We start from the raw sequence: 232,442 nt of genomic DNA on the forward strand, positions 1-232,442 counted from the left end.
AGGCTGGTGACAGTTGGCGCCAGGCCAAGGCTCCAGAGGGAGGAAAGGATAGGTGGGGACACTTCTGCGGGTCCCGAGATGGGGAGGGTCCCCGAGGCCTGAGTTCGTGGCTTGGCTCTGCCATCAGGGGGTCCCGCTCACCTCCAGCCGGTTCTGGGGCATCTCGCCTCCAGTTCCCGTCCGGCTTGGGGGCGGTGTCGCAGACGGCGCGGGGCAGGGGCATCGGAGCGCTCCGACCCGCACCCTCTGGACTTCGCATCCCCTCCGACGCTCCCTCCCTGCGGCCCTCCTTCCAAGGCGCGGGCCCGGCCAGGGACACAGCCCGCAGTTCCCACTCCGGGAAGTGCCAAGCGCGCGAGGCGCCGGGACTGCTCGGCTCCCCCCGCAGCCCCTCCGTCCACGCCCGGCTCCTCCTCCTCTTCCTCCTCCTTCCCCGGGGGTGGGGGGAGCCGGCTCCGGAAGCCCCAGCACCCCCGCCCCGGCCGCCACTGGCGCTTTGGAGAAGGCGGTCCGCGCGGGAGCGCGCCACGCGGGACCTGAGCTCCCAGCCGCCGCCACCGCCTCGGAACCCCCAGACCATCCCTGAGCCCACACCGATCCCTGAGCCACTGCCCGTCCCGGAGCCCTCAGCGCCCTTCCCCGGAGCGCAACCCCCCGCCCCTCCCCGGAGCCCCCGCCCGCCCCTCCCCGGAGGCCCACCCCCCGCCCCCCGTGCGGGCCGCGACCATGGCGGTCCTGCGCGGGGCGCCCCTGCTCGGCTGCCTCCTGGCGCTGCTGGCACTGTGCCCCGGGGGGCGCCCGCAGACTGTGCTGACCGACGACGAGATCGAGGAGTTCCTCGAGGGCTTCCTGTCGGAGCTGGAGTCCGAGCCCCGGGAGGACGACGTGGAGGCCCCACCACCCCCTGAACCCACCCTTCCCGTCCGCAAAGCCCAGACAGGGGGCAAGCCGGGGGCGCGTCCGGGGGTGGCCGAAGAGGGTAAGAGCACCGGGTAGGGGTGGCCCTTGGTGTGATGGGGGGCCTCGGGGAGCCCTGCCCCTCAGGCTTGAATGGCGGGCCTAGGTGGTGTCTGGCCGAGGTCCAGTCTGCCCAGCTTGAGGAATGGCTCTGTAAGGCACAAGAGAGCCCAGATATCTGGCGGGACACTGTGCCAGGCAGAGGTCAGTGCTGGCTTGGAGCTCTTTGGGTTTGGAGACGCATCCAGCAGGTCCACTGCCCAGTGGAACTGGGTCCTCCCAATCCGTCATGCACAGCCCCAAACCCCCAGAGGGACTAGACATGAACTAACTGGGGACTTTGCTGCCCCCTGCCCAGGTCAGTTTGAACGGGAACGGCCCTGCCGTCCTAATGGGGCCACTCAGTCTGATTGTGGCACACACTGGCCGTGCCCACACCACTGCCAGAGTCCCAGCCTCCAGCCTTCCCTGGGAAGGATCCCCAGCACCCTGCTGCCTGGCCTCCTACTCCAGGAGCACAGAGCCGGGGGAGGGCATTGCAGAAGACCCTCGTCTCCACAAGGCTTCCAGGGGCACTGGGCAGTAGTCCTGGGTTATTGTGAAAATTAAACGAGGTGATGCGTCACCAAAGCATTTAGCCTAGTGCTTCTTATATAATCAGTTGTCAATAAATCTTAGCTGTTTATTGTGACCTTCCGGAGGGTGGGCAAGGGTCTTGCTGATCTCTCTCCCAGGAGACTCCAGGGCACCATCCATCATTCCTGAGGTCAGCAGCCCCTCCTTCATCCCGCTCTAGATCTTTCCTGGCTCCTCCCTGGGACCCATCTCGGCCTCCCCCGCCATTCCGGTCGAGATTGCTGTCCCGGCCTCTTGCACGCTGCTGTGGCAACTCTGTTTCTCCTGTCTGCGTTGTGTAGATTTTCCAGTATTTCGGTCATGTGGCCCCCATTCCTCCATTACATTTTCAACAGCATTTGCTCAGGGGCCTGGAGGATTCCTACAGGCAGCCCTAGGCCCTGCCCCTGCTTCCTGCCTCCCTCAGACTCTGAGATGGGCGAGCAGCTGCAGTGCCCACCAATCCCTCTGTCCTCTGTGTGGCCTCAGGACCCCCTATGGTTATGGCTTCCAACCCACCCGACTCCTTACCCCTGGATAGGGGATAGCCCATGAGTGTCCCTTTTCTTTGAAGCTTTTCTAGCTTCAGAGAGGCCCCGGGCCCATGCCGTTTACTTTGTGTGGCAGTTGGCAGGGATGAGACTGCCTCCCCCTTTAGACTGCGCACTCTCCCCAGGCCTGGATGGCTTAGTCACCTCTCTGCCCCTCTGTGCCCAGCACAGAATAGTGGGCCCTGACTGGCCAAGGGGCCGTATGGTGAAAGAGTGGATTGGGAGATGCTTCTCTGGAGGTTTTGGCAGATGGGAGGACGAGGGCCTACCCCCTGGGAAGCTGAGCCACCCAGGCCAAGATGTGGTGGTGACAGAAAGCCAATCCCAGCTCTGCCATGACTGCAAGTGGCTTAACCTCTCAGTTTCCCCCATCTGGGAAACGCAGGACTAACAGCAGCCCCTCTGCCCAAGTTGTAGGCACCCTGCAGGGGGTGGGGGGGCACATGGGGCACAGAGGGGGTTCTTCATTGATTTTACCTGAGTCTGCATCTTGAACAGCACCTCCAGGAAAAGCTAAAGACAAAGGGAAGAAAGGAAAGAAGGACAAAAGCCCCAAGGCGACCAAGCAGCCCCCAGAGGCGTCCTCCAGGCCGCCCAAGAAGCCCAAGGAGAAGCCACCCAAGGCCACCAAGAAGCCCAAGGAGAAGCCACCCAAGGCCACCAAGAAGCCCAAGGAGAAGCCACCCAAGGCCACCAAGAAGCCCAAGGAGAAGCCACCCAAGGCCACCAAGAGGCCTCTGGCTGGGAAGAAGGCCCCCATCCCAACCCCCTCCGAAAGCCCGAAGTGGCCACTGCCCCCAATCGCCAGCCCCAGCCTTGAGGAGCTGCCCCAGGAGGGAGGTGTGTGCTGGGTCTTCTGAGACTGTGGGGCTCTGACCTGCTGGGCTGCAGGGAGAGGGGGCTGAGGGCGGGTCCCTGAGGCCCTGCCTCTCGCAGACCCTCAGAGCCCCCAGACTGGGTGGGCGCTGTGGCCTCGTTGTTGTCCCTCCCTCGGTGCTGCTCCTCCCCTGGGGAGGGAGGGCTTGGCAGCCTCGTTGGGGGGCTTGCTCTCCACCGTCCTGGTATCTGTCCCCTGGGCCCCATCCAGAGCCACCTGCCCACAATGTCGCTGGGCTCTGAGCCTGCAGGGTGCCCGCCTGCTGGGGCAGCTTTGCGGCAGGTCCTCCCAGACAGCAGGGCCTGGGCTCCCCAGAAAGCCGTCCAGCTCTCTGGCCCCCCGGAAATGCCAGCAGGGTGCTGAGGGCTGGAGCAGCCCGGGCCTCCCGGGAGTGAGCTGTTCAGGGGGTGTCGGCAGGGCCCAGGTCTCGTGGAGGTTTGCTGTGCAGCCAGTGGTCAGGGCGGGCCACCCGTCCACCTGCTCCTGGGGTTTGTGTTGCAGACGGGCCCCTCCCAGATCCCTGGCAAGGCCCAGCAGGAGAGACCGACGTGGAGCGCCAGCCTGGTGAGTGGGCGCCGGCCACCTGGCCTCAGGGGACCAACCGCCCTGGCTTGCTAGGTCTCCAGGGTGGGCCTGGGTGGCGGCGGCGGGGAGTGTCTTCAATGAGGTGGCCACAAGCACTCTCCCTCAGAGCCGGAGGAGGAGACGGAGCAGCCCACGCTGGACTACAACGACCAGATAGAGCGGGAGGACTACGAAGACTGTGAGTAGGACCCTGCCATCTGCGAGGCCCCACCGGCCCCGCCTCCCCACCTGGATCCCACCCCCGGCCACCCGGGTTCGTGCCCGTCCACCTGGAGGCCCCACCCTCCCTGGCCTTGGCCCGGCTCAGAGCGCCCCCCTCTCCCCCAGTTGAGTACATCCGGCGCCAGAAGCAGCCCAGGCCACCCCCCAGCAGGAGAAGGCCGGAAAGGCTCTGGCCCGAGCCCCCCGAGGAGAAGGCTGAGCCGCCTGGGCGAGGGTTCGAGGCCCCAGAGGAGAGGATCGGTAGGATGCGGGCAGACTTGGGGGGCAGGGTGCCAGGCGAGGGGGCTCTGGCTCACCCCTGCCTCCCACCTCCACAGAGCCGCCTCTGAAGCCGCTGCCACCCAACTATGGGGACGGCTACGTGATCCCCAACTACGAGGACAGTGAGTGCCTAGGGCCCCTGCCCTCTGCATCCCAAGGTCGGGCTGCCTGTACCTCCAGCTCGGTGGCAGTTACCTGGCCGCCCTCCCCGATCTCCTCCCTCAGGCTGGGTCTTCCTGGCTCCCGACTTCGCTCTTCCCCCCCATCGCCCTGAGCCCCAGTGGGCTTCACTCCCGGGCCCTCCGAGCTCCGGTCCTGGCCACCTCTCGCCCCTGTCCCCTCGGGACTCCCATGCCGCCTTCCGCTCCCTCCTGCTCCCGGCCCCTTTGGACCCCATTCCCCTCCTCCTGGCCCGGTCCCCATCAACGCCTTGGCCCCAGCTCAGCCCTCCAGACCCCCCTTCCCGCCACAGGTGCCAGTCCTTCAGGGCATGTCCGATGTCCGGGCCCCACTCCCTGCCCAGCCTTTCCCCACCTTTCTCCGGGCCACGCCCTGCTGGGGGGCCAGGCTGGTGACTTCCCCGGGGTCTCGCTCACCCCACCTGTGCCCAAGCAGCCTCCCCCTCCAGGAGGACCCTCCCTCCTCGTCCCAGCCCGTCTGGACTCTTTAAGGCCCACCCTGATCTCACCTCCTCACCTTGCGCACCGCGTGCCCGGCCCGGCCCACTGGGCTCCTGTGAAGCTAGGAGCCCCGGCTCGTGGTGGGCCATCTCATCAGGGCTCTCCCTCCCCACAGTGGACTATTTCTTCCGGCCTCCCAGGCCCCGGAAGCCTGACCCTGGCCTGGAAACAGATGAAGAGAAGGAGGGGCTGAGTGAGTGGAACCAGGCTGCCCCCAGCGCCCCGTGCAGGCCTGACCCCCACCCCACCTGCCCCCTGAAGCCCCCCTTAGCCCGGGGCTAAGCCGACAGGCCCTTCCCCGCTTCTACCCTTCAGAGAAACCCAAAAAGGAGGGCAGCAGGCCCAAGGAGGAGGAGACGGACGACAAATGGACTGTGGAGAAGGGCAAGGACCACAAAGGTGTGTCTCTGGGGGCTGGGGGCTGGGCGCACACAACCTGGGTCCCCGTGAGAGGTCCGCCAGACCCCCGGCTGCTCTGGGACCCTCAGCACCACCTCCTCCCTTTGTTACCCCCAGGGCCCCGGAAGGGTGAGCTGGAGGAGTGGGCTCCAGCAGAGAAACTCAGTGAGTGAGGCGCTGGGGGGCTCGGGGGAGCGGGATAGGTACGGGGGGCTGGGGGTGGCTCTGAGGGCTACAGCATGGCTACGAGCGCCGGGGCTGCCTTGGGCGTGTATGGAGGCTGTAGGGCGGGTGTGACGGCTCTGGGGCCGTGCCATGGCCGCAGGGTGACAGTGATGGGGCACGTGACCCACCTAAGGCCACACATTGGTCCCAAACCCAGATTTCCTGTTGGCACTCCAGGCCTCCAGAGCCCCTTCCTGCTCTTAAAGTCCTGCAACACGAAAGGGAGAGGCCCTGGAGTGTCTCTGTCCTGGGCCTGACCCCAGGGGACAGAGCTCGGGGCACAAGGCAGGTGTGCAGATGGCCCCAATGCAGACGATGCCTGGGACTGGCCAGGCCCTGGGGTGGCTGTCCCTGTGATTTCGTGTGAGCCCCATGGCCCTTTGGAGCCTGGCATCATCAGCCCATTCTCCAGAGGGGGAAGCTGAGGCTCAGGGTGGGGAAGCACAGGCTGGGGCACAGCTGCCCGGACTGGCGCCCCCTAATGTGAGGGGAAGTGGGCGCTGGGCTCCTCCGTTCTGGGTTCGGTGGAAGGAGGCACGGAGCCAGGGGACCACCAGCCTGGGGTGCCATGTCCCCAGAGTGCCCCCCCATCGGGATGGAGTCACACCGCATCGAGGACAACCAGATCCGGTCCTCCTCCATGCTGCGCCACGGCCTAGGGGCACAGCGTGGCCGGCTCAACATGCAGGTGGGTGTCGGGACGGGCCCAGCTCCCAGCTGGGTAGGGGTTCCCTGCCTGCTCAGCCCCCCTGCTGTCCCCGACAGGCCGGCGACACTGAGGACGACTACTACGACGGGGCGTGGTGTGCCGAGGACGACTCTCAGACCCAGTGGATCGAGGTGGACACCAGAAGGGCCACCAAGTTCACGGGCATCATCACCCAGGGCCGCGACTCCAGCATCCAGTAAGTCCACCAGGCTCACAGGCACTTGGTGGGGGCAGGTGGCTCCAGGCACAGCTCTGAGTCCCGTTCAGAACCTTCCAGTGGGCCCTCCAGGGTCCCCACCACCACCACCGCCACTCCTCAGTTATGGCCGGTTGGTTCCCTGGGTCCAGATAAGCAAACCAATCGCCCACGGCCACGCAGCGGGCATGGCAGCCTCTCCTGACATCCGGGCCAACACCACACACCTGCTAGCTCTTAGGTTCTTGGGCCCAGAAGAGGGGGCTCAGGCCGCCTGAGGGCCTGGACCTGGGGCGGGGAGAGCAGCCTTACCCTGACCGCCGTCCGCTCCCCAGTGACGACTTCGTGACCTCCTTCTTCGTGGGCTTCAGCAATGACAGCCAGACATGGGTGATGTACACCAACGGCTACGAGGAAATGGTGGGCACCTGAGCCCTCGGCTCTATACGCCCCTCGTCTGAACCGCAGGTGGGCTCTCGGCTGGGGTTGGGGGCTGCTCTGAGGCCTGCCTCTTCCCAGACCTTCCATGGGAACGTGGACAAGGACACACCCGTGCTCAGCGAGCTCCCGGAGCCAGTGGTGGCCCGCTTCATCCGCGTCTACCCACTCACCTGGAACGGCAGCCTATGCATGCGCCTGGAGGTGCTGGGGTGCCCCATGTCCCGTGAGTGCAGGGGGCTGGCAGGGGCATGGATGGGCAGCTGGGGCAACCCGCGGTGGGCTGGCAGGTGGCCAGCTCAAGGCCCTTGCCTGCCCACCCTCTGCAGCTGTCCACAGCTACTATGCACAGAACGAGGTGTTGACCACCGACGACCTGGACTTCCGGCACCACAGCTATAAGGACATGCGCCAGGTTGGGGTGCTTGTCCTGAGGCCACGGAGTGGGCTCAGGGCTAACAGGGGAGCCTCCCCATAGAGCAGATCCAGGCTGTGGGAGAGGTGTGGTCACTGGGGGTGGGCTGGGGGTGGCGGGAGTAGGTGGGCTGCGTAACTCTGTGTCTTCTCTGGCACGCAGCTGATGAAGGTGGTGAATGAGCAGTGCCCCACTATCACCCGCACATACAGCCTAGGGAAGAGCTCGCGTGGGCTCAAGATCTACGCCATGGAGATCTCGGACAACCCCGGGGATCACGAGTTGGGTGAGGGCCCCGACAGACCCCTGGAGGCCTGGCCCTCCCCACGCCCAACAGATTATAGAGGCAAGGCCCTGGCACTGTAGCTGGGTCTGTGCCGTTGATGTTTCCAGCTCACCACCTCCCACCTGTCTTTGGAGCCCCTTGCTGGGCCCTACAGTCCTCAGCCACCCTCACCCCCCTGGGGGTGAGGCCAGTTTGGGTCCTTCCTCAGATCCCCTGGGCCTCAGGCCTCGGGAGGCTGCTTGGTTGCTGAGGCTCCTGCCCTTGCAGGGGAGCCCGAGTTCCGCTACACAGCTGGTATCCATGGCAACGAGGTGCTAGGCCGAGAGCTGCTGCTGCTACTAATGCAGTACCTGTGCCGCGAGTACCGAGACGGGAACCCGCGCGTGCGCAGCCTGGTGCATGACACGCGCATCCACCTGGTGCCCTCCATGAACCCTGACGGCTACGAGGTGGCAGCGCAGATGGTGGGTGAGGGAAGGGGGTCAGGGCGGGGCCAGGGTGGGGCAGGGCTGGGGGTGGGCTGCTGATGCTGACCCCCACCGGCTCCCCCAGGGCTCAGAGTTTGGGAACTGGGCGCTGGGACTGTGGACCGAGGAGGGCTTTGACATCTATGAGGACTTCCCGGATCTCAACTCTGTGCTCTGGGGAGCTGAGGAGAGGAAATGGGTCCCCTACCGGGTCCCCAACAATAACCTGCCCATCCCTGAACACTACCTGTCTCCAGACGCCACGGTGAGGCCACAGCCTGGCCAGCAGGGCCTGTGGGAGCAGCCCGGACCCTGGGGTCCTGGAGCTCTGGACTTGGGGGTGGGCTGGGGGTTACCCAGCCCGGGCGCTGAGACTGCAGGGCCTTGGAGGGACTGAGGGGGCATGAGTACCAGTATGGGGTCTACATGGAGGGTGACGGAGGCTGGGGCCCACACCTCACATACTGGCCACCCTAGGTGTCCACGGAGGTCCGGGCCATCATTGCCTGGATGGAGAAGAACCCCTTCGTGCTGGGAGCGAACCTGAATGGCGGTGAGCGGCTCGTATCCTACCCCTATGACATGGCCCGCACGCCCAGCCAGGAGCAGCTGCTGGCCGCGGCCATGGCAGCCGCCCGGGGAGAGGACGAGGAAGAGGCATCTGAGGCCCAAGAGACCCCAGACCACGCCATCTTCCGCTGGCTGGCCATCTCCTTCGCCTCTACCCACCTCACCATGACCGAGCCCTACCGGGGAGGGTGCCAAGCGCAGGACTACACTGGCGGCATGGGCATCGTCAACGGGGCCAAGTGGAAACCCCGCTCTGGGAGTGAGTCAGCCTGGGAGGGTCTGCGGTGGGGCATCTGGTGTGGGCAGGGGTGACTGCGGCTCTGTGTCTGCCCTGCCCAGCTATCAACGACTTCAGTTACCTGCACACCAACTGCCTGGAGCTCTCCATCTACCTGGGCTGCGACAAGTTCCCTCACGAGAGTGAGCTGCCCCGAGAGTGGGAGAACAACAAGGAAGCTCTGCTCACCTTCATGGAGCAGGTGTGGGGGCTGCCGGCGGGGGGCAGGCGGAGGAGTGGGGCAGCATTTGGGGAGAGGGTGGTGAAGACCCCTGCACGGGACAGGGCAGCAGCAGACCCAGCGGGCTCTCCATGTGGACACCCGCCCTGCCTCCCCTGCAGGTTCACCGCGGCATCAAGGGGGTTGTGACGGACGAGCAGGGCATCCCTATCGCCAACGCCACCATCTCCGTGAGCGGCATTAACCACGGAGTGAAGACAGGTACACAAGTGCACACCTCTACGCCGCTCCGCTTCCCGAGGCGGGGCACCGAATCTGTACGTGCCGTTGGCAAGGCAAGCCTGGCCTGCCCAGCACGTCCCTGCTCCTCTGGAGCCCCCCAGAGGGAGGGCTAGGGGGATCTCGGACAGGAGGACTGGGGCCTGGGAGGGGGCACTCCTAGGCAGCCGAACCCGTCCTCCCTCTGCAGCAAGTGGTGGCGATTACTGGCGCATCCTGAACCCGGGGGAGTACCGCGTGACGGCCCACGCGGAGAGCTACACCCCGAGCTCCAAGACCTGCAACGTGGATTACGACATCGGGGCCACCCAGTGCAACTTCATCTTGGCTCGCTCCAACTGGAAGCGCATCCGGGAGATCATGGCCATGAACGGGAACCGGCCCATCCCGCACATCGACCCGTCGCGCCCCATGACCCCCCAGCAACGGCGCATGCAACGCCGCCGCCTGCAGTACCGGCTGCGCATGCGCGAACAGATGCGGCTCCGGCGCCTGAACGCCACCACCAGCCCGGCCACCGTCCCCACGTCGCCCCCCACTCCCCCGACACTGCTCCCCACCCCCTCCCTTGCCCCCTCCCCCGCCCCGAGTTCTACCCTGGGGCCCTGGCACTTTCCCCCCGAGACCACAGCTGGCTGGGAGGAGTCAGAGACCGAGACCTACACAGAGGTGGTGACGGAGTTTGGGACAGAGCTGGAGCCCGAGGAGGGCGAGGAGGAGAGAGAGATGGTCACGGGCCAGGAGATCCCCTTCACCACAGTTGAGACCTACACAGTGAACTTCGGGGACTTCTGAGAACAGGTCTGCCAATGCGCGAGCTTGCACAGCGGCCATCAGCAAACGGCAAGAGCCCCGGTGTGGACCCTGCCAGGAGGGGGCATGAAGTGACGGAGACCTGGGAGCCAGGGTCTGTGTCAGGCGTCTGCTCCACCGGCTGCTCTGCTGCAGGGCCGGGGTGGGACAGCTTGAGCGAGCCCGGGGGGGTGAGGGGTGGCAGACTTCTCCACCATCTGCTCCGGCCACACCAATAAACCAAGCTCACGGCAGATGTGTCACTGACCGCTTGCCATCCTGACCAGCTGGGAGAGGGGAGGAGGAGGGAGGCTCCCTGCACAGGAGTGCCCTGGCCGCCACCGGGTCTGCCCAGCTCAACACCAGTAAACACTCAGGCTTTATTTACAAAGGAAAAGCTACCATGGTGCTGACGCCACAGGGAAGGAATAGCCGGGGCCTCTCTGGACAAGGCCGCCTTTGTGAGTCAGGGGCCCAGATCCAGGCCTCCCAGGTCCTCCTCCTCTGCCCCGAAGCCTGAGAAGCTGATGGGCTGGCATACCAGGCTGCGCAGGTTCACAAGGCAGGCGGTCTGTGTGGTGCTGAAGTCCGGAACAGCCACCAGCAACACTGTCTGGTCCTCGGGGCCTGCACAGAAGCCACGTGGGAGCGCACCTTAGGTTCTGGGTGAGGCCTGTCTCAAAGGGAAGTCACCAGAAGTGAACAGGAGCCCCCCCATCAGCACCATGGGCGCGTGGACCACAGAAGCTCCTTGAGACCAGAAACAAAAAGGGCCAAGGACACCATAAAGGTCCAAGGCTAAAGCCACACTGACCAGAATGAGCTCTGGTAGGGACAGTTTCAGTCCCTGCAGAGCCTGGGCTGTCCACCCATGGGCGCCTGGACACTCCAACACAGGCTTTCCCTGTGAGCCTTGGCCCCAGCTGAGAGCATGTCACTCGCGTCAGCACAGGCCTGGGACCCCCAGAAGACAAAACTTACCTTGGATGATTTTGGAGCCAAAGCTGAGGGTGTTGCCACAAAAGTAGACGTGAGGGCATTCCAGAAAGATGAACGGGTCGGTGTTATAGAAAGGGTAACAACCTGGAGAAGGAGGACCTACAGCTGAGAGTGGGGCTTCTCAGCCGCAGCACGGGGACACCTACGCATCTGGGGTAGGGCTGTCCTGTGTGGGACGTGGGGTGCCATCTCCCACACGTGACTCTGTAGCAGCCCTGCAGCTGTCATAACCCATTGCCACGTGGCCCCAGAGGCAGGGCAGTATGCTCTGCTGCTGCCGCCTTCGCCCTTCTGGGTGGGCACCGGGCCAGGATGCAGTGCTCTGACCGGCCCTAGCTCCCAATATGCTCCCATGGCCTTCAGCCCTAAGCAGGGCCTTGGCCACGAATAGACGTAAGATTCCAGAGTAGCTCCCAAAACAAACGTCAAGCTTTGGGGCCTTTCCTTAGACAGGTCATGGCTAGGCTGGTGGGTGCAAATCCAGGCTGGGAACCCTCCGAGCATGATAGGAGCCCCTTTGGCCTTCCCCGGCCCTTTGCTCCACGCCACGTGTCTGAGTCCCAGTACCTAGGGTGTCAGGGGCTGTAGGGCTGATGTGACGGGCTTGCAGGGTCCACTCCAGGATCTCCAAGTGGTCCTCCATGCTGCTGTACCGGAAGATGTCACTCACGTTCTGTCCCGACGTCCCCAGGAATCTGCAAGGCAGGGCTCGGCTGACCCCACCCGGAAGGACACCGTCTGCACTCCTCCCACGGCTGCCGGCCCAGAGCTCACCGGGCACCCGCACAGGGAGTCCCGAGCCCGACTCCAGGTGGGCCCAACCCTCCCCTCCTGGTGCCACCGAGGCAGAAGGCCAGGGGTCAGCCTGGAGTGTGGCTACCTGACTCCGTCGATGGTGGCCTGGTAGGGGTTGGTGACCAGCTGGAGCGTGGAGTAGGCAGTGGCCAGTGGGAACATGCAGGGGTGCAGGGGCTGCTGGGGGAGCGTGTAGTTTGTTGGGTCAAATTCGCCTGGCATCACGTCCACGGGCACGGAGGCCTGGAGGGCACAGGGGCAGGGGAGCTCGCAGGGCCCAGCTCCCTCCATACGCACCCCGCTGGAGCCCACCTTCCCCAGCCCACCTTCCAGTGCCCAACTGCAGCGCCAGAGACCCCGATCCCGAGCACTGGCCTGCCCCCAGCTCACTCACGCTCAGCTGCAGGAGGATCTCGTCCAGCATCTTGACAGCCTCCACGCTGGCTGCCTGGGTTTTCTTGGTTAAGTACTTGGCCTGGGAGTAGAAGCCCATACATAGGCTCTCAGGCCCCGAGGGAGGCTTAGATCAAAGCGATACCCAGAGCCCCCGCCAGGAGGGCTGAGAGCAGAGCCCCACCCGCAGGGGGACAGTAAGAGCTCTGGGCCTCCGGCCCCCACCACCGCCCTCAGAAAGCAGGGCCTGAGGACAAGGCCGGGCCCCCAGGCACAGGAGATTCCTAGACCTGCGAGACCCCGTGCCCGACGCTCCGTGGGGAAGAAGGGGCTTGAATGCAGGCAGGTGGGTGCCACACCTTATTGATGGAATCTCTGCTCTGGGTGTTGTGGCTCAGGAGGTTTCCGGCGAGGATGACCCGGGAGACGCGGGCGGCGCTGCACTGCTCTCCTTCATCCCCAAGTTGCCCCGTCACCACGTCCACCAGCAGCTGGGTGCCCAGCAGGCTCTCGCCCCCGCCTCCACCCAGGCCCAGGCCGGACACCAGCAGCACAAACCTGCCGGAGAAGTCGGGGTCTTCGTGGGTGCTGGGAAGGCTGTGTGGAGCCCCTGGTGGGGCTCTGTCAGCACCACAGGGGAGCAGGGGCCAGCGAATGTGACTCCCCCGGACCACTGACCGCACCCGGGCCCCTGTTCCTCACCTGTCCGTGTCGAGGGGGCGTGTGGGCTTCTGGGGAGCAAGCCCTGCAAAGCAGTGGTCCTCCACCAGGAACTTCCCGTCGTCTCCTGCAGAGCCCAGCACGGCCAGGACTGTCCCTGGGGAGCAGCAGGGTCAGGCCCAGGAGGGGGGCCCGAGGGGCTACCACCCCCTTCCAGGCACCCAAGTGACAAAACCAGCAGCTCTCCTCTGCTGGTGAATTCTCACTGAGGACTCAGGACTGGGCATCTGCTTCCCGGAGTCAAGTGCCTTCGGGCGGAGGTGGGAAGAACGGACCCCTACCTGGGTCCCACCCACCGCCTGAACCCAAACCCATGGCTGCAAGAATAATGCAGCTGTTCGCCAGCACCCAGAGGTGCGGGCCACCCCCTCCCCCTCCCCACCTGTGACCAGCTTTGCCACGTCGATGGTGCCCGCCAGTTTGATACGCTGCAATTCATCTTCCAAGATCAGTTCATCGTCTGCATGGATGTATTTGCTCCGAGGAGGCTGGGGGAGCAGGTTGTGCTGGAATCCAAAGATGGGAGTGGTCATGGGGCCAGAGCCCACTCTGGCTCCGGTGCCACGTCAGTTGGTGCCACGTCAGTGAGATGGCCCTGCAGGCCCCTCCCCCATGGGCAGAGGCCCAGCCCTGATTCCCAGGATGCAAGGCAGGTGGCCCCATCAGTACCCCCGGGGAAGTATTCTGGGGGCAGCCCGTGTGGGCCTCACCTCTTCGCTGACCTCCCGCAGGATGGAGGGCTGGAGCAGCATGGCCTTGAAGAGGGTCCCTACCACACAGCACTTCTCCCCAGGCTGCAGCTCACCCAGCTTCTTAATTAGGACTCCACTGCCTGCGGCACAAGGGGTGTGAGCTCAGGGACGAGCCCCCCGCCACCCCCTCACGGCCACGGAGCTCTGCGGCCCTGGGGCCCTGGCCTCCACGAGGAGGGAGAGAGCGTCAAATGCAAGGACCCCTTAGACCTAAAGGATCACTTGGCCCCAGGGGAACAGAGGGACTCTGGATGTGCCTGGGCTCTGGATGTCAAGTGTCCTCACAAGAGAGACAGACATGCAGAGGAGGCGACGTGAAGACGGGGCAGAGACGGGAGGGATCAGCCACCAGAAGGTGGAAGGGGCCCTGGCCTCCAGAACTGGGAGACAATAGACGTCTGTTGTTTGCAGGCACTCCGTTTGTGGCTTTGTTGTTACAATGGCCACGGGAAGCTAATGCAGCGTTTCTTCACTTATACCTAAATTATAACGCTGATCCTTAGAAAGAGGTGTGCCAAGTCTCAACACAGCCCTGCCCTGACAATATGACAGTTTCTTTTGAGAGTTTGGATTCTTTCATCCGCCCCACAAATGCCTCGTCATCTGAAAACAGAGATACCCCAAATTCAAACTTCATATCCCCACCCACCCCATTCTGCTCCCTGTGGAGTCATCAGAGGCCCTGGGATCCCAGAGAACAACACACAGGAAGCGTTAGGGACGGGCAGGAAGACAGGCATGGGAGAGGGGCGGTATGCAGGGGTCACTCGGGTGGGCAGGAGGGAGGAACCACATCCCAGAAGGCCTGAGGGTTTGTTAGTACAGACCCCAGGCCTGGAGAAAACGCTAACAGGTGGTGATGGGATAATGTAGACTCGGGACCAGCCCGTTCCTTAGCCCGGTGACTCCAGCACGTGTCCCTCCTGCCCCGGAATAACCAAGAACATCCCACAGATCCACGCCCCGGGGAGCGAAGGGGAGTACTTCAAAATAAGATAAGGAGGGCGCCGGCACTGGATAGAAATGCCAGACGCCAACAGAGACAACAGAGGCCAAAGCCACAATGTCCACCGAGCCCTCACTCAGCCACACGTGGCCGTGCCAAGCCCTGCGCTTGGAATCCTTCCACCCCCGACAACACGCCATTGCAGATATTATTACCCCACCACCTGGCTGAGGAAACTGAGGCACAGAGAGATTAAGGAACATGCCCAAGGCTACCCAGCTGAGATCCAGTGTGCATGTCTGAGCACCAGGTAGAACCACACAGCCCTGTGCTGAGGGCGGGACATCTGTCCATCCGGCGGAGTGTGGGCACCAGGCCAGGCACCAGCACCGAGAGTGAACCCGAAGGCCCATCCTTGCCCTCACTGAGCTTCCGGCGCAGACGGAGGGGCAAGAGCAGGAAAGGTGGGACCTGCCGCTGGGACAAGTGCTGCGAACAGACAGGAGTGAAGGCAGAGAAGAAGAGAAGGCCCTGCTGGCCCAGGCGGCCTCTCGAAGCACAGGATGTTTCAGTTGAGGTTGTGATGGAAGCCCGGGGACAGAGCGTGCCAGGAGCAGGGAGAGCCAAAGGTAAGAAAGGGCTTGAGGTGTTCAGGAAACTTGTGAGTGGAGAGAGGTGAATTCTGAGATGGACTGAGCTCTGGGGAGGAAGCCTGGCCACGCAGAGAAGCCAGGTGGTGAGTGAACGATGCTGCCTACTGTCAATCACCCAGCCAAAGCCCCATTCATCGTGGGCCCCACTCTGTGAACAGAATAAAATGGCTGCTTTCTGTCACTGGGCAGCTTTGTTAGAAGAGAAACCTGGCGGGGATATGTATATACGTGTAACTGATTCACTCTGCTGTACAGTAGAAACTAACACAACATTGTAAAGCAACTGTACTCCAATAAAAATTAATAAAAAAAAAAAGGAGAAGAGAAACCTGGTACCACAGCAGATGCTGCTGTAAAGAATCTAAAAGATGACATTGACCTTAGGCTCGGGGAGGGTGTCCTCGAGGACTTCAAGGAAAGTGAGGGAAAGGCATTGGGAGCCAGAGGAAGGAGACCCTTGTTATGTGGCAGAGAAAAGGTGAATAACACTTTCGCCTGCAGTAAAGAAAACAGAAAACATCTCTAATATGACGATGTAGCTAGGAGATCGGGTCAAGTGTTCTCCTGGCTGCCTATAATAAAACCAGAGTCAATCCAGCTGACCTGGTGGGATGGGACAGGCCTGGGAGCCAGTGCTTCCCAAAGCTTTCCCAGGGGTTCCAATGTGCAACCTGGGCTGAAACCCAGCAAGCCTGGTGCTGGGCGGCGGGGGGCAATAAAAATGAATATGACATGGTCTCACCCACAAAATTTCAGTTTAAAGACATAACAGATGAATTGAAAACTATGTGGAAAGCTACCCTTTTTTTTTGTAATTTTTTTTTTTTTTTTGGCTGCACCATGAGGCATGTGGGATCGCAGTTCCCCAACCAGGAATCGAACCCATGCCCCCTGCGTTGGAAGCGAGGCGTCTGAACCACTGGACCACCAGGGAAGTCCCAGAAAGCCACTCTTATAAACAGTAACAATGGGGTGATGGGGCATCACCCAAAAGTTGGGGTGGTGGGGGTCCTGCTTCATCAAGAATAACTTAAAGCAGCAAAGATCACCAAGGAAGAAATGGGGGAAAAAAAGAAAAAGGCCTGCACTGCCCAGGCCACTTGATTAGGAAAGACAGACGCCCCCAAGGGTCTGGAGATCCGTGCCCAACAAACCCAGAAGCACTTCCCCAAACTCATTACTTACCCCAGCGCTGCTGGGCCCGGTTCACCAGGAAGGGCCTCATCTGGATGAGGCGGGTGGCATAAATGTGGGCATACTGCCGGCTAAAGTTGCGCTCCCCCAGCCGGAAGGGCTGCGAGGAGTTGGTGTAAGTCACCACGGGCAGCCGGGCAAAGGTAGCGTTGCTGGCTGATGGTGGGGACAGCAGAGTGTGGGCCCTCTGGGCAGCCTGCTCAGAAAACATGTCCGTGCTTGATGTGTCCAGACGGCTGTGGCCGGGACAGGGAGGAGGTGGTCCCTGAAAGGACACAAACGCAGTCCTGCAATCCCTGCAACCTCCACGGCAGCCGTGTCCCTAGTGTGGCTCCACTGCACCCACAGGGCACTGAGGGTGGGGGAGACTTGTAGTGCACACCAGACTTCGGCCAGAACAGCACCTGGAACTCGACTATGTTGGATACCAGTGTCCCCTGTAACCTGCAAAAAGGGAGATGAGGAAAGCTAGGAAATGCTTCTCCCACCTGGAGCTCTCCAAACTCATCTCAAGTGTCCACTGCCTGCTCCACACCTCCACCTGGACAATGATCAAGGTCTCAAATTCCATGCCCCAAATGGAATTCCTCATGTGCCTCCATCCAGCTCCCTGGCACCTGCCCCATCTCAAGGCATGAGGCCAGCCTTATTATTACACAAGCCTACCATAAAATAATTAGGCTATGATTAAAAATATAAATAAAACAAAACATAAATCAGTCACTTCTCTGCTCGAAACCCTCCAAAGGTTCCCCATTTCACGGAATAAAACCCCAAGTCCCTACAATGGCCTATGAGATCTGACCCACTGGTCCTGCCCTCCTGTCCCCCGACCAGGAGACCTGCTCTTCTCCCTCAGGTCCCTCAGGTCTGCTCAAACCTCACCTTCTCCACCTGCAACCCTCCCCTGGCACTTCTGCTCCTCCAATGTTTATTGTTTTCCATGGCATTTACCTTCCAACAAACAATACACTTTAAGTTTATTGTCTGCCTCCTCTGACTAGAATAAAAGCTCCAGGAAAGCAGAGGTATCAGCACCTGAGCCCACTTTCCAGAAGCAGCCCGGAGCCCCACTGAGACGTACTGTAGGCGTCAAATCCACAGCAGGTTCCAAGATCAGTGCGTGGAGCAGCTCAGTCATTTCTTTACATGCGTACAGGGATGATAATAGTTTGCATGGAATGGGTTAAAAAAGACGTGGCACTAAAACCGATTTCTTCCTCCCGCCTTTTTAGCACAGCTATTAGGTGGCTTGAATTCTGTTCCTATAGAACAGCTCTGGGCTGGGACGGTATCTGAATCAACTTTCTGCCCCCAAAGTGCAGAGCGGGGGCAGCGCTCTGGCCGCAGTCTCGAAGGAGCCTCGGAGCCTCGCGGCCTGAATCCCCAGGCCACGTCCCCGGCCCCCACCCTGGGGCCGTCTTGGGGGATACAGCAGAGAGCCTGCTCAGACCTCCCTCGCGAGATACCTGTTAACCCGCCCCCACGCGAGGACACCAAAAGAGCCAGCACCCCCCCAGCATGCACGCGGCCCGGGAAAGCGAGACCCCACTCACCTCGCGGCACGCCGCGGCCCCGCCCACAGCCGCGCGCCATCTCCCGCCAATCCGCGCGCCTTGCCCCGCCCACAGAGGCATCCCGCCAATCACCGCGTGCTCCACCATGCTCATCATCGCGGGGACCGCCCGCCGCCGCGCACCGCCTCCCGCCACTCCGCGAGCCTCGCCCCGCCCGTGCTGCATCCCGCCAATGATAGCGCGCTCCACCATGCTAATCACCCCCCCCAGGGCTCGCCCACAGCCGCGCCCCGCCCCGTCCATTGACGCGCGCCCCGCCCCTGAGCTCTGCGCGTGCGCGGGGTCACGCCCCCGATTCCAAGGGAAACGCGGGGCGGGTTTGCAGCTTAGGGACCAGTGTGCACGCGTGTTCGCCGTGACGCCCCGACCCGGCCCTTACCGGAGGTCTGACCCTGAGGTCGCTGCGCCTTCCCGAGAGTTGGCGCCCCTTGCGCCACTCCAGGACCCCGCTGGGTGCCCGCCTCTGCGGTGGACGGTGGGAGGGCTGAGGACGATGTTGCACCGCCTAAGAGGAGCCATTACTCTGCCGCAGGTCCGAGGACAGGGCCGGGCACTGGGATCCAGGACAGCGGGGGAGGGCTTAGAGTTAGGGTCAGGGAAGCAGACTGGCTGTCTGAGGCCCTCCGCACGGGGCCAACAGCCCTGCCAGCCTCCACCCAAAACTCCCTGGTCTCTGTTGCCCTCACTGCCTCTATGTCATCCACACTCCTCCCTACCCACCAAGGATTTCTCGTGCCGTCCCGCACTTCGTGCGGGCTCTTTTCCACATCTCCACCAATCCACATCGCTTGGAATTCCTAAGCGAGCCCGAGTGGCTCTTCCCCATGACGCTTCCTCTCCACTCCCACCAGCGCCGGGATTCAGTCTCTTTAGCACATGCTGTTCTGCTGGTTCACCCTGCATCTGTTTCCCAAGTCCCAGTCTTGTCTCCGCAACAAAGTAGATAATAGTTATGGATACTACATAAAAGCCCTTGCTATGGACCTGACACTGTTCTAAATTCTTGACACATACAAATTCAGCTAATCCTCCAATAACCCTTTGAAGATGAGGAAACTGAGGCACTGAGAGGTCACACGGCTAGTGAGTAACGACTAGGATTCACTCTGAGGCAGCGTGACTCAGCCCTGACATTGTACGTGTGCTGGCCCTCTGCGTATGCAGGTCAGCTGAACTGCCCATCTAATTACCCATTACTTCACTTTTGTCCCTGCCGTTCAGACATTTGTCAAACATCCAATTAGACTGGATTGGATAAGTCTGCCCTCAGAGGATGTGCGGGAAGCTAGTCTAGTTCACTTACCACAGTGCCTGACACATGGAGACTCCCAGTTCAGCCTGTATTTGTTGAATGAATAGATGAGCACTTTTCGGGGGTGGGGGTGGGGCGGGGCATGTAATGTGCTAAACGTCTCAAGAGCATTATCTTACTGAGTCTTACCATAGCCCTGTGAGGCAGGTACTATGACCTCCGTTTTACAGAAAGAGTCATAGTTGCACAGGGTCACACAGCCAGGGAGCCGGGGGCTGGAATTGGAACCCCCCCCGCCTGATACTCCTGCTCAGACATGAAGCTGGGCAGCCTCTCCACTGAGGTCGGCTACTGGCAGGCCTGTGTCAGGCACGCAGTTGGGGCAGGTGAGGGGGTGTGGGACAGACCCGGGGACAACAGTCATCGTAGGAATGATGGTGGCTGGGAAAGGGGGGGCTGTGGACAAGTGGGTGTGCTTCCATGGGCGGAACATCCTTCCCTAACTCTCTTCCCCTGGCTGTCTGCAAGGACGGAAAGGCTTAAGTGTTGACTTTCCCAGCCTCCCTGGCAGCCGAGGGTGATGATGAGATCAGATCTGGCAGAGACATAGGGGAAGTCTGGCAGGGATGGGGGCAGGGGGGGAAGGTTGGGTTTCTGAGAAATCTGGTTTTGTGATAAGAAGGAGGGGCACAGCCTACTGCCTTTCCCCGTTCTTTCTGTAGTGAATACAGTGCCTGGTAGTGTCCGGCAAAGATGCCAACCCGGATACCACTTAGCTACTGAACCAGGACCAGCAATTGCTAACTTCTTATTTTATTTTAGAAAAGGAATCCCTAATTTGTTTTCCCCACTTTGGATTTTCTGAACGTGAAACGAAACATGTTTTTTTGTTTATTTGTTCTTTGGCAGCACTGTGTGGCATGCGGGATCCTAGTTCCCCAACAAGGGATCAAACCCACACCCCCTGCATTAGAAGCACAAAGTCCTGACCACTGGACCACCAGGGGAGTCACCCAAACATGTTCTTTTTTTTTTTCTTTTTTTTAAAAAATAAATTTATTTATTTTTGGCTGTGTTGGGTCTTCGTTTCTGTGCGAGGGCTTTCTCTAGTTGTGGCTAGTGGGGGCCACTCTTCATCGCAGTGCACGGGCCTCTCACTATCGCGGCCTCTCTTGTTGCGGAGCACAGGCTCCAGAAGCGCAGGTTCATAGTTGTGGCTCAGGGCCCCAGTTGCTCCACGGCATGTGGGATCTTCCCAGACCAGGGCTCGAACCCGTGTCCCCTGAATTAGCAGGTGGACTCTTAACCACTGCGCCACCAGGGAAGCCCAATCACATAGAATTTTATTTCTCTTCTTGTGGACAGGAGGTCTAGGTGTCGTGTGGTGCCCCCAAGTGTCAGGGACCCAGCTGGGTCCAGCTCACGCCCCCCCAACAGCCCTGGGGGTCGTATGCCAGGAAGGGAGGTAAAGAAGGGCACACATCTGTCTCTTAAGGGCAAAACTGATACCCACTGGGTCACACCTACCGGCAAGGAGGCTGAGAAGTGTAGACTTTACTCTGGGGCTAGAGACTGGCAATGAGGAGTCCGCCACGTGTGGCCCTGGAAGGTACCTCCACCGTGCGTGGTACAGGAGTGCTCAACAAGCATCAGGTGTTCACATCCAGACCTGCCTCTCCTTCACAGATGAGGAAACCGAGTCCCAGAGAGGGAGCAGGGGTCGTTCAAGGTCACTCACCTACACGGTGAGTGTGGCCCCGACTCCCAGGCCTGCTCCTTTGCCGCGGAGAAGGCCTCCCCCAGCACGGTGCCTCCCTCTGCATCTCCACATTCCTGGCCTTTCAGACCAGAAGAGTCTAGACGGCTCACTGCAAAGAAGAGGCAAGTGTATGTAGATCTATTATTTACTAGTCTCTCCAGCGTAACTGCATCCTTGCTGCAGTGAAATCAGAGCAAAGCACCAACACTGAGATCTCTCGGATCCACTCAGTCACCCAAACTGGGGGACTGGACCTCTCAGCCTGCTGGGAGAGGGCCTGGACCAGAGGGTGGGCGAGGTGGGCTATGGGGACAGTGACAGCCATCAGACCCTGTCAGCTAATTCTCCGGACAGGCCACATCTTCTGGAGAAGCAGACTTATCACAGATTTCTCATGCCAGGGCAGAACTGATAAAAGAGGCTGTCTCTAACTTTATCAGTGGTGTCAAAATGGCTGAAGAAAGAATGCGAGGCCTGCGTCTGAGATGGGGTGGAGGCCGGGCAGGGACTGGGGCCCGGGCTGGGGGCTGCACAGTCTCAGGATAAAATTAGAAAACACAGTGAACTGGGGCCTGGATCCACCCTGGCCAGCCCGGTGAGGCCACTCGGTCCCCACCCTCCCATCCCCCACTGCCCACCCCCCTCCAGCGAGGCTGAGGCCCCGGTGGGATGGAGCTTCAGGCGAAGCTGGGGTGATAATTCAAAAAACATCTCCTGCCAACCCAGAAAGCCTCTCCACCAAAGTCACAAGAAAGAAGACAGACGCGTTACTGAATAAGCACGAAGCCAGGACTCTGTGCTCATCACAGAGATGGCAGAGCAGGAAGTAGTCTCGCCCCTGTCATGCCAGTTCAGCCCATCTGTCCTCGTCCTCAAGAGAAACAGAAACCAGTCCTGAGAGGCCTGGCAGCACTGTGTGTCACACAGCTCACCGGCCGCCCACCCCGCCCTGCCCCACTGGGACTGAGGGGGCCACCTGCGTTTGCTAACTGCCTTTATCTGGAGGAAAAGCAAACTTCTCATTTCTTTACAACTGGAAGCAGGCTTGCAAGCCAGGCCATGGAAATCAGGCTCCTACCGCACAGGGCGTCTGGGCGAGGGGGGTGCAACCTCTCTCCAGAGAGATGCCCCCAGGTTCTTGGGAGACGGTCCAGCGTTGTCAAACTGGCAAGAGGCTGATTTAGCTTTTAAACAGATTTACACACACACACAAGAAAAAGAAGGGAAAGAACTTACAAGTTTTCTAAAGGAAATGCTCTAAGGAAGGGGAGGAGAGTGTCTACTTTCTTTGCATCAGCGAGTATTAACTTTTTCTCATTTTAAATTTGCATTTGCCTTTACAGCCATCTCTGCTTGCACCACTCAAAGCCCAAGGGACTCAGCAGCACAGCGGGCCGGCCCCGGCTCAAGGCCCTCCTGCGGGTCTTACTGAGGACTCTAGCCCGAGAGACAGCTGCTCCGCGAGCTCCGAGGAACTGCTCTGAAGAGGAAGGGGAGAAGCCAGTTTATATACGATTTTTTTTTTTTTTCTTTTTTTGCGGTATGTGGGCCTCTCACTGTTGTGGCCTCTCCCGTTGCGGAGCACAGGCTCCGGATGCGCAGGCCCAGCGGCCATGGCTCACGGGCCCAGCTGCTCCGCGGCATATGGGATCCTCCCAGACCGGGGCACGAACCCGTATCCCCTGCATCGGCAGGCGGACTCTTAACCACTGCGCCACCAGGGAGGCCCCTATATACGATTTTTTTGGCTAGGAAATACAGGTAGTCAAGCATACATCTTGGTAAATGATTATTCCTAGTCACAAAGAACAGACGTCTCAAGTTAATGATTCTAGTGCTTTTCAATGTATGGGAAGATGCAGGAATCTGGGGTTATTGGAATCCTTCCTGAGAAATGCATCTATCTATCTAGGGGCCGGTTATCCAAAGCACAGAATGCTTCCTCCTGTCTTCTATCCGGATGGTGGGCGACTGCAGTGGGCTGTGACTTGTAGAATTCGGTGGTGAACGACGCTTTTTGTTCTTTGTTCACACACACGATCTTTTTGGTCTGTTTCAGAGTCTTTCACAACTTTTCCTTGAAGAGGCTTGAATTATAAAATCATCCCTTACTTTTTTTTTAATTAATTAATTTTTGAACTTTATTTTTTTAATATTTGGAGCTTTCTTTCAGTCATTTTTCTACAGTTATCATGATTTATTTTATTTTATTTATTTATTTTGGACTGTATTGGGTCTTTGTTGCTGCGCCAGGCTTTCTCGAGTTGCGGCGAGCAGGGGCTACTCTTCCTTGTGGTGTGCAGGCTTCTCATTGTGGTGGCCTCTCTTGTTGTGGAACATGGGCTCTAGGCGTGCAGGCTTCGTGGCACGTGGGATCTTCCTGGACCAGGGCTCGAACCCGTGTCCCCTGCATTGGCAGGTGGATTCCTAACCACTGTGCCTCCAGGGAAGCCCCATCCCTTACTTCTTGAAATCAGTTTGTTGAACAGCAGAACTCATGAGCTAGAATCATAACACCTGCTTGCTGTGTGTGTGTGTGTTTGTGTGTGCTGTGAGGCTTGCAGGATCTCAGTTTCCTGACCAGGATTGAACCCAGGCCCCAGCAGTGAAAGCACCAAGTCCTAAACACTGGACTGCCAGGGAATTCCCAACACCTGCTTGATCTTGTTCACCCATCTTCCCGGCAAGCATGCTGCGGGGGGTAGGGGGCAGAGTCGGGGAGGCTGCCTGCTCTCTGGATGAAGACTCAGGCAGTGCCATGATGTTTGTGATCACGAATAAGTAATAGAAAGCGCCATGATAACTTTAAATCTCAATTCTCAATGTAGTAATTAAAATTGCCAAGTCCCAGGTAAACATCCAAACTGAACACCTCTCAGGTGAAATGCCTTTCCTCTTGCTTGCCTTCTGGAGGGAATGTGGTCAGTTCCTCCTTTCTCCCTCACCTCCTCCCACCTCCCCAGCTGGGGGATTGCAGCAGGGCCTGGAGGGAGGGGAGGAGGGGAGGCAGAGAGCTCTCACTCAGCGTTCCTGGTTCCTGCCCAGAGAAGGATTTCCTGTGTTCTGGGTCTTGCCCAAGTTCAAGCTGTCTCTCTCCCCACTGCCTCTTCCCTCCCCCTCCCTGCCGTGGGTGCTCTGGAGGTTGCCCTGCTCCCCCTCCCATTCCCAGGATGAGGCTGGGTGTCCCCCAGCTCCTGGTTTCTGTAGGTGAGGTGGGGAATGGGACACTAACAATGCCCTCCAGAGACACCCTCTCCCTCTCTCTGGCAGCCTGATCCTTTCACCCCCGAGGCATGAGGCCAATTCCGGAGTATTTCCTTTGGAAGTCTGCGTGTACTCCAGCCCCTCCTTTGGTGACAAGGCACCTCACCTGTTGTGTTTTCAAATGGGTCCCTCAGTGCCTTTCACACAGGGCCCAGCACACCACACGCGCGTGCAGAGAGGCCCACCTGAGCCTGTGTGCAGAGATGGGGTCCCAGGAGGGCAGAGTCCCTGGGCCATTGGCAGATGTTTGCTGAGCAGAGGCCCATCGCGTGGCTCGATCCGGGCCTGGTGGAGACGGGCATAAAGCTCTGGGTTTCCTCTCCTAGAGGAGTGGACCTGGGCACCCTCGCAGACCTCGGCGTCCTCATCTGTAAGCCAGGCACATCACGGTTCATATGTCACAGGACGGTGTGGGGTGAACGGAGGGGGCCGGTGAGGGCCGGGCTGGTTCTTAACAGTGGTCCCTGTGGTGCCCCACCCCATCTGTCACACACAGGCCACCACTGCGGGTCTAATTCGGAAATAGCGTTTATTGAGGTGTCCCCACAGGCCGGCCGAGTCCCAGCCGCTAGCGCCTCGGGCTCACTCCTCCTTCTCGTCCCCATGGGTGATGATGTAGCACAGGGACTTGTAGTCGATGTTCCCAGCCAGGTCCATAGGCGTCAGGGCGAACATCTGCTCCACCTGGGGAGGCACTGGTCAGATGCCGCCCAGCCCGGGCATCCTGGGGGCCGGTGCCTGTGACCCAGGGGAGGCCTGCGACCCTTCGCCCCGCCCCTGGGGCTGTACGCTGCCCCTTAGCGTTTTCAGCCAGAGGCTGGGGCAGGAGCGAAGGGTGCGGTGGGTCACAGGGCCCACCCTGGCCACAGGGCCCGGCCCCCTCCCCCTCCCCAGTGTAGGAAACCTCTTCCAGATCCTGAGGTGCACCGCACTCTCACGCCTGGGCCTCTGCACACACAGCTGGCCCAGCCTGCACCCTCCTCCCTTTCTGATTCCATGTCCTTCACCCTCCAGATCCCAAGAGAGATGGCACCTCCTCCGGAAAGCTGGGCTCTAAGCCCACGAGGGCAGCGGGTCACTGAGACCTCCCCAGGGCCCTGTGGGGTGGGGGCCCTGCGAAGGGGCCCGGAGGGGTGTTGAAGGAGCCAGAATCTTCACCTCGGCCAGAGAGAACTTGTCTGCCTGGGTCAGGAGAAGCTGCTTGAACCTGGAGGAGGGGGGGAGCAGTGGGGAGGGCCTGGCAGGGTCGGCCGATCCGGGAGGGGAAAATGGAGGCTCCCCTGGCTCAAGTGGCCACCCTCACAAGGGGACACCCCCCTCCCTGCTTCCGTCCAGCATGGTGCCCCCCGCACTCGCCCTGCTGCTCGCACTTACTCGTCCCTGTTTACCACGCCCTTGCCACTGGGATCAAACAGGCGGAAGGCGCTCAGGATGGCTTCCTCGGGGTCTGTCCCTGGGAGGCCGAGGGGGCCAGGTAAGCAGCCTCACTGCCGTCCTCCCAGTCCCACCCAGGAGGAACCCAGGGTGCAGGGGGAGTCCTCCAGTCCCAGAGAAGCGAGAGGGTGTTCCGACAGAAAGTGCCCCTCGGGGCTCAGAGGCGCCGGGATCAGCTGTCCTTCTGAGATGGGTGAGCCTGGCAGGGAGACCAGGACTGGGGATTTGGGACTGGAAGCTGAGGGCATATTTCCCAACCCCGAGACGTGGGGTGATCAGTGCTCATGGGTCTGGAATGCAGAGGTGGGCCCTACAACCTCTGGGTGGGCAAGGGCCAGGTACGGTATGGAAGGGGTCTGGGTGGGATTCAGGCCGGGTCCAGGTGGGGTTCAAGCTCGCTGCCTGGCCAGGGGGATCCAGAGCTGCCCCAGGCTCACCGTTGAGCTTCTCTCCAAATAGTGTGAGGAAGACGGTGAAGTTGATGGGCCCCTTCCCCTCCTGCAGCATGGCATCCAGCTCCTCTTCTGGAACATTCACCTTCCCTGGGGGGGCGGGACGTGAAATGGACACAGGGACCCTGAGTGTCCCTGAGTAGGGCCTGGGCTGCCCCTCCCTCCTTCCCAGGGTAGAGAGTGAGAGGCAGCTCTGGGTGGGGGAGGTGAAGTGGAAGGAAAGTGTGATGGGGGAGGGGGTGTGATGGGGGATGCGTGTGAGAGGAGGGCGGAGGGGGAGCCGGGAGAAGAATACAGGCCCTGCGCTGCCTGTTGAGAGCCTGCCCATGCCCTCTCAGCGGGCTCCCCCCAGCCCAGCAGCTCTGAGCCGGGACCCTGGTGTGAGCAAGGCAGGGCAGGGCCGGGTGGGAGGTGGGCGCCCTCACCCAGCTGGGAGTAGGTCTCTCGAAGGTCTGACTTGCAGATGATGCCGTCACGATTCTGGTCGATGCAGCTGAAGGCCTGTGAGGTGCGGGCCACAGTCTCCAGATGGGAGCAGTCCCCACCCGGGGGAGGCAGGAGGTGGGGGCATCCTGGGTGGTGGGAGGAGCAAGGACAGGGGCCAGGACCACTGACCTACAGAGAAGAGGGGTGTACTGGGGGCAGGGTGTCCGGATGGGTCCCAGGCTGTTGGGGGTAGGGCACTCACTTCCTTGAACTCCTGGATCTGGGCTTGCTCAAACATGGAAAAGACGTTGGAAGAGCCTCGCTGGGCCTGCTTGGTGGCCGCAGCCTTGCCCCGGGTCCCCGCCTTCCTGCTGGCCTGCAACACAGTGCGGAGGGGTCCTCTCCCCAGCTCCCCAAGGACTCCCTGCCACAGACCTCCCCAGAGCATTCCCAGGAGAGCCCGGGTCAGGGTCCTCTTCCTGTCCCTGGAGACCATCTCTCCGGGCCCAACACAGGCACAGAAGTCACTGGCTCCGCTCCCCCAGCCCAAAGGACAGCACCTAGGGGGCCGCTGGCCTTGAGTCCCCCCCACCTGGCACTCACCATCGTCTCTCTCTGCAGCAGCCTCGTTGCTGCGAGGGGCCCACAGCCCCCTTTATGTCTCAGCCTTATCACCTGGGGCGCACCAAATAAGGACAGGAAGAGAGGATAGGCCCAAACTTGGCAGCCTCTGCCTGGGCTGGGGGAGGACAGGGCCCCCGAGCAGATTCCAGCCACGTTCCTGGCGACCTTCAGGCCCCCCCCTCCCCGCCACCCTGTGACATCCGGGTGTCTACCGACCCTGACAGCACCGGGTGAAACACCTCCTGAGAGGAGAGTCGCAACTCTCACCACTCTCATGCTGAACGAGGGGCCCCTGTAACTCCACCTGACTGTCCTTCCTGCAGTTCCAGCCCAGAACCCGCTCAGGCCAAAAGGACAGCAGTGGTGCGGGGGGCTGGCCTGGGGCCCCCACTGGGCTTGGGAGGGCAGTTGGTGGTTCTGAGGATGGTGTCTGGCCTGAGACCCCTGGGGATTCCCAGAGGTTTGGGTGAAGATGCTTGGCCCTGGCCTCTGGCCCCTCTGACCAAGGGGCAGAAGGCAGCCCTGAGCTGGCTGTGACCCCAGACAGAGCCTCCATGTGATGCTTTTGGAGCACGGAGCACTGCCCGGACCCCAAGCATCCCCTGGGATCCCCATGAAAGTGGGTCACGAGCCCTTCTCGTGGGGCTCAACCGCAGAGTGAGGGGCCCAGGCTCCGTCCACTGTGCCAGAGCAGCAGCCTCGAGGCTCCTTGCGGGGCCGGGGCAGACAGGGGCTGGGGGGCTGGGGGGCTGGGAACCGCCCAGAGCAGGGGTGGGCTGCTGGCTGCTCCCTGAACCCGGTACAGGAGACGGCCCACTGGGGTGAGGAATGCGGGGAGGCCAGCTGGGAGAGCAGGGTTCTCCTCCATCAGCCCGTATGTCCCTTTTGTATAGCAAGTAAGTATTTTATAACACCTCTTTTACTCTCCTGAAATGAAATTCATAGGCTATACAAGCTACCTCCATAGAGAATTGTAAAAAAAAACCCAAAACAATACAATGCCCTGAACCATAACATAAAGGACAACTAGGAAATAATTTATGGTAAAATGAGATCAAATACTGCAGCTGAATGGTGAAACACGAGTACGTTACTACTGATAATGAAGTCATCAGATGCTCAAACAAACTTCTGATGCATAATTTAGACTCGAGAGAACTAAAAAGATCAGAAGTAATTCCACATGAGGCATACCAGAAAACGAGAGAGCATCTCAAGGAGGATGTGACAACTCAAAATCACAACTTGGGGTTAAGTTCTGAATAAAACAACACAGTCATTCCAGATCTGCTGGATAGTTTCTCTCATTGAGAAGTGAGTGGAATACACCCTACTATATACAAAATAGACAATCAACAAGGACCTACTGTATGGCACAAGGAACTCTACTCGATACTCTGTAATAACCTATGCGGGAAAAGAATCTGAAAAAGAGTGGATATATGTATATGTAAAACTGAATCACTTTGCTGTACACCTGAAACTAACACAACGTTGTAAATCAACTATAGTCCAATATAAAAGTTAAATTAAAAAAGGATGATAACATCCAAAAACCTGAAAAAAAAGTGCGTGTATGTTAAAATCTTACAAATACGTGTTCATAAGTAACTGGTCTTAGGCCCTAGGCTTGGCTAACTTGAAATAGGCATTTCATCCAGGACCAAATTGGAAGGACCGCAGAAATCATGTGACTTCTTGTAATCCTGGCCTCCCACTGCAGTCACTGTCACAACCCAAGTGGCTCCAAGGGATCCCCTGTTGAGACCGAGCTGCAGCAGGACAAGTCCCAAGAACCAGCCGTCCTCCTTCCCAGACACTCCCTTGGAGCTCCTGGAGACCTCAGAACCACACCCCGCATCCCACAGGCTGGTGGGCAGAGGCCTGGGCAAGTCCAGGACCTCTGACCACACCCCGCCACGCCACCCCATTCCTGTTCCTAAGGCCTGGTCTGTCACTCTTCACACTCCCTGGCATAGCTCTGTGGAGAGGATGGCAAATTCCAAAACACGCCTAGGCCTGCAGAGTGTCTGTGTACGTGTGACCACGTCTATATGTTTATTGTCCCACAGTCTTATACACAGAGATCAAAGAACGGTGGACAAGGTCATGTTCTAAACTTTTAAAACTTTTAATTAAAAAACCCCACACAGTCCCAGGTTGGGCATGGAGAGGTTGGTGTGGTACATGGAGGTCTGGTGAGAAGAAAGAGGCCTAGGTTGTCCCTTGGGGGTGTGCTGAGTGCTGCTGGGGTTTCTGAGTGCCCAGCGCCGTGGGAGCCGAGGACTCGATCCCGGAGATGCTCCCAGGCCTGTCTGTGGGTAGGGGGACTCCTCCTCTTCCTGGGCCCCTCTGGGCAGGGGCTTTGGGGGCTCTGTCTCTTGCACCTCCTGTGAGGGTCCATCCCAGAACCAGAAACCACTCAGGGATGGCAGGATGGGAGGGAAAAGGCTGCCATCTCCAGGCCTCGGGGTACCCACAGCCTCCAACATGGAGCTGGTCCCTTCCATTTCCCAGGCCTGGGTGACCTGCAGCTCCCCGGGGCCCCCTGTGGAGCCCAGGTCTAGGTCTGGCCAGGTCATGAGGGCTGCCTCCTTATGTGGGCTGGGTTCCCAGGGAAACCAGGCCATAGTAGGGTCCAGAGGGCACCCCCTTCCCAGAGCCAGGGCTGAGCCAGGCTGAAAGCTCCAAGAGGCAAGCAGTGCAGAAATGCAACAAAATCCTGAGTTAATAACTCCCTTCTGGGCCCCTGATTGCAGCAAGAAAGGCGAGGTACTTTGGGGGTTCTCCATTCCTGTTCATCTCAGCCCCCAACCCAGTCAGGGCCCTAGGGCTATCCTACCAACTGACCCTGAGAGAAGAGGCCTGCTCAGGGCCTCACCGCATCCCCAGAGAAGCTTTCCCCATCTCCTGGGGTGACAGCGGGGATGGGAGGCATCCAAGGTCCTTACAAGGAGAAGCCTCTTGACTGGACCAGGTTGGGGGCACCTGTAGGAAGTGTGTCCCCTGGAGCGCAGGTCTAGTAGCGGCCACAGCCTCCTCCTTGCCTTGCAGCCTTTATTCTCACTGGCCCAGCATGCAGGCCTTCTTACAGGCCACCGCGGAGATCAAGGCCGCACCCCGGCCGCTGCCCTCCTCCGACTCGATGAAGGTGATTTCACAGCTGGGCGTCAGCCTGCGCACGCTGGCGTGGAACCGCTCCTTGAAGCTGAGCAGCGGGCAAGCGGGGCTGCGGTTAGTTAACGCCCTTAAGGCAGGGCGGGGGCTAAGCCAAGGGGAACCTCCCCCTGAGTCTGTGGGCTTAGGGGAGCGAGGAGATTAAGAATCCTTGGGACCTCGGAGAGCATCCGTTTCGGCCTGCATATCATAGATGGAGACCGATGCCCGGGCTCTGCCCTTAGGAGGCGAACTCACAAGAGGGAGGCTGGACCCGGCGGGGAGGTGCAGACGGCTGAGCGGGCCCACCTGGGGTGCAGCTTGTACACTGAGCCGTCCACGCCCACGGTGATGCGCATCACGTCCTCGCTGCGGCTCTCGCGCATGCGGTTGATGACGCCCGCCAGCCCCGCGGCGCACATGCGCGCGGCGCGGGTGGACACGCTCTCGCAGGCGCGGCGCACGATGTCGCAGTCGGTGGCCGATGGCATCAGCCCCAGCGTGCTCAGGATGTTGTAGATCTGCTTGCGGTCGCCCGAGTCACTGCGGGGCGGGGACAGGAGGGCGTCGCGGGAGGGTCGCTTGGTCCCAGACCAGCCCGATCCCCACGGCGGCGGCTTCTTCTCCTCCCCCTGCCCACCTCTCCCAGGCAAAGCGCTTCTGGGGCTCGGGCTTCCCAGCGGAGCGGGTCTGACTCCGCCAGGGACCAGAGGTAATCTGGTCATTACTCCTCTCTCTAAACCCAGGGTTTCCGCCCTAACGTGGGTGACACTGCCGCGCCTCGGGGCTGTTGTGTGGATGAAGTGAGACGAGGTCCACAGCGGGTGGGAAAGCACAGAGAGAACGCCTTGTCTCCGTCAGCTGCCCGACAGCGGGTTCCCCGGGGGCCTGAAGGCTACTCCCGCCGCCGTTGCCCCACCCTGGAACCTTACCCGGTCCTGGGCTCCTGCCCCCTGACCTCACCAGGGTCCCGCCCCTGCCCTCTGAGCCCCGCCCCCACGCCCCGTGGGTCCGGGTCCAGGACCCCGCCCCGCGCACGCCACCACTGTACCCAACCCCGCGCCCCCGCGCGCCCGCGCACCTCTCCACCTGCGACACGAAGCGTGTCTCGAAGGCGCCGCGCGTGCGCAGCTTCTCCGAGGCCTCCCCGTGGAAGAGCAGGTTCTCGTCCACAAGCTTCAGCAGCACGAGCCGCACCAGCTCGCCCATGTACTTGCCGCCGATGAGCTTCTCGTACCTGGACAGAGAGCAGCCGGGTCATCCCCAGCAGGGAGGTCCCCACGAGCAGGCAGAGGCCAGCCACCACCCCCAGTCACGGCCACGAGGAGGCCATGTGGGACGCTGTGACCACCCCCCGCCTTGGCAAAACCGGGTTCATGCCCGTTCCCGCATTTATCAACAGGGGCTTTGGGGCCTTGGGAGAACGCTCTACTGTGGGGCCTCGGTTCAGTCCCTCTGAGACCATCCTCAAGGAGGACCCTGCGCTGAGCCCACTTGGGTTTTCCCACAGCTGTGGAACGAGTGCTGTTCTCATCACCCAGTGTCAGCTGGGGAAGCTCAGGCTTAGAGCGGCTAGTGACCAGCCTGGGGCGGGCCTCTGCTCACTTGCTAGGGCTCCTAGGTCCCTGCGCTCCTGGAATCCACAGAGTTGGCCCGGTGGCGCTAGAGCCTGTAAACCTCCGTATTTTCATCTTGTAGTACAGTGAATACTACCGACCTAGTAGAGGTTTATGAGAGCCCGAGAAGAAGCTCATGAAAGAATTAGCACGTGCCTGGCGCGCCGCAGAAGGCGGCTGATAAAGGAGAGCCCTGACTCAGGACAAGCTCTGTGAGGGCTGGCTCTCCAGCTATCCGCGAACCCGCAGCGTACCCCCAAATACTATGATTCATTCTGTGAACGTGTTCAGAGCTGTACTTTGGGGGATTCTGGGCTAAACCCAGTTAACGTTGCTGGGGGGGCGTCTCAGAGCCTTCCTGTGCCAGGGGTCACCTGTCGGAAGCTGGGAGGTTCCCGCTCATCTATCCACAGACCCTTTTTTTTTTTTTTTTTTTTTTTGTAATCTTAGCTTGGCCACGCTGCGCGGCATGTGGGATCCGACCAGGGATGGGACCCACGGCCCCCTGCAGTAGAAGCGCAGAGTCTTAACCACTGGGCCACAAGGTAAGGCCCCATAGACCCTCTTTTTAAAGACTAATCCTTGGCATCTCTCACTGTTCCCGGTTCACAGAGGGGCACACGCGTACGAGCTGAAGGAAGAGAAGAGCCAGCTTACGAAGGGATTGTCAGTTTGCTTTTCCCCAGAGCTGTTTAAAAACAAGCCCATTATCTGCGGGCCGGCCCCATCTGCCGCCGGAGCGGGGCGGGGCCGGCGTGGAGGGAGGGGGAGGGGCGGTCCTTACAGCTGCTGGCCGGGGTTCAGGGAGTTCTCGTCCACCACACGGTCGTACTCTCGCAGGAACTCGTCCAGCTCGCCCGAGTCCCCGAAGGCACCCCACTCGGTGTTGACACACATGCGGCCCTCGTCCCCTTCCACCAGCTCCACGTTCTGCATCTCCTCCATGTAGCAAGCGTTGCAGCCCGTGCCTGCAAGAGGCCGCAGCGTCAGGCCCCACCTGGCGCTGCGCTTCCTGGGATGCCTCCTCTGCTGGGTGCATCCCCCCGGCAGGAAGCCCCGTGTGGCCCTGTCTTCCCAGCTTCCTTGAGCCCTCCACCCCCAGCACTCCCTACATCCCCTGGAGCAAAGGAAACCAGCTCTCCCAAGAGCTGGAAGACCTGGGTTTGCTGTGTGACCTCAGGTAGATAAGCCCAATTCCCTGGGCGGCTCCTCTTCCCCAAGAGGGGTTGGTAACACCTACTCCTCCTATTACCTGGGTAGTTGAGAGAAATGAGGGAAAGAACATGTGTCAGAGTGCTTTGCCAATTAGAGATGGGTATGGGATGTTATGATTTTGTCTTGTCTATGCACCACCCTTGTGTTCTGGCACTTTCTAAGCATGTGTTTGAGCTTCTCTGTCCCAGGCTCTGTTGTGGGGAGGAGGCGGGCACCCAGAGGTGAGTAAGTCACAGTGTGGGCCCTTGGGAGCAGCACATGGGCCACTGCAGGCGGGCCTGGCTAAGGAATTTGTAATTTGCAGGGTCCCATGCAAAGTGAAAACATGGAGTCCTTTGTTCATAAACTGAGAGTTTCAAACTGGTGACAGCAGAGCTTCAATCTGAACGTGACTGCACACCCCTCAAGCCATCAGGGACAGCAACTCAGTCATGCCAACCTCACACCAGAAGTGGAGCTGCCTGGAATTCGGGCCCAGTGATGCCGGGCCTTCCAAGTTCTTGTGGGGAAAAAACACAGAAATCCAGACTTTGATATGGTTTCTCCCAATGTTTAGCTCTTGGTAATTATCATAAACATGTTTCTAAGCACATCAGGGCAGATGCGACCACGCGCCACTCTGCCATCTCTGCTCCAGATGGGGCGAGCCTGAGGCAAGCGGCTGTAGAGCCCAGGTGGTGGTGTCTTGGGGAACCGGAGAGAGCCAGGGGAGCACTGCCAGGGCCCCTGGAGCTCCTGTTTAGGTGTGGACTTAAAGAACTTTCCTATCAAACTCTTAGAGGAAAACATAGGCAGAACACTCTATGACATAAATCACAGCAAGATCCTTTTTGACCCACCTCCTAGAGAAGTGGAAATAAAAACAAAAATAAACAAATGGGACCTAATGAAACTTAATAGCTTTTGCACAGCAAAGGAAACCATAAACAAGACGAAAAGACAACCCTCAGAATGGGAGAAAATATTTGCAAATGAAGCAACTGACAAAGGATTAATCTCCAAAATTTACAAGCAGCTCATGCAGCTCAATATCAAAAAAACAAACAACCCAATCCAAAAATGGGCAGAAGACCTAAATAGACATTTCTCCAAAGAAGATACACAGATTGCCAACAAACACGTGAAAGAATGCTCAACATCATTAATCATTAGAGAAATGCAAATCAAAACTACAATGAGATATCATCTCACACCGGTCAGAATGGCCATCATCCAAAAATCTACAAACAATAAATGTTGGAGAGGGTGTGGAGAAAAGGGAACACTCTTGCACTGTTGGTGGGAATGTAAATGGATACAGCCACTATGGAGAACAGTATGGAGGTTCCTTAAAAAACTAAAAATAGAACTACCATATGACCCAGCAATCCCACTGCTGGGCATATACCCTGAGAAAACCATAATTCCAAAAGAGTCATGTACCACAATGTTCACTGTAGCTCTATTTACAATAGCCAGGACATGGAAGCAACCTAAGTGTCCATCAACAGATGAATGGATAAAGATGTGGCACATATATACAATGGAATATTACTCAGCCATAAAAAGGAACAAAACTGGGTCATTTGTAGTGAGGTGGATGGACCTAGAGTCTGTCATACAGAGTGAAGTAAGTCAGAAAGAGAAAAACAAATACCGTATGCTAACAAATATATATAGAATCTAAGGGGAAAAAAAGGTCATGAAGAACCTAGGGGCAAGATGGGAATAAAGACAGAGACTTACTAGAGAATGGACTTGAGGATATGGGGAGGGGAAAGGGTAAGCTGTGACAAAGTGAGAGCGTGGCATGGACATACAGACACTACCAAACGTAAACTAGACAGCTAGTGGGAAGCAGCCGCATAGCACAGGGAGATCAGCTCGGTGCTTTGTGACCACCTAGAGGGGTAGGATAGGGAGGGAGGGAGACACAAGAGGGAGGAGATATGGGGATATATGTATATGTATAGCTGATTCACTTTGTTATAAAGCAGAAACTAACACACCACTGTAAAGCAATTATACTCCAATAAAGATGTTTAAAAAACAAAGAACTTTCCATCCGAAAGGTGAGAATGGAAGGAGGAGATGTGGGAAACTAGAGGAGAGGCAGAGAGCAAGCTGCCCGCCCCTTAGGACATGTTCATGCAGTTGGAGATGGGTCCTAAGAACACAGAAACCCTCAGGGCTGGCCCTGACGAGGCCGTGGAAGCCAACACATTTAATGCTGACTTTCTGGGAACCAGGGAAATAGCCGCTCGCCTGTGTGTCCGGTAAACACCCCTCAGTAAACACGCACTGTAGTTAGGCCTTGGGGACTTCTGGGAAAGGCCCTCGGGTGGCGGGAAAGGGCCACTGGGGCCAGTGCTGCCTCCTTCCCTGGGACCTGCCTCCACTTCGGGCAGGGCAGGTGGCTGCCCCGGGCTGTGGTAAGACTGTCCAGGGAGGGATGACACCACTCCGGTTTATCCTCTTCCACTTGGACACATCTGTCCAGGTCGGTCAACTTACCAGATAAGGTGATTTAATTAAATCCTGATGGGCCAGGTGGACGTGCAGCTGGTACACCATCTGAGGCAGTGACTTGTGAGTGTTGAAATGCTTCCTACCAATAAACAGCACCTGTTTATTGGTACACCCAATACCAATGTACATGGTGTACTGTCTTCCGGGACACCCCTGCTGCTCCCTAAGACCACCCTGGGCTCCAGCACCTCTGGGGTCCGTGACTGGCGCAGAGGCCGTGTGCAGCCTGCTGAAGACGGGAAGCCTCGGCCGCATCTTTGGTGGTGGCCAAGGCCCCCGGGTCAGGCAGGGAGCGCATCCTTACCCACAATCATGCCTACTTCACACCGGCGGTCTTCATAGTAGCAGGAGATCATCGTGGCCACAGTGTCGTTCACCATCGCCACCACGTCCATCTCAAAGTCCTGCCAAGAGGCATAGAGGCAGTGGTGATGGGGCTGGGGGGCGTTCTCAGCCTGCTCCAGGCCAGTCCAGCCAGGCACAGAAGGCAGAGACCCCTTCTTGGGGGGACGCCCAGAAGGCCCTCCCTGGCTTCCCGGCAGGAGGGGAGGGGGAGGGGGCCCAGGGCAGGGGCAGGTGCAGGTGCTACTCACCCCTCTCCGTTTGATGGCATCTCGCAGGAGCCCCACGATGTTGTTCCCTTCTGCTCCTGAGGCCTTGAAGCCCTTGGTCCAGTTGAGAAGGATGCCCTGGGGGGAGAGGGGGGGCTCGGTGGCTGCTGGATGCTGGGGGCAGGCGTGAAGGGACAGGAGCAAACTGGGACCACAGGGATGTGTATCCACTTTATAATTAACCTTTCTTTCAAATTAATTAATTTATTTTTATTTATTTATCCGGCTGCACCAGGTCTTGGTTGCAGCACGCGGAATCTTTGTTGCGGCATGCGGGATCCTTAGTTGCGGCATGCGAACTCTTAGTTGTGGCATGTAGGATCTAGTTCCCTGACCAGGGATTGAACCGGGTCCCCAGCATTGGGAGCAGAGTCTTAGCCACTGGACCACCAGGGAAGTCCCTGTGCACCCACTTTAAAGCTGAGGAAACTGAGGCTCAAAGCAGCCATATAAGTTCAAGAAGTGTTGGAGATAATTTTCTACCAATATCTTGTATTTCTGCAGGGCTGGGTCCCAGCCAATTCAAGAATGCTTGTGTAGTTAAGCCCAGAGTCGTCATCCCAGAGTGAGGATGAGGTCCAGAGGGGTGCAGCCAGTATAAGATTGGGGCTCCTCTCCTGTGTGCACCCTCTGCATGCCCGGCAGGGACTGGGGCTGGAAAAGCAATATGAGATGTTGCTTCTGCTCCTGCTTCTGCCAGGAGTACTGACCTGGCTTTCTCTCTGACCCAGAGGTCCTGTGTGTTATGTATAACTGTGCGTATGTTTGGATAAATTACACACACATGTATATATGTATGTATAATCAATGTGTGTGGGTGTGTATGTATCGTTGACCTGTGAATGTGTATATATGTATGATTGACATGCACATATATGCATGCATGTATACTTGACATGTGTAAATATGCATGTGTAATTTACACGTTTATATGTATGTATACTTGATATGTGTAATTTACATGTATATATGTATTATGATTGGCATGTGTAGATATATATGAATATATAACGGGCCTGTGTATATATATGTATGTATAATTTATGTCTGCATAAAAATATGCATGTACAATTTGTGTTTATATGTACGTATAATCGACATGAGTGCATGCATGTGTATAATTTAAATATATGCAGTGCAGACCTTTATGTGTACCATGTGTACAATTCACATGTATAATTTATGTGCATACATATGTATAATTTACACGTGTCTATGTGAGCATGTATAACTGGTGTGTGTGTGTGTGTAATTTACATGTACATGTGTGTGCGCGTGTAATTGTGACAGGCTAACTTGCCAGCTGGAAGGCAGGGTAGATCCTCAGCCCCGGCACGTTGCCACCTCTGCCACAGACAGCAGTACAGCATAGAGATGACACACAGGTGTGTTGGAGCCTGTTTCCCTGAGTTTGAGCTGCAGCACTGCCACTTCCCACCATGGGCAAGTTGCTACACCTCAGTTTCCCAACCTGTAATGGGGGTGATACGCACACCTCATAGGGTTGTGGGAGGCAAATAGTAAGAATCAGCTAATATGATCATTTCCCAGAGTCTCATGAGAGGTAAGTGATAGAGCCAGTTTGAATCCAAGGCTCTTTCCCAACAATGGGAGCTGCATTTGAAGGCAGCACAGGGCAGAGTTGACGGGTGCCTTTCTCTGGGGTGTCTGTCCATCCATCCGTCCACCTCCCCCCACCCACTCTACACCTGGTCCCACCTTGTCGATGTCTTCGTGCCTCACAGGAAAGGAGAAGGTGAAGCCCAAGGGTAGCTTCTTGTGCTTCATCTGATGCTTGTCCAGGAAGTCGGAGATGCACTCAGAGATGTAGTCAAAGAGCTGGAGGATGCACACCGAGGTGGCCGTCAGCTGCAGAGGAGAGCCTCCTGCCGAGGGGCTCCTCAGCCCTTGCTGAGCCATAGGGCCCCAGGAAAGCGTGGCCTCCGGGCCTACCCTCAGTCCCCACCTCCTCATCACCACCGCTTGTCGGGACTCAGGCCCTGAGCCCCGCCCCATGCCACAGTCCCGCTGACAGCAGCCCTCGGGACAGGGCAACGCCAGGACGACGGGGTTGGTCCCTAGCCCAGCTGTGCTCTGTTAGCCTGGCCCTCCCAGCTGGACCCAGTGGAGTCCAGTCTCAGGCTTTGGACAGAGGCGCATCCCTGGCAATAACTACGATTTCTGGCTCCAGCATATTCTTTGTTGCCTCCAAGTGTTCTGGCCGCCCCACCCCTGGCCCTGCGAGGACCAGCTGCCACCCCATTCACAAAGGCCTATCCACAGACCTGGGCGTTACAGAGTGCCCTGCTGATTGACTAAGCTCCCTGATGGGCGCCAGCGTGGCTCCACGCCCAGACCCACGGCATGCGGGGGTGTGGCGAGGACCAGGCGGCCACTGGCCTCCTACCTTGAAACCCTGCCCCTCTCGGGGACTGGCTCTGGCTGCTCCCCACCTCCGCCCAGGGCTCATTCTACTTCTGTGGTCCTTCCTGAGTCCTCCCCGTGGTCAGATATTATCACTGCAGTCATGCCACTTGGCATCCATGCTGGTGGAGGGTGAGGGTGACACGTGGGGTGGAGATAGAACAATGGGCTGCGAGCCTGTTGGACCAGCGTGTTCTCTTGGCTGCCCGGCCTTGTTCCAGATCCTTCTGGGAAACTGGGCAGGGGTGCGACCTTCCGGGGCCACACCCAGTGGCCGTCCACCTAAGCCTCTCAGCTCCCTCCTCCTCCTGCAGCAGGGTCCCCTGAGGCTGGGCCCACAGCTCCGCCCACCCCTGGTGGACAGGTGGGCCCTCCCACTAGGACTAGCCAAGCTCCGAGATCCTGGGTGGTCCTGACCGAGGTCCCTGGCCCCCCAACCCCTAGCCCGAGCGTCTCACCATCTCAGCAGTGCCCGTCATGGCGTCCTCGGGGATGGAGTACATCTGGTGCTTGGTTTTCACACTCCACTGCCCCTCCTCCCCTTCCCCCACCTTCACAAGCATCACCCTGAAGTTGGTGCCGCCCAGGTCCAGGGAGAGGAAGTCCCCGACTTCTGCAGTCACAGAGAGAAGCACATCAGTCTCATGGGCACCGCCTGGCAGGAGCCCCCAAGACTGGGAGAGGAGGAGGGGAAGGCATGGTGGGGGGACCAGAAGAGCTGGACGAGGGGCCCCTGATGCCAGACATCTGGGGGACCCCAGGATAAACTGTGGAAAGGGTAAAGGTGAACTGGGGAAGTCAGCAGGAATTCCTTGTCTTGGGCTGAAGTCGCCCCCAGCCCAGGGCCCACCTGAAGACCTAGGAAAATGGCCCAGACTCAGGATTGGGCTGGGAGTCCCCCAAATGACTGTGGGAAACCAGTTTCTCATTGTGAGATGAAGAAAGCCAGTTTCCTGAGGCCAGAGTGAGCCTGAAGGCCCCAGGGCTGGGCCGGCGGAGCAGAGGGTGAGAACTGGCTGGTGTCTGGGGCACAGCATGTTGGGGAGCTGACTCAGGGCTGCTGGGGACAGTCAGGGCTGTTAGGAAGGGCCTGGGGCACTTCTCCCTGCTGGGGCCAGGGGAGAGCTGCCTCTGGATGAGGACCTGATGGTTCCCATGTGAGTCCCATCCCTGCCCCACCCCGGACCGTGGTACCTGAGCCTTCCGGGGTAGAGCGCACGTAGGTGGGCAGCATCTTCACACTGGCCTCCTTGTGGGTCTCCAGCCTCAGGCCTCGGTCCATCTCCTTCTGCATCCGCCTCATCACCTTCTTCAAGTCCTCCTCCTGCAGCTGGAACTCCGCCAGGATCTGTTCCACCTGCACAGGGAGGGAGATGGGGAACAGTTGAGCGGAGGAGGGGCTGTGCAGTACGGGGAAGGGGGACCACAGAGTGTGTGTTTCCCCCACACGCCGACAGTCTCCTTTTGCCCCCTGACCCTGGGTCCAGGATGGCCCATCATTTCAAACTACCACAGTTACAACCAGTTGAAAAATTAAAACAGCACAGTTCCAACACCAGCTTCCAAACAAATGCAGCTTGGGGCGTGTTGGAGGGTGAGGGGCAGAGGGCAGGCATGGCACCTCCCTTTGTACCCCTGATCCAGGCCAGGGGAGGAGGGAGGCGCTAACCAGGAGAGTGAGTGAGACACGGGCGGGAAGAGCCCGTCTGGAGGGCTATGGGCAGCTGGCGTTACTGTCTAAAAGATCCGGTCATTCTACCTCTAGGAATCTATGCTAAGGGAGTTAGTGGGCCAGTGCGTACACATGTTCATAAGTGATGGTCAAGACACACTACTTAGAGGTGAAACCAGTTAGTTAGAGGTGTCTGGTGGACTAAAGCATGGCAGTCCATAGCCTGGAAGGCGCTGAGGCCCTCAGAGGGAGGAGAGGTCCCTATACATTGACAGGAGGGAGGCTGGCACACAAAGCTCAGATTCAATACCGCCATTCCTGTGAGTATGGACGGCCTGGGTTGGGTTCTCCTCCCGCACCCTCTGGGGGAGTGGCCGCTTGCTCATCCCTTCATGGTGGCATGACATTGGGCTTAAACACTGTGCCCATGCCCACTAGTCCCCCCGGAAGCAGGGACCCTGCTCTGACCTTGCGTGTGGACAGTGGTGTGGCTGCCCTTTCCCCTTTGCACAATAGCACGTGTTCATGGAGAGAAGACCACTTTGATTCCCTACATATTTGGACCAAAAAGGAAAGGGAGGATACTCGAATAAAAGCCGTGGGTCCACTCTTCAAAAAACTCATACTCTCTCACTGGCAGTTTTCCATGTAAGCTCGGGGGGTGGAGACGCTCTGAATTCCAATCAGGAGACAATAGAGCTGCTTGCCCCTTCTTCCTCAGTTTTTAGAGCCCACATTTTGTTGGGGGCCTGGGGAGCTATCACATCAAAGGAAGACAGCCCCTTCCTAGGCCCAGGGCACAGCCCATGACTGGGCTAAGCCAAGCCCAGCTATCTTATCCCCTTTTGCTGGTGATTTGGTTTAGAGATGGGCATGTGGCCCAGTTCTGGCCAGTGTCAGGTGAAGGGAAGCCTGATTTTAGCAGGAGGGGGGCCTTCTGGGAAGGTCAGTGCGCCTCTAACTTTGTGAACATAGCTGTATGAGGGTGTGTTGACCGGCACTGCAGCAGCTATCCTGAACCACGAGGAGACAAGGCTGAAGAGAAAAGGCTGTTAGCATATTATAGATGGCAGAGGAGAGAGACAGAGTGAGCCCAGCCCTGGTGAAATCACTGATGTGCTGAGCCAACCCTGGACCCACCCACCTCCAAGTGCCTGTTGTGGGAGTAGATACTAATCACTTAAGGCCACAGTCCGTCAGGTTTTTAGTTTCCTGCAGCCCAAAGCATTCCTAATGCATACAGATCCTTACTTAGGAGCGAATTCTCTTACCAAGACCTCACACTTAGAATTTAAACCCAGGGAAGGTCACAAAGGGATGGGGCTGACAAAGTCTACGACAAGACACACAGAGTCAAACACCAGTATTTGCTAAGCCATTCTGCAGCTCTGGGGTGAGCTACAGCCCCAGATGGGGTGAGGGTGCAGCCCACCCCAAGGCTGTCCTGGCAGGACATAACCCCGGAGAGGCCCTCATGCTCTGTGAAACAATCCAGGCTGTCCTCAGAGGCCCATGCCTACAGCCTGGCCTCGTCTCTGTTTCTTTCACACACTTTCAAGTAAAACGTGCCAGGAAGGAATAGTAACAATAACATTTGCTGAATCCTTCCAATATGCCAGGCTCGGAGGTGAGTGCACTACACAAGCTGCCTTTCATCCTTGACACAGCTCGGGGGAGGGGCCCGCACCCGCTCATCTTCTAGATGCAGCCACTTGCAGCCAGCACACAGAGTGAGGCCAGCACCCAAAGCCATGCACTCAAGGGCCACTGTCAGAAGTCCTCAAGAGGCTGCCCGGCATCTCTCCCAAAACAGAACTGTAAGACATCACGGGCTCTTAACAAAAGCAATGCTGATCCTGCAAAGGTCCAGCCCTCAGGCCCCGCTGGGCTCCATCCCCTCCCTCTCCGTCATGGCAGCCCAGCCAGTGGCCATGAGCCTGGACTCACGAGGGGCAGTGACCCAATGGCTTCACCCTCTGTGTCCAGGCCCATGTGGGCACAGTTTGGGAAGGGTGCTGGAAGGTTCCATGGCTGCAGTCCAACACTCCAGGGGGCCACAGGCTCACACGGGCCTCCAGAAACCCTCCCCTGTGGCAGTGGGGAGCGTCCTCCATGGTGGGTGCGAGCCCCCTTTCTCGGGTGCATTGGGGCCTGCAGACACCACAGTTAGCCTGCAACCCTGAGAGGAGGCACTCCGACCTCACCCCCAAGGCTGCGTGTCTAGGCGGACGCCAGTGGGGTTCAAGTCACAGGGCAGAGGTCTGCCTCATAGACCCCGTGGGAGCATCCCCAGAAGCAGGCACCGTGCACAAGGCCCCACTTGGGGCATCCCCAGTTCTCCCTTACGCTTAATCCCCCTGGAACCCAAGCATTTTATCATCTCCACTTCCTTTCCAAGGCCACAGATCTAGATGGCTCAGAGCTGGCTTTGAACCCAGGTGCTGGCTCTGAGCCCACCTCCCCTCCTTACCCCGCTGGGCTGCCCAGCCCTTCCCTGAGCGCAGGCTGGGTGTCCGTGCAAGCTGGCTTAAAGGTCTTGCCGAGCAGCCTAGGAACTGTGGGGTGCTGCTTGAGGAACCCCAAAAAGCCACCTGTCCCCCCAGGTCACAGAAGAACAAAGCACAGACAGAGCCTGTCCCCACAGCCCTGCCCCCATAGCTGCACCCCTGCCTGCTCACCAGGAGGTCACAGGACACAGCATCAGGGCTCACGGCTGCACCCAAACATGATGGGAGGGGGTCCTCTCCCTGAGCAACTCTCTTACTCTCCAGGCAGGGCCACTGCCACCATCTGACAGTGCCACAGCCCCCCGGGACTTTGGCTTCTGGTGCCCTGGCCCGGGGCTTTGCAGGAGAAGAGCCAGACTGCCCAGTGCCCTCTGGCTCTCCGGGGTCCTCCCATCTTGGCTCTCCTGGGATTCTCCAGGAGGGTCTGAAGCTGGCGGGCTGGGGACACACTTCCCCAGGAGTATGCGGCAACTGGCCCAGGGTCACCCACTGTGTGTACACAGCCATCCCATGGCTGCAGCTGGACCCATGCAGGGCTCATACTGCCCTCCAGGACACTGGGATGGGTTCTGGAGCTCACGGGGCACCCAGCGTTTGCCCAGGAGCCCCATGCCTTGGCCCTCTGGGGCCCGTCCACTGCTGTGCAGGTGTGGGAAGCCCTCTCAGACCTTTCCCTGTCTCCTCATCTGTCAAATAGAAGCCCCACAGGATGTCCTGCCATCTTTCCTGAGCCCTTGGGGCAGGGTCCCAAAGCACTGACTGTGGCATAAATGGGGCAGGTGTCCCCAGCCGAGCCTCACCAGCCCCCGTCATCCCTGCCCAACCAGCTTGGCCCCTCCCACTTTGCTTCCAACCTGTACAGCCCATGGCCTTGTCCAGACCCGTGTCCTTAAGGACTGTCCTCATACTGATGGCTGAGCGCTAGGAGGGGACATTCTGCAGACTGAGAAGGGGTGGGTTGGGCTGGGGAAATCCGCCTGGTCTCTGCAGGCACGTTGGCGTGTCTGTTAGCCAAGGGGAGATGGATGCCAAGTAGCAGTTGAATAGTGAGGCCAGAGCACAGGGGACAGCCTAGCACTGTCAGCCCCAGGAACAAGTCCCCTAGAAGATGCTGTCCCTGGAGACCCCTCCTGGAGAGGCTGGACGGTGGGTATGGGGAGGGACCAGCTGCCTCTTAGCCTCCACACCTCTGCGCCTCCTCCCAAAGGGGTCCGGAGCTCCCCCTAACCTCCACTCTACCAAACCACTTGCCTTACCCACACAGGAAGAACCTGCCCCAGCCGTGGCCCTGGGGACCACTTGCCCTGGCTTTGGGGTGACCCTTACCAGATTCAAAGCTGTCTGGGCCCAGCTCCTTGTGGCCTCCATCGCCATCTCTCTGAGGGGCCAAAAGGTAGGTTTGCAGGGAGGTGGAGACACTCCTGTCTGCGGAAGCGCAGGGCTGGGCTGCAGGCCGGGAGTCTGAGGCGCACCCGTGCAGGTGCAGGCCGCCTAGCCGGGGAGTTGCCCGCGCAGGCCGCCCAGGGCTTCTGCAGAGAGCATTCAGCAGCTGGCTGTTGAAATACTCTGCCTACCGCCACCGGGTCAGGCAGGGCCAAAAGGGCAGAGGAGGCCTGCCTGGAGTGAGGGGTGACAAGGGCCACGGGGGGAGGGCTGTGGGGTGGTGCCCCATGCCTTCAGCCCACCGGGGTGGGGATTCGTTGCCCAGAGTTTCTGCGGAGGGGGCAGAACCATTCTATATGCGCTCCAGTCCTTGGATGTGCCAGGGTGGGCAGTCATCATGCTGCTCAGGTCAGGAAAGCACACTGCAGAGCCGGGCAGATAGGGTGGGGCTGCTGAGGGGCTGGACCCATGCAGGATGAAGGGTCTGGGCTTGGTCTTGGACCATGGGGATCCCTGGCTAATTTTCACCTGGGGCCTGTCCTGTACTTGGGAGGGGAGAGACAGGCTGGTGGCTGGGAGGCCAGGCCTGAGGCCCTGAGCAAGGCAGACTCCTCATGAAGCAGGGGTGCGGAGGGCAGGGACCTCCTGGGCTGCTCCTCTCCTGAGCCCTCAAAGCCCTGCCGTGTGGCCAGTCAGGACTGGTTGGCAGGATTGGTTACGGGTTGGGGGAGCGGGGTTGAGGGGTTGCACAAAAGACCTCGATTGGGTCATTGAGAGCCAAGCTCAGACCCTGGGCAGAGGCGGGACTGGAGGGTGGGGGTGAGGGATGGTGGTAGGTGGGGGATGGTGGTGGGGCCAGGAGGTGGGGAGGGGGAGGGGTGGGGGAGGGGGAGGGGGAAGTAAGGGGGAGCAGATGGAGGCGGGGCACCACCCTGATGACTGGCCCCACCCCGACCCAGGTCCATCTGCTCCCACCAAGTAGAAAATGCTTGTTTTCATCAGGGGTCTTCAACTGTAAATCGTCAAAACCTGCCTCAAAAGGCAGCGAAGGTTATCCTTGGGTTTTGGGTCTGCAAAATCCAGGCCAGCGCTCACTTTGAGAAGTCCCTGCCTGGGAGTGAACCTGTCTTGCCTGGACCTGCCAGAAGCTGCCGAGCCCTGCTAAAATTAGCAAGAGCTCAGGAGTGGGCGGGGTTGGGGAGTGGTAGCTTGACAGAATGCCAGGCTCTCCCGCCAATGGCCAGTGTGGTCATCCCTGAGGAAGCCCTTGACATGACTGATCCCCTTCCCAAAATAGAGCCAAAAGGGCTTCACCAAACCCACATGTGACAGATCACTGTCCCACCAGCCCCTGGCTCTGAGCCTCTGTTTGCACAGGGTGGGCAGGGCTCACCCCTGGGTTTGGAGTTGGGGGCCTTCTGGACCAGCCAGGCCAAGAAGCAGCTGCTCTTCTCTTTGTCCAGGCACATAGCACCTGAGAAGACGATCAAAATCCTCCAGCTCTGTCCTCTGGGAAGTGGGAGAGGACAGGGCTGGGCAGAGATCAGTGGGACCCTTTCTTGTTTGCTGGACTGCCAGTGTCCTCTCTGGCTTGCACTTTGACCAGCAAGCACCCCTCACCAGAGCCCTTTCCTGGGGCCGCCTCCTTGCATTCCCCAGCACCTGTGAGGGCAGGAAGGAAGGCGTCCAACAGCCCCACTTCCCCATACTAGTTAATCCTCCGGAGCCGGACTCTCATGCATCTTGCCAGCTCTCCTGTGCTCCCACCACAAGAGGTGTGCCCTGTCTCACCGCTGCCTGTTTAGGTGAGGGAGTGACACCAGAGGGTCAACACTGGGCTGGGGTCAAGGATCCCTGTAGCAAGGGAGAGACCTGTCCAGAGAAGAGGGCCCAGGAGAGGGAGGTCCTCAGAGACAATGGCTCCAGAGGGATGCCCAGGACATAATTAGAGTCTTCAATATCTCAAGGGTTGTCCTGAGGAGGTTGAATGAATGTGGTTTCTGCTTAGACTTCCGCCCCACCCAAAACCCAGAACTGCACAACAATGGGCTAGGATGTCTCAGCAGATAGTGAGCTCCCGACTTAATAGGGAGAGAGAGATGTGGGGCATCTGAGAGCAGGACCAGAGGGACTTTTCTCTATGTCCCAGTTGGTACCCTCATCTCTTGGTTGCTCAAGGAGCTGACTGACAGGCATGATTTAATTTTCTTTGTAATTTATCTCTAGGAAATAATCTGACAAATTCGGAGATGGATATTCCAGGTTACTCTTTCTAGGATCCAAAAATGGGACATAATCCTCACACCCAACCTTCGGAAATTGTCTAAATAAATTATGCTACATTTATATGCAGTCATTTAAAACAGTAAGATTGATCTGCCTCCATTGGCATGGAAAGATGTTCATGGCATCCTGTTTAAAGAGAATGTGGTGGCTACCCTCCAAGAGGGCCTCCAATGAGCCCCATGTCTTGCATTCAACCCCCCGGGTAGGCTCCACCCATGCTGAATAGGTCTAGCCTATGTTACTAATAAGCTATTGCAGAAATGATGGAGTGTGACTTGTGAGGCTAGGCCATCAAAGACATTGAGGCTTCTGCTTTTCTATTGGGTTCTTTACTCTGGGGGAAGCCAGCACCAGAGGACCTGAGGACATTCAGGTTCTATTGGGAGGTCCACTGAGAAAAACTGAGACCTCCTGACAATGGGCATCTCCAACTTGCCAGGCAGGTGAGCGAGCCACCTTGGGAGCAGATCCAACAGCCACCGTCGAGCCTTCAGGTGATGCCACCCCAGGCAACATTTTGACTAAAACCTCAGGAGAGACACCGAGCCAGAACACCCTAGCTGAGCCACTCCTGGACTCCTGACCCACAGAAACAGTGTGAGATAATAAAGGTTTGTTTTTTCAAGCCCCTAAATTTCGAGGTAGCTTTTTACATAGCAAGAGAAGACAAATAGAGAGGAAAAACAGTTATAAAATACAGCATGATTCGTTTTTTGTCATGTATATGTATATTATATGTAATATACACATGGGAGGAAACAGAAAAATGGTAATAGTAGTTATCTTGATAATGGAAATATGAGTGACTTAATTTTCCTCTTTGCTTATCTGTATGTCCTAAGTTTTTCTGCAATGAATGTGTATTAATGGAGTACTATTTTAAAATCAAGTTAAAAAATAAAAAGGTTGGGCCTTATCTGCTATTTTTGCACAGAGGCTCTGATGCCAAGACTCTGAAGGATGCAGGCTCAGAGTTAAATGTGTCAAATTGCTGGCCCCCATATTCCAGTGGGAAAGAAAATGGGGCTGGGAGCTGGAGAGCCCAGCATGCCAGCCCCTCCCCAATGGCCTGACGGCCCTCAGCACCAGCTGAGCAACAGTGTGGGCACTCCCTGACCTGAAGCAATGGGGCCTGGAGGTCAGCATGGTGTTGCATGTGTTTGCCTACAGCAGGATTGACCGGAGACTGGCTGTGCCCTTGTGTAAGGGCAGGCCGGGGGCCTGGTGGTGAGAGGGTGTCAGGCAATGTGGCCATGTCAGGGATAGAGGCAACGGGGAGAGGAGCCAAGAGACAGCAGAGTGGGCTGGGGTCATGATAACCACAGCTAGTGAGTACCCAGTGGCTTCCACATGCTGGCTGCTGTGCTAGGTGCTTATGTGGATCACAACTGGCCTGCAAGCCCAGGGCAGTCATTTTAAATGTGGGGAAACTGAGGCCCATGGGAGTTAAGGGAGTTCCAAGATACCACAGCCATTAGTGACTTAGCCAGGATTTGCCCACAGCTCAGCCTGACTCCAGGTGTACTAGAAGATTAGTCTTCCTGACTAGAGGGGGAGGGCTCCTTCAGGGCCAAGCACATGCTGAGGGTCAGGAAACAGCCTCTGGAGCTGCTTCCACGCTGGAGATGTTCAGAGACCTCAGCTTCAGCTGGTGGGGCTGGGAACAGCAGCAGCTGCCAAGGTCTGCATTGCATGGTGCTTGCCTCTGACAGTAGGTGGGCCTGGAGGCCTGGGGCCAGGTTTCAGGGGGACACCTAAAGGCTGTGGCCATGGGAGGGGTAGGTGAAGAGGGTGGGTGAGGAACAGGGAGTGTCCTGCACATTGGTTGGGGAGGGGGAGGCAGGCTGTGGGATGGTCCAGGACCCCCACAAGGAAGGCAGGATAACGCTGGGGTGACACAGGAACATGAGGTCACCAGCCTGAGTCTGAAAACTGCAGTTCACTGGCCGTAGGACTTGGGCAAGTCCCTTAATTTCTGGGCTTCAGCTTCCTCATCAGTAAAGTGGAGGTAACGACTTACCTACCTCACAGGGCTACTGAGGAGATTCAATGGGATGATGTAGATAAGACTCTTGGCAATACAAGTTGTTCAATAATTTGTAGCTATTTTTACTACCAAAGGATGCTTTAGCCCCTGGGTCAGAGTTTAGAATACAGGCCGTCCAAAGCTCTAGATCTACAGCAGGTCCTAATCCAAACTCCCACCCCCATGCCTGCTGATTATTTTGGTGTTCTAAGGAGACAGACAGGTGGCACGGCCTCTTGGATGCCACTCCCACAGTAAAGCAATGAAGCTTATTGTCTGGAAAGAGGATGCCATCACAGACAATGGTGGAGTAGGAAGTTCCAGAGAGGAGTCCCTCCACCGAAACAACCACTACACTAGAAAAAAAATGACCAAAATAAACCTGATTGGACACTTAAAGAGCAACCAGGGGAGTGTCTGATGAAAGGAGAGTTTGCTGATGGCTTGTAAGTGAGCAGTGGACACAAACCAGCTACCACCCCCATTCCCCACCATGGCCATGGGAATGGCACCCATGTTCCTTGGGCAGTCAGGACCTTGGGCTGTGTATTTTGGTTGATCTGGTGGTTCCCTGAGGGCTCAGTACAGAGCTTGCCTTTGTTTCATTCTCCTCAGGCTGCAGCAGCCTCCCTGGTGGCATTTAGCAGAAGAGTTAAAGAGACATACGTAACAGTTTAAATTTTTTGTATTGTTTTGTTTTTTGGATCCAGACATTTAAGGATTTCTCTCCAGGTCACAGGCTGACTGCAGAGAAATCAGAACAGAAACTTCAGTGAACATATACAACAAGAAATACAGATTTTGCAAAAAAAAAAAAAAAAAAGTTTGGATAAGTCACTATACAAATGAACAACTGCAGTCCTCAACAAGCAACAAAACCAATCTTTACAGAGGGCGAGAATCTGACTTCCAGAGTTACCACAATATAGTACTCAACAAAAAATCAGAAAGCATCCAAAGAAACAGGAAAATATGGCTCATTCACAGGAAAAAAAAATCAATAGAAACTATCCCTGAGAAAACCTGAACATTGGAATTACTAGTCAAACACATTAAATCAACATTGGAATTACCAGTCAAAAAAGTTAAGTTAAACATGCTCAATGAGCTAAAGGAAACCATGGATAAAGAACTAAAGGAAATTAGAAGAACAATGTATGAAAAAACAGGGAATGACAATTCCCTAGAATTTAAATTATAGAAAGGAACCAAATAGAAACTCTGGAGCTGAAAAGTACAATAGCTAAAATGAAAAAAAGAAAATGCTAGAGGGCTTCAACAGTAGTTTTGAGCAGGCAGAAGAGTCAGTGAACAAGAAGATAAGGCAGTTGAACTTACCCAATCTGCCTAGCAGAAAGAAAAAAGAATGAAGTAAAATAAGCAGAACCTGAGAGACCTGTGGGACACCATAAAGCATTGTAACATAAGTATTGTAGGAGTTCCACAAGGAGAAAAGAGATGGAAGGAGGCAGAAAAAGTATTTGAAGAAATAATGGCTTAACAATTTCCAGAAGTATTTAAAGTATATTCCCCAAAACATTAAAAATAGGGACTAAAAAATATACTTGTATGCTAATCTTCATAGTAGCATTATTCACAATAGCCAAAAGGTAGGAACAATCTAACTTTCCATTAACAGATGAATGGATAAAAGGACGGTATTATTAAATATAATGGGATATTATTCAGCCATAAAAAGGAATGAAGTTCTGACACACTACAACATGGATGGATGTTGAAAACATTATGCTAAGTGAAATAAGCCAGACACAAAATGACAAATATTGTATGATTCTGTTTACATAAAATATCAAAATAGGGGCTTCCCTGGTGGCGCAGTGGTTGAGAGTCCGCCTGCCGATGCAGGGGACACGGGTTCGTGCCCCGGTCCGGGAAGATCCCACATGCCGCAGAGCGGCTGGGCCCGTGAGCCATGGCCGCTGAGCCTGCGTGTCTGGAGCCTGTGCTCCGCAACGGGAGAGGCCACAGCAGTGGCCCGTGTACCACCCAAAAAAAAAAAAAAAAAAAAGAAAAGAAAAAAAAATCAAAATAGGCAAATTCATAGAGACAGAAAGTAGAATAGCGGCTACCTAGGGAATGGTGGGGAGGAATGGGGACTTACTGAGTTTTCTGACTGGGATGATGAAAAGGTTTGGGAAAAAGTGATGATAGTTGCACAGTATTGTGAATGAAATTAATGCCACTGAATTGTACACTTCAAAAGTGGTTAAAATGGCTAATTTAATGTTTTACATGTTTTGCCACAATAATAAAAGAGAGAATACTAACAAGCTGTTTATTTTTATGGTAAAAGCAAGTTTTTTACTGCCCCAAATGGAATCACCACTCAATCACCCTTGCACATTCATTCATTCTTTCAACAATGTTTACCAGCAGGTGCCTTGCACACTACATGGATGTGATATGGCTTATGAATAGGGTGAGGGAAGCCTACTTCTGGATTCCCCCCAAACTGGACATAAGCCTGAAGAAGGTTTTGAGAAGGCCCGTTCAGTCATTTCTGTAAACAACAGGACTCAGCCCTGTGGCAAAGATTAATTCTCACTGTGATCTGTTGTTTTGGATGCCACTAAGAGGGGAATAGGGACTAAGAAGAAAGACAATATAAAAACCATGTCGAGGAGAGAGATTTTGGTTGTAGTGACTGCCACCATTTGTCTATGAGCAAATAGATGTGATGCCCTAAGTTTTTGAGGAATCGTATTGCTAAAGCCCCCATGAACTTGGCCTGAAAAAGCTTTTGATTGCTTAAGCCACAAGATAATCCTTGGGCCCCCAAACTTTATCAGAAAGAAGTAGGCTGTGAAAGGGTATTACATCATAGAGGACAGTGGTCAAAGAAGAAACTCCCAAAGGGTGGGCCCCGGGGCGGCAGAGTCTCCCCCGGAGGGCAGAACTGGAGTCCTGTGGAGGAACATGTCCCCACCAGGGCAAGGTCTTCCCAGTCCCTGCCTGGTGAGATTTCACCATCACTATGGATGTGATTCTTTGTTTTCCATTCTTCCCCTTTCCCAATAGGAATGTTGACTGTGGACACTCTGCCCACTCCCCTGGTCCTGGAGGGAAGAAGGATGGACGGTGACTCATCTTTCCTTCCTGGACGATGGGACCGTGCTCAGCATTACCTGCACCTGGTGGAGATGCCTGCATCTCCCCCTGGATACAAGGACTGTGTGGGATCTTGGTTCATCACCTGTGGGGAGGGATGAATGGGAATTCTAAGTGTAAGAAGAAGGGCACCCATGGACTGTGGTAGAGATTACCAGCTGTGGGCCAAAATCCATGTCCTCTTTGTCCACTGTGATAACAACGCCACGTGCATGGCTGGCCAGCCATTCTGTATTCTCAGCCTCTCTTGCTCTGAGATGTAGCACCTTGTGTGAGCCTACCATTTCCTGGTCCAGGCTTTCAAACAGAGAGTGGCTTTTCTAGATGCTTTCCTACCTTTCTGCGGGCTTCATCACGCTGATGATGAGGAAGCTTTAGGAGGCAGTGGAGACAAGAAATGGAAGATGCCTGGATTCCTAGATTACCATGTAGAGGACAACCTCTCAGCCAGCTCACACTTGCATTGACTATCATATGAGCCAGAAATACAATTCTGCTCTGTAGACCCATTTCCTGTTGGTTACAGCAATTAAGCTTGCCCTAATTAATACTCAGAATGATAGCACCAATGAGCAAAAATAGAGCTTGGGAGGGGACTGAATCACTCATTTATTTAACATTATTAAGCACCTAATTTGTGCTTAGTCCGAGGTTATGAAAATGACTAGCTTTTAGTTCTCAAGGAGCTTACAATCTAGCAGAAGGAACAAGCAAATAACAAATACAAACTGATACTGGCAGAGCTACAGAGTCTTGGGGGAACATGGAAGAGACTGATGGGGTTTTCTGGAGAACAGGATTCCTCAGTACTGCTTCCTGCTGCCCTTAATGAATGAGTGGGAAGCAGCCAGCAGAGAAGAACATTCCAGATAGAGGGGCCAACAGGACAAAGTCAGAGGCATTTGGAGAAACACAGATACTTACAGTGGCTCGAACCAACACGCACAGAGGGCACACCCAGGAAATTAGATTGTTGCAAATGGCATTTGAGCTAAAGAGGTAATTTGAGTTGGGTTACAGATCCCTTTGAAATGCATAACCATGAGTGTACCGAAAATAAAAATTATGGGTAGGGACTTCCCTGGTGGCGCAGTGGTTGAGAATCTGCCTGCCAATGCAGGGGACATAGGTTTGAGCCCTGGTCTGGGAAGATCCCACAATTCCACGGAGCAATTAAGCCCGTGCGCCACACCTACTGAGCCTGCATCTAGAGCCCGCAAGCCACAACTACTGAGCCTGCATGACACAACTACTGAAGCCCGCGCACCTAGAGGCTGTGCTCCATAATAAGAGAAGCCACCGCAATGAGAAGCCCGTGCACTGCAACGAAAAGTAGCCCGCACTCGCCACAACTACAGAAAGCCTGCGTGCAGCAACTAAGACCCAACAATGAAGACCCAGTGCAGCCAAAAAAAAAAGTATGGGTAATAGCCAAAGCAATACTCAAAGGAACATTCATGCCCTTAAATGCACTCACAAAAGAATAAATGGAAAATCAATGAGCAAAGCATTCCTCTCAAGGTCTTAAAATCCCCAACACAGAGAAGATAAAGTAAACCTAAGAATAAAGGAATCAGTAATGATAAAAGCAGAAACAAATTGTACAGAAAGCATGGAAACAAAAACAATAGTAAACTTGATTAAGAAATCCCAAACCCAGATCTTTAAAAAGACCAATAAAATAGCAAACACTTGGTCATCTAATCAAGGATAAAAGAAGACACCAATAAATAACGTCAGGGATAAGAAAGAGACATAACCACAGATAAAGAGGAGCTTGAAATGTCTTATGAAAGTTATGTGTAAGACTTGCTTCAATAAATTTTTAAAATCTAGAGAAAAGTGATGATTTTCCAAATAATATGAATTATCAAAATTGACTCAGGAAGATAAGAAAAACCTGATCAGATGGAGAAAAATAGAAGAAATGTTAATAGATGTCAAAAAACTTCCCTTAACAAGAATACCAGGTCTTGCTAGGTTTTTCTGTTTGTTTGTTTGTGGTTGCTGCTGTTGTTTTCATATGGCTATGGAAATGTCCAGTGCAAGGCCTGGCCCATAACAAGTCTTAATAAATGCTTATTTAATGAGATGATAAGTAGATAAGACTCATTTGGCAGGCAGGGACAGTATGTGAGGGGCCCAAAAGTTGGGGCTGTGCGTTCAACTGCGTCCTGCAGACAGTGGAAGGCCGGATGGTTTATGACAGCAGGGGGACAGGGGGAAGGGAGATGAGGTGGCAGAGGTGGGATGGATGGGGCTGGGAAAATAACAATAACAAACAACAACAACAATAATGTCTGTTTATGTGCTGTGCCAGGTACAGTCATCAAGACACAGAAAGGTAAGTTACTTACCCTTATCACCCTGCAAATATGAGGTTCAAACTCAGGCATTCTGTCTCCAGTGACTCTTAGTCACTGAGCTATCCAGCCCCAGACGAGCTTGGGGTGTCATCACAGCAAGTCTGCAGTGATGGGTGAGGGCTGTTGCCCAGGGGTTCAGCAGTGGGAGCAGAAGGCTGTGAACTCTGTTCATAGAAACATGTTTCCACGTTCCTAATAGGATCCCTGTAGCTTTACTCTCACCGCTTTGGCAAAACCATGTCTGATAAAATGCCTTGTGTCCAGAACATATAAAGAACTCTTACAACTCAATAAGAAGACAATAACCCAATTTTTTTTTAACATTTTTTGATGCGGACCATTTTTTTTTAAGTCTCTACTGAATTTGTTACAATATTGCTTCTGTTTTATGTTTTGGTTATTTGGCCCCGAGGCATGTGGGATCTTAACTCCCCGACCAGGGATCGAACCCGCACCCCCTGCATTGAAGTCAAAGTCTTAACCACTGGACCGCCAAGGAAGTCCAATAACCCAATTTTTATTTATTTATTTGTTTGCTTGTTTGCTTATTTATTTATTTATTTGCGGTACGTGGGCCTCTCACTGTTGTGGCCTTTCCCACTGCGAACCACAGGCTCCGGACACGCAGGCTCAGCGGCCATGGCTCACGGGCCCAGCCGCTCCACGGCATGTGGGATCTTCCCAGACCGGGGCACAAACCCGTGTCCCCTGCATCGGCAGGCGGACTCCCAACCCCTGCGCCACCAGGGAAGCCCTAATAACCCAATTTTTAAAACCTCACAAAGAATGCCCATAAGCATATGAAAATATGTACCTCATTAGTCAACCAGTGAAATGCCAATTCACACCACAATGTTCTGCCACTGTATACCCACCGGGATGACTAAAAGTTAAAAGATGGCCAAAAGCAAGTGTTGGGGAAGACATGAAGTTACTGGAGTCCTCAAATATTAGGAAGGAAAATGGTACAGCCCACTTTGGAAAACAGTTTGGTGGTTTCTTCCAAGGTTAAACATACACTTGCCACCTGACGCCACCTGGCACCACTCCTAGATATTTATCCCCCCAAATGAAGACGCAAGTCTACACAAGAGCTCGTAACTGAATATTCACAGCAGCTTCATTCATTTTAGCCAAACCTGGAAACCCCTCAAATGCCTATTAGCTAGTGAATGAATAAATGGACACATAGCACATCCCTGCAGTGGACCACAGCTCAGCTGTGGAGAGGTAAGAAGGACTGGCAGACTGCTGATATGTGCACAGCATGATGCAAAGTCAAAGAAGATAGACACAAAACACTGTATTCTCAATGATCCCACTTATATAGAAAAGGCAAAACCAAAGGGACAGAAAACAGACCAGTGGTTTCCAGGGTCTGGGAGTGGAGGAGGTGATTGACACCAAGAGGCTGGATGCATGGCCACCATCAAAAAATCTACAAACAATAAATGCTAGAGAGGGTGTGGAGAACAGGGAACCCTCCTACACTGCTGATGGGAATGTAAATTGATACAGCCACTATGGAGAACAGTATGGAGTTCCTTAAAGAACTCAAAATAGAGCTACCGTATGATCCAGCAATCCCACTCCTGGGCATATGCCCGGAGGAAACCATAATTCAAAAAGACACATGCACCCCAATGTTCATTGCAGCACTATTTACAATAGCCAAGACATGGAAGCAACCTAAATGTCCATCGAAAGATGAATGGATAAAGAAGATGCCGTACATGTATATGATGGAATACTACTCAGCTATAAAAAGGAACGAAATTGTGCCATTTGCAGAGACATGGATGGACCTAGAGACTGTCATACAGAGTGAAGTAAGTCAGAAAGAGAAAAACAAATATCGTATATTAACGCTAATATGTGGAATCTAGAAAAATGGTACTGATGAACTTATCTGCAAAGCAGAAATAGAGACACAGGCTTAGAGAACAAATGTAGGGATACCAATGGGGGAAGGGAGGGTGGGATGAACTGGGAGATTGGGATTGACATATATGCACTACTATGTATAAAATAGATAACTAATGAGAACTTACTGTATAGCACAGGGAACTCTACTCAGGGCTCTGTGGTGACCTAAATGGGAAGCAAATCCAAAAAAGAGGGGATCTATGTATACGCGTAGCTGATTCACTTTGCTGTACAGCAGAAACTAACACAATATAGTAAAGCAGCTATACTCCAATAAAAATTAATTAAAAAGAAAAAGAGGCGGGATGGAGGGAATCTGTTGGGTGATGGGAAGGTTCTCTATCTCGACAGTGATGGCAGTTACATAACTGTACACTTTGACAAAACTCATCAGACTGTACACTTAAAAAGGTGAATTTGGGCCTCCCTGGTGGCGCAAGTGGTTGGGAGTCCGCCTGCCGATGCAGGGGATGCGGGTTCGTGCCCCGGTCTGGGAGGATCCCATGTGCCGCGGAGCGGCTGGGCCCGTGGGCCATGGCCGCTGGGCCTGCGCGTCCGGAGCCTGCGCGTCCGGAGCCTGCGCTCCGCAACGGGAGAGGCCACAATGGTGAGAGGCCCGCATACCACAAAAAAAAAAAAAAAAAAGGTGAATTTTATTGTATGCATTTTATATCATCATTAAAAAAGAAGAGTAGCAGTTGAAGTTGAAGAGAGTCAGGGATCCACATTAGAGGTGGAAAGACACAGGCGCCTGTGCAGAGAGCTGCTGCCTTCCTCAAGCCTCCTTCTGCAGTGGGTCTCTCTACCCCAAGGAGCCAGGACCCTGGAAGTCATCGTTCCAGCTCCCTCATGGCACTTGGAGCAGGAGATGGGAGCTGGTGGACACTTGCTACCTACCTGACCTCAGACATGTGATTCATGCCTGCTCCTAGGGGTGAGGGCAGACACTGTTTCTTTCCCCCACCGCTGGTTCCCCTTCTTTCTCGCTCACAGACCCTCCGTTTCGTTTGGGGATCAGGTGGCGACACGCCCAGCACTGGGGGGTGGCCCCGTCTGGCCTAAAGCCCACCCCTTCTGGAGCTGCCAGGAGGGAGGCACCTGGGGAAGATGTGGCAGCAGAAGGCCCACCCCTCTTGCATTTGGAGCATCACTAGGTCTGTTGGTATCCCTTGTGCTGTGGCTGCACCTCGCAGCCATGAGGGGGAGGCGAAAACAGCCAGCACAGCTGACCCAGAGCCTGACATCAGGGTGTCACTGTATTGGGCTGAGAACCACTTCTGGCCTATTTATTGTGTGAAATTATGAGCCCTATCAGAGAACTCAGTGATAGCTGGGTATCTGGTACAGCCTAATGGACCTGAACTGCCACAGTGGGGACCAACAAGTCATTCGGCTCCGCTGCATGTGAGAAAGCCTAGAGAGGGGGAAGCAAGGGACGGCGGGACACCCATAGGTAATTACCCTCAACAGGGTGGCTCAGGAAAGCCCCCAAGAGGTGAGGCAGAAGCTGGACTTTACTCCCTTCAAGGTGATGGAAACCAGCGCTCTGCCGGAAAACAACTGGCTCTCCAGGGGAAAAGACCGGAGTGGAGGAATTGAACAGAGGCCCCCCAGCCTCCCTGGAACCTGATCCCCTGACCCTGCTGGGCCACCTCCCGGAGGCTGTGGTTCTGGCAGTGGCCATGTGACAACGGCATGGGGGGCTCTGCTACATGCTCCCCCCATTGCTCCGGCCCCACCACCTGCAGACAGAGTTGGGGCTGTGTCTGAAAGGATGGAGGGAAACGCCCTGTTCTACCCTCTGACTTACTCCACGGCTAATGGTGCCACTGGTCAAGCTAGGTCTGCTGCTGCTCCCCACGTGGATTCCCCAGGTGGCTGAACTACACTCATCACTTTGCAGCCACTTTGAAAACATGGTGGTGAACTAATTTCCAAGAGCAAGAGCCTATATTCCTTGTTTCAAATGAAAAATAAATGATGCCCGTCCAAACCCTCCATCTCATTCTCCAAATATCACTAAAACTCTCTTTATATACAGCAATCCACCAACAATTTTTGCATACTATAAAGCATTCAAATCATCAACTTCCTAATCACTGAACTCTTAAAGAACTCAACGGTGGCTGTATTTGTATGGAGTACACAGGGGTCCTGTTCACGGCACAACCTATCACGTTATAGACGGTGCTGGTACCTGCCACAATTCCCTTTGCTGGGCACTGCACCTGCTCCCCAGCTGCTCCGATTGGCTGCCAGCAGCTCACAGCTGGACCCTTCTCCTAAGACTTGTCTTCAGTCTATGAAGTCACCCCACCCAGAAATACCTGGAAGGTTATGTGCCTCCGGGATTGGCAGAGAAAATACAGTGTGTCATGCAATACTGGGAACATATATTAAAAATTTATTTGTTGTTTACCTGAAATTCATATGCAACTGGGCATTCTGAATTTTTATTTGCTGAATCTGGCAGCCCTGGCCCTCCCACTGGGACCCCCAGCCAATGACTGCCCAGTACAGGAGCGCAGAGGCTACCCGGCCTCATGAGGGATGACTCACGATGCCATTCATGCTCCAGAGCTCCCCGTGAGATCAGACTGGGGATTGACTTCTGCTGAATCCGAATCTGCCTGCAACCCTGTCTTACCCCAACACCCATGCACCTGGCCTCACCTGAGCACACTCTCTCACAAGTGACCAGCACCGGAAGCCTCGTCGCAGACCTTCTGGGACCCTCCTCCTAGGACCTAAGTTGGTGCCAGGCTGGTCTTAGAAATGAGGTGGGGCTCTGGAAGTGGATTGTTTGCAGCGGGATTGACAAGAGGAGAGGAGCGTCACTGGTGGCAGAAGCAGTACTGGTGGCAGACTTCCGCTGATTCCCACGGTGGGGGCAGAGTGCTGATGGAAGGGAAGGCACCGCCCGTGTGATGTCTGGCGCCAAGGGCTCTGTGGGGGGACATCAGCCTAAGGACTGTGCAACTGAATGGCTGCTGCTAAGTGTCACAGTGCACTGAAAAGAGAAAATGCCAGGCTCGGATCTCTTGATTTAAAGCAAAGTGGGAGAGGAGGAGGGTCTCCTGGGCAGTATTTGTCTCCTGCACCCAAAGGCCAACAGAGCTGGAGACCAGATGCAGGACTTAATTGTATGGGAGCAGTATTTGAACTGCAGAGAGGGCAAGCTTGCCCCATGAGGGAGGAGTGTGGGCAGTGGTGTGCTGGCTAATGGTTAACAACTGGCTCTCAGGGATGATGGAGGTCCTGGTTGGTAGCATTTTCTTTTCTTTTTTTAAAAAATTTATTTATTTTATTTATTTATTTTTGGCTGCATTGGGTCTTCGTTGCTGAGCGCGGGCTTTCTCTAGTTGCAGCAAGCGGGGGCTACTCTTCGTGGCAGTGTGCGGGCTTCTCATTGCAGTGGCTTCTCTTGTTGCAGTTGCAGAGCGTGGGCTCTAGGCACGCAGGCTTCAGTAGTTGTGGCACGTGGGCTCAGTAGTCGTGGCTCGCAGGCTTAGTTGCTCCGTGGCATGTGGGATCTTCCCAGACCAGGACTCGAGCCCGTGTCCCCTGCATTAGCAGGCGGATTCTTAACCACTGCGCCACCAGGAAAGCTCCTGGTAGCATTTTCTGATTTTCATGGTGTAAGCCCTCCCTCCATGGCCAATTTCAAGCTGCCGACACGGCATCACTGAAGGAAGAGTTGGAAAGAGAAGCATGTGGTTGGCTTTCCGAGTATGTGTAGATGAGCTTGAGAATTTTGAATTCCCAGATTCCCATGCAGCCTCTCCTCTGGGCTTACAGAGTAACCTTGTTGTGAGAAGGAGGCCTTGTCTCCCTTGACGACAATGCAGAAGTCTCAAAGAGACGATGTATGTCCTTCTCAGGACCTGACGCTGTCTCTCCCCCTGGCCATATGCACTAAGGTCAAATCTCAAAATGGCCAGCTGGGGAAGGCTTGGACCTGCTGAGGGAGGAAAAGAATGATATGCTGAGGTTTCTGCAGGCTCTGGTTAACATGTTCTGGCAGGAAGTGGGAGACTTGACCTGCACGTGCTGGACCAAGGCAGGTAGACTCTAAGGAGAAGGGCGACTTTGCTGACAAGGGAGCGCTCACCAGTGATGCAGGATTTAACACCCTGGCAAGGGTCCCGAGAGAGGGTTCCATTACATTGCTGGGGTGGCTCTCAAAGCTTTAAAAAAGCAATGACCCACATTAAAGGAGGTAGAGTCTTACTATATAGCATAGGGAACTATATTCAATATTCTATGATAATCCACAATGGAAAAGAATATTTAAAAAATATATATATGGGCCTCCCTGGTGGCGCAAGTGGTTGAGAGTCCGCCTGCCGATGCAGGGGATACGGGTTCGTGCCCCGGTCTGGGAGGATCCCATATGCCGCGGAGCGGCTGGGCCCGTGAGCCATGGCCGCTGAGCCTGCGCGTCCGGAGCCTGCGCATCCGGAGCCTGTGCTCCGCAACGGGGGAGGCCACAACAGTGAGAGGCCCGCATACCGCAAAAAAAAAAAAAAAAAAAAAAAATATATATATATATATATGTATAACTGGATCACTCTGCTGTACAGCAGAGGTTAACACAACATTGTAAATCAACTATGTTTCAATTTTAAAAAAGGAGGCATAGGGCTTCCCTGGTGGCGCAGTGGTTAAGAATCCGCCTGCCAATGCAGGGGACATGGGTACAAGCCCTGGTCCTGGAAGATCCCACATGCCACGGAGCAACTAAGCCCATGTTCCACAACTACTGAGCCTGTGAGCCACAACTACTGAGCCCACGAGCCACAACTACTGAAGCCTGCGTGCCTAGAGCCCATGCTCCGCAACAAGAGAAGCCACCACAATGAGAAGCCCGCGCAGCGCAACGAAAAGTAGCCCCGCTCCCTGCAACTAGAGAGAGCCCGCGCGCAGCAACAAAGACCAAACACAGCCAAAAATAAATAAAATTTTTAAAAAAAGCTTTAAAAATAAATAAATAAAGGAGGCAGAGGTTCTTGAGTTTATATGGCAGACTGTGGAGGAAGTGATCAAAAGGATAAGAGAAATGGGTATAATAATGTTGATCTGCTCTGTAAGACTGGAAAATCCACAAGGTGGCCATACTCCTTGGAAAAGTAGAGGGATACTCTGTTTTCCAAGGCTGTAGGGGACATGCTGATGAGGGGACATCAACGGAAAGGCTCAGAGGGGGCTGTCCTCTGTAGACCAGGGCTGATGGGAGGAGATGTTGTTTCAGAACTACACTCCTTAGTAGCAGCGGGGATGCCAGATCCCTTAATGGCAGAGACCAGAAGCAAAGCAGGAATAATTACCATACTGAGCAGCAAGACTGACAACCAGAGGGGGCTGGCCTACAGGGATCTAAGGAGAAAGCTGATAGAGTGTTGTATCCTTCGGGCCAAGAAAGGGTGAAAGCTGATAGAGTGTTGTATCCTTCGGGCCAAGAAAGGGTGAGCAGAAGGCTGAGGTCAGCCACCCCTGTGGAAAGTTAAGATGCAAAGGCATAGTTTCCAAACCTGAGCCTATTCTCAGGTCCAGAACCCATTGATTGAAAGAGGGACTGAGGGCCTCCCTGGTGGCGCAAGTGGTTGAGAGTCCGCCTGCCGATGCAGGGGATACGGGTTCGTGCCCCGGTCTGGGAGGATCCCATATGCCGCGGAGCGGCTGGGCCCGTGAGCCATGGCCGCTGGGCCTGCGCGTCCGGAGCCTGCGCGTCCGGAGCCTGTGCTCCGCAGCGGGGGAGGCCACAACAGTGAGAGGCCCGCATACCGCAAAAAAAAAAAAAAAAAAAAAAAAAAAAAAAAAGAAAGAGGGACTGAGTCTCCATGAGGAAGGAAGAACCCTGAAACACCACAGCAAGTATATATAATAGGGATATGTGGCTATTTGCCTGAATACACATAATATTCAGATATTTCAATGGCTATTTCATGGCAATTGACATTGATATCTAGGGTCCCAATGTATTATCATGGCTCCTCTGTTAGCACAGGGGCATACTGGGGTGAGGGGATAAATAGGGTTCTGGCCCTGGTCTGCCTTATGTGGGACCTACTAGTTCCACGGATTCACTCAGTGGCCACTTCCCTGGATCCTGAACATATAATTGGAATGGATTTACTTAGCTATTGGAAAAGCCCTCACAGTGGTTCCTTGATCCATAGAATGAGAACATTTGTAATAGGAAAGGCCAAGTGCAAGCCCTTGAAATTGCCATACACACACACACACACACACACACACACACACACACACACACACGCCAAAAGAAAAGTGTCAAATCCTGGGGAAATGGCAGAAATGACTGCCATTCTTAATGACTCAAAGGGCGCAGGGTGTGGGTCACATCATATGATCATTAAATTCTCCAGTCTGATCCCTGAAAACTGAATGGATCAGGATGGATGGCAGTGGACTGACTACCACAAATTCAGTTATACAATTGCAGCTGGAGTGCTGGATATAGTATCTCTTCTAAAACAGATTAACACAGTTTATAGTAGGTACATAGTAGGCAGCTATTAGTCTGGCAAATTTATTGTTATGGACTGAAAGTCCCCCCAAAGTTCATATGTTAAAGTCCTAACCCCCAGTGTGATGGTTGTTAGAGGTGGGGCCTTTGGGAGGTAATTAGGTTTAGATGAGGTCATGAGGGTGGGGCCACCATGATAAGATTAGTGTCCTTACAAGAAGAGGAAGAGACTGCAGCTTGAGCTCTCTGCATCATGTGAGAAGGTGGATATTTGCAAGCCAGGAAGAGGGCTCTCACCAGAACCCAACCCTGCTGGTACCCTAATCTTAGACTTCTGGCCTCCAGAACTGCGAGAAATCAATGTCTGCTATTGAAGCCACCCATACTGAAGCTATGGTATTTTGTTATGGCAGCCCAAGCGAAGACATTCATTGTTTTACAATTCCCTTCAGGAAGGAAGAGCAGAAGCAGTTTGCACCCACATGAGATGGATAATAGTATTCAGTCACAGTCTTGCTCCAAATGATGTGAATTCTCCTGCCCTCTGTCACAGTACAGTCCCAAGAGACCTAAACCATCTGGTCTACACAGACCACAGAACATTATATTGAGTCACCATATTGATGACACCATGCTAGTTGGACCCACCGAGCAAAAGGGGCAAGTACCATGGATGTCCTGGCGAGGTATACCAGGAAAAGACTCAGGGGCCTGCCACATCAGTGAAACGTGTAGGGGCCCAGTGTTCTGGACATGCCAAGGACAATTGCTTTCAAGTGAGTAACAGATGATTGTGCCTTTTTCTCTTATCGCTAAGAAAGGTGCATAGTGCTTGATAGGCCTCTTCAGATTTTGGAAGCAGCATATTCTGCCCTTGGCAATACTGTTCCAACCTATTTACCAGATGAAACAGAAGGCTGATAGTTTAAGTGGAGACAGAGAAAGAAAGGGCTCTGCAGCTAGTCAGCCACAATCAGCCCTGACTCTGAGGCCATGTGACCCGGCAGCCCTGATATTTGAGATGTTACACTGTGTGAAGTGTGATAAACCCCCAGAAGAAGGTCACAGACCAGACCCCGGGCTCTGGACCAAGGTCCTGCCAACTGCAGCAGAGAACCAAACACCACCTGAAAGGCAGCTCCTGGCCTGTCACTGGGCGTAGGTAGAGACAGAACATCTGACCATGGGACATCGAGTGACCATGTGGCCAGAACTGCCTGTCATGAGCTGAATGCTGTCAGAGCTGCTAAGTCATCAGATGGGGCAGGCCCCACAGCCATCCATCATAAGATGGAAGTGGGGCATCTGCAATCAGGCTCAAGCAGGTCCAGCTGCAGGAACAGCTGGCCCAGACCCACCTGTCACCTACCACTCCTGCACCGATGCCCCCGTGCCCCTCTCTCAGCTCACAGATGGCCTTCCCTTTGCCTGGCTGTGGAGGAGGGCAAAAACCCACCCACGCTTGGTCCACGGACAGGTCAGATTGGCCGGTTGGTACAAGCTGGGAGTGGACTTCTGCTGCACCACAGTCCCACTCAGGGGTGGCCCCAGAAGGCAGCGGTGAGGAGAAATCCTCTCAAGAGCCTGAGTGTGGGGCAGGGCACCCAGTAACTCACTTTGCGAGGAGCGAGAAGTGGCCCAAAGGTCAAGGTATGCAGAGACCATGGACAGGGGTGAACAGCTTAGCTGGAAGGAGAGAGATTAAGAGGACTGGGGACAGGAGAGGTGTGGGGAGGAGGCGTACAGATAAATCCAGGTGCATGGGAACAAGTTTGAAGAGTTACTGCCTGTGAGAAACAATCTGCCAGAGAAGAGACACTAAATAAGCACATGGAGGACAGACCAGCAGCTCCTTACGTCCGCTCAGTGTTTACACGATGCTCTCACAAACTAGTAACAGTGGTGGCGGAGGTGGGAGCTGTGTCTACAGCCGAAAGCATAGGTTCCCTTTTGCCAAGGCTGATCTAGCTTTTGCTGCTGTCAAATGTGTGACCTGACAGTATCAGGGACTGACCCTAAACCCCTGGTGTGACACTGTTCCTCCAGGAGACCAGCCAGCCACGACTCGGTGACAGGCTGGCTACCCTGGACCCTTCCCTCTCTGGAAGGGGCAACAGTTCATCTGATATTCCAGGCATGCATCTGCCTTTCCTACATTCAGTGTTTCAGCCAGTTCCACCAACCGAGGACCCACAGAATGTCTGATCTACTGATGTGAGATCCTCCACAACATGACTGCAGATGAAGGACCTGCTTCATGGCAAAGGAGGCTTGGCAGTTAGCACACGGTCCACAGGATCCACTAGTCCTCCCACCTAGAAGCTGCCCCCCTTATACAGTGGTCAGACAGCCTCCTGAAGGTACAACTGAGCTGTCAGCTTGAAGATGCTCCCCTATAGAAGGGGCAGGTGTCCTCCAGGGTGCAATGTCCTCTTTAATGGCCACTGGGTGATGCTGTGTCCCTAGAAGGTAAAATACATGGGTCTGGGAACCAAAGGCTCTTCATCACTCCCCCTGACCCATTTGGGGAATTTGTTCTTTCTGTACCCACAACCTTACGTTTTGTGGGCCTAGAGGTCCTGGTTCTCAAAGGAGGGCTGCTTCCAGTAGAGGAACAAGAAGAGTCCCACTAAATTTAAAGCTATAATTGTGACCTGCTCACCCATGCTCCTGTGCCAGTAGCCAGGCAGGCAGAGAACAACAGCCAAGGCCAAGGAGCTCGACTGGGTACAGTGAAGGGCACTGGGTCTGGGGTGGCTGGAGTGTGGCAGCAGATTTCAGGCCTTGAGGCTAAACTCTGGGCTCTGCCCTGTGAGGGTCTGGCTCTGCACTGAGGCCACGGGAGGTTCTGTGCAGGGAATTGCGCTTAGACGGCTCACTCTGGAAGCAGTGGGAAAGTGGGCTTGCAAGGTGAGGACCTGAGGTGGGACGGCCAGCGGAGCCAGGCGTGGGGGTGAGGATGGTAGGGCAGAAGGGCTGCTGGGGCCAGCTGGCCAAGGGGCACACGGCAAGGATGGGCTACGCAAGACAGCTGAGAGCAGGCCTGTGAGTGTCTTGGTGAGTGGAGCTGGGCTGCGCGGGGGCCACGCTGCTGTTAGGACAGGCATGGACGGGGTTCAGGCTGGGTGTGCCCAGAACAGGACCCTTGTCCTGTGTCCCTACACCAGCCCTCTGCCTCCTGAAGGCGGCTGATTCTAGCGTCTCGGGCAGCCAGCGCCTTGGGCTGGGCCGGTCAGATTGCACGCACCCTGTGGATCTCCAGTGGGTTCGTGGTCCCAACAGAGCCCCGAGGAGTCCTTCCTGGGAATCGTGTCTAGTGGGACCTCACAGGGAAGAGCTCTCCTTTCTCTCTGGTTATAAGGCTGTAAGGCTGTGAGTCTGGAGCTCCTATGACCGGGTCCCCATCGTCAGGTGGGGAGAGTGATGCCAGCCCCAGACAGACGTGGACAGAGGGGGCTTGGCTGCCTTTGAGTCTCAGATCCTGCTCCCCAAAGCTGCCCTCACCTCAGCACATGGAGCTTGGTCCCATCAGGCCAGTCCAGCTCCTCTTTGCTTCCTCTGGTTCCACTGAGTTTGCGTTGCTTATGGCCAGGGATTCCTGACGATTCCCTGGGTGACCACCTGTCAGAGTGGCTGTGACCTGTGCTATTGAGGGTGGTAGCCACTGGCTACATGTGGCTCTTGGGCACTTGAAACGTGGCAAGTCCACATTGGGAGATGCTGTACGTGGAAAATACACATGGCTTTGGAAAGCAATATGAACCATAGCATGTGAAATATTTCATTAACAGTTTTTATGTAGATTACACATTTCAATGATAATATTGTTTTTTTTTTTTTCTTGGCTGTGCTGCACAGCTTGCAGGATCTTAGTTCCCCAACCAGGGATGGAACCTGGGCCCTCAGCAGTGGAAGTACAGAGTCCTAACCACTGGACCGCCAGGGAAGTCCCAATAATATTCTGTTTATAGTGGGTTAAATAAAGCATTATGAAAATTAATCTCTCTACTTCTTTTTACTTTTGTAACGTGCCTACTAGAAAATGCTGCGTTTCCCCTAGACAGTGATGTGCAGGGGTATGTGCCTGCATTGAGGGAAGGCTGACACCTTGAGGGTCACCCGTCAGACACAAGCAGGGCACTTGGCCGTGGACAAGGGGAAAGGTGGGGGACTCCTGGCTGTTCCTGGCGGTGCTGTCCCTTCATCCTCACGGACCAGAAGCGTCAAGTCCTTGCCCCTCCCCTAGGAAAGTGGTTTTCTCCTGTGCTGCAGGGCCTCATGACCCAACGTGTCCTGTCCTGAGTGTTCTTCCTGCCTCGAAACCCTCATGGGCACATCCCATCTGGGCTGGCTTCCCCCACAGGCCCCTGTGCAGCATTCCTTTCTCGCTGGCCTTCCTGGCCAACCCACCTGGAAAAGATTGAAAAGGAAGGGCATGCTGTGCACCTCATCCCAAACTCCCTAAGATGTCCAGGAGCCACTTGCCCTGGTCCTCAGTCCCTTCCTTCTGCTATTTATGGGCCCCCAGGCCCTCCCCTAGCCTGGCCTCTCCTGCCCTCCACTGGGCCACGCAGGAGACTGGTACCAATTCCTGAACATAGGGAAAATGCAGGCTGTGACCTTGCATGGGTCTGGGCTTGGGCAGCCTCCTCTTTTGCCCTCCTCAGGGCTGCCCAGGAGGGGGAATAGCTCTGTGTGGTCTGTTTTATAAAATTTTGATTAGAAGTGTCAGAATTTTTTTTTTTTTTTGGCTGTGCCCCACAGCATGCGGGATCTTAGTTCCCTGACCAGGGATCAAACCTGTGCCCCCTGCAGTGGAAGTGCGGACTCTTAATCACTGGACCACTAGGGGAGTCCTAAAAGTGTCAGAATTTGATTAAAAGCGTGTGTGCGGTTGGTCGGGGCGGGTGTGGGGGGCGGATATCTACAGCTGAAAAGAAAAAGTCCTCAAAGCCAGTGAGCCAAAGGGTGAGGCAGGCAGGCGGGGCTGTGCCCGTCACTGAGGTGGGGGTGGGTGGCCAGGGAGGCAAAACCACCCTCCCCAAGAATTCCTAGTCCTTGGAGTCTGTGAAATGTGGCCTTACATGGCAAAAGGGACGTGGCAGCTGTTAAGAACCCTGAGATAGGGAGATGGTCCGGGATTATCCCGTGGGCCCCATGACATCATAAGCATCCTTAGAAGAGGGAAGGGGGAGGCAGGAAGGTCAGAGAAGAAGATGTAATGACAATGACGGAAGCAGAGATCGGAGGGACGGAGGACGCAGGGTGAGGACTCCGCATCTTCTGGAAGGGGGTGCATCGCGTTCCTCCTCCCATCTGTCTACTTGTGGGACTTCTCTGCGCTTCTACTCACGGTGGAAGTGTTGTTCTGGAAAGGTCGGCGCTCGGTTACCTAGCATGAGGGCCCCGCCCTGCTCGTGCCTGCGAGAGGCACACTCTCAGGGACTCACACCCATACAGCAGCCCAGGGGGGCACTGTACAGGAGGGGAAACTGAGGTCTGGAGGGATTTCAAAGTCTCCCAAGGCCACCCTGCTGGAAAGGGGAAGAGTGAGGGTGAGCCTGCAGCCCAGCCAGGCGCAGGCTGGGAGCAGAGGGCAGTCCTCGGAGGTGGAGATGGCCTCCTTCCCTTCTGGGTGCCCAGACCAGTTCTGCTGTCTGGGGAGTGCTAACGAGCGAGGGTCTTTATCTCCTCCCGCCCCTCACCTCCCCTGGGGGCAAAGGATGGATCTGCTGGGTCCTTACAGGCCGGAAGCACTCCACCCAGGTCTGTTGCTGATGCCCTGTGAGGGGCAAGATAGATGAGCTCCAGGCTAGGCATTTACAACTGGCCTCCTGTTTACACTGCTTGGGGTGAGAAAAAGATGGGCTTCAGGTCAGACATTTACAACCAGCCTCCTGTTTGCACTTCAAAGTAGAAATAACAACAGAAACGAGGTAAATAGCCAGGCTTTGTCTCCTGAAGACACTTTAAGATAACAGTCATGGCAGGAGCAGAGAGGGGCTAAACCCTGTTTGAGGAAAAGATCAAGAGGTCACATATTTCCCATCCTTGGGGCAAGGGAGACACTACACATGGGCAGAAAGTCTCCTTGGGGGTCAAAAAGGAGGGGGCGTTACCCCATAATATGTGAGGCCAAGGCCCCCCATAGGCCTCTGGGCTGGAATCCATCATGAAAGAAAGGTGCACAGGCACGTTGGGGAGGTCCTAGGGCAGGTCAGGTGTGGAAAAAGAAACCAGGTAATTGGCCAAAGGTAAACAAAGACCAGGAAGAACTGCCCTACATGAATGCTTTAACCGCTTCTTTACCGCTCTCCTCCTCATTAGGGGGGACGCCCACACCCTTGCCCTCCGGGTGTGCATCTCTGCCTTACTTCTGTCTTAACTAAACAAACGGTTTCTCTGTGTGCTCTCCCACTTGTTGTACTGTGTCTCCAATAGTCAACTTGTACCCGTTTTTACAGTTTTTGCCTCCTTGAGAAATGCATTTTTCACTGGGGGCAAGGGCCAGGGGAATTTTGTTTCTAGCCTCTAGCCCCTGGTGGTCTAGCAGCTAGGATGCCTGGTTTTGATCCAGGCTGCCCAGGTTCAATTCCTGGGCAGGGAACTAGATCTCGTTTCAAGCTACCATTCACTGCCGTCTCTCCGAGATCAAACAGGTCTCCTGCCTGGGCAGGGTGGCCGGCATAGTGGGCCCCCGAGGGATGGGCAAGCCCAGGGTGCCCAGCGTGGAGGACCACAGCCTGTGCCGAGCTGGCTCACCACTCAACACCCAGGGTCCTGCCCAGGGCTCAGGGGTCTGCTGAGCTGTGTGTGGCAGGGGTGTGTTGGAAGGTCAGCAGGCATCTACAGGCATTCACGGGACATAAGGCCGTGGTCCTGAATGCGCTTCCCCAAGCACACTATGCTAGGACGCCTTGGAGGGGCGGGAGCAAAGGAGACAGTGTAGGCGGTATCAACCCCGGAGCGGTGAGCAGTGGTGGCCAGAGCCCTGGGGCCTCTCAGGAGCTCCTGGTCCCCGCGTCCCCATCTGATCGACCTCCAGCTACACCTCACGGAAGCCTCCACACCCAGCCTGGGTGGCACACGCTGCTATTGCCCCAGTTTGCAGACCGGGCGGGTGAGGCCCAGAGCCGCGCAGATCTCACCAGGCCTCGAGGGAGCTGGCTCCAGAGCCCATGCAGGCTCTGCCCTCTCCAGGGGCCACCCCTGGGCTCATGAAGCCACTGCCTAAGAACAAATGCTCTCACTGAACCCAGGTCTTCATCACTCACCCTGTGTGACTTCAGCAACTCACGGGGCTTCCCTGCCTGCAAAGCCCTCCTCTGTGAAATTAGGGGCAGGGCAGCCTCTGAGAACCATCGCCGAGAACAGCCAGTGGGCAGACCTGGCCGGTGGGGACTTGGGAGCAAGGGCCCATCGCTGGGGCTCTTCCCCTCGGTGAGACTCCTGCTTGGGTCCAGCACCAGTGGGGGAGACTTGGAAGACCTGCCCGCCGCCGCCAGCTGGGCAGGTGCAGCCTGGTGGGGGGCAGCCGAGGGGGGAAGAGCAGATATGGATTGAGCGAGACATGTGAAGAGCAAGTGCGGGGATGAGAAGGGGGTGGTGATCAAGAGCAGGGCAGCAGCAGGTCCTGAGGCATCGGGGCCCAGGGGGAGCCGGCCGCCCACCCGCAAGGGTGGGTTCTCTGGCATGGTCTGCCCGCACACCTGGTCCTTTGTCCCCCTTACCCCGCAGGACCACTCGTGTTCTGGGTACACACTCTGGCCTTCACGGCCTCTGCAGCCCCGCTCCCCCCAGTGCCCCTCCCAATCACCCCCCTTCGGTCTAGCACATGACTGGGCTGTCAGCACCAGGCAATTCCCGCTGGTTCCAGCAGCTGGGGGGACCCCTGGCACCCAGCTCAGCGTCCGGGAGCTGCCCTGCGGGGAGCCTGTGGAAGGCTCAGAGCCCAAGCATCCTGGCCCACCCCAGCCCTCAGGACGGGACCTTCTGGCGTCAATGGCCGGAGGAGGATGAGCCAGACTGGCTTTCTCAGGGGTCGGGGAGAGGCCTGGGCCAGGAGCTCAAGTCTCGTGGAGAGGAGAGCCCAAGACCCAAAGAGAGAAAATGTGAACACGTGTTCGAAAAGCAAAACAGACCATCTGAATCAGGGGGAAGTGGTCCATATTCTGGGGTGGAAGGTTCATCTCTCCCCAGGTCAAAACCCCCATGGTGCTTTTTATGAAACTTGACAACTGGCTTTCAACTTCACTGAGAAAGGGGAGGCGGGAGCTGGCACCATAGCCGTATCTGAAACGTGAGTGGCTGCAGTGAGGGATTCCTTGGAGCACAAGTAAACAAACAGAAATGGACCCTCATGAGGCACATGTACTTGCTGGAACTTTGTCCCCAAAAGCTGGCTTCTCTAAACAGCTCGATGGCCTGCACACAAACTGGTCACCAGGTAACGGCTGCTCTTTCAGAAATAAAGGAATAGAATACATGGCACAAGAGAGGAGATGGTGGTGGTCAGACGACCAGGGGCCTTGGTGGACGCCAAGAAGCTTCCCGAGAGGCCCCTGGAGGCTGAGAAGGGAAGTGGCCTGGGAGAGGAGGGCGTGGGCCCAGCAGGGAGCCCTGTGCTGAGCAGAGCAGGGGTGCAGAGGAGGGACGCGAGGGGACTCCAGTCTGGGAGGAAGCTGGGCAGGGGGCAGACCCAGCCCTGAGGGGCTGATGTGGGAGGCAGCAGGCTTGGGGGGGATGGGGGGCCTCTTCTCAATGTGCACCCCGCCCGAGACAGAGAGAGGGACAGAGACACAGAGAAGCAGCGAGAGACACACACAGAGATGAAGAGACAGAGAGACAGACCTAGAGAGACACAGAAAGAGAGGGAAAGAAATAGACGAAGAGAGAGAGAGAGGGAGATAGAGACACACACAGAGAGACGCAGAGACAGAGACAGAGAGACAGGAGGAGGAGAGAGACAGAGAAACAAAGAGAGAGCCGCGTCCTCCTGAGGATCAGCGTCCACCCATGAGAAGAGAAGTGAGATGAAGGTAGAGGGGCTGGGCCAGGCTAGGCCTGCCCCTCTGTCACAGGGATGGGGGCACATGGGGAACACGCCTGGGCTGCCCCCAAAGGCTGCAGCGCAGCCCACAGTGGGGGCCCCAGAACCTTCCCTGGAGGGCCTCCCTTGAATGCAGCTCTCCCCTCTCTTGCCTCAGGTGGCTTCAGGGCAGCTCTGCAGAAAGCACTCTGTGCCTCTCCCCCGCTCCCACCCTCCGGTCCTGCTGCTGCAGGAGCAGGCGTGGGCCTGGCTGGGTCTGCACTGCGTCTCACTGCCAGGTTCCCTTGGCCTGCTCCTGACCCAAAGAGCCACAGTCATGCTGGGGATTTTAGGGCTCTTCCTGAGGTGCCTGGACCCTGAGGCCTGGGATGCAGGCAGCTTGCTCAGCTCTCCTGGGGCCGTCTCTGCTCCATGGCCTCCCGGCCCAGCCCCGTCACGGAACCGCAGGGACAATGTCTCACACGCTCAGAGCCAGTGGCTCCTGGCCGAGAGGGGCCCACGGCGGGCAGGCACAGCCCCAGCCCCTGTGGCTGAATCCACACCAGCCACGGGGAGCCTGGGAGCCCCCACACTCAGGGTCTTATCACCGCTCTGCTCAGTGGGGCCATCTGCTCCTCCCTGCGTAGGCCCCTTTCCCAGAACACCTGCTTGGGGGCCACCTGGAGCTTTGCGTCCTCCTGAGCATCTGGCAGTAGCAAGGTCTCCAAGGGGCTTGGGGGGCGGGGCATCTCTCCTGCTGGGGCCCCAGATCCACTGGGACAAGTCCTGCCAGGGAACCTGGATGAGCGTGCCTGCCAAGTGAGGCAGAATCACCCTATCTCTGAGCCTTCTCCTTCAGCAGCGAAGTGCCCAGGGCAGCTGAGGGGGGCTGAATGGAGGGAGGTCAGTGCCCCCTATGGCTCTCACACCCACCCCTCATGCTATAGACTGAATTGTGTTCCCCCAAATTCATATGTCGAAGCCCTAACCCCCAGTGCATGGTGTCAGGAGGTGGGGCCTTTGGGAAGTGATTAGGGCTAGATGAGGGCACGAGGGTAGAGCCCCCACAAGAGGAAGAGATCAGAGCGCTCTCCTTCCCCCCGCAGCTATGTGAAGCCACAGCAGGAAGGGAGCCCTCCCCAGAATCTGACCACGATGTCACCCTGATCTCAGACTTCCAGTGTCCACAACTGTGAGGAAGCAATGTCTGCTGGTTAAGTCACCCAGATGGCAGCTGGGCAGACTAAGACACCTGGAGTGTTACCTTCCCAGCTTTCCTCCTGAAAAGTGCTCCCCAAACCCACCACATAAAGCAAACTGTACGGGCTCTAGAGCCCCCATCGCTCCCGCCCACCAGCAGAAGGGCACAGATGAGGGAGGGGGAAGAATAGACCAGGAACTTCCAAGGTGGCTCCCATGACCCAATTTCAGGTCTCCTAGAAGTTGTGGCCATCAAGAGATAGAACTCCATAGCAACCTAAATGTCCACTGACAGATGACCAGATAAAGAAGATGTGGTACATATATACACTGGAATATTACTCAGCCACAAAAAAGAATGAAATAATGCCATTTGCAGCAACATGGATGGACCTAGAGATTATCATACTAAGTGAAGTAAGTCAGACAGAGAAAAACAAGTATCTTATGATATCACTTATATGTGGAATCCAAAAAAATGGTACAAATGAACTTATTTATAAAACAGAAATAGACTCACAGGCATAAAAAACAAACTTATGGTTACCAAAGGGGAAAAGGGACGGAGGATAAATTAGGAATTTTGGAATAACAGATACACACTGCTATATATAAAATAGATAAACAACAAGCACCTACTGTATAGCACAGGGAACTGTATTTCATATGTTGTAATAACCGATAATGGAAAAGAATCTAAAAAATGATATATGTCTCTGAATCACTTTGCTGTATACCTGAAACATTGAAAATTAACTATACTTCATTAAAAAAAATTTTTTAAGGAAAAAGATGATATTTTTAACCCATTTACAGATGATAAAACTATGGGGAAAAAAAGAGAGAGCTCCATGCCAAGGGAATGACTCTGTAGTGGGGTTCCACAGCCACAGGCTGGAGGGGAGGGGAAGCAGCATTAGTAGGAGTGGGCCTGCCCCCAAGGAGCTGTAAAAAAACCATGTAAGAAGCTGCCATGTCCCCAGGGAAGCCACTGAAAACGGTACTGAGGCCACACACTCTTGGAGATTATAGGGGGATGACCACAGGTGATCCGACAGGTCACAGAGGCAAGATGAACAAGAGAAACAGAAACGGCAAAACCAGGACTTCCCTGGTGGCACAGTGGTTAAGCATCCGCCTGCCAATGCAGGGGATACGGGTTCGAGCCCTGGTCCGGGAAGATCCCACATGCGGCGGAGCAACTAAGCCCGTGTGCCACAACTACTGAAGCCCGTGTGCCTAGAGCCCGTGCTCTGCAACAAAGAGAAGCCACCACAATGAGAAGCCTGCGCACTGCATCGAAGAGTGGCCCCCGGCTCGCTGCAACTAGAGAAAGCCCGCGCACAGCAGCGAAGACACGACACAGCCAAATATAAATTAAAAAAAAAAAAAAAAAAAAAAGAACGAGCAAAACCAGCAGCACTTCAGTTCCCTCCAAAGCAACCTGAACACTCTCCTCCTGGGAGCCTGCGGTGGATACAGCCCCAGCCCACCACTCCAGGCTACATGCTGGCTTGGGGTGGGTGTGTCACTGCCCAGGGATGCAGGGCTAGACCTGGGTGGGCCTGGCAGCAAAACCTCAGATCCTTAGGATGGCCCTGAAACCAAGCTGAAGCGCCCCCGCCCGCTCCCCCAGGCCCCAGACAAGAGGTGGGTCCTCTGGGCAGCCAGGACAGACGGGAGGGGTGTGGACGTCGCAGCCCCACGCCTCCTTTTTTTGGCCCTGGCACCTTGCTAGCTGGCACTCTAAGGGCAGCCGGCACAGGCCTAAGACAAGTGAAAAAAATCAGTAATACTCAGGCCCTCTTTCTTTAGAAATTTGGCATTTTGCTCATCGTAATTTTTTGCATTGATTTTGATTCTTTAGAACTTGAATTAGAATATTATTTATCTTGATGACTGATGTTTTTGGTACCCGCTAAGGCATGTGCCAGAGGCGGTGCCTCCCTCTCCTCTCTGCCCTGACAAGGCTGTCAGTGAAACACCCCTCCCTCCCCCACCAGCAATCTGGAACCAGCCTGGCTCCTGAACTGGGGCCAGCACGCCGCATGTGTGGAACAGAAATGGTTTACCGCGTGGAGCATTGTGCCCCTGGGACAAACGAGAAGGGGGCGTGGGCCAGCCCCAGTCTGACGTGGTGGGCTCCCCACACCAGCTCCCCACGGCGAGCCACAGGCCCCACCTCTCACTGTCGCCACACCAGCTCACTGCTTGTGCCAAAGACCCCGCCTCCCCTCTCCCCAGCTGGCCTCCAAGGCCCCTTTGCGCAGGATTTCTCATCCAGACTCTGGCCATCGCCCCAGGACCCAGCAGACGCGGGCTTCCTGCTGCCTGCAGCTGCGGGCACCCCGACCCAGGCTGGTTGTTTTTCTCCCAACATCATTAGCTCTGCCAGGAGTGGAACAAGCCCAGTGTTTATGCTGACCTCGTCATTTCACAGAAGAAGGAGAAGAAAAGACATGTGAGGAGGAAACCATGCCAAAGGGACTGGATATGGGCCCTCTCCTCCGTCTCCCCCGCCCCACCTGGCTTGGGGGAGCAGGCAGGCTCTTCCCTCTGCCCTGTCACCAGCCCTGGCTCCGCTTGCACACAGGGCTGGCTCACAGGACGTCTGGATTTTTCTTTGCTTTGGAAAAAGTAACTGCTCTCCACCCCTCACCAGGAGCAACGGCCCTGAGGTTTCTTAGGCAGAGATTCCTGCAGGGAAGCGCAGGCATCTGAGACCTTTCGTGATGTCTGTTGAGTCTTGCCTCATGGCTGGGCAGTTGGTTCTGCCACCAAGATCCCAGGCCCCAAGCCCCCCAGCTCGGGCTCTAAACTCCCCAGACCCTCTACCCAACAGAGGTCACCTCCCAGGCCTCCTGGCAGCCTGTGACTTCCAGGTCACAGGGCCGGAGTCTGGAGCAGCAGGGAGAGGACCTGGTCTGCCCAACGAAGTCAGTGTCTCAACTGGACAGCTACACGTAAAAGAATGAAATGAGAACACTCCCTAACACCATACACAGAAATAAACTCCAAATGGATTAAAGACCTAAATGTAAGGCCAGACACTATAAAACTCTTAGAGGAAAACATAGGCAGAACACTCTATGACATAAATCACAGCAAGATCCTTTTTGACCCACCTCCTAGAGTAATGAAAATAAAAACAAAAATAAACAAATGGGACCTAATGAAACTTAAAAGCTTTTGCACAGCAAAAGAAACCATAAACAAGATGAAAAGACAACTCTCAGAATGGGAGAAAATATTTGCAAATGAAGCAACTGACAAAGGATTAACCTCCAAAATTTACAAGCAGCTCATGCAGCTCAATATCAAAAAAACAAACAACCCAATCCAAAAATAGGTAGAAGACCTAAATAGACGTTTCTCCAAAGAAGACATACAGAGTGCCAACAAGCACATGAAAGAATGCTCAACATCATTAATCATTAGAGAAATGCAAATCAAAACTACAATGAGATATCATCTCACACCAGTCAGAATGGCCATCATCCAAAAATCTACAAACAATAAATGTTGGAGAGGGTGTGGAGAAAAGGGAACACTCTTGCACTGTTGGCGGGAATGTAAATGGATACAGCCACTATGGAGAACAGTATGGAGGTTCCTTAAAAAACTAAAAATAGAACTACCATATGACCCAGCAATCCCACTACTGGGCATATACCCTGAGAAAACCATAATTCCAAAAGAGTCATGTACCACAATGTTCACTGCAGCTCTATTTACAATAGCCAGGACATGGAAGCAACCTAAGTGTCCATCGACCGATGAATGGATAAAGGAGATGTGGCACATATATACAATGGAATATTACTCAGCCATAAAAAAGAACAAAATTGAGTTATTTGTAGTGAGGTGGATGGACCTAGAGTCTGTCATACAGAGTGAAGTAAGTTAGAAAGATAAAAACAAACACAGTATGCTAACACATATATATGGAATCTAAAAAAAAAAATAGTCGTGAGGAACCTAGGGGGCAAGATGGGAATAAAGACGCAGACGTACTAGAGAATGGACTTGAAGATACGGGGAGGGGGAAGGGTAAGCTGGGAGAAAGTGAGAGAGTGGCATGGACATATATACACTACCAAACGTAAAATAGATAGCTAGTGGGAAGCAGCAGCATAGCACAGGGAGATGAGCTCGGTGCTTTGTGACCACCTAGAGGGATGGGATAGGGAGGGTGGGACGGAGGGAGACGCAAGAGGGAAGAGATATGGGGACATATGTATATGTATAACTGATTCACTCTGTTACAAAGCAGAAACTAACACACCATTGTAAAGCAATTATACTCCAATAAAGATGTTAAAAAATAAAAATAAAATCATTACCAAAGTCAATGCCTCATAATTCACTCCCAGCAGGTCGTCCCTAAAGCACCTGCACATACAATCAGATACTGAGGCACAAACACTTGGTCAAGTTAAACAAACCACTGAATACAGGAACGTGTAAGAAGCATTTCTAGAAAACCGAATGCAGCAGAGAGTTACCTTTTCCTTCTTGGCGATCTCCATCCTGGCTCTGTCATCCAGCATTTGTACCGCAGCCCGCCCGGGGGAGCTGGAACCCCTCAGTGTTCCCCAACGGGCTTCCAAGGCAGAAATATCCCCAGGCTTTTCCCAACCAAGGGTCACGGCCGGCCCGAGTGTCTGGTAGAATATGGTCCACCTTCTGGCTGGCTTCTGGCTTGAGGTTCAATCACAGAGTTTCCTCCTTTTCATTGTTCTCCAGCAAGCCTGCCAGCCTTCTCTTCTGGGTCCCAGTCGGGACCCTTCCCCACTGAGGCCTTGTCAGGCCAGGTATGGTCGGGGCAGGGCCATTGCCGGGCTCCAGAGCTGGTCAGCACTGGTCAGCTTTCTCTCCGGGCTGTGCTGAGCTGTGACGGCGTGGTGCTCTCTAGACAGACTCAGCAGAAAAGGTCCTCTTTCCTCCTGTGGCTGGGGGACAGCTTTTGAGTAATTAAGTTGTGGGCGACTGTTCTTTTCTCACACCCCAACCTGCTTCCCTGAGGCTCAGTCGCGGCCCAACACTTCCTGCTCTGACCAGGTATGGAGTGGGGAATTCTCCTGCCAAGGCTCTCTGCGCTCCTGCGAGGGCCCACGCTGCCATGGCAACCAGGAACAGGCCTCTGCGCTCACACCCTCCAGCCTCTGCAGGGCTGACCATCCTGTCATTAGAGCTGCCATGCAGAAAACTGGGGCTGATGGCAAAAGGCCTCCATCCCCATCACCATAGTGACAGCCCAATCGCCTTATCACCGCAGACTTTGCCACCTGTCCAGTTCCCAGGGCGGGGTCACAGGGTCTTCCAAATTCATGTCCTAAGGAGGAGAGGCCCCCTTGAGTCTGGGAACCAGAGGAGAGGGAGCAGGTGGCTTAGCCAGTGGCACTGCCACATGCGCCCGGGCCACCCTCAAGCTTTGGTCACTGCCTTCCCTGACTACCATCTGGAAATATGAGCTCTGCTGGGATCCAGCAGAGGGAAAGAGGAGGAGTGGCCAGTGAGACCTCTCCAAGTGGATATGCTGAAATATTTTTAAACCAATTTCGTATTGATGGTCATCTGGGCAGTTTCCGTTTTCCCCTGTTATAAATCTTGGCCTTTTACCAGGGTCAACACGTGCATGTGTTTCTTCTGGATGCTTCCTAGAGGCTGAATTGCTAGGTCCAATGCTGGGCACATTTTACGATTGTGCAGACAGGACTACACTGGCCCCTTCAAATGGCTTCACCAATTAATCCTTCCGGCATCATTAGGAGTTTGACTCCATGCTGGCCAGTCCTTGAGATGATGAATCTTTATAACTTTTGCTTATCTGTCATCTCATTGTAATTTGAATTGCAAAGTGCTGGACACCTTTTCATATATTTATGGTTATCTGTATTCCTTTTTCTAAGGATGATTTGTTTATATTACTTAACTGTTTTGTTACTGAATTGTCTTCTACTTTTCAGTTTGTATAAACTATTTTTATATTCCATCCATAATATCTATTAATCCTTTTCTTGTTGAATATGCTGTATTACCTATTGCTAAACATATGGCTTGATCAATGCTGTCTTTTAACACACAGAAGTATTTCTTTTTTATGAATTTGTCTTGCTTTCTTTTTCTGAAGCTCGTGTCTTGTTAAGAAAAGCATTTCTGGGGGCTTCCCGGGTGGCACAGTGGTTGGGAGTCTGCCTGCCAATGCAGGGACCACAGTTTATGCTCCATTGTTGTATTTCTGTTGTGAGGGAACAGCTCTGCTCTGGTCACCTTGCAGGTGTCCTCAAAGGCCACCAGGCCAAGTCCGGGACCACAGCTAATCTGAGCCTGTCAGAACACTCTGTGATGCTCCAGGAACTGAGGCTGGACTTGTGAGGAGCTGCTCTGAGGCCACCCCCCGACTCTCTTCCACATCTGCCCAGGAGGCATCAGGAGGGTTTCCCCTCATCTCTGGTTCCGAGATGAGAGGCTTTCTGTCCCTGCCCCCAGGGTGTAGCTGTCATCTAGAATGGGCTCCCAGCCAGAGGTGATGCCTTGGGGTGACTTGAGGCGCAGGCATCCAGCTCTCTTTGGTTGGGTGTCATCCTTTCTGGTGCATGGGACAAAGATGGGAAGTGGCACATTTCGGTGCTTTTTCTTTTCTTTCCTTCCTTCCTTCTTTCCTTCCTTCCTTCTTTCCTTCCTTCCTTCTTTCCTTCCTTCCTTCCTTCCTCCTTCCCTTCCTTCCTTTTCTCTTTCTTCTTTTTCTTTCTTTCTTTCTTTCTTTCTTTTCTCTCTTTTTATTTTGCTGCCTGTGTCAGCAACAGACTGTCTAAATGTAAAAGTGGCTCTTGGTACTCTGCCTGCCTTGGCCTCAGCTCTGTCTATGAGCTGGATGTCTCTCTGTCCATTCCTGTAGATACTGCACTCTTTCAGTTGGCACTTTTCAGTTTTTTGATATCTGGTGGGAAGGGATCCCTTCCTTTTATTTTCCTACAAAATTTTCTTTACCATAAGGCTTTTATCTTTCATATAAATCTTAGAATCTACTCTTCTCATTTCACTAAAATAATGCTGTTGATAATTTCATTGGAAAGGCACTGAATTTGTGGATTTGTGGATCCATTTTAGAGAACAGACAAGTCTCATTCAGAAATGTAGCCAGTTGCTCTGTTTGTTCAGGTCTTCTTTTATGCCCTTCAGGTGAGCTTCATTATTTTTCTCTTATAGATCGTATACATTTCTTATTAGATTTATTCCTAAAGAAAGGAAATATATTTATATGGAGGAGAAATTGTCATTATAATTATACTGATTAAAACATTTATCATTCACAAAGTACTTTTGTATTCATTCTGTCATTTGATCAGACAGTCTTGGGGCAGTAGGCAGGGGTGGTATTATTTTTACCACTTTCAAATGAGTTCATTGACACGGGGGATGTTGAAGGATTGGGCTGCAAAGGCTCACCATCCCCCAAGGACAGGGGCCAAGGCAGTCCTCATGCAGAAGTCCCAGGTCCTGCTGCATAGCCCTGTGGCCTCCTTGGCCACAGATGACTGGAATGTCACCTGATCCAAGGGCAGCCACACTGCATACAGGTCAGAGCCTTGGGAGTGACCTCACAGGAGACATTTACCCAACAGGGACTACTTGAAACAATAGGTGATTTTATGGGGGCCTCAAAGTGGCAGAATCTCTGAACATTCAAGTCTCCATAGGAAAGTCCTGCATCTTCCTCCCTAGGGTGAGGCAGAGGATGGTACATTCCTGGGGGAAGTATCTGTGGTGCAGGAGGGAGGGAGGGTCTTCAGGGCTCCCCTTGCATCCTCCCCCACCCCACCCCCGCCCCTGCAGCTCCGGGACCTTGTGCTTCAGCCCCTCACTCTGCTAAGCCCCCATCACCCCACCTCTCCCCAATTTAAACCTGCTGACCCTGGTTAGCCTCTCACTTTTTGCCATTCTCCTCCTGCCCTCTTTGTGTCATTCTAGTGAAGTTCATATAAACATATGTATTTCAACTTCTATGTTTAAGCAGAAGTTTGTATGTACCAATACTGTTTGGGGTTCGCTGACCTTTTTAACCTGGGCAAATCCCATTGCTTCTCCCAAGTGTCAAACACGAAGTCCTGGACGGACTACCCTGCCGGTGTGGGGAGAAGGTCTGCATTGATTGGCTGAGACGTGGGTCAGGCGCCCATCTGTAGACCAATCTCGGAGGCAATAGGGATGGGATTGTGTTGATTGGCTCAGACTTCCTGGCACCCATGGGGAAACAGACATTGTGGGGCTGGAAGGGGCTGGGGAGGGGGCTCTATCACTTGCACTTTCAGATTCTTAGTCATGACTTTTCCTTTATGATGACTCCCGTCCTTGCTTTCTGCTCTCAGAGGCCCTGGGGACCAGGCTGCTGTGAGGCCCAGACTCCTCTTTCATGGTGGCCGGCTCTGCCCCTCTCCCAGGGCCTCTGCCTGCCCCCCTTCCCCCCTTCCTATTCTGCAGACTTTCTCCCACTTTCTGTGCAGGGCAGCACCACAGGAGTAAGGGTGCCTCAGGTCAAGTCACCTGCCTAAGTGACCATGTATCCAGAGTGGGCTACACATCCATCCCTAGATCCGGAGCAGGGGAGGGGTGCCTGGTGGTACAAATACAGCTCCCGGGAAGCCCCTGCAGGAGAGGCAGTTCTGAGGGCGCCTGTCCCTCTACTTCAGGGAGCTCCCAGCTGCCTCCTGTCTTCCTTGGCTGTGATCTCTTCCTGCCTACTGCCTCCAGGTAAACCTTATAGTATACCCGGTCCTCTCCTGCTCTGTCATCTTCTGGTCCCTCTCTGCTGCTGGCAGAGCCATGTCTGTGCCTGTCTTCCCTGTGGCCTGGAGAACCGAGTGGGAGCACAGGACACGTGGGTAAGCAGTGGTGGTAGTGAGCAGCCTTCCTGGAGGCTGGGTCTGCTAGTAGACCCCGGTTGATGGCATCAAGTCCATGCTCCTTAGACTTGGTGAACTACTAAGAAGGTATAGGGGAGGAAAAATTCTCCTCTGCCCTCTTTGGCTCTCCAGCTGGGCCTAGGAACTGAACTGACATTAACAGGAGAAAAGCATACAGGTTTTATTTAAATTTTTACCTGTACAGAGGCGCCTTCACGAGAGAATGAAAATCCAAAGAAGTGACCAGAGAAAAAGCTTTTATACTTTTATAAAAAAAACAATAAATTTGTGAAGAATTGACAGGACAGCAGGGTTGGGGGTCGGGAGAGTAAACCGCGGAGAAGTGACTAAGGAAAATGAGGGTTGGTTCAAAATAATCAATATGTCAAAGCAACATATTTAAGGTGACATGCTCTGAACTCCTTTGGAGGCCTGACCACACTGGTGGCCCCTTTCAGGGCCCCTTTCCTGGGTAGGCTGTGGAGGCTGGTGTTAGGCTTAGAGTGAAAACAGCCCTGCTGCCCTGGCCTTGACTGGCCAGACAAGGGGGTATGGGGACCGAGGCCACCGAATGGCTGGTTTCCCCCCTGGGCTGGGCCTCCTGGAGTATGCCCCTTAGCCAGCTTTTATCCAGCTCCCTAGAGGGTTCCACTGTGCAGCTAAATTGAGCGCCTTCTGAGAGCTGAGTAAAGCCTCGATGGTGGGTGGCTGCCTGCCTTGCCCAGTGGGGGCGAACTTAGAGAGCCTCAGCCATTTGTCATGGGCAGCCTTGTTCCAGTTCTGTCTGCAGGGCCCAGCAAATGAGGGGGGCCAGGACTCCAGAGAAATGTGCCATCCCCACAAGTGTGGATGCTGCATGCATGACGTCAGCGCCCTGCCCTACAATCTTTTCTATCCCCATAATTGCAGACTTACAGGACAGCTGCAAGAATGGTACAGTGAACCAAACGTAAGGTAGATAGATAGTGGGAAGCAGCCGCAGAGCACAGGGAGATCAGCTCGGTGCTTTGTGACCGCCTGGAGGGGTGGGATGGGGAGGGTGGGAGGGAGGGAGATGCATGAGGGAAGGGATGTGGGAACAGATGTATATGTATGACTGATTCACTTTGTTATAAAGCAGAAACTAATAAAAAAAAAAAAGAAAGTGAGCTCTATATTCCATTTTCCACTAAAAAAAAAAAAAAAAAGAATGGTACAGTGAAACTCCTGGATACCCTTCATCCTGACTCTTTAAATTAACCATATTTGCTTTACCCTCCATATGTATTATAGACCTGAACCCTTTAAGAGCATGTTTCAAACAGGATGTCCTTTTACCCAAGTACTTGTGTGTATTTCCTAAAAACAAAGAATTCACTTACATAACCACAACACCATGAGCAAAATCAAGAAATTAAAACAGATACAATACTTATCTGCAATCTATAGACCTTCCTCAGATTTCAGCCTACCATCAAATCTCCACTTCCCACAGCCTGCAGGACACCTGTAACCCACCATGACCTCTCCTCCTTTTTGTCATGAACGATAACAGTACACGTAATCATCATTGTTGTTACTTGTTAAACAGCTACTATGACTAGAGCTTGGAACAAAATGTCTTATCATTCCCAGCAACATGCTTATGGAAAGGGTATTTTTCCAGTTTTACAGATGAAAGAGAGAAAGAGACTCAGAGGAGTTAATGGTTTGTTCACTTTTGTGGTTTTGTGGTTTGTGGAAGTGCTGGGACCGAATCCAAGTTGGGTGACAGCTGGGGTGCTGGAGTGGAAGGTGGGTCTTGCTATTCAGTAAGATGGATGACCTTGGGGGGTTGGTAACCACAAAGGCCAAGTGAGGCTTTCTGGGGTGATGGAGGACAAGCAAGGCCAGAGAGGAGGGAGAGCGCTGCTAGAGCTGTGAAAGTTTGTTACGTGTTTTGGTGTCGACGTGTGCCTCTTAGGAGCAATTTCCTTAACCTGAATCTCAGTTTCTATGTCTGTAAGGTGGTAATAATATTCTCCTCTGTTTCTGTGAGGATTAAATGAGGGCGCATACGGAAAGTGCTTGGTGTAAGGGAAACTTCAAGACAATTACTATTACGTGTCACGTGAATACATTTAAATCTATTCCAACCCAACCCCGTCCTCCTGATTCCTCCTTTTGTACGACTTTTAGTGGCAAAGGAAAAGGGACTTTGAGAACTGTCTTCAGAAATGGCTCTCACCCGCCCCCTATAGGTCAACCATGTCAGCGCAGACAGCATGGGGCTGCACTAACTGCTCTCCACCGTTCCGTGACGCTGGCCTGGCGTTGGCCAAAGTCTGTTCTTAACGTTTAGTACCAACATGGAGGGGATGTGGGAAAGCTCTCTCCACCCTCTGCACTTGGAAATAGCCAGGGAAGAGGGTCGGTGAGGAAGGTGCTGAGTGAAAGCAGGTGGTGGGAACTTCCTTCAGCCACAGGAATATTTAGAGCCATGGTTCTCTAAGCCACTGCTCCCCAGGGTGCATTTGGCAATGTCCAGAGACACTGTTGTATTTTTATTTATTTGTTTGTTTGTTTATTTTTGGCCACAGGATGCAGGATCTTAGTTCCCGACCAGGGATCAAACCCGTGCCCCCTGCAGTGGAAGCTCAGAGTCTTAACGACTGCACAGCCAGGGAAGTCCCACCAGAGACATTTTTGGTTGCCAAATGGCCGGTGGGGTGCCACCAGCATCTAGGGGGTAAAAGGCCTGAGATGTTGCCTGCAATGCACGGACAGCCGCCAGCAACAAAGAATTATCCAATCCGAAATATCAATAGCGACAAGGCTGAGACACCCTGATTTAGGGTAACGTTTAGAGTGATACTGTTGGTTTTTCAAATATTACCACCTCTTTCCCATCATTTCAGATCTGGCTGCTTCTAGCACGATAGTTGTGTAACCTTTCTGCCAAATTCCAAACACCAAGGTCCTTTCACCTCTGTCCTGCAAGATGCTTTCGGATAACATACCATTTAACAAACAAGAAGCATGAAAGACGTACTACCCTTAGGGAACTGAGCCTCATTCATCCCCATCCATTGAAAAAGCATTATTCCAACATCTCAAGCAAAATGAGGTTTTCCAAGTCACGGTAAGCCAAGCTGCTCCCTCAGTTTGGAGATGAATTTCTGCCCCTTTGGGGTGAAGTGGCTCTGCTACTCTGTGAGGTCAGCAGTTTGGCTCCCAAATCAGTGGTTAGACATCTGGTTTCCCAGGTGGTGGGCAGGCCCAGGAGCCCTCACCCCTGCGGGCTTGTGCTGAAGGAACCTGTGTGACCAGGGACTTGCTCCCAGGCAGGCAGGAGGAAGGCGTGGGAATGTCAAGAGAGGACTCAATCATCTGAAAATAAGAGGCATGCCTTCACCTCCCGGCAGGTCCCTGCCCTTTTTCACTCAGAAAGGAGATATGATTCACGAAACACTTTCCAGGGACAGCAGTTCGCCCATAAATCAAAGTCCCTTGTGTGGGGTTTACAAAGCCCTGGCGTGTGGGTGAGACTCTGGGTCTCACCGTTCGGAGGGAGGACAGCGCCGGGGGACACAGGCGACCCTACAGGACTCAGAACGGACCGGGAAGAAGCGAGGGGCCCCTGGGAGAACTCAGGACGGCCAGGGAGAAAAGGACAGGCCCTCACAGAGAGAAGGACAGCGGGGTAAGACTAAAGACTTACGAGCAGCGAGCCAGCCGGCCTACGAAAGCCCGAGGGGCGGGGACCGACCTCAAGCGCACGCGCAGCACTCTGCTCCGCCCCCTCGCCCGTGCTTCCGGCTGCTCTTTTCTGCATCCGGGGCACGAAAACCCTTCGTTAGGCCTCGGGCGGCGGCCCCTGACCGAAGCCGGAAGTGGACCCAGAGCCAGGCGGAGGAAGCCGGCGGCTGACCCGTCAGCAGCCTGTAGTGGTCTCGAGGGGCGGCGCCGCGCTGCTCCCTGCGAGCCGGTCCCGCGGCCAGGCGGGTAGCTGGCCCGAGGGCGCGGCGCCATGAGGCTGTACAGCCTCAGCGTGCTGTACAAAGGCGATGCCAAGGCGGTGCTGCTCAAAGCGGCGTACGACGTGTCCTCCTTCAGCTTCTTCCAGAGGTCCAGGTAGGCGGGCCCAGGCGGGCGGCGCCCGGGCGGGGAGGCCCGGGATCGGGGTTGGAGACGGCCCCGGAATCGGGGGAGGGCCGGGGCTCGGCCTCCCGCAGTGGAGCCGGCGGTGGCCTCTTCCTCGGCCTGCGGACTGTGCCTCTGAAGAATCATGTTTTTTTCGATCGCAAAAAGCCTTATCCCATCGTAGAACGTAATGCTGTAATCAGGGTTTTTCCAGATTTCTGTCGTATAAAAATTATTAGGGGGCTTTGAAAAAGTGCAGATTCCCCAGGTTCACGTCCGCTGGAGGCCCAGCGATCTATATTTTAAACCAGCAACGCCCACTTAGTGATGCTGACCTAGGAAGCTTACGTGCCACACCTTAAGAGCCACGTTTGTATTATCTGGTGGGGCTTTCCAGGAATTCCGTATGAGAGATATTGGTATACTGTCCCATCTTATGGGTGAAGTCACTGAGGTCCCAAGAGATGGATACCAAACCAGCCAGGACTCCAACGCAAATCGTACGCTCTTTATGGTTGGGCTTTAGTGGTACAGAAGGGTTCTACGGTGAAGATTTGGAAGGAAGCGTGGGATTTGTAGGGCTTACAAGCTTTTGAACATTCGTGAGGCACTTTAATGCAATCAGGTGTGTATTAGAATGACCACAGACACTTGCAGCCTGTTCGTGGGAGGGATGGGGGTGACTCAGGCACAAAAGGAGAAGGACCCTACAGAGTCTGGGTCTGTGGTCATCCAGTCTCCGGGTCTGGGGGAATCTGCAGTCTGGATTCTGTTTTCGCTGCTTCAGTGCGGCTGTTTTGTTCTTGATGAGAGTGGCTTACGGGCAGGATGTCTGACAATTCCTCTCGTTATTTTGTCGAAACTTTCTGCTTCTTTCTGGGTCCTTCTTGGTCCTTCTTAGCTTTATCATGATCTCTAGTCTCTGTTCCGTGTCCCTTCTTTTCTGTGATCGAACTTTGGGAGCTAACTTGGCTAATTCTGATTCTTTCACTTTTTCTTTTTCCCCTCCCCACGTGTACTGAAGATCCTCAGAGATTTCACTGTAGGACTTTCACCTCACTGGTTTGCGATACCCAGACCAGTTTCTGATGATTAACACAACTGCGATACTGTAGGGACATCTCTACCAGTGCCTCTTAAAGCAACACGTAGTCCAGCCGAGCTCATTGTTTTTCTCATAAGTCCTCTTCTCTTCCGTCCTGCCTGCCTCACGGTTATCAGAGCCCAAGCCTCAACCCTTCAAAGGGTTTTCCAGCTTTTCTGGCCCGTGTATGCAGACTCTCACAGTGAATGCAGTTCTTCATTTGTCTAATTATAGTCCGACTCTAAGCTCTGTCTCGTGTTAGCTTTTCTGCAAGGACTTCCTTATTTTCAGACTTTTCTCTAAGGGATCATTTTGATCCTGTCACCCTCTCAAGATCATAATAACAAGTAATACTGTGTGCCAGACATCGTGCTAAGTGCTCACCTAATCATCGCAGCAAATCTCGATTTATAGATGAAGCCTGGTGCACTAAGTACCTTGCTCCAGAGGTCATACGTCTTATAAGTGGTGGAGCTGGGATCCCAGCCAGGGAAGTCCGCTCCCGAGTCGGGAGTCCTCACTCATCGGTGTGGCTCTCCGCGCAGTTTCAGAAGTATCCACATCTGCTGGGGATTCTCCGAGTCACGGCCCTGTGCTGACGGCCCTTTACATGGCATTCCCGATCAGAGGCTTTTTGTTAACTCCGCTTCCTCCAGCTGGACCGTTGTCACCTGGGACCCTTCCATTCTGGCCACATCTCTCTGTTGGGCCCATGAGCCGACCTCCTCCCTCTCAGCCTCTGTGCAAGCCATTTTCCGTTTCCTTGTCTTGGCTGAGCTCTTGCCCTGCCTTCCTTCCAGAGTGCCTCGGGCTCGTACGGTGGATTTGCCCCAGCAGACCGGAGGCCTTGTTCTCTGCCAGAGCCAGCAGTCACTGTGGACATGTGTCGCATTACCGGGTTCAGCCAGTGGCAGCTGCCATAACTGACTGCATCCGCCGAACAGTTTTTGCCACTTATGTTATTCTGTCACAGATTTTACTTGTCCCCGCTTCTCAGAAGTCAGTGGAGCCTTGAAAACAGGAGCTGGCTTTTGCTTCTCCACTGTGCCCCAAATCATACACTGACCAAAATGTTAAATTAAGTATAACCTGTAGAAAGTTCCCTGGAAGTCTGGAAGTGGTTTTTTCGAGCGAGCTAGGTAGCAAGCAGATGTGGTTTGAATGGTCTTGGTGATTTCTGATTACCTGTATTTGTGATCCTTGACAGGGTGTTTATTATTTCTTCCTAAGGTTGGGAGGGAAAGGAATGAACCCAAGAAGCAGTGTCTCCTTAGTGTATACGCTCAGAGGTCCCTTTCCACTGTGTTGGGGACAAGGTGACAGGAACAGGTAATATGTGTTGTGTTTCTTAGCGTTCAGGAATTCATGACCTTCACAAGTCAGCTGATTGTGGAGCGCTCCTCGAAAGGCAGCAGAGCTTCTGTCAAGGAACAAGGTAAGAGAACCTGCTACCTTGTGAGTGTGTGCTGGCCTGGCTGCCCCACCTCAGGCAGCTCGGAGCTCGATCAACAGGAGCGGTTGCCGCTTGCTGAAGAGGGCTACCAGGACCCCACTCCTCTGCCAGCTGCTCTCTTCCCTCCTCCTCGGTTTCCTGTTACGCAAAATTCTATGCCCACTGTTGGTGTCGAAGTTGCCTGGTTAAAATCACCCCCAAAAGCTTGGACTCGCTTAAGATTAGGGTCCGCCTCTCGGAGCAGTAAGCGGCCTTCCTGCTGTGTCCTCTTTCTCCTCTGGAGTTGTAGACATCTCTGGAAAGGATTTCCACCCAGCCCTGTGGAGGTAATACTGTATTCTGTGCTGCTTAGATTTTTGCCCAGGAATCTGGAAACTCATTATTTTTTCCTCTTGACCTTAGTTTTTCTTCTTCATGATTCAGGTTTCCTGTAAAAATTTTTAGACGTTTATTTTACAGGCATTTGGTGAGCTGTGTCATCTCTGAATCTTTTTAAAGTGACAAAACTTAATTTCAGGGATTGTGACTATTTTGCAGAAGCCCTTGTACAGACTGTACCTTTTGATAATTTGATGACTTCAGCACATGCTTGAGACCGCAGCCAGCCGTGGCTAATTTTTTTTCTGGATGGGCTTTGTCTCTTCCTCCCACCCTGCCCCGTCCCCGCCAAGGCCCACCACAGAGTGGAGCAGGCTAGGTTGCTGTAATGAGGAAGGCTGAGGCCCTGACAGGTGATTTCTAAGAAAGTGGAGGCTGCTTGGCTTGGCCAAGGTTCCATCAGCTTGGGAGTGGAGCACAGCAGAGCTCCAGAGGGCGGCAGCTTCCCAAGATACAGGCGAGCCTGACCTAGAGCTCAAGGATGTGACTTGGACGTGCACCTGGGGCCCTGTTGCCTGGGATGTTTCTGCACCACTGGTGCTCCTTTAGACCCTGGCTTTGCACGCTGGGCCTTGGGGCATTCACTCGCCCTGCAGCAGGTGTTGGGCCGCACTGCCGTCAGAACTAAACGTGCTGTCCTATGTGCAGGGCCTGACGATAAACCTCACTCAGAGCCGCTTTGTTGGCCCAGGAGGCAGGAGCCCAGCACTGTAACACTCTGACTGGTTTTGGTGGTTAGAAAGTCTGAAACCCTCACGTCACCCTCTGTGTGTCTGGCCTCTTGTCTCCCTAGAATATCTGTGCCATGTCTACGTGAGAAACGACAGTCTGGCGGGAGTGGTCATTGCTGACAGTGAATACCCATCCCGGGTGGCGTTTACCTTGCTGGAGAAGGTGTGTCTGCAGCTCGGCTGGACTGTACTTGGACAGACGAGTGTGGACTGGGGCCGGGAGTGACGACAGGGCCCAAGGCAAAAGGGGCGAAGTAGTGTGTCCAAAATCAACCTGTTGCTCAGCTTTTCTCCTCACCCTAAACCAAGAGAGAGTCTGGGAGCCTTCCCAGTCCCGTCCGTCCCACCCCACCGTACCCCCTGCCCCTGCCGATTTCTGCTTCTCACCCTACTAGTGTCCCTGGTGCTGCCTTGACTCTTCTTGTTGGCCACAGAGTCACAGCATCCCTCCTTCCGGGAGGGGGCCCTCGGGTCAGCTCCGGCTGTGCTTTTGCCCCTGTCACTCCTCTTGCTGGCTCTCTTCTGCCTCTGCCCTCAAAGTCATGACTTTCATTTCTTTCTGAGCCACACTAGACTGCGTGCTCCGCCCCGTGACCCTCCTCCCCTCCTGCCCTCCTCCCCTCCTGCCCTCCTCCCCTCCTGCCCTCCTGCCCTCTTCCCCTCCTGCCCTCCTCCCCTCCTGCCCTCCTCCCATCCTCCCCTCTTCTGCTCCGACAGGCCCATCGGGCACAGACTGGGCCCCTCCCCGCCTCTGTGCCTCTGCTGGAGGAGTCCCCCTGCTGGCCATCGTGCAGTTACAGCAGCAGCTTTCCCCATTGTGGGGCCGCCACGTTCTTCAGTGTGTTTGTGTGGTGCTAATGATAAACTCCTCAAAGGCCCTGGCCTCACATCCCCCCAAACACTCATACACTTATAAGCACATGAAATCGGGTGGCTGCTTAAACTCAAGGGACCTAATTACCTTTCTGAAGAGTTGTTTTGGAAAATTAGAGGGCCAATATGCTTTGTTCTGGAAATTCGTAATCTGATAAAAGTGGAAATCTGTAGTTTGAAATTCTAATACTTCTGTCATTCACCAGATGAGGCTCATATCAGGCTAGGCATCCTCGGTTTTTAATTCCCAGAATACTGAGGAAGGAGGAACTTGAGCTTAGATTTCCCCCTTGCCATTAGCCATCCTCCTCTACCCTCCTCCCCGGGTCCTCTCTTCCGGATGAGCACAGCGGAGGGGAGGGCGTGTTGCTGAGCTCCTCTGTCCTGCAGGTACTAGACGAATTCTCCAAGCAGGTCGACAGGATAGACTGGCCAGTTGGATCCCCCGATACCATCCAGTACACAGGCCTGGACGGTCACCTCAGTAGATACCAGGTAGGGTGTAAAGACTGTGTGCCAAAACTGCGTGAAACAGAAAGCCAGCGGCCCTGGTGGCTGTGACTCTGGGTGATGTGGATGTTGATGTCCTTTTGTAAAATGCAGGGATCCACATTAAGACCTGGAACCCGAGCTCCTAGGCAGGCTTTTGCTTCTCTATCATGTGGTTAAACAGCCTGTGGTTTTTAACTTCTGAAAGTGTGTCCAGCTCACTTGGTTTTGAGCCCCGTTTTCCAGGCAGCCACTCCAGTCCTGACACGGTTTTTATTTTTGGTTCTTTCCTAGAACCCCCGAGAAGCTGACCCCATGACTAAAGTGCAGGCTGAACTAGATGAGACCAAAATCATCCTGGTAAGTAAGTAAGTAGGAGAGCAAGTCCCCAAACTGAGGGGCAGAAAGATTTGCCAGTAGTCAGGCCCACACAGCCGACATTTGTTTTAGTTGTAGTCGAAGCACTTTTCTGAAAGTGGTGTTTGCCCACCTGTCCCCGTGCATCAGAGGCCTCAAAGCCAGACTCACTCAGACAACCCCAGCAGGATCCCTCCTGCGCCCCATCTTGGTTAACGGCACCCGTTGTTTGAGGGACCCAGCATATTCCCGTCCCCATTCACTGTCTGGGTAGTTACTGGGTTCGGGGGGTCTGAATTCTGTGGTCCTGCCTCTGCAGTGCCTGCCTTAGCTTGAGCCACTGCCCGGCAGGCACCTCCCTTTCAGGGTCTGGGTCTCGGCGCAGACTGAGGCTTACCCGCTCTGACTAAATACAGGCCCAGAGTTGTCGGAATCAGGCCTGTTTTAGAAGAGCAGGAACCCTGCATTTTTAGCTAAAATCTCCTGGTTTGTAATTGCTGCTTCAACTTTTTTTTTAAAACTCTGAGCTACTTTTGGCCCTCGATCAGCACTGGCTTTGATTCTTGGGGCCTCTGCCTCTGACTGGTCCTCTGGCTTCCTGACTCCCTCCAGCCTGTCCACTACACAGTAGCTGTTGATCTGTCACTCTTCTGCCTGAAGTCCTTGAGCAGCTCCCAAGTCAGCTCCAGGATAAAGTGCAGGCTCCCTGACGTCGTCTCGCACCCTGGGCCCTCCCTCCTTTTCCTGCCTGCCTCCTGCACGGGCGCCCCGCACTCGGGCCACCAGGGTACTCAGAGGCTGTACAGGCCCTTTCCGAATGTCGCTGCATTGTCACTGCACGTTTACGTGAAGCCTGACTCGTGTGCGAGCTCCCAGGACTGGGAGCTTATCCTGATCTTTACGCCCCTGCTCACAGAACAACGCCTGGCTTAGGCTTAGGGCGAGGGCTTAGCCAGTGCCTGGCAATTAATGGACACCTAAGTAGATGGATATAAAACCCAGGAAAGGGGACTTCCCTGGCCGTCCAGTGGTTAGGGCTCCGCACTTCCACTGCGGGGACACAGGTTCGATCCCTGGTCAGGAAACTAAGATCCCGCAAGCTGTGCAGCACAGCACCCCCCAAATTAAAATAAAACCCATAAAAGGTGCCCAGACAAATCCTACCCCAAATATAAAACTCCTACCAATGCTGGCTCAGCTTTCATGCACATCTGCATCTCCTGGGGTTGGACTCAGGTCTGGGGCAGGACCCAGCAGGCTGTGTTCTATAAACAGCATCCCAGGGGCTCCAAGGCTAGGTCTTCTAAACCATGCTTTGGATAACGTTTGGGGGCTTTGGAATGAAAGTTAGATGTGACGGTTTTCGGGCACTTCTCTGTCTTTTGTGACATGTTTCTCCACGTTTCCTAACCGAGCCCTGTCTCTGCCTTCTGCTGCTTCAGAACCTGCGCACGTGAGCACCACAGAGCCGGGGGACACACGCTCTCTGTCTTTCCTTCTCTCTGCACTGCACAGAGCAGATGGGTCCTGGACACCCAGCCCATTCTGGCTGCAGTGATAAAATCTGGATTACTGGTTATGCTACCTTTTGTCCCATTCATGTCTTGAGCCAGTTAACTTTTTATGGTGGAAATCTGAGTTGCTGAGCTGTGTGTAGAGATAAAGCACATTTTTGCTCACTCCTCATTCTGTGCCGTTTCACATGTGCAAAGCTAGGTTCGTGCCACTTGCTCTGAAGAGGCCTCTGAGGGCCTTGCAGCTGCCCTAGCAATGGCCATCTGGGGTGGGAGTGAGTCGGCCACTTCCTGATGGTCCTGGCAGCGGGGCTGGGGGCTCTTCTGAGGGCCTCCATCCCTTCACCCATTCGGAAAGGGTCTGTCTGCACTGGCTGAGTGCAGAGATGCTCTCGCAGGATTGCCAGTAATGCGATTTAGACACAGTTCCCCTGGGGGAACAGGAAGCACATTCTGTGCAGTAGGAATGTGTGTGTATAAATACAGGTGAGGTGATCCGTCCTGGAGTGTGGCTGTCTGAGCCTGTGCTGTGGAGGATTTGGGGGGAAGTGCTTTATGTCCCAGTTAGAACCTTCTAGATTCTCCAGGAAGGTCACTAGGTCCTGTTTCCTCCACAGGTCTGGGACACTGTGTCTTGATGCAGTGTCCCAGATATGGGGGAGGGGCCCAAAGGAAGTGCCTTCCTGTGACTGAGCTTCACAGGGTGGGCTCGTGTCTACTCACTTTGTGAACAGAGCAAAGTGTTCTTTTCTGTTTTTCTTCTTGTCCAGCACAACACCATGGAGTCTTTGTTAGAGCGAGGCGAGAAGCTAGATGACCTGGTGTCCAAATCCGAAGTGCTGGGAATACAGTCTAAAGCCTTCTATAAAACGGTGAGTGCAGCCCGGCTCCCGGGCACCCCTTCCTGAGAGCAGTGGCCGCGTGCTCACCACTAAACAAGTCTTGCTTGGAACCTTCAGTAACGGGCCGGTCAGTAGCGGCAGGTTCACTGGGGCGCTGTGGGAGCCTAGGCGAGCAGGGGCCTTGCCCCGCCCTGCCTCCGGGCTCCCCCGACCAGGCCGGAAGGGTGGGCCCCGCATCCCTGCTGGCTGCCAAGGGGCAGCAGCGTGCCGCCTTCCCGGAGAGTTCCTTATGTTCCTACTTAGCTTCCCTTCAGCCGAAGGGTTTCAGTTTGAACAGCGGGGCACCGCGTTTACTTGGTCCATCCACACACACGTTTGCTCTCATGTGTGCCTTGGAGGGCGATGCCAGTGGGGCCAGGGGGCATCTGCGAACAGGAGGCGAGAGGGAAGGTAACAGAGGCCCCACAAACCAAGTGTGAACCTCTCTGTTCTCTGAGGACATCCTCAGTAAGGAACACCCCTGTGGGTTAAGACAGCTTTACGGGGAGACGGGGCCGGAGCAGAGGAAGAGACTCCGCCGACCCGACTTACGTTCCTGTTCTTTGTACTTGGCTTAACAACAAGAAGTTTACTTCCTTACTGATAGCGTTAACGGAAGGCGGACAAAATAATTTGAGGGGTACGAACTGCTCCTGGAGAGCTTCGCTCCAGGCGTCGCGGACGGGCCGGTTCTCTCTCTCTCTCCTTGCGATTCCCGGAGCCCCCGGAAAAGCCGCCCAACCCCTGCGGAGCCCCCAGTGCTACGTGTGCCGAGGTCCGCCTCTTCAGCTCTTGTCTCTTTCCAGGCCCGGAAGCAGAACTCGTGCTGTGTGATCATGTGACAGCAGCCGGCAGAGGCCCCTGCGCTGGAACGCCACCGTCACTCGCATCGGAACTGCAGCCCCCGGGGAGCAGACCCGCCGTGGAGCGACCCGAGTGGGACAGACTCAACTTTGGCTTTGGAGCTCGTGGGAGGAATCGAAGGGCAGAAGGGACCTGGGGGCGGGGAACGTTCAGATTCACGTGTCTAGTAATTGGAGGCCCCCTAAACGTGTATTTCGGGGCCGAATGAAACCATAAAGCTCAGTGACTCCTGTAGATGCTGCAGGGCTCGTTTCTAACCCCCTGGGAAGGACGTGTGCAAGGCCCACGGGGGTCAGAGCCGGTTCTCTGTTGATCTTCAGTACACCTTTGGGTTTTATCTGTACGCCAGCTGTGTTTACAGTCCGGTGAGTGGGGTGCCCTGACTACAGGGCTGGGGCGGGACAGCCAGCCACTGAGGGCACGGTGGGCGTGGGGGGCGCCGATGGAGGCTCGGGCCGTCACGTCCACGTCGGGAGGAGACAGCCACTGGGCTTCACAAGTTCTGAGACCTTGTTTGCACTCCTGCCGAGATTGACTTTCTGCAGTGCCCGTCTAGCGAGTTCCACGGAGATGCCTTGGAAGTGGGGGAGGGGCGCCTGCCCGGACTTGCCGTCTGGCTTTGAACATCTGGACCAGAGCAGGGTGTGCTGTAGCCTCTCATGAACAGGTTTCACTTGCCTTTCTGGTGACAAGGCTGTCCTGACAATCACCTGGGACTTAACACACGTCTTAGCAAGTGACCTTTACTGTGGCCACCATTACCAGGCACCAAGAGAAGATGCCAGCCAGCCCGGGGGCTCCCACCACCCCACTTACGGTCTGAGCCTTCCACACTCCAGCCCGGCCCCCTGCAGAAGCACTGCTGAGCCCACACCCTCCCCCCCCACCAGCTGCCCCCAGCAGCATGAGGCCCACGGCTCTGAGGCCCAACCCTGGAAACAAGACACGCAGAGCAGCCCGGGCAGTGGCCCGGGGGGCTCTGGGCCCTTCTCAGCCTCCCTGGCCCCTCGGGCCCTACTGCCATGTTCCAGACTGCCTCCTGGGGCCCTGCTGCGCTTCCTGAGGACACAGGCTCAGGATGCCCCTGTGGGACTCAGTCTCCGTGGAAGCCCCTGCTGGGGTGGTGTCAGCCAGTGTGGTCTCGTCCCTGGGTGTCCTTCCCTGCGCACTCTGTTCTTGCCCTAACTGGGAGGTCCCACTGCCCTGACAGGAAGTGCCAGCGGCCGCGAGTTGCCTTGCTTGGGCCAGAAGGTGGGATCCGCGGGGCTTCTGAGGACCTCACCCGAAGAGATTTACCTGCCAGCTGCCCTTTTTCTCTAAAAGCAGCCTGCCCGTGAGTCGTCCTGCCGCGGACGCCCCTGAAAGGCGCAGAGCCAGCCTGCTCGCTGGCGCCCGAGGTGGCCGTGACTGACTCTCCTCCCACTTCGGAGGGTACTGGGGAGGAACTGGGGGTGGGGCTGGCCGAGACCCCGCATCCGCATCTCCCCAGCTCCTCTTGTATTCTAATGTTAAATCGTGTGGCGAAGTGTATTTTAATAACTGCCGCCTAACTTTTTCTCTCTGTGTTCTGTTTGAAAGGTTCCTATCTGGATAAAGTTGACTTTTGAAATTCCAAGAGAGTCCTGTGCTTTGTTGGAGCCCCAGGGACCCCTTTCCGCGGCAGCCCTGCCCCTCCGTGCTGTGTGCCTGCAGAGCGTGGGGTCCCCCGTCTCCCGGGGCAGTTCCTGTCGGGGGAGACAGCATCTCCCTTAACCCCCCACCCCCTGCTCCCCTCCCCGCCAGGCCCAAGCGGTCATCTCCCCTCAGACTTTTCTAGCAGGAAGTGGGTGACGGAGCCGCAGAGCAGAGAGAAGCCCTGCTCTGAACGCTGTGACCTGGTCCTCGCTACGCCTGGGAGGCTGCCGCACAGCCACGGAGCCAGGGCCACGCAGACGGGAACCCCTCCAGCGCGGGCTGTCTTTGCTGGGGTGTGGGAGCTCCCTGTGCTCCCCGCATCCTTGCAGGCCTGGGACTCTCGTCCTCGTTTAGGGAACGTCCTCGGCAGCTGGTCATTAGACGGTCTGCAAACCCTTCTCAGTCTCTTTCTTCACTGGCCTGGGGCCTCTTTTCAGCCTTACCTCTGACCGTGGGAACAGGAGCAGCGTGGGCATTCCCCGCTTTTCCTGCTCAGAGGACCCGCCGGGGCGGGGCGTTTACCCGTGGTGCAGAGAGCTTTGCCCAAAGCAGTGCTTTTTAAAATGACAAGTGAAAGGCCCTCTCACTGACCTCCCTCTCCCCGTCCTGCTGGCCCTGCTCTGGGTTTCGGAGTCCTGGCACACCTCAGGGTTCAGAACCCACAGTGGGGAGGAGGGTGGTGGGGGGAGGTGGTGGCGGGTGCCCAGAGGGAGGCCTGGCCTGGAAAGCCTCCTCGGATTACAGCTGATAGGTGAGTGGAGCCCTAGATACTGTGGCGGCGGGGACAGACTCCACTCGCGGGCTCTGTCCTAGATTCTCTGTGCCCTGCTCTCGGGTCCTCCGAGGTGCTCCCCGTGCAGCCCTCCCTCCTGCCTGCACACCTGAGAGCCCCTGCCGGGTACCGGCCACGGGGCCGACAAGCTGGCATCGAGGGCCTCCTGGCCCATCTGAAGGTGCCTGCAACCAGATGCCGAGGCTGGAGGAGGAGGCCTCTTCTGTCCCAGTGGACAGGACTGAGCTGGCCCGAAGCAGCAGCCGTCTCATCAGAAGTCACTTGGACCCCCTGGGTGGGCGCGTTTGCTGTATCAGATTGTTTTGAAGCCTGTATTTCTGTGCTGAGTAAGCTCGAGGCGTAAGGTACAGACAGGCAGCAGGGCCTGGGGACCAGGCGTGGAGGCGAGGCTGCCCATCTCCCCAGGAGGGTGCCTCTGGGGTACCAGCAGGGCTGCCCCGGGTCTGCCTGGGAGCGAGGTGGGCCAAGAGGTCTGCGGGAGGGACAGCAGAGCACAGGCAGGCCCCAGCAGCCCTCGCCCGGCGGGGCCTGAGTGTGTGCGGCCACGAGGGCAGGTGTCCGGAGGGCCAGGCAACCATGCATCCATGTGTCCATGCAGCGGTGTGGTCATGCGGCCATGTGGTCAGACAGCCGCGGGGCCGGGCTGCCATTGCGGCTCTGTGGTCAGGTGATCAGACAGGCCAGGCAGCCATGTGGCCAGCGCTCACTCAGCCGTACAGGCCGAGGGTGAGTGTTCCCAAGGGAGGCCCAGCAGGCTTTTCTGTCCCCTGATGTAGGGGTGCCGTGGGCAGCCAGGTGACGCGTCCCTCCATGCTGGGGCTGAGCTGCAGAGGGAAGGCCTGGTGGGAACTGCCTGACTGTGCCAACCCCGGGCCCTCCCTCCCTCCCCTCAGTCTGGGACCATCTGGGAGCCTCTGTACCTGGCACCTCTCTGTCCCCCGGTCTCTGCTCTGGGCTCTTGCTGTTTGGGCCTCCTCGCAGAGCCTCTCCGGGCCCCCGTCGCCATCGCCCGCTCTGTCCTCTGCGTCTCAGCAGCCACTGCTCTTCTGCTTCTGACGTCGGTGTCTGACATCCACGCTGGCCTGTGTGCCATCTACATGCCGTCTACACAACTCAGCGTGAGGGCCCACGGGAGCAGCCGGGGTTGGCCTTGGGCACCGCGTTCCAATCAACGCGCGCGAAGAACGGATGGGTGGAAGGAGAGATCGGACGGGGCAGCAGGCCTTGGTCCTGCGGCTCTTCCCACATAGATCCGCTCTCCCAGCCTCATCTTCAGAGGCCACTAGGGTGACGGGAAAGATTAGGGGCGTGGGGACTCAGGGGTCTGTCCAGGGCCTCAGGGGAACCAGAGGTTGGGGTGGGGATAGCTGGCAGAGCTTGACCTGCAGCGGCGCGGAGGGGCCCCACCTGCGTGTGCCGTCCACCGAGACGGGCTCGGGAACGTCTGGCCTAGGGTTTCTGCAGCCTGGCCAGCCCAGGGTCCACATGGTGGAGCAGGGACCTGCCGTGAGGTGAGGGGTCGGCGGGGTCCTGGCATAGAGCACGCAGATGCACTTGAAGCAGTTTGTTCTGTTTTCCTTTTATTTGCAGTTTCCCGAGACAGAACAAAATAATAATTTTGTACACTTACAAGGCTCAGAAAGAAAAGACAATGAAACTCAGCAAAAAGAGAGAAGAGGAAAGGCCGGCCAGCACCGCAGGCAGCCGACCCTCTGCAGGGCGGGCTGGCTGACGCTGCCACACCGCGGACATCTAGCTAGAAGAGCGGGTGTGGCTTGCTCATGAGGGGTCATGCAAAAGAACTATCCCCCAGAAAAAAAATACCCAAATTATCCCAGACAGGCAGCTCCGTGGAGAGAAGGGGGAGAGGAGGGGAGGAGGCCCCAGGAGGCGAGGTTGGCCGGGCCACACGCTGTCCACGGCGGGCCCTGCCGCTGCCCGAGGCCCAGGGAGCCTGGCAGATGTTTACCCCACGTCCATGGGTGGGGACAGCTGTCCTGAGCACAGCCGCGGACGGGCAGGTGAGCGTCCACTCTGAGTGTCTGTCGATGAACGGTCCCCTTGGAGACCAGCATCCTGTGTCTTGTTCCCCACTCCGGGCCCCTCCCTTGGCTTGATTGCGGGGGAAGATAAAGAAAATCCGTGTTGAAAACAACATGAGTTGAAGAGGGCAGGTACTGGGGCAGGGGGTCCTGCACCTCTGCGATCACGGCCCCTGCACCCCCCCAACACGGCCCAGCGGGCCAGCTCAGACCCACTCGCACACCCAGACGACGGCCCTTGGCTCTCCCTGCCGCCCCCTGGCCACGTGGCCCATCCCGGAGGCTCGCCACAGTGCCCGCCAGCACGCAGGGGGACCCCACGTGAGCCCAGCCCGCCTTCTCCCAACCCCGGGGGTCCCTGTCACACGCAGCCCCGTGCGGCCCTCCGCTCCCTGCTGCCCTGGGCCCAGACTCCGAAAGCGCAGCTTCCTTCAGCAAACACCTGCCTGGACTCTGCCTTGGCCTGGGAGCCGAAGGCACCCACCCGCCTCTGACCCCTCTCTCCTTCCTGCCCCACACCCACACGGGGGGAGGGGGGAGGGGGCAAAGAGGGAGAGGTGCCTGAACAGAAGGGAGGCCAGCCCCGGGGTCCCCTGCACACTGGGCCGCAGCCAGCAGCGTCCTCTCGGCATGTCTCTTGCCAGGCGTGACGTCTGAAAGTAAGGGGTGACCCCCCTGCACCCCCTGCCCGACCCAGTGCACCTCCCTGGCCCCGATGGGGCCAGAGCTGGAGCCCTGGGCCTGCCAGGCCTTCTCTGAGGGCTCCGCATCCTCCCAGAGGGGCTGGCCCAGCCTCTGCACTGCTCACCCATGCCAGGGACACCGGGAGCTCGCACCTGCGCCTCCCAGGGGAGGAGAGGAGGGAAGGGAAGCAGGACGGAGGACAGCCATGCTCAGCCTCCCCAGCCCCTCCCCAGACGACACCTGACACTCCGGACAAGGAGCCATGCGCGGCAGGGAGGCGGCAGACGCGTGGGGGTGGGCGCCACCTAGCAAACACCGTTCCTTGGGTGGCAGGCCCCTGCAGACAAGTTCACTGCCCCGGCCGGTCGCCGGAGGAGGCCAGGAGCAGACGGACACGTGGAGCTTGGGCGGGGAGCGGCCGGAAGGTTCGAAGCCCCACAAACGCCAGGGCTTTTTACAGCTTTTTCCCTTGTTTCGTTTTTTTTTTTTCCGTTTCATCCGACATCAATTTTGTGTGTGCGGTTGTCGTCTTGTTTTTAAAAAGAAATCACATCTGGTCTTGGTTTTCTGCAGACACAGGCACCAGGGGAGGAACGAGGCAGACACAAACATGCGACAGGCAGGCCGTGCGCCCGAGGGCAGCTGGGCTTCAAACACCGAGTCTGTCCCGTGAAACCAGCCGCAGCAGCTCTGAAACGGGGCAGGCCGAGGGCGGGCAGGTCAGCGTCGGGCGGCCGCTCTCCATCTGACACGGGTTTGGTGTCTGCAAGGTGGGCGCCTGGAGGCCCTGACCCGGCGCCCCCGCCCCCCTAACACCACCACGCTGGCCTCCCCACCGCTCTCCGCAGCCCCGCCCGGGCGGCGCTCTCCTCCCGCAAGGGCGCTCACCTTCACTGCAGCGGGGCCACGGGCGCCCCCGAGCAGTGGAAGTGCACGTTCTGCCACTTGCCGTCTCGGCGGTGCCACACGCGGGTCTCCTCGGACTGGCTGGTGCGGGGCCGGCCCTGCCCGTCGATGTACTGCGTGAGGCGGATGTAGGCGATGCACGCGGCGTCCTCGCCGATGACGTGCACGTGCGGGTTCAGGATCGTCGTGTGGATCGGCTTGCTGTTCTTGGCGAGCACTGTGGGCGGGCGGGGGCTTGGCACCGCGCCCCCGGCACCGCTACGCTGGCCCAGCCCCCTACAAGTGCCAGCCCGACCACCCCTGCCCCTGCCGGTGGGGCGGGGATGGGGCAGGGCTTCCCTGGGCGCCTGGCTGGGGGCCCGCGGGCTCCCCGGGGGTGCCGCCCTCTTCCTGCTGCCGCCCGGCACTCACAGTTCTCGAAGTAGAATCTGTGGAAGTCCATCCCTTCAACCAGGTTGCCCAGGGCTTCGGGCTCAAACGAGGTCAGGCCTGGGTCGCAGATTTTCCTGGGGGGCAGACCCAGGTGAGGAGGGGCCCCTCAGAACCCGCCCCGTCCGCCCACCCTCTCCCACCCGCGGCCCCAGGATGGGCCCAGGAGCCCTGACTCACGCATAGGCCTCAAAGTCACCGTTGTTGACAGCCTCGATGAGCTGCTCCGTGATCTTGATGATCTCCTGCTTCCGCGCTGTGGGGGACAGCCGCCCAGTGACCCGTGAGCCACGCCCCTGCAGCCCCGGGGGTGTCCCGCGCAGAGCACCCCCACCTCCCCGCCCCCTCCCCCTCCCCCTCCAGGAGGGACCCCGAGGCTGCCCAGCTCAGACTGCTCCCTTCAGGGCCACCAACGGGGTCCCCATTTCCAAGTCCAACAAGCCTCTGTCTTATTTGTCTTAAATACAACGTCTCTGAAAGAGGGAAATACTCTATCCGGAGTACAAAAGGTCTGGAGGAGGCAGGAAGGGGAAGCCAAGCCTGCCGTGCCCCAGTCCCTCCGGCTGTATCCCCTGGGCCCTCAGCAGCTGCAACACTGTGACCAGCCTTCCCAGCTCCTGCCCGCCCCCCGCCACGGACATTGCTCTCATAGTCCTTCTTGGGGAGGCAGCTGTCTACTAAGGGCGGGCTCACAAAGCAGGCAGGGGACTGAAGACTGCAGGGCCAGGCCTCAGTGCAAAGGCCAGGGAGCCGGGCCCAGGGGAAGGCAGAGTGCGGGCCTCACTGCCTTCTCTCCCTAGAAGGCCGCAGGCTGCCGCCTGGCCTTCCACCTCTTCCAGCCTCCACCTGTTTGTGGTCCTGGGCCCCCAGGCCAGTCCTCTGGCATCACCTTTCTATCCTGCACCCTCCACCTGAGGCCCTGGGCCGGCAGCCTTCTCCGCGTTCCTGCCCACTTGACCTCTGGTCCTAGACAGACCCAGTCCCCCGGGTGCTCGCCTGGGGGCTCCTTTATCTCTTTAACTACCATTTATTTTCAGGCAAAACATTTTAAACACATGGAAGAAGCAGAAAGAATAATATAGCCCACAGCCTGCTGATTCAAATCTGAACCATTTTCAGATTTGCTTTAGATTTCAAGAAATAAAACCTTCCAGATAAAGATGCAGATGCCTGTGTTCCCCTGAATCTTGTTCTTCACTCACTCTCCCCAGAGAAGTACCGTCCTGAGGTGCTTAACCACTTCTGTGCAGATATAGAAACACCCAAAGGCACACAGGAAACACACACGAGTGTGCACACAGGCACAGACACATCCACACGTGGTGATTTCTTAAAGCAGTGATAACAGGCCAGTGATAAAACGCAGACCCAAGAAGGCCACCGAAAGCACGATCCCACGAGCTCTGTCCCACAGTTCCCTCCCCGGTCACGGCCACACCAGCTGCACATGTCTGCGCACTCCCAGCATGGGTACTCGTGTCCCCCCTGCTCCCAGCAGCACATCGGGACCACAGACTCTCTGCACGGCCACTCCTGTGGGATGGGCATCACCACTCAACCAGGCCTAGTGATGGGCATCTGTAGGTCTCCAGTCTTCAGCTGCCAGAGCAGCCGGGACCAGCACACGCGTGAGTTGATGTGCGGGCTACATTCCCAGAGCGTGGGTTGCCAGCTCCAAAAAGGCGCAGTTAGCATTTTGAAGCATGTGCCCACGGCCCTCCCACCAGCACCTTCAGCTGTCTGGGCGCTCACTTTCCCAGGCACCCAGCTAGGAAGCGGACAGAGTCCACGGTAGAAGATGCTGCCTGCTGTGTGCGAGCCCAGGCGTGCCCATGTCTGAGCTGGGAGCCTGGGTCGTGCCGCACTGGCTCTGGACAGTGGCTGCAGTGTGAGCTCCATGACACCCAAGGGTGTCATGGTTGAGTGCATGCATGAGCATATGTGTGTGTGTGTGTGTGCACCTTCATGCACACGTGCGCAGGTGAGAGTGTGGGCACATGGGCATGCATGTGTTTGTAGTGTGTGTGTGCGCACACCAAACCGCAAGCACGCGTGGGCCTCCACTATATAAAAGAGACGCTCTCTCTGGACCTGGCAGCGCTTCTGCTGGCATCCTGTTTCTGATCCTCACCGAACTGTGTCTGGACTATAGCAGGGTTTGGGCTTAAGGCTGTCTCTGCAGAACCCGAGCCCCACCTTGTCTGGTCAGCCCTGGAAGCAGGCCTCCAGGAGGCGAGCTGTGGGCCCAGCTGCCCTGATGCCCCACGTCCACCTGCAGAGCTCTGTCCCAACACAGACACGAGCAGGCCGGCCTCTGTCCTCACCCTCTGGATATTTCACACCTCCACCCACACACCCCGCCCTCCCTCGCCCATCCCATCACACTTCGTCTCCCCTCTCAGGGCTTCCCCCGCAGCCTGCCCACCTCTCCACCTTCTGCCTGGGCGTTTCCCAATTCTGGGCAACCCTCTCTCCTCTGGGACCTCATCCACACCCATCCCCAGTTCACCTGTCACCTCTGCGGAGGTGGCCTCGAGCTTCAGGCTCTGATCTCCCCGCCCAGTGCAGCCTAGCTCCCCCACCAGACCCCGCCCAGAGGGCCAGGCCTGGGCTTGTCAGAGGGCAACACCCAGCCCCTGCCACTTCCGTCCCTGCCTAGGGCGGCCTGTCACCCAGGACCCCGCCGCCTCCCGCCTGTGGCACCAGGTCCAGCCCCTGCTCAGAAGCCCCCACCTCCCACCTGCGTTTTACTCTGTCAGCTCCAGGCCATCCTGCTGATCTCGCCAAGGGGACATCTACACACCCCGACACCCCAACGCTTGTCAACCCCCCTTCTTCACAGACGTCGTGAGCCGCCCCCCCCTCATGTGAGCCCTCAGCCAACAGCCTTGCAGCTGGAATTGAGTGACTCTTTTTCTGTTTTGTTTCCCGTGCACTCTGATTTTACAGTCACCCTACTGCACTGTGGTGAGCCGAATCTTCCACTTAATGAAGTAATACTGAGCGTTTTTAAACAAAGCGTAATTAAAAATGGAGTCAGTGTAAAGAGAAAGAATTAAGTAAATAGAAACCTATGGTCGCAGCACACACTGCAAAATCTGAAGTTAAGGAAACAGCCACCACGTCCATTCTGCAGATGGGAAAGCTGAGGCCACACGAGCCCAGTCACAGCCCAGGAGTGGGCTGGACGCTCCTGACCCTCGGAGGGGCTGCCCCCCACGTCTAACCCCACGCTGCGGAGCAATCCTTCCTCCCCCAGTGGCATGCTGCGCGAAGGGACTCCTGGGGGCAGGGGTGAAGCTTGTTGTTGAGAACAAGCCTCCCCCCACCAGACAACTCCGGGGACGGAGCTGAGGTCTGGCTTTAAGTGCAGCCCCCAAGTCCCCTCTGGCTCTCCTGGGGTGAGCTAACAGGCCAGGGAGGCCCGGCCGCCGGCAAAGGGTCCGGGGGGACCCCAGTAACCCCAGGTTGACCCCAAGCCGTGTCCCTCGGCAGCCACCCCAGGGAGGCAGCCGCACAGGATCAGCCTGGACTGTGCGTAATCCCTGACCAGGGAGAACACGGCCCCGGCCAGTGGGCACCGATCCCATGTACACACCGAGACAGCTGGCGGGGACGTTCCCGGGAAAGGAGGGTGCCCACAACCCAGCCCAGGGATGACCCTCTGCAGCCGGGCCTCGGTGCCGTGAGGGGCCGAACCCTGGTCCCAAGCTGGAGAGGGGGCACCCCGGCTCTGGCACTCACCCACTCAGCCCACTGAGCGTCATATCTCACCCCACAACGGCCCCTCAGAAGTCCCTTCTCCAGGCCAGCCCCACCCACGTTCCTTCACCCGAGGACCCTCACACAGGCCTATGGAGCTGGGATGCTGGGCCCGGGTGAGAGGAGGGTGCACATCCAGGCACGAGGACCCCTCTCCCTGAGGGAGACTGATGGGGGCCCCCCCGCCCTCGGTGCCCCCCAGGGCTTTGCATCTGCCCCTCCCCTGCACCCTGCAGGCCCGGCCACCCCCTCCATTCAGTGCTGGTCACAGAACCTTCTGTGGCCGCACCTCCCGGAGTCAAGCCCAGGACAGACCCCTAAAGCGGCAAGCCAGTGCTGTGGGCCCCCCGGGTCAGCCTGGGGTGCTCAGCACCCGCAGCACGCCCTGTCCTCAGAGGTCTCCACCTGGCCTGCGCATGTTCCTAGGGTGGGTCACAGCCCTGGGCCAAGGTCACGCTGCAGGTGGCCCCCTTGGGCACAACCCTCCGCATCTCCTCCCCTCACCGTTCTCAACTGTGAAAGGAGGGGCCGCAAGGATCCCAGAGATGGGGACGTGGAGGCCTCTAACCTCGGATAAGACGCCGCACAAATGGGCCACAGGCTCCGCTGTGCGCCCACCCGCAAGATCCTGGTCCCTCACCTCGGACACTCGCCTCCACTCCCCTCAGCCAAGCCCGGATTCAGGCCACAGTATTCAGGCCTCCGTGCCTCCCCGACTGCTCCCAGGGCCTCCCTCCCCCTCTCCCTCCTCTCGGCCCGGCCCCTGGGGCTGGCCCGCAGCAGGTGGGCGGGGGTCAGCACCCTCCCGGCCCGGCACTCACCCAGCCTCTCCCCCGCCATGCCCGGCCCCCGGCCCCGCAGCCTCTCCTCTGAGAGCCCGGTGTCTCCCCGGAGGTGGGGATGGCTGCCGCCCTGGGGTGTCATCCATCCCTGTAAGCGATACTGGCGGGCGGGCGGCAGACGGGCTGCAGCGGCTCCTCCCTGCCTGGGGAGGTGGCCCAGCCCAGTGCCCTCCCGGCCGGGCCCCCACTCCTAGCATCACCAGCGGGGGCGTAACCCCAGGCACCAACCGGCCGGCACCCGTCCCATCCTCGCTGTGGAAGAAACCCGCAGAGCGTGTGGCTCTAGATCTCGGGAACCTGCTTCCTGGTTCTCTTCCCACACGTGCATGTCTTTAGCCAAACGGCAGCTCCGTGTGGAATTCCCTGCACCCCACGTCCCCCTACCCCCCCCCGTCCCCCTACCCGCGAGCCGGCCCCTTCCCAGAGCCAGGGGGCGGCGCACCGCAGCCAGGGGTCTCCGCACCCCTGTGAGCCCCCAGGAGCAGCCAGCAGGGCCACTCAAGGTGCTACTTACACAGGGTGGGTGGGGAGCCTGGGAGAGCCGGAGGAGGGCAGGGTGGGGGGCCCTGGGCTTCTGGGGTCCCCGAACCCCTCCTCACCGTGTTCAGGATGTCAGAGATCCTGAGGGCTGGGGCGGAACAGACGAGACGTGAACACGAGAAACACGAGGCAGGCGGGAAACACACAGAAGACAAAACCTATGAGCTGATGAGCCAAAGCCAGAGAGAGTGGGTGGACGGGGGGGTCACGAGGGGACATGGGGGGACATGGGGGACGCAGGGGGACATGGGGGATGGAGGGGGACAGAGAGGGGACATGGGGGACGGAGGGGGACAGAGAGGGGACATGGGGAATGGAAGGGGACAGAGAGGGGACATGGGGGACGGAGGGGACAGGGGGGACATGGGGGGATGGAGGGGGTCTTGAGGGGACATAAGGGACAGGGGGGACAGAGTGGGGTAGAGAAGGGACGTGGCAGTGGAGTGTGACAGAGAGGGGTGTGGGGCACAGGGGGAAGCTTCAGGAACGTTCAGGCAGCTGAACCTGTCTGACCAGTTCAGTGGGGGCGCGTGGAAAGCTGCTGCGGGCGGAGGGTGCCCTCCATTGAAGGGCAGCCTGGCCCAGGAGGGGACAGAGGAGGCAGCCCAGTGCAGGACAGGCCCTCGGTCAGCGCCCGACAGGTGAGGAAGGGATGAGTGAGTGAAGGATGGGCAGAACGCCCAGCCCCTCAGTGGAGAACCCAGGTCTGCAGGGAGGCCAGGCCCTTTCTTCTCCCCTTAAACCCACAGGCCTGGGGTTGGGAGGATTTCTCTAATAGCTCCTGTGCCTGGGCTCCCCGGGGCTCCCCGGGGCACACATGGAGTCAGTGTGACTGGTAAGGGCACGGCCCAGGGTCCGAGGGGCAGGGCACGTGGGTGGGCGGCCTCACAGGCACCCTGCCGGCTGCCCTGGGCCTGGGAGACCCTCTGGGGGAGAGGCCTGGGGCCCTGGACAGCAGTGCGGGGAGCTGTGTGGGAGGTGAGGGTCGGGGAACCGGGGTGGGGGGGAGTTAGCGCGTGTACCCCTCGACAGCCAGCCAGGCCAGACAGTTAGCCAGGCCTTGGCAGCCCGGCCTGGGAGCAGCTGAGGCCGTGCACGGCAGGACGCAGGAGCCGCTGGGCAGCAGAAGCAGCAGGCCTGGGGCACTACTTACATGGGGTGGGCAGGGGGCCCTCGGCTTCCGGGGTCCCCGAGCCCCTCCTCACGGAGCTCAGGATGTCACAGATTCTGGGGGCTGGGTGGACAGGAGGCAAGACATATGAGGAGGCTGCCGGGCGAGGCTGGGGGAGAGGAAGCAGGGCCTCTGCTCTCTCCCGCGCTGGGGCCTGTCTCAGCATCACGGAGCCCTGGCCCTGACACCCGAGCAGAATGGTGGACCGGGCGGCCCCCCAGGCCAGTGGGGAAGGCCCGCACGGAGGGGAGCTTGAGGGTCAGAGGCCCTGGGGAGCCTCAGAGGCGGGCTGTCGGGGGCAGGCTGGTGCCCAAGCTCGGCCAGCCCTTGGCTCTCGAGCGCCCCCTCAGAGGAGCTGCAGGCCCTTCAGGGAGACCCCCGCAGCAGCAGGGGCCCGGCTACTTACATGGGGTGGGCAGGGGGCTTATGGAAGCCGGAGGCGGGCAGGGCGGGGGGCCCTCGCCTTCTGGGGTCCCCGAGCCCCTCCTCATGGAGCTCAAGATGTCAGGGACCCTGGGGGCTGAGTGGACAGATGAGACGTGAACACGCAGGTGAGGACACACAGGAGAGGAGGGGGAGTGCAGGAGAGGACCAGAGGGGCTAAGCTGGAGAACCACGCGGTGGGGTCCAGGGCTCCTGGAGCGCCATCACCCCCGCGTGCCCAGGGCTGTGTGATCACAGCAGGTACGTGAGGCAGACACAGGACCACGTGCAGGGCTGGACATGGGGCCTTTGAAGGCCGGCCTCCAGGTGGGAAGGTTGTGTGCCAAGGACAGCAGAGGCCAGTCCTGGGCCCACTGAGGCTTCTCCGCATCTGACGGATGACACAGCTGAGGTGAGAGGCCCCCGGGGCCCCTGTGCCTGCCCTGCCCTGCCCCACGAGGCCCCTCGGGCATCTGCCCACCCTCTCCCAGCCAGACAAGGGGTTGGGACGCGGCTGGCCGGGCTGGCCCTCTCCCCTATGCTCCTGCAGGCTCGGGCTGCCTCAGGCGCCCAGCCTGCTGAGGCAGGGACAGAGCCGCAGGACAGGGCCTGGGAGAGGTCTGGATGACCTCCACGCTCCAGGCTGATGGTTCGGGGCCTGCAGTCTGGAGAAAACACATGAACGTCCACCCTCCCTGCGCCCAGAGGCCAAAGCCTTACGCTCGCTTCCACTATGGGGCAGGGAGGATACTCAGGACAGGGTCACTGCATCCCCCCTAAACTGGAAGAGTGGCCACTGTCCAGCCCAGGGGCAGCCCTGAGGGCACCCAGCACTCATCTACAAGCATGTGGCCGAGAGGATCAGGCAGGCCCTCCACGTGGGGACAGGCAGCCTGGCCTGAGTGGAGTGGGGACCAGATCCCCTCCCTGGGGGCAGCTGAGAAAGCCGAGGGTGGAAGAGGGGGCCCTGGGTGAGCACACGGTGCCTGGCACCCTGGGGCCCTTGTGGGGCACAGACGGAGCATGGCCCAGCTCGGCCTGGGAGCCCTGAGAGTGGGTTGGAGCTCGCGTCTCTGCAGCCCACACCCCAATCCCACAACGAGCCCAGGAAACGCCCCTTGCTGCCCGTCCACGAATCAACTGCCAGCCGGGCAGTCACAGGTTTAAGGACCTTTGAGAGAAGAAACAGCAAATTCAACCGTGGGAACTGGGTGCACAGCCCCCAGAGCAATCTGGGGGCCCGTGAAGAGAACCGGCCCACCCAGGGCAGCGGCTTCCTCGCTGCTCAGGGAGCCCGGGCCCGTCAGGCTCTGCTTGGATGCTATGCCGGAGACTGCCCGGCGCTAGTCCGTACCCAGGTTCAGGTGGGACTGCGGCCCTGAGCAGGGTCAGCCCTGGGGGACACGCCCGCATCACAGGCCTCGGCCTTTCTCCATCCCAGCTCCCCACCCGCCGGTGGCCCGGCCCGCTGCCCCCGCAGGCGGGGGGCTGGGGTACCTTTTGTGTCTTCGTCCTCTATGGTGGTGTGGGTGCTGTCAGATGACTCCTGGGGAGACACGGGGAGACAACAGGTCAGGACGTGGCCTGAACCCCAGAAACCCACAGGCAGCGCTGGAGCTTCACACCAGCCCCAGGGGTCACCTGTCCCCAGGCTGGGCCACCATGTCCCCAACAGCTGAGGACCCCAACTTCCCCTTCTCCCCACAAGGCACACACCCAGTGGAAAGACTCCGTGTGCTCAGATGACTCATTAACAAGAGAGAAAAACAAGCTTTTTGGAATTCCAAGACTCCGGGTGAAGCACAAAATCATCCACAGCCCGTGCATTTTGGCAGACAGGGCGGAAGCTTCCAGTAGGTGCTCGGAAACCCTGGCCTGGCCCAGACAGACTGCAGCAGCAACCACACCTCCTCCCCAGGCCTGGACCGTCCAGCCAGGCCTGGCCTTACCTCTCAGGTGGCCTTAAGGGCAGAAAGGTGGCCCCAGCACCTCCTACCTCACTCCTGGCTTACTGCCCTTCAGATATAAAACCAGGTGCCAGCCACCTGTCACCGAGTCCCCAGAAGGCCTGCTTGTTCCTCAGAAGGAACATCTTAACAGGGTCCCCAAGGGACCCCCCGCCCCCTCCAGCCCCCTCACAGGACACACTGCTTTGGGCCCTGGGCCAGGAATGGGGGTGTCTACAGGTTGTAGGATCAGGGCTCACACCGCAGCCCCAGAAGCCTCACTGCAGACACAGCGTCCTAGGGACACCCATCCCTGGCCCCGAGTCACAGAGGACACCCAGGCTCTTCCTAGCACCTTGAGCCTGGGGGCTGGCCCAGAGCCAGTTGCCCAAGGCCCCCTGGTCCTGGCTTATGGCTGGGGTGTGTGGGGACCCTTTGAGGATCCCAGGCCCAGGGGGATGTCTGGTTCTGGAAACACAGCATGGCCGCCCACCCCAGAGAGCCAGCCCCTTCCCTGGCCGCGGGGTGAAGATGCCGATGGGATGGGAGCTGATGCCAGAGCAGAGAGGAGGGGCAGGAGGAGGGGTCAGCTCAGCGGGCAGCACCGGGCGCAGTGGGCAGAGGCGGGGAGCGACGGGTGAGGTCAGGGGGGAGTCTGTGCTGCTCCCCTCCTCCCCGCCCCACACTCGGGGGCACGCCGGGCCGCCCACGCCGGCCCTCCTCCCCCGGAGCATGCGGCCCTGGCCGCGCATCCCGGAGGACACCCAGGCTCTTCCTGACTCCCCGAGTCTCTGAAATGGGCCCTGCATTCAGCTGCCCCTGGCTAGGCTGGGCCTGGCCATCGCCAAGGCAGGATGGAGAGGGTCTGAGAAGTGGACCCTGCTCAGGACATGAGGAAGCCCAGGCTCCTGTGTCCACCGTGGACTTGGTACAAACATGCCTCCAAAAAGGGCAGCACCTGGGGCCTTTCCCCAAAAGGGAGCAGCCCGCGGACCTGGGGGGCTCTGTCCTGCCTTGGGAGGGGTCCCTGCGCAGTTGTCTTGGCACAAATGCTTCCCCGGGGTCAACATCCCAGAGCTTCCCCAGGGCCAGGGGGTCTGCCTACTGCCTGAGCAGACGCTCCCAAGAGGGCGGTGGGGAACGCGCAGTACCTTGGTCCCGTCCACTGGGTTATGAATGACGGTGGTTTGAGGCTCCTACAGAAGAAGGAAGCACAGAGGAAGGAAAGAGGGAGGTGAGAAGAGGAGGAGAGCGGAGGCCCCCCAGAGGAGAGGAGAGGAGAGGAGAGGGTGGCAGCGCAGCAGCACGGCGGCAGAGGGCCAGCGGGGAGGAGAGCAGCTGGAGAGAAACCTGGGACGATGTGGATGGAACCAGCAGACCTGCCCGGACCTCGCGGGCGCCTGCGACGGGAGGGAAATGGAGAGTGTGCGCCTGAGGGCGGTGGAGAGAAGCCACACGCTGGGTGCCCTGCATTGGGCGCTCCGCCCCCTTCCTTTGTCACTGGGCCCTCTGCCTCAGGCATGGGCGGAGCACAGGATTGAAGATGTCATGGGGGTGGGGTGGCACATGGGATGGATGGGGTCCGAGACGGGGCTGGCTGCGAGGCCGGCACATGGGACCCTCCCCTCCTGGGCCAAGGCCGCCCTCCCACTCGCTGGATGGCCATTCGGCAAACCCAGCCTCCCCACGGGCGGTCCAGGGCTCACTCCCAGAAGTGTGGCCTGGGGCCTGCGGGGACACCAAGTGTGCTTTCAGCAAACTCAGAACCTGCAGACCAGCAAACCCCAGCCTCTTGGGATGGCCTGCTCTACACGAGACACCATAGGCACACAGCATACTGGACAGGAGGGCCGGTACCCACTGGCCACAACCCTGCACCACCAGCTCCGTCCCCTGGACAGGACCCTCCAGGTGAGGGCTGGCGCTGGCGGGTCCCTCTGACCTCATGTCTGCCCAGCCCTCCCCAGCAGGAAGCCCTGAACCCTCCAGGCAGCTACAGGCCAGCACAGCCATAGAAGTGTATCTCCCCCCACCTGCCTCGGGGCCTGCAGGACACAGACTCTGATGGGAAGCGCCATGGCTGCTGCTGCCCTAGACCCGACAGCTGCTGCTGGGCCGTCACCAGGTAAACCACCAAGAGGTCTCTGTCTCCCTCCAGATCACTGGGCTCTGAAGCTAAGGTCAGGCCCACCCATTCTTCCTGGGGAGAAACCAAAGGCCCCCACCTCCCAGACAGCACACCCCTGCAGCACCCAGGAGAGGGGTTGGCGAGGGAGTCCCCACCGCCTAGCCTGTCCTCACCCCCGACCCCGGGGCCACTCTCCCTGAAGAGCCTGCCCGGGCCGATCTCTGGGTCAGCCCGTTGCGAGCAGAGAAGCCGAGCAAGGTCGATGCCCTGGATCCTGGCTCTCAGCCTCACCGGCTCCCTGACGGGGCTCTCACTGCTGACCCACAAGTCAGCAGGGGCCTGTCCGCTGCACCCAGAGGGTCTCTCTGGCACAGCCTGAACTGGAGTCCACCCTCACTCCCACACCCGAGCGGCGGTGGGGCTGGAAGGGCCAAGTGTCGTCTGTCAGAGACAGGCTGGCAGCCAGACCCCAGCTTTACTGCAGGCCTCCCGACAGGTGGCCACCACACAGCCGGGGTACGGGGGGGCCGAGAAGCGGGGGGCTGAGGGGTTCAGTACCAGGGCAGCTGGAGGAAGCGTCCCCTTGGGGCTGGTGGCAGCTGCACTGTTTTTGGTGCTATTCGTCTGGGGCTGCAGAGAGAGGAAGAGAAGCCATTAGGGAGAGAATGAGGGGGTCACACCCCTTCCTTGGGAGGGGAGGAGGCCCAGAGGGAGCTTCGTGGATTGGGCAAAGCTGTAGGCTTGAGACTGGGCGGGGGGGACCCAGACTCCCCAGGGCCAAGCCAGCGCCTCACCTTGCCTCCGTCTGCTTTCTTGTTGAGTAAACTCTTGGCTGCTGCATTGGAGGAAACAGACATGATGAGTGAGGGGCCCGGGTCCCACAGCAGCCCACCCCCTCGGCGTGAGGCAGCCTCGGTGGCCTGCGAGGAGCCTGGGCTCCCCAAGACTGAGCGAGCAGGCGACCCAAGGTCCCAAGGCAGAGGTAGCTTCTGCGCCCAGCTGGGGACAGAGCGGGCCTGTGTCCTGTGCCGAGCAGGGCTGCCCTGGGGAAGGCCTGGCCAGCGCTGCCCGAGGACCCCCGGCCCCGGGACAGGGCCTTCCCCTGGCCATCCGCCATGACCTTGGAGGACACCAAGGTTTCTCCTCCCACCTGTGACCAGCAGTTTCCGGGAGGGCAGCATGCAGGTGCCCCGAAAAGGAAGGCAGGGCGCTGCCCCTCACCCGAGATGGGAACACAGAGCAGGACAGCAGGTTGGACTGGTAGGCACCCCCATGTTCTCAGGCAGGCGGGGGGGTGGGCTGCAGCTGGCCACCCACCAAGGGAGGGGCTCGTCCCAACCCCAGGCGCCTGCTCTCAGCCTCCTGGCCGCCCCCCCTGGCAGACCGGACTTGGAGCCCTGCTCCCACGGCCAGGCCTCAGGCCACGCCTCTCAGCTCAGAGCCCCGGTGGGGCGGGGGGCAGCCTCACTCTCCCTCTTAAACCGCCCCGCAGCCCGAGCCTTGGGGCCACCGCTCGGCCTTGCTCTGGCAGCGCTGGCTGGGCCAACTCAGGCCTCTGTGCCCACCCACCAAGGACCTTAAGCTCTGAGTGACATCAACGGGATGACACACCTGGGGGAGGGTCCAAAGGGCCACCTGCATCCCAGGTTCCCACCACCCCTCAGAAGCCCAGGCCCAGCAGATGGGCCCGTCTCACTCCAGCCTTCCCTGCCCCCCCGGGGAGGAGGTCGGGGGCAGCCCGGCCCTGCCTCTGCCTCTCTGTACGCCAGCTTCAGAGGCCCTGACCTGCCACACCCCACTGGCCCTTAGCCCCCCAGGATCTGCACCCTCTGCAGCAGTTAGTTTTAATTACAGAACTCGAAAAAAAAAAAAGAAAAAAAAGGAAGTCAGCTTACCTTATGGAAAAGGAAAGGTGAGGAGGGGAGGAGAGGGAGTGAGGAAGAAAGGAAGAGAGAGAGAAAACAAGATTTGTGGACGTTCAGGCAGGGAGTGCAAGTCTGCAGCCCGGGGGCTCAGCGGCTCCTGCCTCACCCGCCCTGCCCACGCTCACGCCAAGCGGTGCCCCAGGACAGCCGGTGCGGGTTAGAGAAGCAGCCCTGGGGTCGGATGCCGGAGGGTGGGGTCCCTCACCCTGGAAGGAAGGTGGCACAGTCCCCACCGCCGGCTCCAAAAGCTCTGGCTGGCCGGCCCTGAAGGGGAGGCCGCCTGCCCAGAGGGAGGAGGGTGGCCCCCGGCAGGCCTGCAAGGGGACCTTTCCTGCTGGGAACATCCATGGAGGCCGTTGACTCGGGCCGGCACATCAGAAAGACCCAGAGAGATGCAGCGATTCTCTAAGTGCGGTCCCCCTGGACCCCACCCCCGCCCCCGCCAGCAACATCAGCATCTCATCGCCTGGGCTGCCTCAGACCTCCTGAGGCAGAAACTCGGGGGTGGGCTCGGCATCAGTTTAACTGTTCATCTGCTCTGGGGGATCCTGACGCTGCTTCAGTTAGAGAACCACTGGTCAAGGTCCCCAGTGCAGTGACCAGGCCAGTCCCAGGCCGCTGGGCCACCCCCGGCTGATTGCCTTTCCCTGTCCAGGTGGCCATCGCCGCCCTCCAGGCTTTGCTTTGGCACACAGGTGGCTGCCCCCAGCCAGAGGGCCCCGTGGGGTCATCAGAGACCTGCTACACTGGGCGCAGCTTCAGTTCCCAGCCTTCCTCCCCAACGGACCCATCCATTCCCTCAAGTTTCCCTCCCAGGATCCACAGGCCAAAGTTTAACGAGAAGCCTGACTCCTGGCCCAACCCTGTCACCCGGTGGGCTTCACCCCGTGAGAAGCATCACAGTACCCCAGCGAGTGAAGGGACCACAGGTCATCCCTTTCCTCGTCCCCCAGTTCATCCTCCCAAGGGCGAGGCCTCACCTGGTGAGGCCGGACTCAGGATCACACCCTGCTGCCCCGGCAGCCCTGCTCCACGGGCATCCAGGACCAGAAATGCCGCCTGAGCAGGGCCACAGTCCACTTCCCGCTGCGGGGACTGTGACAACCTCCCAGGCGGCAGCTGTGTCCGCATCCCTGTAACTCACGACGGAGGAACAACCCGGCCCTGCAGACGTGGGAACTCCCGGGCCTCCAGGGCTTGCAGCCTCACTCCTGACCAGCATGGCCCAGCCTCCCTGCTGACCCCGAAGTGGGGGTCGTGCTGTGGTCACAGAGCCCAGGGACCCTGTCTATGCTGGCCGACCAGCTGGCCGGACACAGCTGGAGGAAAGTGGGGTCCAGCCCGTCTTGAAGGCACTCGTCGTGAGAGCTGAGCAGGCGAGCAAGTTGACCCCGCCCCCAATTTAAGGTGGACAGTCTGCGGAGAGTCACCTCCCCATGCCACACAGCCCAGCCGGCTGAGTTAGAGCCAGTGCACGCCACTGCTGGTCTGAGAAGTCCGGCCAGGGCCAGCCCAGTGCCCTGGTGGGGGCAGAGTCAGCTCTGCCTGGCCTTCCCCTTGGGCAGGAAAGGGGGGCCCCTGAGTCAGACCCTGGGACAGTCGTGGGTCTTAAGAGGGTTCCCTTCAGTCCCTGATTCTATCAAAACCCACATTCCAGACCGTGCTACACAGGACGGTACCAGTTCCACTTCCTAACAAGCCACCCCTCCGGGGACTCAGTCGGCCACCACGGCCCAGGCTCCAGGAGGCCCTGCAGCAGACACCTGTCTTTGTAATCGATTCCCGAACACTCCTCCTTAGGAACCCCTGTAACCTACACCTGCGTGTCTGGGTGCAGCGTGTCTGGACACACAGCTGCCGTCTTCCTGAGCGCAGCTCCTGGCCGCCGCGTTTCCTGGAAATTCACATCTCTGTCTGAGAATAATTCCAGAATCCTGTTGACTCCCGTCTACACTAGCGGTCAAAGGCATAGGGAGTTTCCTTCGTGTTTCCTCAAGTCGAATTCAAGTGGAATTCATTACTACACAGCAGAAGCCAAGGTGGACCAACCAGGCACCCTAGACCCCCAGAGATAAGCAGAGACCCTCTGCCCCGCCCCGGCCCGGGTCCGTGGGGCCAGGCCACCACTGCCACCCCGGCAGTTTGCCTGAGTCTCCTCTTGGTGAAGGCCAAGTGGGACTGACCAGGCCGCCTTGATGAACTGCAAGAGATCTACAAAGACACCCGGTCTTCCGCTGGCCGAGGGCACTATGTCACCCCAGGGGCCGTCATCCACAGAGAAGCGATGGCCTTGGGACTGAGCCCCCTGCCTGCCGTGTCTGCTGGGTCCAACGCACTGGCTGAGGTGGGCTGACCTAGCGGGGATGGGGGCTCAGCCCACAGGGCCCAGCCTTTACCTTGTTCCCTAGCTCGTCACTCAGGGACAGCCATGCTGGGCTCCGTCCACATGCACGGACCACCCCCAGGACAGAGCGGCCCTGGGCGCCGGGGGCAGAGCCGCACATGCTCGCGGCCTCATGCACGGACGCTCCACATCCCCTTGCAGGCAGCGGGCATTGCAGGTGGGAGCCCCGGGCAGAGAGCGGCTCAGAGGCGCCTGCCTCGCTCACCGCCGCCCCGCCCCCGGCTTCACCAGGAGCCCCTAGTCTCACTGTCCCGTGTCCCACTGCCCCTCCCTCCCTCTCAGGTGCTCCAGAAAGGCCCAGAAAATGAAGCTGACTCAGGACGACCCCCGGGGGCCTGCCTGCTGGACCTGTCACCGGGCTCACGGGAGGAGCACAGGCCCTCCTGCTGAGGACAGCCCTACCCTGAAAGCCCCAGGAGGCAGCGGCCGGGGTCCTCTGGGTGGGCAGGTGGGCTTGCGCACCCTGTGGGATCATGGGGTAAGAGCTGGGCTGGATGTGCAGCAAAGAAAGGGCCCGGGGGCTTCCCTGGTGGCGCAGTGGTTGAGAGTCCGCCTGCCGATGCAGGGGACACGGGTTTGTGCCCCGGTCCGGGAAGATCCCACATGCTGCGGAGCGGCTGGGCCCGTGAGCCGTGGCCGCTGAGCCTGCGCGTCCGGAGCCTGTGCTCCGCAACGGGAGAGGCCACAGCAGTGAGAGGCCCGCGTACCGCAAAAAAAAAAAAAAAAAAAAAAAGAGAGAAAAAAAAAGAAAGGGCCCGGGCCTGGGAGGGGCTGGGCGTCTGCCCTGTCCCGGCCAACACTCGAGGCACCGGCAGGAAATGCCAGGCTTCTTCTAGGCCCGTCAGCTGCAGCTGGCTCTGCCCACCCTACACTTGTGCCACCCTCAGCTCGGGCTGGGGCCATGGGCCCACGAGGATGTCTTGGGGTCCACTAGCCTCACGTGGTCCAGCCAAGGTCACGGTCGGATGAGCGGGAGCTGGCCTGGGCCTCCTGAGAGGTCTGCCCCTCACAGACTGGGGCACACGTTAGCAGAATGAGCCTCTCCCCTCACAGGTTGGGGACGAGGTAATGGGGGCCTCGTAGAAAGAAACCAAGAGGAGGCCTTCAGAGTCATTCTCTGGGTGGCCAAGGGCCCCATCTTGGGGCTCACGGGGCAGACGTGCGTGTTTGGGACTCAGCACAGACCACCGGCTCCGTGCGAGCGGCTGGAAGCACAGGGCAAGGCCCCAGGCGCGTGTGCGGGCCAGGTTGGGGGTGGCCAGGGGGCTCTCACGGGGCAGGGTCTCTGCCCACGCCCTTCTCCCCAGGGCCCCCACTCGGGATTCAAACTCACAGCAGCAGCCCCGAGGCTTCCTGGGATAGGTGTCAAGGTCATTCTGAGCGGGGGTCATGATGGACAAGTGGGGAGTGAGCCTGAGACAGCAAAGGGCTCTGACCAGGGGGGTCTCCTGACCCCCAGACTCAGGAACCAGGACTGCGGAACTCGGTCAAAGGCATGGAGGGCAACTCATCTCAGGGGTCAGCTAGCCTGGCCCCTCCTGAAACAGGTGGGGTCTGAGGCCGCTGGGACAGCTGGGGCTGCCTCCCTGCCCACGGGGGCTCTGTGGGTGTGTCCACGGCGGGAGCAGGGGCTCCCGGGGCCTCTGGGGAGGCTCTCAAGGCCCAGCCAGCGGCTGCGTGCAGCGAGGGGACCTGCATGCCGACAGGCGGGACATCTACCTTGTTCCACCAGCCCCATGGTGGTGCCGGAGGCCGCGGTGGACATTGTGGCTGGAGCGGTGGTCTGTCTGCCCACTGTTAGCACCAGGTTAGAGACGAGGGGAGGGGCGGACACAGACGAGGGGTGGGCGAGGTGAGGGAAGAGAAGAGACAAAGGAAGCAGAAGAAGATTAGAGTCAAAGTTTAGGTGACGGGTGGTTCCAGAATCCCTTTCACAGGAGCGTGAAAACAAGATGGAGACCGATTGACAGTGGAAAAGCATTTGCCTCCTTTCTCCTTGGAAAACCCCGGCGGGGCCTTCCGGGTGCCGGGCTGGGCGTGCGGACAGGACACGTCCTATTAGTATTGGTGTGACAGCATCCCCCCCAGCCCGGCAGCACAGCATCACAGCAAAAGAAACAGGATGGGGCGCGCGCTGATGTAAACGGACAACGAAGACGGACCACAGACGCACCCGCACCAGCACCGCAGGCCACAGACAAGCCACAGGACCGCCAGGGGGCAGCGGCCCCGCTCGCGTGACGCTGTCCCCGCTGGACCTGCCTGGGCCCATGGCCTCAGGGTCGCCGACAGCCCCCCAGAGCGGCCGCACACCCCCAGCCCTGCCCACTCTCGGTGCCCGGGTGGGCGGCCGCCAGCCAGGGTATCCAGAGCCTCCTCTAGCCGCTCCCTAACCCACACACAGAATGGGTGCTCCGAGGATTCAGGACAACAGCGAGGCCACAGAGGTGCCGACCGACGCCTGGACAGACACACGGAGCTGCGGCCCGGCCGGCGGGCAGCTCACACACAGACCCGACACTCAGGGACGTGCCCTCGCAGGGCCCGGCCGGAGCCCAGGCCTCCTCTGTGGCCCGAGGGTCTCAGAGGGAGGAAGGTCGGGCCGGGCCAGCAGCAGAGGAGGGGACAGTGGGGTGAGGACACGGCAGGCAGCTGGTGGCGGGCCGTTCCCCAGCCTTCCCGCCGCAGGCCTGCACCTCCTGGAGGAGGCTGTACTCACCTGAGAAATTCCGCGTGGCCAGCATGGTGGTGAGGATCGCTCCCTGGGGAGAGACACACAGCTGAGGCCAGGTGGAGACCCCCGCCCGGACCTCGAGTCACGGCCTCGCAGAGAGGCAACTGCACCCAGACATGTCACCCACGTCCAGCATTAAAACAGGGACGCACCCCAGGTCCTGAACTGCCCACTGAGCCCAGCTCCTAAAGGCTTCAAGACCGCCGGGGCTGTAGCTGGGGTCTGCCTCTCCCCACGGCACCTCCTTTCCCTGACAGGCACGTGCACACCAGGGGCCGCCAGGCCTGGACACTCACTCTCAGCACAGAGCAGCCTGTAGGGAGGGTGGGCCTGGCGCCCAACGGCCTAACCTGCCCAGGGCCCCCCGCCCTCCCTCCCGACCTCCCCCGGCCCACACAAGCAGAAGAGCTCGGCTGATCTCCTGACCAAACCTGCCCCAGGTCAGAAGCTTCTCAGCCCACTCCCGCTCAGAGAGCATGACCGACTACAGGGTGCCTTTCCCCCCAGGGAGCCCCAGGAATGCCTCATGGGCGGCGTGGGTGGCTGAGGAGGGACCAGCTGTGCACCTGGGGGCCAGGCCCACGTCTGGGCACCTCTGGTGTTGTTGCCACGGGGGGGCTAGTCTGGGACAGCGCTGACAAGCAGCCCGTCCTAGGTGACTGGGACCCCCACAGGCCTGCCCGAGCCCCTCCAGCTGCTCCCAGGGCAGGGCCCTCGGCCCCTCTGGGTGGGTTAGCTTGCGTGCCTGGCGTGGCACCCTGGCCACTCGCTGGGGTTGGCGTCTCACCTTGAGCTTCCGCCGGGCATTGAACTTTTTCAGGCACTCCACGGTCTCCTGCCTGTGCATCATGGAGGCCACAGTGGAGCGTTGCTGTGGGGAGGGGGGCGGGAGGAGGGGGTCACACGCTGCAAGGAGCCCTGAGGGGCATCAGCTCTGTCCCCAAGGCGGGGCTCAAAAGAGGGGGCTCTGGGCAAGGCTAAGGGCAGCAGCAACCCCAGGGCCCTTGTGCCAAGAGCTGCCGGCCGCCCACCGCAGCCGGAGGCCACCTGTCCCCGCTGCTTGCCTAACCCCCCAGCCCGTCACCCCTCATGGCCTGTCCGCCCCCCAACCTGTCCCTCACCCGCCTCGCTACTCTATCCCCTCATGCCCTGGACTGGGCCTCCTCTTCCCACGGAGCTCCTTAGTCTCCCAGGGACTAAGGTCTTTAAACCCACCAGCCTTAAAGCCAGAGGCCACGCAGCCCCCGGGAAACCAGGGGATCCACTGGATGCGAGGAGAGCGCGCCAGGGTCAACGCGCCGGGTGGGGAGTCTGAGGCTGGGGCGACTTACGCAGACCCATGGGTGCTTCAGCGCCTCGTGCGCCGTGATGCGTTTGGCAGGGTTGATGGTCAACATCTGGTTGATGAGGTTTTTGGCTTCAGGAGTGACTGTGTCCCACTCCGGGGACGGGAACTACGAAGGGAAGCCACGCACAAGGGAGCCTGAAGCCCCCTTCCCAGGCAGGGACAGAATTCTCCGAGGGGGGGCCTCATCTGGAAACGGCGGCATCACCCCACTCCCTGCCTCTGCCAGCCTGCCTCTCCCAGACGGGGAGGGGTGGGGGTGGGGGTCCCCGGCACTCACGTCGTAGGCCCCGGCCTTGATCTGCTGGTACAGCTTGTGCTGGTCCTCGTCCCAGAAGGGCGGGTAGCCCACGAGCAGGATGTACAGGATCACCCCTGCGGGGAACCACAAGCACGGGGCCTCGCACTGCCGCCCTCACTGCCTGCGCCCAGCGGCTCAGCCCCAGCCCATGGAGCCCACAGCGCGGCCACAAGCCAGTGGGGCGCTGCTGCATGGGGTCAGCTGTGTGACCCCTGGCGTGAGGGTCAGATGCCCAGCTCTGCCGCCTGACAGCTAGGAGACCCTCAGCCAGTTTCTCAGCATCAGCTAGGGTGGGGGTCACTGCCCGAAGCCAGCAAGCCCCATGAGGACACTGGGACCCTCAAGGTCCAGTGGGACCCCCCACCGGCCCCCACAGCCGTCAGCAAATGTCACTGTTTGGAGACGCTGACGGCGGAATGGCATAAACATCCCCTTCACCTCTGCTCTACCCTCACCCTACTGCACAGGAGAGGCCCAAGGCCGGCCCCCTCCACCGCGCAGAGGACAGGCCCCACCAGGGTGGCGTGCACGGTCTCCAGCCCTCCAGCATCCATCCACCACCCGGGCACCTGCCGCTCCTTCTCCAGACCGCTCTGCGGAGCGCAGGGCAGGCACTGGGGCGGTGGGCTTCTCAGCAACAGCCAGTATCGCATTAGCGACTCCAGTCTGGGTGGAGAGGGCGCTCCTAGCGGGGGTAGCCCCGTGAGTCAGCCCAGCGGCAGGTCCCTCACGGTGGCCTTGCGGCCCTACCCCGCCCTGCACACCAGCCTCACCACATGCCCAGATGTCCACTGGCTTGCCGTACGCCTCCTTGCGCAGCACCTCTGGGGACAGGTAGCCTGGCGTGCCAGCGAACCCTAGCGGGAGGGGAAAGGGCCGTGTGAGGGGCCGCGGGGGCAGTTGATGCCCCCAGCCTGGCCCCCGGCCGGCCAGCCGGCTACTCACCAAACCAGGCCTGCTGGTCCCCCTGCACCTCGATAGCCAGGCCGAAGTCTGCCAGCTTCACTGCGGCCCCTTTGCACTTGCTGGCCAGGAGCAGGTTCTCAGGCTGCGGGGAAGGTGACCGGCCCGAGAGCGTGTGGTTTACACCCGGGGGTGTCACGGGAGGGAGGGGGACAAAATAGTGCTTTGCAGACAGGGGCACACAGGCCTGACCCGCCACCACGTGGGTTCCCCCCAGCGCAGCTGACACCCTTGGCTTGGGCGTATCCCAGAGCTCTGGGCCCCCCAGGCCTGCACCCCGCAGCCTGTCCCTGCCCCGCACTCCCGGGGGGCAGGGACAGGCGCCCCAGAGCTGAGGGAAGCTGGCTCTCAAAGCGCAAGCTTGTGAACTCAGGGTGCTGGGACCAAAAACTGAGTGCACCCTACAGGCCCTGGCAGGCTATGCAGGGGCCCGGGACCTCCACCGGCAGAGGGGCTTCCCTCCCTTCACCGCGGCTGGCTGCAGAGACAACGGCCTGCTGCAGCACTCAGGCGCTTCTGGCAGGACAGCAACCCTCAAAGGGCAAGAAGGAACAACCGAGGGCCCCCGAGAGCTGGGCAGTGCAGGACATGTGTCCACCAAGCCCCACCAGCCCCATGCTGGGCAGAGGGGGCCTGCCTTGACTGCCGCCCATCCAGTGCCCACAGGTGGGAAAGGGCCCATGCAGACCTCCCTGAGTCGGGGAGCAGCGCCCTTGCTCAAGCTGGAAGGACATTCATCCCTGTCCCACTGGAGCGCCGAGGCTGCTGCCCCCTGACTGGGGACACTTGGCCCCGAAGGCCCGAGGGGGTCCCTGTGCACTGTGTCCTGTGCGCTGGGCCCCTCCCATCCCAGCCTATCCCACCAGCCTCACCACCTCCCAGTGGTCAGCGCTCAGAGCTCAAAGCCGCTGGACTTCCTCATGCCTCTGGGCCTTTGGCCCCCTCGCCAGGCCACCCTCCAGACGGGAAGGCCCGCTGAGACCACACTGCCACTTTGGTGCCACCAAGAAAGACAAACACCACCAACCAAACTGAGTTAACACCGCTTGTACACCTGGGGTGTTAGGACGACACACGTGGAAGAGATGAAGCACGCCAGCCCCACCCGGCAGAAACCAGTTCCTCCAGGCCCACACAGCTGGCTGGATGAGGCGCTGTCCCTCCAGGTGATGGGCGCTGGGGACACCCAGCTCTGTCTGCCCAGCACGGCCTGGAGGCCTCTGAACATCTTTTTTTTTTTTTTTTTTTTGGATTATTGGTCTTTTTTTTTTTTAATACTCCCCTTTTCTTTCTTTTTTAAAGTTTATTTCTTAATGCACGTCCCATCAACTCTTTTGGCCACAGCGCACGCCGTGTGGAACTTCCCCGACCAGGGATCAAACCTGCGCCCCCTGCATTAGGAGCACGGAGTCTTAACCACTGGACCACCAGGGAAGCCCGCCTCTGAACACCTTGATTTTGCAAATGTGCGTGGGGCAAGGGGACCCCAACCTCTCCACACACCCCACATCAAGAAGTCTGAAATAAACACAACATTGTAAATCAACTATGTTTCAATTTTTAAAAAATTAAATTAAAAAAAGAAGTCTGAAATCGTAGGGGTCAGGGACTGCAGCTGGGGGCTTGACCTGACTTCTACAGCTCAGATACCCCCACCCCGAGGAAACAAACCAACACTCCTCCCCAGGAAGGAGCTAAGTGAACTTGGTCCCTGGGAAGAGCTGAACAAGAAGGCTCGGGGCCGGGCGGGGGGAGAGGCAGGGGACCCAGCTGGGTCCGAGCAGTGATGCCCTGGCCCCGGGCTCCACCCTGGCTCCCTCACAGCACCCTGAGATGGCACCAGCCCCCTCTGCTCTCTCCCCACTCCACACCTTGGCTGAGAGGACACCCACCACAGCACTGCTTCTGGGAGGCTGTCTCAGTCAAGACGGTGGAGGCCTCTCTAGAGGAGGAGGGTCAGTCTGCTCCCCCGACACCTGGCAGACTCCTGCCCCCTTTTCTTCTTTTCAGCAAGGATTCTGTTTGCCCCCAGGGCACAACTGGGCTGGGGGGAGCATCCATCTCCTTTTGCGTGCTTTGGCCTCAAAGTTACTTATGCATCACGGGGTCCGTAGTCAAGGGGGGATGCGCGCCCACTCCCCTGCGGCCCCTCCTCCCAGAGGCCCCCAAATGAGGCCGATTCAGACAAGACACAGCGACAGAGGGGGACCCAAGGACAGGTAGACACGGCGGGCCTGGGTGGGCACGTGAAAGGACAGGGGACCACATGGCACATGCAGAGAGGGAGTGGGAACACATGAAGGGCACAGGAGAAGGTCCTGGGCCTGCTCCTGGCAGGACAACATTCCAAGAGCAGCCCCACAAAGATCAGCTCACAGACACACACCCCTCGGTGGCCCAAGGAAGGGCGTGACCCCATTCAGCCCGAGCACCCATGGGAAGGTTGGTCTCAAACACCACCAGCAGGTCTCTTAGCAGGGATGACAGGCCCAGGGGTCCCCCCACCCCCCCACAGAAGAAACTGACCCAAACCCAGACTTGAAGAAAGCTAAAATCAAAGAAAGGAGGAGAAATTGAGAGGAGGAGGAGGGTGGAGAGGGAGGGAGGGGGAAAGGAGGGAGGGAGGAGGAGGGAGGCAGGAGGATGGGGTGTAGCTCCTCCTGAAGACCCTCCCGCCGCACTGAGCCCTGTGGGTGACAAACCTTGTTTTAAACGCTCTATGGTCACTTTACCCAGAGCTGAGCCAAGGGCCACAGAGACTAGAAGAAAGGGCTGGAAGTTTGCAGAGACCATCCAGGCTGGTCCCTCACCCCCTGCTCCCGAGGCATCAGCCCCACCTGCACGCACATCACCTGTGTCCCACCTGCCAGGTCCGAATCTCAACCGGAGCCCAGAAAGCGAGACCCCGAGTGGACACGTGTTAATAGGCTGATTTTTGACAACCGTCCCCTCTCAGCCCTGAAGCCTAGAGGTGTTGGGAGGGACGTGTGCAAATACATGCATGTGTGCACACACACAAACACCATGCACACAGATGTGCACACCTGCACACATACACATATTCTCTCACACATGCATGAACGCACATGCATGTGCACACAATGCTCCCACACATTTATACACACATGTGCATGTGAGCACACATACATCTGTGCCCACACAGGCACACACACATACGCATGTGCACACAGACCCACATTCTCACATGCACGCACCTTCACACGCAGACACACATGCGCACACACGTGCACACGTCCCCCGCACACAGTGTCTCCTGGCGCTTGCACTGCCCCAGCCCAGAGCCTCCTGTTAAACACAACATGCAGTTACAGACAACACACACCTGGCACAGAGCGCGGTGGGGGACTCACCTTGAGGTCCCTGTGGACAACCCCCATTTGGTGGCAATGGAGAACCGCCTCCAGGATCTGCTGGATGCAGTGACTGCAGCAAACAGCAGGTGCATTAGTGCGGGTGGCCCCCGAAGAGTGGGCGGGGGTGCAGGAGCAGGGTGCTGAGTGGCACTGGGGTGGGGTCCCCGCAGGGGGCTGCGGGGAAGCAGGGAATTGAGGTGCGGCCTGCCGCATGGGAGAGGAGACACTGGCCAGGAGGGGACCTCTGAGGCTCCTTCCTCACCCCCAAAGGTCAACACAAGGCCCGGCCAGGCCCCCTGCGCCCCCCACCCTGCCTTCCCCTCTGGCCAGGCCCTTGGAAGTGCTGCTCAGAGGAGACATGCCTGGCCCCAGGGCACTGTTCCCCAGGCTCATGCTGGCCAAGCCTGGACCTGAGCTGGGCGCCCTGCGGGAGGGAGGCCCGGCCTGAGCCCACACCCTGCAAGGCAGGCTGGAGATGGGGGAACCCAGGCAAGGAAAGGGCAGAGGTGAGAGGGCGAGAGGGCGAGAGGGCGAGGGCAGGCCAGTGCCGCAGTGTGGGTGACGCCCTGGCCACTAGGGCCCCCCTCTGTTCTGGGGCAGCGCTAATGCTGCAGCCTCCAGTCACTCATGTGCTAGAGCAGGAGTCATTTCATTTGAACAAACTTGAACATCCACACTGGCTGCCGACTGCCGTGCTAGACAGCTCAGCTCCATAGCAGCCCTGGGGTCCCGGAAGCGCTCCTGGTGAAGAGGCAGCCTGGCACAGCCCAGGGCCCCAAGCCAGGGGCTTCCTTCCAGATCCGGGAGAAGTCCCGAGCCCTCTGGGGTATTACTGGCTGGAGGGAGACACCCAGCTCTCCTCAGGCGCCCTTCAACACCTGTGCTTCAGCAACGTGCCCTGAACATCAGACCTAGATGCCCCCAGCCCCTGTGGCCTGAGCCTGCCTCCCACAGGTGGCCCCAGGGGACTGGAAAGTTTCCAGCTGCCCCCAAAGCCAGGCACAGACCCTGGGCTCCCACAGCAGCCCTGCAGCGTTACCAGCCACGGGAGACAGGAGGCCCACAGGCTCCCTATAGCTCACCCCCTGGGGTCTCAGCCACAGCCCCTCTGGGTAGGGACGAGGGATGCACAGAGAGATTCCCTCAGGACCCTTCCTGCCATGGCTGGACCCTGTGGGGTGACTGAAGGTCAGCTGGAGGGGTGGGCTTTGTTTTCCTAACAGCAAACTCAGAGAAGGGATAGGGGACGAGGCCTCTTCCTCAAATACCTCTGGCCACATCTGGAGCCCACCTGCTGCACAGAAAAGTAAACCTGAGGTCCCCCTGCAGAAACCTAGACCTCAGAATCCTGATGATGGATTCCTGAGGTTTGCAGAGGTCAAGAGGAGCCGGGCCCAAACCTGTGGGTGACAGTCCCCCATCACCCCCTGCCCTTAGGTGCCTCTAGGGGCTGGAAAGCCCACCCCTGCCCCACGCCCTGAGCTCTCCTGCCTGACCTGCTGTCAGTGCCTCCCTCCCCACTCCTGCCCCTCCCACAACGTCCTCATCTGCCAGGAACAATCCTTTGTGGTCCTCACCCCAATCCTTGCATCCCCAGACCCACACCCAGCCACCACCAGCCCTCCCGTGACTGCAGACACGGGCTCAGCACCCCTCCCACCGCCCAGGCTGACCCACTCAGGGGCTTCCCTCCTCGTGGGCAGAGCTCAGCCGTGAGGTCGGGGAAGCTCTTCTGAGGTCAGGACAGGCCGCTGGGTGGAGACAGAGGCCAGATAAAGGCCCAGCACTTGTAGCTGAGGCCACTGAGCCAGGACCCAGGGCAGGGGACTCTGGCTTCCCCAGTCCCCGGGAATCTGCGGCTCCCTGGCAAACCCAGAGCCCTGGAGAGGCATGCTGGGGGCATCAATGCATCCTCACGGAGCTCAGCCTTCAGTCCGTGGACCACCCACACGCTGCAGCACCCGACCCGATACAGGGGCTCGGGGACCCTGGGGCAGACCAGCCCCCGCCTGTGCCGCTGCAGCCAGACCCTGGTTCTGCCCCCGGGGACACCCGTCCCAGCCATGTGCCGTGTGCCCTGCCATCCCCGTGGTACCCCGCCCCTCCCTCCAGCGCATCAGCAGCCCTCACAGCCCACAGGCTGGCATCTCCTGGGCCATTGGCCACTCCCCGAAAGCCCTGGAATGATCTGGCTCCAAGCTCAGGCCTGCTGAGAGCCCTGCAAGTATTGAGCTATGGGTCAAGCCGCTCTTCTTCCTCCACCCTTGTGAGCTTGCCTCCGCTCTCAACCCCAGGACGCTCTCTGGACTCTGCTCCGTGTTGAGCGAGCGTGAGGTACCCACGTCGTCCCCACTGCAGTCACGCGGCGGCCCTGCGCTCTGTGTGGGCGTCTGGGCAGCGTCCGTCTCTGCTCCGGACTGTGGCCTCCACGACCACAGGGACATGTCGGTTCTTTCCTCTCGATTGTGTCCTCAGGCCCAGCCTTGTAGGAACGTGTTCCCCGAACGTCTCTTGGACCCAGGGATCCATCGGCCGCAGCACCGATTGATACGTCAGCTCAGATGGGGGTGGGCTGTGCCCTCTGCCCTCCCCCGCGTCTCCTCTTGGGGATGCAGGGCCCGAAACCAGCGCCAGAAATGGGGTGACTGCTCCTGCTGAGCCAGCATCTCTCCCTGAGCATCACAGAACTCAGCCCGCTGGCTGAAATCCAGCCCTACAGCTCTGATGCAGCCCCTGTCCGCCCATCCCACAGGCCCTGCTCAGGTCGCTTCGTGGCCGCCCTGATGGAGAGATGTGCTGGCTTAGCCCCCAGTGCTCACAAATGAGCTGGCCAAGCAAACCACGTCCCCCAAGAGAAAACGGTGCAGGTCTGCTCACCCCCTCCCCACAGCCAGTGCGGCAACGCTGCTCGCCTGTCTCCCGGGCCTATTCAGCATCTCTGGGACCCACGTGGCAGTGGCCTCTGCGGCCTGCAGGCGGACGGGACACCCACCTGCCTGGAGAGCGGCCCATTCCAGCTAGCCCACCCTCCAGGGACCTCTGGGGACCGCTCCCGGGGCCCTCCTCACCCTGCTCTCGCCCTGGTCTCCCAGCTGAGACCACGGCCTTGGAGGACATGAGGCTGCCTGGCCAGTCATGAGGTCCTGCCTCCCTTCTACCTGCCATTTACATCGTACCGTCTTCCTCGTGGGGCCTTTTTTCATATTCTGAACAACTTAGAAAGTCACTGTTGTGGTCAGAATTGTTCCCAAGCAGCATTCCGGACGCTGGCCGGGTCCTGGCCGTTATTCTCATGGTTCTGGGCTCTGCTGTCACCTCAGATGTGCCCCTCCCCCCACCCCTGGGGCCCTGGGGCCCGACCTGGGGGCAGCCGCTGGGGACCTCCTCTCCTGTCCTGCCCTGCCAGATGTCGGGATGCCGGGTCTGGGGCTCTGGCTCCACCCAGCAGGCAGGCACACATACGTGGGACATTCTCGCCGCCCGAGCATCTCAGAGCAGCAGCAGGCGCCTCTGTTCTACTTTCTACTTTTCTTTTTTTCCTTTTTTTTTTTTTTTTTTTTTTTTTTGCGGTACGCGGGCCTCTCACCGCTGTGGCCTCTCCTGTTGCGGAGCACAGGCTCCGGACGTGCAGGCTCAGCGGCCATGGCTCACAGACCCAGCCGCTCCGCAGCATGTGGGATCTTCCCGGACCGGGGCACGAACCCGTGACCCCTGCTTCGGCAGGCGGACTCTCAACCACTGCGCCACCAAGGAAGCCCTCTACTTTTCTTGTAAGTAGGAAATAAAAATGGAGTCTTCCTGCTCTCAGAGGGAACGGGTCGTTCCCAGGCTGCTGTGCAAAATGAAAGCCCTTCCTCCTCAAGGAGCCTCAGAAAAGCAGCCAGTGCCCGTGCGCCCTCGGTGGGCGGGAGCCGCAGCCCCAGCCTGACGTCCCAGCTCACCCCGGCTCCAGCACCCCACGCCAGCGCCCGCCAGGCCCCCAGCCTCCTGCTGCCCAGCTCTGTGGGGGCCCGGGTGACACCAGGGACCCACTCACATATTCTCACGGGGACCCAGGCTGTCACCGACGGGCAAGGTTGCCTGGGGGTGCAGAAGCAAGTCACAAAAAGCTACTTTTTAAAATAACGTTCATTTTCTTGATTAGAAAAGGAATACATATTCATTAAAGAAAAATCTTAAAATAGACGAAGAAGATTAAAAAATTAAAAAGCATCCATAACTCCACCGCCTAGAGAGGGCCCCTGTCGGCCTTTTTTCTTTTTCTTTTAAACGTGTGTGTCCTTGGGAGCTGGGTGGGCCGGGCTGGGCGGGCCGGGATTGGTGGCCCGCAGCCATCTCCAAGCTGAGATGCGCTGTCAGGAGTGACACGCCTGTCACGGGTCGGGATGGCATCTGGCCAACAGCACGGGCCAGAGCAGGTCAACGGGGTGCCTACCCTTCTGGGGGGAAGGGCCCTGCTATCTCCCAGCAGCTGCACTGCAGATGGTATCTCTGAGAAGGTCGGTCCCCTTCGACCACCATGAGGGCTGACCAAGTCCAAGGGCAGGGCAGCAGGATGCCCACCACCATGCTCTGTCTGCTCTCCCCCCACCAGCTACCCCAAGGAGAGCCCCTCTGTGGGCCAGTTCCCACCCACCCCAGGGGAGACGGGGCAGGCGTCTGCCAGGCGGGCAGCCTGACACTTATGCCCAGTGGACTGTCGGCCCGGGCCATGTCAGGGACAACGTGCCTGAGAGCAGAGGTGCGCCAGAGGGGCAGGAGCCAGGCTTAGAGAGGGAAGGCCAGGCGGGAGGAGAGGGGCCGGGACGGTGTGAGGGCTCTGCACCCACCTGGCGTCGGCCTCGCTGTAGTACTCTCTCGCCACAATGTCCTCAAAGAGCTCCCCACCAGTGACCCTGTGGGAGAAGCACACAGAGGGCGCCCTGTCACCTCCGTCGCCACCTGCTGGTCACCACCGCCGTCTTCACCTCCACAGCCATCAGTACCACCATCCTCACCACCACCACCTCCGGCCGTCTCCAGCGTCACCCAGGACTGGCAGCTTACCAAGCGCTTCCTCACACAGGGCAGCACTTCGCACTTTAGCCTTCACGCCCCCTCCACGACACTGGTGCCCTTAAGCTCAGAAAACTGAGTCTCGATCATCTCAGGGACTTTCCCAGAGTTTGGGCTCAGGCAGCCCAGGAGTCTGAGCCAGGTCTCTTCACTGTTACCCAGGCCCTGTGACTAATTCCAGGCCTGAGGAAATCTGGTTTTCCCTTGTCAAACCCCCCAAGGCCAGGGATGCAGCCCCCACACAGAGCACAGGGGCTGGAAGAGACGGGGCCTGGCTCTGGCCTCCCTGGTGGGCGAGGTCACGAGGTGTTCAAAGCCCCACGTCCAGGAGAGTGGGACCTCTGTCCACACACCCTCTTGCCACGTGTCGCTTGCCAAAATGACTAGATCTCCTGGGCTGGGAAACGTGGGCGTGGACAGCAAGGTGAAAAGCAGGGCTGAGGGGGCTTCCCTGGTGGCGCAGTGGTTGGGAGTCCGCCTGCCGATGCAGGGGACACGGGTTCGTGCCCCGGTCCGGGAGGATCCCACATGCCGCGGAGCGGCTGGGCCCATGAGCCATGACCGCTGGGCCTGTGCGTCCGGAGCCTGTGCTGAGGGACGGATGCACGGGGAGCAGGCAGGAGCCACCCCTGGGCCCGTGAGCTATGGCCGCTGGGCCTGCGTGTCCGGAGCCTGTGCTGAGGGACGGATGCACGGGGAGCAGGCAGGAGCCACCCCTGGGCCCGTGCGCCATGGCCGCTGGGCCTGCGCGTCCGGAGCCTGTGCTGAGGGACGGATGCACGGGGAGCAGGCAGGAGCCACCCCTGGGCCCGCCCAAGCCCTTCACTCCACCCGGCGAGCCCTGAGTCCACCGGAAGTCTCCACCTAGGGCTTTTGTACCCGTGTGGTCCAGAGTCTCCCTCCTGTGTCCTGTGGGGACACCAAGGGACACTCCCTCCACAGCCACACCCTCCCTCCACCTGCAGCTGCGCTGGCCTCATGCACTGTGATCTCTCCATTTGCATCTCAGTTCCCATTAGTTCTCAAAGTTGGGGCTTGGGTTGGCTTCATTCTATGCCCAGCACTCAGCGACCACGGGCATGGGCCCTGCCGAACAGTGCCCCCGGCATGGGCGGGCTCTCTCTTAGTGTCAGAGAAACACAAAAACGAGGATGCATTGGGTGCTGGCAAGCTCCCATGCGAGGCTAGATGCTGGTCCTCAGATCCTGTCAGGCTCCCAACAAGCCTGGGACTCGGGCAAGCTTTTAGGGTCCCACTCTGCCACCTGAGGAGGCTCAGGCTCAGATCAGGTGGCCGCCCGAGGGGGCAGAGCCCCATGTGTCTGTGTGCACACGCGTGTGTGTGAAGCGGGCGGGGGAGGTTCTACGTCCAGCCCAAGGGAGCGGGACTCACTGCTTCTCTCTCTGCACACACAGCTCACAGGTCAGGCCCTGCAGACCCTGAGTCCAAGCAGAGGGCAGAGGGGGCAAGGCCACAGGTATTGCTCGGGGCTGTAGCAGGGGCAGAGGGAGCCCCCCCAGGAGGCTCCACCTGGGGCCGGGGACAGGCCATCTGGGTCCTTGCATCCACAGGAGGCTCCAGCCTGTGCATCTGGGGCCTTGTGGTCCAGAGCTGTAGGTCAGGGAGTTGGCTGCAGGGGGCTGGCGTCTCGAGCTGACCGGGAAGGGTCTGGTCTGGAGGCCAGTGTTCTCCCTTTCCTCAGGCTCCGGCCAGACAGCATGGCTAGTTCTGGGCTGAAGCCTGGGAGAGCCCTTTCCTCTGTTCCCAGGCCTGGTCCCCAAGGCCACGTGACATTCTGAGGCATGGGGAGTGGGGAAACCTGTCAATCTCCAAATCCACAGAGCCCCCAAACTGCCAAAGGGCCTGGGGCTTCCTGAAGGTGAGGCCAACCCAGGCCAGAAACGTCTCCCCAGTTCTGGGGCTACAGAGTCGCAGAGGGGATGCAGAGTGGCACAGGACGGCTGTGCGCAGGGTGGGGGGCATCTACACGCCTCCAGTCCTCCCCCTCCCTCAGCGGCCCCCCGCGCAGGCCTTCCCTGCCCCCACAAACAGCTGCCTGAGGCCTAGGGCTGTCCTGGATGCTGCAGAGTGGGAGTTTCAACAGGCCTGGGGGCCACAGAGGTTTGGGGGGAGGATATGCAAGGCCCAGGTCCTCCCGTCCCGTCACCCTCTCCAAAAACACCGGCCAGTTTCCTCTCGCCAGCCCCACTCAGAGCCTCTCCCCACACCTGCCTGTTGTGTGGGGCAGCAGATTCAAGACCCTCTCACACGCGTGCACGCACTCAAATGCACGAGTGTGCACACACGTACACACACTCGCACGCGCACACCATTCTCTCCCACCTTGTCCACTCCTGAATCACACATACCCACCCACCTATTGGCCACCAGGGGCCCGGACATGGCCACCCTCCAGCCCGGGGGCCTCTGTATTTCCTGGAAAAGAGGCTGGTGGAACTGGGTGGGTCTGGGGGCCCACGGGGGTGACAGCAAGCTTGCCACCTCCACAGGGGCCAGGGGACAGACGTGTCAGGGCACAGCCTCAGCCCAGCAGCGGCAGCTGTGTCACAGGTCGGCCCTGGTCACCTGGCTGGTGACTTGAAGTGGTGTCATGTGGGACACAGGGGGACCGAGACGTGGCCCAGCCCCTGCAGGCCTCTCCTGGCCAAAGGACCCCGCGTGGGCCAGGGGTTCGTTCCTCAGACCTCCACGCCCCCATGGCCAAGGCATCTGTCGTTTGAGGGAGGAGCTTCCCATGGAGACATGTCTCCATGGCCACAGCCCCCAGGCTGGGCTTCGTGGAGGCCACACAGAGCCATCCCAAAGCTACAAGCCCTGCCCACCCCAGGGTCCCGAGCTGTGCTGACTCACGGACAGCTAAATATAGCACCACTCGGCCAGAGCTGTCGGGAAGTGAGGGGATGAGATCACCGCTTCTAAATCCAGCAGGAAGTGAGAGGCAGCAGAGGCCCCAGACGCCCTCGCTTAGCGCCACACATGCGTGCACATGCGTGCACACACATGCACACACGCGCCCGTGTGTATCCACTCCAAGTCACATGTGCACATGTGTACACACATGCATGCGTACACCCCATAAATCATATGCACTGTACACAGACACGCACATGTGGGTGCACATGCACACCCACAAGCCACATGTGTGTGCACAATGCACCCATGGACATGCACACACGTGTACATGTCCACACCCTATGTCCACACCAACTCATACACATGTTCACACACATACACACACCACACATACACACATGCACATAAACCACACCCATACACATGTTCATGTAATCACGCTCATACATGCACACACTGAAACCTACACGTGCACGCTCATAAACACACACACACATGCACTCATAACACAAGGCACTCTTGTACACACCCTTCCACAAATCACATGCACGTGTACACACGTACACGCCCCCACAGATCACACACACACGTGCCCATTCATCAACATACACAAACGCATCCACGCAATTATAAACCCAGAGGCACTCTTACACACACATGCACACACGCAAATGCTCACACCAGCCGGTGGGCCCCAGCCAGGGGAAGGAAGGGGAAGGAACACCGAGGGCCCGTTCCTCCAGGGGTACTCCCCTCCCTCCCCTCCGCCCCAGCCTCCAGCAGGCCCTTCTGTGTGGGGCAGCGGACCAGCCAGGCAGTCCCATCCCCCTGGGACTCTGTGCGCCAGCGCAAAGCCAACAAGCTAAGAGCAGAGCCAAGGGAGGCTGGCCCACGCGGCTGGGGGCGAGGCTCCCCGGGAGTCGGAGGACTGCCCGCAGGGGCTGGGGAGACCAAGGGTCCCAGCCCAGCCCAACGCTGGGAGCAGACGAGAGCACAAGTCCCCAGGCTCCAGCACTTACAGATCGAAGACCAGGTAGTGGAAGCCTTCCTCGGAGATGCTGTCGTGGAGACGCACTGTGGGGAGGGGAGAGGCTGTGAGCGTGGGCAGCAGCCCGGGGCCTACCCATGCCGCCCAGCCCACCTCCGACCCGTCCAGTCCCGTGGCCAGTAGCACAAGCGCTCCAAGGAGGAGGGCCGAGGGCCTGGGGCTTCCCACAGCACAGGCTGGGGAGGGCCCGGGGGGGTGCTGCAGACAGAGCCCGAGGGGTGAGCGTGGGCCCTGAAGGCCGGCCGCCCCCAGGCCAGCATCCAAGGGCCTCAGGGGTGTGGTCTTGCCTTTCCTTTCCTCTGCCCGAGGGAGACTCTGACCCCTCTCAGCCCCCGCCGGGTCCCCTGCTCCCACACGCAGCAGGGATGGGGCTAGGGGTGCAGGGACGAAGGCCCACACCACCAGGTCTGGAAAGGAGCTGTCCAGGGACTTCATGGGAGAGGAGTGCGGAGGGCGCCATCGCCAACCTCTCGGGCCAGGCTGAGGGGGCAGGGACCCCCGGGCGGAGGACCACCTGCCCAGGGCCCAGGGCAGCATCACTTCCAAAGGTCAGACCCTGAGCTCCCATTCCAGAACCGGCATGGTCGGTAGGATGGTGCCACGCCACGCACGCCCTCTCTGCTTTAGTGCGTTTTCTTCATCTCTCTGAGCCTGGAACAAGGGCCCGGCCAGAGTCGTGCTGATTAGGAGGTGATGAATGAATGAATGAGGGAATGAATGAATGAGTGAACAGCGAAGTGGATGTCAGCACAGAGAACACAAGCCCAGTGCCTCCTTTTCCTTGAGGTGAAGACGCGCCCGGCACTAAACAGCAGGTATTTCTAGGAACGGCTCATTTGGACACTGCCCCGTGACGGACCCTGCCTTCTATGTCAGGAGCCCACAGTGTGCTCATCCCGAGAGGTTACAGGTGCAGAAGCTGGTGCACAGAGAGGGTAAGTTACTGGCTGAGGGTCACACAGCTCGCACAAGGCCAAAGCAGCAGTGTGGACGGGGGCTCGGAGCCCCCACAGAGCTGCTGCTCCCCCATCCTCGGCCCGCTCCGCCCCTCTGCTCCTTAGGCCTCACCCCCCACCACCACGAGGGGTGGGGCCACCAGCACCAGAAGGGTGAAGAGCAGAGCCTCTCCCGGGGCCCACAGCCCCTTCCTCACGCCCTCGAAGCTGCCCTAGCTCCCAGCTTGGCTGCCAGCATCCTCCCTCTCCCGGCTCCGGGCTTCCCAAGGGCCCCGCCAGCAGCATCCTCACACCAGGAACCCCAATCTGGTTGCAGTGGCCCCTGACCTCGGGCCACGGCCTGGCGTCCGGGGGGGCAGGCCCCTGCCACAAGCAGTCAGGGCATCTGGTCGCCAAGGAGAAGGGGCGTGGGTGGCTCCGGGGGGTGCCTCAGCTCACACGTCTGCTTCTCTCACCATCCCCCCTCTTCTCTCACCATCCCCCCTCCCATCACTCGCTGTGATCTCTGCTCAAGGGCCCGGCGTCCAGCCTCACCCCACCCACGTGCGCCCGGACCCCGACTCCACCCGGGCGGGTCTGCAACTCCCTAACACACAGCAGACCCCCGGCTCACTGCGACCTCCTCGAGGCCCCTCTTGCAAAATCCCTGAGGGACCCAAAGCTCTCCCCCTGCTGAATCCTTTCTGCGGGGGGCCCAGCACATCGGCCCCACCGAGCAGCCTCCCCTGAAACTCCAAGCAAAGAAAGGCCCGGGGTGGAGGGGCGGCATGGAGGGGAGAGGTCCACCCTCCACCACCCCGCCAGCCCTGCAGACAGCGCCCCAGAGGAACCCCCCTCCCGGGGGGCCTTTCTCTCCGCCCATGCAGGGGAATCCTCCTTCCCCAGGGGAGCCTCAGGGGTCCATAAGTCTGGGGTGCTGCTGGGCCTTCCTCCTGGTGGAGGCCACCCTGCCCGCAGGCCCTGCCCCCCGAGCAGCTGAGAGGGGCTCAGGCTCCCAGGCCCTGCTGGCAGGGCCCTCAGCCTCGCCCTGGGAGACACTGGGGGTTCTGCATGGGAGTCAAGGCCACGTGGGCGTAGACACTCTTTTTAGTTAAACAGTTTTAACATTTAAAAAATAGTCATGTATTACTTTAATGGTTTAGAAGAAAACCTACCTAGCACATCAGACCTGTGATTGCACAGGCAGGACTAAGTCAAGAAAGGAATTGTCATAGAATCTAGTTAAGTAAATAACACTGCGGGTGGCATACAGAGGCGGCAGATAAAGTCCCAGTAATACCTGAAAGAGTCTGGCCTGGGAGCACTGGGTTAGGGGGACAAGGGGGTGGGGGAAGCCCAGGGATGCGCCTCCTGCTGCTGGGGCCACAGCTCCTCCAGGGACAGGACCCCCGAGTCCCAGGCCAGGGGGCTCTCGGTGGGGGGTCCTTCTGCGCCTCCAAAGCTGCGCCTGAACCCCTCCCTGGTCCCTTGTGCCGTGAGGGAGGGCAGGGCCCTGTGACCTATCATATGACGGGCTCTGGGGAGGAAGAGCTGGGGAGTGACAGCATGGGCCCTGAGCGTTTGGAGACAGGAAACCTTTCACCTTCCCCTCCTGCACTGGCCTCCTCATCTTGGCAGGAAGTCCTCGCAGGGCCATTGTCCCCCGTGGTGCCCACCCGCCCAGCTCCTGGGTGGACCATCCTGCACGGGAAGGCAGTTCCAGCCCCAGAAACCAGGAGGTGGGAATTTGCCATCAATGAGCCAGGCCCAGGAGAGAAAGGCTCAGTGTGCAGAGAGGAGGCTGACGGGGGGCTGAGGGGAAGCTGGGGGAGGCTGGAGGGAGGCTGTGGGAGGCTGAGGGGAGGCTGAGGGAGGGCTGGAGGCTGAGGGAGGCTGAGGGGAGGCTGGAGGGAGGCTGGAAGGAGGCTGAGGGGAGGCTGAGGGGAGGCTGAGGGAGGGCTGGAGGCTGGGGGAGGCTGAGGGGAGGCTGAGGGGAGGCTGGAGGAAGGCTGGGGGGAGGCTGGGGGAGGCTGGGGGGAGGCTGAGGGGAGGCTGGAGGGAGGCTGGAAGGAGGCTGAGGGCTGCCTTCTGGGTCAAGGCCGACGGGCTCTGCTCACCGCCCGATGGGGCCCATTCTAACAAGGCTGTGGAAGACTCTGCCTGCCATGGGCGCTGCTTAATCTCTGTCACCCACAGTCCCTGGGGGCAGTGTGGGAAGTTTGAGACACCCTCACGTGCTGAGCAGCAACCTCTTGAGGCGACTACAGCCCACCAGTGAGGTGAGGGTGGAGGTAGCCTTGCCCTCAGCCGAGTCTCCTGCTGGCATGGGGTAGGTGCCCGTAAATATGCGCTGACAAGGGGATTCCTGAGACCCCAGGTGGAGGGAGCCAACCTCATGGACAGTCGAGTACAGCACAGACGTGTCTGTGGAGGGCATGGCCCACAGCAGGGCCCTTGCGGGTCATGCCCGTCCCCACACGCCCGGGCCTGCTTCCCGGGACGGGCCCACACTGCCAAGGCCGGCCCACACCTGTCTCCTCTGCCCAGGTGCCCTGGTCTCTGAACAGAAACTAAAGCCCCTGGGAGGGGAGCTTCTACCCGGGGGCCTGACTCCAGGTACCAGCTCCTAATGCTACAGCCCAGCCGGCAGCCAGCAGCCACCACGTGCCATCGTGCTGATCGTGAGAAGCATTCACACCCTCTGATGGGCCTCCTTTAAGAGGGGAGCTTGGCTCCTTCACTCTCGTGTGTGGCCTTCAAACAAACAGAATAAGGCAGGGTGACAGCGTGGCCCCTCCCAGACTGTATCATAACCTCAAAAATTAAACAGAGAACCACCATATGGTCCAAGAATCCACTGCGAGGTATACCCCCAAAGGACTGAAAGCAGAGACTTGGACACCCACGTTCATGGCGGCATTAGTCACGACAGCTAACAGGCCAAGTTCCATTGATGGATGAAGAGATAAACACAGTGTGGAATATACACACAGTGGAATATTATTCAGCCTTAAAAAGGAAGGAAATTCTGACACCTGCTACAACACGGATGACCCTTGAGGACATTAGGCTCAGTGAAATAAGCCTGTTCCCAAAAGACAAATACTGCATGGTCCCCACAATGATGAGGTTCCCAGGGTGTCAAATTCATAGAGACAGAAAGTAGAATGGTGGGTGCCAGACGCTGGGGGCAGTGGCGGGGGGTTAGTGTTTAATGGATGCAGAGTTTCCCCTGGGGGTGATGAAGAAGTTTTGAGTACAGATGAGGGCGATGGTTACATAACATTGTGAATGTACTTAATGCCACTGAACTGTACACTTAAAAATAGTTAAACTGATAAATATTGTTACATATATTTTACCACAATGTGGGGAAGAAAAAGCACTGTGTTCCTTGTTCTCCTTCCCTCTCCATCTCTGTCTGTCTCTCTGTCTCTGTCTGTCTGTCTCAATCTCTGTCTCGGCCTCTCTCTGCCTCTCTTTTTCTTTCTGTCTGTCTCTGTCTCTGTCTGTCTCTGGAGCCCTGGGCAGGACCAGCTCATGGCCAGGCCACCTGTGTAGCTGCCCCAGGCCCCAGGCTCAAGAGGGTCCTGCCCTGCTTTTGCTGTTTTGAAATTCATAATAATTTTTGAAAAAAGTCCCCAGATTTTCATTTTGCACCGATCCCACAAATTACGTGGCAGCCCCAATCACCCAGCTGAACTGCTCTTGAATCTACAGAAACAGAGAAAATCAACGCTTGTTGGTTGAGTTTTGGGGTAATTCGTTGCCAAGCCTGGACAACTGACACACTTGTGAAACACGCCTAGTCCACAAACAAGGAGACTGTGCCTCAAAGCAGCTCAGTGGCTGCTGTGGCTTTTGAGGGGAAAGGTGGGGTCCGAATGCAGATCTCTGAGCTCTGAACCTCAGCACACTGCCTCAGAAAGGAGGGCTTTCACAGCTCACGGCCGGCTCCCCAGGGGAACCCTCTTGGTTCCTTGCAGGGGGGTCCCTGTGAGGAAGGCAGCAGCGTCTCCACTTTCCAGACGGGCAAACTGAGGCTCCTCCCCTGCCCACGCCCTGAGCACAACTGCTTCCTGAGTGAGCCAGGACAGAAAGGGGAGCCCCTCCCAGAGCCCCCACCCCGCCTCTACCTGAACGGGGTCCTGCTTCCTCTCCCGGGGGTGCGGGGCTGGGAACACTTCTGTTCAGAGACGGGGCTGGGTAGACACAGGCCACGGAGCAAGGGGCTCCCCTCACCTCCCCCAAAAGTCTCCCCCACTACTCACTCCTCAGAGAGCCCCTCCTGAGTCTACAGAGAATGTTCAGCTGAACCCCCCAGTCTCACCTCTGCCTCCCCTGTGGTCTAGAATAAACCCCCACGTGGACTCCCGGGACCACTCAGAACGCACCCAGAACCACACGGGGTGTGCAGGCAGGGCAGGGGGGCTTCTTGTTGAAGAATTGTCCCTGAACACCAACCCAAGAACAGCTGGGTCTTCTCCCTAGTAAGGGGATTCCTGAAAATCACTCAGAATGGGGGACCCACACTTGATGGGCGCTCAGTGGACACAGGGGAGGGAGCTGGCATGGGAAGGGGTGTGGGTAGGGCTGGCGGTGTGGTGGCATCAGCCAGGAGCACCAAGAGAGGGTCCTCGGGCGCCTGGACCGGGACGGGCAGAGGGCCAAACGTGCCCCAGCCCAGTGAAGAGGGGGCTGGGGTCCCTGTGGACACCCACCTCAGAACCACCCATCAGGATGGCTCAGATTCCGATTCCTGGGCCCGCTCTAGGCCTCCAAGCCAGACTTTCCCGGGGGCAGGTCAGGAATCTGCGCACCGTGATTCCAACAGTCTCAGCCTTGAGAGTCCGTGGTTAGAAAGAGTATGGGCCCAGGCACGAGGGCAACAGCAGCCCTGGGGCCGACACCGAGGGGCCCGCCTAGAAACGGGAGATCTGCCTTGCCCTGCACCTCGCGCCCGGGCTGGGCCAGCTGCAGAAGAGCCAGCGGCCTGGAGGGGCCACAGCCAGGGAGGAAGCAGCTCCCACAACCAGCTCCGAGGACCCTGAGCCCCCCTGTGGCCCTCCTGGCCCCGCGGCCGAGGCCCTGCCCTGGGAGTGGCACGGACGTGGCTGCTGAGCACAGCCTGGCATCCCTTTTAGACAGAGTCCTGGGCACCATCCCGGCACAACTGAGTCAGAACGCGGGCAAGAGGGCCCAGGAATCCTCCCTGATGAGCTCCCTGGGTGCCTCTGAGAACGTGGGCCCACCCTCCCCCCGTGCCACCCGGCTGCTTCCCGGTGTGGTCAAGGGCTGGGTCCTGGGTTCCTCAGGAGTCCCTAAAGGGACCAGAGGTGGAGAAGGACAGGCAGCTGTGCTGCGCGGACAGGGGCTGCTCACGGCTGAGGCAGGCAGGCGGAGGCTGACAGGCCCCGGGAGATCTGCACCAGCTTCCGGGGTCTAGGGTCCCAGCAGGTCCTATGATTATGTCTGGACTGAATCCCTACTCAGTCGGGGGTTTCAGAAGGAAGGGACCTACCGTGGGCAGGGCACCCACACTCCCTGAGGCCAAGACCCAGGCTCCTGGGGCTCTACGTGCCCCCAAGGGGCAGCTGATCCCCGCCCCAGATGGCAGTTCCAGGGGCCCCGGGCTGGGGGGACGGCAGAGGTTCTCCAGAATCAGACCTCAGACCTCAGGCCTCAGGCCTCAGGCCTCAGACCTCAGGCTGGGGCTGTGCCTGGTGTGGTCTTCGGTTTCCAAACTTTTTTCTCTGTAATCAGGCCGTCTTGTGGCTTTTCTGAAGCCACGGAACATGAGGCCCCTGTGTTTTCACCAGAATCATGGATCAGACTTACAGAGTGGTGGGCAGGGACCTGTCCAGGAGGAGTCCGGCCTTGACCACCCCCAGAGGGTTGCCCCAAAGTCCCTGCAGGAATCCCTCCGGGTCAGGAGGAGGAGATGTTTCCAGGGGCCTGAGGGTGGGATACTTCAATGGAGAAGGAAACAGGCGCCTTTGGGGTACCCCTGCTGGCTGTACCGGAGAGCTGGGACCCCTAACCCAAGGGCTACTCACCGATGTTGGAATGCTTCAGAAGACGGCAGATTCGAGCCTCTCTCTCCAGCTTCTGGTGATCTGGGGACAAAAAGGGACACGGCATCACCTCGTGGCCCTGCAGCCAGTGACACCCCGTGCCCCTCGACTGTATGATGGACAGACTGCCAACCACAAGACTCACGGTCAGGAGGACCTGGCCACCACCTCCCTCAGTGTCCACCGGGTGACCGCTGCCTGCCCAGGGGACACGTCACGTTGTGCCCGCCACCCCCATCCCAACCCCTGGCTGGCAGTGTTGGGCTGGAAGGGGCTGCCCAGTGCCTGGAGTGAGAGGCCCACGGGAGACGGGAGTGGTGTTCCCTTGGGGCCAAAATTTCCCCAGGTGATTCAGGAAGAGACAATGCCATCTATCAACAACAGAACGGACAGCACCAATTTAATCCTTCACTAATTTGTCCTAATTCCAGACTCTGCAGAGCTTTCTGCTGAGGCCTAATTTGTTCTTCAGAAGCGGCTGAGGGGTTGGCAGAGCAGGGCTGTTGGCCCGCTGGGGGCGTCCAACCAGCGTTGCAGGTCAGCACGGGCCTGGGCCGGCCTCTGGCTGGACATCTGGGCAAAGGATGCTCGACCTGACCCCTACCCCTACGCACAAACCTACAAAACACAGGCCTGAATTTTGACAGGCCCTGGTGTTTATTGCAACGTCAGCAGGAAGGAGAGTCAAACCCCCAGAGAGAAGTCACCCCAGGTCAGACTGGTGCTGATCCCTTCCTCCCTCCAGCCCTGTGTCCCTCCTCCCATCCCCAAGAGGCACAGGACCTCAGTTCCAGAGGCCGGTCCCCCCGCCAAGGACCAAGTGACTTATCAGCCAGAAATTTTATCTTTCAAACAGAGGTGTCAGGAGGATTTTAAAAGCTGATGGAGATTGTCACAGTAAAAAACTAAAAAAAACACATTTCCACTGAGCGGAGAAGGCAGAAATAAATCACACAACAGAATACATCCATCAGCGTGTGCACATCACCCCAACCTCCCAACGTGAGGCCGAGTGGAAAAAGCCGCTCACAGAGGAAGACCCAAACCGCACTTCATTCACATGGAGGCCAACACGCACAGCACTGGGCACACAGGTGGCCGGACAGTTAAGAAAGGTGGGGATTCAGGATGGCAGCTGCTCCAGGGCGGGAAGTGACTGGGGAGGGGGTGCTCGGGGCCTGGGACCCCCCCGCCCCGCCCCTGCTTGCACTGAGCCCTTCACTGCAGGGGCCTGGGGAGGACATTAATACACCAGACAAGACCACAGGACTGCCTGATTCACCAGGGAACACCTGATAGCCCTCACTAGCGGGACACAATTAATGTGCTAATTACAAAATGTCCTCAGAAGCAGTAAAGCCACTCGGGCAGGCCTCCTCGGACCTGCCAGCCCATCCCTGCCTCTGCCTGGGGGGAAAGGACCCAGCCACCAACAGGTCCTCCCGCAGGAAGGGAGCCCGCTGGCTAGTGTGTGGTCAGCTCTCCCTGGGCCATGTGACAGAGGCTGGGAGAATCAGGACAGTCCTGAACACGGACATACCTGTAAACACACATGTGCCTCTCCTGAACAGGAAAGGCATGCCTGTAGACAGGAATCTCTCTGGGAACACCTGGGGGCATCCAGCTGGCTCTCCCTCCTCTCAGGATGGGCACTCAAGCCTCCCGGAGATGCTAACACCTCCCTGAGCTGCCCACCTGGCTCCCGTCTGTCTTGCCAGGCCCCTTGGGAGAGCTCTGGCAGAGCCGCAGGGCAGGGGCTGGGCGTTCGGGACAGACCCTCGCACCCTCCCTCCTTCACCTCCACATCCAATGCAGCAAGCAATCTTGTGGCCCATCCTGCCGGGGTGGGGGTGGGGTGGGGGGAAGGGCGGGCGGGGCACCTACAGCATCAGCAGGCAAGATGCAGCCCAAGAGTCACCATTAGGGGCGATAAGTGGAAAGCGGCCGCAAAAGAACACAAGCGGGGTGGCTTTCACTTTTCCGTCTGTATGAAGCTCAAAAACAGGCAATACTAAGCATAACCAGGTGGGGGGAGGATGGCTTTCCATATATGTGAGGCCCACTCTAGAGAAGAGCAGGGGAAGGGTTCTCGCAACATCCAGGACCGCAGCTCGCTCGCGGGGTGGAATTAGGAGGGCTTGATGTGCACGGTGGTGGGTTCGTGGGTTGTTTTGTTCTTTCATCGTGTTTTTTTTTTACATTTATTATTCTGAACATTTTTCAAACTTAAAGTTGCAAGAACAGGGCTTCCCTGGTGGCGCAGTGGTTGAGAGTCCGCCTGCCGATGCAGGGGACACGGGTTCGTGCCCCGATCCCGGAAGATCCCACATGCCGCGGAGCGGCTGGGCCCGCGAGCCATGGCCGCGGAGCCTGTGTGTCCGGAGCCTGTGCTCCGCAACGGGAGAGGCCACAGCAGTGAGAGGCCCGCGTACAGCAAAAAAAAAAAAAAAAAAAAAATTGCAAGAACAGTACAAAGTACTATTGGACCGCACTTCTGTATAACCTCGGTCCTTCCTATACATACACTTACCTCCTCTGAAGCATGTGAAAGGAAGCCCCGCATTTTGTGTCCTTTTACCAGGTAACACTCAGTGTGTTTCATAAGAACAAGGACGTTCTCTTACATAATCTTGGGGCAGTTACCCCACTCACTAAATCCAGTGCAGATACGATACTCAATCTAACCCACGGTCTACATTCCAATTTTGTTCCTGTCCCCATAATGTCAGAGCGGATTCCTCCTGATGTGGATGGCATCTGAGCAGCTTACCCTCATGCGGATGGGGCCAGAGCAAGGCTGAGGTCAGAAAGAGACAGGAGGCTGTAAGGCGGTGGAGCAGGGGTAGTTTTCTCTGGAAAAACTCCCTGATTGCAGTCATAAATGAAAACCAGGAGAAAAATCTATGTGGGACTCCACCTTTGGGAAGCAGATAACAAACAACTATATCTTTTTACTGAATCTTGTCACCAAGGACAGAGAGCCGCATCCAAAAAAAATCTGGACCTACTCCGAGGCATGTCTGGGGGGATAAATTATTTGTTTGGGGTCAAGAAGAGACACCATTACTCAGCCATAAAAAGAAACGAAATTGAACTATTTGTAGTGAGGTGGATGGACCTAGAGTCTGTCATACAGAGTGAAGTAAGTCAGAAAGAGAAAAACAAATACCGTATGCTAACACATCTATATGGAATCTAAAGATAAAATGGTTCTGAAGAACCTAGGGGCAGGACAGGAATAAAGACGCAGATGTAGAGAATGGACTTGAGGACACGGGGAGGGGGAAGGAGAAGCTGGGACGAAGAGAGAGGCATGAACATATATACACTACCAAATGTAAAATAGATAGCTAGTGGGAAGCAGCCGTATAGCACAGGGAGATCAGCTTGGTGCTTTGTGACCACCTAGAGGGGTGGGATAGGGAGGGTGGGAGGGAGACACAAGAGGAAGGAGATATGAGGATATATGTATATGTATAGCTGATTCACTTTGTTATACAGCAGAAACTAACACACCATTGTAAAGCAATTCTACTCCAATAAAGATGTTAAAAAAAAAAAAAAAGAAGAGACACCAGGCTGCCCAGCCCAGGTGCTGGTGTCCACCCCATGGCCACGCAGGTCACTGATGCTCCCGGCTGTCTCCTTTCCATATTGGGCCCAGCAGCACTCAGCCAGAGAGCAGCTCTGAAACTCTGCATCACAACACGTGGTCCAAGCTGGTAAGAGTCCAGGTGTGTACATCACATCAAGATAGTAATTGCTTCACTCTGGGTGGCAGAATTACGGGTAGTTTTTATTCTTTATATTTTTCCCCCAACTTGCACAACAATCTTGTGTTACTTTTATCATAGGGAAAAATATTGGGTATTTTTAGAAGTTTGATCCTGTCTCCAGTGAGCACAAAGCCACTAGTTAAATATGATGAGGGTGTGTCATAAAACCCGCTATGGTAACATTTGCCCTGGAATTAAAAATCTAAGCTGATATTCCATGACCTCAGATGGGAACCAGAAGCCACAAGAAGGGGCTGGAGGAGGAGGCTGTCCCTCTCCGGCCCAGGAGGCCCATCGCGGGCCCAGCACGTGGCCATGTGAGGAAGAATCCAGCATCCTAACTCTGCCCGCATCCTGTGATTTTCCTTCTACAAAGTTGAGGCATCATCTCTGAATGTCCAAATGAACATCATAAAACCCACCATAGACATGGTGGGTTTAATTTAACCCAGTCTGGTTGGCAGGAAGTGTGTCCTGGCTCTAAACCACCAGTGGGAACCTGGGAGGACACCTCCAACCCACCACGTCCCCCAGCGGACAGCAGGACGTGGGACCGGCCAACAACCCTGAGCAAGCCCTGTGACCTCTCAGAACTGCGCACCTACTCATCCCTGCCAGCCTCCCCCCGGGACCTGCCTGGACTCAGAAGACCACGGCAGTGACCACCAAGCAGGCCCGTGGAGAGAATGCAGTCAAAAGGCTGCCCATCCCACCCAGGACCCATCAGCACCCCGGGCACCCCAGCCCAGTACCCCCTCCTGAGGGAGGTCCCAAGAGACCTCCTGAGCAGCCAGACCCTGCCCTGCCCACCGCAGTGATGGGCAGGCAGCGGGTGACCCCAGGAGGGGCCAACCAGGCACCTGCCAGGGCTGTGGAGGCCACGGTGCCTTGAGCCCAGCCAAGAGGCTCGGAAGGGCCCTCCCAGGGCTGTGGCCTGGTGCCCTGAGGGTCCGGGTGCCCGGAGCTGCCCTGAGGCCCAGGCACCTGTTGCTCGTGGCCCTGCCACCACGTCGGCGGGCGTTCTGTTACGGTACATTGGTCCATGTCTCGGAACGTGAGCCACACCTGTGCAGGTCTGAACGCAAGGACGAGTGAGCCCCGAGAACCCACCCCACTGACACCCCCGTGCATCCTGTCCCCAGAGGGCGTTGGGCCCCCTTTCCAGGGCCGGTCCCTGCCTCACCCCTCACATGCCCTGCCTCTGTCCTCTGAAATAGGACATGGAAAAACGGGGAGCCAGGGAATGAGGGCACAAGCGAAGCTCCGCGCCAGCCTCCAGAACCCCACCCTGTCAAGGCGAGACCTCTCCGCCCTCCTCCCCACAACGGACCCAAGGCCAGCACTGACCGTGTCCTGGGGACCCAGGGGACACCGGTCCTGGGTCCCAAGAAGCAGGTGCAGCAGTGCCATGAGCCCTGAGGACAGCAGAGTCGGGGTGCGGGGGATGGTGCTGCCTGAAGGAGACTCAAGGGGGGACGCCGGAGTGGGGTTTAGGAGGAGTTTGCCATTCATGGGGCACAGACTCGGTTCTCACACCCCCTCTGATGTGAAGCTCTAGGGAACTCCTGAGTTCAGCCATCTCTTAAATGCTCGGGTGCCTTACGGATCCGCACCCCACATGGAGACCAGCCTAAGTGCCTGCGGGCCTGTAGCCAAAAAGCGACTGTCTTGTGGCGTCTGGGGCAACCTGACATGCACGCAACACTTACACCTGCTCCCGCGAGGGGGCCGGCAGAGGCAGAAACGAGCTATTTATTTCTCCCAGCAGAGAAACACCCCATCGATAAAACACAGCATTCACTTATACTCTATAAAAGCGCTTATCAAACAAAACAAAAAGCACTTTATTCAAAGACACCAGCTACACTGGACCTGCCATCACCAGCTGTCACCCGCCTGAGCTCCTGTCACAGCCCCTGAGGCTCCATACCCTCAGCTCTGTAGCCCGTGCCCCAGCAAGGCGGGAACTGGAAGCTTCTGGGTGATTCTGCCTTGATCTCTGTGCAGGCCCACCCTGCACTCTGGGGGTCCCCGAGGTGTGGTGCCGGGTGACCCGGGAAGGGAGGTGGCCCCGTGCAGCCCTGCACACCTCACGCTGGGTGCACACCCCACACAGGATGGCAGTTCCCAGACCCCAGGAGCCCCCAGGAGGTGGGGAGGGGCCCGCTTGGGGCTGTCACTGTGCCGTGGCTGGCACCCACCACTGCAAAGGGGATGGGTCAGGGGACCCCAAGGGGCAGGAAGAGACAGGCGCTGCCACATGTGACCACAGGGGGGCGCTGTCCACTCACTGTACACGTTAACTTTGACTTCCATAACTCCCTGTGGAATGGCAGAGAGACTCACACCGGCTCTTCCCCGCCGCGAACTAACTCATCAACAGGGCGGGTCCTCCCAGGCAGGGACCCCCAGGTGGGGGCAGCCCGAGCTGAGTCAAGAATGAAGAGGTAGCTGCTGAGGGCAGGGGGGGAGATGCCGCCCTTGGAGGTGGGAGAGGATGTCCATGGGCCCTGCTGCACCCTGCAGGGTGGGGCGCACGGTCGAGAAACAGGCACCCAGAGGAGCTCAGAGTCCCCGAGACCAGGACTGGACCCGAGGCTGGTGGCCGCCCTCACAGCCCCTCCCTCACGGCCACCTTCCCAGCCGCCACCCGCTCCCTGGCTGTGGGTGACTCACAGCAGAGCGGAGCGGTTGAGGGTGAGAGGAGTCAGGAGAAGGGCAACAGGAGGGGCGTGGGTGGGCGCCTGGCCCCTCGCCAGCTGCCACGAGCGCCAGCAGTGCCGTCACCGGCAGAAGGACACCCGCCAGGCGCCGGGCCCGGGCAGAGGAAGGACGGGGCAGCGGGGGGAAGACAGGAGGCCCAGCCGTGAGGAGGGGCTGCCACCCTCTCCCCAGGGCTCGGCCTAGGACAAGTGCGGCCATGTCCCGGGAAGTCAGGAGTAAGGACAGGTCAGGCTGGACCGACCCCCCGTGAGACCCCCCGTGGAAAGCCCACACCGCCTGGCACGTGGAGGGGCTCAGGAACGCTCTCTGCTCCCCGATGACTACTGGACCCCCCTAGCCCCTGGGGCCGGGCGGGCTGTGTTCACTGGGGAGACCCCACCTGCACAAGGGTCTCCGCGGGCTTCTGCAGTACCCCCACCCCCCCGCCCACACTGGCTGGAGGACGACCTGGCCAGGGAGAGCTGGGGACGAGGGGATGGCAGAGGGCTCTGCTGGGGTCCTGGCCTGGGACATGGGAGGCTGGGACTTGTCAGGGAACCGGCTGGAGATCGTGGGCCACCGTGGCTGCTGCCCAGGACACTCCGCCAAACTCAGCCGCTCCTGGACCCCGAGTCAGCAGGGATCTGAGCGTCAGGTTGGGGTCAGGCCCCTGCCCCGGGGTCACCATCCATTTCTGCACTGAAGCATAGACGCCCACACCTTGTGGCCAAGGCTCCAGGGGAGAAGGATGCCCCCAGGGAAGGGGTGGACAGGGGCGGCCAGCCCTCAGGCTGGGGGGTGTGGGAGTGTGCGTGTGGCCAGGCCCCAGAGGGTGACATGTCTACAGAATCACCTGCCTGAACATGCAGCATGGGCGTGAGGGTGCGGCTGGAGGACGGCAGCTGCGGGGAGTCCAGGCAGCAGCCCCTGCCCTTGGCTGCCTCACCTGTCCTCACCCGGGTGGGTGTGACCAAAGGCCAGGGGTCCTGCACCAGTCAGAGACAGTGCCGCCCCTCCCCCGGGGGGGGAGGTCAGATGCCCACCTCAGGAGGTCTGAGGACAGCCGTAGCCTGCAGGGCTGGGGGCAGCTCCACGTCCCATCCTGGCTGTCCACCTGTTGGCTCCACAGGGCGGGGGGCTGCCCAGGCTCCCGTTCCTTCCAGGCTAACCCAGCAGTGAACCCAAACCAACATCGTCAAGCTGGGGCATGGCAGGCTCGCCTATGGGCCGGGCTCCGGTGGCCACGGGGACACTGGACACAGGGCCCTGAATGGGACCAAGCCTTGTTCTGAGTCTGTTTCCCATGTGTGAAAAGGGTTGGGGGATGTTCCCAGGGAGAGGCCATGGAAGAGAGGAAACCCCAGCTGCCGGCCCCTCCCCGCTGCCTGCCCACAGAGCTGGGCACCTGGCCTGTCATCCTCGCTGCTTTTCTTGCTTCCCCCCTCCAGCCTCCGTCCGACACTCAGGACCCCAGCAGTTGTCTCCTCTCCAGGGGCTTCTATTCTTCCAAAGGGAGGTGGGAGTCCGCGGCTGCGCTGGACAAGGGCAAGGACCCTTTGTCCCTAGGTGACCGGCGCCACTGGGCCCCGGGATGCATCATTCGGGGTTCCCTCCTCTCCTTCCCACCCGTCTCCACCGCCTATGCCATCGGATGGCACAGAGAGCTTTCTAGAACCTTCAGAGGCTCACGGACATCCACATCCCACTTCATGCGGGTTCATGCTCATCACTGTCCAGCATCAACTCCTTAATTCAGCGTGTCCCCAAGTTGTCAGAGTCCAGGGGAACAGAGTGCGGGAACACGGGCCGGAAGCTCTCGTGGTTCCAAGCTGCTGAGTCAGACTCTGACAGAACATCCTGGACGTTCACAGCAGCCAGCGGAGTCCACAACAGAGCCCACGGCACCCTCCAGCCTGTGCACCTCGTCCTACCACCTACAGTCCTGCCCTCAGGGTCCCAGGAAGCGGGTGAGCAGGCCTGGGGGTGGGTGGACCAGGGCAGACAGAGGCCAGTTCAAGTGTAAAAGCACCAGCGCCTGCTGACCCTGGAGGCTCCGACCTCAGCTTCATCCCCTTTCTGGGCGCATAAGGGACAGACTGCAGGAGAAGACAGGACTTTCGGGAAGGACGTCCCCAAGCCAGGGCCTCAGTGGCTCTCGCCTCCTGACAGGGCTCACGGGGCTGGCCCATGTGGGGGCGACCCCAGGGGCAGTGCAGGGTCCCTGTCAAGGGTACCAGCTGGCTCAGGAGCTGGAGGAAGGTCACAGGGGAGCATTGCCCTTTGACCCTGGTCGCTCCTCTCCTCCAGAGCACGGAAGTGTCTGCGGGTCGCCAAGGGTTAGCCTCTGCTGTCTGCCCTTTGGCTCTTCACAGGCCCCACAACCTGCCCAGGGCTCCCCGCGAGGTAGGGCTGTTATTAACATCGCCTCCAACTTTCAGATGGAGGACGGGGCACAGGAAGGCCGTGGGGTAGGGCATCGGAGCTAGGCCACCAGCCAGGGGGGCTGGCGTGGAGGCCTCAGCCATCCTATGGTCTTTTCTCCTGGGGCTTCTCAAGGCTTCAACGGGCTAACATGCTTGACCCCAGCCGGCTCACCCAGGGAGCATCTAGGGCCCTGGGGACATCCTATCCTGCTCTGCATCCAGCATTGGGGTCCCCAGGAAGGTCTAGTCACGCTTCAGCCCCTGGCGGGCACTGGCAAAGCCATGATTATGAAAAGAGCGGCTCCCATGGTAGCCTCTTGTGTGTGCTTTCTTTTTAAAAGGCGGCACGCAACCAGCAATGATGACACCAACGTCACCTGGCAGCCACACAGCCCAGGGAGGGCACCTGTGTGGGTCCTGTAGCTACCACTGCCTCGTTGGGATAAAGAAAGGGCCCTCGAGGGGCACGGACAAGCCGCCAGGTGTATGGGAGCTGGGCCAGCGACCTGCCGCTCCCCACACCGCAGCGCTGAGGCCTCTGAGCTGTTGGCTAGCCACGTGGTCCCCAGAGCCCTCACTGTGCGGTCCCCGTGGCCCTTCAGCTGCTCCTCCACGGGAACAGATTCGTCCTCTTCAGGCTCAGAGCCGTCATCACCCAACACGGGGCACAGCTCAGCTTTGAAACAGACGTGGCATTTCATGATGTAAGGCCTGAAACTGAGGCCCCGTGTGATGTGCTGCCCTGATGTCCGGTGAAACCGGGGGGGCCCGAATGGCCTAGCTGTGGGCTCCCCAGCCCACTCACCCAGCCAAGTGGCCTTCCTCCCAGGCAGACCACGAGCAGAGCAGACCTATCCCCAGGGGGTGGCCTCGGTCCCCTGCCAGCGAGGAATTACTCAAACAAGCAACCACATCCCCCTGGGGAAGCCAGGGGCACCCCACTCTCTGGTCACCACGAAGCCTGCCTCCCTCAGTCCGCTGCTCACTCTGCCCCGAGTGCACCCAAAGTGGCCTGCGTGACGTGCAGTGTCCTCCCCGGGCTCTGAGCCTGTGTGATACAGACTGCTGTCCATCTCAGCTGTCCAGGGTCCCCATCCTGTGTTTGGTCATGCCCACGACCCTAGGGCGGGCTCCCACGATGACTAACAGGCAAAAAGGAGGTGATGTGAATAAAAATGACTATCCTCTCGAGTCCTCAGTTTTGCCAACTGTAAAATGGGACAGTATCACCCTCCAGTACAGTAGGGCATGGTGACAGCAGGAGCCCACCAGTGGCCTCCTCCTTTCCTGCTTCCTTCCCCAGCCCCAGTGCAATAGGTCCTACGCCGGGGGTAGGGTCTCATCACAGCCCACCCCAAGATAGCACCCGTGATACTGCCACAGCACAGCGTGCTTTCCAGGCTAGGGCATGGCCCCCAGAGGGTGCAGGGCTTATTCTGTCAGGGTCCTACACAGACTCAGCAAGGCCTCTGGGACGCCTCCCTCCCACCAGCCTCCTCCTTCCACCTGTAGTTACTGGTGGTCCAGACCACCACCTCCCCACAGACCCCTCCTCCAGCTCAGTTCTTGAGTTGAAAGCGCTCTGTTCCCCCCACCCCTTCATCATGTTCATTAGGGACCTACGGTGTGCAAAGCACAGCCTTGGGCTCAGGGAGGGAGACCAAGAGGTCCCTGCGCCCCGCCCCACCCCACCCCCCTGGAGCTGGGAGACAGAGAGCCAGCCTGCTGGGAGCCGGGGGCTGCCGTGCTGAGCAAGAGGGCGGGGGCCAGGAGGCTGCAGCCACTCTGGCCAGAGCCCAGGTCCTCAAACCTGTGGCTGCCCCCCGACCCTATGCTCACCTCCAGGGAGGCCCTTGGTGCATGTGGGGTGCGCAGGGCTGCCGGTAAGGACCCCTCCAGATTTGGGGAATGACAGGAATGGCTGATAAAACAACCCCACAAGGGCCCAGGAGTTCATAGAGATTTCCTCCCAGTAACCCTGGACCAGTCCACCTTTTAGGCGCTGCCACCTCCCCACCCTCTCTTGACCCTCTACAGCTCAATGGGGTGGGCACCGCTGTGGCCTGAGTTCACGGAGCATCGGTATCAGGCCCCCCAGCCCGTGGGACTCAGGGTTCACAGAGGCAGCCGTGCCCCAGAAACAGACACACCCCAGAACCAGTGAACAGGGCCACAGAGCTGCCACATTCTCCTCCTCGTAGGTGAGGCCACCAAGCACACGGAGGGGGTGTCCACCAGGACCCCTGCCCACACAGCCTGGCCTCCACCCCTTTTCTCCTCCTCTCCTGCCTTCACCCCAGTTTGGGGAAGTTTTGACTTAGCCTGTTTGAATAATGAATTAATGACAAAGACCTCTTCTCTCAACAACTCTGTTTGGCATTGCCTGATAAAACACAAAATGACCAGTTAAATCTGAATTTCAGGTAAGCAACAAGTTTTTTTTCATATAAATATGTTCCAAATTCAGATAATTTTCTAATACAAGTATGTCCCATGCAGTTTGGGACATATTTGTCTCCAAATATTTTTCACGGCTTATCTGATTCAAATTACTTCTAAATCTGGCCACCGCAGCCAGTTCCCTCATTGCTCCCCCATCCTCCCACTGGCATGGGACTGGGGTGGGTGCCCCCCGCCCACAGGGCCCCCCAACTTTCCCTCTTCCTCCCTCCCCACCTGCAGGTGGACGCCCCCAACACAAAAACCCAAGTCCTGGCAACAGAACCCGGGAGGGATGGGTCTGTCCAGTTAAAGACTGACCCTGGGGCAAAGGAAGAGACCCTCCTACTCCACCCACCTTCCGGGTCCCAAGGAAGACCCCTCCCACTGCCCAGGGTCCCCTGGAGCCCCGATTCGAGAGCAGGGTCGACCAAAAGCTGGCTGGGGGTTTGGGACATACTTATTCTAAAAAAATATTGTTTATCTGAAATTGGGACATTATACAGTGAGGCCCTGACTCCGCCCCTGGGGCGCTGGGAGCTGCCAGGGAGGGGCAGGGGCGGGGCCGCGGAATAGGCGGGAGGGGTGCCCAGGCTGGGGAGGGGTGCCCGAGGCGGGAGGGGAGGGGAGGGGAGCCCAGCGCCTGCGGCGCATGCTCAGCCGACCCTGCAATGCGGTGCCGCGTCCTCCCGTAACCCAGTTCCGCGGATTCCCCGGCGCCCGTTATCCTCTGACTCGGTCGTCTTCCCGTTTGTGGGTCGCGGGGGGCCGACAGGGAAGCGGCAGCGCCGGCTGCAGCAGGAAAGCCCCCGGTTCCTGCTGGGCGGAGCCTTCCGGGCAGGTTTGGCCGGGGTGCAGGCTCAGCCCCAGAGCCCCTAGAGGCTAGACAGCTCCGCCCTGTCACAGCTCCGGTGCCCCCCAAGGCAGCAGGGGCCACACAGGCCCTGCGGAGGGGGTGGCCCCAGGTGAAGGTATCTGAGGGCAAACTGGGCATCAGCCTGGGGGCGGGAGGAGGCTCAGAAGTGAGCCGCAGATCTCATTGTCTGTGGCCTGTCTCCTCACCTGAGCCCCACCTATGAAATCAGCCTCCCACCTGTGAGGTCAGCACCACCTGTGAGGTCAGCTCCCCATCTGTAAGGTCAGCCCCCCACCTATGAAATCAGACCCCCACCTGTGAGATCAGGCCCCTACCTGTGAGGTCAGGCCCCCACCTGTGAGGTCAGCCCCCCACCTTTGAAATCAGACCCCCACCTGTGAGATCAGGCCCCCATCTGTGAGATCAGGCCCCTACCTGTGAGATCAGGCCCCTACTTGTGAGGTCAGTCTCCCACCTGTGAGGTCAGCCTCCCACCTGTGAGGTCAGCCCCCCACCTGTGAGATCAAACCCCCACCTGTGAGATCAGGCCCCTACCTGTGAGGTCAGCCTCCCACCTTTGAAATCAGACCCCCACCTGTGAGATCAGGCCCCTACCTGTGAGGTCAGCCTCCCACCTGTGAGGTCAGCCCCACACCTGATCCACCCTGGGTCCTCCGCAGCTGGGTGAAATCTAGAGCCGCCCGTGTCCCAGGCTCTGCTCATTACGGCTGTGGGATCCTGAGCACGTCTCTGCTTCTGTGGGATTCGGTTTCCTCGTCTGTGGAATGGGGCGCCCACCACCGACCTCGTGAAAACTGCTGCTGAGGGTCAGGACACAATAAATGCCTAAGCCCTCGCTCCTGTGCAGGGTCCTTCCCCCGAGTTCAGCCGCAGACCGGGGTCATTTCTGGGACACCTGCTCCCTGGACACTGGGGGCCAGTAAGTACTAATGGAGCTCAGTCCATGGGGCTCCCTCCAAAGGCCAACAAACCAGCCCCAAAGAACAGCCACTTGGTGCTGACAGTGAGCGAGGGGAGGGGGAGGGGGACGCCGGAACAACAGGAAATCTTTTTAAGACTCACGTGCCTGATGATCTCCTTATCCCCCCACCCCGTCAATTAATTTTCCTCTAACTGCTTTTGTTAACAGTCGTTTAATAATCTCTCATTATTCAGTACATTCACAGCCTCTGAATGTCTCACAGTCCTCTACTTAATTAAGTATTAAAATAAAAAAAATCTAACTCTTCCTGCCGTCGGCACAAGCTGAGTGTAATCTGCAGTGTCCTCGTGGCCCCAAGAACTGCCAGCTACCGGGTGGGACAGTGTTTCTGTGTCCAGCACCAGCGTCCTCCTCCTGCTTCTCTCTTTATCCCTGGAAGCCTTGAAGGACTAAGCCTGTCTCCTTAGCCCAGGAGTGGACACCCCCCCTGCAGGGCTGAGCGAACCCACTCCACACTGCACTGAATATGAAGCCGGCACACGTGGGGCCTCCCCTCTGGCCTCTGGGTCCAGTCTCCACTTCCTCACCCTCCCTCTTTCTAGGGCACTTGCCTGGCATCCTCCTCCCCACCCATGGGCCGCTCCCCTCCACCCGTGCCTTCCAGGACAACAGGTGGGGCAAGCATCTCTGAAATGGCCTTTCTGGGAAGGGGACCGGTCTGGCGTCAGGCCTCTCTGCTGGGAGCATGTCGGACCCTGCAGAACACAGGTGCAGGCTGCACCTGGATCACCAGGATTCAGGGAGGAGCAGTGGGCTCCAGGCCGCCCCTCCCTGCTTCCCCACCACCCTCAGGCTTCACCATGGAGCTTCTCCTGAACTTGGACCTCCCAAATGCTCAGGTGTTCAGTGACCAGGGGCCTCCCCTGCAAACCCGACCCTGCAGCAAACCCTCTTCTAGACCTCACTCCACACAGCCCCTATCCCAACTTCACACCTGGGAGACTAACCTCACTCCAGCACAGACTACACATCTGCTCATTCAAAATCCATTCACTCAAAACATTCATTCATTCATTCAGAAACATGGAGAGCTCACCACCTGTCAGGGCCTGAGCAGGGTGTGGAAGACACAGTGGTGAATGAAACAGATGAAGTCCTGGCAGTCTCGTGGGAGAGACAGCCATAAAATAAAAACAGGGTGCTTAGGTCCCAGATTCCCACTGGAGGCTCAGGGGAAACCCCTCTGAGGAAGTTGCCACCAACAGGAGTTAAGCAGATACAAAGCTTAGGAAAAGCATTTCCAGAGAGAAGGCAGGTGCAAAGGTCCTGGGGTGTACAGAACCAGAAAAGACCAAGTGCCTGAGCAGAGCTGCTGGGAGGGAAGGAGAAGACAGGGCCAAAGGCTGAGTGTCAGGCCAGGTGAGAACTTTGGGTTTTATGGAGCCAGCCCCCAAAGGCTGGTAAGGAGAGGGTGGGATGTTCCTACGTGTGTTTTCCCAGGCTCTGGGCCGGGAGCTGGGAAGGCCCAGAGATGAACCCACTGCATTTGCCCTCAAGGAGCAAGTGATCATTGAAGAAATGTCTAAGGTGACCGCTTCAGGACCTGGGGGGTTCCAAGCTAGATGGGAGGGCCCAGGGAGGCTTCCTGGAGGAGGAGTCCTGGAGCCTGCAGGCTGGGCAGGATAGTCTGGCAAGAAAGGGGGAAGAAGGCAGTGGGTGCCCTGGCAGCACCACACTCAGCCAGCTCCTTTCCAAGCACCTGAGTCCTTCTCTCACCCTCACAATGCCCCTCTGAGGTAGATATCAGATTTATCCCAATTTTACGGTTAGGGAAACTAAGGTACAGGGTGGCTAAGTAACATGGCCAGGGTCATACAGCGAGGTGGTCAGGGCCGTGCGGCGACGAGACCAAACCCAGCAGCCTGGCTGCCCCATTGCTGGCCCACACTCAGCGTAAAGATGAGGGTCGGGGACCCAAGACCCTCTCCCCTCACCCCTTCTGCTGCCCACTCAGCTCGGAAAGCCCCGAAAAGGGCTGGAGAGGGTCAGAAGATCCCTGGGCCCTGCACAGGGAGGTGGCCAGTTGTTTTTCAAATCCTTTTCCATTACAGAAACATGCTGAACGCTATGGGTGACATGGTGGCCGGTCTGGGATCTGCTGCAAGATATATGGGCAGGGGTGGGAGATGGGGAGGGTTACAGATGAAAACAAAATTGCCTGGGAGCTGGAAACTGTTGTGTCGAAGCTGGGGCCTCCTCCTATCATTTTTTCTATATTTGGGGACGTTTGAAATTTTCCATAATAACGAGGTAATAAACAGGGGGAAAAATGCCCAAGACCTCCACAGACCTGGGCAATGCAGGCGCCCAAGAGTAGAGGCAAAACAGGGGGTGTCCTGGCTTCCCTGGCCTGGAAAATGGTCCCGAGGGAAGGTGACAACAGACAAGGGCTGGCTGCTTCGATTCCAGACCAGTCCTGGCTGACGGCGCTGCCTGCCACCATCCAACCCAGGCTGCGCCCAGTCAGGAAGGAGCCTGAGGCCAGGCGCAGGACTGACGGAGCCCCAGGTCTGCACAGCTCTGCAGCGGCACCCTTAGCAGGGGTCTCCGGGGGCCCAGCCTCCGGGACTCAATGCAGAAAGCAGGCTGGCTCTCAGGAAGTGGGCAGCAGGCCTGCGACTTCAGGGGTGGAAGAAAGAGCAGGTTGTAATCGTGGAGCACGCAGGGAATTTCAGACTTCCACTGCTTTTGATCCTCACGATTTATAGAACACTTTGAGGGTATAAACAGGGGAGCGTGAGGTTCCTTGAAAGGAGCTGCGTGATTCCATGGAAACATACCCAGGTGGTTTTCTGCCTGAGTTTCACAAACTCCTATTCATCCTTCAAGACCCATCCAACCTCCCTGTTCTGTCCCCTGTGCTCCCACCCCTCAAATGGGGCTGTAGAGGCTTGTTTGGGTCTCTTTGCTCATCACCCCGTCCTCAGTGCTGGGCACTGACTGGGAGAGGCTAGGTAAAGCTGGTGGATGAGTGAGAGTGTCCCTCGTTAGTCCACGGGACCTCTGAAGGCAGGCTCTCTCTCCTCCTGTGGCCTGGCACAAGCCTATGGAATGAAGCGGAATGTTCCTCCTGCTTTAGAAGCTCCACATATGCGGACACATCCCCCCGCAAACACCTGACACTGGTGGCTCACCACTGCCGCCCACCCAGTGTCAGGGAACACGGACGCTGCCCTGCATCTGGCGGCACCATGCATACAGCAAACGCTCGGTAAATATTAGCTTGTGCATTATTATTATGATCACAGTTTAGCTGCGGGATCTGAGCTTTCCCGACACAAATGCCCCAGGGCTGTCTGGCTCGCAGACTCTTGTCTCTGCGGGGCCCTGTGTCATCATCCTCGTCACCCGAGCACGACCAGCCCCTCGGCTAGGCTGGGACAGCAGCGCGCGCCCCTGGAAACACTCAGCCCTGAAGGCCTGGTACACAGCAGGTGCCCAAACAACACCTACACGCAGCACAGCGAGCCGCACAGCGGGCTCAGCCGCCTGCCCACACAGGCCGCTGGGCTGGAAACTGCAGACCCTACAGACGGAGGCGTTCTCAGCACCAGCCTCGGGGAGGGATTCGGGCCAGGACTGCCTACAGTCAGGGCCTCTTTGCAGAGAAGGAGCCTCTCTGTTGGCTCAGATTTGTGTCTGGATGTTAAGTGGGGTCATGGGTGTGCCTGGAGGTGGGAGACCATCAGGCCAGGGGCTTAGCTCCCTCTGCCAGGGGGGTCACCCAGCCCCTCCTGTCTGCCCCTGGGGCTGGAGACCCGCAGGCTCCCCACAGCACAGGGGAAGGCAGTGGTGCTGCAACCCCACTGGGACGACCCACGCCTCCACACCCACGCTGGAGGCCCCACCAGACCCCCTGCCTGGCTCCCGGCCCCCTGTCCCCTCGCTTCTGTGCTCTGACATCACCTGCTCAGGGCGGCACCTCCACCTTGGCCTTGTCGCCCCATGTCATCCCCTGACCCAACGTCCCGCCTCATCCCCACCACGTGCAACTCCACTGGATCCCACGAGGGCAGGGGTCTGTCCGTCTGCCCAGAACGGGCCACCCTCCAGCAAGGGCTCTGGACGGTGCTGGATGGGGTGAGGCCACATGCCCGGGGCCAGCACCAAGCCCACCCCTGCAGACCCCCGAGCCCTCCCCAGCATAGGCAGATGAGTCCCCACGTGCGTCCCTGTGTCCGGAAGACCGGCGGGGGCTGAGTTAGGAAATGTGCCGTTCATGCCGCCCCTCAAGCATTGTCCTGTCACCCCAAGTCTTCAGGTCACCGAGTCCCCCTATGGCCCACAGTTCGTGGGCAGACGACCTTACCTGATCACTTCAGCCATGGGGCCGCACGCCTCTCCCCATCCAGCCCTGGGGAGGTGAGGCAGGGGCTCTGCGAGCCCCCAAACCAGACCGACAGTGCAATTCCAGATGTGAGGCTGTGCGGGTGCCTCTCCCTCCCGGCCCCATTCGGCCATGGGCACTGTTCACGTCCCATTGCGGCCACGAATCCCGCTCCATCGGTGCCCCCCGTGAGCCACGGGCCGAGCCCCATCTCTCAGGACGGGCTCCAGCCCCGGCCCCCGCCCACGCCAGCCAGCGCAGCCATTCCCTACCTCTGGCGGATAGCTTCTTGGTGTTGATGATCTTGGCTGCATACTCATGGCCGGTGCAGAGCTTGACACAGCGTCGGACCACAGAGAAAGCCCCCCTGGGGGAGAAATGGGGAAACAGAGGCAGGGAGCCGATTAATCCCCCCGTGAACACCCAGCACCCGGTCATGAGGCCCAGCCTCTGTGTGAGGAAGGGGCGCCCCTCCCCCAAACGACGCCCAGCCCACCCCGCCCAGTGCCAGCCCGGCAGGGGCCCCTTTCCTGGCAGCTGGCAGAGCCCAGCCGACTGGCACACCCAGCTCCTGCGAGACCCCCCGCCTGGGCATCCTCATGGGGCAGCTGGACTGAAGGCCTCTAAGCGAGCATCCTCCCTCGCTCTACGCCCAGGCCTATGAGACCCAGTGAGTCCTCCCAGAGCAATGAACCCTGGCCCAGCTCCAGACAGCGGAATAGATTGGTGCAGCCTGCGGGGACTCTGTGAAGGTTCTGGAGGGAGGGAGAAGCATCGCATAATTAAGCTGCAAAGCTGGAGGCCAATGCCCCCTCCCCCCGATCCTCCACCAACACTGCCCCGAGTTACAGCAGAGGCTGCAGAGTCCCAGAGCAGAGGAGACATTTACACGCCCACAGCATCAGTGCTTCTGAGAGGAGAGGGGACCAGCCTGGAGAGCCAAGAGAAGGGAACCCAGGAAAGTGGGTGAACACTGCCAAGGCCATCGAGACGTCCTACATGTGGCCCCAAAACAGTGACCCTTGAGAGGAGCAAGTTTTGCAGGAGGCGGCACGGCAAGCCAGAGCCCAGAGAACAGGCCCGTGTGGGTCCAGGGCAGGCGTGGGGCACAGGCCGGAGGGAGCCTGGGGCCCGTCAGAAGGTCCTCCGTGGTATTCAACTTGTCACCACCGTCAGTTTAATTTGATTTGAGATCATCTTCGAAGAAGATCAGACCCAGCATGTATGAGACACAGCCGGAACGGGAAATGTCTCCGGAAGGGTCCAGACTGGAGGTCGCCAGGGAGAGGTGGGCACAAAGGCCACAGGTGGCTGAGCACATGGGGCCAGGGGGGCTGGGGACACCCATCACCACAGGCCCCTCCCCCACCTTCCCTCCCCAGAGGCCCTGCAGGCACAGCCTCCATCGGAACACAGCCTCCCCCCAACCCCCCTCATAACCCCACCCAGAGCCCTGCTGCCCACGCAGCCTGAAAAGCCCACCAGCTGCCCGAACCCTGACTCTGGGCCACAGGAAAGCAGCGTCTTAAACAGAGAACGCTTTTTTGCTCTAATCCTGTCTGAAATCAAAACTCATTAAGACAGATTCTTCACTTCCTTGGAAAATAAATAAATATTACACGAAATCTATTTGAACATTTTCTTAACGACCCAGGTCTTCATGATCACTAGCTGTGCTCAGAGTTATATCTTTGCTTTTCCAAAATCTGCCAGGGAACTGGGCAGCGGCTGCCTCTGCGGGATGGGGAGCCGGGGGTCGGGCGGGGGGCACACAATTCACTCTACATCCTCTGTCTTGTGTGATTTTCTCACTACGTGCATGGGTTACATTCTCAAAATATTCTTTTTTTAAATTTTATTTTAAGAAAAAAAACATTAAGAAAGGATTTTTTTTTTTTTTTTTGGACCGGTGAGACTAGCTTGGGAGAGAGCGTGGTGAGGGGGAAAGGCCACAGGCTTCGAGCAGGTCTGGGTTCAAGTCCTGCTCTGCACCGGGCTGCACCCTCTGAGCCTCAGTTTCCCCATCCATCTAAGGAGCAGGAAAGGCTCACAGCCACTGCGAGGGCTGAGCAAGGCTCCCACGTGGCTGTCTGCCCGAGGCTGCATTGGCCTCATCCTCACCAGCCCAGCCCACCGCTGGTCTTCGAATCCGCTTCCTGCCCAGGAGGACGGAGGGTATCACACGTACAGGGCTGAGCTGCCACCCTTTGTGCTCTGGCCCCCAAAGGGCATGGACAACCAAGCACTGGCTCACAAGCCTCCTTGGGATGGAGCTTCCTATGCCAGAATCCGACCCCACGATGCTGGAAGTTCCCAAACAGCCAGAGGGCTGCTTTCAGCATGGTGGGCGCCAGGCGAGGCACCAAGGGGCCCTAAGGTGAGCGCATCCCTGGAGGGGGAAGGGACCCACACAGCCTGTCCACCGGCTGCTGCCCAGCCAGGGTAAGTACAGGACTAAGCGACAGAAAGCCAGGAATCCTCCCTGGCGCACGGCAGGATGCGCACAAATAAAGTGAATGAGAGCCGACAGCCAGATGGACGATCCTGGACAGGCTGCCCCACTGCCCCACATCTTCCAGTTCAGACCCTGCTCTCTCCTCCGTAGAAGGCTCTGGGCTGGTGATGAGGGCAGTGCCAAGCGGGTAGGAGCCAGACGCTGGAGGAAACCAGGAAGGCAGCCGGCACAGCCCCCGGCATCCAGCAAGTGCTCAACAATGGTGCTCATAAGTAGCATCCAGGCTGGCACAGGGCCTGCTCTTGGACACGGGCCTTCCTCTCCTGGAGTCCTGCCTGCCGGGTGCGGGGGAGGGCACCTCTGGAAGCCCCTCTGGGGTAGGGCTTCTCCTGCCCCTACTGCCCGGCCTGAAGAGAAGTTCTAGAAAGAGCTGCCCGACCCCCGGGCCCGGCCACCCCACCCTGGTCTGCCACGGGGCACCTGCACTCCAATGCCTGTCAGCTATGCAGGGGAACCTGGGCCGGCCTGGGGTGAGGCTGTGCCAGGCCCCTGGGGAGCCCTCAGAGTTCAGTCTCCCAGTTGAAGATAAGTGGAAGTTGCCAGGAAAGCTTGGCCAGGCGCCTGGGGAAGCTCACGAGTTAGAGGGCTCTCTGTGACTTAACTACCCAGAGGGAGAGTGCAGGGAAGAGGCTCTGCCCCCGATGACCACCGCCCCTCAGGCAGCCCCTCGGCTCCCCTCTTCCATCCTTGAAGCCAGCCCCTCGGTCACCACCATCCCCCAGTCTCCTCCCACCCCCACCCCAGGCATCTTCCCCCTTCCTGGTCGCTCTGCTAGTTAGTCGAGGCCGATCACAAGGAAGCCCCCCAGAAGTGCCAACGTGCCAAAAAGCATGTGCCGTGCGGGCCATGGGCTGGGGGCCCCCGACACCTTGAACATCACAGACAACAGTGAGGCCAGCAACCACCCTCCCTCAGTGCTCACAGCATCTGCCCCCCGGAAACTTACAGTCATTGAGACGACAACACGGACAAAGGGCCCGGGTCCGTATCCTACGCGCATCCCCACTGCCACAAGGCAAACTCCTCTGCATCCTTCAAGACTCGATTCAGCACCTCCTCTCGGAAATCCTTCCCAGCTCCCACAGGAAGTCAGGTTGGTCTCCCCTGGACGCTGGACGCTGCACGTGTCTCAGCTCACTTTGCCCACTTTATTATAATTATTCATCTGTCCGTTTCTGGCCCTACGCTGTGGCTCTCCACATGCAGTCGGGATGCTGGGGTCAGGCATAGTGTCCAGACTGTGAGAAGAGAGTAAGGACTGACCTACAAGCACCACAAGTCGACTGTGGAGAGTGGAGATGCTGGACCTCAGCACGTGTCAGGCCAGCGGGACAAGAAGGGGCAGCGTTCTGGAAGGACAGGGAGAGCCCGGGATGGGGCAGACCCTGGACCGCAGGCCAGCAGGAGAGGGTCACCTCCCGAGGCTTCCGTGGATGAGTGGGAGCATCTGTAGGTGGGGGGACGTCTCCTATGGAGCAGAGGCCATGGAGCCCCTGATCGAAGCAGAAGGCTCCCCACCGTACCCACAGGTAGACTGGGATGAAGATGCAGGAGCACACACAGACAGGGCGGACAGTGGACTGCAGCTGGGTGGGACCTGCCTGTGCTGCCCGACACTCCGACCGTCCGCGAATGGTGTGGCAGGTGGTGGCCGGCTGCAGGGTCAGGAAGGCCACCTGGAGCAAGGCCACCCAGTGCAGCTTGCGGGGGAGAAGCCAGGAAGGTGGGGGTCTGGGTGCAGGTGAAGGTCAGGGAGGGTGAGGGTGAAGGTCTGGGTGTGGGTGAAGGTGCCTGGGAAGGGGGTGCGCCTGGTGGGGGGACCCCCTGAACCTCGAGGTCGCCACGCGATGCCCGGTGTGGCACGTACTGCTGCGCTCGGGTTTAGAGTGATCTGAATAACGTGCTCAGAGGAGGAGGCTCCCGGGCACCAAGCATGTCATGAGGTTTTTTAAAATCAGGTAAAGCTAATGAAAGGAAGCAAACACTCTTTCGGTCCTTGCCGGCTGGCGGATCAGAAAGCTCTCTGCTGTGTGCTGTGGGACCACAACACCAGACAGGCCGGCCAGAGAGAGGGGGAAGTTAACCCCAGAGCTGCCTGGGGTCTGGTCTGATGCAGGTGGGCGTCCAGCACTGCTGTGGCCGCGTGGACCCACGGTGGCACTCGAGGGTCAGTCTCTCGCCAGCGAAGGGGGTGACTGGCCCCTGCACACTGGGCAGACGCAGTGAGCCAGCCAGTGGCTCCCCATCCAACCTGTGGCCATGCCTCTGAGCTGCCCCCGTGCCCGCCCAGCCGCCCGCCCGCTGCCACCTGGAACTTGCCCCTGACATTGATTACCTGCAGCCCCCATGGAGGCCCCCACTACGCCTGCTTTGGGTACCTGTTCCCCCCCTGCTCTGTTGGTCGAGCCCGGCTGCCCAGCCTGCCCTCTGCCCGCTGCCCACTGAGCCAAGCTGGTGTTGGTGGGAGAGGCTGATGGGGCGGGAGGGTCCGGTCTCGCCCTGTCCCCACGGTGGGGACTGCAGAATAGAACACAGAAGCGTTGACCATGGATGCTGCTCTCAGGACCCTGCATCCGGGGCCCGGGGCTGCAGGGCTTCCTCACGATCGTCATAGGCAGCACGTGCAAAGGCCCTGGCACGGAGTGGGCGTCAGAATCATGTAACCTGGGGAGCCCCTACCTCTGCTTCTCAGCGGCTGCTCTGTGCTTCCACTGCATCCCTCCCAGTAGACATTCCAGGGACGTGGCAGCTCCTGTCTCCACCGCCCCCATCCCTGGCTCCAGCCCTGCACCCAACTCCGGCTCTCTCCACCCAGTCCCGGCCTCGCAGGCACCTGCCTGCCTGCCACCAGGGCTGCGAGCTGTTTGCACAGCCCAGCGGCAGGCACACCCGGTGGCCAAACAACCCGGGAGATCCCGTCCACACTCTGCTAACTCAGGTGCTCGGGAAGCGGGAATTCCTGATGGCCAGCCAGAGCCAAGGGCCCACGGCTTGGACCCGTCCACAGCCTTCTTAACTTTTACAGCCCAAAGCAGCCAGGAGTCCTGAGGGAAAGGAAAGGACCAAAGCCTTGTTTATCTGTTTTGTAAAGCCTCCCACACAGGTTGAGCGCAGGGGTGCCCGCTCAGTGAAAACAGCCCTCCTGGCCCCCGACTCCCCAGGCAGATCCACACAAGAAGATCTTTCTGGAACAGGCTGAGCAGGCAGCAGAGGCACTTGGCTGGTCCAACAGTTTTAGTTATCGCGTTAATTAACACATGGATGTCCTGAACCAGCCTGAGGCCGTGTACGTCCATTCTGCCCAGCCTGGGCCGCCCCAAGTGGGTTCGGCTGAGGAGGGTCTGGGCCAGCGCTTGGGGGCGGGGAGGGCGGGTAGCGAGGAGGACAGCCCAGCAGACACGCTCACTCACCACACCAGGCCCTTCGCTTGCTTGGATTTGTGGATTTAAACTACATCAAGCTGCTGCTTATTTGTGTTAGCAAAAAAATTTTTTTCTACCTTCGATTAAAACGACGGGGGAGGTCCCTTTATATATATATATATATATATATATATATTTTTTTTTTTTTTTTTTTTTTTTTTTTTTTTGCGGTACGCGGGCCTCTCACTGTTGTGGCCTCTCTCGTTGCGGAGCACAGGCTCCGGACGCGCAGGCTCAGCGGCCATGGCTCACGGGCCCAGCCGCTCCGCGGCATGTGGGATCTTCCCGGACCGGGGCACAAACCCGCATCCCCTGCATCGGCAGGCGGACTCTCAACCACTGCGCCACCAGGGAAGCCCTCCCTTTATATTTTTAATCTGGACCTATTTGGTAGAAAATAGGAACTTCTACATGAGGTTGTTGTGGGGGTTTTTTCCTGCTTATAATAACAATTTAAAAAACAGAATCCCTGCTTGCAGCAGAAACGGAGTAAACAAGTGGTTTCAATAGAGCGAGTCAAAGCCGCCTCCATCTCTGTAACCCATTGCTGGCGTCCCACGATGTTCTGATGTGTCTCCAATGAGGTCTACACCACAGGAAGGCTTTCCTCTTCAACACTCAGGAGCCTCTTGCTGTTTCTATTCCGCTTTTCCCTCTCACTACTTCCCCAGCCTGTGAACGACTCTTCCACGGCACGATCTGGCAGCTACATGCTTGCTTCACTGGTGGATGCCATCCGGGGACACCAGGAGGGTATGGGACCCTCTCCAGGCTCCCCGGCCTCGGGGTTAGAGCCGGTGAGGAGAGTGTACTGGCTCCGAGGGGATTTGGGCAAGCACGTGCCATGATGGGCAGGAGTATGAGGTCCCAATACAAGAGCGATGTCCAGAGCACAGGCCCATGAGGGCTGCCCAGCATCCACCAACAGGACGGCACACAGAGCTCAGGGGACTGTGTCCTACTCCTGTCCAGGACCCAGAACGTCCTGGGTTCCAGAACAGGGCCTGAAGTAGACAGACTAGAGACCGACACTGGACAACATTTAATCCCTGTGGTCTCTGCAGCATCCTGGCATGCCTTTTATCAGCGCGTGAGTTCCTGCTTTGTGTTTGGCCTTTTATATTTAACATCACTTCACATGCAATTCCCACTCTCTGACCTAGATCACATACTTGTCATCTTCACCGTAGAGAACGTTCCTTCCATGGGTAGTGGAGTGCTTCCCTGATTGGCAGGCATTTGGGGTGTTTCCAATTTCCCTGCTTGTAAATGCCTGCTGTAAACATCTCGGTTATTTCTGTAGAGTTTATTTCCAAAGGCACAATCGCTGGGTGATTTACAACCACACCAGCGATGAAAACGCCACCTCTTGCCACTTCCCCAAAGTCCGACCTGGGCCTTTCCAAGGTCCTTCCTTGGAATTCTGGCAGCTCCCTGGCCCCGACCTCTGAGCCTGGGCCAGAAATTCAAGTCATAAGTCATCCATGCTGTGCTAGGGTACTGGGGCCACCACAACACAGTACATGGGTTGGGCAGCTGAAACAACAGAGATCGTCCCACAGTTCTGGAGGCCAGAAGTCCAAGACCAACATGCTGGCAGGGTCGGTTCCTTCTGAGGCTGTGAGGGAGACACTGTCCCAGGCCTCTCTCCAGCTTCTGGGATTTTGCTGGTGATCCCTGGGGCTCCTTGGCTTGTAGAAGCATCACCCCCATCTCTGCCTTCATGTTCACATGGCATTCTCCCTGTGTGTCTCTGCCCGAATTTCTCCTTTTCATAAGGACAAGTCCTACTGGATGAGGGCCCACCCTCCACCTCAGCTCAACTAATTACGTCTATGACAACCTTATTTCCAGATGAGGTCGCATTCTGAGGTATGGGGGTTAGGAGTCCACATCTGAATTTTGAGGAGACACAATTCAACCCATAGCACATGCTGACCCCCAACTCTGCCTTATGGAGTCTGCCACTGTGTGTACCAATCAAACATTTTCCAAATGACCATCATCAAATATTAGCTCCACAGGATGCTCACAGATGTTAAGGTACAAAGGGGGTTCTGTGGGCAAAAACGTTTAGAAACCAGTAAGTTAAAATGTTTTCCTTCCTTCCCTCCTTCCCTCCTTCTTTCCTTCCTTTTTTACTGCAGGACTTCCCAGGGCCTTTAACATGGCCTTCATCTGTACTGTGAACTTCCAACCAGTGAGTATGAGGTACAGCCTTTCCCTAACTTCTTTGACCAGAGAAATCCTTTTTTTTTTTTTTTTGTCTTCATTGTTTTATTTTTTTTTTGACAGCTTTATTGGAGTATAATTACTTTACAATGGTGTGTTAGTTTCTGCTGTATAACAAAGTGAATCAGCTGTTCGTATACAAATATCCTCATATCTCCTCCCTCTTGTGTCTCCCTCCCACCCTCCCCATCTAAACCCTCTAGCTGGTCACAAAGTACGGAGCTGATCTCCCTGTGCTATGCAGCTGCTTCCCACTAGCTATCTATTTTACATTTGGTAGTGTCTATATGTCCATGCCACTCTCTCACTTTGTCCCAGCTTACCCTTCCCCCTCCCCATGTCCTCAAGTCCAGAGAAATCTTTACCCAAAGAAGTCTCAATTGGGCCAAGAGTGGGGGACAGGGAGGGCTTCTAGTCTAAGGGCTCAACACCGAATGCATCCATCAACAAAGAAACAAATGGCCAGGGTGGGACAGAAATGCCACCTGAGGACACCCACCCAAACACAAGAACAGCAGTGCTGCCCATGGAGTCTGTGGGTGCATCTCAGATGGAGAAAACCCCAGCGTGGCCCCCTCTTCTCCCTGCCTGCCCCTTGGAACAGGGCACTTAGGCCATGGCGGCTGCTCCTCCCATCGGAAGCCCCCTCCCCACCCACGCGGCATCAAGGTCCCCCCACTGCCCTCCTCCCAGACACCCTGGGGCGCAGGGCTTCATCTGGAAGAGTCAAGAACGTCAACTCAGAGAGAACGTTTTCTTACATTTCTGACAGTGCTGAGAGCAGAGGGAACGCTCGTGAGCAGAGTGGGGAGCCATGTCGTGACCACGTAAGGCTTATGACAAAATGTACCCTACATCCTAATGAGATTTAGATATAAATGACCACAAAGGGTAATCCTTTCATATTTCTCATGCGCTCATGTCCCCATTGTTACTTTATACAGTCACGTCAAGTCTGTGAGTCCTACACAGATAAGAACAGCCTGACTCTGATGCTTGTCCATGACACTGTGTTGCTGTTAAACCTCTTGGGGCCTCACACCTCACACGGTCACCTTAGTACTGCCCAGATCCACCACCCCTCCCCGCCATAGTGGGGTCCCCTGAGTCCCCGTTCCACTGGGTACAGACATCCTTGAGAAGCTTCCTGGAGGGCTCAAGGCAGCAAAGCCAACAGGAACAAGAGGGTGGGCACTAGCCCAGGGGACACAGTGGGATCTGAAGGAAGTGGGACTCAATGGGATTACTGAGTGGGTACAGAGTTATTGTTTGGGGTGATGAAAAATTCTGAAAACGGGTATTGGTGACGGTTACACAACACTGTGAATATACTTGATGGCACTAAACTCTACATTTAACAGTGGTTAAAATGGTCAATTTTATGTTATGTATATTTTACCACAATGAAAAAAAATGTCAAAGGATGGAGAAAGATATACCATATTGATCTCAGACAGAGCAGACTTGAGTAAGGAAAGTTACCAGGGACAAAGAGGGATTTCACATCATGATAAGGCGGTCATTTCTCTAAGACATAACAATCCTTAGCATGTATACCCCCAGCAGCAGAATGACAAACGACATGAGGCAAAACTGAAAGACCTGTAAGGAAAAGTAGGTGAATCCACTAGTACACTTGGAAACTCCAGCACCCCTCTGTCAGAAATGCACAGACCCAGCAGGCAGAAATTTGGGAAGGACACAGTTAAACTGAAAAGCACCATCTATCAACTGGATGTAATTAACATCTAGAGACGACTTCATCCAACAACAGCAGAACACACATTCTTCTCAAGCTCACATGAACTTTCACTAAGATAGAGCACATTCTGGGCCATAAAACACCCTTAACGAATTTATAATAAAAGAAATAATACAAAGTATGCTCTCAGATCACAATGGAGTTAAACTGGAAATGAAAAACGAAGAGGTAGCTGGAAAACCCCAAAATACATGGGGATTAAACAATATACTTCCAAATAACACAAGAGTCAAAGAAGAAATCTCAACAGTATCACCTCTTGGGTAAGGAGGCTAATGATAGAGGGATATGAATCAGGAAAAGGTCAGTGGGTCAAGTTTACCTTCTTGTCCTGGGTTTTTAGGTGCAGGGGTGTTTCACATGATTTTTTAAATGGAAAATCTTCTATGTGTAATATTTTACAATTTACAAACATTTAAGAATAAAAACTATGGAATAAATTACACAGTAACATAAAAAAAGAAGAAGAAATCTCGAAAGAAAATTTTAAACATTTTAACAAAGTGAAAATGAAAATAAAACTTATCAAAATTGTGGAATGCAGTAAAAAAAGTGCTTAGAAAAAAATTATACCATTGAATGCATATATTAGGAAAGAAGATTTTAAAATCAATAACCTAAGTTTCTACCTTAGGTGACTAGAAATAAGAAGAGCAAATTAAATTCAAAGTAAGCAGAAGAAAAGACACAATAAAAGTTAGAGCAGAAATAAATGACATTGAAAACAGGAAATCAACAGAGAAAAATCAATGAAACCAAAAGCTGTTCTTTGAAACGATCCATAAAGTTGACAAGCCTTTAGCCAGGCTAAGATAACAAGAGAAAGGACACAAACATCAGAAATGAAAGAGGGGCCATCACTACTAATCCCTTGGAAATTAAAAGGATAATAAAGAAATACTATGAACAACTCTATGTCCACAAACTTGATGAAACCTAGATGAAATGGACCAATTCCTTGAAAGACACAATTTGCCAAAACTCTCACAAGAAGAAATAGACCAGAACAACAAATACTGTATTACATCATTTATGTGTGGAATCTAAAAAATAAAACAAACAAATGAATATAACAAAACAGATTTGCAGATATAGAGAACAAGCTAGTGGTTACCAGTGGAGAGAAGGAAGGGGGAGGGGCAAGAGAAGGGTAGGGGATAACAAACTACTGTTTATAAAATGGATAAATTACAAGGATATATTGTACAGCGCAGGGAATTCAGGGAATATAGCCAATATTTTATAAGAACTTTAAATGGAGTATAATCTGTAAAAATTCTGAATCATTATATTGTACACCTAGAACTAATATAATATTGGAGATTAACTATACCTCAATTTTTAAAAGTAAAAAAAAAAATAAAAGAAATAGACAATTTGAATAGAGCTATATCTATTAAAGAAGTTGAATCAATAATAACATTACAAGAAAACTACAGATCAATATTTCTCACAAACATAGATGCAAAAACCCTCAACAAAATATTAGCAAATTAAATCCACCAATGTATAAATAGAATTATACACCATGACCAAGTAGGATTTATCCCAGTTGTGCAAGCCTGGCTGGTTCAACATTTGAAAACCAATTAATGTAATGCATCACATCAACTGACTTAAAAAGAAAATCACATGATCATATTAATAGATGCAGAAAAAGCATTTGACAAAATCCAACACCCATTTATAATAAAAACTCTCAGCAAACTAGGAATAGAGGGGAACTTTCTCAACTTGATAAAGAGCATTGTATTAGTCAACTCAGGCTGATAACAAAATATTATAGACCAGGTGGCTTTAACAAGAGAAATTTATTTATTTTCTCATAGTTCTGGAGGTTGCAAGTCCAAGATCAAGGTCCGGCAGGGTTTGGTTTCTTATGTGAGCTCTCTTCTCTTGACTTGTATAGGTGGCCACCATCTTGCTGTGTGCTAACTTGGCCTTTCCTCAGTGGGTACGTATGCAGAAAGAGCAAAGTGTCTGGTGTCTCTTCCTATAAGGACACTAATCCTACCAGATCAGAGCCCCACCATTATGACCTCTTTTAACCGTAATTACCTCCTAAATAACCAATCTCTAAATACAGTCACATGGAGGGGTAGGGCTTCAACCTATGAATTTGGGGGGCACACAATTCAGTCTGCAGCAAGCATTTACAAAAAAACTACAACTAACATCATATTTTTGGTGAGAAAGTAGGTGCTTTTCCTCTAAGTTCAGAAACAAGGCAAGAATGTCCCTTCTCACCACTCTTTTTCAACATCATACTGGAAGTCTCAGCTAACGCAGTAAGACAAGAAAAGGAAATAAAAGGTATATAGACTGGAAAGGAAAATATAAAACTGTCTTTCTTCCCAGATGATATGATTTTCTATGTAGAAAATCCCCAAAGAATTGACCAAAGAACTCCTGGAACTAATAAATGATTATAGCAAGGTTGAAGGATACAAGATTAATATATAAAACTCAATTTCTTTTCTATATATCAGCAATGAGTGAGTGGAATTTGAAAGTAAAAACACAATACTATTTACATTAGCACCAAAAAACGAAACACTTAGGTTTAAATCAACAAAATATGTACAAGGTCTATACTGATGAATGAAATCAAAGAAGAACTAAATAAATGGAGAGATATCCCATGCATGAATAGGAAGACTTGATATTGTCGCAATATCTGTTCTTTCCAAGTTGATCTATACATTCAATGTAATCCTAATCAGAATCCCAGCAAGATATTTTACGGCTATCGACAAACTGATTCTAAAGTTTATACAGAGAGGCAAAAATTGCTTCTCGGCCTTTTGGCTAAGATCAAGTGTAGCAGACAGAGAGGCAAAAGACCCATAATGCCCAACACAAAATTGTTGAGAAGAACAAAGTTAGAGGATTGACACTACCCGACTTCAAGACTATAAAGCTACGATAATCAAGACAGTGTGGTTTGGTAAAAGACTAGACAACAGATCAATGCAACAGAATAGAGAGACCAGAAATAGGCCCACACAAATAGTCAACCAATTTTTGACAAAGGAATAAAGGCAATTCAAGGAAGAAAAGATTGTCTTTTCAAAAAATGGTGCTTGCTATGGACTGAACGTTTGTGTCCATGCCCACCCCCGGGCCCCCACCACCAAATCCATATGTTGAAATCCTAACCCCAACTGGACAGTATTAAGAGGTGAGGCCTTTGGGAGGTGATTAGGTCATGAGAGCAGAGCCTTCATTAACAAGACTGATGCTTTATAAAAAAGACCCCAGGTAAATCTTTCCACCCCTTCTGACATGTGAGGACACAGGGGAAAGATGACCATCTAGGAAGCAGGTCTCACCAGACCCTGAATCTGCCAGAGCCATGATCTTGGACTTGAAGTTCTGAGAACTGTGAGAAACAAATATTTGTTGTTTATAAGCCACCCAGTTTATGGTATTTTGGCTATAGCAGCCTGAACAGTCTAAGACAGTACTGGAACTACTGGACATCCAGATGCCAAAAAATGAATCTAGACACAGACCTTACACCTTTCACAAAAATTAACTCAGAATGGATCATAGACCTAAATGTAAGATGCAAAACTATAAAACTCCTAGAAGGTATCACAGGAGAAAATTTAGGTGACCTTGGGTTTGGCAATGACTTTTTCAGATACAACACCAAAAGCATGATCCATGAAAGAAAGAATTGATAAGCTGGGCTTCATTAGAATAAAAAACTTCTGCTCTGTGAAAGATGGGGTAAGCAAATGAGAAGACAGGCCACAGATAGGAGAAAATATTTTCAAAACACATATCTGATTAAGGACTTGTATCCAAAATATACAAAGAACTCTTAAAATGCAACAATAATAAAAAGCACAACCAAACAACCTGATTAAAAATAGGCCAAAGACCTTAACAGACACCTCACCATGGAAGGTATACAGATGGCAAATAATCATATGACAAGATGCTCCTTATCATATGTCATCGAATCCAAATTAAAACAACGAGATACCACCGCAGCCCTATTAGAACGGACAAAATCCAGAACACAGACACCACCACATGCTGGTGAGGATGTGGAGCAACGGGAACTCTCACTCATTGCTGGTGGGAATGCAAAATGGTGCAGTTGCTTTGGAAGACAGTTTGGCAGTTTGTAACAAAAGTAAACATACTCTTACCATATGATCCAACCATCATGCTCCTTGGTATTTACCCAACAGAGCTGAAAACTTATGTCCATACAAAAGCTTGCACACAAATGGTTATAGTAGGTGTATTCATAATCGCCAGAACTTAAAAGCAACCAAGACATCCTTCAGTAGACTGAATGGATAACTAAGCTGTGGAACCTCCAGACAATGGAATATTATTCAGCACTAAAAAGAAATGAGCTATCAAGTCACAAAAAGACATGAAGGAAACTTAAATGCATGGTACCAAGTGAAAGAAGCCAATCTGAAAAGGCTACACACTGTATGATTCACAACTACATGACATTCTGGAAAAGGCAAAATTATAGAGACAGTAAAAGTGGTTGTCTGGGGCTCTGGAGGATGGGAGGGGATGAATAGAGGAGCACAGAGGATCTGAAATACTGTAACGATGGATGCATGACTTTATACCTTTGTCAATCCTGTAGACCTGTGCAACACAGAGTGAACCCTAGGGAAACTATGGGCTTCAGTTAATATTAACGTAGGAATATTGGTCATCAATTGTAACAAGTGTATCACATCTGAATGCAAGTGAGATGGTTACAGGAAAGGGAACTGGGGCCTGGCTGTGAGGTAAATATGGATAAATATGGAAACTCTCTACTTTCCATCCAATATTTCTGTAAACATAAAACTGCTCTAGGGCTTCCCTGGTGGCACAGTGGTTGAGAGTCCGCCAGCCGATGCAAGGGACACGGGTTCGTGCCCCGGTCCGGGAAGATCCCACATGCCATGGAGCGGCTGGGCCCATGAGCCATGGCCGCTGGGCCTGTGCGTCCGGAGTCTGTGCTCTGCAACGGGAGAGGCCACAACAGTGAGAGGCCCGCGTACCACAAAAAAACAAAACAAACAAACAAACAAAAAACTGCTCTAAAAAACAAAGTCCATTAGGGTTTTTTTTTTTTAAGTATAAAGAGAAAATAAAGTATCTTTTTATGACAGGGGTGGGAGTTGGGGGATTTTTTAACCACATGCAGAAAAGAATAAGGAGGGACTTCTCTGATGGTCCAGTGGTTAAGAATCCGCCTTCCAATGCAGGGGACGCGGGTGGTCAGGGGAACTAAGATCCCACATGGTGTGGGGCAACTAAGCCCACTCACCACAACTACTGAGCCCACACACTCTAGAGCCCGTGAGCCACAACTAGAGAGAAGCCCGCGACAACAAAAGATCCCGTGTGCCACAACTAAGACCCAACGCAGCCAAAAAAAGAAAGAAAGAAAGAAAAGCATAAGGAAAATTCCGGTATATCTGAGTCCCACTGAAACCTTGACACCCCAGCGCGACCGAGGACGTGCACAGGGTGAGGAGGATGCTGGGGGCGTCACAGACTCTCCAGATCTGACAGCACCCGGGACCACCCTCTACAGCGTCCAAAGTGTCTGCCCCTGGGCTCTCAGGACCCCGTGGAAGATGGGAAGGGTGAGGGCACCAAACGCCTTGCTGAGCTCATGGTACTGTGGGTGGCAGAGGCAAGACCTAAACGCAGACACCCCTCCGCACCCTTCCTGCACATGCGCCTATCAGGTGCCCTCTGCTGGCTCAGAAAGAATAGGGGGTTGGGTGGGAATAGATGGAATATTCCAGTGGGGGCGGAGCAGGAGCAGCTGAGTCTGGGAACCTGAGCCAAGCCGAAGTCTAGCAGCGCCATCCCAGCATGGAGAGGAGGGGCTGGGGGCTTGCGGTCAGCGCAGGGGCTCAGCTGCCAGGGCTCCTTCCGGTCTGGCTCACAGGCTGGCTCTTACTGGCTACAGAAAACCAAACGTTGTGGTTGACCTCATGCTGGTAGCTTGACGTTAGACAGGACGGGGGTATTTACACTACAGGGATGGGCAAGCACTATGGATCAGGGTCCCCGCCGCCCACAGGCGCCTCTAGAAAGGGAACTACAACGGGGAATGCCACCACTCCCCTCCCCCTCTGTGTATGGGGTGGAGTGTGGAGGAAGGGGTGGGGTGGATGAGATCCTGCCCAGGCCAGAGGCTTGCTGGGGGCGGGTGATACAGGCTGTCCCAGGGGACAAGAGAGAGGCTCCTGGGCAAGAGCTGGTGTCCGCTGAGGACCCGCCTCAAATCCAGCCTGTTGTGTGCAGCCTCCATGGGCACGTGCCATTCCTGGGCTTCTCGTGGGGCCAGGCTCACGTCTGTGTGCCCCTCACTCTCGCCCACCCCTCCCTCCCCCATTCCGTGTAGGTGTCTGTCTCTCTCCTTCTCCACCCTTCTCTCCAGTACACTCTTCAGTAGCAACTACACTGGGCCCTGCCCCCCTCCCCAGAAGCCATGGAGATGACCCGAGCACTGGGTTTGCATTAAGCAAAGGCCAAAATAAGGACAAAGGTGGGACAGGAGGGCAGGAAAGCCCCAGCACCACCCTGGACCCCTCGGTGCCCGGTGCCCGGTGCCCCTTCCTCCCACCAGGCCACGGCACGGCCTGTGGGTCAGACCCGGCGGTGCGGCCTGCAGTGGCCTCTGCAGAGGCTGGGGGGCAGCTAACAGGAACACTCTGGCCCCGCTTGGCCTCTGGGGCAGGGCACTCACTGGTAGGACAACCAGAGGAGGAGGGGAGGAGGGGGGTGAGCAGGGCCTCCCGCAGCTGGACAGCTCAGCCTGGACTGGAGGATCTCTGGAATTCCTCTCCTGCCTACGCTATGGGGCCTCAGCCCATCCCAGGCCCACCCACACCCAGGGCCTCTGTTCATCAGCTTCAGGAGAGCTGAGCCCGGAGACTGATCGAGGTAGCCTCATCAGCCCATGGGCCACCTGGAAAAACCGTCTCATATCTGAAGCCCGAGGTGAACTCAGGAACAAGTGAACACTGGCTCTGATTTAATTTCTATTCTTCATGTTTTCACGGGTTGAAAGAACTTCCATTTCATTTTCTGTGAACTGCCTGCTTACACCCTTCATCCATATTTCAGTTGGAATTTTGGCTCTTTTCTTATTGACCTGTAGGAGCTCTTTATATGTGAAGGCAACCTCCACCCCTTCACCACCTGCAGCCCCTGTGGCCCTGTGTGTTACATGCTCAGGAGAGAGGGAGCAAGGCACGTTTTTGTTTGCCCCCTAAGGTAAACTTGGAGCCTTCAAGGGCAGCGCTTGTGACTGCTCCTGTTTGCCCCCAGAATCCTGACAGCACGGGATTCCAGCTTGTCAAGGGAAGCTGGCAATGATCTGGGGGCCAGGGATGACGCTGGGATGGACAGGAAGGTCCGGCCAGGCCTGGAGGGGCCCGGGGTTCCCACTACCCTGTGTGCAGGCAGCACGCCACTCGGGACCCTCGTCCTGGATCTCTTGCCCCTGGCCCCATGCCCCGCCTGGGGTGCCTGCACGTCCCCCTCGAGTGCCAACCAGGCAAAAACCAACTCACCCTGAATTATCAGAGACCAGGGATGCCGGAGGTTCCGAGGATGCCGGAACCGTTATTAACTTTTCCTCTGTTTTCCATCGTGAAGAACCATCTCAGAGAGAGGGCCCTGGACCGTCCTGGATACCCACAACCATCCTTGCTCCAGCCATCTGGGGTGCTCTGGACAAAGCCAGGGTGTCACATCATGGGCCTCCCTTCTACTGACACTTGGACAGAGAGCACCAAGCCATTTCACCAACAAATGACTGCAAACACTTCAATATTTTCACAAGCATGAACATGTTATGGGAAGGAAGTGAATTCACCTCGATTATAAACATGACAGAACTGTGTGGTGATGGAGGTGCTCAGCTGGGGGACTCTGGGAGCTGCCCGCCCACCTCACCCCAGAGACGCAGAGACCTGATGCCTCTCCACAGGGGTGCTGGGGGGTGTTGAGAAGTTGTGCATGTGAACCCTGAGATTTCTGTTCCAAAAGGAAAACTGCAGTTGGGAGTGTCAGAGAGAACCCCCCAAGGCCAGAGGCCAAGGACACATGCCACCCCCGGACATCGGTCCATGGTCAGCTGCCCACCACTGACAGCCAGGCCAGGAGGGCCCAGGGAGGTCCAGCAGAGGCACCAAAGGAACTAGTACAGGAGGTTCCGGCAAGGAACAGCTCACACTTGCTGAGCTGGACCGGGTGCTGGGGTCCAGGTCAGCCCGCCCGCCTACCTCGGGCTCAGGCTGACTGTCCTGATCTGGGGACACTGACATCACTTCCAGGTCACTGTGCTCTTAGTATGGCCCCCCAGAACCTGAGCCCAGGGCCCGCCCCAGCTGCACCCCCATCTGCCACCTTCACACTCAGGGGCCACCCTGGATGGGGATGGAGCCCGGCTCCAGTCTCCACATCTGGGACACACCCAGCATAGCTGGAAGGGCCAGTGTGCTCCAGAAAGCAGCCCAGTGGCTGCCCTCCCAGTGCGACCGTGGATGGACCTGAGGGCCGATTTGGGTCACAGGACAGCTGGATGCACACCCAGCCACAGCGGCCGGGGACTGTCCTCCCAGCCCGGGTCTATGAGCGAGGGGCCCGCAGAGCGACCCTCAAAGGCAGCTCTTCCAAGCCACATCCGTCCCCCTCGTCACAGTGCCAGGTAGTCACCAGCAGGGACAGAACTGAGTCAACCCCCCGGCGGGCCTGAAATTAATGCTGAGGCTGCGCAGCTCACGGAAGACAAGCAGGAGTAGACAGACGGGGGAGGAGGGACACCGACTGGAAGGTTCCGCGGCCCTGGCAGGAGGCAGGGCAAGTGGGCGGCGTGAGAGCAGCACCGCCTGCTGAGACAGGTGCTCCAAACAGAGACCCGACTCGCCACCCACAGTGGCCCAGACCCGAGGGGACCTGGAGCTTAGAACAATGGGCTTCATGGCCATTTGATTCCTTTTTCCTGCGAGGTGTGTATCCATTACAGCTCTAGGGGTTTGTTTTTGTTTTGCGTTTCAGGTCAATTAGACTTCATCCCTCTTAAGTTTTATTCTCCGGGAATGCAAATACCTGTGTGATGGGCCTATGGACACCCAAGCATCTGACAGGTGAGCTTTGTGGCAAGTCTCAGAGGAAGGAAGTGGGGTTTCCACAGAGCCAATTCGTGGAGACATGAGGAACCCCACAAAGTCATTTGACCAACCCTCCTGGTTTATAGAGGGGGAAACTGAAACCAGAGAGGTTACATGGAGGCCCAAGGCCACACAGCCCAGTGTTGAGTCGTGGCCAGCGGGAGGAGACCATGTATTCTGTTCTTTAAAACAGCCACAAGAGGGACTTCCCCGGTGGTCCAGTGGTTAAGACTTTGCCTTCCAATGCAGGGGGTGTGGGTTCAATCCCTGGTCAGGGAACTAAGAATCCCACATGCCTCGTGGCCAAAAAAACCAAAGCATAAAACAGGAGCAATATTGTAACAAATTCAATAAAGACTTTTAAAATCGTCGACATCAAAAAAGTCTTTAAAAAAACAATAAATAAAATTAAAAAAATAAAGAAAATAACCACAAGAGCCAAAGTCCATTGACAGGTGAATGCGATAAGCAAAATGTGGTCCACCCATACAATGAAATATTATTCAGCCTTAAAAGAGAAGGAAATTCTGACACATGCTACAATATGGATAAAACTTGAAGACATTATGCTCAGTGAAATAAGCCAGACACAAAGGGACAACCGTTGTATGCTTCCACTTACATGAGGTACTCAGAGTAGTCAAATTCAGAGACAGAAGGTAGGATGGTAGGTGCCAGGGGCTGGGGGGAGGGGAGGGGGAGTTAGCATTTAATGTGGACAGAGTTTCAGCTTTGCAAGCTGAAAACATTCTGGAGATGGATGGTGGTGATGATAACACAACAACCTGAATGTACTTAATGCCACTGAACTGCGCACTTTAAAATGGTTAAGATGGTAAGTTTTATGTTATATATATTTCACCACACACAAAAATCTCCTGGTAGGATATGCAGCTGTATCTCTAAGAAATCATTAAGAAAAAATGGAAGAAATTGGTAACTTGTCATGCTGACTTTAAAATCAGGTTTTAAAAAGAGCACCTTTGGAACCACATGACAAATCAAATCTTAACCTCTGCTGACAAACAAGAAAAATTTAGAGGAGAAAAAAGCGTAACAATCCCAGACAGAAAGCCATGAGCTGAAAGGGATGAGCAGCTGTGATGGGCCCAGTCAGGGCCCAGGCACAGGCAGGGTCGCCGCTCTGCAGTCCATGCAGACTGCGCCCCAGTGGGGACCGAGGCTGAAGACCCCACGCACCCTGAGGGGTGACAGCACAGAAGTCCCCAGCAAAGCCGAGTCCTGGCCCCCCACCCAGTGCCAGCACCAACTGTCCCTCGGGGCGGAGGGACACAGGTCGTGGGAAAGCAGAGGGGACTGGAGCTCAGACGACAGCTCAATCCAGAGGGAGGAATCACCTGCATTTCAGTGCGGAGGAGCCTGAGGATGGGGAGGTAGGAGAAGGCGTCCCCAAGACAGCATCAGGAGAGACCCCTAAGCATCCTTTAAGTGTGGGGAGAAAGGAGAGGAGACGGGGAACAGAGGGACCAAGCCAGCCCCCCAGCCTCTGCTCCACGGGGTCCCGCCAGCCAAATAGGGGGAAGGCCCGTCGGTCACCACACCAGGAAGAGCCTGGGCGCAGCTGAAGGAGGAAGGAAAGAAAAGGCTAAACTTGAAGTGGAAAAGAGAGGTTAAACTGCCCCAGGACAGGCCATCCTCGGCAGCCTGCCCCGTGGGCAAGCGGTCAAGATGAGCATTTGTTCACGGATCAGAAAATAAAAATGGAAGGATACGAACGCGCCCACTCTCAGGCCTGCAGAGGAATCGTGAAAAGCACCGCCTTTCAGGGACCACGGTCTGCGCCCCAGAAGTCTCACTGCTGCTCCCAGGCGCCCCCCAGACTTGAGGGGCCACAGACCCTCGAGGAAGGAAAGAGCACAGATGAGGAGACGCCAGGGCCCACCCCATACTGGAACGACGGGGACACCGGGGCCCTGGCTTCAGCGCCCAGGCTCCGGCCCAGGAGTCTTGGATGGGACAGTCCCAAGGGCTCACTCAGGACAGAAGCAAGTGGATCCCCGGCATGTGGGGCAACGCCAGAAGCAGAGCTCAGAAGCCAAGGCACCTACTGGTCCCTAGAAGTGGGACCCCGAGCTTGAGGCATTACGGCGGTGTCCTCCCCGACACCGGTCTTCACAAGGGGCTGGAGGACCCTCACCCCGTGGGGCACTTGTCTGCTGGGTTCCCGGCCAGGCCCTGCTCCTAGGCGCTCACGGGTTCCTGGATCTGCCTCGGCCAGGACGCTGGGGACGAGGCCAGCAGGGGTCACAGCTCAGTCCAGAGGGTGCCCCAGGGGACAGAAAGAGTGGGAGACACGGGAGCCTGGGGAAGGGGCCTAAGGAGAAGAGGAGGTAAGGAGAGGTGCGGGGAGGAAGGGAGAAAGAAGGGCGAGCACCCAGCCGAGGCGGTGATGGAGGTGTGCGGGCCCGGGAAGGAGACCAGACGTCCCAGAATCACGGAGCCCAGGGTTTGGGGTTTGGCCCCCATCCCCACTCCAGCCCTTCCTGTCACTGCCAATCGCGCTGATAGCCTGTCCCCTTCTGCCACGCACGCCCGTCACCACACCCGCTGGGACCCACCACTCCTGCTCCCAGAGGGACCTCACCCTCCAGCACCCATCCTGGCACAAACCCCTCCCCCAGTCAGGGCCAGGAGAGGGGCACGAGGATGGTGCCTTCCGGAACTGGGTCCAGGAGCACGATCCAGGTCGGGGAACAGGGTGGGGATGCGGCCTCTTGTGTCCCGCCATGGCCTTGTGTCCACTCTGAGACCACTCTGGACCCAAAGCCAGTCCAGACAATGGTAAATGGAACACCAGGACTTGGGGAAGTAACAGGAGAGGTTTGTGGGTGTCCCCTCCCGGCCTCTCACGCCCTGCTGTCTGCCCCATGCCAGTCTCCAGCCTCCAGCTCCCAGGTGGCTCTCAGCGGCTTCTGGGCACGGTGACAGGTGCCCTGGTGTGAGACGGAGCGAAGGCTGGGGCTAAGGAACACAGGGGATGGCTCACTGCAGCTTGGCCTCGGCGCTTTGGACTCTGCCCTCAGGCACCACAAGCCATAACGTACTCCATTTCTTTTTATGCACAAATAATACTCCAGTGTGTGGATATAACACATTTTCTTTATCCGTTCATCAGTTGATGGACATTTCAGTTGTTTCTGTCTTTTGGCTGCTGTGGATAATGCTGCTATGAACAAGTTTCTGTGTGGATATATGGTTCTTTTTCACAAGATATTGAATATCTGTGCTATACAGTAGGTCCTTGTTGGTTACCTATTTTATATATAGTGTTGTGTATCTGTCAATACCAAACTCCTAATATATCTTTCCCCCACTCCTTTCTCCTTAGGTAACCATAAGTTTGTTTTCTGTGTCTGTTAATTTTCTTTGTGTTTTATAAATAAGTTCATTTGTGTCATTTTTTAAGATTCCACATATTCCACATACGTAATATCATATGATATTTGTCTTTCTCTGTCTTACTAACGTCACTCAGTATGACAATCTCTAGGTCCATACATGTTGCTGCAAATGGCATTATTTCATTACTTCTTATGGCTGAGTAATATTCCATTGTATATATGTGCCACGTCTTCTTTATCCATTCATCTGTTGATGGACATTTAGGTTGCTTCCATGTCTTGGCTATTGTAAATGCTGCTATGAACACTGGGGTGCATGTATCTTTTCAAATAAGAGTTTTCATCTTTTCTGGGTATATGCCCTGGAGTGGGATTGCTGGATCATATGGTAGCTCTATTTTTAGTTTTTTAAGGAACCTCCATACTGTTCTCCATAGTGGCTGTATCCATTTACATTCCCACCAACAGTGTAGGAGGGTTTCCTTTCCTTCATGCCCCCTCCAGCATTTATTGTTTAGAGACTTTTTGATGATGGCCATTCTGACTGGTGTGAGGTGATACCTCATTGTAGTTTTGGTTTGCGTTTCTCTAATAATTAGCAATGTTGAGCATCTTTTCACATGCCTATTGGCCATCTGTATGTCTTCTTTGGATATTTGTTTCCATATCTCTTGGGTACATACCTAGGAAGGGTACATTTTGAGCAACTGTCAAATTGTTTTCCGTAACAGCTGCACCATTTTACATTCCCACCAGCAGTACATGAGGGTTCCAACTCTGCATCCTCACCAACCCTTGGCATCGTCTGTCTTTTTGATTCTACCCTTTCTAGTGGAAGTGAGGTGGGATGTCATTGTGATTTTGATTTGCATTTTCCAAAGATGTTGAGCATCTTTTCATGTGCTTATCGTCCATTAGTATATCTTTATTGGAGAAATATCTATTCAGGTCCTTTGCCCATTTTTTAATTGGGCCATTTGTCTTTTTACTGTTAGGTAGTGAGTTCTTAAAATATTCTAAATATAAGTGCCTTATCAGATATATGCTTTGCAAATATTTTCTCCCATTCCGTGGGTTGTCTTTTCACCTTCCTGATGGTGTCCATTAAAGCACAAAAGTTTTTTAATGTTAATTTAGTCCAATTTATTTACTTTTCTTTTGTTGCTTGTGCTTTATGGTGTTGTACCTAAGAAACCATTGCCAAACCCAAGGTCACAAAGATAGACTCCTAAGTTTTCTTCTAAGAATTTTATGGTTTTAGCTCCTATAATTAGGTCTATGAGCCATTTTGAAATAATGGTGTTGAGCATCTTGTGTGCTTACTGTCCACTAGTATAACTACTTTCGTATCTGGTGTTAGGTAGGGTTCCAACTTCATTCTTTTGCAGGCGGATACGCAATTGTCCACTGGTTGAACGGCCCCTTATTCTTTCCCCATTGAATTGTCTTGCCATCCTTTTCAAAAAAATCAACAGACCATTGATGTCTGGGTTTATTCTAGACTCTCAATCCTATTCCACTGATCTATGTGTTTATCCTCTTGCCACACTATGCCCACCTTTATGCCGGACAATACCCACTCTGTCTTGACTGCTGTAGCTGTATAGTTAGTTTTGAAATTAGGAAGTGTGTGTCCTCCAACTTTGTTCTTTTTCAAGATCGTCTGGCTCTTCTGGGTCTCTTACATTTCCATATGAATTTTATTTTTATTTATTTTTTTAAAAGGCAGCTGAGGGACTTCCCTGGTAGTCCAGTCGGTAAGACTCCACACTCCCAATGCAGGGGGCCCAGGTTTGATCCCTGGTCAAGGAACTAGATGCCCGCATGCTGTAACTAAAAGATCCCACATGCCACAACTAAGACCTGGTGCAGCCTAAATAAATAAATAAATAAAGGCAGCTGAAATTTTGATAGGTATTACACTGAACCTGTAGATCAACTTGGAGTGTACTGCCATTTTAACAATATTAAGTCTTAAGATCCATGAACATGTCTTTCCATTTATCTAGATCTTCTTTAATTTTTTTCAACAGTAGTCTGTAGTTTTTAACATTCAACTCTTGTATTACCTTTTGTTAATTTCTTACTATGTATTTTATTCTTTAGACTATTGTATGAAATTGCTTTTCCTAACTTTATTTTGGGATTGAGCATTGCTAGTATAATGAAATATAATGGATTTTTGTATCTTGATCTTGTATCTTGCAATTCTGCTAAATTCATTTTTTAGTTCTAACAGCTTTTTCAGGGATTCCTTAGGATATTCTCTATACAAGATCATGATATCTGTAAATAGAGGTAGTTTTACCTATTCCTCTCCTATCTGGGTGCCTTTTATTTCTTTTTCTTGCCTAAGTGTCCTGGCTAGAACCTCCTGTATAATGTTGAATAGAAGTGGAGAGAGCTGACATACTTGATTGTTCCTGGTCTTAGGGAGAAAGCATTCAGTTTTTCACCATTAAATATGTTAGCTGTGGGGTTTTCATAGAGGCACTTTATCAAGTTGAGGAAGTTCCTTTTTAATCCTAGCCTGTTGAGTGTTTCTAGCAGCAAAGAGTATTAGATTTTGTCAAATGCTTCGTCTGCATCTATTGAAATGATCATATAGTTTCTTTGTTTCTTCTGTTAATATGGCGTATCATGTTGATTGAATTTTGTGTCTTGAAACAACTTTTTATTCCTGGGATAAATCTTACCTGCTCATAACGATCCCTTTTTATATGCTGCTAGTTTTGTTTTGCTAGTATTTTGTTGAGGATGTTGCATCTATATTCATAAGGAATATTGGTCTGTAGTTTTCTTAAGATGTCTTTATCTGGTTTTGGTATCAGGGTAGTTCTTGGCTTCACAGAATGAGTTGGGAATTCCCTCCTCTTCTATTTTTTAGAAAAGTTTTTGAAGGACTGGTATTAATTCTTCTTTAAATGTTTGATAGACTTTACCAGTGAAGTTATCTGGGCCTGAGAGACTTTTCTTTGTAGGACATTTTAAAACTTTTAATATATTAATTAATCTCTTTAGTTGTTATAAGTCTATTCAGATTTTCTATTTCTTCTTGAGTCAATTTCAGTTGTTTGTGTCTTTCTAAGAATTGGTCTGTTTCACCTAGGTTATCTCTAACTTGGCACACAATTGTTCATAGAATTCCCTTATCATCTTTTATTTCTATAAGATTAGTTGTAATGTCCCCTTTCATTCCTGATTTTAGCAATTTGAGGCTTCTCTCCTTTTCCTTGGCCTGACCACCCTTTTTATAACTACAACCTTCCTAACTGGCACTCGTAAGTTTCCTTAATTATTCCCAGAGCAGAAGTACTAATCACCTAAGAACCTGATCATATAATTTGTTTAATGTTTATTACCTGCCTCTCCCACCAGTATAAGCTCCATGAGGGCAGGCACCCTCAATTTTGTTCACTAACTGTTTCCTAAGCACCTAGAAAATGCCTGGCAAATGACCAGTGTGCAGACAGACTTGCTGAATGTGTGAAGAGCAAAAGAAACCAGAGAACTTGCAAACAGTAATAATAATAATAGAAATGACCTTGAAACTCCAGTTGTGTGCTGTCCAATACAGTAACCACTGCCTACGTGCAGCCCCAAGAACCTGAAACATGGCTGGTCCTCACTGAGATGTGCCATATGTGTAAAACGCACAACAGATTTCAAAAACATGACATCTTTTAAAATATAAAATAGCTGAACAATAATTTTTGCATTGATTACTTGTTGAAATAATATTTTGGATAAACTGACTTAAATACATACACTATTAAAGTTCTTTTCACCCGTTTCTTTGTTTAGTTTTTTTGTAAGTACTAGAAAAGTTTGGAGTGCACTTGTGCCTGACATTTGTGGATCAAGTTTTGTTTCTTCTGGACAGGCCTGCTCCAGGTGACTTGGATAGGGTCAGTGGGTAATTTCGTTGAGTGTTCAAAAGAAGGAAGGCAAATTCCAAACGTGTGGTCAGGTGAGCCTCTCACAGAGCCCAGAGAGGGAGCAGGCATGCGGGCCTGGCCTGGGGCACAGAGGCCCCTGCAGGATCTGTGTCTGCGCTGCCCGCTGGATCACCATCGTCCTCCTCGTGTCTGATACAGCTGGTCTGAGGTGGGGTCTGCCAGGTGCAGCCAGGGGCTGGGATTCACCACCCAGATCGCCTTCTTCAGAAGGTGCAGCTCCTAACTAGACCGGAGTTCTTCACCCAGAAAGCCCTTAACAGACGGCCTGGATCGAACCAACGGCTTTGAAAATCAGGCTGCACCTCAATGTACAAGAACAAAAGCCACGTGAAGAACTTTATTCAGAGACGAGCAGAACGCTGCAAACCCTTTGGCATCAAGCTCCGTGGCCAGCACCTAAGTCATGCCACCCTTCATCAGATGACAAGACAGATGGCCACTCAGGCCGGGCATCTCCGAGGACCTCTGAGACCACCAGCACCTTCTGCCCCCAGCCACCTACAAGGCTCCCATCTTTTAGAGGGTGACACGAAGCCACTCTGTTGGGCACCTACTGTGCGCTGGGCATGGTTCTAAGCCCTGGAATTCAGCGTGGGCTGAGTGACAGGAAGGCAGGGGCTGCCCCTCGGCTCCCTGCTGCAAATGGGCACCAACTAGGATGTGCCCGACGCCATGGAGTCCTGTTACATCGAGGACAGGACACGCTTCCCGTTTCGTGGTAACGGTCACAGCATCTCTTCCCCCCAGTGCCCACTGGCTGCTCATAAGGCGGGGAAAGGTGGTAGTTCTCAAATTAGGCCCGTAGAACAGCGTGGGTTATGCATCCTCCAAAAAAATGTTCTTAAATCTATGCCCGGCTATTGCCAATCTGTTCCAGAATTCAACAAATGCTTGTATCTGGCTTAACAAAGAATCATAACTTCAGTTATTTTAAGATCATTATGTCAATGCAAAAAGAACTATGTCCACCAGGAATTGCGGCCACTGAACGAGCTGGTGACCCTCTAACCTAGGAGACAAAGGCCACCAGAAAGTTAGGCACCTCGGAGCACCACGAGGATGTTTTCATTTTAAATAGATTTAAAATAGATTCAGATCCTTATATGAATAAAATATACATTTCTATGTAACATGCCAATATGATAATTTTTGGAAAATCAAGTTATACATAATGCATTTTTACGTTTCTACACTAACAAAGTGACTTGCAGCTGTGAAAGATGCTTTAAAAATAACCAAATCACATTCCATTTTGAGGGGAGGGAGAGAGAGGGAATTAAACATTTCGAAAATATATTTGAAATCTCCAGAAAGGCCACGTCTCTTGCCTTGGACCAGGTGGCCACAGACAGCAGTGGGAAGAACAAGATGTTTCCAAGTAGCAGACGCCGTTCATGTCACCTCCCCTTGGTCTTTCTTTTTCTTTTCTTTTTCCCCCCTTGGTCTTTCTTATTAAAGCATTTGGTAAATTCCAGGCAGCTCAGTATAGGCTAAGGGAACCATCTCTGCTAGAATTTTGTTTTAAGTAGAAGAAAGAAAATCCGACATGGCATCTCTCTCCCCTAGGCTCTTGGGGGATCCCCCAACTTTAAAAAAAAAAGGAGAGGAATACGTTCTTGGCTTCTTTTTGAACAAGACCCCTGTGTCCCACACCCGGGCCCCACCAGGAACAAAAGTGTTCCTTCATCCACTACGATCATGCATTCCTGATAACCCTGGGAGCCCCAATTTCAAACACAGCATCCTCTCTTCCTTCAGTCATGCTTGTCAGAGAAGGGGGCCCCATTTTTGGTTTTAAAAATATGGCCACTACATATACACCCATCTCTGCTTCTAAGAGAACTGGCAGGCACTTAGCTGTAAGAAAAGTCCCTCTGACATGGAGAGATCATCATGAAAAAGTGTTAGAGGCAAATGAATTGCAGAATCACATATATGGCGACTGCATCCGTGTTTTTAAAACCATACATATGTGTGACGTGTATATGTGTGAGTATACATACCTGCGTCTATATACACACACATATATCCTTATACTGACATTAAAATAGACAGGCCAGGTTCCTCTGGGGGATGAGGAAACTTGAGTGTGGAAGAGTCACATTTACTGCACATACTTATGTATTGGTTTTTCTTTATAAGATACTATCCTTGTTGTCTGTTTAATCAATAAAATAAAATTTCAAGCCTTGCCGGCCTCAAATGGGGGCAGTGTTGGTTGTCACAGAGGGAAGACCAAATGAAATGACGTTTTTACAAAAAGGGACCGTAGGGCAGTGCCTTTGTGCTGGAAAAGCACAAAGAAGGCTTGGTGAGCAGCCTGCTAAGGACAGGTGAGGCCCTGAGGAGCCCAGGGTCAGAGGAGACCACAAGCGGGCCATGAGTCGGCCAGTGGAATAACAGTATTTTAAAAACACAGAATGGAGTAGGGTCATGAGCTTCTGAGAGAAGCAGAAGATGGATTCCAGAGTCAACTGCCTGGATTCAAACCTTGGCCCCGTGTGGAGCTTCTCTGAGCTTCAGGCACCTCTTCTGCAAACTGGGAGTGATCACGGTACCTATTTCACAGATCAAGCAGCTTAATGTAATAAGCACCATTTAACTGTTACCAGCAGAGAAAGAGTGCAAGTCGCAAGCACAAGATATATTCTTAGCTCTCAGCAAAGTAGGTTATGGTATAAAAATACCGTTCAATAGTAACTAAACTAGCCTCACCTTCATGTGCATCTCACAGCAGCCTCAACATGTGCGACTTCTTCTCTAAATACCCTACATTAGGCATCCAGACTCCAGCGCTAGGGGCCAGCCTAGGAGACAGAGGCCACCGGGTTCACTCACCCCTTCCTCACACGTGCAGGAGACTTCACTGTGGGCCTGCCCCCACCTTGGTGTCAGATGGTGCCAAGTGACAGGGGAAGACAGAAGTGGGGAGAGGTTGAGTGGGGCAGGAGGCGGGAAGGGGGCACGGGGACCTCGCTGAGCAGCCAGGGGGATGACCTGTGTGGCCATCAGAGGAGGAGGGAACAGCACTGGCAAAGGCCCTGGGGCAGGAAGCACCCAATGTGCCTGAGAGCAGAGAAAGCAAACATGGTGATTCCTCCCCCACCTGAGTCCTGTCTTTCCTGGCAACCAGGCTTCGGAGCTCAGGAGGCTCACAGTCGATTTGCTCTGAATTTCCTGAGTTTATCTATTAACTACTTAGCAGACCGCTTGCTAGTTGGGAGGACGCCGAGAAAGCCGACGGCGATCCTCCCAGCGAGGGGTCACACCCCAGGACAGGACCTGCTCTCCCCCGACTGGGGCACGCTGGATGGAGCCAAGGACATACCAAGGTCAGCTCGGGGCCTAGCTGAGGATCGGGAGAAGCTGGGAGGGACAGGGGTGCCCTGGGCTGGAGGTGGGGGCCTTCCCGGCTGCCAGGGCAGGTTGCCCACCCACCCTGAGCTGCAGTTCTATGCCTATAAAATGGGGGGAGAGGGGAGGGGGGATTCCCCAGCAACTCGAATCAAATAAAATCAAATGTTCGAAGTGATGCACCCCTTAGGGGTTGTTACAACCTTCCCCCAAGGGAAGGGGTCCATGAACCCCTGAATTATATCCAAAGCCGTGTGGGAGATGCTTTCTCCCCGGGGGGAACCACTCATATTTTAAAGGGGATGACTCCCTAAAGTGGAAGCTTCGGGGGCCTGAACACAAAATGCAAGACTGCTTCCTACTCAACAAACAGCCCAACAAATCAGGTTGGCACCTAGCCCGGGGAGGGGGCCGGAGGGAGGGGGCCCAGGGCAGCCGCAGAGAACACCCGGACCCCCGCTGGCAACCCCACCACGGGGGACAAACCCTAGAGAAACCCTCACACCTGCGCGCCAGCAAACCCGCTGCGGGAGTGGAAGAGAGAAACACTGGGAACACCGAGACTGCCATGGGGAAGGGAGCGTGACGTACTACAGATACTACGGTCACTACACACAAGCAGCAGCGAAAGGTCAGAATGTGTCCCCATGCACAGACGCCCAGAAGACTAAGCTGAGTGAAAAAGCAAGTTCCCAAATTTTTATGTAAAGTTTGAAGAAAACACACCAAAGAATCCTATATATTAGTTGGGATCCTTCTATCTGTGCGCAAATGAAGCAAAAAGAGTCTGGCAGGATAAATTCCAAATGCATGACAGTCGGTTTGGAGGAGAATGGTTACTTAACATTTCTTTGTAACGCTTTACTTCTTACAATTTAAAATAAAGGACTTAACGCCAAAATGACAAAAGAGGAACAGTTTCCAATTCCGGGTAGAAGAGACACAAGTGTTTGTTTTATTACTCCTGGAAGTTTTTTTCCATTAAAAAAAATCTATCCAATATGGAAACATTTTAAACCATGTTGCTGGCCGGTCCGTGTTGGGCCGAGGGCTTCACCGCCCTGACCTGTGACTGTCCGGGGCTCAAGGTGACTCTTGACCCAGGACTTAGGCCTCCAGGCTGGTGTCGGGGAGCCCTGCCCTTGCTGGGCAAGGAAGGGCAGAGCCCCAGAAAAGAGCTTCTCCTGGCCCTCAGACCCGATGCCCGGGTCCCCAGGGAACAATCCCGCGCAGAGACAGCAGTGGCAAGGGTGGGACAGGTGGAGAAGGGGACAGGGCAGGCAAGGGCGAGGCCAGTGACCGCGTCATGAGAGCAGCTGTGGGCCTGTGGCCCGGCCCTTCCCGGGCAGGGAGTTTAGTGTTGCCTGACTGGTGCCAGGGGCTGCAGCTTTAAATAAACTTGGACGCATCCACCTGGGCCGGGAAGCAACACCAACTGTGCCTCAGGCCAGCCAGGCGCTGTCAACAACCACCGACATGGCCACTGCGGACCTCAGCCCCGGGCGGAGACGCTGGCCTGAGTGCCCGACCCTCCCTCCTGACCACCTGCCCCGCTGCAGCTCACCCTGCACTGGCCCAGCCTCCTCACCCGCCCCGGGAAGCCCCAGCAGGGCTGTGACAGGCCCCTGGGCATCTCGCACTGGGCCTGGTGCCTGGGGGCCCCGCCAAGGGGTGCTGGGCTGGCCCAGCTGGTGGGATGTCTTCCCCTCCTCTCCCAGGCCCCTGGGGCCCCTCGACAGCTAGGCTTCCTCACCCACTCCCACCCCAGGTCCCCAGCTCCCTTCCCGAGGAGCCTGGCCTCCACTGCAGGGTCCGCCACCCCTCCCGGCCTCCCCGAGGGCAGCGCCAAGGACCTCCATCCCCCAGTGTGGGTGTCGACGGCAGCGACGAGAATAACCAGTCGCTGCTGCTGGAACCGGAGGCCCGAGGTTGGTCTGACCACCCTACAGGGCCGCTGGCCCAGGGAGGTTCACAGAAAAGTGAAGAAGAGGTCAGCAGAGCCAGCTTCAGGTTGAGGAGACGGGGTGGACGGGAAGAGGCCTTTCTGCCGAAGGGCCCGGGGGCGCCTGGTGGGAGGGCCTGGGCACAGGCAGAGAAACGACAAGAAGGTCCCCTAGAACGGGGTAACCTTCCCCCCACTGCCGCCCTCTGCCTCGGACAACCACCTGCTCCCACCCGAGGACCACCAGCCCGTTGCCCTGTCCTCACAGGCCTGCTCCCAGACATGCCCCGGAAGCCTCCTCAGGGCCTCCGGGATGCACACAGTTCGTGTGCTGGATCTCTTCTCTGCTCTCCAGGTCCCCCTGCCTTGGGGACAGGCACTTAACCAGCCCCTACCTGAGGGAAGGGAATTTTGGGGTCCCCAAGGCCCAGCCTTGCCCGCCCCCTGCCACGGGCTTTCTCCACTCCACCCCACTCCCTCAGCACCCCCCAGGCCTAACTGGCATCGTCCCCCACGTGCAGGGAGGATTGGGGAATTCACACACCCCCGCACTCCTCCCAGCTCGCGCCCACAATGATCAGTGATCAGCATCCCTCGCCAACACAAGGTATCACCACAGACGTTTCTTAATAAAAGGAAAAAAAAAAAAGATCTGCCGCTGAATGCGTAAGAGGGAACCTCGCCAGAGCCACTTCCACGGGGTGGGCTGGAAGAGGACGGGGCTCTGGCCGCGCCGGGCTGGAGCCAGGGCTTCAGGAGTTCTGGAGCCGGACGTAGAGACGCCAGGTGCAGCCCCCCCGATGCACAGAGTGGAGAGCCGCAGGCCAGAGAGGAGCTGCCGACCTGCTTCGGGGTAAAGCCCGGCGGCAGAGGCAGGTCTAGGGCCCTACACGGCTCCTGCTGGCGAGCAAAGCCCAAGAGCCACCTGTTCCCCGGTGAGGCCCTACCTGAAACGAGCTTTCAAAGTCCCTCCCGTCACCTCCCCGCAAACAACTCTCCAGAATCCAGCCCCCACCTGCCTCCATGACCCTGAAGCCCATCAGGCTCCCACCTCACCCCCACATCTTCACCCCGGTGACTTGATCCAAGCTCCCTGACCTCAGCCCCCAGCTCTCCAGACTCCTCTTTCCAGAAGGATCTGGGGGAAAATCCTCCAGAACCCCGATTCCCCTGGGCACCCACAGCAGAGGTTGTTCCCACGCGGCGCGGAGCGCAGCTGGCACCCCCCGCGCGGATGGAGCCACGCGGAGAAGCAGGCGCAGAGCAAGTCCCGCCGCCCCCGCGCCCAGCCGCTTGTTGGGGGTGGGGACAGCGCGGCTCGCGCCGGGGACGACCCTCCCGGCTAGGTCCGCCCCCTCCCCCGCGCTCCAGGCCCCGCGGCCGCCCCCGCGCGCCGCTCCTCTCCGACCTCCGGCCGCCAAATGCGTCACGTCTGCCGGGCGCTCCGGGGACACCTGCTGCCGCCCCCGCTGCGCCGAGCCCCGCGCCTCGAGCCGGGGCCTCCGGCCGGGCGGTCGCGTTGGACAGGGCCCGGCAGGGCCGCGCGCGCCGAGGTCCGGCGGCTGGGCCCCGGGGGCCCGAGGGTCGGGGCCGCGCGGGGCCGTGAGCTCCGGGCTCGGAGCCGGGAGGAGCCGGGGTCGCGCGGGGCCGCAGTGCACCCGGAACCGGCGGCGCAGAGGATCTGGGTCTCCACGGTCCCGGCGCTCGGAGCGCGGCGCCCTCCGGGGTCCCCGGCCCGGCCCGGCCCGCACGCGCCGCGGCTCTTACTTGCCAATATCCTCGTAGAGCTGATACTCGTCGGTGAAGCGGGTGCAAGTCACCGTGGTGGCCATGGCGGCGACGGACGGGCTTGGCGTGCGCTCTGCTGCGCTCGGGCGGCGGCGACTCCGGCTCCCGCTCGCGGGCACGGCGGCGACACGGGAGCGGGCGCGGGCGACACCTCGGCTCGCGGCGCCGAGCGGGGGCCGGGCTGGGCTGCGCCGGGCGGCGAGCGCACGCGAGATCTGCGCGCTCCGTGCTCGCCAGGAGCGCGCCGCACACCTACGCGCGGGGAGCGCGGGCGACGCTGTCAGCGCCGCCGCCGCGCCCGCCCCGCCCGCCGCCCCCTGCACGCTCCCCGCGCCCGCAATCGCGCCCTACACTCGCACCCGCACACGCACCTGAGCCCTGCACCTACAGCAGCGCCCGCGCCCTGCACACGCTCTCGCACCCACTCCTACTCCCAGAATTCGCACCCGCGCCCCGGCCCTGCACATGCTGCGCTGGCACCAGCACCCGCGGCCATGCGCCTGGGGCCAAGCACACAGGGAACCGCTGGCTCCCTGAAGGCCAGCCTTGACCTGGACCTCAGGAGGGGCCTCAGGTGCACATGGGGGAGGGGGGAGTCCTCCCTCCACAGACTCATTCCTCACACCCCCAGGAGGAGATGCTACAGGACCCCTCCTGCCCGGGTCTCCACCACTCCACACACCGCACAGTGCAGCCCCCTGGCAGAGCTGCCCAGGAGGCTTCCAGACCAGGCCTGCACACTGGGGACACTGGGAGTGGGAGATGAAAGGGTGAAGGCTACCCCCTCCCCCATGGCCCTAGCCCCTCCCTCCCTCCCTCCCTCCTCCTAGCACTCGACACTGGGGTGTCTGGAACAGAGGTCCCAGGAACAGACATTGCCAGTTGGGGCAGAGTGTCCTTGAATCAGGGAAACAGTGGCTGCTCCGTCTGCATCTTGGGGTCCTGAGAGCTCTCAGCCCCCCTGCCCAGGTAGGGGCACACATTTTCCCTCTCCCAGGCCTAGTCCACCTGCCGGCTCCCAGCTCAGGCCTGGAAGAAGCGGGTCCATCTTGAAAGTGGCCCAGGAGAGCCAGGAGAGGAGGAGGAGCGAGCGGGGTTGGGGGTGGGGGGCAGGAGAGGCTGGGCCGACCCCGTTTCCCACAGAAGAGCCTCTCCCAGGGCCACACCTAGGCTGCCATCCAGAACCGGGACTTCAGATCCAGTGAAGACAACCCACTGGGCTCAGCAGCCCCATGCTCCTCAGAGAGGAAAGGGCCGGGGTCCGTCCTGGGGAGGCCCTGAGGAAATGAAGTTTCCAGCAGCCAGCTCCAGATTTGGGTGGTTCAGCGGGCCCTGACAGGCGCCACTTGCTGCACCGTGGGCTCCCCAGGCAGAGGGTCTGGGCCTGTCCTGCCCATCTCTCTCACCTTGGTGGCCAGCCCAGGGCTGGCCCCAGAAGCCACAATAAATATTTCCTGGATAAAAGATCTAATGCAGGGATTCCAAGGCAGGAGTGGGCGGTGGGGATGGCCCCAGGGCCCGCCCCAGCCAGGATGCCTTTGGCCCACGGCTGTCAGGCAGGTGAGCAGACCAGGTGGTGACCAGTCCCTGTGCTGGGTGATTCTGCAGACCCAGCTTGCACCCAAGAGAGAGCTGAAGACCAAAGAACACTTGGTAAAGGCCGGACCCGGACTGGGGGCAGAGGAGGCCCTGTGGAGGATGTGGCCTTGATCTCTGCAGGGCAGGGCAGAGGGGGAGACCACCTTCAGGGCTCAGTGCTGGAACCAGAGCACCCCAGGTGCCTCCTCGTGGGCAGGCACCCACCTCTCCTGGGGTAGCCAGGGGAGGACTGGAGGCCCCTCACCCACCAGCAGAGGCTTGCTCTTGTGGTTGTGTTCTGCCCCACAGGAGCCTCTCCCCACACATGCTGGGCCATCTGCAGCAGAAGGAGGAGACAGTCCCACACAGTAGAATACAATTGGCAAACAAACAAAACAAAATTGCACCCCTCAGTAAACCAGGCTCTGTCCAGGCTACAAGCAGACCCTGTGCACTGACAGGGTCACACATGCTTCCAGTGTGAGGCCACACAACGATCAAGTGGCATTAAAATCACCATGACAGCAGACACTGATTTGCTTATGTGCATTCTACATGTGTTATCTCATTTAATTCTCAAACAGTCCTAGGAGACATATACTATACGATCCCCACGTTATTAGGGGGGACAGCGGAGAGATAGAGAGGTGAAGCAACTTGCCCAATGTCACACAGCCAAGAAGTGGCTGGGACTCAAAACTTACTGCCCCATTAAGCCTCTTTTCTCTTTTATTTTCACACACACACATACAAACACAAATACACGCTCACACACATACACATACACACACAATACATACACAACCCACACTCACACTCATATACCATACACATATGCACACACACTCAAACATACACTCGCACACTCACATACACACTCACACACATATACACTCAATGCACACACACACATGCATGGCGTCCTACAGGCCTGGGCAAGGACACAGCAGCATTCTGGGTGTCTGTTTTGAGGTCCCTTCCTGCGGGTGGGGAGGCTGCCCAGGATCAAGTCTACGTGAGAAGTCAGGGTCACTAAAAGGGTATGATCTGAGGCCGCCGTTCTACTCCTGTTAGCTCCTGAGGTCAACAGGGCCGCCCCTCCTCTGGGATGGAACATTAAAGGCACGACACCAAGTGACCCTGAGGAGAGCAGGGAGGGCAGGGTGATCAGGGCACCACGGTGAGGAATGACTGAGCTACCAAAGGGACCCAGAGGGTCCCTGCCTATACAGCCCAACCCCTCAACTCCACTCACAGGACAACCCACTCCCCACCTCCAGACCCAGAGGGTTCCTCCCCAGGAGAGTGGAAAAGCTGGAAGGGAGAAGGGCTACCAGCCATGATGCTTTCTGGAGTTCCAGACCCCAGAAGCCCTCTCATCTGGCTTTGGCCTCTCACCCCTCTTGCAGGAAGGGCCCTCTTCTACCCGCACCTCCACATCATCTCCACCTCCCACCTTATCCTTTCTAGCTGGTTTTCGTCAGTGAGGAGGGCTCTCTCTCCCAGGTGGCAGCTGGGGTGGGTGTGGGGAATATCAGTTCTGGGAGGTTATTGTTAGGACGGTCACCATGGCAGCAAGCATCACATCTGCAGAGCCAAAAGTGCTGCACATGGGGCTCATTCTCCCAGGAAAGCCACGGCCTCCCCTATGCCCCTTGCCTCCAGGGGTTGCTGTCATGGGAGGGATGTCACTGCCACCACCTCTCCCAGTCCTAGCCATCTGCCTGGAAGAGCAGGCTGCCGTACCCCAGAGCAGGAAGACCCTAGTTCATCAATCTCCAATCACCAGGCCCTGACATGGCAGCCCACGCAGGACACTATGGCAGGCATGTGGGGAGATGATGGTAGCAGTGGTGGGGATGGTGATGATGGTGATGGTGATGATAATGATGATAGTGGTGGGGATGGTGATGATGGTGATGCTGATGATAATGATGATGATAGTGGTGGGGATGGTGATGGTAGTAGTGATGGTGGCGATGGTGACAATGATGGTGATGTTGGTGATGGTGATGATGATGGTGATGATGGTGGTGATGGTGATGGAGGCAATAGTAGTGATGATGAATGATGGTGGTGATGGTGGTGGTGGTAATTGTGGTGGTAATGATGGTGATGGTGGTGATGGTGGTGATGGTGGTGGTAATGATAGTGATGATGGTGATGATGGTGGTGATGGTGATGGTGGTGGTGATGGTGGTAATGATGGTGGTGATGGTGGTGATGGTGGTAATTGTGATAATGATGGGGATGATGGTGATGGTGGTGGTGATTACGGTGATGGTGGTGGTGATAGTGGTAATTATGGTGGTGATGGTGGTGGTGATGATGATGATGAAGGCCATAGCTACAAGTTACAATGTACCCACTACACTATGGAAACTCTTCTAAAGGTCCAACACCCACCACTTCATATAAACTTATAGCAACCTTGCAAGATAGGAACCATCATTAGCCTCCTTTTACAAATGAGGAAACCAAGGCACAGATCTGTAACTGGGCTCAGATCACACAGCTAATCTATGGCAAAAATCAGTACTGGCTTCCAAAGTCGCCTGACTTTATAGTTGGCGCCTTTAATCACTACACTCTGCTCAAGGGTGACTACTGGCCTTATGCATGCAGTTAGTGTGTGCCAGCTGTGTCCAGCTCTGCCCAGGCACTGTGTCACACCAGGGAACAAGATGGGCAAGGTTGACACCTTCACAGGGCTTACACCCAATACCAACAAGAAACAAACAAGAAAACATTGGGTAGTGATATTTGCTCTACAAAGATTTAAAGCAAAGAGGGTGACAGGGTGACAACTTCAGAGTGGGTGCCCAGGAAAGTCCTCTCTGAGGAGGTGACATCATTTAAGCTGAGATCTGAATGGCAGAGAGACGCTAGGATAGGGGGAAAGGGCATCTCAGGCAGAAAAAGCAGCCGTGCAACGGCCCTGTGGCCAGAACCAGCTGGTGTGTTTAAGGAATGAAAAAGACGGAGGAGAGAGTGCCTGCAAAGGCACCACCACATCTGTCATTTCTTCATCTGCACATTCTGCTTGGTACCTGAGTCCTCCAAGGGAGTCTGAGCCACCTGAATGACTAACAAGCAGAGTAATAAAGCTAACCAGTAGGACACGGGCAGCGTCCCCTGGCCTGTCCAAGGGCTCAGCCCATGGACATGAGGGCACAAACCCTCCAGACCTCCTTCTTTCTCACCAGGCATCCAAGCACAAGGTGGACAGCATGGTCTGTCTGGGAGATTCACTCTCTCAGGGTGCAGGGACCCCTGCTGAGCCCACTCCCAGGCCTCTGGCTGGCCGGTGCTCCCTCCCACATGCTCACACAGGCGTCTCCATCAACCAGGGCTGCTCAGGCCAGCGGGAGCAGGCAGCATGACACCAGGGTCCCAAATGGCCACGAGGGGCCAGGGAGCCATGCCCAGCTCATATTTCCCTCGCCATGGACACCAGGGACTTGTCATATGGAAACTGCCTCCTGACATGAGTCAGGAAACCCTGCACTCAGGTCCCTCCTGTGCTCACCTGCTCGCCCTCCACCCACATACGTGAAGGGTATGCTGAAGTGGCTACAGGCCTGAGATCCCCAGCACCAATACAGAGGACCTGTGTACAACAGCTAGGGGCTGACTTGAAACAGACGTTTGTTCCCTTCTCCCCAGGCACCCAGAGGTGGCACCCCTGGTGGTCACGGTCATGGCTGCTTGGCTCCATGTAGCCTTCAAGGACCCAGCTGCCTACAGCTCTCCTCCACCACTAGGGGCAGGCCCTCTTCCTGGCACCCCAACATGGAGACCCAACCATCAAATCCGTGTTCCTAGTGGCCAGATAGCAAAAGGGAGGATGGACAGAGTGCCCTTGTCAGCTTTGGCCACATGACCCTCCCCATGATGACCCGTTGGCCAGAATCTATCACATGACTTCACTTAGCTGCAAAGGATGCTGGGGAAAAGGTCTTGACCCAGTTAAAATGTGGGGATCCATCACTGAAGAAGAGGGGAGAAGGCATCTTGGAGGGGGGACAAGAGGTGGTCTCTGCCACCTTACCCGTGAGCATAGCCCACCAATTCTCCAGGTGTCAGTCCTAAGGAGCCAGTGTCTTCAGAGCCCACTGCTACAGAAAGAGCGGGGGCCTGAGTACACACCAGCTCAGGGATCTAATTCTGATCCCAATTAGGAGCCTCTGCTTTGTGACAGGAGCTAATACCTAATAGCTGTTAGGATTTACTATTGTTAACAGATGCAAAGCACTATAAAAGAAAATGTGCAGAAATTAGAGACAGCCACTTTGGAGAACTGTTTGGCAGTTTCTTACAAAGCTAAACAAATACCTTCCCTATGACCCACTAATTCCACTCGTAGGTATTTACGCAAAAGAAAAAAAAATGTATGTCAAAAGAAATCTGTACAGCAATGTTTATAGCAGCTCTATTCATAGTAGCTGAAACTGGAAGCAACGTAAATGTCCATACACAGGAGGGCAGGTAAACAAATCAGTGTATGTAAATAAGAAGAACTACTGATACACTTGACAACATGGGTGAATCTCTTGGAACTAAAGTTGAACAAGAGAAGCCAGACACAAAGAACACATACTGCAGGATACAATTTCTACAAAATTCTAGAACTAATCCATGGTTATAAAAATCAGAAAAGCAGCTGCACTGCTCAGGCAATGTGGGGATTGACTCCCAGCAGCCCGAGGGAAGTTCCTGGGGTGGTAGAAATGGTCTGTATTTCTTTGTGATTACACAAGTGTATACATTGTCAAAAATGTAGCAAACTGTACACTTAAAATCAGTACATTTGGGCTTCCCTGGTGGCGCAGTGGTTGAGCATCCGCCTGCCGATGCAGGGGACGCGGGTTCGTGCCCCGCTCTGGGAGGATCCCACATGCCGTGGAGCAGCTGGGCCCGTGAGCCGTGGCCGCTGAGCCTGCGCGTCCGGAGCCTGTGCTCCGCAACGGGAGAGGCCACAACAGTGAGAGGCCCGCGTATCACAAAAAAAAAAAAAAAATCAGTACATTTTTATGTGAATGTAATTTACATGCGTGACATGTTATTATGTATGTAAATTACCCCTAAACTTTTTTAGCTTTATAATAGTATTGATTGATTATTTTTATTGAAGTATAGTTGATTTACAATATTGTATTAGTTTCAGGTGTACAGCAAAGTGATTTAGTTATATATATATATACAGATATATATTATGTAGATATGTATATGTATGTATGTATTTTTTCAGATTTTTTTCCCTTATAGCTTATTACAAAATATTGAGCATAGTTCTCTGTGCTATACAGTATAGGTCCTTGTTGGTTATCTATTATATATACAATAGTGTGTTTATGTTAATCCCAAACTCCTAATTTATCTGTCCCCCCTTTCCTCTTTGGTAACCATAAAATTACACAAAATGTTGGTATCATGTGTGGAGAATCCATGTTCTTCTAGTCACATGGAACAGTCCCAGTGATTGACCAAGTATCAGCAGACAAAGGAGGGTCTCAAAAATAAATAACTACAGGAAGCCAATTACATCCACTCAGCAGGAAATTTAAATTATAAACTACAGAAACTACAAAAATGAAACTTATAAATGGACACAAGTGACCACCATGCCTCACATGCTGTGAGATGCAGCCGAGCAGTGTTCAGAGGAGATAAGCCAGCTTGACTTACTAGAAAACAAGCGAGATGGAGAATAAACTAAGATTTACAGCCAAAGACACTGGAAAAGAATGACAACCTCAAGAAAGGTAAAGGGAGGAGTTTGATAATGCCAAACAGAAACTAGTGAAATAAAAAACAACCAATAGTAAAACTAACCAGTAATACCAAAAGCTGGATCTTTGAAAAATTTTTTCATAGTAAAATAGACAAATTTTTGATGTCTGGTCAATAACAAAAATAAGTCCAAAAAGGTAAAAATGGGGGACAAAAATGAAATAAAGACATAAAGGTTACAAAAGGACACTATGCACAGAACTTCACCAATAAATGGAAAAACATAGTTGAAATGGAAAATTTTCTAGGAAAATACAAATGACTCATAGAGACTCAAAAAAAAAGTAAAATACCATAGAAGAAATGCAAAAACTATGATGAACTTTGCACAATAAGAATGTTTTCACTTATTATATTTGTACTATTTTTAAAAGTCAATGAGAATATGAAAAAAAAAAAAAGGTAAGCAAACAAACCCAACAGCCCTGACCAGGAAATGACCAGGGCCCAGGGCACCTGACAGCCTCTGCCCAGGTGCACGAGGAGCTCGTTCTAAATTTAAAGGACTAAAACATCAGGAAATACTGGGTGCTCCTTCCTTTAGTTTTTGTTTGGTTTGTTTATGCCCATGAACCTGGAAGAGGCTGCATTCCTGCCCCTGGTGCCTTTTTGATCACTTGCCAGGCGACCATCCATAGCGAGGGTCTACGCGGCACAGGTGGGACGCTCCGGGAAGCAAGGAGGGTTTGGAAGGATGCACTCGCTGGGCACCGGTTATTCAGGGTTTTGGAGGAAAGAAGGATTTGTAATAAAGACATGCATAGCAGTGCTATTTATAACCCAGAAAACTGGAAGCAACCCAAATCACCCCCTGCTGGGACTGGCCTGGCAGATACGCGGAGGAGGGGATGGAGATGCCGGGCCACGTGACACATGGGGAGGGAGAGCTCCGTGGAGACAAGAGCTTCGTGTGTGGGGGGAGCCAAATATAATGCAGTTTGCACACAGCCACCGTAATTATGGGGCACTGCAGGCATGTGCTCCATCAGAGGTGTCAGGCCACGGCCAGGCGGCCAACAGCCAGAGTAACTCAAGTGCTAGTGTAGCCGTGGCCCTCCGTATGCGGGCACACGGTCACCTCTTTGAGAATGAGGACACTGGACTCTGAGCTGTAGAGCCGACAGCGGTAAGGGTGGGGGGCAGCCCAGCCCTCCCAAGGCGTAGGGGCAGGTGATCCAGCCAGTCGTGCAGCGCCACCCGGAAAGGGTCCAAATGATGGAAACAGAACTTTAAGATCACAGGCCTTAGCCCCAGGGAAACAACGCCTACCTCTGAGCATGCTGCCTCCTCGCACACCCTGGAAACATGGGTCTCGGGTAGCGGAGGGGAGGTAACACTTTAAACTCTCCCCAGAGGCCCACATTCCCTCATCCTGCCAGGACTCCCCTGGGCCCTCTTCTGAGGTGCCCCCCACCCCCATGTGCAGGCTCTCCTGCTTTGGCAGTCATCACATGGGGGTCTCCCGGGTTTCTGGGCTCCCTCCACCCAGGGGTCCTGAGGACAGTGGGTGGAAGAGGGGGCGGGTGGACTCTGCCAGGAGGCCGGCAGAGTGTAGTGGGCTCACTCCTGCCCAGGCCCCAGCCCAGGGTACCTTGGCCTCCACCAGCTGCTGCCTGCATCTGGCCTTCCTGGTGGATCAGAAGAAGCTTCACACCATGGACACAGCCCTCCTGCCCCTTTCCCCGGTCCCTGACCCTCCTGCACGGCATCCCCCCAAGTCTGGCAGGCCACTAGGGTTTGAGGGCTCTCATATAGGACAGTCACAAGAGGAGGAGGCTCTTTCTCCTTCAGGAAGGTGACTGCAGAAACCCTCTCCATACAGCTGGAGGGCAGGACCTCAGCTGGGGTCTCGGCAGACTGGCTGGTGAGCCTGGACCCTCACAGCAGTCAGTGTGCACAGGCTCCAAAGCAGCCCTGACTGCAGTCGGTCCCTGGGAAGGCTGCCCCTCACATCACCGCAGCTCCCTTACTCCTACCTGGCTGAGTCTCTATCAAAGTGGTTGGTGCCCAGGGCTTTCTGCCCAGGGTTCTGCAGGGGGGCCATGTTGATTTTGATCCTACCCTAGGACCCAGGGTCTCCTGAACCCTCCTCACCTTCCCCTTTCTCTCAACTCCCAAGAGAAGCTGCTAGGGGCCACACCGTGGAAACTGCACATCTCACCTTCTTCATGGTGTTAACAATATTAATAATAGCTACCATTATTGGCAGGGGGCTAGAAGGTACCCATTTGGAATCAGGACTTGGTGGCCATTGCAAGGGAGAAGTGAGTAGGGGTGGGGGTGGGGGCAGGGCTGCATGACCACTCCTGCTGAGGGGGCAGGGTTGGGGGAAGACATGAGAGAGGAGCAGCTTTGGGGTAAAGGCATTAAGTTCCACTCAGGGCCTCCTGGCACCACCACCTGCAGCATCAGGTGAAGATGGACCTGCAGGCCAGAGCAAAGATGGAAACTGAAGGTACAGACCAGGGAATCATCAGAAGGAGGAGGGTGGGAGCCATAGTGAATGTCACCAGGAAGAGAGTAAAAGGCCAATTATGGGTCTCTGGGGGAAGCCTGCATTGAGCAGATGGTCTGAGGAAGGGTTGATCAAAGAGATCAGATGGAGAAAGCTGAGGGTGAGAGAACTAGGAGAGGAAAGAGTCCTGGAAGCCAGAGTTGAGAAGTGTCCAGGCAGAGAACACTGGTGGTGGGTCCAGTGGCTGGGGCGCAATGTCTCAAGGAGGGTGTGGGGGCAGGGGGTGGAGACAAGTACCACCTTCTCCATCAAGAAGCTTACTTGTGACTTCCATGTCTAGACATTGTGGATGAGCTGGGACCAGAATAACCTTTCCACCAGAGATAACCATAAAACTGGATGAAATGTATGAGACAACTGTTTTCAGGCCATAGGTGACAGACAGGCCAGACTTGAATCCCTGAGAGAAGGACAACTTACAATCACTCACCTCTGTGGCACAGAGCGCTGGAGCACAGAGGTCACATGGACCTGCCGAGGTAAAGACCAGATCGGGCAGAGAAGCAGTGGGAGTATGTGGGACAGGATGCCGGAGAAGACGAAGCTGTGTGCAGGTCCCCAGGACTCCACGTGGGGACCTGCAAGTCCTTGGCCAAGAGCCAGGCTGTGCATATAGGCTGGGCAGGATTGGGTCATGCTAAATTAGAGGTCCTTGGGAAGCACCTTGGATTTTCCAGGATCTGCAACAACAAAGCACAAAACCAAGGTCATCAGCCAGTGACTGAACTGCCTACAAAGCAGGAGTCAAAATTCTTCAGAGGAAATTAACAGAATCTTGAGTTTTACAACATATTAGTCATAATGTCCAATAGTCAATTAAAAAATAATCACTATGTATACAAAGGAACAGGAAATATGATCCCCAGGAAAGAAAAAAGCAATCTACAAAAACTGAAAAACTGAACACAAAATGACCCAGATGTTGAACTTAGAGACGTTAAGGCAACTATTATAACTGTGTTCAAAGAATTAAAGAAAGATATGGTCTTAATCAGTGAATGGATTGGAAATTTCAGTCCCCAGATGGAAAATGTATATAAAGATAGATCAATGGAAATGATCTAATCTGAAGATTAGAGAGTAAAAAGGCTGAAGGAAAATGAATAGTGCCTCAGAGACTTGTGGAACAATATAAAATGATCCCACACACGTATAATTGGAGTCTCAAAGGAAAGACCGTGAAATTGAGGCAGAATGAATGAAAACACAATGGTCAAAAACTTCCCAAATTTGATGAAAAACATCAATTTACATATCCAATAATCTCAACAAACCCCAATCAGGATAAATATAAAAAGAACCACACTCAGACAGACAAAGTTCTGAAAACCAAAGAGAATTCTGAAAGCAGCCAGAGAAAAATGACACATTGCTTACATGGGAACGATTATAAGAATTATAACAGACTTCTCACCAGAAACAATGGAAGCCATACAACAATGAAATGACATCATCCAAGTGCTGTAAGAAAAAAGCTATCAACCCCCCAAAATTCTTATCCAGTAAAAATGTCCTTTAAAAAAAAAGGCTGAAATAAATTCACATAAACAAAACTAAGAGAGTCCATTGACAGAAGACACACACTACAGTTAAGGTAAATGACACCAGGTGGAAACTTAGGTCTACAGGAAGGAATGAAGAGCACAGGTGGAGAAACCTGGCAGACACGATCTTACCCACACAACAGAAGTGAGCATCACCAGAGTGGGACAAATCGACATTGCAACATTACCTCTGCATCATTTATGAGGAGCACAGGGGAAGTAAAACAAATGAGACATTCTACAAAGCAGCAGACCTGAACTCTTCAAAAATTTCAAGGCCCCAAAGGAAGGAAAGACTGGAGAACTGCTCTAGGCAGAAAGAAACTGAACACACACACAGCTAAATGCAACTCGGGGTCCTGGGCTGAATGCTGAGCCTATAAAGGACATTATTAAGGCCACAGGCAACATTTTCATGGGATTAGATGGTGATATTGGAGCAAGGATAATTTCCTGATTTCAACAGTTGTACTGGGTTGACGTAGGAGAGGACTCCTGTTTTGCACAGGGGCATGGAGGGATAATGAAGAATCATGCCTACGGCTTATTATCACATGAGTCAGAAAAAATACATAGAGAAACAGATTTATAAGGCAAATGTAGTGAAGTGTTAACAATTGGGGAATTTGGTTGAAGAGCATATAGGTGCTCTTTGTACTATTTTGCAACTTTTCTGTAAATTCGAGATTATTTTTAAAAAACATTTAAATAAGAAGCATCTTCGTTGGGGCAAAAAGGAGGAAGAGAGGGCAACAGAATGGGTCATAGTTAAGGAAAGATAATTATTTTAAATAATTATTTTTATTGAGGTATCACATATATACAGAAAAGTGCATAAATCACAAGCATAAATCACAACTTCCACCTTCACCCAGCACCCAGGTTAGGAAACAAAACAATGGCTGCATGCTTCCTATCCTCTCCCAGTTACAACCCACCCCCCCACTGTGACAGCCGCTATAGCAACCTTTGCCAACACAGATTAGTATGGACTGTTTGTGAGGTTTCAACAATTGGAGTTGTGAAGCATTTTCTCATTTGTGTCCAGGTTTTCCCCCTCAATACCATGTGATGTCCAAACATGTTTCTGTATCTAGGACTAGCAACATTTTCGTTGCCACACTATCTCCAACCATGCAACTATACCACTACTCCTGCATCCATTATGCTGCTGTGAACATCCTTGCTCATGTCTCGGTGAAAGTGTGTGCATTTCTTTTGGCAAATACCTAGGAGTGAATTTCTGGGTCATTGGGGTTGAGTATGCTCACCTTTAATGGACACTTCCAATTTTTCCCACAGTGGTTGTACCAAGTTACATTCCCACCAACACAATATACGACTTTTGGCTGCTCCACAGTCTAGCTAGTAAGAACTGGTGTTGTAAGATTTGAGGCCATTCAGGTGTGTGCGTGTGACATTGTGATCTTAACTTTCATTTCCCTGATAACTTGAGGGTGAGCACCTTCTCATGTTTTTGGGCCATTTGGATATCCCTTTTTGTGAAGTGCAGTTCATGTTTTCCCCAATTTTTCTATTGGTTGCTTGTCTTTTTCTTATTGATTTGTAGAAATTCTTGAAAATTCTGGATCAGAATCCTTTGTCAGATATATGCATTGGAAATATCTTTTGCCACTCTGTGGCTTGGCTTTTCACCTTCTCGCACATTATTAAGAGTATCTTTTGATAAATATAGGTTCTTAATTTCAGTGTGATTAAATGTATTAATTTTTTCCTCCATGGCTGAATTAGTTCTACAATCCTTATGAATTAAGAGCGTGTATGTGCATGTGCACATGTGTGTCTGTGTGTGTGTGTGTGTGTGTGTGTAATATAAAGTAAACATCAAGATTTTTTTCCGTACGTGTATTCAATTCACCCAGCAGTAATTTTGGAAAAGACTCTTCTTCCCCCAACTTATAAGCAAGTGTTAATGTTGTCATACATGTGTGGGCCTGTTTCTGGACTCAGTTCAGTTCCATTGGTCTATTTGTCTATCCTTGACTAAGGCCACCCTGGGTAATTACTGTAGCTTTGCAGTGAGTGATGATGCTGCTGGTACAAGTCCTCCAGCTTTGTTGCTGTTGTTCCTCTGTTCCTCCCCCTTTAACTAATCTTTCCTGTTCTTGGTCCTTTGCAATTTCATGTAGATTTTAGAAACAGCTTCTCAATTTCACATACACACCTGCTGATATTTGGGGGGAGTAATATGCATTAAATACATAGCTCAGATTGAAGAGAGTTGAAATTATTTCAATATTGTCTTCCAATCCACAAACATGGTATACATCCTTCCATTTATTTAAAGTTCATAGTTTCCTGTGTAAAGGTTTTGCATGTCTTTTGTTACCCTATTACTAGGTATTTGGTGCTTTTTAATCCTATCAGAAATGATAATTCTTAAAATATTTTAATTGTTGCTGGTCTATATAAATAGAAATTTTAAAGTATTGATATTATAGCCAGCAACCTTGCTAATTTCACATATTAATTCTAATAAATTGCCTGAAATTCTTTTGGATATTTTATTTACACAATAATGTCATCTGGAAGTAATGACTTTTATTTCTTCCTGTCCAAACTTTAGGTCTTTTTCTACTTGCCTTTTGAGCTAAGTCACCAATACAATGTTGAACAGTAGGGTGATTATGGATATCCTGTCTCATTCCCAATCTCAGGGGAGAAGTTTTCAATATTTCATCACTAAGACTGTTTTTGTAGATACTCTTTAACAGAATACAAAAGTTCCCCTCCACTCCTAGGACATAATCTGAATAAGTTAAATCTTTTAAAACGTATTGAAGCTTATGGCTCAACCATATGATCAATTTTTGTAATGTTCCATACACATTGGAAAGTAGTCTGCATTCTGTCATTATTGGGTATGGTTTCTATATATGTCAAATATGTCAAGTTTGTTAATCATGTTATTCAGATTTTGTCCTTACTGAGATTTTTGTCTGCTTGTTCTCTCATATATTAAGGAAGGTAGGTTAGGTCTTGCACTATAATTGCCAATTTTTGTTTGTTTGTTTTTGCGGTACGTGGGCCTCTCACTGTTGTGGCCTCTCCTGTTGCAGAGCACAGGCTCCAGACGCGCAGGCTCAGCGGCCATGGCTCACGGGCCCAGCCGCCCCATGGCATGTGGGATCCTCCCAGACCGGGGCACGAACCCGTGTCCCCTGCATTGGCAGGCGGACTCTCAACCACTGCACCGCCAGGGAAGGCCCTATAATTGCCAATTTTTAAATTTCTCCTTTTAATATTGTCAATTTTTACTTTATATATTTTGATATATTTTATGTTATTAGGTTTATACAAAATTTTTAATTTTTGTGTATTTCTGTCAAATATACCTTTTAATTATTATGTCTCTCTTTATCTCCAGTTACCTTTATTTTCTTAGTGTTTATTTTATCTAATGATAGTATAGCTACATTAGCTTTCTTTTGGTTAGTGCCTGCATGGTATGCAGTAAAGGGTTAATACATCAGACTTGGTTTGCCCAAACCCTGCACATTCCAAGAAAGGACTGATCCTTGACTGGCTGCTGGGAAATAGCTTCTGCACTCTTGGAATATCCTGCCTAAAAATCATGTTTTGATATTCCTGAGGCCTTGGCCCATGCTCTATCAGTTTGACCAGGGTTAGGAACTTAAACGTGTCTCCTCCAAATTCACGTGTTGAAACTCTAATCCCCCGTACTTCAGAATGTGACTATATTTGGAGAGAGGGCCTTTAAAGAGATAAATAAGTTAAAATGAGGTCACTTGGGTGGGCCCTAATCCAATTTTGCTAGTGGATTTTATAACATTTTAATGTTATAAGGAGATTGGGACACACAGAGAGACACTATGGATGCACAGAGAAAAGGCCGTGTGAGGACACAAGAAGGTGGCCGTCTGCAAGCCATGGAAAGAGGCCTCAGAGAAACCAATGCTGACATTTCGATATTCCAGTCTCCAGAACTGTGAGAAAATAAATTTCTGTTGTTTCAGCTACCCAGTCAGTGGTATTTTGTTATGGCAGCCCTAGCTGACCTATACAATCAGATAGCTTACGTGACTTGTGGTGAATGCCTATTTCTGTGTACCTGAGACACTGGGCTATGCTGTATCAGCTTTATCTCTGGGGGCTGCAGACTGAGTAGCTAAGGTTAGTCATATAGACAGTGCAGCCAATTCCCAACAAAACCCCTTGACACCAAGGCTCAGGTGAGCTCCTCAGCTGGTAATGCCTTGTATGTGTCATCACACATTGTTATCTGGAGAATTAGGTGTGTCCCATGCAGCCTCACTGGGAGGGGACCCCTGGAAGCTGGTGCCTGGTTTCCCCTGGACTTCACTCATGCACCTTTTCCCTTTGCTGATGTTAATCTGTCTCCTTCTGCTTTAAAAAACCACAAGTGTGAATATAAGAGCTCTTCTGAGTCCTGTGAGTCCTTCTAGTGAACCACCAAGCCTGAGAGTAGTCTTGGGGACCTGTAACACACATGGTCTGTATTTTCCCATCCCTTTATTATTTTTTTCCCATCCCTTTATTGACAGCCTCTCTGCATCCTTATATTTAAGATGTGCCTCTTGTAGCAACATAGTTTAATTTGTTTTGATCCAGTCCGTCTTAGTATTTATCTTGGAGTAATTAGTCCCTTTACCTTTAATGTACTTCCTGATATATTTGAGTTTATACCTACTATGGGAATCCTTGTTTTCTATTTATCCCACCTGTTTTATATTCTTTCAATCCTCTCCTTTCTCGCCTCTTTTTTTTTTTTTGGATTAAGTATTTTTTTTATTATTCCAGTCCCCCATCTATTAGCCTGTTAATTATGCATCCCTTTACTTTAAAAAAAAATGTATCGAGGTATAGTTGATGTACAGTATTATTTAAGTTTCAGGTGTACAACATAGTAATTCACACTTATTAAAGGTTATATTTCATTTATAGTTATTATAAAATATTGACTATATTCCCTGTGTTGTAAGCATTCCTTTACTATTATTTTACTATTTACTGTTTACAATCCTTTATTATTCTTTTAGTGGTTACCCTTGATGACAATATGCATCCTTTACTTATTAGGGTATTAGGGTCTACCATAAATTAGCACTCTTTTTTTTAACCTCTTCCCAGACCTTAAAACTCTCTATTTCCATTTCCAACCTTCCTAGTTCTTTTGTTTTTATTGTCATGCATTTTATTTTTACATATTTACATAGTCTTTTTCTTTCCATAAAATTTTTGTTGCCTGGGTCCTTCTCTCATTTATTCAGTGATATTCACTGCTTCATGGAAAAGGTAATTATAGTGGAGAACCAAGAAATACATTACTACCTGAATTAATTTATAAACTTTAGCTGAAGCAATATTATTGAAAGCCTGGCTTTCCATGATAAGAGCCAAGCTTTGGGGTAGAGAATAGGTTTTTTTCTTTTCTTTCTTTCTTTCTTTCTTTCTCCTTCCTTCCTTCCTTCCTTCCTTCCTTTCTTCCTTTTTTAGAGGAGTACAAATTAACTCAGTAGGTTGAGTAGGGAATACTAAATGCAGAAAGAGAAGATCAAATACAAAAGCAAAAAAACATAGCAGAATGCAATCATATGGGAAGAGCTACATTGTGTTTCCCCTTTTTGTCTTTGGCACAGAACAAACAAAGGGCTCAAGGTATACTTATTTCTATTTTAAATTCTTTCCTCTTTCCTTTTTTACCACCATCCACCATCTATTTGCTTATTATAGTAGTATCAGAATTGTTAACTTGTCCTCCCATGGGTTTATGTACATTTTGAACCTCAGAAGGCCTTATTGTTGTTGTTTTATAGAGTCACTATTCATTTAGATTTACCCTTTCCATCCATTCATTACTCTTTATTCCTTCTTCAGTTTCCATCTTCTATCTGGGATTATCTTTTTGCTCAAAGAACTCCCTGTACTTTTTTTTTTTAAGTGTAGATATTCTGCCAATGAAGACTCTTTTTTTTTTTTTTTTTTTTTTTTTTGCGGTATGCGGGCCTCTCACTGCTGTGGCCTCTCCCGTTGCGGAGCACAGGCTCCGGACGCGCAGGCTCAGCGGCCATGGCTCACAGGCCTAGCCGCTCCGTGGCATGTGGGATCTTCCTGGACCGGGGCACGAACCCGTGTCCCCTGCATCGGCAGGCGGACTCTCAACCACTGTGCCACCAGGGAAGCCCGAAGGCTCTCATTTTTAAGTTTTTTATTTTTCCTAAAATGTCTTCATTTCACCCTCACTTTTGAAGAATATTTTTGCTACCAAATTCTATAGTATTCTAGGTTGGTAGTTATTTTTTCCAGCACTTAAAAATGTTATTTAATGCCTTCTGATTATTCATTTGTGTTGAAAACTCTGATATGTCTGATTGTTACTCCTTTGAAGTTACTTTATAGTTATTTATTTTTACTCTGGTTCCTTTTAAGATTATCATTGTATTTATCCTGCTTGGGGGTTCACTGAGTATCTTGAATCTGTGGACTGATAGCATTCATTTATTTTTTAAATTATCAGCCATTATGTCCACTAATATTTCTTCTGCTCCAATATCTTTCTCTTTCTAGGACTCCAGTGTACACATTTTAGAACTTTTCAACAGGTTCCATATATCTCTTGCATTATTTTCTGTATTTTCCATCTTTTTTACATCTTTGTGCATCAGCCTTGATATTTTCTACTGTCCTATCTTCTACTAATCCTATCAGTCAACTTTCATTAATTCTCTATTCTCTAGTGTCCTATCATAAACACAGATTGTATTGTAAATACAATTATTGTGTTTTCAGCTCTAAAATGTATATATATATATATTTTTTCCTCTAGTGAAATTCTTCATCTAATCATTTTCTTTAAAATATTAAAAAGTTATTTTAAAGTCTGTCTGATAACTCCAAGATCTGAGTCATCTGAGGTTTTCTTGATATGTCTATAATTTATAATTGAATGTTAGACACAGTCCATGACAATTTATTGAGGTTCTGGATTCTTTTACCTTTCTCCATCTTATCCTCTGGAGGCAGCTAGAGTGTGGGCAGACTATCTTAATCCAAAGTAACAGGAGGCAGGATTTAGGTCTTTATGCCTCTTTCTATCTTTGGTTCATGCCCATTCCTAGGGTGGAGCCCTCCCCAGGCCCCAACCCAGATCCTAAATCCCAATTTTTGTCTCTTCATAACCATTAGATTGTTGAAAATTCCACTCTTAGCTTCTTAGTCTCTCATCATGTGCATTAAATATATAGGTAAATGCTTCAGGGGCAACATCTGAGTTTGGGGCTTCCAGCCTCTTGAGTGCTGGCTATTTTGTCAGCACTATAATTAAAATTTTCTCTGCTTCTCCATGAACTTGCTGAGAACTCTGCTGGCTTCCTTGCCTCTCAGCAGTAGTAGCCCCAAGCTCAGATTCCTAGCCACTCTAAGCCAAGAACTGGTTCACACCTGGAGATGTAAGTGGTGTGCAGAATATGAGCTCACATCTCTCCAGTTCTCTTTTCTTTGGAAACTTGGCTCCTCAATTCATGGTTGTCTGCAGCTGTCTGAGGCCTTCAAACCAATATTTTCATCTGGATTTTCTACTTGTTCTCAGTGAGGGCAGTGGTCCAGCCAAGTCCTCCACCACAGCTGGAAGTAGTAACTCGAGGAAGGGATGGCATCAAACTGGAAACTGAACAGGTTTCTCTCTCTCTCTCTCGCGCACACACACACACACACACACACACACACACACAGTAACTAATGATGACTGCTCCCCCCTAAGGAGCCCTTATCACATGCCAAACTTGGTGCTATGTACTTACATGTGTCATGTCATTTGATTTTTACAGCAACCTCATAGGATAGGTATTACATCTGGTCCCGTTTTACAGATGAGGAAACTGAAGCTTAGAGAGGCAAACTAACTTGTCCAGGCAATCTGTCTATCCCCTGGAACCGAAATACATAGAAAAAAGTTTAAGTTGTTTTTATTGTAATATATATGTAATATAAAAGTTACCATTTCAACCATTTTTAAGTGTACAGCTCAGTGATATTTAAGTACATTCACAATGCTGTGCAACCATCACTACTATCGCTTTCCAAACTTTTTCATCACTCCAAACAGAAACTCTGTAGCCATTAAGCAGTAACTCCCCATCCCACCACCATCCAGTTGCTGGTTACCTCTAATCTACTTCCTATCTCTATGAATTTGCCTATTCTAGATATTTCAGATAAATGGAATCATACACAATTTGCCATTTTTTCCATCTGGCTTATTTCCCATAGCATAGCGTTTTCAAGTTTCATTCATGGTGTGGCAGGTACAGTAGTCCCTCCTTACCCACAGGGGAAACATTCCAAGACCCCCAGTGGATGCCCGAAACTGTAGATAGTACTGAACACTATGTATATTGTGCTTTTTCCTATACAGACATACCCACGATCAAGTTTAATTTATAAATTAGGCACAATAAGAGATTGACAACAATAATAAAATAAAATAATTGTAACAATATACTGTAATAAAAATTATGTGACTGTGGTCTCTTAAAATATTTTATCATACTGTAGTAACTCTTCTTCTTCTTGTGATGATGTGAGATGAGAAAATACCTACATGATGAGATGAAATGAGGTGAATGAAGTAGGCACTGTGATGTAGCATCAGGCTACTATTGACCTTCTGACCATATGTGAGGAGGATCATCTGACTAGAGTGATCCTGGAACATCGAGCCATGATGATGCCAGTGGTTGAATGTCAGGAGCAGACAATGTCAATGATTGGGGATCTCGGACAGAATAGCACAAGATTTCATCACACTACACAGAATGGCAGAAATTTAAGACTTATGAATTGTCTAAAATTTTTCCATTTAATATTTTTGGATCACAGTTGACCATGGGTAACTGAAACCTTGGAAAGTGAAACCATGGATAAGGGTGAACTGCTATATGAGAAATTCATTCATTTTTATTTCATTGTATGGATATACTACATTTTGTTTATCCAATCATCAGTGGATGGACATTTCTGTTCTTTCCACCTTTTGGCTATTGTGAGTAATGCTGCAGTGAACAATGGTGCACAAGTATCTGTTTGAGTCCCTGTTTTCAATCCATTTGGGCATATATCTAGGAGTGGAATTGTTTGGTCATATGGTAATCCTATGTTTAAGTTTCTAAGGAACCACCAAATTGTTTTCTACAGAACCTGCACCATTTTACATTCCTACCAGGAATATGCAAGTGTTCTAATTTCTCCACATGCTCACCAACACTTGTTATTTGCCTTTCTAAAAAAAATTATAACCATCGTAGTATGGGTGAAGTGTATCTCATTGTGGTTTTTGCACTTCTCTATTGAGTATTGACATGGAGGATCTTTTCATCTGCTTATTGATTATTTGTATATTTATTTTGAAGAAATGTTTATTGAAGTCCTTTGCCCATATTTTAGTTGATTTGTCTCTTTGTTGTTGAGTTGTAGGAGTTCTTTCTACATTCTGGATATTAAAATCTTATTTTCGGGTTTCCCTGGTGGCGCAGTGGTTGAGTCTGCCTGCCGATGCAGGGGACACGGGTTTGTGCCCTGCTCCGGGAAGATCCCACATGCCGCGGAGTGGCTAGGCCCATGAGCCATGGCCGCTGAGCCTGCGCGTCCGGAGCCTGTGCTCCGCAACGAGAGAGGCCACAACAGTGAGAGGCCTGCGAACCCAAAACAAAAAAACAAACAGAAAAAAACCCCTTATTTTCTTCTACTCTGTATGTTATATTTTCACTTTCTTGATAATGTCTTTTGATGCACAAAAATCTTTAATTTTAATAAAGTCCACTTTATCTAATTTTCTTTGGTTGGTGGTGCTTTTGGTGTAATATTTAAGAAGCCAATATAAAATCCAAAGTTCTGAAGATTTATGTTTTTTCTTCCAAGAGTGTTATGCTTTTAGCTCTTGTATTTGGGTTGTTAATCCATTTTGAGTTAATTTTTGTGTATGGTGTGAGGTAGGGGTCCCACTTCATCCTATGAAACAGGCAAATTCATACAGACAGATTAGTGGGTGATTAGGGCTTGGGATGGGGGGTGGGATTAGTAGTGACTGCTAATGGGTATGAGATTTCTCTCTGGGGTGATGAAAATAGTCTACATTTAGATAGTGGTGATAGTTGCATAACTCTGTGAATACATTAACCACCACTGAATTGTACACTTTAAAAGGGTGAATTTTATGCTATGTGAATTATACCTCAATAAAGCTGTTATTCAAACAAACAAACAAAAAGAACAGCTGGTGGCCCATAGGAGGGCGACAGGCCTGGCAGCCCCGCCTCCTGCTTCTAGGAGAGAAAACATGCTGCCCTCCCGTGGCCTCCAGTGGCTGCCGGCCAGACTCTTGCACTGCCAGGGCTGTGTTCTAAATCAAACACGTGGCCCAGGCCCAGGATTCTTTCTCCTCTCCAATGTCACATTTTAGGGAGCCCTTCCTGCACTTGGAGGGGCAGGGGTGTCAGCATCCTCCCAGGGGCCCTGGAGAGGCAAACTGAGTGGCCTTCCTAGGCAGAGGCTGTTGACAACCAGGTCCAGAAAGGAGAAGGCGGCAGACACGGGGTAAGGACTGTGCCTGACAGACCGTGTATGGGTCCCTGAGCCACCCCCGGCCCCCTCCATATGACCCAAGCTCTAGGCTGGGAGCAGAGGGCGGGAGCCAGTCTGGTTGGTGCCACTGCTGTGTGGTCCCCAGTGGGCCTCTGTCCGGGAAGCTCGGGGTCCCCACCAGGCCCCAGGGGCCCTGAGCCCTCTCTGACTTCATACCTCCCAGCAGAGCAGGGGCCCAGAGGAAGCAGAATGCGGCTGGGTGCGAATGCAGGTTGGGGAAGGCAGCTCCCTGGCAGTCCAGTGGTTAGGACTCAGTGCTTTCCCTGTTGGGGGCCAGGCCACGCAATGCGGCCAAAACCAGCAAACCAACAGACGAACAAAGCAGTCTGGGGAGAAGGTCCTACAATTGTCCCCGTGAGGTCCATGAGGCCAGGAAGGAGAAGGACCAGAGTGTAAGCTCCCAGGAGGGTATGGCCCTCCCCTTCCTGGCCCAGAGGACTTAGAGGCCTGGCTGGCCTGCGGCCCCTGGTCTCAGGCACTTGCAGCTCTTCAGCAGGATTCAGCAACCACCTGGCCGCTACACACCTGCCTTGGCATTTTAATTACAGTCATTAAGATGCCTCCTTTTGCTGTGGCCATGTCAGCAGTTCCAGGCCTTTCTGTGCAGAGCAGCTCAGCCTCATCCCCTCCACCTGGCTCCTAACCCTCTCCCCTGCCCCTCCAGGGCTCACAGTCCCCTAGGGCTTCTGGTCCCTGGGTCCCATGTCCTCAGCTCGAGGGGCTGGGTTCTAGGCCGCACCTCAGGAACCCCGCCCCCAAGGCGCCCAAGGGTGCTCACTGCAGTATCCCCTGCCCCCAGCCCCTCCCCGTTGGGAGCCCCGAGCCCCGTGTGCTGCCTCCACAGACTCCCCGTGGAGTGGAGACTCCTCCATGGGGCCACTGTCCCTCCACAGTTTGGGTGTGACACACACCCTCTCTGTTGGTCTGTCCCCTCGCAAGGCTATGAGCAAAGCGCCTGTCTCCTTGTGCCCCCTCTAAGACCTGGGCCTGTGTCTGAGTCTAATTCCCAGGAAAAGCTGTTCAGCCAAACTTAGCACAAAATGGCAGTTCTGGGGTTGAACTCTACCTAGCAACAAGATTAGCAGCTGATTTTGCAAACTGGTATTTTTATCTCTGGGACTGGAACAGCTGAGAAAAGTGGCCTCCTCCTGCACCACCTGGGGACCCCACATCCCCAGACGCTCCTCCTGGCCCCAGGTCCGGCTCTGCCTCCCCTTCTTGCTTGCAGGGGTCCCTGAGCCCTGGGGGTGGGGACGGGGATCGTGAGAGCCTCCCGCGAGGTATGTCAGCCCCCAGGTCCGCGAGGAGACGCTGAATGGGTGCTGAGGCTCCCGAAGCAGCCTGTCTTCCGGTCCTCACTCACTGTCTCCCTTTTCCTTTTCCTCATCCCTCTGTCTCCCCGTCCCAGATCATTTGCACTTTCCACACTGTGCTGTGCTTCGTGCCCCATCAGAGGGGAGGTCTGTGGGGCCGGGGTCACAGCAGGCTGGGTAGCTGCAGGATGCTCTGGACCACTTCCTCGCACCCCTCTCCCAGCTCCTCTCTGCCTGCCTTCTCTCCGCCCCTCACAATGATGGGAACCTTCCGGCAGCCTCAAGCCCCAGTGCCATTTGTGTGGGTTGCCATCTGCCAAGCTGTCATCTAGGAGCCATCATGGCTCCTTGTTTTAGAGAGAAAATATTGTCATGGTAAGACCTTCCAGAAATGGACTTTCAGTCCAGAACAGGATGGATGGCGTGGACTCCCTTTTCCAGTTCCTCCTCCCTGGACATAATCCAGCAGACACCCATTAAAGGATCCTGAAAGCTGGAAAGAAGAATTCAGGCAGGCTGGGACCACGGGACTTGAGAACAACATGTTGTATGTCCCGGCATTGCTTTTTATCTCCCGCATACCCAGGGCTGGCGCAGGGGCCTGCAATCTCAATCGCCACTTGGCATCGACAAAACAGGCAGACAACAGGAAAGGCTGCCCTTGGGCCAAAGGATGGGAGAGGGGAGGCCCAACAGAGCTGGTGCTGTGGGCTCCCCCACCAGACACCTAAGGGAGAAAGCGTCATGGAGCCCTGAGTCTCCCCACCTCCAGCCAGTGCCATGCAGAGCCCCAGGCCCAGTGGAAGCACGCTGGCCTCGCAGGCCACGTTGCCATGCAAGAACTCCAAAAACTAAACCTTGGAACCCTAACCCATAAAAGTAGGCCTGAAAGTATAAATTAAACCTGAAAAGGGTGACTTCCTGCAAAAATAGAGGAGTTAAATAAGAGTAAGACTCATAATAACCAAAACATCCAGGATACAGTTGAAAATCCTTCGTCATACCAAGAACAAGGAAAACCACAATTTGAATGAGAAAAGACAACCAACTGAGGGCAATGCCAAGCTCAACTGGCAGTTGGAAGTATGGGGCAAGAATTTTGGAGCAGCCATCATAAAAATGCTTCAATAAGCAATTACAAACTTTCTTGAAAAAAATGAAGAAATGGAAAGTCTCAGCAAAGAAGTTGTTTTTTTATAAAAAATTTCTCTATAAAGAAAAATATTTTCTACAAAGTAAAAATTGTACCTACAATTGTCGAGTTTTTATCATAAATGGATGTTAAATCTTGTTAAATGCTTTTTCTGAATCTATTGAGATGATCATATGGTTTTTATCCTTCCTTTTGTTAATGTGTTACATTGACTGATTTGCAGATATTGAACCATCTTTGCATTCCTGGAATAGACCCCACTTGACCATGGTGTATGATCATTTTAATGGATTGTTGAATTCAATTTGTTAATATTTTTTTAAGAACTTTTGCATCTATGTTCATCAAGGATATTGGCCTGGAATTTTCTTTTCCTGTGGCATCCCTAGCTGGTTCTGGTATCAGGATATTGCTAGCCTCATAAGATGAGTTTGGGAGAGTTCACTCCTCTTCTGTTTTTTGGAAGAGTTTGAAGAGGATTGGTATCAATTCTTCTTTGAATGTTTGGTAGAATTCACCAGTGAAGCCATCTGGTTCTGGACTTTTGTTTGTTAGGAGATTTTTGATTATGGATTCAATCTCCTTACTAGTAATCAGTCTGTTAAGATTTTCTATTTCATCATGATTAAGTCTTGGTAGGTTGTACATTGCTCGGAATTTATCCATTTTTTCTAGGTTGTCCAATTTTTTGGTGTGTAATTGTTCATTCCTCTTTCTGATTTTATTTATTTTATGTATTCTCTCTGTTTATCTCGGTAAGTCTAGCTAAAGGTTCATCAATTTTATCTTTTCAAAGAACCAGATCTTAGTTTCATCGATCTTTTCTATTGTCTCTTTAGTCTCTATTTCACTTATTTCTACTCTAATCTTTGTTATTTCCTTCCTTCTACAAACTTTCATCTTTGTTCTTCTTTTTCTTGTTCCTTGAGGTATAAAGCTAGGTTGTTTGAGACTTTTTTTGTTTCTTGAGATAGACATCTATTGCTATAAACTTCCCTCCTAGCAACACCCAGCTGACCACAGCACTACAGGACTCAGCAGCCAGCGTGGAGCAGTGGAAGAGGCAATTCTCCCTCTGCCACAATGAGAACGACCAGCTCTGGAACAAGATATGATGAGCTGGAAAAGCAATGCAGTGAGATAAACAGAGAGGAGAAGACTATCCAGTTGAAGAGAAGAGTTGAGGAGCTGGAATCAGAACTCTGAGAAAAGGAGACGAAGTTGAAAGACCTCCAAAAACAAAGTGAAATCATCCCACAACTCAGGTCAGAGTGTGAATACATCGCTGAGAAATTAGAGGCAGCAGACAGTCAGAACCTAGAAGACAACGTGTGTTCTCTGAAGACGAACATTGAAAAGAGTAAGTACCAACAGCGCCACCTGAACGTGGAGCTGAAGAGCTTCTTGGAGGTGTTGGATGGGAAGACTGACGACCTGCTCAACTTCCGCAGGGGGCTCTGCATGCTGGGTGCCAACAACTAGGGCCATTTCTGAGTCCCCAGTGTGTGTGAGAGACAGAGTAGCACTAGGATGTCCTCCCATTCACGTTGCTTCTGTAAATGCAGGTGCAGGTTGGCATGTTTCCAAACCAGGGATGCCGTCCACTCTCTCCTCTCCAGAATAGAAATCTCCCCTCGCTTCTCTGGCCTTGCAAGTTTGCAGACAACTGGACAATTCTGACTCAGGAATCCAGAACTAGGTCTACCTTAAACGTTTATGCAGTCAGGGCAGGGATGTTTATCTTTCTTAAGGGCTGTTGCAACCATATGAACTGAAAGAGTATTTTCTAATCCAAATATAAATACCCTTTCCATCTCCTGTTTTTGAGTAGCATTCATAGTATTCGAAAGTCCATCAGGCCTCAGTGTATGGGGGTGTGGTGACAGCAACTACCCTCTCAGTATATACAGAGATGCTTTAAAACAACCACTTAGCAGAGACTTGTCCCGAGAAAGAAAACAAGTTTCTGGTGGGTGTGTTTTCTGGCACGGCAATCACCTATATGCACTCTGCCTGCTTCCACCCGCCCCCAGTTTGTAGGGTTGTGACAACTTTCCTTTCCTTGGTTTTAATTTCTGAGATTACCATGCTGTGTGGACAGCATGCAGTGAGGGTGCCTAACACAGTGCCTGGCACAAAGTAGGTGCTTAATAAATATTTGTTTAATTAAATGTATTAAAAAAACACTTCCCTCTTAGAACTGTTTTTACGGCATTCCATCAATTTTGGTATGTTACATTTTTGTTTTCATTTGTCTCAAGGTATTTTTTGATTTCTTCTTCAACCCATTGGTTGTTCAGTGGCATGCTGTTTAATCTCCACATATTTATGAATTTTCCAGTTTTCTTCGTGTAATTAATTTCTAGTTTCATACCATTGTGGTCAGAAAAGATGCTTATATGATGTCAATTCTCTTAAATTTATTGTCTTGCTTTGCAGTCTAACATACAAGCTATCTTGTAAAATGTTCCATGTGCACCTAAGAAGAATGTGTATTGCTTTTGGATGGATTATTCTATAAATATCTGTTAAGTCCATCTGCTCTAACATGTTGTTTGAGACCAATGTTTCTTTATTGATTTTCTGTCTGGATGTAAGTGGGGTATTAAAGTCCCCTACGACTATTGAGTTGCTGTCTATTCCCCCCTTTAGGCCTGTTGATATTTACTTTACATATTTAGGTGCTTCCACATTCAGTGCATATATAAATGTTATAGCCCCTGTTGGACTGACCCCTTTATCATCATGTAACACCTTTATCTCTCATTACAGTCTTTTATTGTCTGTTTTGTCTGATATAAGTGTAGCTATTCCAGCTTTCCTTTGGTTTCCATTTGCATGGGATATCTATTTTCATCTCTTCACTTTCAGTCTGTGTGTCCTTACATTTAAAGTGAGTCTCTTGTAGGTAGCCTATAGATGGGTCTTGTTTTTTTTAATCCATTCAGCCACTCTAAATCTTTTGGAGAATTTAGCTCACTTACATTTAGGGTAATTATTGATAGGTATATGCTTACTGCCATTTTGTTAATTGTTTTCTGGTTATTTTTATAGTTCCTCTCTCTTCCTTTCTTCTCTTTCCTCTCCTTTTCCTTCTTCTTCTTCCTCTTCCTTTGTGACTTCTTTTGTGGTATGCTTATATTCCTCTCTCTTTATCTTTTGTGAATTTACTGTAGGTTTTTGCTTTCTGGTTATATGAGGCTTACATGTAACAACTTATATCTATAACAGTCTATTTTAAGTCGATAACAACTTATGTTTGGGCCCATTCTAAAACTCAACATTTTTACTCCTCTCCACCCCCTGCTTAACGGTTTTGATGTCACATTTTACATATATTTATCTTATGTATCCCTTAGCTAATTACTATACTCATTATAACCGCTTTTGTCTTTTAATCATCACACTAGCTTTATAAGTAATCAAACCACTACATTTACTGTATATTTACCTTTACCAATGAGATTTATACTTTCATATGTGTCCTTGTTACTACTTAGCAGCCTTTCTTTCAGCTTAAAGAAGGTTCTTTAACATTTCTTGTAAGGGTAGTTTAGTGGTGATGAATTCCTTTAGCTTTGCTTGTCCATAAAACTCTTTTTATCTCTCCTTCAATTCTGAATGGTAACTCTGCTGGGTACAGTATTCCTGGTTGGAAGTTTTTTTTTCTTTCATCACTTTGAATGTATCATGCCACTCCCTTCTGGCCTGCAAAGTGTATGCTAAAAAAAAAAATCTAATGATGGTTTTATGGGGGTTCCCTTGTATGCAACAAATTTTCTCTTGCTGCTTTTACAATTCTCTTTAACTTTTGACACTTTAATTATAGTGTGCTTGGTGTGGGTCTCTTTGGATTCCTCTCTTTTGGTAGTCTTTGGCTTCCTGGCTCCAGATGTTTGTTTCCTTACCCAAGTTAGGGAAGTTTTCAGTCATTATTTCTTCCAATAAGATTTCTGCCCCCTTCTCTCTCTCTTCACCTTCTGGGACTCCTATAATGCAAACATTAGTCCATTTGGTGTTGTCCCATAATTCCCTCAAGATACCTTCATTCTTTTCATTCTTTTTCCTTTTTCCTGCTCTAATTGGGTGAGTTCCACTGCCCTGTCCTCAAGTTGACAGATTGTTTTTTCTGCTTCATCTAGTCTGCTGTTGAACCCTCTGGTGTATTTTTCCGTTCAGTTATTGTATTCTTCAGCTCTGTTACTTCTATTTGGTACTTCCTTATATTTTCCATCTCTTTGTTGAAGTTCTCACTGTGTCTATCCATTCTTCTCCCTAGTTCAGGGAGCATCTTTATGACAATTACTCTGAACTCTTTACCAGGAAAATTATTTATCAGGTAAATAATTAAATATCATTTAATTATTTCACTAAAGCTTTTTGCTGGGGTTTTTATTTTGTTCTTTCATTTGGAAACTATTCCTCTGTTTCTTCATTTTGCTTGACTCTTTGTGTAGGTTTCTATCCAGTAGATGAAGCAACCACCTCTCCCAGTCTTGAAGGAGTAACCTTGTCTAGAAGATAAAACTTGTTCAACCCTGCCCCAACTCTTGATTTTCCCTCAAATTTTGTACTTGTCCAAACAGCCTATTCTATTTTTAATAGCTCCCAGTAGTTAAGAATGTGCCAAGACCTGTCAATGTCCCAAAGAAGAGGATCTCAGTACCTAGATTCATGCTCATGCTGACTGGAAGTCAGACCTTCAGGCAGCAGCTTTTAAAGTATGCAAATATACACAGTCCTGTGGAACTGTAAGTGTAAGCCCTGCTAGCCACCAGAGCCAGGTGATCTGGAGTTACCCCCTGGGCCACAGTTACAAAAATCAGGGCTCCTGATGAGCATAGCTCTCTTCTTGGTGATACCAGTGAGCTGGAGCAAGGCAGATGGAGAGTGCCAAGATGGTGTCAACAGCCTACATGCCTTGAGAAGTGGCTCTATAAGCCACTAACTGTGTGCCAAACCTGAAGTCTGCCCCTCAAGCTGATGCTCTAAGATAAGCAAAGAAGGCTTCTTCACAGAAAGACTGGAGGGTATGCCTCAGTCCACTGTGCCCCGGGGGTGGCAGCCTGCCAAGAACCATCTCTCCAATTGTCACAGTCCTGTGGGACTCAGGAATGCAAGCCCTCCTAGTCCTCAGAACCAGGTGATCAAGGGGTGTTTCCTGGGTGGTAGCCACTGAAAAATGGGCACCACACAAAAATAACAGAGCACCAATGCAGGTAAAGATACCCTCCAGAAGACATGGCACTCTGTAGCATGGCAGAGGATAAGCAGAAAGATAACATCCACCCTCCAAGGTCTCTAGAAAAATTATAATTAGCCCCTAAATGCATACCTAATTAGAAGCCTGCCCCTCAGGCCTCAGTCATGATGATTAGCCAATAGGCCTTCTTCATAGAAAGACAAAGCTCCTCGGTCTGTTACTTCTTGCTGTGCCTGAGGATGGCTGTTTAAGAACTCTTTCTCCATTGCATACAGTCCTGTGAGACCCACGAGTGTATGCCCCACTGGCTACCAAGGCCAGGCAATGTAACAATAGATGTGTCCCCTGGAAGCAGTCACAAAAATCAGGGCACCAGACAAGGGTATGGGCTCCTTTCTGGGTGACGCCAGTTATTACAGTCCTATGGGACAAGGAATGCAAGCTCTTCTGACCTCCAGAGCCAGTTGATCAAGAGGCATCCCCTCGGCAGCAGCCACAAAAATCTGATGTGTGTAGAAGTTCCCTTCCAGGAGATACTGGTGCTCTGGAGCATGGCAAAGGGAAAGCACAAAGTGCCACCAGTCTCCATCCCCAGAAAGGGTTCTAGCAGGCTCTTAGATGTGTGTGTTAAATTAGATGCCTGCCTCTCAGGCCAATGCTTTAATATAAGCAGATGAGCCTTCTTCACTTTAAGTCTGGGTGTGATCGGCTGCCTGTGAGCTGGGCCCTAGAGTGTGTGGGTCCAAGTGCACCAGCCCTTTATAAGAGTCTCCACTCATATCATTACAGTCTTGTGGGTCTAGGGGTGTGAGTCCCATTGGTCTTCAAAGTTAAATGTTTTAGGGGCTCGTCTTTCAAGTGCACGTCTTAAAAGTTGGGGTGCCTGATGTGGGCACCTCTCATCAGAGGGAAGCTACAGGGTTTGAGTTCCTTCCCAGCCGCTCCTACCCACTTCGATGTGGTTTTCTTCTCATTTGCTGAGTACAGTTATCACTCAGCCAGCCCTTAGGCTTTTCTAAGGGGAAATTGTTCCCTATATAGTTGTAGAGTCAGCGTTTCCATGGGAGGAGGGGAGTTTAGGATCTTCCTAAGTCACAGTCTTGAACTGGAACCAGGACTACATCAAACTAAAAAGCTTCTGCAAAGCAAAGGAAGCCATCAACAAAATGAAAAGGCAACCTACTGAATGGCAGAAAATATCTGCAAGTCAAATGTCTGATAAGGGGTTAATATCCAAAATACATATAGAACTCATACAACTCAATAGCAATAAAAATAAATAAACAATAAAAAATTTTAAATTCAATTTAAAAATGGGCAGATCTGAATAGACATTTTTCAAAGAAGACATACAGATGGCCAATAGGTACATGAAAAGGTGCTCAATGTCACTAATCAGCAGGGAAATGTATATCAAAACCATAATCACCTCAGCTATCACCTCACACCTGTTAGAAAGGCTACTATCAAAAAGAAGAGAGGGCTTCCCTGGTGGCGCAGTGGTTGAGAGTCCGCCTGCCGATGCAGGGGACACGGGTTCGTGCCCCGGTCCGGGAAGATCCCACATGCCATGGAGCGGCTGGGCCCGTGAGCCATGGCCGCTGAGCCTGTGCGTCCGGAGCCTGTACTCCGCGGTGGGAGAGGCCACAATGGTGAGAGGCCCGCGTACCGCAAAAAAAAAAAAAAAAAAAAAAAAGAAGAGAAACACAAGTATTGGCAAGAATGTGGAGAAAGGGGAACTCCTGTGCATTGTTGGTAGGAATGTAAATTGGTACAGCTACTATTGAAAACAGTATGAAAACTTCTCAAAAAATTAAAAATAGAGGTACCATACGATCCAGCAATTCCACTTCTAGGTATTTATCCAAAGAAAATGAAAACATTAACTCAAAAAGATATATGTTCCCTCATATTCATTGCAGCATTATTTACAGTAGCCAAAACATGGAAACAACCTAAATACCCACTGCTGGATGAATGGATAAAGAAATTGTGGTATATACATACAATGGAATATTATTCAGCCATAAGAAAGAATGACATCTTGCCATTTGTGACAACATGGATGGACCTCAAGGGCAGTATGCTAAGTGAAATACATCAGACAGAGGAAGACAAATACCATATAATGTCTCTTATAAGTGGAACGTTTTTTTTTTAAAAAAAAAAAAAGCTCATAGATACACAGAACAGATTGTTGGTTGCCAGAGGTGGGGTTAGGGGTTGGAGAAAATTTTTTTTTATTTAAATAAAATAACAATTTTTAAAATAAATATTTTCTATAAAGTAAAAAGTATAGGGGACTTCCCTGGTGGTGCAGTGGTTAAGAATCCACCTGCCAATGCAGGGGACACGGGTTCGATCCCTGGTCCAGGAAGATCCCACATGTCGCAGAGCAACTAAGCCCATGCACCACAACTACTGAGCTTGCGCTCTAGGGCCCACATGCCACAACTACTGAGCCCAGGCGTCATAACTACTGAAGGCCACGCACCTAGAGCCCATGCTCTGCAGCAAGAGAAGCCACCACAATGAGAAGCCCAAGCACTGCAACGAAGAGTAGCCCCCATTCACTGCAACTAGAGAAAGCTCACACGTGGCAACAAAGACCCAACGCAGCAAAAATAAACAAATAAAATAAACTTATTAAAAAACAAACAAAAAAATGATAGAACTGAAAAATATACTAACCAAATTAAAAACTTTGCTGGATGAACTCTCTAGTAGACTGGAGATGACAGAGGATATACAATCAGTAAACTTGAAGAAAGATCAATAGAATTTACTCATTCTGAACAACAGGAGGAAAACAGACTGAAAAAGAAAATGAACAGAGCCTCACAGATCTATGGGACAATGACACAAGATCCAACATTCATATCATATCAGAAGGCAGGGAGAAAGAATGAGGGGGTGAAAAAGTAATTAAATAAGGCCTTTTAAAAAATCCCAATTCTTACAAAAGACATAAATGTACAGATTCAAGAAGCTGAGAAAACCCTAAATAGGAAAAACCTAAAGAGACCCACACCAAGACACATCATGATTAAACTTCTGAAAGCTAAAAGCAAAGAAGAAAATCTTAAAAATAGCCAGACAGAAACGATATATTTATAATAGAGGAATACCATTCAAATGATAGCAGATTTCTCACCTGAAACCCTGGTGGTCAGAGGTGAGTGGCACAATATTTTTCAAGTGCAGAAAGAAACAAATAGTTAATTGCAAAATCCAGTGAAATTATCCTTCAGGAATGCAGGGGAAATAAAGATATTCCTAGATGAAGAAAAACTAAGAGAATTTGTTGTTATCAGACTTATCTTTAAAGAATGGCTAAAGGAAGCTCTCCAAATAGAAAATAATAACAAAAGAAGGCTGGAAACTTCTTCAAGAAAAGAACAATGGAAAGGACAAATATAAACAGTAAATTCCCTGGTGGTCCAGTGGTTAGGACTCTATGCTTCCACTGTCAGGGGCCAGGTTAGATCCCTGGTCAGGGAACTAAGATCCTACAAGCCAAGTGGTGTGGCCAAAAAGTAAATAAAGATGAACACAATAGACTACTTCACTTCATCAGTTTCTTTAATCACATATTATGGCTAAAGCAAAAATCCTAATACCATCTAATGTGGTTCCTCAACGTAGAGGAAATACTGAAGACAGTTGTATTTTAAAATTTGGAAGGATAAAGAGACATTAACAAAAGTGTCTACACTCACTCAAAGTGATAAAATGTCAACACCAATGGACTGTGACCAGTTATATATGTATATGGAAATACCTAGTGCAATCACTAAATAAAAGTATACAAGGCAATATACTAAAAAATGTTACAAATAAATCAGAGTGGAATTATTAAAAAAGGTTCAAGAAATCCAAAGAAAGCCAAGGAAAAAGAAACAGAGGAATGAGAAACAAAGGGAAAAAACAGAAAATTTAAATAACAATTAAAAGCCTAACATACCAATAATTAACTATATATGGTCTAAATACACCAAATAAGAGACAGAGATTGGTAGAATGGATAAAAAAAACATGCCCCAACTACATATTGTCTACAAGGAACTCAGTTCAAAATAGAATGAAAATAAATGGATGGGAAAAGTATACCATGTAAACATTAACCAAAACATATACTTTTTATTATTTTTATGATTTATATTACTATAGCAGGAGTGGCTATATTAAGTTGAGATAAAGCAGTATTCAGAGCATAGAAAAAAACTAGGGACAGAGATGGACTTTACCTAATGATAAAAAGATCTACCAAATAGGTATAGCAATCTTAAATGTGTATGTATCAAACAACAGAGCTTCAAAATGCATGAAGCAAAACTGGTAGAGCTGAAAGGAGAAATTGAAAAATCCAGAATTAAAGTTGGGGACTCTCAGGGAATTCCCTGGCAGTCCAGTGGTTAGGACTCTACACTTTCACTGCCAAGGGCACACATTCAATCCCTGGTTGGGGAACTAGGATCCCACAAGCCACATGGCACAGCTGGAAAAAAAAAAAAAAGTTGAGGACTCTCAGCAATTGATAAAACTACCAAATGGACAAGGATATAAGAAGTGAACAACACCATCAACCAACAGGAATTAATACTTATAGAACACACTCTACACCCAACAACAGCAGAATACACATTCTTTTCAAGTGCCCACTGACACCCACCAAGATAGACCATATCCTGGGTCATAAAACAAACTTTAACAAACTTAAAGGAACTGAATCACACAGAGTATGCCCTCTGACAATAATGGATTTAAAGTAGAAATCAGTAGAAAGACAAGAGTTTGTAGGAAACTCTACAAACACTTGCTTGGAAATTTAACAACATATCTGAAAGAGGAAGTCTCAAAGAAAAGTAAGACAGAAAACAGAATTTAAAAAAAAGTTGTTGGATGTAGCTAAAGCAGCACTGAGAGGGAAATTTATAGCATTATGCGTACATTAGGAAAGAAGAAAAACTGCACATTAATTACCTAAGCTCCTACCTCAAGAAACCAGTAAAAAGAAGAGAAAAATAAACCCAAAGGAAGGGGAAGAAAATACAAAGGATAAGAGCAGAAATAAACAAAATAAAAAAAAAACCAAAGACTACAGAGAAAATAAATGAAGTAAAATACTGATTCTTAAAAAAATCAATAAAATTAATAAAATTCTAAGATTGACAAGATAAAAAGAAAAAAGACACACATTACCAATACTGAAAATGAAACAGAGGATATCATAACAGAACCTACAACCATTAAAAGGATCATGAGAGGATGCTATGAACACTTTTATACACATAAATTTGACAACTTAGAAGAAATGGACCAATTTCTCAAAAATTACAAACTACCAAAACTCAGACAAGATGAAATAATAACCTGAATAGTCCCATAACCATTAAAGAAATTGAGTTGTAGAGAAAAACAAATACTGTATTCTAACACATATATATGGAATCTAAAAAAAAAAAAAGGTTCTGAAGAACCTAGGAGCAGGACAGGAATAAAGACGCAGACATAGAGAATGGACTTGAGGACATGGGGAGGGGGAAGGAGAAGCTGGGACAAAGAGAGTGGCATGGACATATATACACTACCAAATGTAAAATAGATAGCTAGTGGGAAGCAGCCGCATAGTACAGGGAGATCAGCTCGGTGCTTTGTGACCACCTAGAAGGGGTGGGATAGGGAGGGTGGGAGGGAGACACAAGAGGGAGGGAATATGGGGATATATGTATATGTATAGCTGATTCACTTTGCTATACAGCAGAAACTAACACAACATTGTAAAGCAATTATACTCCAGTAAAGATGTTAAAAAAAAAGCCAATTTCATTTCTATATATTGAAAACGAATAAGAGGAAAGGAAAATAAAAGATGCAATACCATTTACAATTGACCCAAAGAATACAAAGTGTTTAAGTACATATGTCATTGACATATATACACTACCAACTGTAAAATAGCTAGTGGGAAGCAGCTGCATAGCACAGGGAGATCAGCTCGGTGCTTTATGACCACCTAGAGGGGTGGGATAGGGAGGGTGGGAGGGAGACTCAAGAGGGAGGGGATATGGGGATATATGTATACATATAGCTGATTCACTTTGTTATACAGCAGAAACTAACACACCATTGTAAAGCAATTATACTCTACAATAAAGATGTTAAAAAAATACTTAGGTACAAATCTAATAAAACACATGCAGAATCTATATGAAGAAAATTACAAAATGCTGATGAAGAGATCAACGATGTAAATACTTGGAGAGATACCACATTCATGGATTGGAAGATTTAACATAGTAAAGATGTCAATTCTTCTTAAATTGATTTACAGGTTTAATGCAATTCTTACCAAAATCTGAATGAGATTTTTTGTAGTCTAGACAGGCTTATTCTAAAATTTGTATGAAAAGGGAAAGATCCTAGAATAACCAAAACAAGTATAAAAGAGAAAAAGATTCACAATGTCAAAGCTGACCATATAGCTACAGCACTCAAGATAGAGTGGTACTGATGGAGGGGTAGACACATAACTCAATGGAATAGAACTAAGAACCCAGAATAGATCCACTGAAATATGTCCAATTAATTTTTGATGAAGGAGCAAAAGCAATTCAGTGGAGGAATGATAGCCCTTTCAATAAATGGTGCTGGAGCCACCAGGGGGTAAAAATAAGAACCTCAGTCTATACCTCACACTTCATACAAAAACTAACTCAAAGTGGATCATGGACTTAAATGTAAAACATAAACTATAAAACATCTAGAAAAAAACAGAAAATCCTTGAGATCTAGGACTACATTAAGATTTTTTAGACTTGATACCAAAAGCATGATTCATAAAAAAATTTTAATAAATTGAACCTCATCAACATTAAAAACTTTTGCTCTGAGGAAGACTATGCTAAAAGGATAAAAAGATTAATCACAGACTGGGAGAAAATATTTTCAAATCACATATCCAACAAAGGACTTTTACCTAGAATATATTTTAAAAATTTAAACCTTAACATTAAAACAATCAATCCAATTAGGAAATGAGCAACATACTTGACAGACATTTCACCAAAGATATATAGATGGCAAAAGGCACACGAAAAGATGTCTACCATAGTTAGCCAGTGGAAAAATGTGAATTAAATCACGATAAGATACCAGCACCCACCTATTAAACTGGTTAAAGTACAAAATATTGACAGTGCCTGTATTAATTTCCTAGTGCTGCTTTAACACATTACCACAAATTCAGTAGCTTAAAAAAACACAGTTACTTTCTCAGAGTCCTGGGAGTCAGAAGCCCCAGATGGGTCTCGTGGGGCGAGAATCAATGTTGGCAGGACTGTATCCTTGTGGAGGCTCTGGGAGAGAATCCTCTTCCTTGCCTTTTCCAGCTTGCAGACCCCACCTGCATTCCTTGGCCCACAGTCCCCTCGACCTGCAATTGCTGGTCAAGTCCTTTCATCATTACAGCACTCTAACACAAACTCTTCTGCCCCCCACTTCCAATGCCTGGATGCAGAGGGAGTCCGTGGTGGGCAGTGCAGAGTGCTGGGGTTTCAGTATCTGACTGCCCACCTGCTACAGCCATCACCCGGATCCCATCTGCCTGGGCTCCCAAGCTTTCAGGAGAGCCCGGAAACTGAGACTTCTGTAAAATCTCATTTCCAATACCAGCAATGAGTTTAAAAAAAAAAAATTTTTTTTTTGGCCACACCATGCAGCATCAGGGATCTTAGCATCCAGGATCTTAGTTCCCCGACCAGGGATCGAACCCGCGCCCCCTGCAGTGGAAGCGTGGAGTCTTAACCACTAGAACACCAGGGAAGTCCTTTAAAAATATTTTAATGGGTATGAAGTTTCACTTTGGGAAGATGAAAAAGTTCTGGACATGGATGGTGGTCATCGCACACCAAGGTGAATGCACTTAATGCCACTTCAAAATCATTAAGATGGTAAATTTTGTGTTAAGCGTATTTTACCACAATAAACATGTTAAAGGATGTGGACCTCCTGACTGCCCTGGCCACCAGGTCACCTTCCCACCTTGAGGTCAGGAGAGGAAGGGAGGCCTGAGGAAGTGGGGAGGAGAACAGAGGGAGGAGGGAAAGAGGGATGGGAACAGGGGAGATGAAAGCAGAGGGGAGAGGAGCAGAGGGGAGAGAGGAGAGAAACTTGGAGGTGGGGGAGTGGGATGGAGGAAGGGGGGGAGAGGCGCGGAGTGGGGGGTGGGGAGAGAAATGGAACAGAGTTAAGAGGGGAGCCGAGGGGGCCTGGCCAGGGACTGTACCCCCAGGGCTGGGGCTCCTTGAAGGAGGGCAGGGTGGTGACCTTTGTCAGGGTCTCTGAAGGCAATCGTGAGGGGCCAGCCAAGGCCAGGAGAAGTGGGGGGATCTGCAGGTGCAGGGTGGGCAGGAGGCCTGGCTCCAGGAGGCCAGGGGTGGCAGGCGGTGCTCCTCCCCTGCCCCACTGCTGACCCGCCATGGGCTGGTACCCCAGAGGGGCTGCAGGCACCAAAGGCCCTTTGCAAGCATGGCTCATCCTGCAGCTGAGGAAACTGAGGCACGAGGAGTCAGGCACCCTCCACCTCCCAGTGGTGGCCTCCAGCCTGAGGCAAGGTTGGGGAGACTCGCAGGTGCACCTCCAGCCATGGAGGTGATGGTGAGAGGGGGCAGGCTAGGGGGATCCATGGGGTTATGATGCCCCTGGAGGGGCTAACAGGTGCCTTTTCAGGACCTGTCACCCTGCACATCTGGGCCCAGGCCTGCACCTTCCGTCAGCACAGGGTTTCAAGTTTCCTAGTGGAGCAGGTCATGGACCAGGATCCTGGGACCATGCAAGGGGAGCTGGGACCAGCTGGGTCAGGCGGGGAAATAAGGAGGGAGGATTGGGGGCGGGTAGTAAAGGAGGGAGGAAGGGAGGCAGATAGGATGCAGAAGCTGATGGGGGCTCTAAGGGGCCTGGCCGCCACCCACCCCTACCCCATTCCCCTTCCCCAAGCCTGCTCCTCTTCAGCACACATCAGAAGCTTCTCCCTGCTCGAATCCTCAAGAATTTGGGGTGAAACCCAAGGCATGACCCTGGCCTTCAAGGCCTGGACTCATTGGACGCTCACTCCCCCATCCCTGGCCCCAGGCCCTGGGGTACGCGGGCGTGCTGTGGGCTCCACCTGGCCTGCTGAGTTCCTCCTCAGGCCTGCCCGCCCCAGATCTCTGTGCTTTATATGGGTCACTAAGCCAGGAAGTTGGGGGTTCCAGAGGCCACGCTGTCTACATCTATCGTAAACACACGGTGCACCGTCTTGTGACTGGCACTGGGAGGTGCTGATCCACAGAGTCCGAGGGGGTACCCAGGATGTCCTGACGCTGTCCAGTCCAACACACTGCAATGGAAGGCTCCAGAAACACCACCTGCCTCCCCCTTGACGAAGGGCTAAGGGCTCCCCCGAGGAGTTGGCACAAACCTTGCACCTGGGAGACGAGGGGTGGCCCGTGTTGATGCTTTGCGCTCCCAGACACGGATGGGGCTGTCCACCTTGAGGACACACAGGATGTACGGGGCCCAGCAGGGCACGTCCTCTCCCCTCCTTCCTGCCCCTGCTTCCACTTCCCTTTGCTATCCTCCGCCCTCTGCCGGGACTCTGCACCCTGGCCCTTGGTCTCCTGCCCCTGCGCCCTCTGCACTGGCCCAGCCCCGACAGGTGGTCACTGAGGCTGCTGGCAGCTTCCCCACCTGAAGCCTCCGCTCTGCAGACCTTCCCTGGCCTCTTGTTAATCCAAACCCTCTGTGAGACGCTGTGTGGGCCAGGCACACCATCTTTGGGGCCTCTGACTTCCCGTGCTGCAGCTCGGCAGTCTTCCCAAGTCCAGGACCACCAGGGGACACTGCCCTAACCCTAACCGTAACACGATGCTCCTGACCCCGATCCCTGCAAGGTCATAACCTGGCCAGCTTCCCAATTACCCGGCCCCTCAAGGAGCAGGCTCCCCATCCCTGCAGGAGGGACCTCTCCCAAACCCCTGCTGCACCATTGCTTCACCGTGACCTCTGGTGGCCCCGTCCAGAGTTAGCCACCTCTCAGGGTCCTCCTCTGCAATGTCTGGGCTGATAGGGTTTCAGTAAGTGAATGCTGGGGGCCTTCCCCCCTCCTTCCATCATCCACCTGCAGAGCATCAGCCAGGGCCAGGCCATCACCGGGGTGACGCTGGGAATGGGGGCAGGAGTGGGGGCCCAGCTCACGCCTCGGGGGTGACACTTCCTGTGTGACCACTGCACAGTGGTCCCTAATGTCCCTAATGCCCCATCCAGCACTGGCCAAAAAGCCTAGGATCCCTCCCAGGAGGAACCAGGACAGAGGTGCTAGAAGGCCTGGCCCGAGCTCCCTGGAGAAGCCCTGACTCACTCTCGGGTCCAGGCACCTCTCTCGCAAGGGCCTCCATCTCCAGGGGACAGGCTCGGGCCTGCCCTGCAAGAGGATGGCTGCGTCAGGCCCACTGGCTCTCTGTTCACAGCTGGCGTGACTCTTGTTCCACCAGGCTGGCTCCTCTCGGCACCACCAAGTCCGAGTCAGTCGCCAGACTCTCCCAGGGTGGGCTGGAGTGCATGACCCCAGCCCCGCCCTCCCCACGCCAGCAGCAGCAGGTGCCAGAGCCTGCAGAGTGGGGCTAGGACAGCAGAGTGGCATCCAGCTCAGGGCTCCGGGTTAAGAGGGGAGGATCTAGGACCCCCAGCTGGCACCCGACGGTCCTTTCTTCCCTCTGAACGCAAGCCGGTGACCCAACCTTCAGTTGTAAAGAATAAAATCAAGGACGTAAGATAGACCAGATAAAACCATGCTCGTGTGGACTGGCTGAGGGGTGAGCTGAGTCTGAGACTACAGAATATATTAATTTTTCCTTGCCCCTGAAGTT

General features: G+C 54.7%; 6 protein-coding genes and 1 pseudogene across 14 annotated transcripts; 3 read left to right on the forward strand and 4 right to left on the reverse strand.

Moving 5' to 3' along the window:
• Window positions 1-554: 554 nt before the first annotated feature.
• Window positions 555-10,236, forward strand: AEBP1 (AE binding protein 1). Of its 2 annotated transcripts, XM_060108066.1 has the most exons (21): window positions 555-979; window positions 2,622-2,963; window positions 3,502-3,564; window positions 3,692-3,763; window positions 3,913-4,047; window positions 4,125-4,190; window positions 4,864-4,941; window positions 5,064-5,147; window positions 5,265-5,312; window positions 5,951-6,060; window positions 6,138-6,277; window positions 6,613-6,697; window positions 6,797-6,941; window positions 7,045-7,130; window positions 7,293-7,416; window positions 7,684-7,880; window positions 7,969-8,148; window positions 8,361-8,712; window positions 8,793-8,932; window positions 9,073-9,172; window positions 9,381-10,236. In XM_060108066.1, exons 1-21 carry the CDS (start codon window positions 727-729, stop codon window positions 9,983-9,985), a joined length of 3,405 nt encoding a protein of 1,134 aa, XP_059964049.1. In that variant the 5' UTR covers window positions 555-726; the 3' UTR covers window positions 9,986-10,236. The 2 variants fall into 2 exon arrangements, with proteins under 2 accessions (XP_059964049.1, XP_059964048.1); XM_060108065.1 differs by lacking the exon at window positions 4,864-4,941 and having other exon boundaries at window positions 638-979.
• A 32-nt stretch (window positions 10,237-10,268) lies between these two features.
• POLD2 (DNA polymerase delta 2, accessory subunit) lies at window positions 10,269-18,049 on the reverse strand. Of its 6 annotated transcripts, none has more exons than XM_060108071.1 (12): window positions 17,991-18,015; window positions 17,473-17,577; window positions 16,426-16,878; window positions 13,600-13,721; window positions 13,272-13,395; window positions 12,872-12,986; window positions 12,529-12,727; window positions 12,171-12,251; window positions 11,862-12,019; window positions 11,549-11,676; window positions 10,964-11,065; window positions 10,269-10,655 (listed from the first exon to the last, which is right to left on the reverse strand). In XM_060108071.1, exons 3-12 carry the CDS (start codon window positions 16,643-16,645, stop codon window positions 10,381-10,383), a joined length of 1,524 nt encoding a protein of 507 aa, XP_059964054.1. In that variant the 5' UTR covers window positions 16,646-16,878; window positions 17,473-17,577; window positions 17,991-18,015; the 3' UTR covers window positions 10,269-10,380. The 6 variants fall into 6 exon arrangements, with proteins under 6 accessions (XP_059964054.1, XP_059964055.1, XP_059964050.1 ...); XM_060108072.1 differs by having other exon boundaries at window positions 17,519-17,577; window positions 17,991-18,006; XM_060108067.1 differs by lacking the exon at window positions 17,473-17,577 and having other exon boundaries at window positions 16,426-16,699; window positions 17,991-18,049.
• A 6,819-nt stretch (window positions 18,050-24,868) lies between these two features.
• Window positions 24,869-27,027, reverse strand: MYL7 (myosin light chain 7). 2 transcript variants are annotated; one of them, XM_060108571.1, is made up of 6 exons: window positions 26,861-27,027; window positions 26,598-26,673; window positions 26,158-26,262; window positions 25,661-25,739; window positions 25,445-25,493; window positions 24,869-24,970 (listed from the first exon to the last, which is right to left on the reverse strand). In XM_060108571.1, the coding sequence occupies exons 1-6, from the start codon at window positions 26,894-26,896 to the stop codon at window positions 24,869-24,871; spliced, it is 447 nt and encodes a 148-aa protein (XP_059964554.1). In that variant the 5' UTR covers window positions 26,897-27,027. The 2 variants fall into 2 exon arrangements, with proteins under 2 accessions (XP_059964554.1, XP_059964553.1); XM_060108570.1 differs by having other exon boundaries at window positions 26,598-26,787; window positions 26,861-26,957.
• Window positions 27,028-30,275: 3,248 nt separating this feature from the next.
• GCK (glucokinase) lies at window positions 30,276-85,410 on the reverse strand. 2 transcript variants are annotated; one of them, XM_060108567.1, is made up of 11 exons: window positions 85,348-85,410; window positions 77,268-80,003; window positions 39,947-40,109; window positions 39,211-39,365; window positions 38,048-38,167; window positions 36,311-36,406; window positions 36,022-36,121; window positions 32,779-32,962; window positions 31,460-31,615; window positions 30,688-30,921; window positions 30,276-30,430 (listed from the first exon to the last, which is right to left on the reverse strand). In XM_060108567.1, the coding sequence occupies exons 2-11, from the start codon at window positions 77,310-77,312 to the stop codon at window positions 30,286-30,288; spliced, it is 1,398 nt and encodes a 465-aa protein (XP_059964550.1). In that variant the 5' UTR covers window positions 77,313-80,003; window positions 85,348-85,410; the 3' UTR covers window positions 30,276-30,285. The 2 variants fall into 2 exon arrangements, with proteins under 2 accessions (XP_059964550.1, XP_059964551.1); XM_060108568.1 differs by lacking the exons at window positions 32,779-32,962; window positions 36,022-36,121; window positions 36,311-36,406; ... (3 more) ...; window positions 77,268-80,003; window positions 85,348-85,410 and having other exon boundaries at window positions 31,468-31,554.
• A 64-nt stretch (window positions 85,411-85,474) lies between these two features.
• YKT6 (YKT6 v-SNARE homolog) lies at window positions 85,475-96,008 on the forward strand. The gene is made up of 7 exons (XM_060108569.1): window positions 85,475-85,760; window positions 88,206-88,288; window positions 89,478-89,578; window positions 90,679-90,783; window positions 91,072-91,137; window positions 93,419-93,520; window positions 94,336-96,008. The coding sequence occupies exons 1-7, from the start codon at window positions 85,657-85,659 to the stop codon at window positions 94,369-94,371; spliced, it is 597 nt and encodes a 198-aa protein (XP_059964552.1). The 5' UTR covers window positions 85,475-85,656; the 3' UTR covers window positions 94,372-96,008.
• Window positions 96,009-100,141: 4,133 nt separating this feature from the next.
• CAMK2B (calcium/calmodulin dependent protein kinase II beta) lies at window positions 100,142-191,839 on the reverse strand. The gene is made up of 24 exons (XM_060107903.1): window positions 191,775-191,839; window positions 158,565-158,659; window positions 140,748-140,807; window positions 133,728-133,782; window positions 129,609-129,674; window positions 124,777-124,849; window positions 121,388-121,490; window positions 121,216-121,299; window positions 120,422-120,516; window positions 120,128-120,250; window positions 119,584-119,667; window positions 118,782-118,824; window positions 117,782-117,856; window positions 112,528-112,565; window positions 112,292-112,363; window positions 110,757-110,801; window positions 109,157-109,205; window positions 107,643-107,756; window positions 107,219-107,299; window positions 106,040-106,153; window positions 101,102-101,177; window positions 100,904-100,998; window positions 100,475-100,709; window positions 100,142-100,276 (listed from the first exon to the last, which is right to left on the reverse strand). Exons 1-23 carry the CDS (start codon window positions 191,837-191,839, stop codon window positions 100,477-100,479), a joined length of 1,938 nt encoding a protein of 645 aa, XP_059963886.1. The 3' UTR covers window positions 100,142-100,276; window positions 100,475-100,476.
• Window positions 191,840-192,289: 450 nt separating this feature from the next.
• On the forward strand, window positions 192,290-217,814 carry LOC132495753 (homer protein homolog 2-like; annotated as a pseudogene).
• Window positions 217,815-232,442: the final 14,628 nt, after the last annotated feature.

The sequence above is a fragment of the Mesoplodon densirostris genome, chromosome 9, assembly GCF_025265405.1.
Source record: "Mesoplodon densirostris isolate mMesDen1 chromosome 9, mMesDen1 primary haplotype, whole genome shotgun sequence".
NCBI classification, from domain to species: domain Eukaryota; kingdom Metazoa; phylum Chordata; class Mammalia; order Artiodactyla; family Ziphiidae; genus Mesoplodon; species Mesoplodon densirostris.

Coding starts and splice junctions, on each gene's coding strand:
- MYL7 (XM_060108570.1), bottom strand. CDS start 26,896: ATGTTTGAGCAAGCCCAGATCCAGGAGTTCAAGGAA. Junction 25,494..25,660: donor GGCGTGGTAAACAGGGACGA/GTAAGTGCGAGC, acceptor CCCCTCCTCCAG/GTTCAAGCAGCTTCTCCTGA. Junction 24,971..25,444: donor ACAAGTTCTCTCTGGCCGAG/GTGAAGATTCTG, acceptor GTGCCTCCCCAG/GTGGAGCAGATGTTCGCCCT.
- YKT6 (XM_060108569.1), top strand. CDS start 85,657: ATGAGGCTGTACAGCCTCAGCGTGCTGTACAAAGGCGATGCCAAGGCG. Junction 91,138..93,418: donor ATGAGACCAAAATCATCCTG/GTAAGTAAGTAA, acceptor CTTCTTGTCCAG/CACAACACCATGGAGTCTTT. Junction 93,521..94,335: donor CTAAAGCCTTCTATAAAACG/GTGAGTGCAGCC, acceptor GTCTCTTTCCAG/GCCCGGAAGCAGAACTCGTG.
- POLD2 (XM_060108068.1), bottom strand. CDS start 17,575: ATGACTGAGCTGCTCCACGCACTGATCTTGGAACCTGCTGTGGATTTG. Junction 12,252..12,528: donor GCAGAGATTCCATCAATAAG/GTGTGGCACCCA, acceptor TTCTACTCCCAG/GCCAAGTACTTAACCAAGAA. Junction 11,066..11,548: donor TACAGCCCCTGACACCCTAG/GTACTGGGACTC, acceptor CTCCTTCTCCAG/GTTGTTACCCTTTCTATAAC.
- CAMK2B (XM_060107903.1), bottom strand. CDS start 191,839: ATGGCCACCACGGTGACTTGCACCCGCTTCACCGACGAGTATCAGCTC. Junction 129,675..133,727: donor CACTACCTGGTCTTCGATCT/GTAAGTGCTGGA, acceptor CTTCTCCCACAG/GGTCACTGGTGGGGAGCTCT. Junction 107,300..107,642: donor AAGCCCCCTGCCCACCCCAT/GTAAGTAGCCGG, acceptor CTGTCCACCCAG/CCCCCAGAATCTGTGACATC.
- GCK (XM_060108567.1), bottom strand. CDS start 77,312: ATGCTGGATGACAGAGCCAGGATGGAGATCGCCAAGAAGGAAAAG. Junction 40,110..77,267: donor AGATCGCCAAGAAGGAAAAG/GTAACTCTCTGC, acceptor CTCCCTGTGCAG/GTGGAACAGATCCTGGCGGA. Junction 30,922..31,459: donor TTCGTGTCGCAGGTGGAGAG/GTGCGCGGGCGC, acceptor CCCGCCCCGCAG/TGACTCGGGCGACCGCAAGC.
- AEBP1 (XM_060108066.1), top strand. CDS start 727: ATGGCGGTCCTGCGCGGGGCGCCCCTGCTCGGCTGCCTCCTGGCGCTG. Junction 3,565..3,691: donor CGACGTGGAGCGCCAGCCTG/GTGAGTGGGCGC, acceptor ACTCTCCCTCAG/AGCCGGAGGAGGAGACGGAG. Junction 3,764..3,912: donor GCGGGAGGACTACGAAGACT/GTGAGTAGGACC, acceptor CCTCTCCCCCAG/TTGAGTACATCCGGCGCCAG.